The sequence below is a fragment of the Hemiscyllium ocellatum genome, chromosome 16 (assembly GCF_020745735.1).
Source record: "Hemiscyllium ocellatum isolate sHemOce1 chromosome 16, sHemOce1.pat.X.cur, whole genome shotgun sequence".
Taxonomy (NCBI): domain Eukaryota; kingdom Metazoa; phylum Chordata; class Chondrichthyes; order Orectolobiformes; family Hemiscylliidae; genus Hemiscyllium; species Hemiscyllium ocellatum.
This window is the reverse complement of record NC_083416.1, coordinates 4,633,558-4,910,287: the sequence shown is the minus strand read 5'-3', so window position 1 is coordinate 4,910,287 and position 276,730 is coordinate 4,633,558. Positions and strand designations below refer to the sequence as shown.

The 276,730-nt window shown below is 46.0% G+C and overlaps 1 protein-coding gene, 1 long non-coding RNA gene and 1 other non-coding gene across 6 annotated transcripts; all 3 read left to right on the top strand.

The window, feature by feature from the left end:
• Positions 1-41,114: 41,114 nt before the first annotated feature.
• On the top strand, positions 41,115-49,866 carry LOC132823133 (uncharacterized). The gene is made up of 5 exons (XR_009645501.1): positions 41,115-41,147; positions 46,585-46,640; positions 47,785-47,840; positions 49,474-49,578; positions 49,674-49,866. It is a non-coding gene; the product is annotated as an uncharacterized LOC132823133 (long non-coding RNA).
• LOC132823574 (small nucleolar RNA SNORA74) lies at positions 44,606-44,811 on the top strand. The gene has a single exon (XR_009645568.1). It is a non-coding gene; the product is annotated as a small nucleolar RNA SNORA74 (small nucleolar RNA).
• A 16,738-nt stretch (positions 49,867-66,604) lies between the features above and the next one.
• Positions 66,605-230,137, top strand: LOC132823131 (fibroblast growth factor receptor-like 1). 4 transcript variants are annotated; one of them, XM_060836679.1, is made up of 7 exons: positions 66,605-66,972; positions 74,164-74,266; positions 142,606-142,878; positions 219,078-219,173; positions 221,534-221,803; positions 225,849-225,914; positions 228,230-230,137. In XM_060836679.1, the coding sequence occupies exons 2-7, from the start codon at positions 74,182-74,184 to the stop codon at positions 228,610-228,612; spliced, it is 1,173 nt and encodes a 390-aa protein (XP_060692662.1). In that variant the 5' UTR covers positions 66,605-66,972; positions 74,164-74,181; the 3' UTR covers positions 228,613-230,137. The 4 variants fall into 4 exon arrangements, with proteins under 4 accessions (XP_060692662.1, XP_060692659.1, XP_060692660.1 ...); XM_060836676.1 differs by having other exon boundaries at positions 225,849-226,202; XM_060836677.1 differs by lacking the exons at positions 66,605-66,972; positions 74,164-74,266 and adding an exon at positions 74,301-74,372 and having other exon boundaries at positions 225,849-226,202.
• Positions 230,138-276,730: the final 46,593 nt, after the last annotated feature.

Sequence of the window (276,730 nt, the reverse complement as noted above, 5' to 3'; positions counted from 1 at the left end):
CAGACACGCAGTCACACATGCACACACACACACAGACACACACACACATTCACACAGATACACAAACAGACACACACACACACAAACACACACAGAGACACACACAGAGACACACACACAGACACACACACAGATACACACATGCAGACAAACAGACACACAGACAAACACATACACTTACACTCACACTCACACACACACACATTTACACACATAGACTCACACACACACAGACACGTACACACACATTGACACACACACACACACACACACACACACACACACACACACACACACACACACACACACACACACACACCTTCCATGGTTTGGGTTTAGCCTCCACCTGGGCCTTTTGGCGATATTTGACGTGGTTAGCCTCTTCACAAATGTGTCTCCTCCAGCTGGGTGGGGTGCAGTCTTGACCAAGAGGCTCCCATGGGTCAGTGAGGACATTGCATTTCTTTACCAGGAGCTATTGAGAGTATCCTTGAAGTGATCCCTCTACTTTCCTCGTGCCTACCTGCCATGGACATGCTGGGCCACCTTGCTAACAGGACAATCTCACCCAGCCCATATCCACTTTTGCTCATCCTGCTTTGGCTGCTGAGAGAATGCCTATCTGTCAGTGAAATTCCAAATCCACTCGACTAAGCAGGACATCCCTGGAACTTCACATCTCACCTTTGGCACAAGCTGATGTTAATTTACAAGCTGTTGACTCAGAGTCAAGGATGTTATCTTTACAATAAATCTATACTGGTCTTTTTTGGATAACACAGTCCCCTTAGATCTCATATATAAATCCATAGAGTCCCTACAGTGTGGAAACAGGCTATTCAGTCCAACAAGTCCACACCAACGCTCCAAACAGTATCGCACACAAACCTATTCCACTACCCTATTATTCTACATTTACCTCTGATCAATGCTCCCAACCTACACATCCCTGAATACCGTGGGCAAGTTAGCATGGCCAATCCACCCTAACCTGCACATCTTTGGACTGTGGGAGGAAACCAGAGCACGCAGAGGAAACCCACGCAGACACGGGGAGAATGTGCAAACTCCACACAGTCACCCGAGACTGGAATCAAACCCGGGTCCTTGTCTACATCAGGCAGCACAGCTAACCACTGAGCCACCGTGCCAAAAATTCCCTGGACAATGATTCAAGTGAGTATAGTATCGATCTTAATGCCCAATGCACGTTTCCTGGCACGGGATAGTTATGTAAAACTGGGACAGTACTTACACAGTTAATGGTAAGGCCCTGCGCAAGTGTTGTTGGAGTGGGGTGGGGGAGGGGTGGCGGCGGGAGCAGAGACAGAGTCCATGAATAATTTGAGGCTGGGTGGATTCTTCTTCATCAAGGGGGTAGGTGAGAATGGGGATTTGAGGTTAGAATCTGACCAGTCATGATCTCAAGAAACAACAGACCAAGCACATGGGAGTTAATGGCATTTTCCTGCTCCTACTTTGTATGCGTATTGCTTGTGAGTTTCAGTTTGATGTAGCCCCTATAGCTACAAAACTTCAACATCTGAAAACTGCCCTAGAGAATGGAACTTTTTCATGAAAATACAAACTGTTCTTGAACTTTTCCACATGAAAGACTTTGTGAAAAAGGAACTTTCTCAGGAATTTTCAATCGCATGAAATATCTTTTCACAATCTGACCCTTAAACAGTTTTATTGTGGATAATTGAAAAGCTAACATCTCACCAAGCTTGGACTAGCTTGAATCAGCAGAGAGACGTGTTGTAGTGTTCAATGCAATGAAGCACTGACGCTGCTTCAGCTTTGATTTCAACCCCACAATGGATAAAATATCAACACAAGCCAGCTGCTATAATCCATTATATTTGTTCAGAAAATTGTGCTTTTTCTAATGTCAAGCTCCCCCCAGCATTAGCAGAACATGCACATGGTTACATCCTGTGGCTATAATCTGACTGACGATGCTACCTTCCCCTGTTTATCTCATTTTGAGACAGTACTGCTGTCCTCACTGGAATTCCACCAGGATGGTGCGCATGTTGTTCTCCTAAGGTTGGACTTAAGGCACGTTGCTAAAGCCTACATCTAAACAGCTTTATTCTGCACCCAACAGTTGGTGTATTTGAATTGACAGTGAACATTATATCAGTGTGGAGACTGTTTTACTCTGTACCCTACTGCTACCAAGTGTGGAGGGGGAAATCAAACCCAATCCATTCCCCTCTTGGTCAGTCACAACAAGTTTTTCCTAAAATCTCTTTTACCCCACACCTGCATCACGTGCCTCTCCAGGGTAGGATTCGGGCCTAGCTATTCCTGGCTTGTTACAAAAGCTAAAGGATGCATCCAGGCGATAAACTCTGTCAGGAGAAGGGTTTTAAGTGGATCGACTGTTGGTACTTTAACCTGATAAAACAGTGGGAGTGGGTGGGATGCGGGCAAGGATTTTGAAGGAAGTGTGTGAGGAGATTATTAGGGGACAATCCATCAGTTTTCATTTTTCTGCTCCACCCTACAACAAGATTTCTGTTCCAATCTTGTTTCTTGTACACTGTCATTAATTTCCCTGTCGCCATCCACTCTCTTATCCAACTTGTTTTCTCTGACTTTGGGCATTATGCCCCTTTATTGTTTCTCCATCCCTGACCTCTCCCAATCTATCTACTGCATATAAACCAACATTTTCCCAGCTACCGTCAGTTCTGAGGAAGGGTCACCAGACCCAAAACGTTAACTCTGATTTCTCTCCACAGATGCTGCTAGACTTGCTGAGTTTTTCCAGCCAATTCTGATTTTGTTTCTTTCAGTTTTCCCCGGGCTCAGGAGACACGCCAGAAATCTTATTACGGTCTTGTTGTTCAAAAAAGGTTAATTACAGACCCATTCAGTTTACCTTCAGTGGTGGGGAAGCAGTGATAAATAATTATTTGGGTTAGAATTATGAGTCACATGGAAAAATGTGGGTTGATTAGAAATACTGAGCATGGATTCCTACTGGTGTTTGATGGACTTGTGGGAGTTTTTGTAGAGATAATAGAAAGGCTTGATGAGGGTAAGACTGTTGATGTGGTGTATGGAGACATCCAGGTAGCGTTGGATACATGGTTTCACCACAGAGTTCAGAGGAGACTTGTGGGTCTTGGTATAAAAATGGACAATAACAATGTGGATAGAAAATTGGATGGGTGCTAGGAAATAGAGGATAATGGTGAATTAATGTTTTTCATTGTCATTGGAGGTTAATATTAGAGTTCAGCGCTGAAAAAGTGTTGCTGGAAAAGCACAGCAGGTGAGGCAGCAGGATTCCTGAAGAAGGGCTCATGCCCGAAACGTCGATTCTTCTGCTCCTTGGATGCTGCCTGACCTGCTGTGCTTTTCCAGCAACATATTTTCAGCTCTGATCTCCAGCATCTGCAGTCCTCACTTTCCCCTCGATAATATTAGAGTTCTCCAGGATGAGTGTTGAGAGCCATGTTTTTTGTGACATATGTTAATGATCTGGATCTTGGTATACACACTTTGCAGGTGACACTAAACTTGGAGGGATTGTAAACTGTAAGGAAGACAAACTCTGAAAGGGCATTGCCAAGCTGATGGAGTGGGCTCACGGGTGGCTCATGTACATCAATGCAACCAAGTGTGAGGTGATACATTTTCTTGGAAGAACATTGAAAGACAATAGAATTCACAGAATCGTAGAATCCCTACAGTGTGGAAAGAAGCCATTAGGCCCATCGAGTCTGCACTGTCCCTGGAAAGAGCATTTCCACCCAGACCAAGTCTCGAACCCTATCCACATAACACTGCACTTAGCATGGTACAATTGCACCTTATTTTATAAAATGGGGTGCAGGAGCGGGGGGGCGTGAGTGGATATGTACACAGATCAATGAAGGCAGCAGGACAAGGGGAGATAGAAATTAATAAAGCATGATTTATCCTCAGTTTTATTCATAGGGACGTAGAGAACAGGAGCAAGAGAGTGGCATTGAGCTTGTGTAACACACGAGGTAGACCTCAGCTGGATTGTTGGGTACAGTTTTCAGCACCACTGTACAGGAAGGATGGGAATGCATCGAAGAGAGTGTAGAAATGATTTACAGCAATAGTTCCAGAAATGAGAAACTTCAGTTATGGGGATAGCTGGAGATGACTGGTGAAACGCAATGGCTCAGTGGTTAGCACTACTCCCTCACCACGTCAGGGACTGGGTTCGATTCCAGCCTCGGGCGACTGTCTGTGCGGAGTTTGCACATTCTCCCCGTGTCTGGGTGGGTTTCCTCTGGGTGCTCTGATTTCTTCCCATAGTCCAAAGATGTGCAAGTTAGGTTGGATTGGCCATGCTAAATTGTCCCACAGTGTTCAGGGATGTGTAGGTTAGGGTGGATTGGCCATGCTAAATTGTCCCACAGTGTTCAGGGATGTGTAGGTTAGGGTGGATTGGCCGTGCTAAATTGTCCCACAGTGTTCAGGGCTGTGCAGGTTAGGGTGGATTGGCATTCTAAATTGTCCCACAGTGTTCAGGGATGTGTAGGTTAGGGTGGATTGGCCATGCTAAATTGTCCCACAGTGTTCAGGGATGTGTAGGTTAGGGTGGATTGGCCGTGCTAAATTGTCCCACAGTGTTCAGGGATGTATAGGTTAGGGTGGATTGGCCATGCTAAATTGTCCCACAGTGTTCAGGGATGTGTAGGTTAGGGTGGATTGGCCATGCTAAATTGTCCCACAGTGTTCAGGGATGTGCAGGTTAGGGTGGATTGGCCATGCTAAATTGTCCCATAGTGTTCAGGGATGTGCAGGTTAGGGTGGATTGGCCATGCTAAATTGTCCCATAGTGTTCAGGGATGTACAGGTTAGGGTGGATTGGCCGTGCTAAATTGTCCCACAGTGTTCAGGGATGTACAGGTTAGGGTGGATTGGCCGTGGGGAATTCAAGGCTAAAGATTAGGTGTGGACTTGATGGACCAAATGGCCTGCTTTCTCACTAGGAATCCTGTGACAACTAAACCTTTCACGTTGTTGAGAAGAAGATTTGATAGAAATTTTCAGTCACGTGAGCAGCCTGGATAGAGTAAACAGGCAGAGGCTGCTCCCAATCGTATAAGGTTCAAGAAACAAAGACGAGGCATTTAAGGAGATTTGCAAATATACTGCATGAAAAAATCTTTTCACTCAACGAGTTGTCATGGCTTAGAAGGCATGGCCAGGAGGTGTAATGGAAGCAGGGTCAGAAATGGCATTCGAGATTATTCAAAATAACCTGCAATAATGCAGGAAAGGCAGAAAATTGGCAGTAGGTAATGGTGTTCATTTGAAGATCTGATGAACACATTGGGTTATAACACTGCTGTGACAATATACAAGTGCACACATTTCCCCAATTTACCTGTCTCTTACACCCAGATTGACAGAAAGCACAGACCAGGTTTCAGTACTTAACACAAACTATGCACGGTGGCGGCACGGTGGCACAGTGGTTAGCACTGCTGCCTCACAGCACCTGAGACCCGGGTTCAATTCCCGACTCAGGCGACTGACTGTGTGGAGTTTGCACGTTCTCCCCGTGTCTGCGTGGGTTTCCTCTGGGTGCTCCGGTTTCCTCCCACAGTCCAAAGATGTGCAGGTTAGGTGAATTGGCCATGCTAAATTGCCCGTAGTGTTAGGTAAGGGGTAAATGTAGGGGTGTGGGTGGGTTGTGCGTCGGTGTGGACTTGTTGGACCGAAGGGCCTGTTTCCACACTGTAAGTAATCTAATCTTATCTATTACAAATAAATAGATTCTAGCTACAGATATACAATTATGGAACATTGTTGCTTTGGTTAGACCCTCATCATGTGACTCTGATACTTATTGTATTCCAGTTATTTGGGAGGAAGTGAGGGCTGCAGATGCTGGGGATCAGAATCAAAATCAAGAGTGTGGTGCAGGAAAAGCGCAGCAGGTCAGGCAGCATCCGAGGGGCAGGAGAATCAACATTTCGGGCGCAAGCCCTTCATCAGGAATGTTCCAGCCCGAAATGTTGATTTTCCTGCTCCTTGGATGCTGCCTGAACTGCTGTGCTTTTCCAGCAACATACATTCCACCAGTTTGATTTGTCTCCAGCACCACCTTATTTTTGCGTTTTTGTAATTATTACTCTGCCTTAATTAATCGGTTTATAGGCCATCCCTTCACTTGCTATTCTGGATTAGAGTGGTGCTGGAAAAGCACAGCAGTTCAGGCAGCATCCGAGGAGCAGGAAAAATCGACGTTTCGGGCAAAAGCCCTTCATCAGGAATCTATCATTGCCCAAAACGTTGATTTTCCTGCTCCTCGGATGCTGCCTGAACTGCTGTGCTTTTCCAGCAACATACATTCCACCAGTTTGATTTGTCTCCAGCACCACCTTATTTTTGCGTTTTTGTAATTATTACTCTGCCTTAATTAATCGGTTTATAGGCCATCCCTTCACTTGCTATTCTGGATTAGAGTGGTGCTGGAAAAGCACAGCAGTTCAGGCAGCATCCGAGGAGCAGGAAAAATCGACGTTTCGGGCAAAAGCCCTTCATCAGGAATCTATCATTGCCCAAAACGTTGATTTTCCTGCTCCTCGGATGCTGCCTGAACTGCTGTGCTTTTCCAGCAACATACATTCCACCAGTTTGATTTGTCTCCAGCACCACCTTATTTTTGCGTTTTTGTAATTATTACTCTGCCTTAATTAATCGGTTTATAGGCCATCCCTTCACTTGCTATTCTGGATTAGAGTGATGCTGGAAAAGCACAGCAGTTCAGGCAGCATCCGAGGAGCAGGAAAAATCGACGTTTCGGGCAAAAGCCCTTCATCAGGAATCTATCATTGCCCAAAACGTTGATTTTCCTGCTCCTCGGATGCTGCCTGAACTGCTGTGCGTTTCCAGCACCACTCTAATCTAGAATCTGGTTTCCAGCATCTGCAGTCATTGTTTTTACCTTCACTTGCTACTCAGCTGTTGGCACTTTACTCACACCATCCAACACTTTTGATCACCCGTGGAGATTTGTTATTTAGCCTGCTAGCACTCCATTCACACCATTTGTATTTATCTGTTGACACCCTTAATTCCCTGGAATTATCTTGCTAGTATCTGACCACCTATGTGTTCCATGTCTGAAAACTCCAGTCCACTTCACCTGACCAAGGGGCAGTGCTCCAGAAGCTTGTGATTTCAAATAAACCCGTTGGACTATAACCTGGTGTTATTTGGCTTCTGACTTTGTCCACTCCAGTCCAACATCGGCTCCTCCACATCATGAACCATTAACTCTACCGATTAAATCTCTAACCCCCTTGTTAAACTCCCTGATACCCACACGTACAGGCAGGCAAAAAGAAAACATGGTTGTTAGGGATGGAGGGGAAGAGTGATAAGCTCGTTCAATGGTATGCTTAGAGTGTAGGTGTTGCTCGCTGAGCTGTAGGTTTGATATCCAGACGTTTCATTACCTGGCTAGGTAACATCATCAGTGGTGACCTCCAAGTGAAGCGAAGCTGTTGTCTTCTGCTTTCTATTTATATCTTTCTCCTGGATGGGGTTCCTGGGGTTTGTGGTGATGTCATTTCCTGTTTGTTTTCTGAGGGGTTGATAGATGGCATCTAGATCGATGTGTTTGTTTACGGCGTTGTGGTTGGAGTGCCAGGCCTCTAGGAATTCTCTGGCATGTCTTTGCTTAGCCTGTCCCAGGATAGATGTGTTGTCCCAGTCAAAATGGTGTTTTTTTTCTCCGTGTGTAGGGCTACAAGGGAGAGAGGGTCGTGTCTTTTTGTGGCTAGCTGGTGTTCGTGTATCCTGGTGGCTAACTTTCTTCCTGTTTGTCCTACGTAGTGTTTGTGGCAGTCCTTGCATGGAATTTAGTAGACGATGTTGGTTTTGTCCATAGGTTGTACTGAGTCTTTTAAGTTTGTTAGTGTTTGTTTGAGAGTGTTGGTGTGTGCTACTAGGATTCCGAGGGGTATGTCTCCTCAGGGTTAACCGAGATGATCACCTGGTTTGTCAGGACTTTGCTGTACTTTATTCAATCTCTGTCTCACACTTTTAACATCTCTGACTTACTACAGTATTTAAATCATCATTTATAGCAATTCATGAGGGAAATAAACTGGCTTTCTTCAGGTTTGAGATATTCTGCTCAGGCAGAGAAAGGACACCTCCTTCCCTACCAGACATTCAATGGCATTTGCCCAAACAGCCACACCCACAAGCTGTTTGGTGCCTGGGAGCCAATCACATGGTTGTTGGCAGGCAGGGGACCTTTGACCTTGACAATGGGTCACCATTGTACAGATCAATCAGTTACTAGTTACTGACCGAAGCTCCAATCAGTTCCAGCTCATCTCTAGTAATCCTCCTCAGGGCTTGAGTAGCCAGCTGTGTAAACAACGTCTGCAATGAGTGAAAGGTAACTCGCTTTTAAAAGGTGCAGCAATCCCTTTCACAATACTTTTTTTTAAACAATCCTTTTCCAGTTTCAATCACAATCAAAAACACTTAAAAATAAAAAGATACAGTCTGTACATTAGATCAAATGCAGTAGTTAATTACAAGATTTCCTCGCATAAAAGAAAAAGAATTATCACCTTCTACCATCAAGAAAAAGTAGGAAAAATATTACATCAGAGGGGAGACTGTCTGACACAAGCAGAAAAAAAAACAAAATGAGTGCAGTTCAAAAGTCACAAAACTGCACAAGATGTTACAGGTGGGGGTCTCATCAAGGCCCTGCACAGCTGCAGCAAGACATCTGTGCCCTAAACTCAAATTCTCTTGCACATAAGACCAACACACCATTTGCTTTCCTAACTACTTGCTCGGACCTGCACGCATGTTATCAGTGACTGTGTACACAGGCATCCATGTCCTTTTGTACGCCAACATTTCCCATCTCCCTCCATCTCTCTCTTTGTCTCACCCTCTCTCTCTATCTCTCTCTCTCCCCATTTCTTTACCTTTTTCTCTGTCTCTCCCTCTGTGTCTCTCCTGCTCTCACTCTGTCTCCATCTCTGTCTCTATCTCACTCCAAATCTTTCCCTTTTATCTCTTTCTTTCAGCCTCTCCCTAGCTCTCTCTCTTTCAATTTCTCTCAATCTCACCCTCTATCTTTCTCTCCCTGACTCTCGCTTTGTCTCTGTCTGTCTCTCTCTGTCTCACTTTTACTCTTTGCCTGTCTCTCTCTTTCTGTGTCTCCCTACCTCTCCCTTCCTCTCTCACTCTCTTTGTCTCGCTGTCTCTAGGCTGTGTAGCCTTGCAGCCTCAGGGAAGTTCAATACCAATCTTGTGCTTCCAGGTTAGTTTAGTGCTCGTCTGTAATGCTCTGTGTGTCTGCGTGTTCTCCTCTCTTTGTGTCCATGTCTGCTTGGGTGCCTGACAGAGAAAATGTTTAGAAGGGATAATGTTTATGTTACATAAATTAAAGATGCTGTCCTTTATTAATTCTTGTTTAAGTTATACAATTATAGATCAGCAATTCATCCGACCTTTCTGCATTGGCTAAAAACAGTTTGAATGCAATATATACTAACGTTCTTGTTTATGGGAAAACTCTGATATGTATATTGACAATTCATGGTGTAGCTCTATAAGACTTTAGTCAGACTGCATTTGGAGTATTATATATAGTTTTGGGCACCACATTATAGGATAGATGTGGAGGCTTTGGAGAGGGTGTGGGAAGGCAGATTACTACCCAAATGGAGTCAAAGGGGCAGTACAGAGAGATCTGGGTATTCTTGTACACCAGTCAATGAAGGTAAGCATGCAGGTACAGTGGTATTGAAGAAAGCTAATAGCATGCTGGCCTTCATAACAAGAGGGATTGAGTATAGAAGCAAAGAGGTTCTTCTGCAGCTGTACAGGGCCCTGGTGAGACCACACCTGGAGTACTGTGTGCAGTTCTGGTCTCCAAATTTGAGGAAAGACATTCTGGCTATTGAGGGAGTGCAGCGTAGGTTCACGAGGTCAATTCCTGGGATGGCGGGATGATCTTATGTTGAAAGATTGGAGCGACTGGGCTTGTATACCCTTGAGTTTAGAAGACTGAGAGGGGATCTGATTGAGATGTATAAGATTATTATAGGATTGGACACTCTGGAGGCAGGAGGTTACTGTAGAATTTGGAAATTAGGGATCAGACAATAGATAATAGGTGCGGGAGTAGTCCATTCTGCCCTTCGAGCCTGCACCACCATTCAATATGATCATGGCTGATCATCCTTAATCTGTATCCTGTTCCTGCCTTATCTCTATAACCCTGATTCCACAATCCTTGAGAGCTCTATCCAACTCTTTCTTAAATGAATCCAGTGACTGGGCCTCCACTGCCCTCTGGGGCAGAGCATTCCACACAGCCACCACTCTCTGGGTGAAGAAGTTTCTCCTCATCTCTGTCCTAAATGGCCTACCCCGTATTTTTAAGCTGTGTCCTCTGGTTCGGCACTCACCCATCAGCAGATTCCCATAGCCAATCCACCCTAACCTGGACATCTTTGGACTGTGGGAGGAAGCACACACAGACACAGGGAGAATGTGCAAACTCCACACAGACAGTCACTCAAGGCTGGAATCGAACCTGGGACCCTGGTGCTGTGAGGCAGCAGTGCTAACCACTGAGCCACTGTGTCACCTACCGGCATTTAAGATTTCTTAAATTTTAAAAATGAATAAATCCAAACTAAAGGCCAATCTTGCATTAAAATAACTAACTGGTCGTTACCAAGCTGCCTCCTCTGTTATATTGGCTCCCAATGGGAAACTTTACACTGCAATGTGAAGTGACTCGAGGGTGCTTTCAAATATCATTCCTTTCCTGCTCATCCTGAAACTCAAGAAGATAGAGAAAGGTAAAGAGCACCTCCCTCTCTTCCTCACTGAGCTTCCTTCATAGAGTCATCCAGCACGGAAACAGACCATTCAGCCCAACCAGTCCATGCTGACCATAATCCCAAACTAAACTCATCCCACCTACCCTGCTCCTGGCCCATTTCCCTCCAAACCTTTCCTCTTCATGTATCTAACCAAACATCTTTTAACTGTTGTTAATGTAGAATACCTACAATGTGGAAACAGGCCCTTCGGCCCCACCGGTCCACATTGACTCTCCAAAGAGTATCCAACCAGACCCATTCCCCTATCCTATCACTCTACATTTCCCTGACTAATGCACCTAACTTACACATCCCTGAACACTACAGGCAATTTAGCATGGCCTAATCTGCACATCTTTGGATGTGGGAGGAAACCGGAGCGCCTGGAGGAAACTAATGTTCCCAACTCCACCACTTCCTCTGGAAGTTCATTCCACACATGAACCACCCTCTGTGTAAAAAAAATTGTCCCTCACGTCTTTTTTCAAATCTTTCTCCTCTCTCCTTAAAAATATGCCCCCCCCTCCACCCCCCCATACTTGAAATCCCCCACCCTAAGGAAAAGACACCTCACTTTGTCTATGCCCTTCATGATTTTATAAACCTCTATTAGGTCACCCCTCAATCTCCCACACTCCAGTGAAAAAAAGGATAATAGAAAAATGAAGGGTAAGTAGGTTAGTTTGATCTTGGAATAAGATAAAACATCAGTACAATATTGAGGGCCAAAGTGCCTGTGCTATGCTATGCTGTTCTATGTTCTAGGAGAAAGTGAGGACTTCAGATGCTGGAGATCAGAGCTGAAAATGTGTTGCTGGAAAAGCGCAGCAGGTCAGGCAGCATCCAAGGAGCAGGAGAATCGACGTTTTGGGCATGACCCCTTCTTCAGGAATGAGGAGGGTGTGCCAAGCAGGCTAAGGTAAAAGGTAGGGAGGAGGGACTTGGGGGAGGGGTGTTGGAAATGCGATAGGTGGAAGGAGGTCAAGGTGAGGGTGATAGGCCGGGGTGGGGTGGGGGCGGTGAGGTGAGGAAGAAGATTGCAGGTTAGGAGGGCGGTGCTGAGTTCGAGGGATTTGACTGAGACAATGTGGGGGGAGGGGAAATGAGGAAACTGGAGAAATCTGAGTTCATCCCTTGTGGTTGGAGGGTTACCAGGCAGAAGATGAGGCGCTCCTCCTCCAGCCGTCGTGTCGCCATGGTCTGGCAATGTTCTATGTTCTATCCAGCCTCTCCTTATAACTCAACCTTACATTCTTGAAAGCATCCTGGTAAAACTGTTCTGAACCGTTTTCAGCTTAATAATATCCTTCCTATAACAAGACGGCCAGACCTGGACACAGTATTCCAGAAGAAGCCTCACCAGTGTCCTCAACATGATGTCCCAACTCTTGTACTCAAAGGACTGAGCAATGCAAACTTGTAAGGATTGCACCCGTTTCATTGTGTTTAGAATTAAAATCACCTACCACACTCCATAGTTGGAAAGAGAGAAGAACTGGAGGAAAATCTTCAACTCTTCCAACCCCTCAGTTCCAGGAGGTGTTCCTATCATTTACTTGACTCTGGTCAAAGCGCAGCACAATGGTAGACGGGTCAGCTCTGGGTTATGACATAAACTTGAAGCTGTGAACAAGCTCAGTTCAGATGGTTAAAGAGTCTGTTGACACTGACTGTCTTAAAGCAAGGGAATAAGCAGGAGGTTGGAAGATCATGGTGAGCCAGGCAGCATCTGGAGGTGGAGAAGTCAACATTTCGGGTCTAACCCTTCTTCAGGACATGGGGTGGGTGTGGGGAGAGCTGCAGATAAAAGGGGTGGGGGGGGGGGCAAGGTTGTGAGGTAGGGCTAGGTGAAGTGAGGTAAAGGATATGACCTCGTTGGTCAATAGAAGGAATGAAGCCAGTCCCGCCAGCCTGGGAGGAGTGGTCGATAAGAAGCTTGGAAGGGAGGGGGAGGGGATGGGCAGGGAGTTGGGGGATGGGAAGGGGAGGTTATTTGAAATTGGAGAACTCAACGTTGAGTCCTCTGGTCTGCAGGCTGACAAGGTGGAGGTTAAGATGTTGTTTCTCCAATTTGCGGTGTGGTCTGTTGTGGCAATGGAGGAGGCCAAAGATGATCATGTTGGGAAGGAGAGGGAAGGGGAATTAAAAAGAACGGTGACTGGGAGGTCCAGTCGGTCCCTGCAGGCCCAGCTGAGATGCTCAGTGAACCATTCCCAGAGTTGACATTTGGTCTCCCCAATGTAGAGAAGACCACATTGGGAGCCCCTGATACAGTAAACATGGAGCAAGGGGTTGGCTGTCGCTGAGAGTGGAAGTTCACATACTTGGGTGACGGTTTGCTGCTGTTAAGTGAGAAATGACAAAACCTGTCTATTTTTCATTATTACTCATCGTAAATGATCGCAATTATAGTGGGGAGGTTTTGTACCTTTTGGCAGGAATGTGTGAAAATGTACTTCAGATGACATGGCTTAGGTCAGCAGGAGCAGGAGGATGGCTTCCATTTATAGAATCCCTGCAGTCTGGAAGCAGGCCATTCAACCCATCAAACCCACACTGACCCTCTGAAGTGCATCCCACCCAAACCCATCCACATTTCCCATGGCTAATCCACCCAGCTTGCACATTCCGGGACACCTTAGCACGGCCAATCCACAGAACCTGCACATCTTTGGTCTGTGGAAGGAAACTGCAAGTGTGTTGCTGGTTAAAGCACAGCAGGTGAGGCAGCATCCAAGGAATAGGGGAAGGAAACCCACGCAGACAGTCACCCGAGGGTGGAATCGAACCTGGGTCTCTGGCACTGTGAGGCAGCAGTGAGCCACCATATCGCCTCACATGGTGAGGTGTCCCGTGTTTAACTTCCAAGCAGGGAAAGGTTTCCAATAAAGAAAATAGTTTGGTGAAGGAGCAAATAATTTCTATTATTTTACTAAAACGTCAGATATGTGTCAAAACTTTCCTGTTCAGGATCTTCTCCCTCTCCCTGCCCCACCAAAACCCTCTCATTGGCTTACAACTATAAACGGCTCAAGACTGCGAAGGATTGTGAACATCACAGCTTTACACTGTAGGAGGTGCCAAGACCTGCAGAAAGATGCACCAGCACACAAAACAGCCCTGAACACAGCGGGTTGTCATTCGATTGTTTCCTGTCACCATGCCATTGTAATTCCACACCAACCGCTCCTCTGCCAGAACATTCTCACTTGCATAGGTTTGCAGCTAATGGCAATGCAAACGGATTTCCAGTCAGTAATCCTCATGGACAGTATAATCACTGCTAATCTCTCAGGGAGAAGTAGTTAGGGGAGGGAGACCAAGTGATAATCTCCAAAGAAAACAATACGCAGACATTTTACAGTTTCCAAATTTTCATATTTTCTCTGCAGATTCGAGAATTTGAGAGGAAACCACAAAATATCGTTCCTCACCAGTTATGTAACCTCAGACTGAATAAAGCAAAAATATTCCTTTCTCCGAAAGAGAATTTCAGAGTAGAATCAAATCAATGGTTTCAAGTGGTTTACATGGTGAATAATGGATAGCTTGGAATGTATTCGGGGATGGAATGTAATTGTGAGATTTAATCTAAAGAAATCACTGAGCAACTACAGATGTGCCTGTTGAGAGGCAATTCTAGCCACATGCATTAACTTCAGAATAAAATAATTTATACACAATGCAGGCAAGTGTACTTTCCTGATACATTGATGTAACAAACATCCATTACCAGACAGAATTAAATCTTACAATATGTCTCTCTCGCCAATGTTTGAGACTCTAGATGGATTTGTCTGCTACAGAATATCTCAGTGCTAAGGCTAGGTCCGGATGGTCAGTCATTGCCCAGTTTGTTTGAGCTATTGCTGAGAAAGTTGACTTGCGAAGTAGGATGTGTCAACACCTGACATAAACTAAGATCAATCTTCTGGGCATTGTAACTATTAACCTGGGAGAAGCCACCAAGTATATCATCTGGCCATTGCACTAACCTAGTGGTTGCTTGACTCCCTGTCTGCTCTTCCTTGTATTATGGTCATAACCTTTGAACTTCGGAGTGTAATGATGAGTCCTATATCTTTTGCTCCACTCCCCCACTGTTCATTGAACAAGCAAAGACAGGAGGACCAAAGAGCCCCTGTTACAGAGCATCATGACGATGGATCAGAATTCCAAAGGGTCACACATATTGTTACCTTTGAACGCCAGCTAAAACAGAAAGGTAGATGTAAATTCAGTTGCTGTCTAACAAGTCCTGTGTCAGGCACATGCAGTGTGCCAGGGAAAGTTCAAATGGAGAGAGACACAGCAGGAAGAGATCATGATGGGACTGACGAGCTCCTTCTGCTCAGCAGAAAGCCACCTCCTGCAGATTTGTGTTAGGTTCTTTCAAGAATCTACAAACTCATGGATTAAAGCTGACTGAGAGACAGAGCTAGGTGTGTTAGCGCACTGTCACCTTTAGTTTGTGGGCCATATGCTTCAAGAGTTTCGGCTCTGAGAACAGCCACTTCAACACCTCTGTACTGCAGGTAAAGACAAAGAAATCGACAGTCTCTCACACTGAGTGCTACCAAAGTCAGAAGCCACATGACACCAGGCTAGAGTCCAACAGGTTTATTTGAAATCACAAGCTTTCAGAGCGCTGCCCCTTCACCAGGTGAAGTTGAGGAAAGTGCATAGGCATAAAATTTATATGCTGAGAGATAATGGCAAGATTTGAGACATACAACAATGCAGAATCATTGAACAGAAACTGATAGCCACGTTCTCTACCCATGAGGACAGCTTCACCGTGATCTTGAGTTCATGAAACACTACAGGTGACCCCACCAGACCGCTCTGTGCGAAATCTTCCTTGGTGTTGTGTTTTAACACCAGCATCTTGATAACTTGTTATGATGTCTCTACCTTCGTTCATTTGTACAGTTTTGGATTACTTGTTACTTTGGTTAGACCCTTGGCATAGCACTCTTATAACTATCATGTTACTCTAGCCGCTTGGTTTGTTTCTAGCATTACCGTGTATTTAATTTTCTGGCATTATATCTCACCGCCTTACTTAATCGGATTATAGGTTATCCCTTCACTTGTTATTCAGCTGTTGACCCTTTACTCACACCATTTATACTTGTCTGTTGACATTCTTAATTAACAGGAAATTCGACGTTTCGGGCCAGAGCCCTTCATCAGGAAGGGCATTCCTGATGAAGGGCTCTGGCCCGAAACGTCAAATTTCCTGTTCCTTGGATGCTGCCTGACCTGCTGTGCTTTAACCAGCAACACATTTTCAGCTCTGATCTCCAGCATCTGCAGACCTCACTTTTTACTCAGACATTCTTAATTACCCAGAATTATCTTGCGATTATCTCTCTGCCTATAAATTCTGTGCCTGTGTGTTCCCCTCCACTTCACCTGACAAAGCGCCAGCGCTCCGAAAGCTTGTGATTTCAAATAAACCTGTTGGACTGCAACCTGGTGTGGTGTGACTCCTGACTGTGTCCACCCCAGTCCAACACTGGCAGCTCCACACCCTGAATGCTGTCAGTCAGCCAAGACTGAAAGATATCAGTTTAAAATGATTCTGATCAACAGTCTGAGTCATGAATTTTTGCATGCTTTATTCCTGATGCAGGGCTTTTGCCCGAAACGTCGGTTTCGCTGCACTTTGGATGCTGCCTGAACTGCTGTGCTCTTCCAGCACCACTGATCCAGAATCTGGTTTTCAGCATCTGCAGTCATTGTTTTTACCTCATGAATTTTAAAAATCAGCTCTTCAACGAACAACATCAATGTTCCTCATAACATTCACTGTAACTGTCCCATTGTTCCACCATTTGGTCTTCATGAACAATTCTGAGATTGAACAGTGCTCAGCTTTTTAATCTTTTTGAATTCACTTCAGAATTTTTAACCTGCACTGCATTATAAGAATCCCTTCGGCCCAACATGTCCATACTGACCCTCCAAAGAGTAACTCACCCAGACCCATTCCCCCTATCCTATATTTACCCCTGACTGTGGGCAGCTTAGCATGGCCAATTCACCCTAACCTGCACATCTAAGGACCAAGAGAGGAAACCCACACAGACACGGGGAGAATGTGCAAACGCCACACAGACAGTCGCCTGAGGCTGGAATCGAACCTGCAACCCTGGTGCTAACCACTGAGCCACTGTGCCAAACCTATGTCTCCTTGTATTTAGCAATAAATCAATACCCACTTTTTGTTCATTGAAGAAACCGGAGTAAAAATGACTCCCTTTTAAAACATGATGTGGAGGAGCTGGTATTGGACTGAGGTGGACAAAGTTAGGGCACCCTCCAACACCATGGGATCAATGCAAATTTCAACAGTTTCCTCATTTTCCCCACCCCCAACATTATCCAAGATCGAAACTTCCAGCTCAGCACCATCCTCATGACATCTCCTACCTGTCCATCTTCCTTCGCACCGATCTGCTCCACCCTCCTTTCTGACCTATCATCTTCTCCCTGACCTCCGTTTACAGATTACACTCTCAGCTACCATTCCCCCATCCCCACCCCCTCCCATTTGTCTTTCCACCCCCTCGGCTCACAAGCCACAATCCTGATGAAGGGCTAATGCACGAAACATCGCCTCTCCTGTTGCTCGGAGGCTCCCTGACCTGCTGTGTTTTTGCAGCTTCACACTCTCGACTCTGATCTCCAGCGTCTGCAGACAGCAGTTTCCCCTTAGAGGGAGACAGGACACAGGCAGGCAAGGAGGACTCACTTAGTTTGGCATGACAGGGTAGGGCTGAAGAGCCTGTTTCCTGACACACCTAATTGCTAGAGGCAGAGCTAGCCACCAGGACAAGGGACCCTGGGATTCAAGACGCAATGTTAAGAGGTCATTCCATAAGGGACCAAGCACTGGCAATCAACACCTGACCCTGACACATGTCACGACATTCACGTAGCAAACTGTCACACAGTGGGTCAGATTGACGTAGCACACTGTCACACAGTGGGTCAGATTGATGTCGCACACTGTCACACAGTGGGTCAGATTGACGTAGCGCACTGTCACACAGTGGGTCAGATTGACGTAGCACGCTGTCACACAGACGGACAGATTGATGTAGCACACTGTCACACAGTGGGTCAGATTGACTTAGCACGCTGTCACACAGACGGACAGATTGATGTAGCACACTGTCACACAGTGGGACAGATTGATGTAGCACGCTGTCACACAGTGGGTCAGAGTAATGTAGCACACTGTCACACAGTGGGTCAGATTGATGTAGCACACTGTCACACAGTGGGTCAGATTGACGTAGCACACTGTCACACAGACGGACAGATTGATGTAGCACACTGTCACACAGTGGGTCAGATTGACTTAGCACGCTGTCACACAGACGGACAGATTGATGTAGCACACTGTCACACAGTGGGACAGATTGATGTAGCACGCTGTCACACAGTGGGTCAGAGTGATGTAGCACACGGTCACACAGTGGGTCAGATTGATGTAGCACACTGTCACACAGTGGGTCAGATTGACGTAGCACACTGTCACACAGTGGGTCAGATTAATGTAGCACACTGTCACACAGTGGGTCAGATTGACGTAGCACACTGTCACACAGTGGGTCAGATTAATGTAGCACACTGTCACACAGTGGGTCAGATTGACGAAGCACACTGTCACACAGACGGACAGATTGATGTAGTACGCTGTCACACAGTGGGTCAGAGTGATGTAGCACACTGTCACACAGTGGGTCAGATTGACGTAGCACACTGTCACACAGTGGGTCAGATTGACAAAGCACACTGTCACACAGACGGACAGATTGATGTAGCACACTGTCACACAGTGGGTCAGATTGACGTAGCACACTGTTACACAGACAGACAGATTGATGTAGCACACTGTCACACAGTGGGTCAGATTGATGTAGCACACTGTCACACAGTGGGTCAGAGTGATGTAGCACACTGTCACATAGTGGGTCAGATTGACGTAGCACACTGTCACACAGTGGGTCAGATTGACGTAGCACACTGTTACACAGACAGACAGATTGATGTAGCACACTGTCACACAGTGGGTCAGATTGACGTAGCACACTGTTACACAGTGAGTCAGAATGATGTAGCACACTGTCACACAGTGGGTCAGATTGATGTAGCACACTGTCACACAGACGGACAGATTGATGTAGCACACTGTCACACAGTGGGTCAGATTGACGTAGCACACTGTCACACAGTGAGTCAGATTGATGTAGCACATTGTCACACAGTGGGTCAGATTGATGTAGCACACTGTTACACAGTGAGTCAGATTGACGTAGCACACTGTCACACAGTGAGTCAGATTGATGTAGCACACTGTCACACAGACAGACAGATTGATGTAGCACACTGTCACACAGTGGGTCAGATTGACGTAGCACACTGTCACACAGTGGGTCAGATTGACGTAGCACACTGTCACACAGTGGGTCAGATTGACGTAGCACACTGTTACACAGTGAGTCAGACTGATGTAGCACACTGTCACACAGTGGGTCAGATTGATGTAGCACACTGTCACACAGTGAGTCAGATTGATGTAGCACACTGTCACACAGTGGGTCAGATTGATGTAGCACACTGTCACACAGTGGGTCAGATTGACGTAGCACACTGTTACACAGTGAGTCAGATTGACGTAGCACACTGTCACACAGTGGGTCAGATTCATGTCGCACACTGTCACACAGTTGGTCAGACTGATGTAGCACACTGTCACACAGTGGGTCAGATTGACGGAGCACACTGTCACACAGTGGGTCAGATTGATGTAGTACGCTGTCACACAGTGGGTCAGAGTGATGTAGCACACTGTCACACAGTGGGTCAGATTGACGTAGCACACTGTCACACAGTGGGTCAGATTGACAAAGCACACTGTCACACAGACGGACAGATTGATGTAGCACACTGTCACACAGTGGGTCAGATTGACGTAGCACACTGTTACACAGACAGACAGATTGATGTAGCACACTGTCACACAGTGGGTCAGATTGATGTAGCACACTGTCACACAGTGGGTCAGAGTGATGTAGCACACTGTCACATAGTGGGTCAGATTGACGTAGCACACTGTCACACAGTGGGTCAGATTGACGTAGCACACTGTTACACAGACAGACAGATTGATGTAGCACACTGTCACACAGTGGGTCAGATTGACGTAGCACACTGTTACACAGTGAGTCAGAATGATGTAGCACACTGTCACACAGTGGGTCAGATTGATGTAGCACACTGTCACACAGACGGACAGATTGATGTAGCACACTGTCACACAGTGGGTCAGATTGACGTAGCACACTGTCACACAGTGAGTCAGATTGATGTAGCACATTGTCACACAGTGGGTCAGATTGATGTAGCACACTGTTACACAGTGAGTCAGATTGACGTAGCACACTGTCACACAGTGAGTCAGATTGATGTAGCACACTGTCACACAGACAGACAGATTGATGTAGCACACTGTCACACAGTGGGTCAGATTGACGTAGCACACTGTCACACAGTGGGTCAGATTGACGTAGCACACTGTCACACAGTGGGTCAGATTGACGTAGCACACTGTTACACAGTGAGTCAGACTGATGTAGCACACTGTCACACAGTGGGTCAGATTGATGTAGCACACTGTCACACAGTGAGTCAGATTGATGTAGCACACTGTCACACAGTGGGTCAGATTGATGTAGCACACTGTCACACAGTGGGTCAGATTGACGTAGCACACTGTTACACAGTGAGTCAGATTGACGTAGCACACTGTCACACAGTGGGTCAGATTCATGTCGCACACTGTCACACAGTTGGTCAGACTGATGTAGCACACTGTCACACAGTGGGTCAGATTGACGGAGCACACTGTCACACAGTGGGTCAGATTGATGTAGCACACTGTCACACAGTGGGTCAGGTTGACGTAATACACTGTCACACAGTGTGTCAGATTGATGTAGCACACTGTCACACAGACAGACAGATTGATGTAGCACACTGTCACACAGTGGGTCAGATTGACGTTGCACACTGTCACACAGTGGGTCAGATTGATGTAGCACACTGTCACACAGTGGGTCAGATTGATGTAGCACACTGCCACACAGTGGGTCAGATTGATGTACCACACTGTCACACAGTGGGTCAGAGTGACGTAGCACACTGTCACACAGTGGGTCAGGTTGACGTAGCACACTGTCACACAGTGGGTCAGATTGACGTAGCACACTGTTACACAGACAGACAAATTGATGTAGCACACTGTCACACAGTGGGTCAGATTGACGTAGCACACTGTCACACAGTGGGTCAGATTGATGTAGCACATTGTCACACAGTGGGTAAGATTGACGTAGCACACTGTTACACAGTGAGTCAGATTGACGTAGCACACTGTCACACAGTGAGTCAGATTGATGTAGCACACTGTCACACAGACAGACAGATTGATGTAGCCCACTGTCACACAGTGGGTCAGATTGACGTAGCACACTGTCACACAGTGGGTCAGATTGACGTAGCACACTGTTACACAGTGAGTCAGATTGATGTAGCACACTGTCACACAGTGGGTCAGACAGATTGATGTAGCACACTGTCACACAGTGGGTCAGATTGACGTAGCACACTGTCACACAGTGAGTCAGATTGATGTAACACACTGTCACACAGTGGGTCAGATTGATGTAGCACACTGTCACACAGTGGGTCAGATTGATGTAACACACTGTCACACAGTGGGTCAGATTGATGTAGCACACTGTCACACAGTGGGTCAGATTGACGTAGCACACTGTCACACAGTCGGTCAGATTGATGTAGCACCCTGTCACACAGTGGGTCAGAGTGATGTAGCACACTGTCACACAGTGGGTCAGAGTGATGTAGCACACTGTCACACAGACAGACAGATTGATGTAGCACACTGTCACACAGTGGGTCAGATTGACGTAGCACACTGTCACACAGTGGGTCAGATTGATGTAGCACACTGTCACACAGACAGACAGATTGATGTAGCACACGGTCACACAGTGGGTCAGATTGATGTAGCACACTGTCACACAGTGGGTCAGATAGATGTAGCACACTGTCACACAGTGGGTCAGATTGATGTAGCACACTGTCACACAGTGGGTCAGATTAATGTAGCACATTGTCACACAGTGGGTCAGATTGATGTAGCACACTGTCACACAGATGGTCAGATTTATGTAGCACACTGTCACACAGTGGGTCAGATTGACGTAGCACACTGTCACACAGTGGGTCAGATTGATGTAGCACACTATCACACAGTGGATCAGATTGATGTAGCACACTATCACACAGTGGATCAGACTGATGTAGCACACTGTCACACAGTGGGTCAGATTGATGTAGCACACTGTCACACAGTGGGTCAGAGTGATGTAGCACACTATCACACAGTGGATCAGATTGACGTAATACACTGTCACACAGAGGTTAAGATTGATGTTGCACACTGTCACACAGTGGGACAGATTGACGTAGCACACTGTCTCACAGTTGGTCAGATTGACATAGCGCGCTGTCACACAGTGGGTCAGATTGACGTAGCACACTGTCACACAGTGGGTCAGATTGATGTAGCACACTGTCACACAGTGGGTCAGATTGACATAGCGCGCTGTCACACAGTGGGTCAGATTCATGTCGCACACTGTCACACAGTGGGTCAGACTAATGTTGCACGCTTTCACACAGTGGGTCAGATTAATGTAGCACACTGTCACACAGTGGGCCAGATTGATGTAGCACACTGTCACACAGTTGGTCAGATTGATGTCGCACACTGTCACACAGTGGGTCAGATTGACGTAGCGCACTGTCACACAGTGGGTCAGATTAATGTAGCACACTGTCACACAGTGGGTCAGATTGACGTAGCACACTGTCACACAGTGGGTCTGATTGATGTAGCACACTGTCACACAGTGGGTCAGACTAATATTGCACGTTGTCACACAGTGGGTCAGATTGATGTAGCACACTCTCACACAATGGATCAGATTGACGTAATACACTGTCACACAGTGTGTCAGATTGACGTAATACACTGTCACACAGTGGGTCAGATTGATGTAGCACACTGTCACACAGTGGGTCAGATTAACGTAGCACACTGTCACACAGTGGGTCAGATTCATGTCGCACACTGTCACACAGTTGGTCAGACTGATGTAGCACACTGTCACACAGTGGGTCAGATTGACGGAGCACACTGTCACACAGTGGGTCAGATTGATGTAGCACACTGTCACACAGTGGGTCAGGTTGACGTAATACACTGTCACACAGTGTGTCAGATTGACGTAATACACTGTCACACAGTGGGTCAGATTGATGTAGCACACTGTCACACAGTGGGTCAGATTAACGTAGCACACTGTCACACAGTGTGTCAGATTCATGTCGCACACTGTCACACAGTGGGTCAGATTCATGTCGCACACTGTCACACAGTGGGTCAGATTGATGTAGCACACTGTCACACAGTGGGTCAGATTGACGGAGCACACTGTCACACAGTGGGTCAGGTTGATGTAGCACACTGTCACACAGTGGGTCAGATTGATGTAGCACACTGTCACACAGTGGGTCAGATTGATGTAGCACACTGTCACACAGTGGGTCAGATTGACGGAGCACACTGTCACACAGTGGGTCAGATTGATGTAGCACACTGTCACATACTCGGTCAGATTGACGGAGCACACTGTCACACAGTGGGTCAGGTTGATGTAGCACACTGTCACACAGCATGCTCCCTTTGCTGATAAGCTATTAATAATGACAGCGAGCTGCCCAGTTTTGTGCTTCCTGAACCACCTGACAGGAAACAGAGCCTTTAGGTTTGTCTTTGGGGTAGCATGCTGAAACAGATGTAGTCAACTCCAAGTGTGTGTGTGCATGAAGAGTGCCGGTCATTACGCTTGCTCTAGTCCCTGAACATCAAACTTGGAACAGTGCAGCACAGTTCAGGCCCTTCAGCCCTTGATATTTTGCTGACTATTTATACTGCTGTATGATCAGAATAATCTACAAAGCCTTCATTTTACTATCATCCATGGTTCTTATCCAAGAGTCGCTTAAATGTCCCTGAGGTATCTGACTCTCCTTCCACTGCTGGCAGTGCATTCCACACACACCCCACTCCCTGAGTAAAGAACCTACCTCTGGCATCTCCCCTAAACCTTCCTCCAATCACCTTAAAATGATACCCCCGCATGATAGCCATTTACACCCTGGCAAAAAGTCTCTGTCTATCCACTCTCTCTGTGCCTCTCAACATCTTGTACACCTCTATCAAGTCACCTTTCATCCTACTTCACTCCAATAAGAAAAGCCCTAGGTCCCTCAACCTTTCCCCATAAGACACGCCCTCCAGTCCAGGCAGCTTCCTGGTAAATCTCCTCTGCACCCTCTCTAAAGCTACCACATCTTCCCTATAATGAGGTGACCAGAACTGAGCACAATATTCCAAGTGAGATGGTTGCTTATCCTGTCCTGTCCTGGAAGCAGCATTGCATTGAAAGGGGCCAGTCTGATCTTTCTGTCAGTGGGTCACATGCTGCAAATAAAGATATCCTGGGAGCAGATGTCAGGTGCCTCGATGCATGGATGGGGGTGAATTCAGTCACTGTTTACACAGCACGCCCTGGGGGCCAGTGCCAAGGGTTCAGGAGTGTTTAGAGAAGCAAGAGGCAACCTGAGGTTGTTGGCAACGACATTCACACCGGGAGGTCTCGGTGTGGAGTTTCTGTCTGGTGGCTGGGTGAAGGGAAAAGCACAAAGTAATGAGGTGATATCACTGTTGCCTCACTGTTATCTCACAGTACCAGGGACCCGGGTTCGATTCCAGCCTCAGGCAACTGTCTGTGTGGATTTGGTACATTCTCCCCGTGTCTGGGTGAGTTTCCTCCCACAGTCCAAAGAAGTCCCGGTTAGGGTGGATTGGCCATGCTAAATTGTCCCATAGTGTCCAGGGATGTGCAGGTTAGGGTGGATTGGCCATGCTAAATTGTCCCATAGTGTCCAGGGATGTGCAGGTTAGGGTGGATTGGCCATGCTAAATTGTCCCATAGTGTCCAGAGATGTACAGGTTAGGGTGGATTGGCCGTGCTAAATTACCCATAGTGTTCAGGGGTGTACAGATTAGGATGGATTGGCCATGCTAAATTGTCCCATAGTGTCCAGAGATGTACAGGTTAGGGTGGATTGGCCATGCTAAATTACCCATAGTGTCCAGGGATGTACAGGTTAGGGTGGATTGGCCATGCTAAATTACCCATAGTGTCCAGGGATGTACAGGTTAGGGTGGATTGGCCATGCTAAATTACCCATAGTGTCCAGGGATGTACGGGTTAGGGTGGATTGGCCGTGCTAAATTGTCCCATAGTGTCCAGGGATGTGCAAGTTAGGGTGGATTGGCCGTGCTAAATTGTCCCATAGTGTTCAGGGATGTACAGGTTAGGGTGGATTGGCCGTGCTAAATTGTCCCATAGTGTCCAGGGATGTGTACGTTAGGGTGGATTAGACATGGGAAAGGCAGAGTTACAGGGATAGGATAGGGAGGGTGTTCTGGGTGGGATACTCTCCAGAGGGTCAGTGTGGCCTCTTTCTGCACTGTATGGATTCTATATTTCTAATCTCAATGGGTAATTAGGCTGGCGATGAGTGCTGAGTGCTGCACACAGACCTCTCACTGGGCACGGGTGAGAATTTCATCTCATTGGAAACCTGGGACTGGAACATGAAGCCTCTTGCTCTGTAATGTCATGAACTGCCCTCGCTTATTATCTCAACAAATCGTCACAAATTTCTCACAGTGGCCCAAGTCATTCAGGAGCTGGGAATTTAATGCCATGGTCTTTCATATGAATGTAATCTGTAACCCATCGTTAATCCGTTATATAAAGAAACTTCCTGCATCAGTCGATGTGGAGCTGGTGATACACAGCAGGTCATCCTCGGATTCTGTCTGGATCTGCGGTGCTCTTCCAGCTTCACCTCAACTTCCAGCATCTGCAGGCCTTACAGCCTCCAAAAAACAACTTCTTGTTTTTAATGTCAGATCCTCTCGTCTTTAGAATTGTGAGTGGTTTCCCTCTAACCCATTACACGGCCTGTAGAGGACAGTGGTCCATACCAATCACATGGTGACGTGCGCCCCTGCTAGGCTCCCGGTCTCTCTGTATCCAAAGAGCTGGGTGATAAACTCGACATCGGTTTCAGCTTTTGCTGTTCCCCGCGTAAATAACAGCCCGTGACGTTCATTGACAAAGCGCATTTGGTATTTATTATTTCCAGAGCCCAGTACAATCTGAATAGCAAAGGTGATAAGGCAGTGAAATGGCAGCCCCTGCCCTGATTCTGATCAAACACATTGTGTTGTACAACGAGCACTTTTTCATCTGCACTTTGGAGCAGGGTTTTGAAAATAAATCAAATCGCACAAACAAGCTGCTTGGTTTTGGCTTCTTGAAAAGTAGCAGCTAATCCTTCTCTCACTGGCTGCTGTTCTTACAGCCAGCAATATCAGGCTGTGTCTCTGTGAGACACATTGGAGACAGGGAAAGGATGGAACATATCGGAAAGGAAATGGAGAGAAACTGGGGAAGTGTTACTCTCCATCGATAGTTGCTCTGTGCTGCTCCGGTATAAATGAGGTTGCCACTCTGGAGGGAGTTTTGCTAACAGTCTCAGTTGGAAAAGCACCAGCAATATCAGAATGTAACAAAGCCTGCTAACTGAGTCAGGTCCGCTCCCTGCCTTAGCTCAGCTTTCAGCTCTTTCCTCACCTTTCTTTCCTCTCTCCCAGTCAAACCTAACCACTCAAGCCCCAGTGAGAGCCAACAGAAATCACACAAATCAAACTTGAAGCAGTTAGAGAGAATGCCCCATAGAGCCCACATCATCACAAGTGCCAGTCTTCAGCAATTCAACTCGCTGCACGCCGCAGAGAATGGCTGGAGAGCAGAAGCTTGGAGCATTTCAGCAGTGCTACACGCTCCAGGACAACATTGGCATTGATGGCACCACATGGAAATTTGCCTGGGTCCAGGAAAAGCAGGACCAATCCAAGCCAACCACTTATCGCCCTCTCGATTATCTCAGTAATGAAAGGGGGCAGTGTCAGTGCCCCCCAATCACATGGCACTTGCTCCACAGTCACCTGCTCACTGACTCTCAGCTCCTGACCCCATCATCCAAACCGCAGAGTTGAGCTTTTAGGGTCTGCCCTTGACATCAAGGCAAACGTGAGAACAATATGGAATCCAACAGGCATTCCTCCACAATGTTCAACATCCACTCAACCAGGCTCCTGCACCATCACCTTCCAAACCCTGACCTCTACCATTGCTTCCAAATAACCCTGTTGGACTATAACCTGGTGTTGTGTGATTTTTAACTTTGTCCACCCCCCTCCCAGTCCAACACCAGCTCCTCCACATCATGGCTACCATCCAGAAGGCCAAGGCTAGCAGAAGGATGGAAACACTGCCACCTTGTGGATTGCCCTCAACGCGCGCTGCCTTGGAACTGCCTTCACCATCAATGGAGCTCACTTCCTAACTACACTGTGAATGTGCCACTGAGGATGGATTGCAGAGGTTTAGGAAGACAGCTCACCACCGTCCCCTCAAGGGGCGTAGGCAAACAAATGCTGGTTTACCTAGTAATTCCCACGTCCCATGAACTTCCCATTTCTCGGTGGGTTCATGGCGGTGTCTTGGTTCAGTGTGCGAGTGGGTCAGCCCGGGACATGTTCCCAAGGCACTGGGAGAGAGGGGAGCAGTTCCAGCTGCAGTAAGGGTGTCTGCAGCCATAGAGTATGGACAGCTGAGCAAGATTAGTGGAGGACTCATCAAAGACTGCTGAACTTTTGACTTATTCCTTTGTTTTCCCAGTTTAAACTGTGAAAGGCTTTAACAAAACTATTACTGATTTCTTTGGGAAATCCTACCATTGAGGGGATGTTTCCACTGGTAGAAGAGAACTAGGACCTGAGGAATTAGCCTTAGAGCAAAGGGAAAATCTTTTCAAATGGAGATAAGGAGAAATGTCTTCAGCTAGAGAGTGGGGAATCTGTGGAATTCACTGCCACAGAAGGCTGTTGAGGCCAGGTCACTGAGTATATTTAAGACTGAGTTAGATAGGTTCTTGAGTATAAAGGGGATCAAGGGTTACTGGGAGAAAGTGGGAGAGTGGGGTTGAGAAACTTACCAGCCATGATTGAATGGCGGAGCAGGCTTGATGGGCTGAATGGCCTAATTTATGCTCCTGTGTCTTATGGTTTTATGGTCTTCTTTACCTTTCTCCTATTCTATGAAGTAAAGCTTAACTTTTTAACTCTCATTTCTTTTCCTACTTTGTACGTAGGCACCTTTGGCACGTGTGTAGTGACATTATACAATTTTCACTGTACTCCTGTACTTGGCAATAAAATCTCAGTCAAATAGTGAAAACAATGTTCTTTATGAGGGGTAGGAATGAAGGTTTGGAACCAACGTGTCCATTCGACTCGCTCTGATTTATTGAATGCCAGTATATTTTTCAGGACAGCCACTGGCATCTGTAATTAGCTGTTACACTGTTTTGTATCATTTTCTTCAAGTCTATAACAAGTACGTGGAATGAATGAGATGTTACCACGGTAATCAGCACTGACAACCACTCATAGTGAAAGAGCAAGTAGAAAATGCAAGTATCAGATCATAAACTAGTGAGGTTGTTTAACAAGATTAATTCGTGCTTATGCATAAACCCGTTAAAGGCATTGTTTCCTAAAAGGCCATTTGTCTACTTGTCCCAGGGTCTGGTAACTAACTCACAAATTGTGTGATCAGAAGAAATGTCAGTATCGAGGGTGTTTGGATCTATGTCACCTGCCAAAGAATGAAGTCAACGTTATCAGTGAAATAATTGCAGCAAAATGTTCAGAACTCAAAGATTCCCAAGACTTATAGAGGCTAGCATGATGTAATGAATAATTTACCCTGTCAACAGCTGGCAAGGTTCTTCATCTTTCTCAACCTACCCTTGACATGTCCATCACACACTGCACCATCATCTCCTCCCCACCATTAAACTGAGGGGGGCTATACTGGCTGGGTTCCATTATTTTCCATCCAATTGTAAATGGGGACTCACATGGAATGTCTTATCTCCCCACGCCTGCAGTGTTGCCTCTGAAATCTCTCGAGCATCCATCTGGCAGCCTTTTTATTTCACATTTAACTGCTGCCCCTTGGTGGCATTGGAGGCTCCATTTCCACAGGTACTCTGATGACACCCAGTTCTGCGCCTCACCGCCACCAGTGCATACATTGCTTGACTCTTTCAGCGTCTCTGTCCTATCAAACTGCCAGTCTGACATCTCCATCACATTCCAACCAATTAGGGAGAGTGAAGGCAGCAGTCATCATCTTCAGTCCCCAACATTAACTCCGTTCCATGCCCACTGACTCCATTCCACTTCCTGACAGCTACCTGAGTCTGAATTAGATAGTTTGCGACCTTGACTCGGAGTTGAACGCTTTGCCATCATTAAAACTGTCTGCTTCAACCTCCATAATTAGACACAACTCTAACACCAGCCTCAATCTATCTCGAACTGAAATCTTCATCCATGCCTTTATCTCCAGAGCAGATTATTCCTGAGCACCACTGGCTGCCTTTCCTGGTTCTATGACGTGGAGGTGCTGGTGTTAGACTGGGGTGGGCAGAGTTAAAAATCTCACAACACCACAACTCTGAAAGCACTAGCTTTCGGAGCACTGCTCCTTCATCAGGTAGCTATGGGACAGGATCATAAGACACAGAATTTATAGCAAAAGATTACAATGTCATGCAACTCTAGCGATACATTGAACAAATCTAGATTGTTGTTAAGTCTCCCATCTTTTAGAATGAGATACAGGCAGATTCTAACCCCACACCTTTAATGCATTGTCAGAGCTGAGATGTCACTTTTTTTATAAAACCTTAGGTAATCTCTAGAATGTGACTAGAAAGAAGTTCTGGGATTTACATATCAATAAACCGAAACCTGCAATCCATTTTAAAAAATGAAAGACTTAACACAATCTAGATTTGTTTAATATATCATTTCAGTTGCATGCCACTGTGATCTTGGGTGTCCTATGATCCTACTCCACATCCACCTGATGAAGGAGCGTCGCTCTGAAAGCTAGTGCTTCCAAATAAACCTGTTGGACTATAACCTGGTGTTGGGGATTTATAATTAAAATCATGAGGGGCAATGGATAAGGTAAATAGACATAGTCTTTTCCCTGGGGTGGGGGAGTCCAATACGAGAGGGCATAGGTTTAAGGTGAGAGGGGAAGGATGTAGGGACCTAAGGGGCAACTTGTTCATACAGAGGGTGGTATGGAATGAGCTGCCAGAGGAAGTGGTGGAGGCTGGTACAATTGCAACATTTAAAAGGCATCTGGATGGGTATACGAATAGAAGGGTTTGGAGGGATATGGGCCGTGTGCTGGCATATGGGAGTAGAGGGGCACAGTGGTTAGCACTGCTGCCTCACAGCGCCAGAGACCCGGGTTCAATTCCCGCCTCAGGCGACTGTCTGTGTGGAGTTTGCACGTTCCCCCAGTGTCTGTGTGGGTTTCCTCCGGGTGCTCCGGTTTCCTCCCACAGTCCAAAGATGTGCGGGTCAGGTGAATTGGCCATGCTAAATTGCCTGTAGTGTTAGGTAGGGGGTAAATGTAGGGGCATGGGTGGGTTGCGCTTCGGCGGGTCGGTGTGGACTTGTTGGGCCAAAGGGCCTGTTTCCACACTGTAAGTAATCTAATCTAATCTAATCAGTTTAAGATATGGACTAGTTAGACCGAAGGGTCAAGAATCAAGGGTAGCTCTTTGTTCGTCATTTCTACCAAATGCAACTGATACAGTAAAAACGAGGCAGCGTTCCTCCAGGACCAAGGGTGCTACATGGACAATACAAACTACACACTCATACACAGGGCTGCATAAAGTGAATAACAAGGACAAAACACCGCAAGACAGCACAGTAATTCCTGACATGTCAAGACAATTGGCAAGTGGTGTACAAATCACAGTGTAATAAAAGAATGATAATTAATAAAACATTGTTCTAGCAGCAATTCAAAGTCATGCAAAGAGTTTCCGGTCTGATCCTGTGCTCTACAACTCTATGACTCCATGTTATCCATGGGGTTTGCAATCAAAGGTTGAGACTTCTGAATACCTCATGGTCAATGAGTTGCTTGCCCAGAGACAACCATGATCATTGTATCTCCAACACAGTGACTGAGGAGGGGCAAACAGGGATCTGAATTCACTGCACTCCCTCCGAGAAGTGGGGGCTATTCGAGCTCATACCCCGAATAAATGGCCAGGTTTGGGCCTCCATCTCCTCCCGACTTCCCTCTTCCCCATTGGCTGATCACAGAATTAAATGAATGTGCTTGCTTGCCTTGTGTTCCCCGATTGTGCAGCCTTCCTTAAAACTACATCCTAATTTGTTCAAGAGTTCTAAGTGGAAGCTTGGTTCAGCGTTTCGCAGTGAGTGAAAAGGAAAATAATCAATTATATCTGCAATTATTGACGTCTTGCAGGATTGTTACTGAGTTCCGGGAAATTCAAAGCCACAGCTGACATTCTTAATGAGGGGGTTTGGAAAACAAAATCAGGTTTATGTATTCAACTCAGTTCACTCCAGCTCAAAATATCAACCCATAAGCAGCCGGTTGACTCAGCCAAGGATTTAATACTGACAGATTGTTCCTCACTTCATTAACCTTCCCATTCGAGTCTGTTGTGAAGCAAGTTTCTGTAATGTCATCCATTTATCCTATTAACGCCTGAGAGGGCAGAGATGAGTGGCTCAGATTACACACCTCCAAAACCCTTGCAACACAATACAGATGAAAGCCATTCAGACTCCCTGATCCAGCACTGTGGCTCAGTGGTTAGCACTGCTGCCTCAGAGCGCCAGGGACCCAGGTTCGATTCCGACCTTGAGTCACTGTCTGTGTGGAGTTTGCACACTCTCCTCATGTCTGCGTCAGTTTGCTCCAGTTTCCTCCCACAATCCAAAGACGTGCAGTTTAGGATGGATTGGCCATGCTAAATTGCCCTATAGTGTCCAGAGATGTACAGGTTAGGGTGGATTGGCCATGCTAAATTACCCATAGTGTCCAGGGATTCACAGGTTAGGGTGGATTGGCCATGCTAAGTTACCCATTGTGTCCAGGGATGTACAGGTTAGGGTGGATTGGCCATGCTAAATTATCCATAGTGTCCAGGGATGTACAGGTTAGGGTGGATTGACAATGCTAAATTACCCATAGTGTCCAGGGATGTACAGGTTAGGGTGGATTGGCCATGCTAAATTACCCATAGTGCCCAGGGATTCATAGGTTAGGGTGGATTGGCCATGCTAAGTTACCCATTGTGTCCAGGGATGTACAGGTTAGGGTGGATTGACAATGCTAAATTACCCATTGTGTCCAGGGATGTACAGGTTAGGGTGGATTGGCCATGCTAAATTACCCATAGTGTCCAGGGATGTACAGGTTAGGGTGGATTGGCCGTGCTAAATTACCCATAGTGCCCAGGGATTCACAGGTTAGGATGGATTGGCCATGCTAAGTTACCCATTGTATTCAGGGATGTACAGGTTAGGGTGGATTGGCCATGCTAAATTGTCCCATAGTGTCCAGGGATGTACAGGTTAGGGTGGATTGGCCATGCTAAGTTACCCATTGTATTCAGGGATGTACAGGTTAGGGTGGATTGGCCATGCTAAATTGTCCCATAGTATCCAGGGATGTACAGGTTAGGGTGGATTGGCCATGCTAAGTTACCCATAGTGTCCAGGGATGTACAGGTTAGGGTGGATTGGCCATGCTAAGTTACCTATTGTGTCCAGGGATTCACAGGTTAGGGTGGATTGGCCATGCTAAGTTATCGATAGTGTCCAGGGATGTGTGGGTTAGCCATGGGGAATATAGGGTTCCTGGGCTGGGCCTGGGTGAGATGCCCTTCAAAGGGTCAGTGTGAACCTGTTGGGCTGAATGACCAGCTTCCACCCTGTGGGGATTCTTTGACGGCCTTTCTGAAAGAGCTACATAATTAGCCCAAATCCCCTGCCTCTTTCGAATTACCTTTCACTGTTTCCAATTCAAGCATTTACACTTTTATTTAAATTATTTTTCAAATCAAGCCACAGAGGGATGTAAGTGCACACCTCTGGAGCAGGTGGGACCTGAACTCTGGGCCTCCCAGTGCAGGGGTAGGGACACTACAGAGCCTTAGGTATGAGAGCAGTATTTCCATAAAACATTGCTTCAAAGCTGAGTGGCACAGATGATTTCAAATGTTGTACAACGACAGACAGTGCCTATAACACGTAACAATTGCAGTAAGCAGAAAACTAGTCAGCTAACAATAACAATTTCGTCCTGTACAAAGACACATGAATCACTTCGGTTTTTATTGGTCTCGAAAGACTTCAGCGTCCCTGTTTCTATCGCTGGCTCATGCTGGGTTTGTGCATCTCAGTGCAGAGACGGAGAGAAGAAGCAAAGAAAGTCAGACTTGCATTTGCTTAGCACCTGGGGACGGCCCAAAGCCCTTTACACTTCATAAGAAAGGACAGCAGCCGGTTTGGGCTCCCACAGAAAGCAGTTCACTAAATGACTGGTTAATCGACTGTGGTGATGAGGCTTGAAGGATAAATGTTGACTGTGACAGCAGCAGTAAAATGTTCCCAATGCATGAGTTACTTGTTGAGAGAGACAATGCAAACTATTATTGGTCCAGTTCACAGAAGAAGCAGTTTCTAAGCCAAGTTGAGTAAAAGCCTATAATCATGACTTTGACTGAGCAAGTTGCCTCTTTTACGGTCCTTCCTGTTTAGTATACTGATGTCAGGAGCATCAGTATACTAGAAATTGTGATGCCAAATTCGTGAAGCTACAACATGGGACTATGTACATAAACAGCAGCTTGCGATAGACAGGGTTAAGTAATCCACAGACAACAGACAAGATCGAACCTCTGCAATCCTGCCACATCCAACCAAAATCAACTAACAGAAAGAGGAGGTTCTGTGAATATCTCCATCCTGAATGATGGGGGCACACAGCACGTTAGGGAAAAAAATAAGACTTGAGTATTGTATCCATCTTCAACCAGATGGAGGTGATCTATTTTGACCTCCCTGAGTCCCCAACATCACAGACACCAGCCTGCAACTAGATTAGATTAGAATCCCTACAGTATGGAAATAGGCCCTTCGGCCCAACAAGCCCATACACACCAACCCTCCGAAGAGTCACCCACCCAGACCCATTCCCCTACCCTATATTTACCCCGACGTGGAAATTTAGCATGACCAACCCACCCTAACCTGCACATCTTTTGGATTGTGGGAGGAAACCCATGCAGACATGAGAAGAATATGCAACTCCACAGAGACAGTCACCTGAGGCGGGAATCGAACCCAAGTCCCTGTTAGAATGTGCAACTCCACAGAGACAGTCGCCTGAGGCGGGAATCGAACCCAAGTCCCTGTTGTTGTGAGGCTGTAGTGCTAACTACTGAGCCACCATGACACCCTTCAAGTCATTCAACGTGATATCAAGAAATGGCTGAAGATATTGGATGCTGCAAAGGCTGTGGACCCTGGCAACATTCTGGCAACAGCATCCGAGTCTTGTACTCCAGAACACACCACATCACTAGCCAAATTATTCCTGTTCAGCTACAGCCCTGGCATTCACTGGGCAATGTGAAAAATCTCCCAGGGAGCAGGACAACTCCAACCCAGCTAATTACATCCTCAACAGTTCACCCCTGACCATCAGTGAAATGTAGGAAGGAGTTATCAACAGTGGTGTCAAGTGATACCAGCTCAGTAATAACCAGCTTACTGGCTCTCAATTTGGGGACAACTCAGCTCTAGATCACATTGTAGCCTTGATCCAGAGTTGGACAAAAGACCCGAACTTCAAAGATAAGGAAAGATGAGAACAATGGTTGTTGTAATCAAGGCAACATTCGACCCAAGTTTGGCATAAAGATCCCGAAACAAGATTGGAACCATTGTGAATCAGACAGAAACCCCTCCATCGATGGGAGTCTTGACCTAACAGAAAGGAGATTGTTGGGATCATACAATCTAAACACTAGAGAAACTCAGCAGGTCTGATAGGGGTTCTGTGAAAAGGGAAACAGAATTAGCACTTCAGGTCTAATATGATTCTACTTCAGAATTTCTCAGATACTGAAACAGTCTCTGTCCACACACAACGAAATCAGAAAACAAAATAAAAACTGTTGTGGTTCTGTTCGCCGAGCTGGGAGTTTTTGTTGCAAACGTTTCGTCCCCTTTCTAGGTGACATCTTCAGTGCTTGGGAGCCTCCTGTGAAGCGCTTCTGTGCTGATTCCTCCGGCATCTATACTGGTTTGAATCTGCCGCTTCCGATTGTCAGTTGCTGTCCGCTGCAGTGGCCGGTATATAGGGTCTGGGTCGATGTGTCTATTGATAGAATTTGTGGATGAGTGCCATGCCTCTAGGAATTCCCTGGCTGTTCTCTGTTTGGCCTGCCCTATAATATTGGTGTTGTTCCAATCGAACACTCGAATTTGATTGGGGCAACACCACTATTATAGGGCAGGCCAAACAGAGAACAGCCAGGGAATTCCCAGAGGCATGGCACTCATCCACAAATTCTATCAATAGACACATCGACCTAGACCCTATATATCGGCCACTGCAGTGGACAGCAACTGACAACCGGAAGCGGTAGATTCAAACCAGTATAAATGCCGGAGGAATCAGCACAGAAGCGCTTCACAGGAGGCTCCCAAGCACTGAAGATGTCACCTAGAAAGGGGACGAAACGTTTGCAACAAAAACTCCCAGCTCGGCGAACAGAACCACAACAACGAGCACCCGAGCTACAAATCTTCTCACAAACTTTGAAAATAAAAACTGCAACGAGATCTGATAACGTGCTGATACATGACAAAAAGTATTCAGTTGCTAGGCAGTGACCATCTTGCTGTGTATTTCCAGCCTCCTGCTTGTCTACATTGGATTCCAACATCTGCAGTTTTTTTCTCCCTTGTTAGTGACCATCTCCACAAGGGAGAATCAATACTGGCATTCAGTAGCATTACTATATCTGAATTCTCCCCTGTCAATATGATGGGGATATTAACTAGATCGTTGACAAGAAACTGAACTGGACCAGCCAGGTAAATATTATGACTGGAAACTAGAGGTGAATAACTTACCTCCTGACTTCCAAAGGCCTAAAGACTGTCCACCATCAACAAAGAACAAGTTGGAAGTGGGAGGGAATACGCTCTATTCACCTGGATGAGCACAGTTCCAACCCTCAAGAATCCTTGACACTATCCAGGACAATGTAATGTCTGGATGACACCACAACCACAAGCTTCAGAATTCCCTCCAGCACAGAGACACCAATATGTATCATCTACAAGACAAACTGCACCAACTCACCTTTGACAACACCTTCAAAACCCATCACCTCTAACACTTCGAAGGACAAGGGCAGGAGATACATGGGAACTTACAAGTTACAAGTTTCCTTCCAAACCCTACAGACTTTGAACTATATCTCCATTCCTATATTACACTGACTGCATGGCTCAATAGAGCAGTTCCTACCCATGGGCATTGAGGAATGGCACTAAATGCCATCAGCAATGTCCACATCCTGTGAACAAAGGTAAAAGCAGATTGTCTGATCATATCATATTACAGTTACCAGTTTTTAATTTGGCTGCAATGAAACCATACAACCCCCGACAGTGCAGAAGCAGGCGATTCAGCCCTTTGAGTCCAAACACACCCTGTCAAGAGTATCACACTTAGACCCACCCCGGTAACCCTACATTTCCCGTGGCTAACCCACCCAGCCTGCACACCCCTGGACACTATGAGGCAATTGAGCACAGCCAACCCACCCTAACCTGCACACATCTTTGGATTGTGGGAGAAAACAATAGGAAACCAAAGCTGACACGGGGAGTATGTACGAACTCCACACAGACAGTTACCTGAGGGTGGAATCGAACCCAGGTCCCTGGCACTGTGGGGGCACTGAACCACCGTGCTGTGAAGCTATTGCAGAAGCCTTCAGTTACATAAAATCACAATAGGAGGTGCTGTGGTTGTGAATGGTATATGTAAATGTAGGAATTATTTCAGCTCAGATAATCAGACTTCAATAGACTCACGGAATCAATGATCAATAACTAGCAACATTGATGAGCATCTATACTTCAATTGCACCACCTGCTGGTGATAGAAGAGCATGGGAGCTGGGAACCTGACTGGGAAAACTCCGGATAATCCATTCAACAGATTTCTTTCGGAAAGTAATAATCATAGAATCATAAAAGCATGGAAACAGACCCTTCGGTCCAAGGTTAACAGCATATGAACAATTCCTGATGAAGGGCTTTTGCCTGAAACGTCGATCTTCCTGCTCCTGAACTGCTGTGCTTTTCCAGCACCACTCTAATCTGGACTATGAACAATTTAAGAAGAAAGTGAGGTCTGCAGATGCTGGAGATCAGAGCTGAAAATGTGTTGCTGGGAAAGCGCAGCAGGTCAGGCAGCATCCAAGGAACAGGAGAATCGACGTTTCGGGCATGAGCCCTTCTTCAGGTCCAAGGTTAACAGCATATGAACAATTCCTGAAGAAGGGCTCATGCCCGAAACGTCGAATCTCCTGCTCCTTGGATGCTGCCTGACCTGCTGCACTTTTCCAGCAACACATTTTCAGCTATGAACAATTTAAGACATGCAGTGCATCACAGGTTCTTGGGAGGAATTATGTGACTTTGCAGGCGTGAGGAATCCTTTGTTTCATGTTTAAAATCACACAACACCAGGTTATAAACCAACAGGTTAGTTTGGAAGCACTAGCTTTCAGAGCGCCACTCCTTCGTCAGGTGGTTGTGAAGTATAAGATCATAAGACATAGAATTTATAGCAAAATTGTTATAAATTGCTAAAAATTCTGTGTCTTACTATCTTATACTTCACAACCACCTGATGAAGGAGCGTCGCTCCAATAGCTAGTGCTTCCAGTTAAACCTGTTGGACTATAACCTGATGTTGTGTGATTTTTAACTTTGTACACCACAGTCCAACACCGGCATCTCCAAATCATTTGTTTCATGTCTGAGACGTAGAATCCCTTCAGCGTGGAAGCAGGCCATTCAGTCTATCAAGTCCACACTGCCCCTGCAAAGGACATCCCTCCTCCCCACAACCCTGCATTTCTCCTGGCTAATCCACCCAACCTACATATCGCAGGAGAATATGCAAACTCAACACAGATTGTCACCCAAGAGTGGAGTTGAACCTGGATCCCTGGCACTGTGAGGCAGCAGTGCTAACCACTATGCCATTCCAGTCTGATGGCAATATATTGATAGAGATTGATGGCTCAGATTAATCAACAGCCCTATTCTCATTGTTTGTCTTATGCAACTATCAGATGATAAACAAGACGCAGCTTGGTTATATCTCATTGAGGAATTGTGGTGCTCAGTTGGAACGAAGCAAAGTGGAAGAGGGAGGAAACGGGAAAACTCTAATGCTGTATTTAGTGTGCCGAATGTTACATATGCAATATTGTGATGGTGGTAACAGCAGTGTTTTACAAAGTGATAGCCAGCAGCCTCCACTACTAGTGCAATTTCAAACATGAAAAGAAATCTGGTCAACGGGTATGTTCCTTCCAACTGCTAAGGTGTGTTTGGTAATGAGGCGATCAGAGTTTGTTAACCTAGGATTTTATTTCCTAGGGTTGGGGAGTCCAAAAGGATTAGGGTGAGAGGGGAAAGATTTAAAAAGGATCTGAGGGGTAACGTTTTCACACAGAGGATGGTGCATGTATGGAATGAGCTGCCAGAGGAACTGGTGGAGTCTGGTACAACGACAACACTTAAAAGGCATCTAGATGGATACATGAATAGGAAGGGTTTAGAGGGATATGGGTCAAATGCTGGCAAATGGGACCAGGTCCAATTGGGATGTCTAATCAGTGTGTACAAGTTGGACCAAAGGGTCTGGTTCCGTGTTGTTGTATGATTCCATGGCCCCAGTAGTTAGCACTGCTCCCTCCCAACTTCAGAGACCTGGGTTAATTTCCACCCTCGGGCGACTGTCTGTGTGGAGTTTGCACATTTTCCCCGCCTCTGCACGGCTTTCCACCGGGTGCTCCGGTTTCCTCCCAAAGTCCAAAGATGTGCTGGTTAGGGAGATTGGTCATGGGAAATTGCCCCGTAGTGTGCACGGATATGGAGGCTAGGTGGATATTTCAGGGATAGGGGTGGGGCTGGATGAGATTCCTGTCAGAGGGTCAGTGTAGATTTGATTGGCTGGATGGCCCATTGCAGGGATTCTATGACCCTATAACTAACAATGCTTTGATTCATTAATGTCTTTCTCCACTCCTCACCCATCCCCACCTTTTCTGGGTGAATTAGTTTCTCCCTTCTCCTGTTGAACCTACTGACTCCAGATAAAGTGTGTCTCAGCTGGCCCTTGGGACCTCGCCGAGCAATCCTTAAGAACGAGTGGTGATAAGGTACTTGAGTGTACAGAGAAACACAGTAAGAGTCAGAGTTTGAGCTCAGCTGTCTCTCTCAAACACACAAACAACATTTTTAAAAAATGTATTTCTGTAGCACTTTAACACAGGCAGTGAAATACTTGCTAATTGAAGTTACTTATTGGAAGGTAAATATCAAAAATAATACGTTAGCGAAAAACACTAAAAAGTAAGGCAACTTACCTGAAGGAAAAAAGTTAATAAGCTAAAAATGTGTTGCTGGAAAAGCGCAGCAGGTCAGGCAGCATCCAAAGAGCAGGAGAATCGACATTTCGGGCATGAGCCCTTCTTCTTCAGAAGAAGGGCTCATACCCGAAACGTTGATTCTCCTGCTCTTTGGATGCTGCCTGACCTGCTGCGCTTTTCCAGCAACACATTTTCAGCTCTGATCTCCAGTATCTGCAGACCTCACTTTCTCCGGAAAAAAGTTAATGTTTGGCAGTGATGATTTTTTTATCAGAACAGTGGCTCAGTGGTTAGCACTGCTGCCTCACAGCACCAGGGACCCGGGTCCAATTTCACCCTCGGGCAACACTCTGTGTGGAGTTTGCACATTCTCCCTCTGTCTGAAACCAAAAGAGAAAATGCTGGAAAATCTCAGCAGGCCTGGCAGCATCTGTAAGGAGAGAAAAGAGCTGACGTTTCTAGTCTAACCGACCCTTTGTCAAAGCTTTTTCTCCCTGTGTCTGTGTGGGTTTCCTTTCACTGTCCAAAGCCTTGTACATTAGGTGGATTGGTAATGCTGAGTTGTCCAAAGTATCTAGGGATGTGCAGGCTAGGGAAATGCAAAGTTACAGGGATGGGGTGGGGGGTGGTGAGTCTGGGTGGGATGCCCTTTGGAGGGCTGGTGTGGACTTGATGGGCTGAATGGTCTGCTTTCATACTGTGGGAATTCTGTGATTCGCACCACCCAAGTGCCATCACCACCACCCTCTCGAAGGCGATTAGAGGAGGCTGATTAATTGCTGGCAACCAGCAATGTCTAATTCTCACATTAACAAAAATGGTCTTTGGAATCTGTGCTGTACGTTTCTCCATATTCTTTTATTTCTCAACAGAAGAAAACACAAAAAGGTAACAAAATACAAGGGGAGAAAAAGTGTTGAAGGTACAACATTGTGTTACTCTGGACAGAAAAGAACATTTATGCATCTTATGTGTTTTGCACTGAAAAGTATGTATTTTGGTTTAGTTTAAGCACACATAGAATAATAGAATCTGCAATGTGGAATTATTGAATTAATTGCCGTGGTTCCCGAGACCAGCTGAATCTTCACTTTCCCAGGCAATTCTTACAGAATGTGCTCATTATTGGGTCTGTCACTCTGATACAGCTAAGAGAGACTGGCGCTGGTCTTCTGCCTTGATCAAAGATGGCGCACCGCGGGTGCGGCTCGTTCCAGCCACGGCGACGCATGGGCGTATTCCGCTCGCCACGTTCTGACTCTCGCGAGAGTTGAGTAGCCTTTAAAGGGGACGGCCAGCGGCGCGGCCGGCCTCCATTTTGTCGTGTCCGCTTGTGGAGCTAAGGTACGCCGGGGAAGAGGTGGTTGAGTGTAATCCGGTGCCATCCTGGGTGGGAGAGGCCTGTCTGGGCTCCGGGTTGCCACGGGGTGATGGAGCGGAGTGCGAGGGATTGATATGTAGTGAAGGATGGGGGTTTATTTTGCTTATTTTCCAGTTTTTTGTGGGGGGGAGGGAGGTGAATGGCAATGGCGGCTGATCCCAGGTCAAGCCAGCTCCAGGGTTAGTGTGTGTGTGTGTCCTCACCATCTCGGGTACCTTCAGTAAGTTAACATGCACTTAGTGTGTGATTGTAATCCCGACCTTTTTGGTCCATGCTCTGTAGGATGTGTTTGTGTTTGCAGGTTGGGGTGTGGCCTGGTGGTCATGTCCCTGCCTCTGGGCCAGGGGGTCTGGGTTCAAGTCCCACCTGCCCCAGGCTGTTGGAATATTGCATGCAATTCTGGGTCTCCTTCCTGTCGGCAAGAGGTTGTGAAACTTGAAAGAGTTCAGAAAAGGTTTACCAGGACGGTGGCACAGTGGTTAGCACTGCTGCCTCACGGCGCCAGGGACCCGGGTTCAATTCCCGCCTCAGGCGACTGACTGTGTGGAGTTTGCACGTTCTCCCCGTGTCTGCGTGGGTTTCCTCCGGGTGCTCCTGTTTCCTCCCACAGTCCAAAGATGTGCGGGTCAGGTGAATTGGCCATGCTAAATTGCCCGTAGTGTTAGGTAAGGGGTAAATGTAGGAGTATGGGTGGGTTGCGCTTCGGCGGGTCAGTGCAGACTTGTTGGGCCGAAGGGCCTGTTTCCATACTGTAAGTAATCTAATCTAAAGATGTTGAAAATGTGTTGCTGGTTAAAGCACCGCAGGTCAGGCAGCATGCTGTGCTTTAACCAGCAACACATTTTCAACTGTGATCTCCAGCATCTGCAGACCTCATTTTTTACCCCATAATCTAAAGATGTTGCCAGGGTTGGAGGATTTGAGCTACAGGGAGAGGCTGAACAGGCTGGGGCTGTTTTCCCTGGAGCGTCGGAGGCTGAGGGGTGATCTTATGCCCGAAACGTCGATTCCCCTGCTCTTTGGGTGCTGCCTGACCTGCTGCATTTCTCCAGCAACACACTTTCAGCTTATAGAGGTTTACAAAATTGAGGGGCAGGGATAGGATAAATAGACAGTCTTTTCCCTGGAGTCAGGGAGCCCAGAACTAGAGGGCACAGGTTAAGGGTGAGAGGGGAAAGATATAAAAGAGACCTACGGGGCAACTCTCCCTCACAGAGGGAGGTACGTGTATGGAATGAGCTGCCAGAGGATGTGGTGGAGGCTGGTACAATTACAACATTTAAGAGGCATTTGGATGGGTATACAAATAGAAGGGTTTGGAGGGATATGGGCCAAGTGCTGGCAGGTGGGACTAGATTGGGTTAGGATATCTGGTCAGCATGGACAGGGTGGACCGAAGGGTCCGTTTCCATGCTGTACATCTGACTGACTTCTGCCACCTTATTCCATACATACACCATCCTCTGAATGAAAACGTTGCTGCCTTAGGTCCCTTTTAAATCTTTCCCCTCACCCTAAAACTATGCCCTCCAGTTTAGGACACTCCATCTCAGGGACAGGCCCCAGTCCTTTTGCTCTATCCATATCCCTCATAATATTTTATAAAATGCACTTAGGCAGGTTGATTTCAAAATATTGTTTGTCCTTATTTCTGGTTATTATTCCTTGACTGGAATTGCATGTGTTGAGGGTTGGGGTTTGCAAATTTTGACCTGGATCACTTGCTGAGTAAATGGCTTTGGCTGGCTGTCAACTTTTTTTAAAAAAAAATCTGATGCTGAGCCTCATAAAGATTGGTTACTGGGAGGTTAGTTGGACGGCTTGGTGTTAAATGGTGAATTAAAGGTTTAGGGTGACAAATTTGGAGTGTGTCCCTTGGCAACTGAAAAGACAGCTGTTTCTAGTGTATTTTATCTATTTGCCCATTCAACATGGATGACCCTCGTGGTATTATTGCTGGATTGTTAATCCTCCAACCTTGGGGGCCTGAGCTTAAATCCTGCTATAGCAGATGGTGGAACTTGAATAATCTAGAAACTATTAATGGGCGGCACGGTGGCACAGTGGTTAGCACTGCTGCCTCACAGCGCCTGAAGACCCGGGTTCAATTCCCGACTCTGGCGACTGACTGTGTGGAGTTTGCACGTTCTCCCCGTGTCTGCGTGGGTTTCCTCCGGGTGCTCCGGTTTCCTCCCACAGTCCAAAGATGTGCGGCTCAGGTGAATTGGCCATGCTAAATTGCCCGTAGTGTTAGGTAAGGGGTAATGTAGGGGTATGGGTGGGTTTCACTTCGGCGGTTCGGTGTGGACTTGTTGGGCCGAAGGGCCTGTTTCCACACTGTAAGTCTAATCTAATCTAGTGATGACCACAAAGTTTTAAGGAAAAAACTCATCTGAATTCTTTGCATGGTCTTGTTTACATGAGTCCAGACCTGCAACCATATGTCAGCTAACATTTTGAGGAAACAAAAACTGCAGGTGCTGGAATGTGAAGTAGATGAGCAAGATGCTGGAAGAACACAGCAAGCCAGGCAGCATCAGGAGGTGGAGAAGTTGGTGTTTTGGAGACAACTGTCCTTCAGAGTTGACTTCTCCACCTCCTGATGCTGCCTGGCTTGCTGTGCTCTCCCAGCCTCTCGCTTGTCTATAGCTAGTGTTTTGAGTGGAGATGACTCTTCAGAGTTCTGAATTATCTTGACTCAATATTAGCTTGTCCTGACTGCTGCTTGACCAGTAGAATTCCTGCATCTGTGGTAATTTGCATTCACAGCAATATGGTTGATTTTTAACTGTGCTCTGGACAATTAGGGGTGGACAATAAATGCTGGCCTAGGATATATTAAAATCTCAGGCTGCGCCAGCAATCTGTTGTCTGTCCCTAACTGCCCAGAGGGCAGTTGTCAACCACATTGCTTTAGTCTGGAGTCACATGTCAGTCAAGGTAAGGATGGCAGCTTCCTTCCCTCAAGGACATGACTGAATCAGGTTGATTTTTTTTCACAAAAATTGGCAACGGTTTGTGGTCATTAGACCCTTAATTCCAGATTTTTAATATTGAAATAAATTCCACAATTTGCCATGGTGGGACTTGAACCTTGGTGCCCAGAACATTAGAGTTTCTGAATTAATAGTCAAATGATGCTGCTGGCTATTGCTCCCGCCCTTCCCCCAAAGACTTAAGACCAGATGGTCAGGAGACCAGAATTGCAGGGATGGGATTTAGAGATGTTTTGGATTGGGAGGGAAGCAATTTCAAATGGCCTTCAGGGTTATTTGGAATTTCTTTTAAGATACAGAAACCTTTCAATGGCATCGCTGGTATCTGAGGTTTTAAAAGGTGCATGCTATACATCTTGCATTAGTTTAGCCTTTCCATGCGTCTGTTACAGCCAAGTGCTTTATATCTGCCTTGTACAGTTCTTCCCAGTGGTATGTCAGCTGTCCAGTGCTATGAAGTGCCTGTGCCAGTGTTACACAGCTGGGAGATTAATGGGGCTGCTCTTGCACTGGCTATTAGCTGTTACTGTTCTGGTCATGGCTAGTACCAGGTCTGGGTAGTGTTGTGCACCCTTTTGAGAGTGGTCCATTGTTCACTGCTAAGGATGGTCCTAGTCTGGTTGCATACACTTTTTATATTTTTAAAAAAACTAGGTAACAGCTTGATGCAATTTGAGTTGAGATTAAAATGTACAATTGAGATGTTCATCTTATGATTTATCTCTGGTAGACATTTTCTGGACTTGAAGTTATTTTTGGAATTTGATCATCTTTGTTTCGGGGGGTGCATCTGGGTGATATAGAAATGCCATGAATCCTGATTGAACATCAAACACAAACATTAGTGCAGTGCAGGCCCTTCGGTTCTCTGTTACACTCATGTGAAACCCATCTAACCTATGCTATTCAACTATCATCCATATGCTTATCTAACCACCACTTTTAAATGCCCTTAAAGTTGGTGAATCTCCTACTGTTGCAGCAGGGTATTCCACACCCTTGCTAAGCAAAGAACATACCTCTTACATCAGTTATGTCTATCACCTTTCAATTTAATACTATGTCCCCTCATGTGAGCCATCACCATCTGAGGCTCTCACTTGTCCATCCTATCTAATCCTCTGGTTATCTTGTATGTCTCTCTAAGTCACCTCTACCTTCTCTCTAATGAAGACAGCCTCCAGTTCCTCAGCCTTTCATCATAAGACATTCTCTCCAGACCAGGCAACATCCTCGTAAATATCCTCTGAGCCCTTGCCAAAGCTTCCACATCCTTCCTATAATGCAGCAACATGAACTATGCCATACTTCTAAGTGTGGCTGCACCAGAGTTTTGTACAGTTGTAACATGACCTCAGATTCAAACTCAATCCTTCTACCAATAAAAGCTAACACAGCATATGCTTTAACAATCCTATCAACCTGGGTGGCAACTTTCAGGGATCTTAGCACATGAACACAATCTCCCTCTGCTCATCCACACTACCAAGAATCTTACCATTAGCCCAACATTCCTTATTCCTGTTACTCCTTCCAAAGTGAATCACTTCTCTGCATTAAACTCCATTTGCAGCTTCTCAGCAGAGCTCTGCAGCTTATCGATATCATGTAACCTGCAACATCTTCCACACTGTCCACAACTCCACTGACCTTAGTGTTGTCTGCAAATTTACTAATCTATCCTTCTCTGCCCTCATTCCAGCTCACTTATAAAAATGACAAACAGCAGTGGCCCACAGCTGACACTTGCGGTACACCACTAGTAACTGAATTCTAGGGTGAACATTTCCCATCAACCTCCACCCTCTGTCGCCTTTCAGCTAGCCAACTTCTGATCCAAACTCCTAAGTCACCCTCAATCCCATGCCTCTATTTTCTGCAATAGCCTACCATGGGGAACCTTATCAAATGCCTTACCCCCTCACATCACTTTGGTCACCTTCTCAAAGAACTAAAGGTTTGTGAGGCACAACCTACCCTTCACAAAACTGTTGACTATCCCTGTTCAAGTATTCCTTTCTAGATGATAAATCCTATCTCTCAACTTTGTCCACTCCAGTCCAATACTGGCACCTCCAAATTATAATTAGTAGGGTTGAGTCTACTCCTTGAATAAGGGGACAACACTTGCTGTTCTCCAGCCTTCTGGTGCTATTACTGTAGACAATGATGACTTAAAGATCAAAGTCAAAGATTCTGTAATCTTCTCCAAGCTTCAATGAGAATCCTAGGTTATTAATTTTAAGCTTGTGGGGCTAGGCTATACAAGGGCTAATATGTCTTTTTGTTTTAATGATTTAAAAGAAAATGGATGGAAAATAAATGAAGATGCAGGAATCCAGTGGGTCTTATAGCAGTTCTGTGGCTCCATGTGTTGAGTGTTTGTGGCATTTATTCTTTGCAGTGTTGAATGTTCAGTTGTGATTTGGTGAGAAGCATGGACACTACCTGTCAGCTCAGGTGAGTTTTTTTGCTTTACTGCTGTGTACTGTTTGTGTTCTCAGTTTTGTAATACGTCCCAAATTTGTTTTCAGCAAATTCACATTGCCTTGTGTACATTCTTGGATTGTAAACAAATTAGCAGTGGACCAAAATGTCATGTAAGATTGTGACTCAACTTTGCCCTCCTTTCCTATTTGAACTTTGATCTCACCAAAAAACTGCCATTGGTCTCAACCTTGGTGTTTTGAATTTCAGTGGGCTATGGGTATGCTTCACCCAGTTGGTTCAGTTAGAACCACAGGAGCTTCACAGTATTTCCCAGCATCTCATTTCAAATTTCTGCCTCATTGGTTGTGTGAAAGCAATCTTTGGGTCCTGTTTCTCTTTTCCCCTCATTCATGGCATACTGCTGTTGCTGGTCAGGCCAACATTTTATTTCTTCCCTCCTAATTGCCCAGAGGACAGTCTCTATTCAGAGTAATTGAAATCCCATACTTCAGTCCCTTTCTTTAAAAACAGGGTCTTGTTGCAAGTTTTCAAGTGGTGAACACGAACCGTTTTAGTGTAAAACATGGATACTATCTTCCCTTCACATGTCGAACAAAGTATGATTAGATTATTGGGATTGTACAAGAACAAAATACCGTGGACATTGGTACATGGAGAACCTTGCCAGATCTGGCAGCATCTTTTGGGGTGGGGGCACTTGATGTTTTGAAGGCAATGTGACAAGTGCAAAGTACTCCGCCTGCAACACCAGATGCCATTTTGGCCCCCTCTGCAGTAGTTCAATCACTCCCATTTCCCCTATCCTATCCTTGTAGCACTGAGTTTATTTCTCTCCTTTTATAAATAATTGACCATTGCTTAGTGTGACAATGTGGAGTCCCAGGTTGCTACACTAGTTACGGTTTTGCTTTGGAGTTCTAAGGGTTTGGACAAATGAGACCCAACACCAATTCCTGAAGTGGGTGAGAGAACCACTTTACTGCTACTGCCCTTGACTGGTTACCTATTTTTTTTTAAAAAGTCATTGGCTTCACAATTATGGCATGTCAAACAGATCTCGAATTGGATTTCACACTGCAAAGCTTTTTCATAATGTGTGCTTAATTTTCTCCTTTGAAATTGTCATTTCTAATAAATCTTTTTTAATCTGTAGTGTGAATCATGTCTGGAAATGTCACTTCAGTGCTGTTTCTGAAGGTGTGAGCTAAGGTAAACAACTATCATTAATCATTCTACATCTGTAGTTGGTCTGACTTGGCCAAAATGACTGAATTATCTAAAGTGTTTGAATGCTGACATTGATAAGTTTGTCTTATTTGTCAGCCCTGTTTCTGTTTAATTTGGGAAGTGTCCAACTGCTTGTTGAGTTTTGTAACAATCCCTCAGTACTTGATGGAATTATCTGTTGCCTGCCTTTTTTGAATGTATTAAAAAATTGAGCTTTTAAAGAAAGTGACTTTTATATTGAACTTGGAAGCTTGTAGCTTGTGTTGAGGCTCTTTGTTGGAAATTGGGCCGATTCAAAAGAGGCCAGTCTCCTTTTGAACACTCCAGGGTGTGCACGTTTCCTGAAGCTGTTTCAGGGCAACATGAGATGAGCCTAGATTCATTCAGAACAATGAGTAGGATGTATAGTAGATAACATTGCTGTGTCACTGAATACAACTAGACTAGTGTGAAGGGTTGGTATAGTGGGGGATATAACCAAGTCTGTACAATCACAGCATGGGCCAATCCTCTCTGTGATAATCTAAACTTGGGACATTATAAACAGGGCTTTGGCACAGGCTGCAGTGGCTCTGCTCCCACAGGAGTCTGACTGAAAGACCTGTAACAAACACTCAGCGTTCACTTGTGTTGCTTCTGCAACTTCTTCCTACATCTGTTCCTTTGTGACTTGGCAACTGTGTATTTCTAAAGGCCCTCGGACACTTTCTAGTTGAAAGATCTTGTACAAAAGGCAACCTGTTAGATTGGGGACCAGCAGTAAAGTGGTTTTTGACTGGCTCCAGTATTTAATGTTTAAGTTTGACTAAGCATGTAGAAGGGTCTAGTGTATCCACTCAGACTTGCAGAAACACTGGGTGAAAATGTGTTGCTGGTTAAAGCACAGCAGGTCAGGCAGCATCCAAGGAACAGGAAATTCAACGTTTCGGGCCAGAGCCCTTCAGTTTCCTGATGAAGGGCTCTGGCCCGAAACTTCGAATCTCCTGTTCCTTGGATGCTGCCTGACCTGCTGTGCTTTTAACCAGCAACACATTTTCAGCTCTGATCTCCAGCATCTGCAGACCTCACTTTTTACTCAGTAACACTGGGTGTACAATATTTACACTTTGGATTGTTGCTGGGAATGGAATGTTTGAATTGTAGAAGTCTGATAGGGTTAGGCTGAGAGGTGACCTTGTTAGAAATCTCTAATGTGGAATGGCGGCTGAGGGAAGTATACTTTTCTGAAGTGAGAAGGATTTAAAGAAATCGGGGGCATTTTTAAGTGGTTCATATTGAATAAACTGTTAAAGGAAGTAGAGAAGTAGGTACAACATCTAAGTACACAAATGGGTGGGCCAGGAGCTTGCAGGTGGGACAGGTTTAGTTTGGGATTATGATAGTGTGGACTGGTTAGATTGAAGGGTCTGTTTCTGTGCTGTATGACTCTGGTCATGTGCAAAATGCAGCACTAGCTGCCCCATTGCTGCTACCCCATCCAGTCTTGTTGTAAGACATGACTGACAACAGCACATTTGAATACAGACATGTTAAAACCATGTCCTGTCCAGCTGATCTTAAATACATATGGTCATCCAGATGGTGCTATGATAACATTGTCGCATTTTCTTTCCAGGGAGCACCAGAACATTAGGTTTGTTCCAGTCACTAATGAAGCTTCATCCCTAACATGGATCAGCAGTTGCTTTGATGTTCTCCAGCCGTTTCTTCTCCGATACTGGTAAATGTATTAAAGTGCAAGGTGCTGTTTTCATGATTGTTATAATTCGGTCATTTTGAATACTGTTTACAACAAATGTTGACTTTCTTTTTCAGTACCTTTGGAATCTGGAGTCAACAGTATGCTGAAGATTCAGCCACCCACGGTTTGTGTGCTGGATGAGAAAGTCGTGCTGTTCGATTACTTTGAGAAAAGTAACAATTTTAAAGTGGTGTGTCTCAGCTGGTTAATGCACAAAGACTGCACTCTTGTATGTTGCACAAATAAAGATGAGTCCTCTGTAGTTCATGCATTTGTGTCCTAGTGACTTAAAGGTTGACAGCTAAGTTTGAGATAGCACCATTTAAAATGGTAGTCTTCAAGAAACCAGGAAACATGTTAAACTGATCATGTCATAAACACTACAGATTTGTAGTTTTCAAAATTTTAAGATTGGGAGGTCAGTTTGAATCTCACCATTTTCTTGATGGAGCATCTGTACACAGACTGGAACTTGATTTGGAACGATTCTTTCCTGGTGACCTTGTGCTCAAAACGTTGACTCTTCTGCTGCTGCTGCCTGATCGTTTGTGCTTTTCCAGCACCACACTCTTCGACTGATCTCCAGCATCTGCAGTCCTCACTTTCTCCCTGGGACTGGATTTGCTGTATTCCCTGGTTTGATAGCATGGTGTGAATTGGCAGTAGGTTTTTAATCCCCATCCAGTTTACCTTGAACTGAAGGTGTCTTTACTCAGTTGTATAATCAGTGCTGAGGAGAATTTTAAAGCCTCCTGCCTTTTCTTGACTTTAAGTGCCCAGTAGCCTGTTTGAGATCAGGCAATGACCAAATGTTAATGATTACTGATATTTTCAGAGCGCAGCTGCAAAAAAAAAACCCCATTGCAGTAAACAGTTTGCAGGATGTTCCATATCTTGAATCAGAGTGAAAAATGTTTTCAGTGTAATTTCTTTGATCACATCTGTCCTGTGGAAGTTTTTTCCTCTGGATGCTGTAATAACAGGCTGGCATCTTTAGTAATTTTCTAAACTCTGCCTCATTGTCACTCGCATAGTGCTGCAGTAGTGTTACCATATCAGCAGCATAGTCTAAAAGAAAATAACTTCTGTTTCCACTTGAGGACCTTGTGGCTTAAGAAGATTTTGGTAAGAACCAGAATTCCAGCTGAAACTTAGTGAATCAGCACAGGATATAGCTTGTAATTTTAGTAACGATGGTGGAATCTAATAGCAAAACTTGCTAACCTTCAGGGAAAGTGACTGGTAATCCATCATGTGGGAAATGTGAAACAATACCTCAATGCTGCCAGCCTGGAGTTTCTCCAGCTTGGTGTTCTGCATTACTAACTATACAGAAAATGCTGATGTACCAGGGACAGATGGCAGACGGTAAAATTTTGTATTGCAGTGCCTTGTAACCACTGTCAGGGCATACATTTAATGTGCATTTTCGCCTAGTCTCACCTGATTGATGTAAACCTCCAATGTAACTTGACCTAGCTGTCCTCTTCCAATTAATGGAAGTAAATAAATACTAGCCTAACAAGTATTCTGTTCCTGTCCCTGTTTGCTATGATTTGCCTGTACTGTTTGCAAAACAAGCTTTCACACTCGAGTGTATTAGTAAAGCACATCAATGCCTGCATCCCATTAATAAGCTAGATTGTATTTAAGGTGATCACTGCCGAGCATGAATATAAGTTGTCCCTTGCCAGCCCAAGGCTGAATCTTGTTGCATATTAGTCCAAGACTGTATCACTCAGCATCCTCACATTGCATCTTTTATATAAGATCATTGGAGCAGTTAAAGATTAGGATACTATCCTGAGCAGCTCATGGTGCAGTGTCCTGGGAGTGAGCTGATAGGCCTTCAGCAATTAAAGCCATGTTTCTTCATGAGCAATATTACTCAACCGGTCTCCTGTTGCAGGTTATTTCATAGCACCTGTTTGCCAATCACAAACCTAGTAGCATCCTGGAAATGACTGAGGAATGTTACTGTCTGCCAATCTAAACCTGTGGCATACACTTCATGAGCCAGCCTGTTCTGAGGAATGGCACTGACCGTCCATGACCTTCAGTTTTGTTAGCTAACCTTTAAGTTCAATATAAATGTGTTACTGGGCTGAGAAGTGATAGATGGAGTTTATTTTAGATAAATGGGCAGTGCTGCATTTTGGGAAAGCAAATCTTAGCAAGACTTATACACTTAATGGTAAGGTCCGAGGGAGTGGTGTTGAACAGAGACATTGGAGTGCAGGTTCATAGCTCCTTGAAAATGGAGTTGCAGGTAGGAGAAGGCATTTGGTATGGAGTTGGGAGGTCATGTTGTGGCTGTACAGGACATTGGTTAGGTCACTGTTGGAATATTACATGCAAATCTGGTCTTTCTATCAGATGTTGCCAGGGTTGGAGGATTTAAGCTATAGGGAGAGATTGAACAGGCTGGGGCTGTTCTCCCTGGAGTGTTGGAGGCTGAGGGTTAACCTTACAGAGGCTTATGAAATCTGGAGAATGGATAAAATAGATAGAAAAGGTATTTTCCCTGGGGGGAGGAGTCCAGGACTAGAGGGCATAGGTTTAGGGAGAGGGGGGATAGATATAAAAGGGACCTAAGAGGTGACTCTCTTGGTATGTGTATGGAATGAGCTGCCAGAGAAAGTGGTGAAGGCTGGTACAATTACAACATTTACAGATGAGGCATTTAGATGGGTATATGAATAGGAAGGGTTTAGAGGGATATGGGCCAACTGCTGGTAAATGGGACTAGATTAGTATATCTGGTTGGCATGGGAGTTGGACCGAAGGGTCTATTTCAGTGCTGTACATCTGTTCTCCTAATTAATCATTACCACTTTAGCAAATAGGCCACATTAAAATCTAATTGAACTTAGTTTTTAGAAACTAATATTAACTAGATTTAATCTTCCAAGTGCCTGTTCCGTATCTGGTTGGCATGGGAGTTGGACCGAAGGGTCTATTTCAGTGCTGTACATCTGTTCTCCTAATTAATCATTACCACTTTAGCAAATAGGCCACATTAAAATCTAATTGAACTTAGTTTTTAGAAACTAATATTAACTAGATTTAATCTTCCAAGTGCCTGTTCTTTTTCCTGACTTTGTTTCTAATACTTACATCCATCACCCTCAAATAATCTCTCAAGAACTACAGCTGTCAGTTTAATATGAATGTTGGGAGTATTACATTTGCTACATTTCAGTCATTGTCCCTCTCTTCCAGAAGAGGTGGAAAGATAATAGGCTTTCCCACTAACTGTACTCCTGCCTCCTTAAGCAACATGGAATGCACATTATTGAGAATAATTACATCTGTTCTAAGCATATCCAGCCTTTGCAGCATGTGAATTTTCATTCAATACCTTGATGATTTTTCTCAGTATTCTGTTCCTTTGTAAATACTGACCGTCTTCAATAAATATTCCAGCTGTGTGTGTCTTGCCTATCTACTTAACAATGCCCAAGTCTCTTTATTTGCAAAGCCATAAAGGGGTTTTCAATTTCCTTTTCTACTCCCTTGCCAGTCTTATTTTCCTCTTTGCATTCTGCTTATTGTGTTAGGCCTAGTCCCACTTGAAGATATTCACCATGGCTCTTTGTTTCATGCTATTTATCATCCACAGACCTCTGAATTTGGTTCCCTACCTTCCTGCTTTGCCGAAATGAGCCCAGTCTATAGCTGAAACATCTCCCTAAAAGGTCATCCAATGCTACACTAATATTTGGTTCCACTTGAGCCTGGTTCGGTAAACTCATGCTATTGAAGTAAGTCCTCTTCCAGTTTGGAGGTTCTGTTTTAGGTTCTCCATGATTAATGTAAACCTTTAATGTGAGGATCATTACTGCCCAAATCTTCCTCCATGAGAACTTTAGTCCATATCATTCCCTAGCCTCTGATCCAGTTGGGTTAAGACACATCAAAGTAGTTGTCTCTGAACACTTCAGAAATACCTTTCCTTCCTAGTCCTTTATTTGAACACTATATTCTGTTATTTTGGTAATTAAAATCCCCCACTTTATAATTCCTGTGTGTGTCTATGATCTTGCTGCAAGTTTACTCCATTTCTCCCACTCTGGAGGTCTGTTGACATACAAGATTAATAAGGAGCCATGATTTGGGGGTGCAGGTGTTGGACTGGGGTGAACAAAGTTTTAAAAATCACAACACCAGGTTATAGTCCAACAGGTTTAATTGGAAACACTGGCTTTCGGAGTGACGCTCCTTCATCAAGTGGTCACCTCTGAAAGCTAGTGTGCTTCCAATTAAACCTGTTGGACTATAACATGGTGTTGTGATTTTTAACTTTGAGTATTTCTTTGCTTCTCAGCACCAACCAAATGAATTCTCTCCTAGTCCCCTCAAGGGCGTAATCTTTCTAGCACAATGTCTGTGAACAGTGAATGAATATTGAGTGCCCAATCTGCACTTGAACTGTTTCTGTTATTGCCACTGGATCATATTCCCATAAAGCTATGTTTGTAACACCATCCAGAGGCAGTATGGTAGCAGAGTGGTTAGCACTGCTGCCTTACAGCACCAGGGACTCTGGTTTGATTCTAATTTTGGACTGGAGTTTGCATGTTGTGTCTGCATGGGTTTCCTCCCACAATTCAAAGATGTGTAGGTTAGGTGAATTGGCCCTGTACTAAATTGCGCCATAGTGTTCAGTGATGTATAGGTTACGTGCATTAGGGATAAATAGGGGAATGGATCGGGGTGGGTTACTCTTCAGAGGGTTGGTGTGGACCTGTTGGGCCGAAGGGCCTGATTCAACAATCTGGATTCGATGTTCAAAGTTATCACCCGTTGCATATTTACAAAATGCATTCTAAACCTATCTGCTAATGTTTCAAATTGTCCTTGGCCTGCTCCAAGTTAGAATTAGAGATGTACAGCACAGAAATAGACTTTGCTGCGCCCTTTGTTCGTACTATCTAGTACTCCTTTATGCATTTTATTCCTCTTTCCAACCTGGACATGTTGGTGCCTTATCCCTGACAATCTAATTTAAACCCACCTCAACCATACTGGTGAACTCCATGTCTGTATACAGGTCAGTCCTTTGAAGTGCAACCCATCTCTCTACATATGTACCTTCTGCCCCAGAATTGGTCAATACTTTTTGGATCTGAGGTCCTTCCTATAGCATGCCTCAAGCCTTGCATTTATCATCCCTACTGTCTTCTCTAGCTCCTGAAAGTCTGACTGAAATCCTACTTTCTAAGGACATTTTATGCTCTTCTAGTGCTTCTATTGTTTAAATTCTTTTCTGCTTCCTATACAGTCTTCAATGGCTTTTGTAGTTTCCTAAACATTACAAGTGCTTTCTTTTTGACTCCATTTTCAATCTCATCATCCAAGGTTCTCAAATCTTGTCATCCTTACCTTTCTCACACATGGAAACATATTGATCCTGAACTCTGATCAACTGCCTTTAAAAGATTCCAAATATCTGATGTGGATTTACCCTTAAATAGTCTCCCCAATTTCATTTCTCCAGTTCCTATTGTTGTGCCTCCCCCTAATTACCTTCATCCTTCCCCATAACTATTTGAAACCTTACTGAATTATGATCACTGTTGCCAAAATGCTCCCCACCAAAAATTCAGGCTCATTCCCCAATATAAGGTCAAATACAGCCCCTTCCCTGCTTGGACTATCTACATATTATTTCAAGAAATCTCCTGGATACACCTAACAAATTCTGCTATGTCTCAACACTTGGCACTAAGTGAGTCCCACTCAATTTTGGGAAGTTAAAATCGCTTGCTACAACAGCCCTGGTGCTTTTATGTTTTTTCATTATCAGTTTGTATATCTGTTCCCCTAATGGGGGCGGCACGGTGGCACAGTGGTTAGCACTGCTGCCTCCCAGCGCTAGAGACCTGGGTGGAGTTTGCACGTTCTCCCTGTGTCTGTGTGGGTTTCCTCCGGGTGCTCCGGTTTCCTCCCACAGTCCAAAAATGTGCAGGTCAGGTGAATTGGCCATGCTAAATTGCCCGTAGTGTTAGGTAGGGGTAAATGTGGGGGTATGGGTGGGTTGCGCTTCGGCGGGTCGGTGTGGACTTGGGCCGAAGAGCCTGTTTCCACACTGTAAGTAATCTAATCTAATCTAATCTAACTTTTGCTGTTTATATTGTTTGTTATGGACCCGATCCCCTCAAAATATTTTAAGGTAATTTAGACCCTCCCTTTTTAATCTAAAGGGACGTGTAAAGTTGTGCAATTTGACTGGTCAAACTATTGAACAAGCAAAACAATTTATTTGAGCGCAGTCGAGTCATAGAAACAGACCCTTTGATCCAATCTGTCCAGGCCGACCAAATATCCTAATCTAGTCCCAACTGCCAGCACCTGACTCCTATCCCTCCAAACCTTCCCTATTCTTATAGCTGTCCTGATGTCTTTTAAATGTTGTAATTGTACCAGCCTCCACCACTTCCTCTGGCAGCTCATTCCACATACATACCACCCTCTGTGTGAAAAGGTTGCCCCTTAGGTCTCTTCTATATCTTTTTCCCTCTCACCCTAAACCTATGCCCTCTAGTTCTGGACACCCCCACCCCAGGGAAAAGACTGTCTATTTACCCTATCCATGCCCCTCAATTTTGTAATTCTATAAGGTCCACCTTCTGCCTCTGACATTCCAGGGAGAACAGCCCCAGCCTGTTCAGCCCTCTATAGCTCAAATCCTCCAACCCTGGCAACATCCTTGTAAATCTTTTCCGAACCCTTTCAAGTTTCACATCTTTCCGATAGGAAGGAGACCAGAATTGCACACTATATTCCAACAGTGGCCTAACCAATGTCCTGTACAGCCACAACATGACCTCCCAACTCCTGTACTCAATACTCTGACTAATAAAGAAAAGCATACCAAACACCGCCTTCACTATCCTATCCACCTGTGACTCTACTTTCAAGGAGCTATGAACCTGCACGCCAAGGTCTCTTTATTTGGCAACATTCCATCAGACCTTATCATTAAGTGTATAAGTCCTGCTAAGATTTGCTTTCCCAAAATTAAACTCCCATCTGCCACTTCTCACCCCAATGGCCCATCTGATCATTGAAAAATAATTTAGGATAATTATTGGAAAACTTAACAATAGTAGATACAGTATCTATTACTAATTAACTTGCAATATAAAAACATGCCATAAACACACCCTTTGTGTTTTTTTTTCTGAATTTGCCTTTTTACCATTTTGGAATCACCTATAATCCAATAACCTAGGAAGAGAATCTGCAACTTTTGGCTGTAATTGAGGGGAAAATAATAGTTTTCACTTCATTAACACCTTAACAGCGCCTGCTAAACCTAAAAAGGTAAAATAAAACTAGAAGTCCTAGGCTATGAGAGCTGACCACACCTAGCCAGGCTGCTTCTATTGTTCTAACACTTTTCAAAAATTCCAAAAGCCTCACCAGCTGTGTACTTTATCAGAGACAACTCAGCACCTCTCGTTCAACCTGTCCCTTAAAAAAAAAGATAGAATACTTTTCTTAAAGTCACAGACCCCAACCTAATTTGCCAACACCTGGCCCATATCCCTCTAAAGACTCCCTATTAATAGGCTGTATGCATACAGATGCTTTCTAAATGATATAATTGTACCAGCCTCCACCACATCCTCTGGCAGCTCATTCCATACACGTACCACTCTCTGTGTGGAAAGGCCCGTCAGGTGCCTTTTAAAAATTTCCCCTCTCACCCTAAACCGATGCCCTCTAGTTCTGGACTCCTCCAACCCAGGGAAAAGACTTTGTCTATTTACCCTATCCATGCCCCTCATGATTTTGTAAACCTCTATAAGGTCACCCCTCAGCCTCCGGCGCTCCAGGGAAAACTGCCCCAGTCTGTTCAGCCTCTCCCTGTAGCTCAAATCCTCCAATCCTGGCAACATCCTTGTAAATCTTTTCTGAACCCTTTCAAGTTTCACAACATCACTCCAAGAGGAGGGAGACTAGAATCTCACATGACATTCCAACAGTGGTGTAACCAATGTCCTGCAACATATCCTCCCAACCCAATACTCTGACCAATAAAGGAAAGCATACCAAACACTGCCTTCACTATCCTAACTACCTTCAACTCGACTTTCAAGGAGCTATGAACCTGGACTCCAAGGTCTCTTTGTTCAACCACACTCCCTAGTACCTTACTGTTAAGTGTATAAGCCCTGCCCTGATTTGTCTTTCCAAAATGCAACACCTCACATTTATCTACATTAAACTCCATCTGCCACTCATTGGCCCATCTAATCAAGAGCCTGTTGTAATCTGAGGTAATCTTCTTTGCTGTCTACTACACCTCCAATTTTGGTGTCATCTACAAACTCACTAACTATACCTCCTATGATTGTATCCAAATCATTTATATAAATATAAAAAGCAGTGGACCCAGCACTGATCTTTGTGACACACCACTGCTCACAGGCCTCCAGTCTGAAAATAATATATACCTTATTTTAAAATGGTACTATCCCTCCAATGTGGAAGCAGGCCATTTGGGCCATCAGGTCCATACCAACCTTCTGAAGAGCATCACACCCAGACCCAACCTACTATACTCTCTTTGTAACCCTGCACTTCCTGTGGCTAATCCACCTGGCCTGCACATTCTTGGATACTAAATGCAATTTAGCATGGCTATGCCTTTTCTGTATCATTTTATATCTTCCAAATGTTTTCTAATCAACCTGTTCAGAAATGTTACCACACACCTCCGAAGCAGGTGGGACTTGAACCCAGGCCTCCTAGCTCTGAGGTAGGGATATTACCACCACCCACAAAAGCCCTACTTTAAACATTGTAAGCTTTCTTCAACCATCAAAAACACTCATTTCAATCCAATTTGGCTTCACAGACAGTATGCGGTGAATCACAAGGTATGAACATTCCAGGGTTATTGAAGCGCAGAGTGATGGAGGTGGGAGATTCTGTACTGACAGAATATGTTCTAGCACTAAACTACTTTTAGTGCGATGAAAAGAATTAAATAAGGTTATGCATTCTGTTTAATATGCCCAAGGAGGTGTAAGTTTAAAAATTCCATCATCAAGTGAAACCTGATGTATTGACTTTCCACTCTTGTCTACTTTTTACCGTGAATAGACTTGATTCAGTTTGCAGCTTAAACTGCAGTCTGGTCGAATGTTTATTCTTCCATTGCTGGCAGCCTAGAAAAACCCAATATTGTTTATGTCAATTCATAAGCTAACTCTAACTACAGTAATAAGGATACCATCATTTTCAATCTGCAGCACCAACACAGTGAATTTATGTAGTGCCATTAACGTCACAAAAATATCGAAAGCTCCACAGAATCTACCTCTGACACTGCGCAGAACAGTTATGTTATGTCAATATTGTCAATGTCTGTTAAATTTGATTTGATTTATTACTGTCACATGGTACAGTGAAAGCTTCTGCTTTGCGCACAGTACAGGTAGATCCTACCACACAAAGTGCATTAGGGTAATAGATCAGAGCGAGAAATAGAGTTACAGTCACAGAGATGGTGCACAGAGAGCAAGATCAACGTTAAATTTAAAATTTGAAAGGTCTATTCAGGAGTTGTTGCCGGTTATGGAAGGTTTGAGTTATAAGGAGACGCTGGATAGACTGGGACTTTTCTCACTAGAGCATAGGAGGTAACCTGCTAGAAGTTAATAAAATAATGAGGGGTATCGATAGTGTTAATGGTAGGTGTCCTTTCCCTAAGGTGGGGAATTTCAAGACTAGGGGGCACATTTTTAAGGTGAAAGGAGAAAGATTTTAAAAAGTCATGAGGGGCAATCTTTTACACAGAGGGTGGTTCATATGTGGAATGAATTTCCTGGGGAAGTAGTGAGTGTGGGTATAATTACAGTGTTTAAAAGACATTTGGATAAGGACAAGAGCAGGAAAGGTTTGGAGGGATAGGGGCCAGGAGCAGGCAGGTGGGACTAGTGTAGTTTGGGATTATGTTCAGCGTGGACTAGTTGGGCCAAAGGATCTGTTTCTGTGCTGGATGACTTTATAATTTAATAACAGCGGGGAAGAAGCTGTTCTTGAATCTGTTGGTGCGTGTGTTTAAGCTTCTGGATCTGCCTGATGGAAGAGATTGGGAGAGATTATAACTGGGGAGGGGGGGGGGTAGTCTTTGGTGTTGGCTGCCTTCCTGAGGGAGTGGGAAGTGTAGATGGAGTCAGTGGACGGAAGGTTGGGTTTGTGTGATGGACTGGGCTGTGTTCACCACTCTCTGTAGTTCCTTACAGTCCTGGGCAGAGCAGTTACCTTACCAAGTTGTGATGGATCCATATAGTATGCTTTTATGGTGCGTCTATAAAAATTGGTGAGAATCTTTCTGGACATGCCAAATTTCGTTAGCCTCTTGAGGTAGAAGAGGTGTTGGTGTGTTTTCTTGACTGACACATCAACATGGATGGACTGGGTCAAATTGTTGGTTTCATCACTCCTAGAAACCTGATGCTCTTGACCTAAAATTAACCATCAAAACAATAGCAAGGTATCAGGAATACTTAAAGTTCATTTAGTTCAATTTAGCTTCTCTATCCAGGAGATCCATCGACACGTGAGCATCAGAGGCAGGAGTGATTGGTACCACTGAGTCCTCCCTTCCATAGTTAGTTTATCTCAGCAGTGTGTGCATTGCAAAAAAGGTCAGGAAATGGCTGGCCCGTTTATTTAGCTGCAAGAGGCTTGGGATTTATCACATTGAAGTCAGCCCTTAAGTTTCCATTCCATTTACTTCCCTGAGGTCTCTGGGTTAAGGCCATAGATCTATGTGGAGCAGTACTGAGGGAGGGCTGCAATGTTAGGAGCACCTTCATTTTACTGAGACCCTAAACCCAATACCTTCACAGGTAAACGTAAAAAAGAATCCCGTGTCAACATTTCAGTTCGGAAAAGGTGGGAAATCCTTGGTGATTTCGCTCAATTATGTTCATCAACCAACCGACAAGAACAAACAATCTGTTCATTAACCCATTGCTGGTTTTAGAGCCTTGATCTGTGCCAATTTACTGCACCAATTAGAATCACAGAATCCCTAGAGTGTGGTAGCAGGCCATTCGGCCCATCAAGTCCACACTGACGCATTCGCCCCAACCCAATCGCTGTAACCCGGCATTGCCCAGGGCTAACCCACCTAACCTGCACATCCCTGGGCACTTTGGAGCAATTTAGCATGGCTAATCCACCCTAACCTACACATCCCTGGACACTACGGGGCAATTTCCCATGGCTAATCCACCCTAACCTGCACATCCCTGGGCACTACGGGGCAATTTAGCACGACCAATCCACCCTAACCTGCACATCTTTGGACTGTGGGAGGAAACCCACACATACACGGAGAGAATGTGCAAACTCCAAAATTAGTAGCAGGAGTAGGCCCATTGGCCCCTCAATATGATCGTGTCTGATCATTGAGCTGAATACCCGTAACCCACCCTCCCCCAACAGATCCTGATCGGGTGAGGGGAGGAATGGGGAGGGGTGAGGTGAGAGAATTTTGCATTGGCAGGGGGAGGAAAGTCAGGGCTTCCAGAGGCATGGGGTTGGGAGCTGTTGTTGGGCGTGGCATTGGTGGCAGAATGGCAGCGGAAAGATTGCCAGCTGAGAATGTCAGGGCTGGCGAGATTAGGGCCAGTTGGTGATGGAGTGGGACAATAACGAGAGAGGAGCTGCCAAGTCCCTGGGGGGTAGCGTTGTGTTGGGTGGGTTGGTGGGGGGGGGGGGATGTTGGGGTATCTCAGTTTGGCTCTGGGTGCTGGCAGAGCTCCAGGATTGGAGGGTTCCAGGGACGTGCGGTCAAGGATGTGCATGATGAGGTGTGTGGGTCACCTTAGTCGTTACTTTGGAGAGGTTCCAGATATTCAATCAGCTAACGTTTTCTGGGTAATGATTAACTTTATGGGAATGGAGCCCTGTGAACTCTGTGGTGTTTACTCTTCCAGGCTCAGGGGAGATGCCCATCCGAAACTTTAATTCTGGATTTTCAGATTTAGATTTAGACTTTATCGTCATGTGACCTGAAGAACACAAGGACAGGAGTGTAGCTTCCAATGTCGCCACACACAGCACCATCTTAGATACAAGTACCAAGCTACAAAAACTTAAGCACAAGGCAGAAAGAAATAAGGAACAATTACAGTTAGTATTAAGTCAAAACAAAAAGAAATAAAGCTAAAGGTTCAGCCATTCGAGTCTTTCTTAAACCATGATGGGACCACATTTCCTCGATCTCTCTGCTCTGGGATGATTTCCCCATGCTCCGTCACTGTGGATGGTGGAGGAAATTCCATCCCCCTGTTGGATCTCAGACACCAAAGCCCCGATCCAGGCACCGTCCACACCAGGCCTTGGCCCTGGCTTCGGGAACTCACCAAGAGTCACGGCCCAGGGTCCTCCACCACTGCCTCCTACTGGACGCCCCGATTCAACGGCCGGATACACTGCTGCTGCCTCCCTCCAGGAGGTGGGTCAGGAGGAAACACAAACCCAATAAAGACTAAAGAGAAGAAAACTAAAAAAAGGGAGAAGATGAAAGAAGGGGACGAGCAGGTGAGAGGAGCCAGCCTCTGTGCAGCCATGTGGCAGAAATCCCCACACAGCCAGCTGTGTCCTGGGGTTCCTCACCGTCCTGACCTGGGCCAGGAGAAAGTGAGGACTGCAGATGCTGGAGATCAGAGTCAAAACGTGTGGTGCTGGAAAAGCGCAGCAGGTCAGGCAGCATCCGAGGAGCAGGACAGTCGACAGACATTCCCACTGAAGATGTGTCAGTTTCCGTTGATGGACATGGAGAGGTCCAGGAAGGGGAAGGTGGTGTCAGAGATGGTCCAGGTGAATTTAAGGTCAGGGTGGAATGTGTTGGTGAAGTTGATGAACTCCTCAACTTCCTCGTACTCCCACAAGGTGGCATCGATGCAGTTAGACTGACTCAGTATTGACATTTTCTACAAACCCACTGACTCCCACAGTTACACCTCCTCCCACCCCGCCTCCTGCAAAAATGCCATCCCGTATTCCCAATTCCTCCGCCTCCGCCGTATCTACTCCCAGGAGGACCAGTTCCACCACAGAACACACCAGATAGCCTCCTCCTTTAGAGACCGCAATTTCCCTTCCCACGTGGTTAAAGATGCCCTCCAATGCATCTCGTCCACATCCTGCACCTCTGCCTTCAGACCCCACCCCTCCAACCGTAACAAGGACAGAACGCCCCTGGTGCTCACCTTCCACTCTACCAACCTTCGCATAAACCAAATCATCCGCTGACATTTCCACCACCTCCAAAAAGACCCCACCACCAGGGATAGATTTCCCTCCCCACCCCTATTCGCTTTCTGTAAAGACCGTTCCCTCCGTGACTACCTGGTCAGGTCCATGCCCCCCAACAACCCACCCTCCCATCCTGGCACCTTCCCCTGCCACCGCAGGAACTGTAAAACCTGTACCCACACCTCCTCCCTCACCTCTACCCAAGGCCCTAAAGGAGCCTTCCACATCCATCAAAGTTTTACCTGCACATCCACTAATATCATTTATTGTATCCGTTGCTCCCGATGCGATCTCCTCTACATTGGGGAGACTGGGCGCCTCCTAGCAGAGCGCTTTAGGGAACATCTCCCGGACACCCGCACCAATCAACCACACCGCCCCGTGGCCCAACATTTCAACTCCCCCTCCCACTCTGCCGAGGACATGGAGGTCCTGGGCCTCCATCACCGCCGCTCCCTCACCACCAGACGTCTGGAGGAGGAACACCTCATCTTCCGCCTCGGGACCCTCCAAAGCCAGGGCATCAATGTGGACATTCCACATTCCCCTTCCCCCCACCTTACTCCAGTTCCAAACTTCCAGCTAAGTACTGCCCTCATGACCTGTCCCACTTGTCAATCTCTCTTCCCATCTATCTGCTCCACCCTGCTCTCCGACCTATCACCTTTCCCCCCACCTCAATCCACCTATTGCACTCTCAGCTACCTTCCCCTCCCACCCCACCCCCTCCCATTTATCTCACCACCCCCAAGACTCCCAGCCTCATTCCTAATGAAGGGATAATGCCCAAAACGTGAATTCTCCTGCTCCTCGGATGCTGCCTGACCTGCTGGGCTTTTCCAGGGCCACACTTTTTGACCAATATCCGGGCCATTCATTTCAGCTTTTGTAACCTTGCCCAGACCAGGCCGGGGACAGAACCTAATATCTTTATTGACCAAAGCAGTGGCCTCATATAGGAACAGGTTTAGCTCACTTGGTTAGATGGCTAGTTTGCATGCATTACAGCAACAATGTGGGCTCAATTTCTGCACCAGCTGAGGTTAACGTGAAGGATTCTCTTTCAAGTGATTCTCTCATGTGAAGGACTCTCCTTCTCAACCTCTCCTCTCACCTGAGGTTGGGTAGCTCTGAGGTTTAATCACTGCTCGTTGTTCCTCTGTAATCAGAGAGCAGCCCAATGGTCTGCCCAAACTATTGTGACTTTACATTAGTATCATGATATGCAGTGCACAATAGACAAAGTCTCTTCCCTGATTCTGGGGAGTCAGAACTAGAGGGGTATAGGTTTAGGGTGAGAGGGGAAAGATATAAAAGAGACCTACGGGGAAACCTTTTCACACAGAGGGTGGTACGTGTATGGAATGAGCTGCCAGAGGAAGTGGTGGAGGCTGGTACAGTTACAGCATTTAAAAGGCATCTGGATGGGGACATGAATAGGAAGGGTTTGGAGGGATATGGGGTGGGTGCTGCAGGTGGGACTAGATTGGGTTGGGATATCTAATCGGCATGGATAAGTTGGACCGAAGGGTCTGTATCCATGCTGTACATCTCTATGACTCTATAACTTGTTGAATATTTCTAACATCAGAGGTTTCAGTAAGACGGAGGTTATCTGAAGACAAAAGAAGTCTGATCAGTAAGAAGGGCCCAGAATCAATTTCAAGCCAACGCTTAGATAACTGATAAACTAAATCAAACAAAGAACTGCAGATATTGGAGATCTGAAACACCAAAAGGCATTACCAGTGAATCTCAGCAGGTCTGGCAGCATCTGTGGAAGGGGAGAACAGTTCTGATGAAGAGTTATCAGATCTGAAATGTTAAGTCTGCTTTCTTCCCAGAGGTGCTGCCAGACCTACTGAGTTTTTCCAGCAATTTTAGTTACAAACCCATTCAGGATCGGATGGTGGCTCAGTGGACAGCCTTGCTGCCTCACTGTGCTAGGGACCCAGGGTTCAATTCCGACCATGGGTAACTCTCTGTTTGGACATGTTCTCCCCTTGTCTGTGTGGGTTTCCTCTGGGTGCTCTGGCTTCCTCCCACAGTCTGGAGATGTTGCAGGTTACGGTGGATTGGCCATGCTAAATTGCCCCACAGTGGCCAGGGATGTGCTTGGTGGATTAGCCATAGGAAATGCAGCATTACAGATACAGGGTAGGTCAGTTTGAATTGACTTTTCTCCTGCTCTCGGATGCTGCCTGACCTGCTGCGCTTTTCCAGCACCACACCCTCGACTCTGATCTCCAGCATCTGTAGTCCTCACTTTCTCCTAGGTCAGTGTGACTCAATGGGGCGAATGGCCCAATTCCACACTGTAGGGATTCTGGATCAGGCCAGGGAGATGAGATCAGGAATCTATCCAGATCTCTTGCTCATGATTTCTGACAAATACCTGGTGGAAAGTCATGATGTGGAGATGCCGGTGTTGGAAGTTAAAAATCACAGACAACCAACTGATGAAGGAGCGTTGCTCCGAAAGCTAGTGCTTCCAATTAAACCTGTTGGACTATAACCTGGTGTTGTGTGATTTTTAACTCTGATGGAAAGTGATGTTAAACCAAAGTAGGAACACAAGGTGCATCAAATGAACTACGTCAAGCTGAATGTCACATGACAGCATAAAGAATGGAGCGGGGGTGGTTGCTGGTTTGATAAAGTAATAGCTGAAAATGTGTTGCTGGAAAAGCGCAGCAGGTCAGGCAGCGTCCAAGGAGCAGGAGAATCGACGTTTCGGGCATGAGCCCTTCTTCAGGACTGAACCTTGATAAAGTAATATTTTGGATCTTCAGCCACAATTCCCTTTTTTCCAGAAAAAGGTAAACATTAACTATGCATTGATTGGAAGCACTAGCTTTCGGAGCGCTGCTCCAGGTGGTTGTGGAGTACACAACTGTAAAACACAGAATCTATAACAAAAGTTTACAGTGTGATGTAACTGAAATTATACATTGAAAAATATCTGGATTGTTGAGTCTTTCATCTGTTTAGGTTAACCTGAGAATGTAACTTTTAAAAAAAAGATTTTATGATTTACAGATGAAAGAAGTGAAATTATCATGGTATTCGAACAGATAAAAGACTCAACAAACAATTAAGTTATTTTTCAATGTATAATTTCAGTTACATCACACTGTAAACTTTTGCTATAAATTCTGTGTTACGATCAAGGTTCAGGTGAGGGTGATGGGCTGGAGTGGGGTGGGGGCGGAGAGGTCAGGAAGAAGATTGCAGGTTAGGAAGGTGGTGCTGAGTTCAAGGGCTGGGACTGAGACAAGGTGGGGGGAGGGGAAATGAGGAAACTGGAGAAATCTGAGTTCATCCATGGTGGGTGGAGGGTTCCTAGGCGGAAGATGAGGCGCTCTTCCTCCAGCCGTCGTGTTGTTATGGTCTAGGCGGAAGATGCCACCTCAATCCAACACCGGTATCTCCAAATCATGCATTGATTGACTTGATTCCTGAAGAAGGGCTCATGCCCGAAACGTCGATTCTCCTGCTCCTTGGATGCTGCCTGACCTGCTGCGCTTTTCCAGCAACACATTTATCAGCTCTGATCTCCAGCATCTGCAGTCCCCACGTCCTCCTCCTTGGTCCCTATCTCACCTTCTTCGCAATACATGAAGCTTCCAGCAGAGGGCGGGGGAAACGGCAGAAGTTGCTGAAAAGTTTTGAGCAGCTGTGCAAGTTTTGAACTGTTTTCAGAGTGGACCAACAGTGTCCCGCACCGCCAACCTGACAGGGGGAGGGAGGGAGCACCGTCCCAGCCTGCAGCCTCAGTGACAGAATCCCACCTCTACATGGAAAAGCAATTCAGGCACCAGCTGTGTCAGTGCTGCCTTTAACATTGGGATAATTCAGACGCCTGAGGAACGGTACAGCGACAATTCCACCGCTGTTTCGGACCAACACATTCTGGAAATTAACAACCCCTGTTACAAAATATACAAATATATATATTTACTCACAAACCCTCCAGCTCTTTTTTAAAAAAAAAGTTTTAATAATGGAACACTGCCTGTGATGTTTGGGCATTAAGAGCTTTATGGAAAACCGTTTAAAGCTGGTGGGCACAGACTTTGTGGGGTAAGTTGTATTTTGTTTTAAATATATATTTGGAGTGTTCGTGGATTGCTTTAAGGGGTGTGTGTGTGTGAAGGAGTAAGAGTAACAGATGGACAGACACACACACACACACACACACATAGACATAGTGAGGCAGATGGAGACCAGGCAAAAAGCATTGGTAAAATCCGAGTTCGGAGCGGCTGAGTTAGAGAGTGAGCGAAAATCAACAGGGACAGAAGACAAGAGGGGGAAGATGAGAAAGAAAGGGACAAACGAATATGAGAAATGAGCCAAAGAGAGTGAGAAATATGACTCGGCGGAGCACTGAGGGCGAAAGGATTATTGAAAGTGTCCGAGAGAGAAGCAAAGGGCGAAGGAACATTAGGAATTAAGGTGCAGTTTTCCAAAGGCTTTGGTATCTCCTGGATAATTTGAATTTAATGCAGTTGGGTATAATGGAGCATAAAGGGTTTCCCTTACTCAAAGCGCTGGGAATGGGAAGATCTGAACGCTGCTGTCTACTTTCAAAAGCATGTCATGTAAATAATGCTGCAGAAATCCCTCTGTCTTTGGTCCTGACATCACTAGTATGAAGAGCCACAGTCAGCTGTAATTTTAATTTCTGCTCTTCAGCTTTTGGAGTTCAATTTATTATCTAAAAGAAAGTCATTTCCATTACTTTCTGTTTGGTCAGGTTCCAGATTTAATGTTTAGAAAATACATTGGAAATCTAAGAAAGAAACTTTCTATAAAGCAGCCTTTCAGTGATCCTAAGAATTTGCCAGTGAGGGCTAGGCAATAGGGAGATATTTTCAATGTAATCAGTGTCATACAAGAATGTTACAATGGCATATTGGAGGCAGTGTTGCCCTGATTCTATGGGACTTGAGTGAAGTTATTATGAGGAATGGAACGTTACCTCAAGGAATGTGGGGGACATAATGGAACAGTGAAAAGTCTGGAATAAATGATAATATATCATTGAGGAATGTGGAGTATATGTAACATTATATGGGGAGTGTGAAGTTTTCAATAATGTTACAGTGAGGAGTGCGGGGTTTATAATGTACGAGTGAGGAGTATACCGTAATGTTACAGTGAGGAGTGTGGAGTATATCGTAATGTTACAGCGAGGAGTGTGGAGTATATCGTAATGTTACAGCGAGGAGTGTGGAGTATATTGTAATGTTACAGCGAGGAGTGTGGAGTATATCGTAATGTTACAGCGAGGAGTGTGGAGTATATCGTAATGTTACAGTGAGGAGTGTGGAGTATATCGTAATGTTACAGTGAGGAGTGTGGAGTATATCGTAATGTTACAGTGAGGAGTATACAAGAGAGTATTACACTGTGGACAGTAAGGTATCTAACCAAGTAATCCTGAAGTTTGAGAATTATGTGAGGATTAGAGTTAGGATTGTGGGACTAAGAAGCGGTTTTACTCTGAGGGCTGATGTGACTATTAGAGCATTATTATTATTAATAATAATACAGGATTTCAGAGGATTACATTTAAGTTTTAATATATATCCTAGTATTACAAAGAGTGTTTGATTCAATGTTACAGGAACAGTTGCAGGAATTGTTAGTTACATCAATCAGAGGCATCAGGGGCTATGATTTAAGGCAGGAAACAGAGGGTGGTAGTGGAGGGTTGATTTTGGATTGGAGGCCTGTGACCAGCAATGTTCTAAAGGGATCGGTATTGGGCCCACTTTTGCTTGCCATTTATATGAACGATTTGGATGAGAATATAGAAGGCTTGGTTAGTACGTTTGAGGATGACACCAAAATTAGTGGTCAGTGAAGAAGGTTATCTAAGATTACGAGGGGATCTTGATCAATTGGGTCAATGGGCTGAGGGGTGGCAGATGGAGTTTAATTTGGATAAATGTAAGATGTTGCATTTCGATAAAACAAAGGAAGGAAGGACTTGATCAGTTTCGTGGGTGGGGCCTTGGGGTGTTTTGCAAAACAGAGACCAAGGGGTTCACGTGCAGAGTTTGTTGAAATTTCCATCACAGGTAGACGGGGTGGTTAAGAGGTGTTTAGCAAGCTTGCCTTCATTGCTCAGTCCCTTGAGTATAGGAGTTGGGGACGTCATGTTGAGGTTGTACAGGACATTGGTGAGGCTTGTTCTGGAAGACTGTGTCCAGTTCTGGTCGCCCAGTTATAGGAAAGATATTCTTAAACTGGAGAGGGTTCAGAAAAAATTTACCAGGATATTGCCGGGTATGGAGGGTTTGAGATATAGAAATAGACTGAAAGACTAGGATTTATTTCTGGAGTGTAGGAGGTTGGAGGGTGACCTTATGGAGGTTTACAAAGTCATGAGGGGTGTGGATAAGGTGAATGACAAGGGTCTTTTCCCAAGGGTGGGGAATTCAAAACTAGGGGGCATTTTTTAAGGAGAAGGGCAACTTTTTTTTTTAGAGAATGGTTAGTGTGTGGAATGAACTGTCAGAGGAAGTGGTGGATGCAGATATAGTTACAATGTTTCAGAGACATTTTGGATAAGTTCATGAATTGGAAAGGTTTGGAGGGATATGAGCCAACTGCAGGCAGGTGGGACTGGTTTAATTTGGGAACATGGTCAGCGTGGACTGGTTGGACCAAAGGGTCTGTTTCTGTGCTGTAGGACTCTGTGACTGTAAGAGTGATTTAGTGTGAGACGTGAAACTTTGCAGGAGATTACAGTAAGGAATGTGAAGTATACCAGACAGGTATGATAGTTTATGTCATAACACTTTCTTCCTGTTACCTAAGTTAATTAAAAAGATCCATGATTATATACATTTATTTTAACACTGCACTTTTTAAAAAAGAAATAAGAAAGCTTTGGAATGAGCTGAGGTGACAAATGAAGTCATATAAATACAGTCCTTTAGCTCTTTTTAACTTCTGGGATATACAATCAGGAACAGTGGCTCAGTGGTCAGCACTGCTACCTTACAGCACTAGGGTCCCAGGTTCGATTCCAGTGTCGGGCAGACTGTCTGTGTGGAGTTTGCACATTCTCCCTGTGTCTGTGTGGATTTCCTCCAGGTGCTCTGGTTTCCTCCCACAGTCCAAAGATGTGCAGGTTAGGGTGGATTGGCCATGCTAAATTGCCCATAGTGTTAGGTGCATTAGTCAGAGGGAAAAATGGCTCTTTGGAGGATCAGTGTGGGCTGAAGGGCCTGTTTCCACACTGTAGGGAATCTAAAAAAAAAGATAAATTCTACGAGATTACTGAATAGCAACACCATTGTTTAATACTCTATTTGATAGAGTAACACTCCACATATTTTTTTCCTCTTGCATATAGTATAGAGAGGGTATATCTGGGCAATACATGTATGGTAACACTGCCTTCTTTATTATATATTACATTATGTATATTGTAGATCTCTTCCATCCAAAAGATGGTAATATTGCTTTGTGACTTTATATAGGAACACTTCTGTGTTATAATCACGCAGCTTTATATCGTATATTGTGAGGTTTCTCGATGTATCATGATGCAGATTGCTCCCGCATTATACACAGTAATACTGCAGCCTGCTGAAGCCAGGCTACTGCATGTAAAGAAAAAATGAACTACATTTATAGAATGGATTTTATGACATTGGATCTTCCCAAAGGGTTTCGCGGCCAATGCAGTCCTCTCAAAATGTTGGAAAAATATCAGCCCAGTTTGTTCACAGCATGATCCAAGTCACCAATGAGATCAAGGATCAGATCATTTCTTTGCGTGATATTGCTGAAGGACAAATTTGCCCCTATGCACCAAGCGTTCTTCCCTGGGCTTCAAATAATGCAGCAGAGTTTTTGATGTCCAGCTGATGAGGCTCTGGTTTAGGATTTCAGCAGATCAGCAGCTTCTCTGATCATGCTGCTTTCCTTTAGTCCTGCATTGTCAACTCAACCGAGATTTTACATTGAAGCCTCTGGAGTGGAGTTTGAATCTGCAATCTCCTGGGTCAGAGGCAAGAAGGCAGTCTCTTTCTCAATATGTGACGTGTTTCATGTCTTTTATCACTCTCTAGATAATAAATAATAATAGGATGTCAGAGCAAATTCCTGCAGATGCTGGAATCTGAACTGAAGATAACAAATGCTGGAGATCACAGTGGGTCAGACAGCATCCATGGGGAGAGAACAAACTATTGGTTTGAGTATACATGAACCTAATGAAGGGTCATCTAGACACGAAACATTAGCTCTCTCGCTCTCTCTCTCGCGCGGTCTCTCTCTCTCTCTCGCACTCTCTCTCTCTCTCTCTCGCACTCTCTCTCTCTCGCACTCTCTCTCTCTCGCACTCTCTCTCTCTCGCACTCTCTCTCTCTCGCACTCTCTCTCTCTCGCACTCTCTCTCTCTCGCACTCTCTCTCTCTCGCTCTCTCTCTCTCCCCCTCCACAGATGCTGCCTGACCCACTGTGATCGCCAGTATTTATTGTTTTCAGTTTACAGTGTATAATAGCAGGACACTTGTATAATAGTCGTGATGCTCTATGTTTGATAAGTGGCTGAATGTATTGCATATTGCATCTATTTTATATCATGGAATGTAACATTATTTTAAGAGAAGCTGCTCTGCCGATTAAAATAAAACTGGTGGAAAGAACGGCAAAGAATTGCCCATTTTATACAGCAGCTCGTCATCTCGGGCTTTCTGATCCCTGGTCATGAAGTACCTCTTTTATATACATTAGGACAATGCTCTCTTGTATACAACAGGACTGCTCTGGGTAGAACATAGAACATTCTGGCCCAGTACAGGCCCTTTGGCCCTCGATGTTGTGCTCACCTGTGAAATCATCCTAAAGCCCATCTATCCTACACCATCCCATTCTCATCCCTATGCCTCTTCAATGACCATTTAAATGCCCTTAAAGTTGGCAACTCTACTATTATTGCAGGCAATATGTTCCACACCCTCACTACTCTTTGAGTAAAGAACCTACATCTGTCCTATATCTATCACCCCTCAATTTAAAGCTATGAACCCTCGTGCTAGCCATCACCATCTGAGGAAAAAAGCTCTCACTGCCCACCATATCTAACCCTCTGATTATCTTATATGTCTCAGTTAAGTCACCTCACAACCTTCCTCTCTCTTATGAAAACAGCCTCAAGTCCCTCAGCCTTTCCTCGTAAGACCTTCCCTCCGTACCAGGCAACATCCTAGTAAATCTCCTCTGTACCCTTTCCAAAGCTTCCACATCCTTCCCATAATGCATTGACCAGAACTGCACGCAGTAATAACATAATCACTGTACATAAACAATATGACAGCTCTATGTATTACGTACGGGGATATACCTTTTTTTATCTGGTTCTGAATTGTTTAGAATGACACAGTTCTGTATTACCTACAGAAACAGTGTTACGTATTCTATTTGGTGTGTACGGATTGAAACACTTCTGTATTTTAAATAAGATCACAACACCATTATATACAATAACATTCTGGTATTATGTACTGTAACACTGTTCTATTATGCACTGTAATGTAGTTCGTATGTACCATAGAACAGCTTTGTATTCTGTGCAGTATTGTTGCTGTGAGCTGTAGACAATCCATGTATTAAATGGGGTCTTACAGCACGGAAACAGACCCATCGATCCAACCAGTCCACACCAACCATGTCCCCAAACTAGTCCCACCTGCCTGCGCCTGGGCCATATCCCTCCAAACCTCTCCGATTCATGAACTTATCCAAATGTGTTTTAAATGTTGTAACTGTCCTTGTATCCACCACTTCCTCTGGCAGTTCATTCCACACATAAACCACCCTCTGTGTCAAAACGTTCCCTCCCACGTCCTTTTTAAATCTTTCTCCGCCCACATTTTAAAATATGCCTCCTAGTTCTGAACCCCCCCACCCTCGGGAAAAGACCCCAATCATTCACCTTATCTGTGCCCCTTGTGATTTTATGAACCTCGGTACGGTCACCCCTCGACCTCCAGTGAAAGAAGTCCCAGCCGTTCCAGTCTACTTTTATATCTCAAACCCTCCATTCTCAGAAACATCCTGGCAAATGTCCTTTTGGAAAGGAAACTGCCAACCTGATCTGGTCTGGCCTACAGTGATGTGGTTGACTCTGAACTGCCCTCTGGGCAATTAGGGATGGGCAGTGAATGCTGGCCTAGCCAGCAACGCTTTCATCCTGTGAATGAATTTAAAAAAAATCTTTCCTGAATGCTCTCCAGTTTAATAATATCCTTCCTATAACTGGGCGACCAGAACTGGACACAGAATTTCAGAAGAGATCTCACCAACGTACTGTACAATGTCAACATGACATCCCAACCCCTGTACTCGAATCTCATTGGGTACTTGAACAATGTCAAGGGCTAGTCCTATCTCATATCTAGGAGAAAGTGAGGGCTGCAGATGCTGGAGATCAGAATCGAGAGTGTGGTGCTGGAAAAGTGCAGCAGGTCGGGCAGCATCTGAGGAGCAGGAGAATCAATGTTTTGGGCATAAGCCTTTCCTAATAAAGGGCTTATTGGGGAATCAATGTGGATTTCCCCTCCCCTTATCGCAGTTCCAAGCCTCCAACTCAGCACTGCCCCCTTGACCTGTCCACCACCTTTCCCGCCAATCCGCTCCACCACCTTCTCCAACCTATCGCACACTCAGCTACTTTCCCCACCACCCCCCTCAGCTCCTCCACCCCCTCCCATTTATCTCTCAGCTCCCCCCCCCCCGCTGCCCCCCCCCCCCCCCCCCCCCCCCCCAACGAGGCCCACAAGCCTCATTCCTTGTGCCCGAAACGTTGACTCTCCTGCTCCTCGGATGCTGCCTGACCTGCTGTGTTTTTCCAGCACCACGCTCTCGACCATTATAAACAGCATGTTTGTTTCCTTAAAAGCTCTCTGATATCTCCAGTGAATTATATACCCGGCTGTGTATAATATAGTTCCTCCGCTGTGTTATAGGTTGAAACAGTTCTGTGTTATACACATTAAAGCTCTGCTGTATATAACAAGGTGAATACTTTCCTTCCCTGGTTTGAGTGAGGGGCACTGCCCAGGTCCTTGAGCCTGTGGCAGAGTCTATCCTGAAGGACACTGTTGGCAATTCCGATTCTTGCCGGTGTGGTGGATGTTGATTTGCCTACACTGCCAACCTCCACATCCTGGCAGTGCCAGGAGAAACCACGCCAGAAAAGGTCATACAGACTAATTCTTTCTCTTTCCTTTGTTTTATTTTTTATAGCCTTAAGCGGTGGTGTTGATGCACAGAGGCAATAGGCTGAGGATGGACTTATTGTATCTCCTGACCTTCACGATGGTGTTTGGACACTGCAGCGGTGTAAGGGGTGAGTAAAATACTCAACACTGACTGTTTTCCCTTGTTGAGCATTGAGGAATGAAAGGATGGGACCCATACGCTGGACACCAGAGTAATTCCAATGAAAATACAAGGTAAATCATGAATTGGGCATTGGTCGCCAAGATTTAGACTTAAAAGCGTTTAGATTGTAAAGCAGAGCATGTTTGAAAGTGTTTGGGCGTTCTTAGAGCAGTTTAAAGGAGAGAAGCTGATGGGATATGATTTCATTTCCAATTATTGTATAAATTGGAATGTTCAGTGGAAATTTTGGGCAGCCAGGATTACCCATATCCGAATCGTGCTCACTTTCCCTGTGGAAAATACATCGAGTGTCCAGGGTATCCTGTCCCCCTCTCTTTTCTGCCCAGTGCAATAGTGGGCTGACACGGGAAGGAGTATGGAACAGTGGTGACCACAGCCGTCAGAGAATAAAAAGCACTTTGTATTTACGTGGCAAATTCAACCACCTCGGGAGGTCTTGAGAGGTTTTGCAAACAATGAACAACTTTCTTAAACTTTGGTCCAATGTAGGAAATACGCACAGCATGCCACCACAAGTAACGGCAGAAGTCATAGAGATGGACAGCACGGAAACTGACCCTTCGGTCCAACCCGTCCATGCTGACCAGATATCCTAACCCAATCTAGTCCCATTTGCCAGCACTTGGCCCATATCCCTCCAAACCCTTCCTTATTCATATAACCATCCAGATGCCTTTTAAATGTTGCAATTGTACCAGCCTCCACCACATCCTCTGGCAGCTCATTCCACACATGCACCACCCTCTGCATGAAAAAGTTGCCCATTAGGTCCCTTTTAATTTGTCCCCCTCTCACCTTAACCCTCTGCCCTCTAGTTCTGGACTCCCCACCCCAGGGAAAAGACCTTGTCTATTTACCCTATCTATGCCCCTCATGATTTTACAAACCTCTATAAGGTCACCCCTCCGTCTCCGATGCTCAGCTGACCAAGTAATGACCGGGGTCACTTGTTTTGGGCATTGGTTGAGGGATCGAGCGTGTGTTGCTGGGAAAGCACAGCAGGTCAGGCAGCATCCGAGGAGCAGGAGGATCGACGTTTTGGGGATAAGCCCTTCATCAGAAACGTGGGAGAGTGATTGAGGAATTGGTTGAGGGATGAATGTTTGCCAAGAATCTGTGGAGAACTTTCTTCAAAATACTTCTATGGGATCTTTCGCGTTAATATAAGAAGGCAGACAGGACTTAAATTTATCATCTAATACAAAAGACAGATCCTCCAGCATTCCCTCAGAACTGCATCTAATCTGCGTGTAGATATTGTGGTGATGACTGACACCTCTCAGTGTGTAGAGTAGGGCACAGTGAGTGCCAATAGCACAACCAATTAGCAATGTTACAGCAACATAGTCAGGTTCACGACAACTTGATTAAAATGCCAACGCAACACAGTAGAACCTCGATTATCCGAACATCAATTATCCAAATTTTGGATTAGATTAGATTACTTAGATTAGATTACTTACAGGTTTAGATTAGATTAGATTTACAGTGTGGAAACAGGCCCTTCGGCCCAACAAGTCCACACCGACCCGCCGAAGCGCAACCCACCCATACCCCTACATTTACCCCTTACCTAACACTACGGGCAATTTAGCATGGCCAATTCACCTGATTATCTGAACAAGTTCTCAAGGTCCAGTACAAACAGCATTAGGCAACTCAGCATTCAGTTATCGGCTAAACACCATTAGGGCGTGCATTGTCGGATAACCGAGGCCTGTTCAAATACTGGCACTCATAAATTACCGCTTGTTTCCGGTTATCCAAGCGATCAATTACGTTAACAAAATACTCTCTGCCAATCTCGTTTGGATGATTGAGGAGTTTGGTTCAAAGCAGGAAGTGTGAATATTGAGAGCACAGAGGCATTGCTTGCGATGCATTGTCATGTTTATAGATACTTATCTTTTATTAAAAGAAACTATTTGCTGCCCTGGTTATCTGGTGTTAGTAACTACTCTTGGCCAAGGAACTGGTGTATGGACCTGTTATGATGTTTAACGTTGTCTGGTGTGCACTGCTGGATTGATACAGACTTGGCCCCGGATTTATTTTTGGGGTGTGGACATCATTGGGGGGACTGGCGTGTGCTGCTCACCGTCAGTGGCTCGTCAGAAGGTGGCCCCCCGTCGGCTATCAGGGAGGGTCCTGGATTCTGCCAGAAGATGATGGTGGAGCGGGGATATATTTTCAATCCATAATGGCAAATGGGACTTAAAGAAAAAGTTGATAAGATCATAGGACGTTGTGGTGGGAGTGGGCCATTTGACCCTTCATCCAAAGGATCACATCTGATCTACTTGTGGCTTTAACTCCATCTCCCTGTCTGTCGCCCAATGACTTGTGACTGTGTTGTCAGTCAGAAGTCTGTCTAACACCAGCCTAGAGGGAATTCAATGTGGAACCATGCGCCAGTTTCTCTTATCTTCCTGGAAGGTGCTAGTGGTTTGGAATGTGGTCGAAAGGGGAAAGCCTTTGATGGGAAAGGGAGGGAGACTGATTGACAGAAAGTTAATGTTTCTGAACCACGAGGTGTGGGAATGAAGAATGACTATTTGAGTAATGGTTCCAGAGGGACTCGTTCATAAACGGGAGCACTGGTACATATACAACAAGCCATCTTCCTGGCTGCTTTGGTTGGAAGTGATCCTGATGTGTGAATTCTGGGCACATCTTGAGGTGCTGTAATTTACGGGCTATGGCGTCCCATCATCCAATAACCTTTCTTCAACAGCCACATGTGTAGTTAATTGGCTTTTGCGTCACAAAATCAGAATTTAGGCTTGCTTCTCAGTTTTGCCCTTCTGCAGGGTATCGGAGGCATCTGAGCAGGGATAAGAAACCTTGTAGCAATCAATTCAATGACTGAAATCTCATTGAGACGTGCAGCATCTAAACCTGGAGATAGGAATTATAATATTTAATTTAATGTAAAACTATGAGACATAGAGTCATAAATTCATAGAAACAGAATTTTTATAAACAATTAATATTTAACTTTTTCAATCTCCATTTTGAAGGAATGAGCCTCCATACTTGTAGAATTATAGTTTTGGTGCCACACAATAGACAATAGGTGCAGGAGTAGGCCATTCAGCCCTTCGAGCCTGCACCACCATTTAATTTGATCATGGCTGACCATCCTTAATCAGTATCCTGTTCCTGCCTTATCTCCATAACCCCTGATCCCACTATCCTTGAGAGCTCTATCCAATTCTTTCTTAAACGAATCCAGAGACTGGGCCTCCACTGCCCTCTGGGGCAGAGCATTCCACACAGCCACCACTCTCTGGGTGAAGAAGTTTCTCCTCATCTCTGTCCTAAATGGTCTACCCGGTATTTTTAAGCTGTGTCCTCTGGTTCAGCACTCACCCATCAGCGGAAACATGTTTCCTGCCTCCAGAATGTCCAATCCTTTAATAATCTTATAAGTCTCAACCAGATCCCCTCTCGGTCTTCTAAACTCAAGGATATACAAGCCCAGTCACTCCAGTCTTTCAGTGTAAGGTAGACCCTTATTGAGTTGTATGTCATTATTAAAAAAAAATGCATCAATGCTGGATTTTTGCTTCTGACATATTGAGGAGATCTCTATTAGCCGAATAAGTCATATCCTCATTTCCTTTATTGCAAAGACAGCTGAAGAACAAATCCGCTGAAGGAGCGGTCCAGGTGTGATAGTGATTTGCAGATTTCCTTCTCTATCCAGACCTGCCGGTGTGCCTGAGGTTGCTTCGTCATAATCACTGAGCACTGACAGCCTCACTACTAGTTCTTTGCAAAATCCAAGTGTACAGCTTTCCTTGCACTAATTCTCCCCCAGCTGCACATTCCCTGTATTTTAGCTCCTATGTGTTTTTTTTTTTGTTGTTTTTCTGGCCATTCTCTCCCCACACCCTGCTACTATCTCTCGCACCATGCTGCAAACTCCTCTCTTGGTCTGTCCCAAACTCTTTCTCCCCGACTATAATTTCAAAAGGGTTTGTTTGAGATTCACCGAGAGGCAGGAAGGATCTCTGGGAAGGCTGAGAATGTTGCTTTGATGACTGCAGCTGTCGGGTATATTTTAAACTTGACAGGCTGTGAGATGACGTTCGGGAATGGATGAATTATCTGAAAGGGATTTGCTGTTCTACCCTTTCATCATTTCACAGCAGGCCGTGTTTCGCAAGTTTTGCTTGCTTCCAGTAAACTGATTTTTGTGGGAACGTACGTGGAGCACTTTGTGTTGTGGTTGTTAGTTTAATGAAAGGGACAGTCAGGGTTCGACAGCAACAGGAATGAGGAACTTCAGAAGCTAGGCTCGTTTAATTTTTATTCACTTACAGGATGCGGGTGTCACTGACTGGGCCCAGCATTTATTGCCCGTCCCTAGTTGCCCCTGAGAAGGTGGGGGTGAGCTGCCTTCTTGAACCACTGCAGTCCATGTGCGGTAGATAGACCCACAATGCCCCTGGGGGAGGGAATTCCAGGGTTCTGACCCAGCAACAGTGAAGGAACCAGCGATATATTTCCCAGTTGGGATGGTCCGTGACTTGGAGGGGAACGTGCAAGGGATGGTGTTCCCATGTATCTGCTGCCTTCGTCCTTCCAGATGAATGTGGTCGTAGAATTGGAAGGTGTTGTCTGAGGAATTTTCAGACCACGTGCAGGGCCCTGTGCTGAGATTCCACACTATAATGTGGGTGGCACAGTGGTTAGCACTGCTGCCTCACAGCGCTAGAGACCCGGGTTCAATTCCCGACTCAGGCGACTGACTGTGTGGAGTTTGCACGTTCTCCCCGTGTCTGCGTGGGTTTCCTCCGGGTGCTCCGGTTTCCTCCCACAGTCCAAAGATGTGCGGGTCAGGTGAATTGGCCATGCTAAATTGCCCGTAGTGTTAGATAGGGGTAAATGTGGGGGTATGGGTGGGTTGCGCTTCGGCGGGTCAGTGTGGACTTGTTGGGCCAAAGGGCCTGTTTCCACACTGTAAGTAATCTAATCTATAATGTCTATCTGAAATTGCCCACCTTACTGTAATATCAACCCTTTTAATGTTGTCCTATTTTTAACTTATTTTTCAACTCTGTAAGTAATGCAACTATTTGTGTTTCTCTGCTCTGTCGAAGAATTGTACCAAGCTACTTGAACCCAAGATGTCACCATAAGAAGACAGACATTGTAAAGGCTTTGCACTGTGCTCCTGTCATAGCGTTGGTGTGACAATTAAAGGGTGTTGTATTGAAATTTCTGTTCTGTGTTATTTGTTACCAAAATAATGCAGAACAGGCATAGCTAATTACTTTTAATTTGGGCATCACTGGCTAGGCCAGCATTTATTGTTTAGGGGGCAGTGAAGAGTCAGCCATGTTGCTGGGGTCACATGTCAGCCAGACCAGCAGAGGTGGACAGATTTCCTTCCCTCAAGGGCATTTATGAACCCGATGGGACTTTCCCCAAACAATTGACAGTGGTTTCACTGTCATCATTCCAGATCCTTAACTGAATTCAGAGATCTGCTATGGCAGGATTTGAACCCAGGACCCCCCAGAGCATTAGCTGAGTTTCTGGATTAACAACCTTGTGATAGCACCACGAAGCCACTTGTGCTGCCAATTAAGTGGGTTGCTTTGTCCTGGAAAGTGTTGATCATCTTGAGTGTTGGAGCTGCACCCATTCAGGGCAAGTGGGGAGTATTCCATCACTTGGGCCTTGTGAACAGGCTTTGGGGAGTCAAAGGGTGAGTGACTTGCTGCAGGATTCTTAGTCTCTAACCTTGTAGCCACAGTACTTACCTGGCTAGTGCAGTTCAGTTTCTAGTCAATGGTAACCCCATGTATGTTGAGCTAGTGATGGTCGTGCCATTGATTGTCAAGGATGATGGTTAGAGATGATCATTGCCTGGTGTGGTGTGAGCGCTACTTGTCATTTGTTAGCTAAATCCAGGACAGTGTCACACAAATATTCCTTACCCTTATCAGTCCAGGTCTGTATGTTGTCCAGATCCTGATACGTGAGGATCAGGCTGCTCCAGTATTTGAGGAGACACACACCTGGTGCTGAATGCTCTGCAGTGTTCCCAGTTCTGACCTTATGGTGAGGGAAGGTCAATAATGAAGCAGCTGAAGATGGTTGGGCCACAGACACTACCCTGACCAAGTCCTCTGTTCTTCTGAGAACAAACAGGGGAAAGGGAAGAGTTGCAGAAAAGCAAAATACTGCAGCTGGTGGAAACGTGAAATAAAAACAGGAAGTACTGGAGAAGCTCAGCAGGTCTGGCAGCATTTGTAGATCGAGAGGAACAAAGTTAACATTTAGAGTTCAATGGCTTTTCTTTGGAAGTTGAAGAAAGTAAAATTGTGCACTTTTTAATGCTGTAGACAGAGGGGCAGGAGATATCTGTGGAACAGATGTGTCTAAGGTAAAAAAACAGAGGCAATGATAATGGGTGGAAATGAGGGATAGATCTATAATATAGATGTAAATGTTAGCTGTCAATCAGAGAAAAGGGATCCACTCTGGATCAAGTCAGTGGATCCAATTGGGAACACACTGCCTGAAGGGTTGGTGCAGGCAGTTTTAACTGTTACATTCAAAACATAAATTATCAGAGTTGAGCATTTACGAACCAGAGTGCAAGCATTCAATGCTGTCCATAAACTTCAACCTACACAGCGAATTAGAGCTAATAGGGAGCAGTTGTCACATCTATCGTACATGGTAAATGAAAATGACTAAATTTACGGCCACAACTGCAGAAATGTACATAGAGTGGGAGGAGTTATTTCTTCAGAGTTGGCAATGAATCGGGAAGAGGTGAACTCCCTGCTTGTACAGAGGACAGAATGTCCACTAGACCCCAGCAACGGAAATAAATGAGCAACAGTAATTATCATGGCAACAGAACTCTCCCCAGGAATGTCACACACCAGAGAAAGGAATATAACCCCAGAAATGAGATGATAGAAGAACAGCCAATAACAATATGACCATCTCCCATTAGGAGACTTGCCCAGCTGAATGGCTATGCATGGAATGTATATGTAGAGACTGACAAAAGTCAAACAGAATAGAGTTAACACACTGCTCTGTTCATAATCATTTTCTTTGTGACCATGTTCATCGGATAATTTGCATACGTTTTGCGAATGGTAGTGCATGCACTTTTATTTATGAAAGGTGGGAGGTTTGGAGAAATGCAATTGAATTCCACAAACAAGCGCCTTTCCTTAGTCATGTCTTGTGAGTGTTTTTATCTGCAATCTGGGGTAGCTATTACATAAACATCATAGAGACACCGAGCCATCCAGCACGGAAACAGACCCTTCAGCCCAACCAGTCCATGCTGAACGTAATCCCAAACTAAACCAGTCCCAGCTGCCTGCTCCTGACCCCTATCCCTCCAAACCTTCCCTATTCATGTACTTATCCGAATATCTTTTAAAAGTTCTAACTGTACCCTCATCCACCACTTCCTCAGGAAGTTCATTCCACACACGAACCTCCCTCTATGTAACAAAATTACCCCTCATGTCTTTTTTAAATCTCTCTCCTCTGACCTTAAAAATATACCCCCTAGTCTAGGAATCCCCTAATCTAGAGCAAAAATAATCTACATGGACGGGTGAGACCGCAAGGTCTGCTTCCATGCTGTACACCTCTATGACTCTTTGACTCTATAACCTTATCTATACCCCTCATGATTGATATGCCTTTCATTCAATAGATCAAAGGGTCCCGGCTTACTTAAAAAGCCAAGGTAAGCTGATGTAGTTTTTATGAAGTGTGTCCAACAGGGACAACTGTGACCACGTACTGAGATTTCCTGACGAATTAGCACTTTAATGCCATTACTGAATAGGAAACATAGTGTCCACGTGAAGCAATGACCTTTAGTGTAGGGCAGGAGAGCAACTGAGGGGGAAATGCATTGTATGTTCCTGGACATGGGATTTCAGGGAACTTTTTATGTTCCATCATGTTAACAAAGGCATTAACCTCTTAAACTAAAGAACTGCAGGTGCTGGAAATCAGAAACAAAAGTAGAAATTGGTGGGAAAACTCAGCAGGTTTGGTAGCATCCATGGAGAGAAAGCAGAGTTAACATTTTGGGTCCAGTGACACTCCTTCAGAACTTAAATTATTTATTTTTAAATTATTTAGCAGACAGAGAAACTTCATACAATTGTCTACACCCTGCTACTTGGCTTGAAGCAAATAGTTAAGGAAACCATCTTGGAAGTGCTGCAAATGTGTTGCTGGTCAAAGCACAGCAGGTTAGGCAGCATCTCTGAAGTGGTCAATTCCACGGCTAATTGTAGTGCTAGGGCAGAGATCAATGACTTGGTCTTGGGTAGTGGAGACACAAAATTGGTTTATTTATTATCACATGTACTGAGGTCCAGTGAAAAGTTTTGTTTTGCGTGCAGTGCAGGCAGGTCATACTACATAAAGATTATAGGATAATAGGACAGAGTGAGGAATACAATGTTACAGCTACAGAGAAGGTGCACAGAGAGGTAGATCAGCATTAGATTTGAAATTTGAGATGTCCATTCAGAAGTCTAACAGAAGCAGGGGAAGAAGCTGTTCTTGAATCTGTTGGAGCGTGTGTTTAAGCTTCTGTACCTTCTGCCTGATGGAAAAGAGTGGGAGAGATTATAAACGGGGTGGGAGGGGTCTTTGATGATGTTGGCTCCTTTCCCGAGGCAGTGGGAAGTGTAGATGGAGTCAATGGATGGAAGGTTGGCTTGTGTGATGGACTGGGCTGTGTTCACCACTCTCTCTCTAGTTTCTTACTCAAAACGTATTGGTAACATGAGGGGACAATAGGTGGGGAGTGAACAGTGAGGAAGCTTGTAAAGGGCTGTAGGAGGGGATGGTCTGAAACATAACATAGTCAGGTTCCAACATTGTGCAATGCCAAAACTTTAGATACACCTCTCCTGAAATATGTGTGAGCCAACAGCACAGGTTGAAGTGTTAATTGCTGACTCGTAACTCACATACTGTTCAACAAATATTTCCCTGGTATGAAACTGTTCAATTCACACCAGTTGTACCATGTGATTATCTGAGGGAGGCAGACAGGCCTGAGGGTGAAACAGAGGGAATCGGAGTTAGGGAGTAGGCCATTTGGCCCTTCGAACCTGCTCCACCATTCAATAGGATCATGGGGAACCTGGATCTAACCCTGGGAATTCCAGATGTGTTTATGGTCAGCTTTAACGATGAAAGATGTATCATCTGTCCTGAAGGTTAGAGACTGAGGGGTGACCTTATTGAGGTTAGTCAAAACATGAGGGGCATGGATAGGGTGAAGAGTCAAGGTCTTTTCCCCACAGTAGGGGTGTTCAAAACTAGAGGGCGTAGGGTTAAGGTGAGAGGGGAAGAATTTAAAAGGGACCTAAGGGGCAACTTGTACAATGGTGGAGGCTGGTACAATTAAAACATTTAAAAGGCATCTGGATGGGTATATGAATAGGAAGGGTTTGGAGGGATATGGGGCCAAATGCTGACAAATGGGAGTAGATTAATTTAGGATATCAGGTCAGCATGGACAAGTTGGACTGAAGGCTCTATTGCCGTGCTGTACAGCTCTATGACTCTGTGAAAGAAACATTTGCCTCTGTTTATCCTGTGATGAGGGATGCAGCAGGAAAGAACATTTAACTCCCACCTTGATCCAAAGATGTACAGGTTAGGGTGGATTGCTCCGTAGTGCCCATGAACATGCAGGCTAGGTGGGTTGGCCAAGGGAAAGGCAGGGTTACAGGGATAGGGTGGGGGCTGCGTCAGAGTGGGATGCTCTTCAGAGGGTCGGTGCAGTCTCGATGGGTTGAATGACCTCTTCCCACTCTTTTGGGTTCTATGACTATATCATCTATCATCACTTGGTATGTTCAGAGTTCCTCCTAAAGTCCTGCTGTGACTTCAGAGATTAGTGTTTGTACTTGAGATAGGTATAAGACAGATGTCAGAAGTAGTTTCTTTACTCAGAGTAGTAAGGGTATGGAATGCTTTGCCTGTATCGGTAGTAGATTCGCCAAGTTTAAGTACATTTAAATTGTCATTGGACAGGCATATGGACGTACATGGAATAGTGTAGGTGGGATGGGTTTCAGATTAGTATGACAGGGCAGCGCAACATCGAGGGCCGAAGGGCCTGTACTGTGCTGTAATGTTCTATGTACTGTTTGAGACTCTTTGTACGTTTTATTAGAGATTTAAAGCACGTCTTTTACAGACTATGCAACCATTCTCCACCACACTCAACGTCCCACCCCACTGCGATTGGAGGAATATAAAATCCGCCCAGGTGGAGCGGCTGAACTGATTGGCCCTTGCCACATGTTACAATCAATGCCTTTCTTATTGGTTTTGGTAGATTCTCTACTGATGTTAAAGCAGAGAATAGGGAAAGCTGCACAGATATTTCAGCTCATATTTGTTTCGCTGATTCTGAGGCGCACACAGTGTACGTTCACACACAGAATGCAAGCCAGGAAATCCCGCTGACTAATAAATATTGCTGGGTTGGTGCAATTAACTTGACTGCTGTCTCCCAGCATGGAGGCGCAGTGCTCCTGACCTGGTCATGAGTAGTGCCATATTAACTGCACACTGTGTTCTCTCACACAATCTGATATCTCTGTCTCAGATAAATGCACGCATGCATGCATACAGTGACCGCATGTACATTATACGCACTGCTCTGTCGCAGTCACTTACATACATGTGTGGGGGTACGGTGGCTCAGTGGTTAACACTGCTTAACTCACAGCGCCAGGGAACCCGGTTCGATTCCAGCGTCAGGCGACTGTCTGTGTAGGGTTTGCGCGTCCTATCCAGGTCTGCACGGGTTTCCTTCAGGTGCTCCGGTTTCCCCAAAAGATGTGCAGGTTACATGGATTGGCCATAGAGGGTGAAAGTGAGGACTGCAGATGCTGGAGAGTCGGAGTCGAAGTCGAAGAGGGTGGCGCTGGAAAAGCACAGCTGGTCAGGCAGCATCCGAGGAGCAGGAGAATCAGGGATGTTTGGGTTAGCCATGGGGTATGCAGGGTTAGGAGGAGGGGGGAAGGTGTTTGGTCTGGGTGGGAGTCTCTTCAGAGGGTTAGTGCAATCTCAGTGGACTGAATGGCCTCTTTCCACATGATTGGGATTCGAATTGTATTGTGGTCACAGGTACACACCATTTCTTTCTCTCTCTCTCTCTCAGGCACACAGACATGCTCTGGTTACCCGTAGCATGTACACTGTTCTCTCTCACATGCACAAGGTGCACGCTGTGCTCACAAGTACACACAGTTACTGTGCTACATCAGCCTTTGTGTCTCCGTTTTCCATACTGAGTTAAAGTTCAGAATTGCCAATTGAAGCATCAGTGCACACATTTTATATAGCGCATTGCTCAGGCATTGTTTTATTGTGTGTGTGTGAGTAAGCCCCAGTGTTAGTTAATAGAATCTGATGAACTGATTCGAGGTGAGAGATGTTATGTTTTTGTGCCTGACTGTACAGGTTTAGTGAGTCTCAACAATTGCTGGAAAAGCTCAGCAGGTCTGACAGCATCTGTGGAGAGAAATCAGAGTTAACATTTCTGGTCCGGTGTCCCTTCCTCAGAATGTTAACTCTGATTTCTCTCCACAGACGCCGCCGGACCTGCTGAGCTCTTCCTGTAATCGCCTTCTGCATTTCTGATTTCTGGCAGCTGCAGTTCTTTTGGGTTTTCCAAGGTAATGGCTTTATTGAGCAGGCCTCAGGACGTCGTAGTCAATTGGTGGAAGCAATGGGGATGTTGGCGTGTGCCTCAGAACTGAAAATGGCAGGCAACTGAGTGTACTTCCTCAAATGGTGGTTTGTCATGGTGAACGTGTGTGGGGGGGGGAGCTGTGTCCAGTTCCAAAGGTCATTTACTGGTCAAGTTTCAGCGTAAAATAGTGGAGACACATAATTGATCAGAAAATCCTGTGTTGAGTTGATGGAAAGAATCTATAGTGTATTGAGTTCAATTCTGGTCACCACATGACAGGAAGGATGTGGAGGCTTTGGAGAGGGTGCAGAAGAGGTTTACCAGGATGCTGCCAGGATTAGAAGGTATGAGCTCTAAGGAGAGGCTAGAATAATTTGGGTTGCTTTCTCTGGAGCAGTTGAGGCTGAGGGGAGACCTGATAGAAGTCTATAAAGTTACAAATGCATCAATAGATTGATGGTCAGAGTTGAAATGTCTAATACAAGGGGGCATGCATTTAAAGGTGAGGGGGGGGGGGGGGGGAAGTTCAAAGGAGATGGGAGGGGTTTGTTTTTCACAGAGTGTGGTAGGAGTCTGGAATGCACTGCCAGGTGGGGTGGTGGTGGAGATGCGATAGGAGTGTTTGAGGGACTTTTAGACCAGCGCATGAATATGCAAGGACTGGAGGGATATGGACCAAGGGCAGGCAAAAGGGGTTAGTTTAACTTGACGTCATGTTCAGCACAACATTGTGGGCCTAAGGGCCTGTTCCTGTGCTGTACTGTTCTATGTTCTAAAGTGGGAGCTGAGTTGCTGGGAGAGTCAGTCCGGGCTCTCTGAGTCAATCCAAATACCGTGTTAGCTTCAGAGTGGGACATCAATAGAGGGCATTCCAAACGTTCAGCCACAACAAAGGATTTCCAAAGGGCATGATTGCTTTGAGCTTAATACGTGTCGTGATCTGACTGCAATCTTGTCAGAGGGTAGGAGGAAATGCTGCTCCTCAAACAGACAATGAGAAAGGATTACTGAGTCTAGCCCTTCAGGAATGTTTCTGAAGCGTTGTATCCCCGTTCTCTAATTCTTCACTGACGTTATCACCAAATCATGTTGCTGGAATACGTGTTATCCTAGAACAACCTGTATACTCAGTCTTTCAAAATGGCAATGCTTTGTGTTCTGCACACCAAAAAAACATGTTCAACTGTATTTTTTTCATATACATGTGACAATAAATCTAAATCGAATCTAATCTAAGGCTGGACTGTGATCCAACCCAACTCTTGAATGATCCGAACAAACCTCACCTCCCCAGGCTAACATATGACAATGGTCACTTCAACAAAATGGAGATATTGATATCGTCGGGATCGTAACCCAGCTTTGGTCAAGACAGAGTGTGAGACTTTAAAATATGCAAATTCTTTTGAACATAAGCCCAAGCTTTTGTTGATAGCCTTGGATCTGCTCGGTCTGTCCGGTGCAGTTAAAACTGGGATGTGGAGGTTCCGGTGTTGGACTGGGGTGGGCAAAGTCAGGAGTCGCATGACACCAGGTTAGAGTCAGACAGGTTTATTTGAAATCGCAAGCTTTCGGAGCGCTGCCCCTTCGTCAGGTGAAGTGAGGAGTGTGTCAGGTGACAAAGGGACAGCACTCTGAAAGCTTGTGTTTTCAAATAAACCTGTCGGACTCTAACCTGGTGTCGTGTGACTCCTGACCAGAGAGGGTGTCCAGTTGAAACGCTGTTCTTTCTGGGAAGTGGGCTAACAGTTGCACAAAGCCTTTGAGTGACACTATTCCCCCTTTTAGGAAAGGTTGCAGGATTTCTCGCTGAAATTCTGACTCTGCCAGAAACAGGTGCCCGGATCCCGGGACAGCTGTGACCGCTGACAGACTTGCTGATAATATTGTGCTCCACATTCCAAAACACTATTCTCTCTGTGCATGACTCCCTGTCACTGCAAAGACCCAGCTGAAGTCTGGATCAGCAGTGTCGGAAGTTCCTTTTTAATGCCAGATTGTTGGAGTTAGCATTTTGGGTGAGGTGGGGACAGGACTTGAGGGTTGTAGGGTTGTGGGGGGAGAGTCGTGGTTGGAAAGTTGCTCCTTCGTGGGAACTGTAGCTGGTCATCAGGAAAACTGCGTGATATGGCACGGACTGAAACTCTCTGTGCAGGAGGGTCCCAAGTCTGGAGAGAGGGAATGAGGTAAAGTCGGGGAAGGGGGGGGGGAGGGGGGGGGGGAGGGGTTGATTTAGAATACAATCCCAAATTGCTGCAAATGCTCATGTGGGGCATGGCAAATAGGGGAGGCGATGGCCTAGTGGTCTCAACTGTTAATCCAGAGACTGAGCAAACGTTCTGGGGACCTGGGTTCAAATCCCACTACAGCAGATGGTGGAATTTGTATTCAATTTGAAAAATAAACATCTGTAATTAAGGGTCTAATCGTAGCACCTCTACAATGTGGAAGCAGGCCATTCAGCCCATCACGTCCACACTGACCCTCAGAAGAGCAGGCCACCTGGACCTACCCTACCCCCACCTGGCCAATCCACCTCACCTACACATCCTTAGACCATGGGAGGAAAGCACACAGTCACCCGAGGCTGAGACCAAACCTGGCGCTGTGAGGCAGCAGTGCAGACCACTGAGCCACTGTGTCACTCCATCATGGTCATGAATCCATTGTCAATTGTCAGGAAAATCCCATCTGGGTCACTAATGTCTTTTAAGGAAAGAAACAGCCATCTTTACCTGGTCTGGCCTACATGTGGCTCCAGACCCACCGCAATGTGGTTAACTCTTAACTGCCCTTTGCGCAATTAGGGACGGGTAATAAATGCTGGACTAGCCAGCGATGCCCCCATCCTGTGAATAAATGAAAATAAACATTTGTTGAGAAAGAAACTGAGCTAATGTGAATTTTCACATCCCGCCCACACTGGGATGGCGGAGGTTTTGGGTCTGGAGCTCACCATTTCCCTCTCTCCCCCCCCAGTCCCCCTCTCTCCCCCCCAGTCCCCCTCTCTCCCCCCCCGTCCGTCCCCCTCTCTTCCCCCCCAGTCCCCCTCTCTCCCCCCCGTCCGTCCCCCTCTCTCCCCCCCCGTCCGTCCCCCTCTCTCCCCCCCCCCCCGTCCGTCCCCCTCTCTCCCCCTCCGTCCGTCCCCCTCTCTTCCCCCCAGTCCCCCTCTCTCCCCCCCGTCCGTCCCCCTCTCTCCCCCCCCGTCCGTCCCCCTCTCTCCCCCCCCGTCCGTCCCCCTCTCTCCCCCCCCCGTCTGTCCCCCTCTCTCCCCCCCCCTGTCCGTCCCCCTCTCTCCCCCCCCGTCCGTCCCCCTCTCTCCCCCCCCGTCCGTCCCCCTCTCTCCCCCCCCCGTCCGTCCCCCTCTCTCCCCCCCCCCGTCCGTCCCCCTCTCTCCCCCCCCCGTCCGTCCCCCTCTCTCCCCCCCCCGTCCGTCCCCCTCTCTCCCCCCCCCGTCTGTCCCCCTCTCTCCCCCCCCCGTCCGTCCCCCCTCTCCCCCCCCCCCGTCCGTCCCCCTCTCTCCCCCCCCCGTCCGTCCCCCCTCTCCCCCCCCCCCCGTCCGTCCCCCTCTCTCCCCCCCCGTCCGTCCCCCTCTCTCCCCCCCGTCCGTCCCCCTCTCCCCCATCTCTCTCTCCCCTGTCCCCTCTCCCCCTGCTTCTCCCCCTCTCCCTCCCTCTTAACCCATCCAGCACCCACAGGAATGCCTGCACAAGATACTTTTTAAACAATTGCCTGATGAGGCACCCCCTGGTCAAAGTGCCCTCCTGGATCCTTAACCTGAACTGCAGCTTGCTGCAGGATCTTGAAGGTTTCACATTGCCCAAGAGGCTGCCATCTCTCTGCCCATCAGAGGGCCATTGGCATAGACATGAGTTTGGAGCAACAGGATAATTACAGGCAGGAGGAGACCATTCAGCCCCTCCAGACTGCCCTGAGGGATCATGGCTGATTTGATTGTGACCTTAACCTCAAGTTCCTGCCTGGAACCTCCTCACCCTCTTAACCCCTCACCCTCCGCCAATCTCCCCGTTATTGTATAAAAACAACGGAGTGAGGCTACACATCTACAAATCATTGGTCAGCCCACATTTGGTGTATTGTGTCCAATTAGGGGCTCCTTATTTAAGGAAGAATGTTAAATGGGAGATTCAAAGGAGTTTTATTGGAATGATACCAGGAATGTGGGATTTTAGATACAAGGAAAGGTTAGAGAGATTGGGCCCTTTCTCCTTACTGAAGGTTTTTAGATTAGATTAGATTAGATTACTTACAGTGTGGAAACAGGCCCTTCGGCCCAACAAGTCCACACCGACCCGCTGAAGCGCAACCCACCCATACCCTTACATATACCCCTTACCTAACACTACGGGCAATTTAGCATGGCCAATTCACCTGACCCGCACATCTTTGGACTGTGGGAGGAAACCGGAGCACCCGGAGGAAACCCACGCAGACACAGGGAGAACGTGCAAACTCCACACAGACAGTCGCCTGAGGTGGGAATTGAACCCAGGTCCCTGGCGCTGTGAGGCAGCAGTGCTAACCACTGTGCCACCGTGCCGCCCTTAAAATGGGCCTTAAGGTGTTTAAAATTATGACCAATTTTGACAGGGTAAAGGAGAATATTCTGTTTCTCCTGGTTAGTATATCAGTAACTGAAGGGGGGGTGGGGTCACTGCATTGAAGTTGTCAACAAAAGAGCCCGAAGTAAGATCAGGAGAGATTTCTTTATTCAGAGAGCTGTTCCGAATTGGAATGTGCTGCCCGGGAGAGTGAGTGAGTGAGGAGGTTTCAGAAGAAAGTTGGACATATATTTGGAAGTGATGAATTGAGAGGGTTATGGCGGTAGGGCTGGAGAGTAGGAATACCTGGGTAGCTCTCTCTAGAGCCAGTACAGACATGATGGGATATAGATCATAGAGATGTACAGCATGGAAACAAACCCCTCAGTCCAACTTGTCCATGCTGACCAGATATCCTAAATTAATCTAGCCCCATTTGCCAGCATTTGGCCCATATCCCTCTAAACCCTTCCTATTCATATAGCCATCCAGATGCCTTTTAAATGCTGTAATTGTACCAGCCTCCACCACTTCCTCTGGCAGCTCATTCCATACACGTACCACCCTCCGTGTGTGAAAGCATTGTCCCTTGGGTTGAATGGCCTCTTCCTGTAGCGTAAAATTTGATGTTTCTATAATCCCTTGTAGATCAAAAGTGTGCCCACCTCAGCCTTGAGATATGTTTAATTGCCCATCTCCCACTGCTGGTTGGAGCCAGGGAATTCCAAACTAACAGCCGACTTCCCCCGTCCCCCTCTTCCCCCGTCCCCCTCTTCCCCCGTCCCCCTCTTCCCCCGTCCCCCTCTTCCCCCGTCCCCCTCTTCCCCCGTCCCCCTCTTCCCCCGTCCCCCTCTTCCCCCGTCCCCCTCTTCCCCCGTCCCCCTCTTCCCCCGTCCCCCTCTTCCCCCGTCCCCCTCTTCCCCCGTCCCCCTCTTCCCCCGTCCCCCTCTTCCCCCGTCCCCCTCTTCCCCCGTCCCCCTCTTCCCCCGTCCCCCTCTTCCCCCGTCCCCCTCTTCCCCCGTCCCCCTCTTCCCCCGTCCCCCTCTTCCCCCGTCCCCCTCTTCCCCCGTCCCCCTCTTCCCCCGTCCCCCTCTTCCCCCGTCCCCCTCTTCCCCGTCCCCCTCTTCCCCCGTCCCCCTCTTCCCCCGTCCCCCTCTTCTCCCTCCCTCCTCCCCCCTCACTTCACTGAAGAAGTGAAACTCCACCTCATCCCCATCATGTGGGCGATTCCTTCTTCTCCAACCGTATGCCGTCATTCTAGATAGCCCAGCAAGGGGAGACACTCCCTCAGTGTCACCCCGTCGAGGTGTGTGAATGGGGTAAGGACATCCCGGTCTCTGTCTGCAGTGTGGGCTGAGCTGGCTGATTACTCGGGTAAGCTGTGACAGACCTTGGGATGGGGGAACGATGGAGCTGCTGTCCCTGGTCATGGCCCCCAATACACACACCGTTTTCCAGTCCCGTGTCATAGAATCCCTACAGTGTGGAAACCGGCCCTTCGGCCCAACAAATCCTCACCCACCCTCCAAAGAGTAACCCACCCAAACATATTCCCCTACCCTCTTATCATACATTTGCCCCTGACCAATGCACCTAACCTACACATCCCTGAACACCACGGGCAATCTGTCACGGCCAATCCGCCATAACATAGAACATAGAACATAGAAAAATACAGCGCAGTACAGGCCCTTCGGCCCTCAATGTTGCACCGACCGAATCCTACCTAACCTACACTAGCCCAATAACTTCCAAATGCCTATCCAATGCCCGCTTAAATGACCATAAAGAGGGAGAGTTCACCACTGCTACTGGCAGGGCATTCCATGAACTCACAACCCGCTGTGTAAAGAATCTACCCCTAACATCTGTCCTATACCTTCCACCCCTTAATTTAAAGCTGTGTCCCCTTGTAACAGCTGACTCCATTAGCGGTAAAAGGTTCTCAGTGTCTACCCTATCTAAACCCCTAATCATCTTGTACACCTCTATCAAATCTTTGTGCACATCTGCACATCTTTGTGATTGTGGGAGGAAACCCAGAGCAAACCCACGCAGACACGGGGAGAATGTGTAAACTCCACAGACAGTTGCCCGAGGATGGAATTGAACCTGGGTCCTTGGTGCTGTGAGGCAGCAGTGCTAACCACTGAGCCACTGTGCCATGTCCTTGGTAGCTAAGTGCGCGATGAAGCTGTCACTCATCACACAACCACACAGGTGGGTGGGCCACAGCCACCATCATGGGCTGTTCATTTCTCTTGCTTGCAAGTGAGAGCACAATTGATGAAGAAGGTTGGAAGTCTTTAGCTGTGTTTTCGATTGAAAATAGCCTGAGGTGGTCTTCATCAATCAGAGTGTGTCACACATTAAAAAGTGGCTTCCACATGATTAATCCCACCATCGGAGTAATTTATGTCTGTTTGCTGTGGAACATGTGCTACTGATATGTCTGAAGTCACTGAGGTTGCTCCATAGATACCACAGCGGCCTGTACAAGGTCTGACTGAAGCGTATATTGCATTTGATGGCACCTGACACTTCATGTGAGGGTAGAGGTAGGGAGGAATTGCCCAGCATAGTCTTCAAACTATGTGACTTCAAATATGTCACTGGAGTGACAGTGAAGGTTAGCAGCTCTGTAGAACCTGTGAGAGTTCTCTCCAGCACAAGTGTATATGGCTGTGATCAATCACAGCCTGTCATCACCGCATCACAACAATACATCACTGTGACAGGCCCAGAAGCCAGGGCCTACTCATTTATCATCTCCGCCATTACTGACAGAGTCCACAAAGCACCAAGCACTTTGTCTGTCAGATGGAGGCCTTGCACACTCTCTGAGCCATTGAATCGAAGTGTGGCTGACCAGGGATTTTAAAACAACATTTAGATGGCTGAGGCACAGGTTCTTAAAATAAAAAAGGACATGAGTTCAGAAAAACCGTCGTGTTCCTTGTTCCAGGAGTGTCCAGCCGTGCAATCCAGACTCAGCCCCCACCCCATCTCTATAACCCCGCATTTGCCATGGCTAATCTACCTAATCTGCACATCCTGATGCACCATGGGGCATGGCCAGTCCATCTACCTGGCACACCGGAGCAGGGTGGGATGGTCTGCAGAGGGTTGGTGCAGACTCGCTGGGCTGAATGGCCTCTTGCCACCCTGCAGAGATTCTGGGATTCTGTGCAGGAGTTGGCACAGGTTTATAACTCCCCTAAACCGGGAGGCGCAGGAACCCTGCTCCACGGCATGTTGGTTTCACAGATCGGTTTTGTTAACATTAGCGTTCTCGTTTGGCATCTTCCGAAATCAAAGAGCCTGGAGTTGAAGAAAAGAGCAGACTGTGTATGGGTCACCTGGTCTTGTCATGAACACCTCGTGCAACAAAGACTCTATTGACTCAGTGTTGCTGTCACAAATGATTAAGTAGCCAGTGTGTGTCCTGTGTGAATAGAATGAAGTTTGAGTTGATTGGCTGTCAGTACATACATCACTGCTGCACCAGTAACCTCTTTAATATCTACGCTCTGTGTTGCTGATGAAGGATGTATTTTTTACCAGGTTGCTTTCAGAAGTGTGGAGCTATTTCCTTGTGACTGATTGACCATGCAACACTCTCTGCGTGACTCATTAACCCCTGCCCTGCTCCCCATAAAGCCCCTACCACCACCACCACCACCACCACCATGTGACGCAGTAATCTCCCACCTTGTCGTTGAGTAACCATCACCAGTAGAGTGTGAACGAGAGTGCAGGGCGATGGATCAGTGCTGTCCTATTGCAGCTCTGCCACTGGGTTGGACTTACGTGACACGGGAAGACTGCAGTCCTTTCAGCCAGTGAGTCAGTCAGCGAAGGAACCACACAGTTACAGGGTTGGGGTTGCACAGTGTTAGCATCATACAGCAATAATAGATCACACAGTAATAGGACTGTGCTGTTACAGGATCACAAGACTGCATCATTACAGGGTGAGCTAATGACTCTGTAACAGTGCACTTCTGTCATTAACTCACCTGCACTAATACTGGTTTAGACCCACAGTAAAAGGGCCCTTTCACAGAGGGTCTGGCTCAGTGTAAGTCTATTGCTGCCTGACCTGAAGAAGAGTTATACCTGAAATGTTGACTTCTCCCCCTCCTGATGCTGCCCGGCTTGCTGTGCTCTTCCAGCCTCCTGCCTCTCTACCTTGGATTCCAGCATCTGCAGCTTTTTTGTCTTTGACTTTGTGATAGAGCAGATCTGCTGCTGTCTGCTGGGCCCATTACTGGAGGTCAACACCCTTGCCTTTACCTTCTGGGGTTAGAGGTCACGGCACCATATTCAGGGACAGCAGCAGCGCAGACATTTAATCTCTGCAAGCATCAGTCAAACATCCAAGACTTTCAACTCCTTTCCAGGTAGTCCTCCACCCGTGGTTAGCCAAGAATCCCTACAATGTGGAAAGAGACCATTCAGCCCATTGACTCTACATGGACTTTACGAACAGCAATCCACCAAAACCTACACCCCTACCCTGTAACCCTACATTCTTCATGGCCAATCCAGCGTGCCTGCACACCCCGGACAGTATAATCATGGTCAATCCACCCTAGCCTGCACACCCCGGACACTATAATCATGATCAACCTACCCTAACCTGCACACCCCGGGCGCTATATCATGGTCAATCCACCCTAACCTGCACACCCCGGACACTATATCCTGGTCAATCCACCCTAGCCTGCACACCCCGGACGCTATATCATGGTCAATCCACCCTAACCTGCACACCCCGGACACTATATCCTGGTCAATCCACCCTAACCTGCACATCCCGGACACTATATCATGGTCAATCCACCCTAACCTGCACACCCCAGACACTATAATCATGGTCAATCCACCCTAACCTGCACACCCCAGACACTATATCATGGTCAATCCACCCTAACCTGCACACCCCGGACACTATATCATGGTCAATCCACCCTAACCTGCACATCCCAGACACTATATCATGGTCAATCCACCCTAACCTGCACATCCCAGACACTATATCATGGTCAATCCACCCTAACCTGCACACCCCGGACACTATATCATGGTCAATCCACCGTAACCTGCACACCCCGGACACTATATCATGGTCAATCCACCGTAACCTGCACATCTTTGGACTGTGGGAGATAACCATAGCAAACCTGCACAGGCACGGGGAGAACATGCAAACTCCACACACACAGTCGTCTGAGGCTGGAATCGAACCCAGATCCCTGACACCATGGCAGCAGTGATAGCCACTGAGCCAGCAGGCCGCCTAACGTACATCCATTCCGCTGCAGCCTCCTTCCCTCAGCGATCCTCTGTGCCTGTGCCACCTTAGCTATTGCTAACCATTGTCAATCATGGCCTGGCAATGACAACGCTCTCCGAAAAGGACAAAGCAGTACCACCTCACTCCAACCTCAGGCAAGGGCAGTACCTCACCTGCTGCACACCTCAATGTGGGGGTCACTCTGAATGCAGATGTGGCTCACTCTTGGACAATGGATCTGGGAAGGGGATCTTAATTCCAAGGGGCCAGCCTTTTACTTTTTTAAGATCTTATTTCTTATCTTTTCTTTTTTATATGTTGTACATCAGTTGTGCTTATATCACCTCCACAGCACCCATTCATGTGTATGAGAGTGAATGAGTTCATGTGTGAGAGAGTGAATGAGTTCATGTGTGTTTGTGAGCGAGAGCATAAGTGTGAATGTTTGTGAGTGAGTGAGAGCGTGTGTTCGTGAGTGCATGATAGCACGTATATTCGTGAGTGAGAGCGCATGTGTGTCTGTGTGCTCGTGTGTTTTTGTGTGTGTGTGTATGTGTGTGTCAGTGTGTGTGTTTGTGTGTCTGCACGCGTGTGTATATTTGTGCGTGTGTGTCTGTGTTTGTGTGTGCATGTTTGTGTGTGCATGTCTGCGCGTGTGTGTATGTTTGTTGGTGTGTGCGAGTGTGTGTTAAGTGCAGGGACTCAGTGAGGACAAACATGTGCAAAAGATTTTATTCAATATTTCCAGCAACAGGGAAACACCCGTGTGACCAGGGAGCCAGGAACAAGGAAGGCCTGATTGGGGACAAAGGACGATAAAATGTGGAGCTGGAAAAGCGCAGCAGGTTAGACAACAGAGTTCTGTGTCAGGACCTGACCCGAAGCGTCGATGTTCCTGCTCCTCTGATGCTGTCTGACCTGCTGTGCTTTTCCAGCTCCACATTTTATCAACTCTGACTTCCAGCACCTGCGGTCGTTACTGGCTCCTTTAGGAGCAATGCTGGGAAGAAAATAAAGTGGAGGGGGTAGGAATGAAATTAAAATGGAGTTGGGAGGGTGGGGGCAGGTGCAGTAAGTGGATGTAAAGCACTCCAGCCCCTACAGCGCCCGCCTCTCTCTGAAGGCATTGACAGTATTAATAGACACCATGCCCTTCATCTCCAGGGACACCTGGGCCTGAAGGTAACCACGGCGATCGGCCCTAATGGCCCCCTCCAGGATCTGCTGCCTGTTTGTGGCCAGGCCCAGGAGTAGCCCCACAGGAGCTCCTCTTCCCCCCACCCCCCACACCCACCCCTCTGCCTCAGATGCCCAGGTGGGACTGAAGTGTGACCAAAAAAATAGCAGAAGGTTCTTTGGGTAACTAAAAAGGGAGGAGCTGGCTTTTATTGAGCATGAGTGGCATGCAAAGCCATGAGAGAGGATTTCCTGACCCTTGTCAATGCTCTTTCAGTTTGAATCTGCTCCCACTGCACAGGCACCTGTCTGAGAGGGGTCCTTTGCCGTCTTGCCTGACATCCAGAGAAATGAAGAATATGTGGCAGATCTGAGGCCAGCTGTGACTCACCAATAACCTGTTCCCTGCTCGCTTCACTCCTCCGTGTCATTCGCTCGTTTAGGTTTAATTGCTCTGGTCAGGGACCAGCACAGTGCGCAGTCCTGTAAAATTCTTTAGGACCTTACTTGGATTTAATCATTAACGTCCATAAAGTAAATGACTTAACAATGTCATTAGACCTGTCCACAATGGAATTTCGCGTGACTGCATTAACCAGGTTGGTATTAGGAAAAGACTTTTTAAAAAGTCCCTAAAGTAAAAAGGCGAACTGCAGAGGCTGAACATCTGAAACAGAAATTGCTGGAGAAACTCAGCAGGTCAGGTAGCATCTGTGGAGAGAAAGCAGAGTTAACGTTTCAGGTCCAGTGAGCCTTCTAGATGACACGGCAAAGGCTATAGGTCCAGGCTGCATCACAGCAATAGTCCTAAAGACTGGTCTCCAGAACAAACTGCCCAGCCAAGCTGTTCCACAATAGGTACAATGCCATGCACAATATTTCCCAGATATCTCTCAGTCAGAAGAGACAGGAGAATTCCTCACTGGTGAATTATCACACCATCGCGCTCCTCTCAATCAGCAACAAAGTGATAGCATTGTTGATGAAGTCCATCCAGCGACACTCCATTGCAATACCCAGCTCATTGAGACTCATTTTGGGTTCTGTCAGAGCCACTCAGTTCCTGGCTTCATGACACCCTTCTCCCAAAACGTAGACGTTCGCAGATCAGAGTGATTGTCCTTGGCACCAAGGCAGCACTTGAGCAAACGTGGCATCAAGGAGCCCTGGCAAAACTGAAGGGACTGAGAATGAGGGGGGGGAAGCGCTCTGCTGGCTGGACTGATGCCCGTTACAAAAGGAAGATGGTCTGGTCGTTGGAGATCAGTCAGCCCAGCTCTGCAGGAGTTCCTCAAGGGTAGTTCCGAGACCCCGAGCCATCTTTAGCTTCTTCCTCAGTGACCTTCAGTCCTTCAGTAGACTGGGAGGGGGCTTGCTCGTTCAGGATTGCAGTGTCCTGTACCTTTCAAAATACCTCAGATACTGAACCAATCTGTGTGCAACAAGTCCTGGATGGGATCAAGGAATGCAATGGCATTATCCCCAATTACCGGCATCCTGGGGTTACCACTGACGTGGATGTTTAACGTTGTCCCTCTAATAGTACCTACAAGTTGTGACCTCTGAGGCAGCCCTGACTCCCCAAAGCCTGTTCCCCCATCAGCAAGGCACAAGTCAGGAGTATGATAGAATACTCCCCACTTGCCTGAATGAGTGCATCTCCAACAACACTAAAAAAACTTGACACCTTTATGAAGCTTGGTTACTAGCTCAACGGTTAGCACTGCTACCTCACAGCACTGAGGACTTGGGTTCAATTCCAGCCTCAAGCAACTGTCTGTGTGGAATTTGCACATTCTCCCCGTGACTGCGTGGGTTTCCTCCAGGTGCTCCGGTTTCTTCCCACAGTTCAAAGATGTGCAGGCTAGGGTGGATTGGCCATGCTAAATTGCCCTGTGGTGTCCAGAGATGTGCAAGGCTAGGTGGGTCAGGACCCCATTTGGGGTGACAAGGATGAGATGGGCTGCTCTTCAGAGGTTAGGCATAGACTCAATGGGCCAAATGGCCTCTTTCTGCACTGTGGGGATTCTATCATTCAACCATTTTTGACAAAGCAGCGTTCTGTCCACCGCCTTTAACATTCACTCTCTCCAACGTCGGCATGGAATGGCTTCCATCTACAAGACAGATGGCAGTAGCTTAGAGCCTCCTTTGGCAGCACCTTCCAAACCCGAAACCTCTAGGTAGAAAGACAAGAACAGAAGATGAATTGGAACAACAGGTCGTCATCTTGACTTGAAACCACATCCCGATTCCTCCACTCGGTGAGTGAATGGGTTAAAATTGACCCACATTCTCTCATCCTGAAAACAGAGTTGTAGCAGCAAATGGTGTGTTTTGTCTGAAGGTGCAGCTGGTGAGTCTAATTGCTCACAGTCTGTGACTGGGTGAGATTTTATTCAGGCAGAATCCCCCCCCAGCCCCAGCCCCCTCGCAGATGAGGGTAGGTGCTGCTACCAGTGAGCTGTTTTAACTGAAGTTTGAGGCAGGTTACTCGCTGAACGGTGAGGGATTTACAGCTTTTCTTTTCCCAGTTGTGCCAGGTGATCCCGGTTAACTTTCCCACCTGGTGTGGGGGGTGGGGGCGGCTGATGCCTGAGAGGTGAGATGAACTCAATCGGTGCCCACCAGGAAGGTTGCAAACTCAGACCTGCTGGTCTGCGTGCCACACACCCTGTTACCTTCCAGGGGCACAACTCCTTGTAGGTCTGACAGGTGGGAGTCTGTACTGATATCCCCTGCTTTTCGACAGTTCGCTTGACATCACTTCACTTTCACAAAAGACCTACGTTAGTACGGGTTACAATAATCGAAAGAAATCTGAAGAGGATTTTCACTTTCACGACAAAAGGTGAAATCTTTCCCACATAATTCAATGCTTCTTTTCCTCCTGCCATTTCAGCTTACGGAAGGTTTCTTGGGAACGCTCTACTTTCAGATAAAGAGGGATACCTGTATTTTTTTAAAGATTAGATTAGATTCCCTACAGTGTGGAAACAGGCCCTTCGGCCCAACCAGTCCACACCAACCCTCTGAAGAGTAACCCATCCAGACCCATTTCCTCTGAGTAATGCACCTAACACTATGGGCAATTCAGCAAGGCCAATCCACCCTAACCTGCACATCTTTGGACGGAAGCCCACGCAGACATGGGGAGAATGTGCAAACTCCACACACAGGCTGGAATCAAACCTGGGACCCTGGTGCTGTGAGGCAGCAGTGCTAACCACTGAGCCACCATGCCACCCATTATTTGAAAGCAGGTGTCTATGATCCCTCTAACCTGAGTATTGCCCCCTTTCCAGGAGTCAACCTTCTTGATACGACTCCAGGAGAAAACCATAGGGAAACTAAAATTGTGACGTTTTTGATTTCAACATTTTTATTTATTCGTTGCTAAAATATTGGATGGAGGCACAAGCTTTGATTGACTGACCGGGCAGCCAATTGGGTGTAGAGGAATCCATTCGATTCCCAATTGGCAGGGGAAGCTGCCCTCTGTGAGGGTCAATGTCTCACTGACTAATGGCAGGGATGGATGGCACGGTGGCTCAGGGGTCAGCACTGCTGCCTCACAGCGCCAGGGACCCGGGTTCAATTCCAGCCTTGGGTGACTGTCTGTGTGGAGTTCACATGTTCTCCCCGTGTCTGCGTGGGTTTCCTCCGGGTGCTCCGGTTTCCTCCCATAGTCCAAAGATGTACAGGTCAGGGTGGATTGGCCATGGGAAATTGCCCCATAGTGTTCAGGGATGTGTAGGCTACATGCATTAGTCAGAGATAACTGTAGACTAATAGGGTAGGGGAATGGGTCTAGGTCGGTTACTCTTTAGAGGGTCAGTGTGGATTTGTTGGGCTGAATGGCCTGTTTCAAAACTGTAGGGATTCTATGAGTATAGGGGTGCAGTGGTTGGCAATGAGAGGCCCCCATCGGGGAATCAGATTGTACAACCTCTGCTGGCCTGGAGCAGACCCTCAGGGCAAACCGTTCCTGAGTTAACCTCCTTGTTATGATGACCATTGTTTACTGACCAACACTCTCTCTCACCCAAGTTATAAAATGCTATAATTGAAGCTAAAATCTACTGGGCACTCTGTCAAACTGTGGTTCTTGGTAATATACACAGATTAAACAGCATTGCTAAATGTTCAAGAGATGACTACATGCTCTGTCAATGCTCCCTATCAATTGCAAATAGGTTAGTTTGTGTAAAAAAAGGGACAGGAGTAGTCCATTCTGCCCCTCAAACCTGTGGTGCCACTTAGAAACAATGAATCTGCCTCAGATTTCAAAGTAACATTAACAACTGATCCAGTAAGCCTTGACTCAGAACCGAGTACAGATTCTGATTTAAAATGGGTGAATTTTGTGGGTCAACTCCAAATGTTTGAAATGAGCTTCCATTTCTTTAAATTTAGTTTTCTCTTCAACCTGTTCAGAGATGTTATCATGTATCTCTGGAGCAAGGTGGGACTTGAACCTGGGCCACTCAGTCCAGGGGTGGGGACTCTACCCTTGCAAAGGGTCTGCCATTGGAGGTGAGGTACAGATTGGGAGTGGCATGCGGCAGCGATACGAGGAACCCTGAATCTCTTGTCCCAGCCCTCCTAGCGCCCGTGTTTCACTAGTTAACAGCAACAGTGCTGCGGTAACCAGTCAGGTCTTTATTGTTCAGTGTAAGTCAGCCTTAACCAGAGCACCATGAGCTTGGCCGAGGTCTTGTTTGTACAGCTGTTGAGATGATGGTGCTGGTTGCATGCCTGAGGTGAATAAGGCTGAGAGAATGGCTGTCAGCTGACTCCAGATCTCAAAAGGTCTGTCTGCAGAAGCTGCTGGTGGCCAGTGAGGAGGAAGGACGGGCAAGGGCTCTGAATGCTGCATGCGTGCGTGGTGACAGACACTGCACAGGCTGCTGAATGGCTCTCAGACTTCAAAGGAACATTTGGCTCTTCCTGAAGGGAAACCTGCGGATAATTTAGATGGTCCAGATTCCGACCTGGAATCAGTCGATGCTATAATGAAAGACCTCTGATTACCCAGACACCTTCCGTCAGTTATAAATAGAATCACCCTTATTCGCTATGGCCACCCCTCCCCCAAACCCTTTCTTAAACAATAGCCAGACTTACTGAATGACCTCCAAATGAAGGAATTACTGACAAGTTCCTACATTTTTGTAGCACTGACTTTAACGCCTGTCAGAATCAACTCAAATTACTCGGGGATTAACATGCAAATGAGACTTCAAATAAAAAGGTGAGTGTTGTTTTAATTAGGAATGTGACAAAATTCTGTCTTAATCAAATGTAAGCATTTGCAACAACCCTCACCCCATGTAAAAGGAGCACTACATAACGACTCAACCTCCCCCCCCCCCCCCCCCCCTCAATATTCTGTTCCTTATTCAGAGTGGGTCGGTGGTCCGAACAACAGCAGCTTTCACCTCCAGGTGGTATAAATGCAATTGATCATCGGCAAGACACACTTTGACAAATCCTGTCCTGATCAGGTCTTTCCAGAGAGATTTTTCAACCAAATGACCAGTTTATGGCTTGTCCATTTTCGGGAGATCACCCAGCTCTCTCTTTTCTGAGCTGTACGTGCAGTGTTCTAGACTTTAGACCCTATTAGCTAGCTTATACATTGCCTCCAATAGCTCCTGTCCCCGTTCGTCCCAAAAGGAAAGCCTGACCTCTTCCTGAGGGAGAATTGTTTCTCCTCACAAGAGTTCCATGTTCCCCTCCCTTCTTTCTCTTCATATCTGCATCTGTGTGCTGACCTCCTTTCAATTAGATTGCCTACAGTATGGAAACAGGCCACACTGACCCTCCGAAGAGCAACCCAAGACCGACTTCCCTTTGACTATGGTATCTAACAGTACGGGCAATTTAGCATGGCCAATTCACCTGACCCGCACATCTTTGGACTGTGGGAGGAAACCGGAGCACCCGGAGGAAACCCACGCAGACACGGGGAGAATGTGCAAACTCCACACAGAGAGTCACCCGATGCTGGAATTGAACCGGGATCCCCGGCGCTGAGATGCAGCAGTGCTAACCACTGTGCCACTGTGTTTGGTTGTTTTCCTTGAGATTCTTACACACTTGATGCAACTGCAAAACGCCAGCTTCTGTGAACAGCCAAAATTTATTAAGCAAGTACAAGCTTTGGCAGATCACTTAACACTCCTCACAATGCCTGTGAAGCGTGTCAAGAGAAGCTCTCTGAGCAAAGGAACCAGTTCTTCCTTAACACAGTACAACAGTCTCACATCACAGTCAGTAACACTCACACGACAACCCCCAGCCATTCCCCCACAGTCACATACCACTCGAGATACAATGTAGTGATCACATGATTTCCAGAGATAATGTGATCACATCATTCCTTAATGGCAAGACCTGGTGTAAATTATCCTTTTTTTTGTAACTGTAGGGTACGGTCAGAATTTTAACTGCAATGTTCTTATTGATTCTGATTACGGGATGATGATGCAAATGGTTCTAAATGGCAAGGGATGGGAATGTAAATTCCTTACATTCTACCTGTAAGACAAAGACATCCCACCCTAAGACGGAGGCATGTCACCCTACCCAGGGACATCCAATTTCCTGCAGGTGTGCAGAGCAAATTAACCCTTTAATATCACACTTTCTCCTCCAATGTCTTTGCCAGCGGTTCTCCTTTATGTCAGTCATTTGCACACAATCACAGAATTGTTACAGCACGCAAGGAGGCCATTCAACCCATCTGCTCTTTGCCTCCAAATACAACTTTAACCTGATCCATTCCTCAGCCCCCTCCCTGAAACCATACTCTCCCTTCCTTCCAACCCATTCACCTCTTAAATGCTTTGATGGAATCTGTTTCTGCCACACTCTCAGACAGTGCTTTCCAGAGTTTAGCTCCACTTTCTTCCTCGTGCTTCTTTCGACAATTACTGCAGATCTGTTTCCTCTATGTTTTCAATTTTTTCCACCAATGGGGACAAATTTTTCCCAACCCACTTTGTCCAGATTCCTCACGACTTTGCAAAGCTCTGTCAAACCTTCTGTCTGATTTCATTTCAGCCAGGAAATAGTCGTACCTTCTGTGATGTGAGTCACTGCCATATTAGAGAGATTCTACGTGAACAAGACAGGCTTAGTTGGGTGATAGATCAATTGGTTGCATCAAATGTATAACATCATACTGACCTGGACAGTTTTGATAGCATTTATATTCTCATGTTGTCTCTTCAATGTCAAGGGTGTGCAAGGATAGGGATACGAAACAGGGTCAGACTTGTTGGTCATGATCTCCATAGCCGAATACAATTTGTTCAATTCCATTATTCCCAATGGATTGAGATGAAAATCTGCAGGAGTCCTTCGTGCAGGGAGAGCCAACATGGATTAAAAAATGATGAGGATCAAGAGTCCCGCGAGAAAGAGAAAATATCCGATTGGAAAGTAAAGATTAGAACGGGCTCCCTCGCAAAGCTCCCCAGACATATCCCTCCTTATGCCATTACAAAGGAGGAATTTAGGTGGGAAGGTCTTCCCAATAGCATCCGGTAAATTCAGTGCTGCCAATAGAGAACCATCGAGCAGCGAAATCAACGTTTCGGGCAAAAGCCCTTCATCAGGAATTTTGGGCTTTTGCCCAAAATGTCGATTTCGCTGCTCCTTGGATGCTGCCTGAACTGCTGTGCTCTTCCAGCACCACTAATCCAGAATCTGGTTTCCAGCATCTGCAGTCATTGTTTTTACCCAATAGAGAACCATGTTCAGAGAATCAGGATTGTCATCCCAAAATGTTTTCATTTAACACTGAATTTAACTTCATGTTTATGTGTGTTCTTAGTGTAGTAATTGCAATAAAGTCAGGCAGGTAGGCCTCAGGATGTGAGTTCTCTGATTGACTGGGGCTGTTAATCTGGTCCAACCGGGGAGCCCTGGCTGACACACAAGAACAGGAGTGTCAAACACCCAGTTAGGTCTAAGAGCACAATCAGTGTCAAAGACCCTCCATTTGTTCATAAAGGCCGACTTGAAAATGGGATCCCAGCCTCCGCGGAGTTATTTCAGTAGCAATGGGAGTAAAGTGCATTCCTGTGGAAATTCACTCGTAATGGTCATCTTTGCGTTAGGGTAAGCATTTCTTACATCATGTCTTTGTTTGGGAAGTTTGAGCTATTCAATCCTGCCATCAAAGGCTGGGCCCAGTATGTGGAAAGAATGGGTTATTTTTTTCTAAGTAAATGACATTGGAGCGAATAGAAAGCAACGAGTAATTCTCCCGACAGCTTGCGGACCCACAGCTTTTTCAGTTATTAGGAGCCTAACCTTCCCAGAGGCACCAGATACTAAAACCTTTGAAGAGTTGACAGATTGTCAAGAGAGACACTATCAGTTTTACTTGGTAATTTGGGAACCGGTGGAATCTGTGTCAGGATTTTTGACAAGGTTAAGGTGACTGGTAGAGGCACATCACTCTGGTTTGCATTTTAGTGAAATGCTGAGAGACTGTTTGGTATGTGGGATTAATGATGTAACCATGCCAACTAACTGAAACCCAGCTGGGCTTCAACCAGCCACTGCAACTGGCTTTATCATTAGAAAATAAGGAGCATATGAGTTGCAGGGTATTCCGATGGAAGTGGACATCCTCGCTAGTCCAACTCAGCTTGGGGGGCACCACTTGAGTGAAAACAACTGCATAGCCTCCCTCAGGACATATTCTGAACAGAGGGACCCTCGGTCAACCCCCAGCAAAACCCTAAACGAAGCCAAGCCTCCGTCAAATGGTTCACATTTTCTTCAGGATCTAGGCTGGCAAGCCATTGTAGTTGTTTCCAGGTATGCAGGACGTGAGACAATGAAGGAGTCCCACTCGACCTAAATGGAGTAAGAAACCCCATAGACCTCAAGCAGGAGGGTACACACTCTGGAAAGCCCACCTACATGTGGCTTGGGACAGTTACATTGCTTAGCAACATCCAATTCAGAGCCAATCAAGACAAATGTTTGGTTCAGTGGTCAATACTGAGGCGGCCATATCAGTGATCGTGGAATCAGTCTTTAACAAACTTCACTCCAGACTCCAGCCCTTACATTTGCACAAGGTCTCGATAGACTGAGACTCAATGCCCGAGAAATCCCATAGATAACGAGTAAACTTTGGTTCCAGTCTCTTCTGAGGAGCAGGTGGTTCAGTTCCCACTGAGTGTAGGAAAAGGTTCAGGACCAAACCTGATGGAGCGCAATTGGTTGAGAAAGATTCACCTTGATTGGCTCAACTTTTTCTCAATTAGAAAATAGCTGCCTGAGTGAAGTCCTAATTAAATACCCGGGCGTTTTTCAGGCAGGTCTCGGGATTATCAAAGGAGCCAAGGCCACCTTGCATGTTGACCAGGAAACAGTTCCGTGATCCTGCAAGGCCTGCCCAGTGCCATTTGCCTCACGGGGAAAACGAGAGACAGGAATCAGGGGGGCTGGAAAGTGAAGGAATCAAACCAGTGCAGTTTGGGAATGGGCAGCTTCGGTCGTACTGATTCTGGTATGCAATGGTTTGGTACACCTTTGTGGGGATTTTAAACAAGGAGTAAACTGCTTTTCACAGCTTTTCAGTGGATGATGGAGAACATTTTTACAAGGTCTACCCCTGGTTGCCACTTATCTGGATGATTGTGTAATAACAGGAAAGATCAGTTAGGAGCACTTAGAGCACTTGGACACAGTCCTTTTGACGTTTCTTCCAAATGGGCGTGTGCCTTCGAAGGGAAAAATGTGTCTTCCTGGCACCCCAAGTGACCTACTTGGGCTAAAGTGTTGCTAAGACTTGGTTACACCCGTTAGAAGATAAAGTGAGGACACTCAAAGGTATCCCACATCAGTACTGGAGCTTTGGACTTTCCTTGGCCTGGCGAACTATTACGGAAAGTTCATACATAACCCGGCCTCCATCCTGGCACCTTTGCATCAACTCTGAAAATAAGGGTCAGCCTTGGAAATGGTCATGTCGCCAAGCGATGGCTCTCAGGGAAGCGAAGGAACAGTTTACCATCCTCTAAGGTGTTGGCACGCTATGGTCCGAAGAGAGGTGTTGACATGCAATGACTTCTTGTAGAGGGTAGCATTAGGTGGCAATGAAGAGATAAGCCCAAACGCATGTGCTATCCAGGACTTTGTCTAGTGCAGAGTGTAAATACGCCCAGATAGAGAAGGGAGGTTTGGCAGTCATAATTAGTTAGGAAGTTCCACCAATATATTTATGCAAGTCCATTAGTAATAGTAACAGACACCAAACCCCTGCATGGTCTAATTAGAGGACATAGCAGTGCCACCCATAGATAGCTATAGATCAAACTCAGTGATGAGCTGCGATGTTAAATGCATAGAATTACAAATTGGAACACCATCTGGGAGGCCAAGTAGCAAATGCAGGTGCATTGAGCCGCTTCCTGCTGCCAGATACACCACTGGCAGTGCCGCTATTGGAAGAGTCCCTCATGGTTTTAAACTTTCTGGACATTTCCAGTCACAGCTGACAATATCAGACTTTGGAAGCGGAAGGATCCGGCCCTGGGAAAACTGAAACAGCTGGTGGTGCTGCGGGACACCAAAGGGCCATCACACCACCGGAACTGAAACCTTCTTTGGACCCAGAGAGGCCAAATCACAGGAGAGGATGGCATTTTATAAGTGACTGGAGCAAGAGTGATTGTCCAGAGCAAAGGTCGCTGCCACATACTGGCTGAACTCCAGAGTTATCCAGGGGGGGGGGGTTTCCAAAAGGAAGATTTTGGTGAGAAGTTAATGTCTGGGTGGTCAGGATTGGATGCAGACAGGAACGCGTTGGTGGGGCTGTGCCCAGAGCGCCAAACATTACTGCCAGGAGCTCTCCGACATTCATGGGGTTGGCCAGATAAACCCTGGACTCGGTTAAACATCAGCCATGTCTGTCCTTTCATGGGCCCAATATTCTTAGTCATTATGGATGGACACACACACACAGTTCATTCGTGAAATGTGGGGATGACAATAGAAAAACTGCATGTATGTTTGCAGACCCCCAGAAGTACTGGTCACAGGTAATGGGCCCTGTTTACCAGCAGGGAATAAAGCTGAATGGTATTTGACATATAAGGACATCATCCAATGTTGTGGCGGAAAGAGCAATCCAAACTGTGAAGTCACGCTTAAACAAACAGCCTTCACCTTCACTCAATACCAAACCGTCCCGGTTCCTGTTTGATGTCGGACCACCCCTCGTGCAACGACAGGGAAAGCTCCAGCAGATTTGCTAACAGGGAGAAGACTATGCGCCAGGTTAAATCTGATCTTCCCGGACTTTTAGGGGGGTTGGGGGTGGGAGGTAAAACAGCATCAGGAATGTCAATGCCAGATACAAGACTCCGCTAAGCGAGAGAGAGACCATTTACTTCAGGGGATAAGGCTTGTCGTAGGAATCACTGGACTGGGCCTGCACGGGGAAGGGGCAGGGTTGAAGCAAGGTCAGGTCCAGTGACTTGTGGAGTTCAGGAAGATGCAACAGTCCTGAACAAACGCATGGACTGTATGAAAGCTGCAAACTTGCAAAGGGTGTGGGAGCAAAACATACCCGGTTCCATGACCGCTTTTCCAACTGTTCTTGAACCCATGGGTTCTCTCTCTCCATTAAGTGTGGAAGACAGCTCAGAATCTGAGATGGACACAGTGGATTTCACCGCCTTGATGTTTTTACTGCCTGAAGAAGAGAATGAATTTCTCCGGAGACGCTCCGGGCGCAAGAGGCGAGCTACTGTGTGATACATGCCGCCCATATCCCAGGCAGGGCTGGAGGAACCTGACCCGGTGCTAAAACGCCCCAGGAGGAGCTTTAGTAAAAAAGACCCAGTCTATGTCCTCAGACCCAGAGGGGGAGGGATGTACTGATTGTAATGAGGTCAGCCAGGTGGATCAGAGAGAATCGGAGTCCCCTGATTGGTGCTGTTAATCTGGATCAGTCAGGGAGCCCTGGCTGACGGATACAAACAGGAGTGTCAGGGGTTCTGCTCACTCTGAGAGCTGGCTCTGAGGGAGCTGGATCAGCATCAAGGACTCTCCGTGTGTACATGAAGGGGGACTTGGTGATGGGATACTGGCCTCGGGGTGTTATTTCAGGCAGCATTAATCAGGAAGAATCTTGGAATCCCTACAGTGTGAAAACAGGCCATTCAGCCCAACGACTCCATACCGACCCTCTGAAGAGTATCCCACATAAATCCATTCCCCTACTCTACTAGCACATCCCTGAACACTATGGGCTATTTAGCATAGCCAGTTCACCCTAACCTGCACGTCTTTGGACTGTGGGAGGGAATCGGAGCACCCGGAGGAAACCCACGCAGACACGGGGAGAATGTGCAAACTCCGCACAGACAGTCGCCTGAGGCTGGAATTGAACCCGGGTCCCTGGCGCTGTGAGGCAGCAGTGCCAATCACTGAGCCACTGTGCTGCCCAAAGAGAACTATGGTCATAAGTCAGGTCAGTGGAATTGAGGATTATCAGATCAGGCATGATCTCATTGAATGGTGGAGAAGGCTCGATGGGCCGAATGACCTACTCCAACTCCTACATCTTAAGGTCTTAAGATCTTAACATCTGATTTCAATCAGGCTAGCCCGAGAGTGGACAGCTGTCTGCTTGTTCAGTCAGGGCAGGACTTGTCTGTTGTACAAACCTGATAAGCAGTGTATTTGGTAAGATAAGGATGTTCACAATAGGTGACTCTATATTAAAGGAAGCTTCCTAATTACATTAAAGACTTTTGACAGCAGCAACCCATCTCGGGAACAACCCGTTCTAAATCTGTCTGAATTTGACACTGCATTGCCTTTTTTATCCCCTCTTCGTACCCCACAATAACCTTAGCAGTTAGTAACATATTTTCGTTAAGTGGAAAGTGCTATTCCCGGAGTGGGGTTTCATACGTGTTTCAGGAAGAGAGGGGAATAGATGAGGCTATACCTCATACTTATTTGTAAAGGGGAAACCATTTGGTGCAAGGAAGTTTCAATGGCGTTAACATAGTCTCAGACAGTCAGCTCAGGACTCTCAGCAATAGGACTGTGCTTTCATAGCCATAGAGTCATACAGCACAGAAAAGGCCCATCAAGTCTGCACTGACATAACTTATTTCCAAAGGCACAGTAATCCCAACTTCCTGCATTTGACCCATATCTTTGGAAGTTATAATATATCAAATGCTCATCCAAACAGCTTGTTTAGAGGGTGTAAGGTTTCCGGACTTTGTTACTGTCCCAGGAAGCGCGTTCCAAATTCCAGCCACCCTTTGAGTGAAAAGGTTTCCTTCTGAATCTGTCGCCCTTTACCCCAAAAGTACACCCTCTTAATGATGGACCCATCAACCAGAGGGGACCAGCTGCTCTCTATTAACCCTGCCCATAGCCCCGCCTAATCTTATAAACTTTTGATTGAATGATTAATCTTAAAAAAAATCCTTTTCAGGAGGGGTGGCGTTGTTGCTTTCTTCAACGTTTTTCTGATAAATCAGTTGCAATTCATCACGAGCCAACCAGGTTTCAATTATGTGTAACAAGTAGCAGTGTTGAAAATCGAGTAATGGGGATTATTCCAAGGCCTGTTTTTAATTTGGTTTTGTGTATAGCGAGGCTGGGTCATCCCGAATGACAGCAACAAGAAGGGATTTTCTTTTTCCCTCTCCGATCTTCCCGCCAATAACCCAGCACGGATCAGTAAAGATTTCCCAGCAGCACCCAGTGAGTGCAGATGAGAGATGTACTGAGGGACAAGTTCCTGAGGGTTTTCATGTGACGGTGTGAGTGATTACACACGAAAGCTTGTGAAAACTTTGACTGAAAGTTTGCAGTTCTGGTGCGAGCTACAGAGCAGGCAGAGTGGATCCACACTGTGCGGAATAAGATGAATGAGTTTTATTGGATGCATATTTGAACAGTCTTTCACATCCAGTAGGACTGTGGTGGCAAGGCAATTGAAGATTAGCTCAGGATTTCTCTTCTCCAACAGCTTTCCTTCAGGAATGTGATTGAATTCAAATATCAGAAATGCACTGGAGACCCAGTGGGGCCACACTGGCTGGTAGATACAGTGGAGACCCAGTGGGGCCACACTGGCCGGTAGATGCACTGGAGACCCAGTGGGACCACACTGGCTGGTAGATACATTGGAGACCCAGTGGGGCCACACTGGCCGGTAGAAGCACTGGAGACCCAATGGGACCACACTGGCTGGTGGATGTACTGGAAACCCAGTGGGGCCACACTGGCTGGTAGATGCAGTGGAGACCCAGTGGGGCCACACTGGCCAGTAGATGCAGTGGAGACCCAGTGGGACCACACTGGCCGGTAGATGCAGTGGAGACCCAGTGGGACCACACTGGCCGGTAGATGCAGTGGAGACCCAGTGGGACCACACTGGCCGGTAGATGCAGTGGAGACCCAGTGGGGCCACACTGGCTGGTAGATGCACTGGAGACCCAGTGAGGCCACACTGGCTGGTAGATGCACTGGAGACCCAGTGGGGCCACACTGGCTGGTAGATGCACTGGAGACCCAGTGAGACCACACTGGCTGGTAGATGCAGTGGAGACCCAGTGGAACCACACTGGCTGGTAGATGCACTGGAGACCCAGTGGGGCCACACTGGCCGGTAGATGCACTGGAGACCCAGTGGGGCCACACTGGCTGGTAGATGCACTGGAGACCCAGTGGGGCCACACTGGCTGGTAGATGCACTGGAGACCCAGTGGGACCACACTGGCTGGTAGATGCACTGGAGACCCAGTGGGGCCACACTGGCTGGTAGATACAGTGGAGACCCAGTGGGGCCACACTGGCTGGTAGATACAGTGGAGACCCAGTGGGGCCACACTGGCCGGTAGATGCACTGGAGACCCAGTGGGGCCACACTGGCTGGTAGATACATTGGAGACCCAGTGGGGCCACACTGGCCGGTAGAAGCACTGGAGACCCAATGGGACCACACTGGCTGGTGGATGTACTGGAAACCCAGTGGGGCCACACTGGCTGGTAGATGCAGTGGAGACCCAGTGGGGCCACACTGGCCAGTAGATGCAGTGGAGACCCAGTGGGACCACACTGGCTGGTAGATGCACTGGAGACCCAGTGGGGCCACACTGGCTGGTAGATGCACTGGAGACCCAGTGGGGCCACACTGGCTGGTAGATGCACTGGAGACCCAGTGGGGCCACACTGGCTGGTAGATGCACTGGAGACCCAGTGGGACCACACTGGCTGGTAGGAACACATGTGGCACAGTGAAACCTTTCTCCATAACTGGCACCTCTTTTTTCCTGAGATGATGATAATGAATCTTAGCCCTACCCAGATTCTGACCTTTATATAATGAACAACTTCTGCTCCAAGTATGGTTTGATCAATGCCTTGCACAAATTCAGCATCACAGGGACAGCATTGGGCTCTGGATCATTCATACTTTTGGTGTGATAAGGTCCTTCAGTTTTAAAAATGATATCTCCCTCTAGATTGGCATTGCTCGAGGCCCCTTTAGTTGTAACAGTGTCAGTGTGTGTCTAATGTCTGACAGCAGAGTCCACAACAGGCACACTGTGACATCAATCAGCACGCACAGTTAAACATGACACACTCTGTTCCTCTCAGACACGCACATCATGTGAAAGGATTATCAGTTACTTCTCGGTAAAATGCTCATTTATCTCTTCAGGCCGCGATCGGACCACAATTTGTTAAAATTAAAATGTTCTTCATGGAGTGGCGTGGCTGAAGCCAAAAGACTTGCTGCTTTAGACTTCTGCATTAATACATTGACATGGGGGCTTTGCGTCCACATTGAGTTCAGAGCCTCAGCTATGAGCAATGCAGTCAGTCCCTGTCCTGCTCTGAGAGCAGGAGAGTATCACACAGAGTAGGACCTACTGCCAGAGGACAGAGCAGAAGGAGGAAGCAAGGAGGTCTCTGTAGAACACCATATCTGCAGTCTTTTTCTTTTTAAAAGAACGCTTCCTGTACCTGGCTTTCAGTGAGAAACAACATTTCAATATCTGATCAAGGTGATCACTGAGATCTACCAACTGATACATCCTCAGAGCAAGGAAAGGATCACAATACCCCCTAACTTGCCCGAGTGACTGTGGCTCTCAGCAGGTATGTGTTGCTATCATAGTAAAGAGCAATATCATTCTGTTAGCAGGACATTGCTGCATAAGGAGTGCCTCTGTAACTCCTCACAAAGTGAGACACTTCACTCGCTCTCTTCAGGCCGTGGGTTCACAGGGATTACGGACTAGCCCATTCTGTAGGATGGAATCAGCTGCCTGCGCATTGCCTTGTGGGCACTGTCTGTCAAAATGGAGATGAAAGGACTCCATTCCCTGAATATGCACCTCACATGCCAACACAGGCAGTACCTGAGTAAATATCAGTATCCTGTTAGCGATCGTGGTCTGAGCCTGTTCTCTGTGCCACCCGACACCCACCACAAGCCAAAGGTTGATTGATGGGACACATGGCTTATCTACACCTCCATCCGCCATGACCAGGGCCTCCAAGCCCTCCGTTTCTTCCTCTCCCGATGTCCCCAACAGCACCCTTCCACTGACACTCTCATTCGTTTGGCCGAACTGGTCCTCACCCTTAACAATTTCTCCTTTGAATCCTCCCACTTCCTCCAGACCAAAGGGGTAGCCATGGGCACATGTATGGGCCCCAGCTATGCCTGTCTCTTTGTTGGCTACGTAGAACAGTTCATCTTCCGTAATTACACTAGCACCACTCCCCACCTCTTCCTCCGCTACATTGATGGCTGCATTGGCGCCACCTCGTGCTCCTGCGAGGAGGTTGAGCAATTCATCAACTTCACCAACACATTCCACCCTGATCTTAAATTTACCTGGACCATCTCTGACACCTCCCTCCCCTTCCTGGACCTCTCCATCTCCATTAATGACGACCGACTTGACACTGACATTTTTTACAAACCCACCGACTCCCACAGCTACCTGGATTACACCTCTTCCCACCCTACCTCCTGCAAAAATGCCATCCCGTATTCCCAATTCCTCCGCCTCCGCCGTATCTGCTCCCAGGAGGACCAGTTCCACCACAGAACACACCAGATGGCCTCCTTCTTTAGAGACCGTAATTTCCCTTCCCACGTGGTTAAAGATGCCCTCCAATGCATCTCGTCCACATCCCGCACCTCTGCCCTCAGACCTCACCTGTCCAACTGTAACAAGGACAGAACCCCCCGGTGCTCACCTTCCACCCTACCAACCTTCGCATGAACCAAATCATCTGCCAACATTTTCACCACCTCCAAAAAGACCCCACCACCAGGGATATATTTCCCTCCCCATCCCTTTCCGCTTTCCGCAAAGACTGTTCCCTCCGTGACTACCTGTTCAGGTCCACGCCCCCCTACAACCCACCCTCCCATCCTGGCACCTTCCCCTGCCACCGCAGGAACTGTAAAACCTGTGCCCACACCTCCTCCCTCACCTCTATCTAAGGCGCTAAAGGAGCCTTCCACATCCATCAAAGTTTTACCTGCACATCCACTAATATCATTTATTGTATCCGTTGCTCCCGATGTGGTCTCCTCTACATTGGGGAGACTGGACGCCTCCTAGCAGAGCGCTTTAGGGAACATCTCCCGGACACCCGCACCAATCAACCACACCACCCCGTGGCCCAACATTTCAACTCCCCCTCCCACTCTGCCGAGGACATGGAGGTCCTGGGCCTCCTTCACCGTCGCTCCCTCACCACCAGACGCCTGGAAGAAGAACGTCTCATCTTCCGCCTCGGAACACTTCAACCTCAGGGCATCAATGTGGACTTCAACAGTTTCCTCATTTCCCCTTCCCCCACCTCATCCTTGTTCCAAATTTGTCCTACATGCCTAGCTCCTTTTCCACCTATCCACTCCACCACCCTCCCTGACCTATCACCTTCATCCCCTCCCCCACTCACCCATTGTACTCTATGCTACTCTCTCCCCACCCCCACCCTCCTCTAGCTTATCTCTCCATGCTTCAGGCTCACTGCCTTTATTCCTGATGAAGGGCTTTTGCCAGAAATGTTGATTTCGCTGCTCCTTGGATGCTGCCTGAACTGCTGTGCTCTTCCAGCACCACTGATCCAGAATCTGGTTTCCAGCATCTGCAGTCATTGTTTTTACCTCATGGCTTATCTGCTGATGACAGGGCAGGGCAGTGGCTCAGTGGTTAGCGCTGCTGCCTCACGGCGCCAGGGACCTGTGTTCGATTCCATCCTCTGGTGACTGTCTGTGTGGAGTTTGCACATTCTCCCCTTCTCTGTGTGGGTTTCCTCCTACAGTCTAAAGATGCGTAGGTTAGGGTGGATTTTCCATCCTAAATTGCCCATAGTATCCAGGGATATGTTGGCTAGGGAGGATTGGCCATGCTAAAAATAGCCCTGCACTGTGCAATGACTCCTCTGTTGCCTCCAAAGTGGTTATTGCAGCAGGTCTGTCATGGGAGACAGTCTTTTCCACCGTCTACCAGCCAAGAAACTGAGGGAGAAGTGGAGGGACAAGGGTCTGGGCTGTATCTAACATAATGATTGAATTAAGGTAGCAATACCATCATTCCTCAGTCGTGTGCAATCCCAAAATCCTTAGCTTCCTTCAGTTCCTGCCCGTCGCGCTCTCCTCACTCCCACAAAGCAAGAATAAAAGTAAAAAGTACACATTCCAATCCAAATTTACGAGTGAAATCATGTCGTGTTGCACAAATGAATCACCCTTGCACCTTCTCTTAGTGTCCTTCCTGTAGGTGGTTTTTGCTGGTTGTGCACAGTGCGATCCCAGTAGTTGTAGTGCGGCTGGTGAAAGGTTGCTAATTTCCCCAGACAGAGGCTGCAGGGAAACAGATTCTGTCACAGAATGTGGGCATCATTGGCAAGATCACTTCTTGTTGCCCATGCCCTTGAAACTGTGTATGCCAGGAGGCCATTTCAGAGGATAATTAAGAGTCAGCTACGTTGCTGTGGTGTAAGGGTGGTAGACTTGCTCACCTGATAGTTTCATGGCCATCATTACTGAGTAACTTTCGGTTCATGGATAGCTGGCACCAGTACCGGGGGAGAAGAGAGCTCTTCAGGTGGAATGGACTTCACTTGAACTGTGTTAGGGCCAATGTCCTAATGCTTAGGCTGTAGAGTGAACTTTAAACTAATTGAAGAGGGGTAGGGTTTGGGAGAGGGAAATGTAGGCTTAGTAAACAGGAGGATGTGGCAACATTATAGGGAGCAATTTGGATAATGATATCTAGAGTGTTCAAAAGGAAAAACGATTACAGGGAGGCAAAAAATGATAAAAAGGCAAAATTAATGGCTGTTTACCTGAACGAGCATGGTATCAGGAGGAAAATAGATGAATTAGCAGCAAAAATGCAGGTTAATTGGTATGATCTTAAAGCCATTGTGGAGACATGGTTAGAAGGAGTAAAAAATGAGGTCTGCAGATGCTGGAGATCACAGCTGCAAATGTGTTGCTGGTCAAAGCACAGCAGACCAGGCAGCATCTGATGAAGGGCTTATGCTCGAAACGTCGAATTCTCTATTCCTGAGATGCTGCCTGGCCTGCTGTGCTTTGACCAGCAACACATTTGCAGACATGGTTAGAAGGAGATGTGTACAGATCTAATTGCCCAGTTATAGGAAGGATATGATTAAACTAGAGAGGCTTCAGGAGAGATTTACCAGGATGTTGCCCAGACTGGAAGTTTGAGTTATAAAGAAAGGCTAAATAGGAGGTTGAGAGGTGACTGTGTAGAGGTTTATAAAATCATGAAGGGTAAAAACAGGGTTAATGGTAGCTGTCTTTTCCTTAGGGAGGGAAACTTCAAGACTAGGTGGTACATTTTTAAGGTGTGAGGAGAAATATTTTAAAAAGCCATGAGGGGCAGACTTTTACACCGTGAGTGGTTCGTGTGTGGAATGAATTTCCTGAGGAAGTGTTGGATGTGGGTACAATTACAACATTTGAAAGACATTTGGATAAGTACATAGATAGGAAAGGAATGGAGGGATATGGGCCAGGAGCAGGCAGGTGGGACTAGGTTAGTTTGGGATTATGGTCAGCATGGACTGGTTGGACCAAAGGGTCTGTTTCCGTGCTGGATGACTCTTTGAGGAAAGGCTGATGGGATAACATTGTTAGTGCGAGGTGGAATAAGTACAACAGCAAGAAGTAATCTTGGATTGGATAAGGTAGAAACCATAGAGGTGGAAGCCAGAAATGGGAAGGGGAAGAAAATACTGGTGTGAGTAATTTGTGCCCTCCACCTCCAACAGTAGCTATGGGGTGGAATAAATCAGGAGATAATGAGGGCTTGTTAAAAAGACAATACATTAATTATGGATAACTTTATTCTTCACATTGATTGAGATAGTCAGTCTGAGAGAGGTCACCTTAAGGAAGAATTCATGGAGCATGTTTGGGACAGTTGTCGAAAACAATCTGTTGTGGATCCAACCAGGGATCAGGTTATTTTGGATCTTGTGATGAGTAATGAGGCAGGGTCTAATAAATAATGCCAATGTATAAGATCCTCTCTGAAACAGTGAGCACAACATGGTAGAACTTAGTTTGAGAGGGGGGATCTTGGGCCAGAAACAACTGTGTTAGACTTAAATAAGGGTAATTTAAAACAAATGAGAGTGTATCTGGCTGGAGTGGGCTGGGATGGAGGTTGGCTGCAAAACCAGTTGAGGAACAATGGCAGACAATTCGGGAAATAGTTAAAGGCTCACCTCGAAGATTGTTCACAATGACAACAAAGGATTCCAGGTAGGGAATGAACCAACCAGGGTTAACTGGGGAAGTTAAGGACAACATCCAATTCAAAGAGAAAACATACAATGTGGTTATGCTAACTGGTAAACCAGAGGATTAGGGAATTTTAAAAACCAACAAAAGACAATCAGAAAATATACTTTGAGGGTAAGCTTGCAAGTAATATTAAAACAGAGATCAAGAGTTTTTTTAAATATCTAAAATGGAAAAGAGTTTACTGATGAATCTCCTACTATCCCTGAGAGTGACCATTACCCAGAAACCTAACTGGACTGCTCACATAAATACAGTGGCTACTAGAGCAGGTCAGAGACTGGGAATACTGCGGTGAGTAATTCACCTCTGACTCCCATCATGTCCAAAACAAAGTCAGGAGTGTGGTGGAATACTCCCCACTTCCCTGGATGGCTGCAGCTCCAACAACACTCACAAAGCATGACACCATCCAGGACAAAGCAGCCCGCCTGATTGGTACCACATCCACTCCCTTCACCGCTGATGCTCAGTGGCAGCAGTGTCTACCATCTACAAGATGCACTGCAGAGACTCACCAAGCCTCCAAATCCACAATCTAGAAGGACAGGGGCAGCAGGTACATGGGAACACCACCTCCTGCAAGTTCTCCTCCAAGTCACTTCCCATCCTGACTTGGAAATATATCACCATTCCTTCACTGTCACTGGGTCAAAATCCTGGAATTCCCTCCCCCAGGGCATTGTGGGTCAACCCACAGCAGGTGGACTGCAGCGGTTCAAGAAGGCAGCTCACCTCCACCTTCTCAAGGGGCAACTAGGGACAGGCAATAAATGCTGGGCCCAATCAGTGATGCTTGTATCCCATAAAATGAATGAACAGAAAAATGTGGAAAAGTTGTTTCCCCTTGTGGAAGAATCTAGAACCAAAGGATGTAAACTCAGAATAAATGTCACACATCTAAGAGAGAGAAAGGAAGAATGTTATCTCTCCTAGGGGAGTGAATCTGTGACATTCTTTACTGCAGATGGCTGTAAAGACTAGCTTGTTAAGTATATTCAAGACTGAGACAAGGACATGTTTAATCAGTGAGGGAATTTAAGGTTTACGGGGAAAAGCAGGAAGGTGGAGTTGTTGCGGGTGATCAGATCAACCATGATCTCCTGGAAAGGTAGATTGGACTTGGTGGGCTGAATGAATGACTTCTATTTCTTATGGTCAGTTCTCGATTTGTTCAGACGATCTCAGTTCTGGGGTGAGGAACTGAACCCACGTCCCCAGCGCATTAGCTTTGGCCTCTGGATTACTCGTCCAGTGACGTTGTCATTTCCTCTGCTCCACTTGCACCTGTTGGCCTTGGCTGGCAGGTTGGAAAGGCAGCAGCAAGGGCAGTGATGAAGGGAGAGGGGCTGCGGGGAGTGAGGGAACACATGCTGTCATAGTGAGAAAGGACAGCAGCTTCAAATGCTGTTGGGGGGAGTCATTACCACTTCCCCGGTCACTCGCTGGACAGTAAGTAGCTGCAGCATTATGACTCCAGCCATAAGCAGCCACAGCAGAATATGGCACCTGACTCCATTCGGAGGTTGGAGACCAACCTTTCCAATATGGACTGGCCGCGTACCTCCACCAACAGCCAATAGACCCCCACCTTGATGTGGTATCTGATGACTGGTCTTAATGTCCATTGCCATCTGACTAGTTCAGCCTACTACCACACAGGTTCAGGCCTCTGTACGATGGTTCCTATACCTCTGATGTGTGAAGGGGATTCCAAGGCCCTACAACAAATCTCCTTTCGCGACATCGGAATGCCATAGTGCCTCTTCCGTATCACAGGGCCCCATTGGGATTTAATGACAAACCTTAACATCATCTTGGGAATTGGATCTATGTACTTGCAGAACGTTGGACTCAACCCACATATGGCTGAGTTGTTGACTGGGAAAGGGAGGTAGGGCCCCTATTCATGCAGTCAGGTTAAGTCATGAGAATTATAAAACAGGAGGAGACCATCATATTTCAACACTTGTCATGTTATCACAGGTTTTCTGTAAACTATAAGGATTATTCCCTTTGAAAGTGTAATTGAAGAGAGCATATCTATATATCAGTGTTTCAACAAGTTGCCTGTCCTCTTTTATCACAAGACCTTGCTACTTTGATCATCGATAAAACCCTCTGATTATTCTCACAATTCCCAGTCTGGAAGATCTCTGGGCCTCACCCTCAAGAGACGGTGCTCTTTGATGAAGGGAAGCCAAGTGACGTGTTACCTGTTGGGGATGCACTGCGCAAGACCCTGGGCCAATCCAGCAATGCGCCTCCAACAAGAGCGGGGGAACACCCTCTTTCCCTGGCATTGATCTCGTGCAATCCTGAGTCAATGCCAGCACAGCTGGCCCAGGTCCAAGTCCCTTTCGGGAACCTCTTATCTGCAGGGCCATGGAGAATGTGCAGTTCAAGGTTTCATGAGGGAACTTCAAAGAATGGTAGAGGTCAGACAGGCAATGAAGAAATAACATTGGCTTCGCTTTCCAATTTATAAAGTCTGTTAAAAGATGGTGGGTTGGGTAATATAACATTACACACATAAAGGGCTCTTTTATTTATTTCATCTGTACTTTTCACTTGCCTTTATTATTTTCTCGCAGTGTGTGTTTATATTAAAGACCTAGTTTGGTGTCGATATCGTGCCCCGATCTAGTGCTGCATCTTTAATCCAATATTCTTAGTTATGACTAAGGGAGCATCACCACTGACTCACCCCCCTCAATTAACACAAGACAGATATTCAGAGATGCATACAGCACAGAAAAGGCCATTTGGCCCATCGGATCCACACCAACATAACTGCCACGGAGAGTGTCCTAATCCCAATTTCCTGCACTTGTCCCATATCCTTGTCCCATCTCTAACAGGAACCATTGAGACTTTTAAAATATGTTGTCTTATATGCTGTTGACAGCAGGGTAGCACATTGATTGAACATCTCGCTCAGGTAGCTGGGTTGTAATTCAGGTGAGTGAAATAACCCCACAGAGGCCGGTATCCCCTCTCCAAGTCACGCTTAATTTACACCTGCATCATACCTTGACCCAGCTCCCTCGGCTCCAGCTCTCAGAGTGAATAGAATCCCTGACACTCCTGTTTCTATCTGTCAGCCAGGGCTCCCTGATTGGACCAGGTTAACCGCCCCAATCAGGGAACCCCTGTTCTATGAGGTCTACCTGGCTGACCTCATTACAATCACTACAGTGAGTCCCAGTCTATTATATCCCACGTGCGAGTTGTCATCGTTCCTACTTTATTGGGAATGTCTCTGTCACTCTCCTCTGTGAGGGATGAGCCCGGTTTTAGCAACTGAGAAAAGACTCCGGAAGTTTCTGCCTGAAATATTCTAGTATGCCTTTCCCTAATGATCACCATGGTTGCAAAGACAAAGTGTTTTGGGGTTAATGGGCACGATTAGAGGTCAGAGTTAAAGTTCTTTCAGACAGCCTTTTTTTTAACAATTATGGACGCCGTGGGCAATTTAGCATGGCCAATCCACCCTAACCTGCATATCCCTGGACATTATGGGCAATTTAGCACGGCTAAAACATCGAGCCTGCATAGGCTTGAGACTGTGGGAAGCAACCACACAGACATGTGGAGAACGTGCAAACTCCACACAGTCACCCAAGGCTGGAATTGAACCCGGATCCCTGCCGCTGTGAGGCAGCAGTGCTGACCATTTGAGCCACTGTACTACCTGCTGGGGCTGGAGACATTTCTCTCCCACCTGCTGGAATTAGAATTGTGAATTAGAGTCAGGTTTTACTGTCACATGTTACTCAAGTACAAGGATACGTGAGTACAACAAAGAGTGTGCAAAGTCGCCATTTCCGAAGTCATCTTACGTACAAAAGATACCGAGGTACAAAATCTTACATATAAATCAGAAAAATAAAGTAATAAAGGTAAAAGTTCAGCACTGGGGTCATTCTAAATCAGGGAGTCCATGCTAGGGTTTACCTCAAGGCCGTGATTCTGCACTGGGTGTCACCTCAAGGCTATGAATCTGCACTGGGTGTCACCTCAAGGCAGTGAATCTGCACTGGGTGTCACCTCAAGGCAGTGAATCTGCACTGGGTGTTACCTCAGGGCCGGGAGTCTGCACTGGGTGTCACCTCAAGGCCGTGAATCTGCACTGGGTGTCACCTCAGGGCCGGGAGTCTACACTGGGTGTCACCTCAAGGCCGTGAATCTGCACTGGGTGTCAACTCAGGGCCGGGAGTCTACACTGGGTGTCACCTCAAGGCCAGGAGTCTGCACTGGGTGTCACCTCAAGGCCAGGAGTCTGCACTGGGTGTCACCTCAAGGCCGTGAATCTGCACTGGGTGTCACCTCAAGGCCGAGGGTCTGCACTGGGTGTCACCTCAAGGCTGTGAATCTGCACTGGGTGTCACCTCAAGGCCGAGGGTCTGCACTGGGTGTCACCCCAAGGCCGTGAGTCTGCACTGGGTGTCACCTCGAGGCCGAGGGTCTGCACTGGGTGTCACCTCAAGGCCATGAATCTGCACTGGGTGTCACCTCAAGGCTATGAATCTGCACTGGGTGTCACCCCAAGGCCGTGAGTCTGCACTGGGTGTCACCTCAAGGCCGGGAGTCTTTGAGACCAGGAATCCATTGAGTTCATGCTGGATCACCTCTCCATCACTGGAACCTCCTAAGGAAGGAGAAAACAAGCAAAAAACAAAAAAAAATGAAAAGAGAAAAAAGAAGGAAAACAAAATGGGTGGAGCAGACGAGCTCCACCTTAAGAACCTATTCCACCACCATTTTGTTTCTGATGTATCATTCTCTTGGGAAAGTGAACTGAAATGCAAGGCCCACTAATCCAGGGGTCACCACAATAGTTAAAGATTTAATCAAATTATTTAAAGTTCCCAATATACTCGCCTGGTAATCTCAGGTTAATCGAATACAACGGCCAGGTTTTGGTAAAAACCAAAAGAACTGCAGATGTTTGAACAGACTGTGATATCTTGATTTTTGTCAGAAACCACCCACTCCTGAATAAAAAATGAAATAACTCCTCTTGCTGTAAATCAGAAATGAGAACAGAAATTGCTGGAAAAGCTCAGCAGGTCTGGCAGCATTTCTGGAGAGAAATCAGAGTTAATGTTTTGGGTCTGGTGATTCTTCCTCACTGACTAGGTTATGGCATTAATCAATAAACTGTTGCTCATTACAAACAAATCAGTTTAAACCACAGGCAAACAAAATATAACTTATAACTCACTAACTTAAACTACCCCTTCTTAAAATTTTATTTTAAGATTACTTACAATGTGGAAACAGGCCCTTCGGCCCAATAAGTCCACACTGACCCGCTGAAGCGTAACCCACCCATTCCCCTACATTTACCCCCATTACCTAACACTACGGGCAATTTAGCATGGCCAATTCACCTGACCTGCACATCTTTGGACTGTGGGAGGAAACCAGAGCACCCGGAGGAAACCCACGCAGACACGGGGAGAATGTGCAAACTCCACACAGTCAGTCGCCTGAGTCAGGAATTGAACCCAGTTCTCTGGCGCTGTGAGGCAGACAATCGAGATTAGAGTGTTGCTAGAAAAGCACAGCAGTTCAGGCAGCATCTGAGGAGCAGGAAAATTGACGTTTTGGGCAAAAGCCCTTCATCAGGAATGGAGGCCTATTGCTCGATGAAGGGCTTTTGCCCAAAATGTCAACTTCCCTGCTCCTCGGATGCTGCCTGACCTGCTGTGCTTTTCCAGCACCACGCTAATCTTGGCTCTGATCTCCAGCATCTGCAGTCCTCACTTTCACTACATATGTCGACATGCTCAGATAAACAAAAAAAAAGATATTATAGGTAGAAGAAAATGATATTCAGGGGATAATGTTCAATAATATCCTGAGGATTCATTGAATTGTCCTGAGCTCCTCCTGAGTTTTTCTGATCTCTGATCTTTTCAATTCACTTCAGTTCTCTACTGAAGAAACTGGGATACCTATTGTTCTGTCTTTCAGTCACCTTCTAGAGACAGCAGGTTATAGGCAAATGGTGAGTGAGAATAGTTAGCTATCTTGCAATTCTTTGTTGTTTCCCTGTAAGGAGAGAGAGAGATTATTGTCCCGTTAGGATCTGGAGGCTTTCCACTGCTCATGCACAGGCTGTCGACCTGTCCATAAGATAATCAGGGAGTTGTCATCAAGCTGGGAACCCCCGCCTCACACAAAGGGTCCTGACTGTAAAGCCATCTTGAAGATTGTCTCACCCCACTGCTAGAACAAGGTAACAGTGCAAACACAGCTCACAATGAGGCCCAGTAACTTGTTTTAGAAACAGCAACGTCTCCTTCCACGGTTTCCTTAGTTTAAAGCAGTACTCCTTTCCCCCATTTTGGTCCACAATCCAAAAATAAATAGAAGGTAACGCCACCAATGGTTTCCCAATGGGAAGCACTCTGGGAGGAAACCCAATAGAAAGTCGGGAAGTTGGTCAGGTCATTGCAGAGATGTACTATACCCAGTAGCTGGTACTCCCAGTTCAAGGTAAATGGGGCTGACTTTCATAGACTGAGTGAACAATTTCTAAAGCTGGACCGTAACTGCAAAGTCAAACATTTAGTGGCTGAGGAAATCTTCAAACCCACTCGAATCACAATGGGCCAATGGTATTGACTAAGAGGAGTTAAACCAGCACATATCAAAGGCCAGAGTACTCAGCTTGGCTGCACCTATCCGTGAGATCCTGTGACTGCGTTCTGAAGGCAAAGCATCTTGTCCGTGCATCACAGCGTTGGGTGGCAACTGCTCTGCTAGAGACCACAAGAAACTACAGAGGGTGTGAACACAGCCCAGTCTATCGCAGAAAACAGCCTTCCATCCATTGACTCCGTCTACACTTCCCGCAGCCTTGGGAAAGCAGCCAGCATCATCGCAGAGCCCTCCCACCTCGGTTATAATCTCTCCCAACCTCTTCCATCAGGGAGAAGGTACAAAAGTTTAAAAACACATAGCAACAGATTTAAGAGCAGCATCTTCCCCACTGTTATCAGACTTCTGAACGGACCTCTCATATATAGAGATGATCTTTCTCTGCACCTTCTCTGTAGCTGTAACACTATATTCTGATGTACTTACATTAGGGATGATTTGTCTGTTCCCGTGCTCTATGACTCTATAAGGTTGGATGCCAATGTCTATGGATGTTTGGTACACGTGGCCTGTACCCATGATGCCGACCCTGAGATGTTGGTGTTCAACATGGAGAGCAAGTGGAGAGCTGAACTTACCAGGTATCTGCTCCAACTTCCATATATAAAAAAAAATCAACATTTGTCTTGTTCGGTGCATCTGAATAGTAATCAAACAACACCAGGTTGCAGTCCAACAGGTTTATTTGGAATCACAAGTTTTCAGAGCACTGGTCTTTCATCAGGTGACTTCACCCGACCAAAGGGCAGTGCTCCGAAAGCTCGTGATTTTAAATAAACCTGTTGGACTGCAACCTGGTGTCATGTGACTTCTGACTGTGTCCACCCCAGTCCAACACCGGCACCTCCACATCCTGAACATTAATGTGATAGTTGTGGCATTATTAAGGTGGTTAGCAAGCTGTAATCTGCCTTAATTGGCAACTCACCGCCGCCTAGCAAGAAACCCTCCTCACTTCTTGGCAAATTCATGAAAAATGCATTGAGTTACTCCCAACATTGAGATAGGTTTCACAGGATTTCTTGTTGAACTCTGTCACACATCTTGCTACACGTCACATCCCTCAGATCCCCTGTAAAATTCTGCCCTCTGTTTATTGGAAGCACATTTAAAGTTTAGCAAATGACAGAGAAAAGAAAGGATTACTAATATACCACTGACGTACCAATACAACTTTAACTACCATACCCCATGAACCTCCTACACTCTCACACCCACGCACAGACTCTCACACACACAGGCACAAACACAGACACAGACACACACCTGCACAGAGGCACACACACGTGCACACAGACAGACAGACAGACAGACACACACACACACACACACACACACACACAGGCACACACACAGACAGACAGACAGACAGACAGACACACACACACACGCAGAGGCACACAAACAGACATATGCACTTACACACGTATGCACACCCACAGGCACACATACACATGCGCACACAGACCTCCACAGTCTCTCACACACTTCCACAGTCACATACACACAATCATACAAACACAAACATGCTAATGATTATGACGGATGGATTAACATAAATGTCATAGGAGGAATATACTGACAGGGGAAACAAAATTCTGAAGATCAGAAATGCAGATCACAGGGGTAGGTTCACAAAAGTTTTGATTTTAACAATGATGACAAGCTGTTGTTTCCATGTTGATGATCATACCTCAGTTTGGGAGTTGATCAGGTGGATTTACGTCGCTTCTTGTACGAGAATTCTTTCTTATAAGTTTCTTGGGCATCTTATGTCTTTATGCTCACATCAGGAGAAGGGGGAAAGATATTTTCTGTTTTCTGGCCCTTAGCGAAACAGATGCATAAATCATTCGAAGTATGTGTGGGCTAAAAGGGCCATTTAAAAGGCAAGTTGAAAATGTGTTGCTGGTTAAAGCACAGCAGGTTAGGCAGCATCCAAGGAACAAGCCAAGTACTGGAGCTTCTTTCAAATGAGAGAATCAAAAAGCAAAGAAGTGATGTTCAAAGTGTGTTAAACCTTGTTCAGGCGTGTGATGGAATACTCCCCACGGGCCTGGATGAATGTAGCTCCAGCAACACTCAAGCAGCTCAACACCATCCAGGACAATACCGACATTGATTGGCACCATATCCCTCCACCACTAACCACTCCCTCCCCGGCTGATCATCCAACTCAGGAATCTCTTCCCACTTTTTCTCCCTGCCCTTCAATACCCTACTGCTGGGTAGCAGAAGTGAATGCTGTTTACAAATTGATACCATCGCAACCTGACATCCTTCCTTTGCAGAAACGTCCAACACAAAAACCACTGTGATGTAGGAAGACAGAAGTAGTGGATGGAGGGGAACACCACCATCTGTAAGCTCCCCCTTCTGAGCTAGACACCTTCCTGAGTTGGAACGACATCACCATTCCCTCACTGTCACTGGGGTGGAACCCTGGAACTCCCTAACAGCAGTAATCATAGCAGAGGGAGTGCAGCAGTTCAAGAATATGACTCACCACTCACCTCCCAAGAATGGACTTTTAAACAGGACTGAGAGATGAAAACTATCCAGGATGATTGAGCAAGGGTTGACTTTTGTTTTCACTTGAAAAGGCCAAGACTAGATCTGAGGCTTAGAGACCTTTGTCATGATGAACAAGTCTGATCAGATAAATGCAGTGAAGACAGTTCTGTTTGCAGGAGAGATCTGAACTAGGAGCCATAACTATAAAACCCAGTAAGGATTCCTTCTGAGAAAACGAACAGGAAATGACATCACAGGAAATGACATAACCAATCCAAGGAAACCTAAACATATAAATAGAAAGCAAGTCCCTAACACCAGTGCTTCACGAAGGCTCACTGATAATATTACCTGGTATGGTGACGAAATGTCTGAAAACAAACCTTTTAGCTCAGCGAGCAAACTTACGTCCAAAACCTCAACCTGAGCTACAAATCTTCTCAAAACTCGCTAACCCAATAAGGAATTCAGAAGACACAGAGTCATACAGCACAGAAACAGACCCTTTGGTCCAATTTGTCCATGCTAAACCAAGTTTCCCAAATTAAACTTGTCCCATCTGGCTGCATTTGGCTCATCGCGCTCTCAAACTTTCCTATTCACGTCGCTGTTCAAACATCTTTTAAATGGTGTAACTCTACCTGCATCCACCCCTTCCACAAGTGAACCACCCTGTGTGTAAACATTTTGCCCCAAGGTCCCTTTTTAAATTTTTCTCCTCTCACCTTAAAAATATAGCCCCTAGTTTTGAACTCCCTTGCCCTGGGGTAAAGACCTTCATTATTCACCTTATCGATGCCTCATAATTGTATAAATCTCTGTAAAGTCACCCCTCAGCCTCCAAAGCTCAATAGAAAACAGTCCCAGCCTCTCCTTATAACTCAAACCCCCCAGTCACAGCAACACCCTATTAAATCTCTTCTGAACTCTCACCAATTTGATAATATCCTTCCTTTAACAGGGCACACAGTATTCCAGAAGAGACCTCACCAATGTCCTGTACAACCTCAACATGACATTTCAATTCTTACATGCAATGGTCTGAGTAATGAAGGCAAATGCTTTCTTAACTACCCTGTCTACCTGTGACACAACGTTCAAAAAATTATGTATCTGAACTCCTAGGTCTGTCTGCTCGCCAACACTACCCAGGGTCCTACTATGTAAGTCCTGTCCTTGTTTGTTTTACCAAAATGCAATACCTTTGCATTTATCCAACTTAAACTCCATCTGCCACTCCTTGGCCCATTGACTCATTTGATCAAAATCCCTTTGTAATCTTAGATAAGCTTCTTCACTGTCCACTATACCACCAACTTTTCTGTCATCCACAATTTTACTAACCATGCCTCCTAAATTCTCATCCAAATCATTCAGATAAATGACAAACAAAAGTAGACCCAGGATCAATCCCTGCGGAACACTCCTGGTCACAAGGCTTCACTCCGAGAAACAACTCTCCATCATCCTGTCTCCTAGCGTCAAGTCAATTTTGTATCCAAGTTGGCAACCTCTTGCTGAACCTTATGTGAACTACGTTTACGAATCAGACTACCATGTGGAACCTTGGCTGGCTACTGGGCGGCACGGTGGCTCAGTGGTTAGCACTGCTGCCTTACAGTGCCAGGAACTTGGGTTCAATTCCCATCTCGGGTGACTGTCTGTGTAGAATTTGTACATTCTCCCTATATCTGCGTGGCTTTCCTCCGGGTGCTCCGGTTTCTTCCCACAATCCAAAGATGTGCAAGTTAGGTGAGTTGGCCATGCTAAATTGCATATAGTTGGGCGTCAATATAGGGTAGGGGAATGGATTTGGGTGGGTCACTCTTTGGAGGGCTGATGTGGACTTGTTGGGCCTGTTTCTATACTGTAAGGAGTCTAATCTAATCAAAGGCTTTACTAAAGTCCATTTAAACAACAACTATTGCTCTGCCCTCATCAATCCTTTTGACTATATTCTCAAAAAGCTCAGTCAAGTCAGACACGATTTCCCATGCACAAAGCCATGCTGACTATCCCTAATCAGTCCTTGCCTCTCCAAATGCCTGTAAATCCTCTCTTACCCACCACTAATGTCAGACTCACAGCTCAATAGTTTGCTGGCTTCTCCTTACAGTCTTTCTTAAATAAGGCACAACATTAGCCACCCTCCAACCCTCACCTCACCGGTGGCAGTAGATGATACAAATATCTCTGCTCGGGCTCCCCAATTTCTTCCATAACTTCCCACAATGTCCTGGGATACAAGGAATCATAGAGATGTACAGCACGGAAACTGACCCTCCGGCCCGACTCGTCCATGCCAACCAGATATCCTAAATTCTACTCCGATTTTGCCAGCAAATGACCCATATCCCTCCAAACCCTTCCTATCATATCCCCATCCAGATGCCTTCTAAATGCTGTCGTTGTACCAGCCTCCACCACTTCCTCTGACAGCTCATTTCATACTTGATCAGGTGCCAGAGATTCATCCCCTTTTATGTTTTTTAAGACCGCTAGCACCTCCTCTCCTGTAGTGGGGACTGTTTTCTAGACATCAATATTTCTTTCCCCCAAGTTCTGAAGCCTCCATTTCTTTCTCTACTGTAAAAACTGATGTGAAATATACATTTAGAATCTCTTGCATCTCCTGTGGTTCCACACAAAGACAACGCCATTGATCTTTAAGGGGCCTGATTCTCTCCTTCATTGCCCTTTTGCTCAAATGTATTTCTAAAATCTCTTTGGATTAACCTTAGTCTTAACTGTCAAGGCTATCTCATTTCCCCTATGTGGCCCTCCTGATTTCCGTGTTAAGAATGCCCCTATGTGCTTATATTCTTCAGGAGATTCACTTGATCTCTGTTGTCTACGCTTTCAGTCTAACAAGAATATGATGTCTCTGAACTCTCATTATCACACTTTTGAAAGCCTCTCAGTTGCTGTTTATCCCTTTACCTTCGAACAGTTTACTCCATCAAACTTTTGAAAGCTTCTGTCTCATACCACCAAAATTGGCCTTACTCCAATTAAGAAGTTTAATGTTTATACATGGCCTATCCTTTTCCATAACTAATAGAACCATGATCGTTGCTGCCAAAGTGCTGCCCCATTAACACCCCAGTCACTTTCCCTGCCTTATCTCCCAACAGAAGGTTACATTTTACTCCTTTGTTAGTAGATACAACTACACATTGAGAAAGAAAATTTTCTTGAACACATTTAACAAATTCCTCACCACCCAAGCCCTTAAACCATGGCAGTCCCAGACTATATTTGGAAAGTTACAATCCCCTAGTCTTACAACCCTATCATTCTTACATATATCTGAGGTCTCTCAACATTTTTATTCATCAGCTTCCCATTGACCATTGGGGGCCCTATCATACAATCCTAGCAAGGTGATCATCCCTTTCTTATTTCTGAGTTCCACCCATATAGCTTCATTGGACTATCCCTCAGAAATATCCTCGCTAAGTAGAGCAGTAATGTTTTCCCGAAGCAAACCAGATATCCATGATTAATCTAGTCCCATTTGCCAGCACTTGGCCCATATCCCTCCAAACCCTTCCTATTCATATACCCATCCAGATGCCTTTTAAATGCTGTAATTGTACCAGCCTCCACCACTTCCTCTGGCAGCTCATTCCATATACACATAAGTTGCTCTTAGATCCCTTTTACATTATTCCCTTCTCACTCTAAACCTATGCCCTTGAATTCTGGACTCCCCCACCCCAGGGAAAAGAACTTGTCCATTTACCTAATCCATGCTCCTCATGATTTTGTAAACCTCTATAAGGTCACCCCTCAGCCTCCGACGCTCCCGGGAAAACAGCCCCAGCCTGTTCAGCCTCTCCCTACAGCTCAAACTCTCCAGCTCTGGCAAAAGTCTTGTAAGTTTTTTCTGAACCCTTTCAAGTTTCACAGCATCTTACCAGTTGCCTTTCTCTGTGGCCATTTGATCCCTTAAAAGCTGGAGACTGAGAGGATTTGTAGACTCACCAATAGTGAGGGAATGGAGGGGATTTAATTGGTTGCAATGGAAAGGTGTGGGTGAGGGACGGTGAACAGAACTCTGTGGGACCTGACTCTCACAATGTTCTGCACTCTGACTAATGGGAAGCCATTGTCTTTATATTTTTCAAGAATTCTGTTTGAATCGAAGTTTCCACCCTGCCATTACTATACTCAAATACAGGTGACTTTCAATCCATTAATGTCCTCCAAATAAAAATGAAATACTGAGGATGCTGGAGTCCTGGAATAAAATCTGAAATGCAAGGCCGAAATAGAGTCCCACCAGACTCAAGACATTAACTCTGTTTCTCTCTCCACACTTGCTGCCAGATCTGCTGGGTTTCCTCAGTATTTTCTGTTTCTATTTTATGCGACCAATATCCTGAACATTTCTCACATTCACTAGGGTTTAGGGTCACTGTGCAACATTTAATTCCCAGAATGATGTTTCTCATACCATCTGTGTTGCTGGAAAAGCGCAGCAGGTCAGGCAGCATCCAAGGAACAGGAGATTCTTCAGGGCTTCCTGAAGAAAGGCTCATGCCCAAAACGTCGAATCTCCTGCTCCTTGGATGCTGCCTGACCTGCTGCGCTTTTCCAGCAACACATTTTCAGCTCTGATCTCCAGCATCTGAAGTCCTCACTTTCTCCTCCTTCTCATTCCATCTCCCTTTCAGATCACAGGTTCGGTACTTTTTTTTTAGATTAGACTTACAGTGTGGAAACAGGCCCTTCGGCCCAACAAGTCCACACCGACCCGCCGAAGCGCAACCCACTCATACCCCTACATTTACCCCTTACCTAACACTATGGGCAATTTAGCATGGCCAATTCACCTGACCCGCACATCTTTGGACTGTGCGAGGAAACCGGAGCACCCGGAGGAAACCCACGCAGACACGGGGAGAACGTGCAAACTCCACACAGTCAGTCGCCTGAGGCGGGAATTGAACCCAGGTCCCTGGCGCTGTGAGGCAGCAGTGCTAAACACTGTGCCACCGTGCCGCCCGGTGAGGAAATATTTTGCAGACAGTATTCCAAAGTTTGATTTTTGATATTACTGACCACTCCCCGTATTTAGATACAGTCGGCTCTGATATAAAGTAATAGTTCCGTTCTCATGTGATCTCACATTATAAGAAAATCGCGCAATAACTATGCCATTTAAATTGATGGGGCCGGAATTGCATTATAGCTAATCCAGGTAAGGTAAGTTTGCATTCTACAAATAATGGTGTAAATTCTTCAATTGTGTTAAAACCAGTTCGTGTTGAAGAAGCACACCTTAGGGTAAAACTGACTGTACTTTCAAATGGCCAACATTTGGCAGGCCCTGGGCTCAATCAGAGAGGTGAAAAATGAGGTCTGCAGATGCTGGAGATCACAGCTGAAAATGTGTTGCTGGTTAAAGCACAGCAGGTTAGGCAGCATCCAAGGAACAGGAAATTCGACGTTTCGGGCATAAGCCCTTCATGCCCGAAACGTCGAATTTCCTATTCCTTGGATGCTGCCTAACCTGCTGTGCTTTAACCAGCAACACATTTTCAACTCAATCAGAGAGACCTTGTTACTCTTCTGTGTTGTTCTAGAACTTTCTGGAACAGCTCACCATATTATTCCCCCCCCTAGTGTTAAGTAGGTAGATTGTACACTTTCTTAGACTGAAAATTTCCCATACAACAGATAATCAAACAGATGTCACTGTCCCTGTTAACATTCAGCTCAGTATTCTTAAAACAATAAGATAAGCCAGCAAAGGGCTCTATCTTTGTCCTCTTCTGTTTCTCTCTCCCTCTTTAACGTCTCTCTTTAGTTGTTTCAATGGTCCCATGTTGTCTGCAGACATATGCCTGGACCATTTGCCTTTAATGAATGCCCAGCTCTTTCTCTTTAGCAGCTATCTTGGTTCTCTCTCTCTCTCTCTCTCTCTCTTTCTCTCTCTCTCTCTCTCTCTCTCTCTCTTTCTCTCTCTCTCTATCTCTTTCTTTCCCTATTTCTTTCTCTCCATCTCTCCATCTCTCTCTCTTTCTTTATCTTTCTATCTCTCTATCTTTCTCTCTCTATTTATATCTGTCTCACTTTCTCTCTGTATCTCTATCTCACTCTCTATCTCTCACTCTCTATCTCTCTCTATCTACCTCTCACTCTGTCCATCTCTTGCTCTATTTCGTTCTATTTATCTCTCGTTCTATCCATCTCTTGCTCTATCTATCTCTCGCTCTATCTATCTCTGTCTCCATATCTATCTCTCTCTCTCTCTAGCAGACTCTTGTCTGGTAGCGCGTGGCTTTATGTCAGGTTTTGTTTCCTGTGTCCGTTGAGCTGTGACAGAACCTTTTTTATTCATTCTTTTCCCCATTCATAGAAGCCTCAGAATAACACAGGAGCCAGGGTGGCCTTCATATGGCCCTCCCCAGAGGGAGTGCATCAAACGCAGACCGGATCGATCACTGGGGTCTCAGGATCATCCTAGAGGAAAGATTGAGGAAAATATTCTCCAGCATTTAGACCCAGAGATCTCGTTGACAAATACATAAAGGCCTCGGCAGGTTAGAGGAAGGAATGACGATTTCCCCACCTTAGAGTGTTCCACAATCCGAGGGCAGGGTCTCTGAAAAAGGGGTAACCATTTAGAACTGAGATAAGGCCTTTCTTTGCTCAGAGTCCTCTTCCCCACTGGGTCTGAAACAGATGATGCAGAGATTCAGCAGCCTTTGTGGAGAGAGACACACACAGTTTGATGTTTCAAGTCCAATCGAAAGAAGGGTCAGCCTGGACTCAAAGCCTGAACGGGGAGAAAGTGCAGACTGCAGACGCTGGAGATCAGAGTCAAGAATGTGGTGCTGGAAAAGCACAGGCGGTCAGGCAGCATCCGAGGAGCAGGAGAATCGACGTTTCAGGCAAACATTGACTCTCCTGCTCCTCAGATGCTGCCCGACCTGCTGTGCTTTTCCAGCACCACACCCTTCAACTCAAAACCTGAACTGTTTCTCTCTCCACCATCCTGTTGACTTTCTCCAGTATCCTCGGTGCTTGTTTCAGATTTCCAGCATTCACAGTATTTTCCTTTTATTCCGGATGTTAAAATTGCTCTTATGTATCTAATCCATCTTTTCCTCATCTGTATATTTCTTCTTTACCTGCCTTATCTCATCTTAAGCTCCAGCTTGATTTCCTTTCTCTTTCTATTCCCTCATCTTTGCTGTTAATTCACAATTCTACCTGGGTGTAATCACAGCTTGGTATGGCAACTGCTCTGCCGAGGACTGTAAGAAACTACAGAGAAACTACACAGCCCAATCCTTCACACAAACCCAACCTTCCATCCACTGGCTCCATCTACACTTCCCACTGCCTTGGGAAGACAGCCAACATCATCAAAGACCCTTCCCACCCCGGTTATAATCTCTCCCAACCTCTTCCATCAGGCAGAAGATACAGAAGCTTAAACACACGCACCAACAGATTCAAGAACAGCTTCTTCCCAGCTGTTATTAGATTTCTGAATGGACCTCTCCAAGTTCAAATCGAATGTTGCTTTTGCTCTTTGTGGAGTGGTAACTTTGTGTTCCTCACTCTGTTCTATCACTCTGTGATCTTTTAATGGTATGATCTGCCTGCATTGCATGCGAAACAAAACTTGTCACTGTGCTTAGGTACATGGGACAATAATCAATTAAATCAAATTAATTCACTCTTTACTTTCCGTTCCAAACATTTTCCCACTCACACTGTGAGTGTATAGACGACAATGAAATAAGGGTGTCACCCAACTCCACCTTCCTAAGATGATTCCTTGGATGATAACAGAGGCAAGAAGCATCTCCAGTGTCCAAAAGAATGTGCTTTTTCATGTACCCAGTATCTGAGTAGAATGGTTTAATAACAGTTTGCAGTTCTGTAGCATCTTTAACTGTCTTGGAGCACAGTGGGATGTGACCCTACTTCTTGACTTCAGAACATCCAGGTTCAAGTCCCACTTCAAGTCTAAATGGCCAAGGGAGATACATTCTGTATGGAATGAGCTGCCAGAGGAAGTGGTGGAGGCTGGTGCGATTGCAACATTTAAGAGACATCTGGATGGGTATATGAATAGGAAGGGTTTGGAAGGATATGGGCCGGGTGCTGGTAGGTGGGACTAGATTGGGTTGGGATATCTGGTCAGCATGGACGGGTTGGACCGAAGAGTCTTTTTCTGTGCTGTACATCTCTATGGCTTTAAGTGACATTTAAGCCTTTCCTTCCTGCCCAGGAATGCAAAAGCAGCCTGTTTTGTTTTGCCTTGTTCCTTCCACCAGGATTGGGAAGCTCAGTGTAGACCACAGCGAGTATTTGTGCCTCTATAGTGTTCTCCCTGTGTACTCTGTGCCAAATGGAGAAATGCAGTGAACTGGAGGGCAGCTATGAAGGAGTTGTTTTTGGAGAGGGTGGCTGGGAGAGATGGACCTCAGAGCACCATCGATCAAACCAGCCACCAAACAGATCGTCGACTTGCAATACCTTCCAAGATAAGCCAAAGGCAGGCAGTAAGAGGGAGAGAGTTTTCTTGGTCTGTCATGAACCTTTATCATTGCTGTTCATATCCCCAGGCTCTGCCCCAAGCCAGACTCTCTGCTGACCTATAAATGGATGGATCAGAAGCAGACCTACAAGCTTCCTCTGCCAGTCAATAAAACTGGAGCTCCGCATACCTCACTACCTCCAACAATCTTCCAGCCCTTCACTAATCCAGGATCTGAACTGGAACATGCCATCACCAGCATCTTCAGCCTCAGGAAACCATCCCAACGTACTGCACAGGAGCATTGCCAAAGGGGGGACATGTTTGGTCAGCTAGCCTCCAGCACCCTCACCTTCTCCTCTCAGCCAGCCAGAGGCTTGGTGGTAGGGGCTTTTTAAAGGAGCAGGTGGGGTGGGTCCGAGTGGCGTCACATTGGGATTACCGAGCCACACATACAAGTGAAAGCATGGTCGCCCAAGGCTGGAGCGATGGTACTCCGAGATTGTTGAGAGGACAAGGGTAGAGGAGGGCATTCTGTGCCAGGGTCTTTTTCAGCCCCCTTCCCTCTCTGCGAATCAGGGAGACTGAGGATGGTGAGCAGGGGGAGGAGTGTTCACCCAGCCTGAGGGAGAATCTGAAAACACAAAGACTGAGGAGAAATATTATCGTTGGACCAAGATGATAGATGGAAGTGTTATACCTGGCTTGAGAATTCTAAATCATAGAGGAAAGTGGAAACGGTTTGATGTATCGGAATTCCATTCTGGAATTATGTTGGAATTGTACTTGGATCTGAATTGCAATTATCAGGCACGGTTTGAAGAAATAAATAAATATAAGAAGGAGCAGGCAGAGATTCTAAGAAAAGTCTTTGTTTTTATTGTTTATTATTTTGCTTACTGGATGTTTTCCAGAAAAGGGTTTTAAGTTCCCTCGCCAGCTCAGTTGGCAAACACATCTTCGCCCAGGGTCACCGGGTCAACCAACCCCTGCCTCTTGAACCCCATCTCAGAATTCCCTCACCCTCTGTCACCCCACCCCTCCCACCCCCCAAACCTTTCCTGTCTCCGAAAAGCTCTTCAAGAGAAACATTGCTTTGACCAATGGTGCTCTGAGGTCCATCTCTCCCAGCCACCCTTCCTAAAAGCAACTCCGTCGTTGTTGCCTTCAAGTTCACTGCATTTGGCACAGAGTACACAGGGAGAGCGCTACATAGGCTACGCTGAGTTTCCCAATCCTGGTTGAAGTAACAAGGCAAGACATAACAGACTGCTTCAGCATTCCTGGGCGGGAAGGACAGGATTAAATGTCACTTTCAGGGATGATTCCCAGATCTGTCTATTGTTTGACGACCCGCTGCAAAATGAGCATTGCACAGAGTGATGGCTGCAGTCAGATTCATACATGATGCTCACTCACATCAAATAGTACATATTAAAGCACAGAGCAGGCCGAACTGGTACAGCATGTAGAAAAGAAGGGAAAATGAGAAGGAACGTTTAAAGAGATACAATCGATTACTGTGATTCTGGCCTTTTGTCACAGAGTCCTGGTAGTTATTTTAAGCCTCAGTTTCACCCTGGCCCTGTGACACATACACACACGCACAGAAATAAAACTCGCACCCATTAACAAATGACCCATTCACATCTGAAGTGAAAATGAGAGGTTGCTGTTTGGAATAAGCTGGTAATGCAACAGGAAATGATTTGAATAAATGTGAAGGTACAGAGGCGTCCAAGGTACACACTTGCCAGGTTTCTGGCACAGAAACTTTCCGACATCAATGCAGTGAGAGAATCTCCAGGGAAGGGGAGAGCCAGGAATGGGAAGGTTAAGAATGAGGCGCGAGGGAGGGAGACTAGGGCCACCACCATTTCCAAGAAACACAGCCTCGGAGCTGAAATCCATTTCAGTAAAACATCACATGATGTTTTTACTTTCCATTAACCTTTGCCCTGCTGAATAAATAAGGAGCGTGTGTTTGTGTCTGCACATGTGTGTGTTTGTGTCTGCACATGTGTGTGTTTGTAAGTCTTTGTGTCTCTGCTTAAGTGTGTGTGCGCGTGTGTGCATGTGTATATGTGAGTCTGTGTGTGTGTGTGTATGAGTGTGTGTGTTTGTGAGTCTGTGTGTCTGTGTTTGACAATGTGTATGTGCATGTCTGTGCTTCACTGTGTATGCGTGTGTATGTCTGAGTCTGTGTGTGTGTGCGTGTGCATGTGTATGTGTGAGTCTGTGTGTTTGTGAGTGTGTGTGTGTGCGTGCGTGCATGTGTGTGTGTGTGTGCATGTGTGTGTGTGAGTCTGTGCATGTGTATGTGTGAGTCTCTGTGTGTGTTTGTGAGTCTGTGTGCGCGTGTGTATGTGTATCTGTGCTTGACAGTTTGTGTGCATGTGTATGTGTGAGTCTGTGTGTATGTGTGTGTGTCTGTGAGTGTGTGTGTGTGTGTGTGTGTGTGTGTGTGTGTGTGGGGATGGTTGGCACAGCAAATGCTGTGAGAAGCAGTTTATGATCCAGGATAATGTATCACTGTTGAGCACAAAAATGCCATTTTTCAAAAAGACTTTTTTTTCAAGGTGCTGCGGAATAGAAAAGGGAATTGGGTGGGTGGTCACATTCGAGTGTGAATGATTAACCTTCATCTCCAGTCGCTGCTTTTAAACGTGAGCCAGAAGGAATGAGTCGTTCTGAGGAAGGCTCACTCCAAACTGTAACATTCACTCGGACTTCTCTCCACAGATGCTGCTAGACCTGCTGAGTTTTTCTAGCAATTTCTGTGTTTGTTTCTAATTTACAGCAAGTGGGGTTCTTTTGTTTTTTATTCAGGAGTGGGTGGTTTCTGACTGAATCAAGATACCATAGTCTTTTCAAACAGTGAACTCTACAGATCCCAGCAGAGAGCTGCGCTCTGACAACTGGTCCAATCGTGTCTCACTGACTAATGCTCCTGGCCATTGTGGGCTCCCACTGGGAGGTGGGCTATGAAGACCAGGAAAACACTGCTGTATAGACACCCAAAATGCACAGGGGTACCATCTCTGCCCTCCCTTCTGCAATCAATTGCAGAACCGTTATTGCAACCTATTTGCAAAGCAAATATACACTTACATTTCCATAGTTCCAGATGTGTAGAAGCATACATGCCGTTGCACATGCCCATTGGAGCACGCAATCACTTTGCATGCATGCACACAGACATGCACTCAATATGCATTTCGAAGCCACCAGGCCCGTCTATTTTGCAGCTTCTGGAGCTTCCTGCTTTAATGTTGAAAGTGCTAAGCTCTAGTCAAGGGAAATACAGGGACAGAAGAATTGCTTCACACTAATTCAGATTGGCTGCTACTTGTTTCAGGACAGTGCGCTGACATTTTTTATTGTCATGGGATGCGGCCATTGTTGCTGGGCCAGCATTTATTACTGGTCCCTTGTTGTCCCTTGAGAAGGTGTTGGTGAGCTGCTGCCTTGAACCACAGCAGTCCATGAGATATAGGAACGCCCACCTTGCTGCTCAAAAGGCAGTTCCAGGACTTTGACCCAGCGACAGTGAAGGAACAGCGATACATTTCCAAGTCAGGATGCTGAGTGGCTTGGAGGGGAACTTAAAGATAGGGTAGTGGTCTTCCCACTAAATTGGATGTTCCCATGTATCTGCTGCTGCTGTCCTTCTGAATGGTATTGGCCATAGCTTTGGAAGATGCTGCCTGAGGAGACTTGGTTAATTTCTGCAGTGCATCTTGTAGATGATACGCACTGCTGCTACTGAGTGTCAGTGGGTGTGGTGGTAAACAAGTGGACTGTTTTATCCTGAACTGAGCCAAGTATCCTGTGTGTTGTTGGAGCTGCCCCCATCCAGGCAAGTGGGGACAATTCCATCACACTCCTGACTTGTGCCCTGTAGATGGTGAACAGGTTTTGGGGAGTCGGGAGGTGACTTACTGCAGTATTCCTATCTCTGACCTGGTCTTTAGCTAATATGTTTATGTAGTTAGTCAAGTTGAGTTTCTGGTCAATGATAACCCCCAGGGATGTTGACAGTGGGGGTGCTCAGTGATTGTAATGCTATTGGGTATCAAGGAGTGATGGGCTGTTTTTGTCTCTTATTGGAGGTAGTATTGGCAAGACATTTGTGTGGCACAAGTGTTACTTACCATTTGTCAGCCCAAGCCTGGATATTGTCCAGACCTTGTTGCATTAGAGTATGGATGACTACAGTGTCTGAGGAGTGACAAATGGTACTGAACATTGACGAACATCCTTAATTCTGATGTTATGATGGAGGGAAGGTCACTGATGAAGCAGCTGAAGATGGTTGGGCCTAGGACACTATCCTGAGGAACTCCTGCAGAGATGTCCTGAAGCTGAGATAACTGACCTCCAGCAACCATCTTCCTATGTGCCAGTTATGGCTCCAACCTGCCTGGCGTTTACCCCCGATACCCATTGATTTGGGTTGTATTGTTACGGCTCCTCGATGCCACATTTGGTCGAATGTGGCCTTGATGCCAAGGGCTGTCACTCTCATTTCACATTGGGAATTCAACTCTTTTATCCGTGTGTGAACCAAGGCTGGAATGAAGTCAGGAGCTGGGTGTCCCTTTGGCAGAGCACAAACTGAACAGGAGTGACTTAAAACCTTTGCTTGCTGTTGTCTAATAAAGGATTGGATCAAACAGCAGCCATTCAAAATGCACCACAGTAAATTATGATTTAATAATAGCTGAGTAAGACATTTGTAAAGGGTACATAGCAAAATGGACATGGTTTGTTGGGGTACCAGCTGAGTTTCAGCTTTGGTAACCTCTTGAAACATATTCCTAGGAATGGAATTGTTTCACTGTGTTTGTCTACTGTTCAATGACTGGTTGGGTTCAGTTCTGACACACCCTGGGATAGTTTCCCCGTGGAGTGTGCAAGTTCCCCTCCAAACCATTCACCATTCCATTCACTTGGAATTTGATCACCGTTCCTTCAGTGTCACTCAGGCAAAACCCTGGAACTCACTCCCTAAGGGCATTGTGGGTCTACCTACAGCACACAGACTGCAGCGGTTCCAGAAGGCAGCTCAACTCCACCTTCTCAAGGGCTAACTAGGGACAGGCAATAAATGCTGGGCCCAGCCAGCAATGCCCACATCTTATGAATGATTTTATTAAAATAAAAGATGTTGAGGGTGGTTTGCAGGTGGAATGAACTTCCTGAGGAAGTGGTGGATGTGGGTACAGTTACAACATTCAAAAGCCATTTGGATAAGTACATGAATAGGAAAGAGTTGGAGGGATAGGGGCCAGGAGCAGGGTAGGTGGAACAAGTTTAGTTTGGGATTATGTTTGGCATGGACTGGTTGGGCCAAAGGGTCTGTTTCTGTGCTGCATGACTCTATATTCGGAGCTCTCTTCCACCCATGGTAATTGATGCTAAGTCAGTTGTTAATCTGAGATCCGAGAAGTATGATTCTTGTTAGCTAAAGATATAAGAGATTATGAAGCAAAGGCTGGCATTTGAAGGTAGTCACAGAATCACCAGGTGTCAAAATGGCCATCTTATTTTCTCAAAAATGATGGGGCCAGTTGGCATACTGACTTGACATGGGTCATTTGGCAGATTTCAGGCTGGTTCAGGTGAAGCACAAGATATTTTTGTTTATTTATTATGTCTTAAGCTACGTTAAGTAATCACCTTAAGGAACTAGGACAATCATCTCCATTTTTCAGACTGCCTATGGAGTTGGTCCAGCCTGTAAGATATGATAGCAAATAGTCTGGGACACCAATAACTAATAATCACTTATCCACAAATCAAGGATTTACAAGGATGTTGCCGGTGTTGGAGGGTTTGAGCTACAAGGAGAGGCTGAATAGGCTGGGGTTATTTTCCCTGGAGTATCGGATGCCAAGGGGTCTTGAGGTTTATAAAATCATGAGGGGCATGGATAATGTAAATAGAGGAGGGGTGGGAAAATCCAAAACTAGAGGGTGTAGGTTTAAGGTGAGAGGAGAAAGATTTAAAAGGGATCTAAGGGACAACTTTTTCATGCAATGGGTGGTACGTGTATGGAATGAGCTGCCAGAAGAAGTGGTGGAAGGTGGTATAATTAAAACATTTAAAAGGCATCTAGATTTGTACATGAGTTGGAAGAGTTTAAGAGGGATATGGGCCAAGTGCTGGCAAATGGAATTAGATTAGTTTAGGATATCTGGTCAGCATGGACGGGTTTAGATTAGATTAGATTAGATTACTTACAGTGTGAAAACAGGTCCTTCAGCCCAACAAGTCCATACCGACCCTTTGAAGACCAACCCACCCAGACCCATTCCACAACATTTTACCCCTTCACCTAACACTACGGGCAATTTAGCATGGCCAATTCACCTAAGCTGCATGGTTTTTTTGGACTGTGGGAGGAAACTCACGCAGACACGGGGAGGATGTGCAAGCTCCACGCAGACAGTTGTCTGAGGTGGGAATTGAACCCCAGTCCCTGGCGCTGTGAGGCAGCATGCCAGCCGAAGTTGGACCAAAGGATCTGTTTCATGCTGTACATCTCTATGACTGCAACAATAACTGCAGGTCAGTACAGCAGTAAACGCAAATAACAATTAAGTGGTGATATTGTTGTGAACGCCAATGAGACAGTCTATACTCAGGTATGTACCCATCGCTAGCTGAAGCCTCAAGTGTACCAGGCAATGCTATATTTTCCTGCCTTGTACCATCGATGGCACCATAGAGGGGTAATCTGTGAGATAACACCACCCCAGTTCCAATGGATCCTATAGATCTCAGATCAATGGGCATGATCCAGGATCTATGAGCAGTTTGGAGGATACCAGAGATGCTGAAAGTTGATGAGTGGATTTCATTATAATGCCTTTCCCCTAGATTTCAGGCCAGCTCCCCCCTTGTAGCCTTACTGACCACTGATCCTCTCTTTTTAATGTCCAGGCCCCCCGAGGATTGCTAAGAAAGTGATGAGCAGGCAGGCGGTCAAGCTTGGCCGCACGGTCAGGTTGGCCTGTCCTGTCGAGGGTGACCCTCCCCCGCTGACCATGTGGATCAAAGACGGCCGCACCATCCACAGCGGCTGGACGAGGTTCCGAGTCCTTCAGCACGGTCTCAAAATCAAGGAGGTGGAAATGGAGGACGCGGGAGTGTATGTCTGCAGAGCAACCAATGGCTTTGGCAGCATCCATCTCAACTACACCCTCATCATCATCAGTAAGTAGACAGACCGCCTTTGATCTCGATCTTGTTTGGTATGGTTCCTTCTTCCCTCAGTTCACACGCCTTGTCAAATGCTGGGACATAATGCTTTACTGGGTTCCGTGACACCCACCAACACTTTTGCTGAAGGATTTACAAAATAAAACTTTACATCTATGCGCAGTCTTGCTTGCCCTCAGGGCTTTGCAAAGTGTTTCCTCAGTCAATGGATGGCATTGGAAGTCTAGTTGCTGTTGTATTTTTTTGGTGATCTGTTAGGAAGTTGATAGAGCGTTGCAATGTACAAAATGGCCGTCTCTGTGTGTGTGTCTCTCTCTCTCTCTCTCTCTCTCTCTCTCGAACACCATTTCCCAATGGACGTCACAAAGTACTCTAGACCCTGTCCTTCCATTAAATCTGGGAGAATGTTTGATTATTTATTTACTCTTTCATGGATGTGGATGTTCTGGGTTAGGCTAACATTTATTGCCCATCCCTATTTGTTAAGGAAGTTAAGAGTCAATCACATTGCTATGGGTCTGGAGTCACAGTTAAGCCAGTCTAGGTAAGGATGGCAGTTTCCTTCCATAAAGGGTATTTGTGAACCTGATGGGCTTTTCCCCAATAATCGCTTCATGGTCATTATTCATAATTCCAGATTTTTTAATGAATTCAAATTCCACCATCAGCTGTGGCAGGATTCGAACCCAGGTCCCCGGAACATTCTGGATGAGTAGTCTAGTGGTGGAATATAGAACAATACAGCACAGGGATGGGGCCTTGGGCCCACGATGTTATGGTGAACATGACGCCAAACTAAATTAATCCCTTCTGCCCTTAGTCCATATCCCTCCATTCCTTGCGTAGCCATATGCTTATTTAAAAGTCCTTTAAACACCCATACATTATCTACCACCACCACCACCCCTAGCAGCCCGTCCCAGACTCTTACCACTCTCTGTGTGAAAAAGCTTGCCCCTGTCTCATTTGAACATCTCCCCCACCCCCTCACCTTAAATGCATGCCCTCAAGTTTTAGACATTTCAATTGTGGGGAAAAGATTCTGACTATCAACTCTATCTATGCATCTCATAATTTTATAGACTTCTATCAAGTCTCTCCTCAGCCTCCACTGCTCCAGAGAAAACAACCTGAGTTTTTCTAGTCTCTCCTTTGAGCTCATACCCTCTAATCCCGGCAGCACCCCGGTAAACCTCTTCTGCTCCTGCTCCAAAGCCTCCACTTCCTTCCTGTCATGGGGCGACTGGAATTGAATGCAGAATGGCCTAACCAAAATCTTATAAAGCTGCAATATGACATCCTGACTCTTGTACCCAACAGTGATAATACCACTAAACTGTTGGAAATCACACAACTGAAAATGTGTTGCTAGAAAAGCGCAGCAGGTCAGGCAGCATCCAAGAAACAGGAAATTTGACGTTTCGGACATAAGCCCTTCATCAGCCCTTCATTCCTGATGAAGGGCTTATGCCCGAAACGTCGAATTTCCTGCTCCTTAGATGCTGCCTGACCTGCTGTGCTTTTCCAGCAACACATTTTCAGTTCTGATCTCCAGCATCTGCAGTCCCCACTTTCTCCTTGGAAATCACACAACATCAAGTTATAGTCCACCAGGTTTATTTGGAAGCACTAGCTTTCAGAGCGCTGCTCCTTCATCAGATGGTGTGTGCTTCCAAATAAACCTGGTGGACTATAACCTGGTGTCGTGTGATTTCTAACTTTGTCCAAAATGGGGCTAAACTGTTCCCTCCCCATATTGCCGCATTGAGGCAATGAGCAAGGAAGATTTTTAACGTCTACAATTTTGACCAAAATCAAAACAAATTGGCATTTGGGTTATCAGCCGGATAACCTGACTATCCCTTCCCCAAATTCTCCATCAGCCTGTTCATTTTCCAGGGTGGAAAGTCTCACAACAGCATGTACAAAAGTGTAAAATTCCTGCCTCCTTCTTTAATGTTACTGAGGTAATGTCAACCCGTTCCAAAACAGAACCTTGACTTACTAACAAAACCTCTTTGTCTTCAAAAATAGTACATTTGGCGCTGAGCTATTTGTTAAAGTGTCAATCTAACCCAGTGTGCAACTGGTGCTACATACAAATCATCTGCTTTTGTGAATCCAATTATAATCACTATTAGACAGACGAGTAAAACAGACACTGACGTTGGAAAGGATCCACAGTGACAAACAGAAGCTAAAGAACCACAGATCAACTAAGAATGAAAGTGTGTGAGAGAGAAAGACAGACAGGGAGAAAGAGAGAGCGAGAGAGAGATACAGATTGGAGACATAAAACAGACACAGGAAGATAAATTAAGGATGTTATAGATATCGAATGGGGCAGGAAGGAGAGCAGGAACGATGTAAATTAGGATAAATTTCTGTGAAAGAGAAAGAGAAGGGAATGGAGAACACATGGAAGGAAAGAGGGTAAACAATGGGCAGGTAAGGGGATATGGACAATGCAGAGGAGAAAGAGCAAACAGGAGAAAAGCAAACAGTGAATAGACAAAACAGTGTTCAGTCAAGACATTTGGAAAAGGAATTGGATAGTCTTTTGAAAAGGAATAAAGTACTGAGTTACAGGAAGAAAGTAGGAGGACAGCTCAATGTGAACTGTTCATTCAGAGAGCTGGGTCAGACATAATCAGACAATTTCCTCCTCTGCACCCTAACAGTTTGACGACTGGGTGAAGTACAGAGAGCAAGGGAGAGGTAAAGCTGCAGTACCGAGAGTGTGAGATAATAGGACATGGTTAAAGAGAGAAAGTAAAGGTACACAAACAAATACCACTGATGCACGGAGAATGTGGACATTCTTTCTCAAGTACTGAGAGTCATAGAATTATGATGATGTACAGCATGGAAACAGACCCTTCTGTCCAACATGTCCATGCTGACCAGATTTCTTAAATTAAATTAGTCCCATTTGCCAGCATTTGGCCTATATCCCTCTAAACCCTTCCTATTCATACACCCATCCAGATGCCTTTTAAATGTTGTAATTGTACCAGCCTCTATCACTTCCTCCGGCAGCTCATTCCGTACATGTACTACCCTCTGTGTGAAAAAGTTGCCCCTTAGGTCCCTTTTAAATCTTTCTCTTCTCACCTTAATGTGGAGGTGGCGGTGTTGGACTGGGATGGACAAAGTCAGAAGTCACATGACACCAGGTTATAGTCCAATAAGTTTACTTGAAATCACAAGCTTTCAGAAGGGACAGTGTTCCAAAAGCTTGTGATTTCAAATAAACCTGAAGTTGTGTAACTTCTGAACCTCTCGCCTTAAACCTTATGCCTTGTAGTTTTTGGACTCCCCCACCCTGGGGAAAAGATCATGGCTATTCACTTTATCAAGACTTATATACTTGTACGCTATCCTGGCCAGCTATGGGTGAAAACACAGGTATAAATATGGGAGTCAATACTGCTGCCAAGTATTGGGGTGCAGTCTATTTTGAACTGACCTCTATCCAGGTGAATAAATTATCCACCAGGAATGTGAATCTCTGATAGTCAACCGATTTACATCTGAAAGTGTGACTGAAGCAAATCTGTTCATTCGCGATACTGGGAGTTCTGCTGTTATGCGATAGTTGCATTCTGCTGCGACCCTGCGACATATAAAAATTGTGCAATAAAAATAACACTTATAGTTACAGCCAACACACGTTTTAAAAGGTTAGATTAGATTCCCTACAGTGTGGAAACAGGCCCTTCGGCCCAACAAGTCCACACCGAGGGGTAACCTACCCAGACCCACTTCCCTCTGACTGATGTACCTAACGCTAGGGACAAATTTAGCATGGCCAATCCACCTGACCTGTGGGAGGAAACCGGAGCACCCGGAGGAAACCCACACAGACACGGGGAGAACATGCAAACTCCACACGGGCAGTTGCCTGAGGCTGGAATTGAACCTGGGACCCTAGGGCTGTGAGGCAGCAGTGCTAACCACTGAGCTACCATGCCACCCAAATTTCAGACACAGAGTCCCCTATTTGTCCATACAGCGAATTCGCGTTGACTGAATGTACATTATACGAGAAGGAGCGTGCATCCCCTCAAAGGGTTAATGGGTCAAGAGTTGGTGATGAGTACATGCCTTCCTTCACAGAACCATCTGACAAATAGAATATATTAGAAAATGGAAACTTTCAAAACAGAACTTGAAGTAACAAAACATCCAGTATTTGTGGATTTATCTTCTCCTGTTGGGATCGGTTTGACAGTGACTCGTGTAACATTGACTGACAGCCAAGGGAAGGAGGTGGGCCCACTCAGTCCACAACCTTTCCTGCTTTCAATTGTCCCCAGAGCCAAACTGAAGGGGGATCATGTGCTGAAAGTCTCAACGCGTTCACTGAAAATGCAGCAGGTTCTTTTTTTAAAATCCTCTCCCAAGAAATGCTGGCAGAGTGCACAGGGAGGGATTGGGGGTTAGCGTGCCTGTTAGCTTAGTAACTGTCAGCTCTTTGAGCACAACTGCACTTAGACTCGACTGCCCTCTCCCCCGTTACTCTGCATATTGTTCCTGGGAAAGGAGTGAAATGCAGAGTGACAGGGGAGAGGGCAGACAAAGTGCCGGCCTCTTAACATTTCTGCAATTTTGTGACTTCTGACATCCCCACGGTCCAATTCAATCTGCAAGCTTTCATAATCATCTTCCCTTTCTCTTCAGCCTTGTGCTCCCCTCATAGCAGAGCTAGTACTTGAGCATCACGTGGCTCTGTGGGTTAGTGTTACTGCTGCACAATACTACAGACCTGGGTTCAATCCCAGCCTCAGGTGATTGCCTGTGTGGGGTTTGCATATTCTCCCTGTGACTGCGTGGAGTTCCTCCAAATGTGCATAGGTAAGGTGGATTGTCCATGCTAAAGTGGCTGGGGGTGTGCAGGCTTGATGGATTAGCCATGGGAATCACAGGGTATGGGTCTGGATGGGGTCCTCTTCAGAGGTTTGGTGTGGCCTACTTCCACATTGTAGGAGTTCTATTTGATTATTGTGTGTGTGTGTGTGTGTGTGTGTGTGAATGTATATATTGTGGAAAATAATGTGAAAGTTTGACCTTAACTCAAAAATAAATTGAATTATTTGTGACTCAGTTGGCAATTCTCTAACAGTGAGTCAGGAAGTTCGTGGGTTCAAGTTCCACTCCAGGATTGCAGTGCAGAAATGAAACTTGAAGCACCAGCAGAGCGCTGAGAGAATTCTGCACTATTCGAGGTCCATTGCTCAGCTGGGATACCCAGCCCAGAGACCCTGCCACAGGTGGATGTACAATAGGGCATTAGCTATTTGCAAAAGGAGCCGAGGAGTTATTCCTGCTGTCCTGCTCTTCATTTACCCTCAATTACCCCCTGCCATTATCTGGTCCTGATTATGGCATTTTGCTCTTTGAATATTAATGTTACAACAGTGCCCACACTTCCGAAGCTGTCTACAAAACAGTTTGAGGTCTCTGCGTTTGTGAATAGTGTGACTTGGCTGCTGTTTGTCAGGCCAGTATATGGGAAGGTCAGGAAATTGGGAAAATGCCCACTGCCTATGTTTGGACTTGGATCATTAATCAGAGTTTTACTAAATCCCTTGCGTAACGCAGGAACAGCAGTAAAACCATTCAGGCCCGAATACAGGGTCCCCTGTTCAATTGGACCAAGACTTTGCTCCATCATCATTCATACTCTGGCCTAACACAGTCTATCCATCTCCGTTTGTAAATGTTCAATTAACCAACTCTCAGAGGTTTTCGTGGGGAGGAATTTCTAGCTGTTCACAACCCTTCACATAAATGAGGACTTCCTGATTTCAGCCATTGATCTAATTAAAAGATTAGACTTTGGGTTCCCTCTGCCAGATGATATCGTCCTCCGTCCATCCTGTCAAATCCTTTAATCATTGTGACCATCTCAATTAGAACACCCCATAATCTTCAAAATTCAAGGGAGTGTAAGCCTTCTGTATTTACCCTATCCTTATAATTTAACACATTTAACCAAGTATTATTCGAATCGATCTACACTACAATCTCTCCAAAGTCAGTACATCCATGGGATGGTGCCCCGGACTGAAAGCAGGTTTTTTTTCCAAACTATGTTACTGGGCTAACAGCTGTACGTGTCTGTAAAGTCAGAATTCACACCACACCAGGATACAGGGCGTTCTGCTATAACACGACAGATGTGCTCATCTGCAAACCTGTGCTATAGAGAATCACGCTATCACTATGGAAAATCACGCTGTGGAAGATTACTAATAGAAAATCGCGATACCCGTTCAGTAGAAAGTTTGCATTACCCAAACAGCATCCACAATTCGTCAATCGCGTTATAGCTAATTTGGGTTGAGGAAACACGCTTTGTACCAAAGCGGCCTGTATAGTATCACAAGCTTTCAAAGGGCTGCCCCTTCATCAACTGAAGTGGGGGCAAATGCGCAGACACAGAATTTATAGGCAGAGAGATCATTGCAAGATCATTTTGGGTAATTAGGTTGGTAAGTCACTGATTTCAGATTCTGCAGCAGCTTGGTTGTAGGCAGAATCGCTTTGCAATGTAACCGGTGTTTGGGAATGGTGCTACCCAATGTTAAATTCCCATCATTGCTCCTTCAGTGACAGATACAAAGCTGCTGTCCACATGAAGAGCCGTGCACTGTTATGATCAAGCACTGTCTCAACTGGCATTGTAGCAGGTGATGGTGTGTTTGAGGATTGTCTGTGCCACCCAAGATTGGCCCTTGTAAGGTCTCAACCAGGAAAGGGAAAATGTGATAGATGAAAAAATTAAAATATTGAAACATGAAATTGTTAAGCTGGAGAAGGTTGAGAAGAGGTTTACCAGGATGTTGCCAGGAATGGAGGCCTGAGCTATAAGGAGAGGCTGGATAGACTGGGACTTCTTTCACTGGAGCTTAGGAGGCTGAGGGGTGACCGTATAGAGGTTTACAAAATCATGAAGGACACGGATGAGTTAACTGGCGGGTGTCTTTTCCCAAGGGTGGGGTTTTCAAGACTAGGAGGCATTGTTTTAAGGTGAGAGGAGAGAGATTTGAGAAAGACAAGAGGGCAATCATTTTACACAGGGGGTGGTTTGTGTGTGGAATGAACTTCCTGAGGAAGTGATGGGTGTGGGTACAATTACAACATTTAAAAGACATTTGAATAAGTACATAATTAGAAAAGGTTTGGAGAGATACAGGCTAGGAGCAGGCAGCTGGGACTAGCGGTAAGTTTGGGATTATGTTTGGACCGAAGGATCTGTTTCCATGCTGTGTGACTCTATGACAAGATAGCAATCTTGTTGATGAATACTTTGTAATTCAACTCCGTTCACCTCTATCCAAGGCCCTAAAGGAGCCTTCCACATCCATCAAAGTTTTACCTGCACATCCACTAATATCATTTATTGTATCTGTTGCTCCCGATGTGGTCTCCTCGACATTGGGGAGACTGGGCGCCTCCTAGCAGAGCGCTTTAGGGAACATCTCCGGGACACCCGCACCAATCAAGCACACCGCCCAACATTTCAACTCCCCCTCCCACTCTGCCGAGGACATGGAGGTCCTGGGCCTCCTCCATCGCCACTCCCTCACCACCCAATGCCTGGAGGAAGAACGCCTCATCTTCCGCCTCGGAACACTTCAACCCCAAGGCATCAATGTGGACTTCAACAGTTTCCTCATTTCCCCTTCCCCCACCTCACCCTAGTTTCTAACTTCCAGCTCTGCACTGTCCCTATGACTTGTCCGGACTTGTCTGACCTGCCTAGCTCCTTTTCCACCTATCCACTCCACCCTCTCCTCCCTGACCTGTCACCTTCATCCCCTCCCCCACTCACCTATTGTACTCTATGCTACTTTCTCCCCACCCCCACCCTCCTCTAGCTTATCTCTCCACGCTTCAGGCTCACTGCCTTTATTCCTGATGAAGGGCTTTTGCCAGAAATGTTGATTTCGCTGCTCCTCGGATGCTGCCTGAACTGCTGTGCTCTTCCAGCACCACTGATCCAGAATCCATTCAATGATGCCAAGTCCCTCACCACACCCTGTACGCAGATCCACTCACCCATCACTTGCACTCCTTTCTTGTAGATGATGGACGATGCAATGGATGGGCACTGCTAAATCTCAGGTCCTTCTTACTAGGCAAGCATTCACAGTATCACAGAAGTCTTACTGTCCAGAAAAAGCCCATTTGGCCCATTGTGCCTTTGCTGACTTGTTAAATGGGCCTCATTTCTCTACTACCAACCTCTTGCCTACTCCCAATATCCTTGCAAAGTATTTTTTATCATCCAAAGTCCCACTGGATGTCTCAGCTGAACCTTGCCCCACCACACTTCCAACCAGTGCATTCCGTACCCTGACTAATCGTTCAGTGCAAAAGTGTTTCCTCACTTCCCTCTTGCTTCTTTCGCTGATCACTCTAACTCAATGCTTTTTACACACGGGAAGAATTTCTCCTTATCTACTTTATCCAACCCATTCCTGATTTTGAAGATCTTTATCAGATCCAAGGAGAACAGACCCAACCTCTTCGGTCTATCCTCCTCACTGAAGTTTCTCATCCCCTGGAACCAGTTTTGTAAACCGCTTCTGGGTTCTCTCCAGATGCTTTCACATCCTTCCCATAATGTGGTGTCCACACCTGTACAATCCTACTCCAGACACAAGAAGATTATTCAACTGTGAATCCCGTCACTTCCAAACCTTGTGTCCACCCCCCACTTCATGATAACAGCTTTAAACTTGCACTGGTATAGTGAACAGCACTGGTAAAGATGAACCACTCACCCTGTCGAAGCCCATGGGCAATGCGAACAATTGTAATGACATCAACTAGCAAAGGTTGATCTGGATGAAACTGAGGTTTTTTATCCTTTAGTGCTAAAAGATCTGTCAAGCACCATCAAGGAGATTGTCAGTTAATGAGATTTGCAAGCAGATTTCCACTTTGAAGTAGTTTTGTCTATAGAAATTAATATCAACAGGTTCCTTCAACAGAGGAAAATTCTCTGTCCAGTGGTGAAAATAAATAAGTATATCCCTTAAATGGTTCCTGTCAGTGAGGCCCTCTGCCTCTCCGGTACTTCGGGCTGTGGATAATAAACAGAAGGTTTTGGCATTAATTCTGGTTCAGAAAGAAATGCTTGAAGGTCAGGGGAAAGAAGAGAAGTAAAGAGTCTGGAATCTAGATTTGGATAAAGGGCTTCTCTGTTGAGAGCGGAATCCAATATCACAAAGGAAGATCCGGAATCTGGAAAGGGGTCAGGTAAAACAGACAAAATAAGCTCCAGCCAGCAGGCACAGGTACAGCAGCTGATGGGAAGCCCACACACCAGGAGGAACCTGGTAGGTCTTGTTCTTGCAAGTCATAGAGTCATAGAGATGTATAACACGGAAACAGACCCTTCGGTCCAACTCGTCCATGCCTACCTGATATCCTAACCGAATCTAGTCCCATTTGCCAGCACTTGGCCCATATCCCCTCTAAACCCTTCCTATTCATGTACCCAGCCAGACACTTTTTAAATGTTGTCATTGTACCAGCCTCCACCACTTCCTCTGGCAGCACATTTCAGACACACTACACTCTCTAATGTTGCCCCTTAGATCCCTTTTATATCTTTCCCCTCTCACCCTAACCTATGCCCTCTAGTTCTGGAATCTCTGGCCCCAGGGTAAAGACCTTGTCTATTCACCTTATCCAGGCCCCTCGTGATTTTAGAAATCTCTATAAAGTGAGCCCTCAGCCTCCAACACACTCCAATAGACATTTCAGCCTATTCAGTCTCTCTCTCTCTACAGCCTATCTAATAATTAGTGGTAAAGAGTGCACCACTGTTGAGGAGTAAGCACTTGTAATCTAAGGTTCCATGTAGACCCTGTGTATCATCCACCCTCCTGTCCTCAGGAGTGTATTGGCTGATGGAAAATACTTGGAGAAGACAATTGAGCCCTTCAGAAAGGTGAAAGGATCTGGTCCTCATTGTGTCTGCAGACTTGGCCAGTTTCAGTGGGGAATCTCATACAAGCCCCTCCTTAGACCGAATAAGATTTTGGAATGGACAAATGCATTGACTTATAGCAGCATTGCAAACCAGTGGGAAGGGATGTTTTGTTATGTGCTCACAAGGACGGTAAAACGAACACAAGCACTTTCTAAAAATTCGAAGAATTGCAGATGTTGCAAATCAGAAAGTAAAACGGAGATTGCCGGAAAAGCTCAGCAGGTCTGACAGCATCCATGGAGAGAAATCCGGGTTAACTTTTCGGGTGGAGTGACCCTTTCCCAGACCATTCTAATTAGATTTACCAGTGCAATGTACTGTCAGAGGCAGTGGTAGATGCAGGTGCAGTTACAACATTTGAACCAGTTCAGGAGTAGGAAAGGTTTGGAGGGAGCAGGCAGGTGGGACTAGATTATTTTGGGAATCCTGGTCAGCATGGACTGGTTGGACCGAAGGGTCTGTTTCCGTGCTGGATGACTCTTTAGGTTAGTGGCATTGTAATTAAACAGTGCCCTACCTTTATGCTATCTTTTCAACTTTTCCCTTTTCCGACTGGACCCCACACTATTCCGGGGTCAGGAAGCCAGGCAGATGATCGTACCCAGTCACCAGATATTGCTTCACCTTCACTTTTCAACTCCTTGTTGCCCTGGCTGTGGTCATCCAGTGCTATGTAGTATTTGCCACCTCTCCCAGAATGTGGTACTGGACCAGGGTAGTTTAAGGCAGTTCACTTGCACTAACCCTCCTTTGTCTTTGTTTTGTTTTGGGCCTATCTAATAATTAGTGATAAAGAATGCACCACTGTCAAGGTCCAAAGATTTATTTCTGTACATAATTCTTTGAAGTTTGCATCACATATAGACAGAGTGGTTAAAAAGTCATTTGGCACACTTGTCTTCATTGCTCTGTCCTTTGAGTGTAGGAGATGGGACGTCGTATTGAGGTTGTACAGGACATTGGTGAGGCCTGTTCTGGAATACTGTGTCCCATTCTGGTCGCCCTGTTATAGGAAGGATATGATTAAGCTGGAGAGGGTTCAGCAGTGATTTACCAGGATGTTGCCGGGTATAGAAGGTGTGAGTTATAAAGAAAGGCTTGATAGGCTGGGACTTTTTCCCTGGAGCATAGGAGGTTGAGAGGTGACCGACTAGAAGTTTATAAAGTCATGAGGGGTATAGATAAGTTAATGGTAGATGTCTTTTCCCTCTGATGGGGAAGTTTCAAGACAAGGGGGCACATTTTTAAGGTGGGAGGAGAGGGATTTTAAAAGACATGAGGGTCCAGTTTTTTCCACAGAGGGTGGTTAGTGGGTGGGATGTGCTTCCTGAGGAAGTGGTGGATGTGGGTGCAGTTAGAATGTTTAAAAGACATTAGGTAAATAGATGAATAGGAAAATTTTGGAGGGATATGGGCCAGGAACAGGCAGGTGAGACTAATTTAATTTGGGTTTACGGTCAGCATGGAACTGGTTGGGCCGAAGGGTCTGTTTCCATGCTGTATGGCTCTCTGTATTGCAGTAAATACCATTACATTTGGTTAGTCTTAACTATGAGGTCCTTAAGGCGCTGGTGCAGATACACCAGCACAACATTGTGGGCTGAAGGGCCTGTTCTGTGCTATACTGTTCGAGATGCTTCCTTTTATAGCTGGAGGAGCTCTTTCTTCATATCAGTGGAATCAATGGAGTAAATGTAACATGAATGTTAAACCTTTAAGGGCCATAGCCTTGTTCAAAACTGGATACAATATATAGCCGAACTTTCCTCAGGCAGATCTGAATCATGCGATGAGCGGTGTTTGAGATGAAATTTAAGATGAAAATCACAAATTTATCTCGATCTTTTTTGCCATATGCTGCCTATTAAATGTACAGAATAATAGTGTTCAACAAGATTCAGTGTAACACAGAATATACTGTAACACACCATGCTGCATATTTTCATACAGAGAAAGTAATTCCATAATTCCGAATTCCCAAAAGGAGCGAGTATGGAGCAGAGAGAGGGCTGCAAGGTTACAATCGATTTCTTTGTTGCCTGCTTTCTGCACAGCTCTGCATTGGAATTATAGAATTATCCTCAATCAATGGTACATAATACCTTGCTATGTTTCACAAGTGTTTCCCTGTGGACTTTATATCGTTCACTGTTGTATGCATTTATATGTTATATGAATGAATACATTAGGAGGAGAAACAGGCTAATCAACCCCTTTCAGCTTGTCCACACTCTGTAAGATCATGGCTGATCTGTCTATGTTTTAAAAACCATGTTCCCATCTATCCCTAAAAACTTTTGATTCATGTGCTTAACAATAACCTGTCTTATTCCTGATGAAGGGTTTTGACCTGAAATGTCGATTTTCCTGCTCCTCGGTTGCTGCCTGACCTGCTGTGCTTTTCCAGCACCACTCTAATCCTGACAATAATCTGACTTACTCCACCTTAGAAGTGTCTGATGACCGCACCTCCACCACCTTCTAATTCTGCACAACTCCCGGATAGAGAAAATGAAAATTCATCTCGAAAAGTCCTAAAGGTGTGACCCCTAAAAATATGATGACATGCCCCAGCTCTGGACTCACCCACAAGAAGAACCATCCTTCCTGAGTCCACCTCAGCAAAACCATTCAGCACCTTATGCACTTCACCTTCTTAACTGCTTGACCTACATGCTAACCCTTCATGTCTCAGTTAGGTCACTCAGTGTCTCAAATGTTCCAGTCATTTTCCATTTAAGTAATACTCTGATTTTTAAAAAGTCCTACCTGCCAAAGAAACAACTCCACACTTTCCCACATCATACATTATCTACTGGATTTTTGCCCACTCGCTTGTCCACATCTATATCTGTCTGCACTTTATTTTTTTATTATTACTCTGAGAAATGTACATTGTTGACTCGTCCAACCTTTATTACCCATCCCTAGTTGCCCCTTGAGAAGGTGGTGATGAGCTGCCTTCTTGAACAGTTGCAGTCCCACCTGCTGTGGGTTGACCCACAGTGGCCTTAGGGAGGGAATTCCAGGATTTTGACCCAGTGACAGCAAAGGGACGGCCTTGTCAGGAAGGTTAGTGGCTTGGAGGGGAACTTGAAGGTGGTGATGATCCCATGTATCTGCTACCCTTGTTCTTCCAGATGGAAGTGGTCATGGGTTTGGAAGGTGCTGTTTGAGGATCTTTGGTGAATTTCTACAATGCATCTTTAGATAGTGCACGCTGCTGCTACTGAGTGTCGGTGGGGGAGGGAGTGGAGGTTTGTGGATGAGGTGCCAATCAAGCGGGGGCTACTTTGTCCCAGATGGTGTCAAGCTTCTTGAGGGTTCAAAGTTAAAAATCACACAACACCAGGTTATAGTCCAACAGTTTTAATTGGAAACAACCACCTGATGAAGGAGCAGCGCTCCGAAAGCTAGTATTTCCAATTAAACCTGTTGGACTATAACCCGGTGTGTAGTTTTTAGCTTTGTCCACCCCAATCCAACACCAGCACCTCCACATCATTCTTGAGTGTTGTTGGAGCTGCCCCTATCCAGGGCAAGTGGGGAGTATTCCATCACCCTCCTGACTTGTGCTTTGTCGATGGTGGACAGGCTTTGGGGTCAGTGTTCTTGCCAAAGTATTCCAATTCTAAGTCCTGTTCTTGTGGCCATTGTGTTTATATGGATAGTGCAGTTCGGTTTCTGGGCAATGATCACCCCCAGGATGTTGGTAGTGGGGGAGTCAGTGATGGTAATGTGCTTGAACATCAAAGGAGTGGTGGTTCGATCATCTCTTATTGGAGATGGTCATTGCCTGGCACTAGTCAAGCACAAATGTTACTTGCCACTTGTCAGCCTGAGTGTGGATATTGTCCAGTTCTTGCTGCATTTCAACATCTTCCTTGTGTCCTCTTCACTGCCTGGGTTTGCATTTTCCAAACATTTAGCTTATATGCCTTCACTCTCTCCTTTTAAGCTATTGATTTAAATTGTAAAAAGCCAAGGCCAGATATTACTGCAATTTATTACAGGCCTGTGTATTACATGCAGGGTCTAATGGTATATATTGTCACATTACTGAATAATGCAATATGCCTTGCATTTTGTACAGAGCACTGTTACACATAGTGTTCTGCACATCACACCTACTGCATAAGATTATTGTAGTGTGTGATAATTTATCATGTTCTGGCTAGTTGTTATGATGTGATACTTCCAGTAGAGCATGCTATGTATTGTTACAATTTGTTAAAGCAGACTATTTTATTTACAATTGTTACAATATGGGGTAAACCCTTCTGCTTAATTTAAAACAAGCAACACAGAAAAAAATTTATCCCGTGCAATAATCTGTAAAAATTCAAGTGGCCAAGAACTATTTGAAGTAAAAATTCACAACTTTTTTTTCTTAAAGTATAACAGAGAATAACTAACTAACAACTATTTACAACTCCTTCCTCCAACCTATCTTTTACTTTCCATTCTATAATACTGGTCTGATAAAACTCCCAATTAAGATTTACAAAACATACTTCTTATCCTGAAACCAGGCAGCTTTTGTTCTTCTATTCAGATCTTCCTGTGTCATCTTTTCTTTTACTTAGGAATTTCTGTGTCACAAGTTATTGATCGAAGAGATACCTTTTTAAGAGAGCTATTTTTCAAACAGTCTGGTTACATGCTTGGCTTGGCAGTTCTCCTCTCAACTGTTCAATTTTCCTCTGTCATATACTCCAGAGCATCGGATTGTGTCATTGGCTTTTAAGATTGTTAGTTCTAGTTGTCAGATCTAGTTCAAACTAGATTGGAGTTTGATATTTTTCGGGGTATAATTTAAACTGATTGGCCAAATTCAAATTTATTTTTGTATCCAGACAATGAGCTAATCGGGTTGTTTGAGCAAGTGTTACATTGTTACGTTATTGAGAGCACTTGGTGCTGTGCCTGCTGCTTTCATATCACAATAACGCAATGTATGGTTATATAATATACAGCAATCACAGCATCTTAGACATTTCAGCCGATTATCGCTGTCTCTATTCCAATATTCGGGGTACTGTTTGTGCCTATTCCTGTGCGTGTGCGATCTCCACACCCAGTTACCTCACTTTACAAATTTACTCCTTGTACTTTTCTCTTGAAATGTTTGCTCATTGCTGAGATTTGATGCCAGAAGTTGTTTGAGAGAAAGCATTCCATGTTTTCACGTCCCTGGGGGGATTAAATGTTTCTGAGACTTCCTGAATCCTAATTCCCACTGGAGCAGCTGGAGGCTCTGGGGGCTCCTGGGAAATTCTCCCAATGATTCCATGTGCGGGTATTCCAATTCCATGATCCATTGGAGGACATTCCCTAAGCTGACATCTTTGTCTCTCCTCATTCAACAACATCTGTGATGTTTCATTATCCTACCCCTCCCCCCACCCCCCGACTCTGCAGGTGAAGATGTGCCTGTCAATGAGCTCCCATCTGTATCAGAGAGAGAGGTCAATGCACTGGGATGGCCGGGGAATAGGCAGTCTCCGTGCCTATGTCCTCTACAGTGCCTATCACCCTGTTCCTCACCTTCGAAAGGCTTCTGAGTGTTACTTGGTCCAACCTCCCTCTCACTCACTCACACCAGGAAGATGTGAGGGCTGCAGGTGCTGAAGATCAGAGTCGAGAGTGCGGTGCTGGAAAGGTACAGCCGATCAGGCAGCATCCGAGGAGCAGGAAAATCAACGATTCAGGCATAAGTTCTTCCTCTTCATCTGATACCCCATTCTTGATGAAGGGCTTATGCCTGAAACGCTGATTCTCCTGCTCTTCGGATGCTGCCTGACCTTTTGAGCTTTTCCAGCTCTTGACTCACTCACACCACCCAGCCTGAGTGTGCCAAAAGCCATCTCCTTCCCATTGCTCATAGTTAATTCCAGGAGACAGTGAGCGCTCCTCTTCGGGCAGCTTCCAGCCTCCACCTGACTGTGTCAGGTAACCCCCACTCCCCCAAACATCCATGTCCCCTTTCCATCCCCTCAAGTCCACAGACTTCACAGTTCCTCCAGTGTCTACCCAACCCATCTACATGTGCTTACCACCAGGCGCTAGTGTAGGGGGGGGGGGGAACTGTATCAATGGTGGCTGTTCCCTGTTCTCGCATCTAACTCTTGACAATGACAGGTGACCCCCCCCCACCACCCCAGTTATTAATCTCATCCCAGCCAGGCTGAACCATACTCCCCCCTCCTACATATCCTTCCCAAGTGTCATCGGCCCTTCCTCAGACCTTGGCATTTGCCGCTGTCTAGTGTAAATATATATATAAAAGGCTTACCGGTAGGATGGATTCTGACTGTGAGTGGGCGTGTCCTCTGCGCTCGGAGATCACGTGGTCCTCTGATGCGTGCGCAGAGGATGACCACGTGGTGCTCCGAGACGCGGGCGCGGTCACGTGGTCTCCCTGTTTCGCGCTCCGGAAGAGTGTCGGGAGGTCACGTGATCGGCCGTTTTGCGCCCCGGAAGTGTGCGAATCTGCCGTTTCGCACCCGAACGGAGGCCGCGTGGTGTTCCTTTGTCTCAGAAAGGGGAAGGTCACATGGGATCGGACATCCGGGAATGCGAGGAGGCGGGGAATGGAGTCAGAGCAACAGCCAATTAGAAGACAATTTCACTTGAGTGATGGTATGATGTTTTGTATGGTATAAAAGACTGGGTCAGGGACAGATCTACGTCTTTTTGTCTTTGTGAACTGACTTACTTAGTAGTTGGTCAGGGACAGAAAGGTTTAGACCCAGAGCTTTGTATACTTTATCCACTTACTGATAGAATAAAACTAAACGTGTAAGATTAAATATCTTTTCTTATTGCTTTATTTAAAGAGCACGCAGGACTTGGCTCACACATAAAAGAAAATAAGTTTGTAGATTGAGCCTAAAGTCATTCACTAGCGAGACCTTGCCACTCGTGAACAGGTGGAGGGAGATACTCTTGACACTGAGCTGGCTCTTGTTGACGTCCTGTCTGATTCTGCCACCCATGTGGCTCAGTGGCTAGCACGGCTACTTCACAGCGCCAGGGACCTGGGTTCGATTCCCGCCTTGGGCAGCTGTCTGTCTGGCATTTCCACGTTCTCCCAGTGTCTGTGTGGGTTTCTTCCCAGAGTCCAAAGATGTGTAGGTTAGGGTGGATTGGCCATGCGAATCTGCCCCACTGTGTTCAGGGATGTATAGGTTAGGTCGAGGAATGGGTCTGGGTGGGTTACTCTTTGGAGGGTCGGTATGGACTTGCTGGGCCGAAGGGCCTGTTTCCACACTTAGGGATTATTTGAGCCCTGTGGGATTCCACCCATGCATGTTGTTGTGTGTTTTTTTTTATTTACTCGGTCTGACGAGTGTCGCTGGGCAGGTAGAGTCTCAATATCCCAATGTGCACCCTCAGCGAGGTGTAGGTTGGCACATATTTGACGGGAAGGGGAAGGGCTTTCATTTTTCACTGACAAGTTCGACAATCTAAATCTGTAAATGTCCATGGAAGGTTACAGCTGCTGCAGTTGTAGCTGGATATTTCTTTATTTGAATTCAAGGCACGGTCATCCTCAAGGTCTTCTGCCAGGCACAGCCGTTCAGGATGAGTGATTATTTTATCAGCAGCTTCAAGCTGAGACACTGCTGGGCACCAGTTTCAGGTTACTGACACATGACAGGTGCCTCTCTTTTCTTTCTGTAATTTTTTGGGGCCTAGTAGAGGTCAAGGCCTGAAAGGTCGCAGTTCTTCTGTCTAAAGGAATGCTTGCCTCCGAATCACAAGGTTAACGAGACCCCCAGGGTTGCCAAGCAACAGGGAGGCCTTTCCCTCCTCAATACTGAAAGGCCTCAGACCTGTTAGCAATTATTACATTTATATTCAAAGTATTGAAAATGTCATCCTTTTTTAAAAAACTGATAAGAGCTAGTGAGAAAGCCTTTTTTCTTTAAGGTGGTGTTTTGTATAATATGGAGATGTAGTGCTGACTGACAGTGGGAGGCGATGGCCTAGTGGTATTATCACTGGACTGTTAATCCAGAGACCCAGGTGTTATGTGGGGTCCTGGGTTCAATTCCTGCCACATTCCTGAATTTGGATTTAAGGGGAAAAAAATCTGGGAGTCTAATAGTGACTATAAACTCATTGCTGAGTGTCAGGGTGAAAAATGAATCTGGTTCACTAATGTCCTTCAGGGAAGGAAGCTGCTGGCTAACGCTTAACTTCTGGGCAGTTAGAGGTGAGCCAGTGATGCCCTCATCCTATGAGTGAATTTTAAAAAAAGGCTTTTGCCCGAAACGTCGATTTCGCTGCTTGTTGGATGCTGCCTGAACTGCTGTGCTCTTCCAGCACCACTGATCCAGAATCTGGTTTCCAGCATTTGCAGTCATTGTTTTTACCTTGAATTTTAAAAAAGCACACTGATAATGAACAAATATCCTCTCCCTTTTTGATGACATTAGATGCCTTTTAAATAGGAGCACATTGCAGCTGATGTCAATAGATATGAAGCTGGAAAAGCACAGCAGGTCAGACAGCAACTGAGGAGCAGGAAAACCAACGTTTCAGGCCAAAAAACCCTTCTTCAGGGCTGGGGATGGGTATTGGCCTGTAATGATTACTTTCCTGCTCCTTGGCTGCTGTCTGACCCGCTGTGCTATTAACTCTGGCCTCCAGCATCTGCAGTCCATACTGTCGTCCATTCACAATATGATGGATGCTGGAAATCTGAAATAGGCACAGAAATTGCTGGAGAAACTCTGTAGGTTCTGGCAGCATCTGTGGAGACAGACGCAGAGTTGACGTTTAGAGTCTGCCCTCATTTTCAGAACCTTTCAATAGGTGCTGTCACCCAGTGAAATGATGGGGAGTTGAGGGTGACTTGCCTGGATGAGTTGGAATATGTTTACAAAGCTTGCCTTTGCTTACATGGAAGGGAGGAAAGGCAGCACAGTGGCTCAGTGGTTAGCACTGCTGCCTCACATCACCAGGGATCTGGGTTCAATCCCAGCCTAGGGGGTCTCTGCAGAGTTCGCACATTCTCCCCATGTCTGTGAGGTTTTCCTCCCACAGTCCAAAGATGCGCAGGTTAGGGTGGATTGGCCATGCTAAATTATCTATAGTATCCAGGAATGAGTAGGTTTGCCATGGGGGATAGGTCTGGAAGGGATACTCTTTGGAGAGTTGTTGTGGACTTCTTGGGCATGATTGGCCTGTTTTCACTCTGTTGGACTCTATTAAAGAGATTGGGCCGATCTTGTATGAGAACGAAATAGGTTAGGAGGTGATCCAGTCGATGCGTTCAGATTCTCAAGCAGTCTTGAGAGTCATATAAATGTACAACACGGAAACAGACCCTTCGGCCCAACTCGGAGGAAGTGAGGACTGCAGATTAGAATCGAGGGTGTGGTGCTGGAAAAGCACATCAGGTCAGGCAACATCCGAGGAGCAGGAGAATCGACATTTCAGGCATAAGCCCTCCATCAGAAATGAGGTTGGGAGTCTTCAGTCCAACTTGTCCATGCCAACCAGACATCCTAGCCTAATCAAGTCCCATATGCCAGCACTTGGCCCATATCCTTCTAATCCCCTCCTATTCATATATCAATCCAGACGCCTTTTAAATGTTGTCATTGTACCAGCCTCCGCCACATCCTCTGGCAGCTCATTCCATACACGTACCACCCTCTGTGTGAAAAAGTTGCCCCTTAGGTCTCTTTTAAATTTTTCCCCTCTCACCCTGAACCTAGGGAACAGCTTGTTCCATTGGCTGGTGAGTCGTTACTGGAGGGCATTGATTTATACCTGTGGTTACCGTCAGGAGTACAATGGCAGGGATTGGGGAAGTGCAACATTCCTCCCTGGGATAGTGTGGAAGCCGACTCTGTGGTAATTCTGAGCAAGGAAGCCATAAAATATTTGAAAGATAAACATACGAAAAGGGTTTGAGGGACAAGAAGCAAGCAAGGAACTGCAACAAAGCTTGTTCAGTGTTGGTGCAGGCAAGAGCAGTTGAAAATGGCTCAGTCGTGACGACACTAATGAGAACTGGGAGGGAGGGGGCTGTGGAGAGGCCCCAGAGCTATTTTAGAGGGAGGAAAAAATAGATGTTGAGTACCTCATCGCCCATGCCCAGTATAGCGGTGACCCTGCCTAGAGGTCATGTGATGCCACACCGGACCATCTCTTCCACACAAAGCCCTGCAGAAACCAACAAAAGGTGTTCTGTCTCTTGGACCCTGGCCCCAATCCTGCACAGAGCCATTTCTGTTTAGGTTTGGAGAAAGATTTCCTCTGCTTGTGTATCTTGGCGGACCGTGCGCTGTTTGTGCTATGTACACTTTCTGGAATTCAGAAACACTTTCTCTCAGTTTTCTTTACCGAGGTATCTGCAAGGGGAGGGAGGGATGAAAAAATGAACAAGAAGGGGTCTCTAGTACTCCCTGCTGTGCTGGCAGGAGCACGGTGTGTTGGTTAGATTATGCAAGGGCCAGCTCTGTCTGTAACACAGTAATTTCCTGTGTTACACAGCGGAGAGAACACTTGCAGATGAGCCAGACTTCAGAAGCGGTGCTTCAAATCTCAGCGCAGAGGGGAAGGTATTTCCACTTCACACTTTGTAGAATCTGCAGCATTTTATTTTTGCGCAGATGATGCTCGTTTGTAGCAGGCACGAGCAAGTGGGTGCGTAGCCTGTTGTTCAGATTGTGGTTTGTTGGTGAGTTGATCCCAGCCAGATGTGGCACCCAAGTCTTTCTCACTTTCTGGAGTTGTGTCCTTGCAGAGTTCCCAGAGTTCCACCTGATTTGAAGTCCAGTAGTTGGCCACAGCTCAATCTTTAGTACGATGGGGCAAGTGACCTCATGGAGGCATGCGATCTGTATGATTGTGTCACATTTTGGAAGACTTCACCGCCTCATCCCATCTCCACACAATTAATTCCCGTTGTGAGGTAGGAATGTGGTCACTGGATAGCAGTTGGAGTTTGCTCTTTCCCTTCCCTAACCTGGCCAATGGCAGAGCCCCTACAGCCGAAATCAACGATCCAGCATGGAACCAGACCCTTCGGTCCAACCCCATCCAGGTATCCCAATCCCAACCCACCTGCCAGCACCCGGCCCATACCTCTCTATACCCTTCCAATTCATGTACCGATCTAGATGCCTTTTAAATGTTGTCATTGTACCAGCCTCTAGGAGAAGGATTCCTGAAGAAGGGCTCATGCCCGAAACGTCGATTCTCCTGCTCTTTGGATGCTGCCTGACCTGCTGTGCTTTTCCAGCCACACATTTTTCAGCATTGTACCAGCCTCCACCATTTCCTCTGGCAGCTCATTCCATACACTCACCACCCTCTGTGTGAAAAAATTGCCCCTTAGGTCTCTTTTAAATCTTTCCCCTCTCACCCTAAACCTATGCCCTCTAGCTCTGGACTCCCCCACCCCAGGGAAAAGACTTTGTCTATTTATCCTATCCATGCCCCTCATGATTTTGTAAATCTCTATAAGGTCACCCCTCAGCCTCTGACGCTCCAGGGAAAACAGTCCCAGCCTGTTCAGCCTCTCCCTGTAGCTCAAATCCTCCAACCCTGGCAACATCCTTGTAGATCTTTTCTGAACCCTTTCCAGTTTCACAACATCCTTCCAATAGGAAGGAGACCAGAATTGCACACAATATTCCAACAGTGGCCTAACCAATGTCCTGTACAGCCACAACATGACCTCCCAACTCCTATACTCAAAACTCTGACCAATAAAGGACAGTATACCAAACGCCTCCTTCACTATCCTATCTACCTGCAACTCTACTTTCAAAGAGCTTTGAACCTACACTTGAAACTTCTGAAAAATCATAGAGTCCCTACAGTGTGGGAGCAGGCCACTCAGCCCATGGAGTTGACACTGACCCTCTGAACGAAGAGTCATACCAGACTCAAAACATTGGCTGTCTTCTGCTCTGCCCTCACAGGTGCTGCCGAGTTTATCCAGCACTTCCTCTTTGTCTCAGACGCGCTCTCAGTATTTTGGTTTTAGTACCATCCCTCATTTGGGGAGTAACCAATTCCAATGACCTTGCTTTCTGCCATCGTTGAAGAATTATTTAGCAGGCATCCTCAGCAGTCCACACGTGCAAATTATTTTTTATGCAGTGGAGGAGGTCTAATTGAAAATAAGGCAATTCTATCCATCATGCACTAACCAGCATTCACGGTCAGTGAACCAAGTCTGTCTAGGCCATCATCAATGTCATGCTGTCTTCCAGCACAGTTCTCTGCACTGGTGTGTTTATCCCACAAAGTGTTTTTCTCCTGAGATTTGAACTATGAAGCAAAAAATTACTTAGTTGTTGTGTCTCTCCCTTATTACCCTTGACAAAGTGGTGCTCAGCAAATCTCCTCAAAACCGCTGAGGTCTGTGTGGTGAAGGCATCGCACAGCGCTGTGAGGTCATGGGTGGCAAGATTTAGAGCTGAAAATGTGTTGCTGGAAAAGCGCGGCAGGTCAGTCAGCTTCAAAGGAGCAGGAGAAGCAGGAAAGAGGAAGGGCTCATGCCCGAAATGTTGATTCTCCTGCTCTTTGGATGCTGCCTGACCTGCTGTGCTTTTCCAGCAACACATTTTCAGCTCTGATCTCCAGCATCTGCAGTCCTCACTTTCTCCTGGCAAGATTTAGACCCAATGATAGCAATGCAGACTGAAGTCAGGAAGTTATGTGGCTCGGAGGGGATCTTGCAAATGGTGACATTCCCTTACATCAGCTGTCATAGAGGCATAGAGAAGTACAGACGCTTTGGTCTAACTCGTCCATGCCAAGCAGATGTCCTAAATACATTTGCCAGCACTTGGCCCATATCCCTCTAAATCCTTCCTGTCCATATACCCATCCAGATGCCTTTTAAATGTTGTAATTGTACCAGCCTCCACCACTTCCTCTGGCAGCTCATTCTATACATGCACCACCTCCTGTGTGAAAAAGTTACCTCTTAGATCTCTTTTATTTCTTTCCCCTCTCACTCTAAACCTATGCCCTCTGGTTCTGGACTCCCCCACCCCAGGGAAAAGACTTTGTCTATTTATCCTATCAATACCCCTCGTGATTTTATAAGCCTCCAAAAGGTCACCCCTCAGCCTCCGAAGCTCCAGGGAAAACAGCCCCAACCTGTTCAGCCTTTCCCTATAGCTCAGATCCTCCAACCCTGGCAACATCCTTGTAAATCTCTTCTGAACTCTTTCCAGTTTCCCAACATCCTTCCCAGAGCAGGGAGGCCGGATTTGATCATAGTATTCCAAAAGTGGCCTAACTAATAACCTCAGCTGCAACAATATCCCCCAACTCCTACACTCAGTGTACTGACCAATAAAGGCAATCATACCAAACACATCCTTCACCATCCTATTTACCTGTGACTCCATTTGTCCTTCTGGGTAGTAGAGGTCTGGGGAAGGATACTGTCACAGGCATCTTGGTGAGATGCTGCAGTATATTTTGCAGATGGTACTCACTGCTGTGCAGTTCAGTGGTGGGAAAAGTTGGGCTGGCAGATGGGATATGGCCAAGTGGGTTGGTTTGGCCTCTATGGGGCCACTCCTCTTGAGCCTGATTGGAATAAAACTCACCTGGGAGCAAGTGGAGCATATTCTAACTCCTGACTTGCACCGTGTCGATGGTGCATGGATTTTGGAGAATCATGAGCTGATTAACTTGCCACAGAATTCCCAGTTTCTGACCTCGTGTTGCAACCACAATACTTATGTGGCCGGTCCAGCCAAATCTCTGGTCAGGTGGTCACCCCACGGTGTTGATGGTGGAGAATTCACTAGTGATAATGCCATCCAATGTTACAGGAAAGTGGATAAAGCATCGCTTGTTCATGATATTCACTGACTGTCATTTGTGTGGTGAGAATGTCGCTTATCACTGACTCTTTGAGACAATTGTCAAGATGGAAGGGTAGACTTTCCTCTAGAGTATCACCTTTGTCATTAGAATGGGCTAAGAATTGAATTGGGACCGTCAGCAATTTGCTCAAAAGTTGTGGGTGGAATCTGAAATAATATTCACAGCTGCCCAACGATAGGAAGAATCCATCCACTGAGGAAGGAAAGTAAATGGATAGAAGGAAATATATTTTCTGCTTGAAAGCAAAGACTGGACAAACAGATATTTTGCGTTCTTCACTTGCATTTTTCCAAGGGATAGTCAACCAGAAGGAAACAACCATATAAAAATGTGAACAATATAAGTAGTCATCCACTAAACAGCATGGCGCGGTTTCAGTCTGTCTGGGTTTGCAACTCACTTCAGAAATTGTTTGCTCCACATTTGCAGACCATTAACTAACACATGCTTTCATTCAACAGGAAAAAAAACAGCATAGCCTGGACCAGTGTAGGGTCACAGTGCCCAGCTTTCTCTCTCCCCATGGTGGGAGACAGTCTGTGCTCTCAGTCACTGTTACAGGAGTAAGTCTGTATCTCCCAGTCACTCACACAGGAGAGATTCACATTTCTCAGTCACTATTACAGAAAAGAGTCGTGGAGTTATGCAGCATGGAAACAGACCCTTCGGTCCAACTCATCCACACCATCCAGCTATCCCATTCTCACCATTTGGCAACACTTGGCCAATATCCCTCTAAACCCTTCCTATTCATATAACCATAGGTGCCTTTTAAATGCTGTAATTGTACCAGCCTCTACCACTTCCTCTGGCAGCTCATTCCATACACGCACCACCCTCTGCGTGAAAACATTACCCCTGAGGCCCCTTTTAACTGTTGCTAGGCTTGGAGGGTTTGAGCTATAGGGAGAGATTGAACAGGCTGGGGCTGTTTTCCCTGGAGTGTTGGAGGATGAGGGGTGACCTTATAGAGGTTTATAAAATCATAGGTGGCATGGATAGGGTAAATAGACAAAGCCTTTTTCTTAAGTTAGGGAGTCCATAACTAGAGAGCACGGGTTTAAGGGGCAACTTTTTCATGCAGAGGGTGGTGTGTGTATGGAATGAGCTGCCAGAGGAAGTGGTGGAGACTGGCATAACATTTATAAAGCCGGAGGGGAACATGAATGGGAAGGGTTTAGAGGGATATGGGCCAAATATTGACAAATGGCACAAGTTTAATTTAGGATATTTGGTCAGCATGGATGAGTTAGACCAAAAGGTCTATATCGATATAATGTATCTCTATGACTCAAAATTCAGTATTGAGGTCTGTGTTGACCACATCTGCTATTCAGTGTGCTTTGTGAGATCTTCAACCACAGGTTTCCCTGTTACCCATATTCACCCCATGTTCATTCTCGATTTCAAATATATGTTTGTATTGCAAGCTGTATTGCAACTTTGACTTTGTCTGGTAGATATTATTTTTGTTTGTTCAGAACCTTGGAATCCTGTGGCCTTATTCTCTTAGTAAGTACCAGGGATCTTAAACACGGTCTACTTTAAACAGAACAAAACTCCAAGCCAGCTCATAACATGAATTTGGTGACATTTCTGGAGACTGGTAACATCTAACACATTGAAAGTCCCAAGGTCACAGGTATGTGGGAACACCACCATCTGCAAGTCCCCCTCCAGCCACACACCATCCTGACTTAGAACTGTATCATTGTTCCTTCATTATGGCTGGGTCAGAATTCTGGCTCGCCCTCCCGTCTGATATAGTGGAGATGTGACTATATCCTGGGAATACAATGGGTCAAACTCATCACCACCAACTCCAGGGCAATTAGTGATGGGCTAGCCAATGGCACCCACATCCTGTGAAAGAATGTTGTAAAAAGGAAGCTGAACAATTCATAAGGAAGAGAGAGAACAACAATGGGATCAGCTGATGAAGGTCTTTTCCCCAGGGTCCAGAACTAGACTAGACTAAATATCTACCAGGCAAAGTCAAAGTTGCAATACAGCCTGCAATTTAAACGTATAGTTAACTCGGGAATGAACATGAGGTCTAAGGTGAGAGGGGAAAGAGGGGCAATGTTTTCGCACAGAGGGTGGTACATTATGAAATGAGGAAGTGGTGGAGGCTGGTACAATTCCAACATTTAAAAGGCATCTGGATGGAAAATATGAATAGGAAGGGTTTGGAGGGATATGGGCCAAATGCTGGCGAATGGGACTAGATTAATTATAGGTACCTGGTTGGCTTGGATGAGTTGGACCAAAGGGTCTGTTTCCATGCTGTACATCTCTAAGGCTATGATAATAAATGAACAAAAATGGGATGGGTGGATCTCAGGGAGAACATTAGCTCTGGCCTTGACTGTTCATGCTGAATGATTGTGAGCTGGACTTTCTGCATAATTCAACTTCAAAAAGTACACGTGAAATTCTACAATTGCATACTAAATTTAAGCAATATGTTCTGGTATTACCAACGATACTCACTGGCTTGCTATAGTTATTTCAATCCCAGACACACAGTTACAAACCTAGACATGGCTCTGTGTCAGCAGTTCTGTCACCACCTTCAGCTCAACTCGTTTCGAGCAAGTGCTCAGTCAATGAGACACATATTCTTTTAATATAGGGACTCTGAAATATAACTTCTGGTAAAATAAAGATTAAAAGCTCCTACTGGAGCATGAAATCCAGACAACTCTGCTTGTCCCCACGCCAATTCTGCCATGTTGGAAGGGAGCCAGTTTAAGAAGTTGGGTCTGACTATGACTAATTCCTGCTGCCTGATTTCATTTCCACGGCAGTTTACTCCAGCAGTTTATGTTACTATATCTGAAGCTCTCTGGGCCTTAATTAGGAAGACTATCAATAGAGTATATTTATTCTCCTGCTTGCCTCCCTTCCTCCCCAGCCCCCACCGCCCAGAATTCTCCTCAATCCCTCCTGAAAGAAAGATTGGAAAACCTGCATTTGTAAACACACCTTTTCTTGACCACAAGGCATTTCACAGCTAAAATGTGAAGTTTAGTCACTGTTTCAAAGTGAGAAAGTGGCCTATTCCAGCATAGTTAGCTTCCAAAAACAGCAATCTGATAAGAACTAGGAACAAGAGTAGGCCATTCAGCCCATCGAGCCTGAATAAGATCATGGCTGATCTTTTCATGGACTTAGCTCCACTTCCCCACCCTCTCACCATAATCCTTAATTCCTTTACTGTTCAAAAATCTATCTTTGCCTGAAAAACATTCAGCGAGGTAGCCTCAACTGCTTCACTAGGCAAGGAATTCCAAAGCTGCAAATGTGTTGCTGGTCAAAGCACAGCAGGTTAGGCAGCATCTCAGGAATAGAGAATTCGACGTTTCGAGCATAAGCCCTTCATCAGGAATAAGAGAGAGAGAGCTGCACCCGATGTGGCCTCCTCTATATTGGTGAGACAGGCCGCTTACTTGCGGAACGCTTCAGAGAACACCTCTGGGCCGCCCGAACCAACCAACCCAATCACCCCGTGGCTCAACACTTTAACTCCCCCTCCCACTCCACTGAGGACATGCAGGTCCTTGGACTCCTCCACTGGCAGAACACAACTACACGACGGCTGGAGGAGGAGCGCCTCATCTTCCGCCTGGGAACCCTCCAACCACAAGGTATGAATTCAGATTTCTCCAGCTTCCTCATTTCCCCTCCCCCCACCTTGTCTCAGTCGGTTCCCTCAACTCAGCACCGCCCTCCTAACCTGCAATCCTCTTCCTGACCTCTCCGCCCCCACCCCACTCCGGCCTATCACCCTCACCTTGACCTCCTTCCACCTATCCCACCTCCATCGCCCCTCCCCCTAGTCCCTCCTCCCTACCTTTTATCTCAGCCGGCTTGGCTCTCTCTCTCTTATTCCTGATGAAGGGCTTATGCTCGAAACGTCGAATTCTCTATTCCTGAGATGCTGCCTGGCCTGCTGTGCTTTGACCAGCAACACATTTGCAGCTGTGATCTCCAGCATCTGCAGACCTCATTTTTTACTCGAAGGAATTCCAAAGCCCAGTGCTTCAGAGAACATCTCCAGGTCACCAACCAACCCCACCACTCCGTGGCCGAACATTTCACCTCCCCCTCCCACTCCACCGAGGACATGCAGGTCCTGGGCCTCCTCCATCACCACTCCCTCACCACCTGATGCCGGGAGGAAGAAAGCCTCATCTTCAACCTTGGGATTCTCCAACCCCAGGGCATCAATGTGGACTTCACCAGTTTCCTCCTTTCCCCTCCCTCCACATTATCCAAGATCCAACCTTCCAGCTCAGTACCGCCCTCATGACCTGTCCTACCTGTCCATCTTCCTTCCCATCTATCCACTCCACCCTCCTCTCTGACCTATCACCTTTACCCCACCTCCACCCACCTACTGCACTCTCAGCTACCTTCTCCCCAGACCCACCTTCTCCCCTCTCCCATTTATTTCTCCACCCCCGAGGCTCCCAGCCTCATTCCTGATGAAGGGCTCTCACCCGAAACATCGATTTTCCTGCTCCTCGGATGCTGCCTGACCTGCTGTGCTGTTCCAGCACCACTCTCTCAAGTCACACGTAGGCCCAGACCAGGTAAAGATGGCAGTTTCCTTCCCTAAAGGACATTAGTGTCCCAAATGGGTTTTTCCAAACTATCTGCAATGGATTCACAGTCATCGTTATATTCATAATTCGAGATATTTCTTGATTTCAAATTCCACTATCTGCCGTGGTGGGACTCAAACCTGGGTCCTGAGAACATTACCTGGGTCTCTGGGTGATCAGTCCAGCATCAATACCAATAGGCCATCACCTCCCACATAATCTTATATGTTTCAAATGATTCCCCCCTCATTCTTCTAAATAATGATTCATTTTCCTTGGTATTGTTGGTCAAGGGATAGATTTTGACAGGGAAAAGTCACGAGTTGTTTCCTAAGAAGGTAGGCAGGGTGTCGGTTTTAATGTTTCATCTGGACACGACACAGGAGTAAAGTCCAATGTTTTGTTCTGCAGTTGTGCTTGGGTGGGCAGGGTGCGCGAACCCACAACCTTTTGGTGCAGTGACATGAGTGACAGATGCTAGGAGTGTCACACTGGGGTGTATCTCCGAAGGTTGCACCTTGCTGTTGGAAGTGGACAGCCTTCACAAAGGGTGCCTCACGTACCAGTCCATGTCCCACACAGAGTCTCCAAATAGTGACCTGCAGTGAGGGACAATGGCTGTGTATCTCCTTCCATCATCCCGGGTTCATCATGTTCACATAATGTTCACAGCATTACAAACACTTCCCTGCTTGCACCCTATGACCTTGCAGCTGAGCAAGCCTCAAACCTGGGCACCTGAAGTTTTTGCTCACCAATAAACTTTGGTGAAACAAACAAAAACAAACTTCATGCAATTAAAAGTAGAGCTTTGGGTAGTGTTGTCGAACAGGAAGACCTTGGGGATCAGGTATATAATTTGTTGAAGTATAGTTAAATTAGTTAAGATTAGATTATCTACAGTGTGGAAACAGGCCCTTCGGCCCAACCAGTCCACACCGACCCTCCGAAGAGTAACCCACACAGACCCACTTCCCTCTGACTAATGCACCTGACACTATGGCCAATTCACTTGACCTGCACATCTTTAGATTGTGGGAGGAAATCCACACAGACATGGGGAGAATGTGCAAACTCTATACACACAGTCACCCGAGGCTGGAATTGAACCTGGGAACCTGGACCTGGCAGCAGTGTCACCCATTTAGCATGCTTGCCTTCATTGCACACACTTTTAAGTTGAGATATCATGTTAAGGTTGTACAGGACATTGGTGAGATCTCTTGGGTCACCCTGTTATAGGAAGGGTATTATTAAGCTGGAGAGGGTTCAGAGAAGATTTATCAAGGTGTTGCCGGGAATGGAGGGTTTGAGTTATAAAAGAGTGGTTGGATAGATTGGGACTTTTTTCACCGGAGCGCAGGAGGTTGAGGGGTGACCTTACAGATGTTTATAAAATAATGAAGGGCACAGATAAGGTGAAAGGCAGGTATCGTTTCCCTACAGTGGGGGATTACAAGGCTAGGGGACATATTTTTAAGATGAGAGGAGAAAGATTTGAAAAAGGCATAAAAGGCATTTTTTTTCACAGAGAGTGGTTCGTGTGTGGAATTAACTTCCTGAGGAAGTGGTGGGTGTGAGTACAATTACAACATTTAAAAGACATTTGGATAAGTACATGGACAGGAAAGTTTTGGAGGGATAGGGGCCAGGAGCAGGCAAGTGGGATTAGTGTAGTTTGGGATTATGGTCAGCATGGACTGGTTGGACCGAAGGGTCTGTTTCCGTGCTGGATGACTAATTGCTGTCTGCCTTTCCGTACAGAGTCATGAGGAAGCTCTTCAATCTGTGCTGACCCAATGATATTCATTTCTTCACTGTCCCCCCATTACTCCAGGCCCTCCAGAGACTGCTCTGCAGTAATCCTGACATCTGCTTCGCCTGCTTGTTTCCTATGAATGAGTTGACACACCCCCTGGATCATGTACAATGAATGGACTGATTTTCTGTACCTTGTTAATCGCACCGCAAACCCGATTCCACAAACCCTCTCCGATGGGGGCTTTAGGAAAATAAACATGTTAGTGCATGAAGGAATCAGCACACACATTGTCTCTCTCTCTCTCTCTCTCCCTCTCCCTCTCTCTCTCACACGCACACGCACACACTCACACACACTCACACACTTACATACACACAGAGTTTTGCTAAGTCATCTACTTATGCTGGAAATGGATTCAGGTCACTGTGTAACTACAGTGGGTCCTTTGTACAGCTGTCTTTGGGAGACTTATGGGCAGCTTGTTCTGTGCTTTACTTAGGGGCAGTTCATAAATGTCATTGTTGTCAGTGGAATGTAAAGAGTAGAGAGAGAAAGCACGTGATCAAAGCTCTGAGCTCCTGTCTGCTCTCTCCCTGGAGGGAGGGCAGTGCAGATTTACCCAGAAAGACTGGGGCTCAAACAGTTAAATTATGAGCATAAATCACACTTGTATTCCATTGACTGGAACGATTAATGGGTGATTTAATTGAGCTATTTAAGATAATTAAAGGAGTTGATAGAGTAGGTAGGAAGAAACAGTTTCCTGGGGTGGTGGAGTCTGAACAAGGAGGGAGGGAGGCTCTTAAAGTTACAACTCAGCTACACACGGGATAATATCAATGAGTTCTTCCTCAGACAACAGAAAAAGCAACGTCTAGAACTCTCACCCCCAAAGAGACTACTTTCATTGAAAATTCAAAAGTTGGACAGATTTGCTGTTAAGCAATGGGATCAAGGTTGTGGAATAAAGATCAAAAGATGGAGCAAAGTCATCAGCGACAATCGAACAGTGAAGCAGACTTCAGCGCTGAATGGCCTGCTCCAAACCCCATGTTATTTTAACCCCTATAAGCTCACTCAATAACAAAGACACTAACTTGCATTGAGATGCCACCATTCAGTGTCCAAGCTCATTGTACATCACTCACGTGACCCATCTCCATGAGTAATGGTTCAACTGTGAGGAGGGGGAAGGTGAGGGGGAGTGCAGTCCACATAGACTGCCAACACAAGAGCATAGCTCAGTGGTTCAGTGGTTAGCACCAGTACCTCACAGCACTAGGAACCTGGGTTCCTTGGATGACGGTCTATGTGGAGATTGCATGTTCTTCCTGTGTCTGTGTGGGCTCCCTCCAGGTGCTCTGGTTTCCTCCCCACAGCCAAAGGTATGCAGGTTAGGGTGGATTGGCCATGGGAAATGCAGGGTTAGAGGGTGGCTGTGTCTGTGTAGTATGCTCTTCAGTGGGTTGGTGTGGGACTTGATAGGCCAAATGGCCTGCTTCCACACTGCAGGGATTGTATGGACCATCTGTTTTCTTTAAGGGCTAGCACTGAGGCAGAATATCCAAATGTGAGGAAACAATTTGAGGTATTTTTAATCAATCTGCTCTTGCACGTTATGGTGGAGCTGGGGTTTGAGCCCAGGTTTCCTGACTCAGAGATAGGTACAAAAGCCCTAACTAGATCTGAGCCCAATATTTTGGGTAAAGCTAGTAGTGTACCAATGAACTCTAGATTGGCAGTCAAAGATAGTGATTGTAACAAGGTCAGCCAGGTGGACCTGACAGAGTGCGAGTTCCCTGACTGGGGCTGGTAATCTGGTCCAATCAGGGAGCCCTGGCTGACAGATAGCAACAGGAGTGTCAGAGGCTCTGTTTACTCAGAGAGCTGGCTCTGAGGGAGCTGTGTGTATAAGTAAAGGGGACTTGGTGATGGGATACTGTGGACTCATTTCACCAAATAAGATTAAGATTCTAAAATGGTGAACGAAGGGTAGTATTCCCGAAGAAGGGCTCATGCCGAAACGTCGATTCTCCTGCTCCTTGGATGCTGCCTGACCTGCTGTGCTTTTCCAGCAACACATTTTCAGCTCTGATCTCCAGCATCTGCAGTCCTCACTTTCTCCTAGAAGAATAGTATTGGCCTTGCAGCTGCTCTTGGGAGTCAAGCTTATTTCTAGATTTGCCTCTAGATTTCTTACAGTTACTACATTTCACTCGTATAAGATTTTTATTTTGATTCATTTTTAATAAGAAATGTTTGGAGGGATATGGGCCAGGAGCAGGCAAGTGGGACGAGTTTAGATTGGGATTAAGGTCGGCATGGACTGGTTGGGCCGAAGGGTCTGTTTCCATGCTGGATGACTCTAAATATGTCCCCTGTGGAGTTATTTCAGTTGACTAAATTATAAACAACCCATTCAGACATGAGATGAGGGAGAGTGACCGGATTTGAAATGCTAACTCTGATTTTTCTCCATTGATGTTGCCAGACCTGCTGAGCTTTTCCAGCAACTTCTGTGTATGTTTATGATGTGATACAACTCAAGGGTAGATGGGGCTTGAACCCAGACCTCCTGGCCATGAGGTAAAGATGCTACCACTGCGCCACAAGACCCTGCATGAGGAACTACAGCCTTCGTTTTAAGTTCCTGCCCAATGGAATTCAGCAGAGTATTAATTTGGGCACTGACTGGGTGCTGAATCTGGGATTTAATGCTAAGTTCCTCACTGACTGTAATAGTTAGTGTCTGAACCACTGGGGCAAACCATGTTTGGTCCTGTGTGTCTTTGTGGTGAGCGTTCTTTCTTAAAATAAAGCGGCAACCTATTGGCAGCAGAGTCTGAACAAAGAAGTATTCTTCCTGCTGTTATGAAAAGGAAATTAACACATGAGAAAGTGAGAGGTCTGAGTTGGATTTTCAAGTTCCGTACAGGGCATGATGAAACTTGTGGTGAAACCTGGCAAACAGACACAAATACCGATTGAAAATGTAGACTCGCTGCTGGCCTTTATCCCACGTTTGGTGATGGGGAGGTTTGCTATTCAAAGAGCTCGAGCTAAGCATCCCACATTGGTCTTGACTCCATCTGGGGCACTGCAGAGGGCCTGGGAACCACACCTCTCAAGGTCTACCTCAGGGTCCAGAGAAGGTTTATCAGAGTGATGCTGGGGCTTCAGGACTTAAATTACAAGGGGCAACTTCCAGTTACTTAGTCCAAAGTGACACCGCATCAGGTTATAGTCCAATAGGTTTATTTGAAATCACAAGCTTTCGGAACGCTGTTCCATTGTCAGGTGAAGGCACAAGTCAGGAGTGTGATGGAATACTCCCCACTTGCCCTGGATGGGGGCAGCTCCACAACCCCAAGAAACTTGACAGCATCCAGGACAAAGCAACCCTGCTTGATTGGCACATCCACACGCGTCTACTCCCTCCACCACTGATGCTCAGTAGCAGCAGTGTGTACCATCTACAAGGTGCACTGCAGGAATCCACCAACATTTATATGACACCTTCCAACTCACAGTCACTTCCATCTCGGAGGACAAGGGCAGCAGGTACATGGGAACACCAGTTCCTGCAAGTTCCCCTCCAAGCCACTCCCCCATCCTGACTTGGAAATATATCGCCGTTCCTTCACTGTCATTGGGTCAAACTCCTGGAATTCCCTCCCTAAGAGTATTGAGGTTACAGCAGGTAGACTACAGCAGTTCAAGAACACAGCTCACCTCCTCGTTCTCAAGGGGCAACTAGGGACAGCCCAGTGAGTGAAGCTCACAACCCAAGAGAAATGTCACATTCCAGTGACTGGAGGACAAAAATCTGGGATGACACCAGCTCCCCCTCGCCCCCCACCCCCCGCACCCTGGTGTGGGAATGAGGGACGTCAGAATTACCATCTGTTACACACAATATTTACCCTCCGACCTGCATTGTTTCAAAAGGAGAGTAGAATAATCCAATCGCACTGTTTCAAAGGTTAGCAAAGTTATCCGGGGTGTTGCTTGTGGTGTAATGACAACAAGTTTGATCATGAGTTGGCCATGTACCAGTGACATCCATAGTCCTGTGCAAGCAACTTGTGAAAAGGTAGACAAGTCTGCGTCAGCGAGAGATGTACTTGCTCAGAAGAGTCTATGAACAATATAAAACTGTTTGCAGATATGTACAGGAATGTGGCAGTGGGTCACTCAGGGGAAGGTGAAACCAATACAGGCCTACAATTGACAGTCCGCCTGGCACGGTGGCTCAGTGGTTACTATTGCAGCCTCACAGCGTCAGGGTCCCAGGTTTGATTCCACCCTCGGGCAACTGTCTGTGTGGAGTTTGTACATTCTCCCTGCGTCTGTGTGGGTTTCCTCCGGGTGCAGCGGTTTCCTCCCACCATCCAAAGGTTAGGTGAATTGACCATGCTAAATTACCCGTAGTGTTCAGGGATGCGTAGGCTAGGTGTAGTAGTCAGGAGTAAATGTAAAGAAGTAGGGGAATGGGTCTGGGTGGGTTACTCTTCGGAGGGTTGGGGTGGACTTGCTGGGCCGAAGGGCCTGTTTCCACACTGTATGGATTGTCTGCTCAATAACCAGTAGAACCTTGTGCCATTCAGGTCTCTGTTCACCATTTAATCAACTTCACAAAACAAATTATTTTTTCATTGTCACATTATTGTTTGGGAGAGCTTGTTGAGTACAAATTGGTTGCTGCACTTCACCCAGCACAGCAAGCACGTCCTTGGATGGAAAGTGCTTCCTGACAGCCTAAAGGTGCTATAGCAATGCAAGTCTTTCTGTTGCAAACGCCTGAGTTTGTCTGAGGTTCAGGAGAGTTGCGTTGGGCGTCCAGCATTGATTCTAGTGAGGATGGTGAGTATGTGAGGTAGAGGGTAACAGAACGCTGAGGGTGCTTTAACTCCGAGGGGATTGTGAGGAGAGTGTAAAATGCAGTGAGTATGTTGAGCAGAAAATAATACCGAGCCCGGAGTCACTGTTCGAGATGAGTTGAGCATATGGCAAAGCAATAATGTCTACACAGAGATCAGACAGCATTGCAAACAAGGGGTTTATTGATTCAGAACAACGGGGGAAGACTGCAGAAGTTTTCCACGCCACTCAAATTGGGGTGACATGTAATTTTAGGAAACACACGACGTACATTCCAGCAGTGTAAATCGTTGGTCTTCATTTAAAGCTGTAGATTGCAATGTGGCTTATTAAACTGAACATAATTACAGACTAGGGTTCAGCGCTGATTGGGAAGTTGACTTCTGGAAGTGAAGTCTGTGGGTCTTGTACAGTCTGCCTTGTTGTGGGTGCAGCGGGTTGCACAGAGCTGCTGTGTGCCACTAATCAAGGACCTTGTGCCTTGCCCCATGTTTTATTTTAACCCCTCGTGAGCTTGCAGAGATTTGCTGATTTACCAGGCGGAGGCGGGAGTGAGGAAATAGGGCGGATCATGCAGAGGGAAAGGAGACATTTTGGGAATGGCACATTGTTGTCCAATTAATGCTCAGGTCTCCCCTCTTCCCCCCCACCCAAGTAGTTTAAAGTGTCAGTTTTGCTTAGTGTCTTAGGCCGTAGAAGTCCTTTTGTAAGACAAAGGCTGTAAATTGTTATACGTTCTGTGGGTGCCCTAATTGTGCAAACTTCAGGGCTATGTCTGTCAGACTTAGAGTCATACAGCACAGAAGAAGACCCTTCGGTCCAACTCATCCATGCCGACCAGATTTCCTGAACTGAACTAGTCCCATTTGCTTGCATTGTGGACTGCAGCGGTTCAAGAAGGCAGCTCAACCCTACCTTCTCAAGGGGCAACTAGGGACAGGCAATAAATACTGGGTAAAAACAATGACTGCAGATGCTGGAAACCAGATTCTGGATTCGTGGTGCTGGAAGAGCACAGCAGTTCAGGCAGCATCCAAAGTGCAGCACCACTAATCCAGAGATTTCGCTGCACTTTGGATGCTGCCTGAACTGCTGTGCTCTTCCAGCACCACTAATCCAGAAATAAATACTGGACCCAGCCAGTGACACCCTCATCCCACAAATTAATTTTAATTTTTAAAAAAATTTTGTTCCATATCCCTCTGAATCCTTCCTATTCATAAACCCATCCAGATGCCTTTCAAATGTTCCATTTGTACCAGCCTCTACCACTTCCTCTGGCATCTCATTCTATACATGCACCACCCTCTGTGTGAAATAAGTTACCCTCAGGTCCCTTTTAAATCTTCCCTCTCTCATCCTAAATCTATCTCTCTAGTTTTGGACTCTCCCACCCTGGGGAAAAGACCTTGGCTGTTCACCTTATCTATACCCTTTATGATTTTATAAGCCTCTATAAGGTCATCCCTCACTCTCCCACACTCCAGGGAAATAAAACTCCCAGCTTTTTCAGTCTCTCCTTATAACACAAGCAAGTTGCTTAAACCAGCACACTATTTTATGACCCATGAGATAGTGTAAGAAATGAGAGAATTGGTGTTTGATTGATCGATTGATTTATTGTCATGTGTACCAAAGTACAGTGAGAAGTTTTGTTTTCCGAGCAGTGCAGGCAGTTCATAGTAAGCAAGGATGTACAGAACAAAAGATTTACACAGAGGCATATAGGTAGCATTGCAAGAGAGATCAACGTTAGCAAGGTCAGCATTATTTGATGTGGAAGAGCCGGTGTTGGACTGGGGTGAACAAACTTAAAAATCACAACCACACCAGGTTATAGTCCAACACGTTTATTTGAAAGCACTAGCTTTCAGAGAGCTATTCCACTACCTGATGAAGGAGCAACGCTCCAAGAGTTAGTGCTTCCAAACAAATGTGTTGGACTATAACCTGGTGTGGTGTGATTTTTTTTAAGCATTATTTGAGGCAAGCGAGTCCATTCATAAGTTTAATAACAGCAGGGAAGAAGCTGTTCCTGAAACTACTGGCACATGTGTTCAGACTTTTGGATCTTCTGCCTGGTGGGAGAGGTTGGAGGAGATCATTACCAGGGTGCTAAGGGTCTTTGATGATGTTGGCAGATGTCCGGGGCAGTGAGATGTGTAGGTGGAGACAATGGATGGAAGGTTGGCTTCCGCGATGGTCTTGGCTGTGCATACCATCTTCAGTCGTTTCTTACCTTCCTGGGCAGAGCAGAAGCCACACCAGGCTGTTATGCACTGGGACAGTCTGCTTTAATTGCTGTTTGAAGCTATTCTCTAGGATTCGCTAGCCAATAATGGAAATGTCATCAAAATTGCTCCTGGCCTGTCCATTTCTTTGCGTGTGTTAGCCGCAGTGATGGTTGTTGAGGGGTGGGGGGGGAGGAGGACAGGTCACACAAAGCAAAAATGTCTCAAACGCTTCCCTCCATATTGAATTTCTGTGCCAAGCCGACTGAACGTTCATTAGTGGCAACCCTTCACCATCCATGATTGTGAAGCAATACCTCATCCGAGAGCTATCGCAAACTTTTACGTTTGTTGCATGTTTTCTTTTTGCGTGAGCGGAATCGGAAGAAAGTCTGCCGAGGCTGAGCCAGGAGGTGAGGGAGCGAGCAAGCAAGCCGAAGGAGGGATGTGTGCATTTTCGGAAAACAAGAGTTGGGGCCCCTGCACCAATTAAAAAGGGACTCAGAAATGTGTCCAGGCTCTTGTTAGTACAAGATCAAATTTATCAAAGGGCACACTGAAGGAGCTGGGGTCACGACAGCAGGGCAGTGGGAGTACTAATGAGAGGGGAGAGAGAGAGAGAGAGAGGGGAGTGAAGGGAAGCAGCAGGAGGCAAAATGGACAGCCTGGAGTTGAAAGGCTGCTCTATTTTGGTTTTCTTTGCTGGGAGGATTTGTGTAATTTGTTCACATTTGGAAAAGGGGGAGTGGCTGTGGGTCACAGTTGAAGAGAAAGGGGATGGAAATGGGAAAGGCTAAGCTGGGGTGTGAAGGAGGAATGTGCTTGATGTGTCGGAGCAGACATGTGGCTGTCTTTCAAACCACAAACAACAAAGGCAGAAACTTGTCTTTGGAATTTATTCTCCTGCTGCACTTGTACTGAAGCGGTAAATAGGCAGAGATCTTAGAGGACTGAAGGAAATCCAGTAACTCCCCAGCATGTGTCTCACATTAATCCAAAGGCGAGAGTGATTCTCATGACCAGGCCTTCTCTGTTTCATCAAGCTCTTCCTCTCGAAGACTTCTTTCTCTCATATTTTTCTAACGTACTGCTCTCTGAGTTTAGACTAGGTTTCTACTCCTGTCTGCTTGATAGTGTAATCTTCTCAATCTTGTTGTGTACATTTGAAGCTATTTACAGAGGTAAGGGAAACCTTAACGTTATTGCCGGGGCACCTTACTGTAGCTTCATTGATTAGATTAGATTCCCTACAGTATGGAAATAGGCCCTTCGGCCCAACAAGTCCATATTGACCCTCCAAAGAGTAACCCATCCAGACCCATTCCCCTACCATGTATTTATCCCTGACTAATGCACCTAACACTATGGAAAACTTAGCATGGCCAGTCCGTCCTGACCTGCAAAGCTTTGGATTGTGGGAGACATGGGAAGAATATGCAAACTCCACACAGACAATTGCCCGAGGCTGGAATCGAACCCAGGTCCCTGGCGCAGTCGTGCTAATCGCCCAGCCACCATGTTGCTATGAAAATGAAAGAGAAGACAAGGTCAGATGACATTGCATCACTTCATAGAGTTATAGAGCTGTACAACCCGTCCATGCCAACCATCTATCCTAACCCAATCTAGTCCCATTTGCCAGCACTTGGCCCATATCCCTCCAAACCCTTCCTATTCATATACCCATCCGGATGCCTTTTAAATGCTGTAATTGTACCAGCCTCCACCACTTCCTCTGACAGCTCATTCCATACACACACCAGCCTCTGTGTGGAAAAAGTTGCCCCTGAGATTCCTATTAAATCTTTCCCATCTCACCCTAAAACTATACCCTCTAGTTCTTGAGGGTTGCTGGCACAGTGAAGTAGCAGTGTTAACCGCTGAGCCACTGAGTATTCCATATTTGTTCACGTGTGTCACTGGGTTAAGTATTTTTCTACAACAGAAAGGTAATATCGGACAGGAGAGTTCACCACGTCTCAGCAATAGGGCACGTAAACCTTGAATCTTCTGCGTGCCTAGACAGCCAATGTATATACAAGATGGTGCATAGATAAAACCTCTCCCGTCACGTTGAGAGTTACCGATTGTAGGAAACCTTTATTTTCAATAATCTGAATGCTCATAGCCCTATTGGAAGTGCCCAAAGCAGCGAGAGAAAGGTTTGCACTTGGTATTGCTGGTTATCTGGTATGGAGTAGATCATCTTCACTCCACGGGGACATTCACTGGTCAGTCCGGTTAACTTGGATGGACAGCACTAAAACTGGGACTGTGCAAAGAAGAGTTTGCAGGACAAAAACGGATCACTTAGCCCAACAGCTCCATGTATTATCCACATGGTCAAAATGTGTGGTGCTGGAAAAGCACAGCCGTTCAGGCAACATCCGAGGAGCAGGAGAGTCGAGGTTTCGAGCATAAGCTCTTCATCAGGAAGGTTTAATTCCTGATGAAGGGCTTATGCCCAAAACGTTGACTCTCCTGCTCCTCGGATGCTGCCTGACCGGCTGTGTTTTTCCAGCACCACACATTTTGACTCTGATCTCCAGCATCTGCAGTCCTCACTTTCTCCTTATTATCCACAGAACACTCCGACTTATTCCATCAATGTTCCTCCAGGTGCTGACCCAGTTTGCCCTTGACTGTAAAGATGGGTAACAGCAGGTTGGGCCAGGCCAGTTACTCCATCAGTACCGACTCAGTCAGCAAGCTGTTCATCCCAACAAAGATGTTTCCTCCAAAGTCACGTGCCCTAGATACTCTTTAGGAGCAATGTGCACGAGCCTGGCATCTGTAACCTTCGCCATCCAACATGGTACAGCAAGCCATTAGCCATCAGCCCCCAGGAGATCCATTGCACGGTCTGCTGTTGACAAGAGAGCCAACCAAGAGTCACACGTGACAAAGGCTGGCGCCAAGTAAAACTGAACATCGCACTCAATACAGAGAAAGGCCTCCATGTTCTAAGACTCCAGTCAGCGAGAGAATGGCATCCTCTTGCTCCAAACCAGACTGTAGGTGGCAAATTCCCCACTGCCATTACGCTCAGCTTGAGCTTCCTCCATCTTCTCGCAGCTAAATCTGACACCGAAGCCTTTCTCCTCTTCCATGTGCTTGGATTAGTGTTCTGCTGTTCATTCAACTACTCCCTGTGGCAGTCAGTTACACGTTCTCACCACTCTTGGATTCATTGATGACTGTTACATATTGTTGGTCTCTTGGAAATATTCTCTCGATCCAGTTTTAAAGGCCTCTATTTAGTCATTCTTTTTAAATCAAGAGAAATGTGACCCATCTTGTCAATCCTCCGCTCGTATGTATCCCCACACTATGGAAAGAGGCCAGTTGGCATTAGCAAACCCTTCCCTTTAACAACATGCCATCAGGACATTAGCTCCTTTGCAGGGAGATGATGGTCTTCGAGGTATTATCCCTGGACTGTTAATCCAGAGACTCAGATAATGTTCCGGGGGACCCGAGATCAAATCCTGCTGTGGGATGTGGTGGAATTTGAATTCCGTTAAAGTTTAATCATGAAACTGTTGCTGGGTGGGGAGAGGAACCATCTGGTTCACTAATCGCCTTTAGGGAAGGAATCTATTATTCTCACCTAATGTGACTTCAGATCCATGGCAATGCAGGTGACTCTGAAGTGCCCTCTAGACAATAAATACTGCCTTAGCCAGCGATGCCCACCTCCCTGAGCATGAAAACGAAAGAGAATAAACCCTGTATTCTGACCATGTTGAACAGAGCAATGGTGTGAACTCCAATGGGTACCTCACTGTTTAACATGACGCCAATCCATTCCAATACAGCAAGTAAAAGACAGACAGTCTTGCATTTGTGTAGCACCTGTCACACAAATGTTGGGTGCCTGACAGCACTTTCCAGCCAATGACGCGCCTTTCAAAATGTGGTCGCCGTGGTCAGGTCAAAAGGCGTGGAAGCCAAATTTGCGGACAGCAGGCTGCCACAAACCAATCAGCACCTCCAGCCTTGCTCGAGCAGAGAGCAGGATAGGTCCTGAGTTCAACTGAGCCTTCCTGCACCTGAGACCCTTCACAGTCACACTCTCTATCTCTCTCTCTCTCACACACACGTCCTTGTCAACAGAAGCAGGGGCACTAGAAAAATGGACAGATGATCACTAAACAAGCACGCCCTGTCCACTAGTGATGCTGATGTAGAGATCACAGAAACTCTACTGTGTGGCCCAACAAGTCCACACCAACCCTCCAAAGAGCATCGCAGCCCACCACCCTATCCCCATAATCCTGCGTTTCCCATGGCCATCCCACCCACCCAACCCATCACTGGACACTATGGGCAATTTAGCATGGCCAATCCACCCTATACACATCTTTGGACTGTGGGAAGAAACCTACATAGACACAGGGAGAATGTGCAAACTCCACACAGACTGTTACCCAAGGCTGAGAATCGAACCCAGGTCCCTGGCGCAGTGAGGTAGCAGTGCTAACCACAGTGCCACCCCTGTGCCAGTTTAGGCTGGTGACAGTTCTACACAGTAATCTTTGCCTTATTAAGCTGGAGAATGTGATTAAAATTGAAATTAAACAAGGCAAGGAGCTGGAGGGAGAAATGGACTTTTCCAAGCTTCCCTAGCTTAACACATGAAAAGCGAGATTGTCGGGTCAAATTGTTCCCATCTGTCTTCGGTTAATGCTTCCATTTTCCTCTCATTACATGAAGTACAGGAATTGACAAGCTACAGAAAGTGCCAGCTATTTGTTTAACCTTTCAGCAAAATGTTCATTTTGTTCAAGAGAAAACACAGCAATTAAAGAAGGAGCCATTCGGCATTTCTGAATGAGGGTTTTTTTTCAAGCATGGAAACTGCCAAATAAACCCTTCTCTATTCTCACAGACTGGTCTTTGTGAAGGCATTCCACCGAAAAATCACTGATACTGTAACACTAGCGGAGGGTTGTGTTTGAGCTTCACAGAGAGGAGTGTAGGTTGCGTGTTAATACTGAGACCACCCTGTACGTTCAGTGCTGCAGAGGGTGGTGGAATTACTCAATACGGTAGTCCAACACGACTTGCAATAGTTGAAGCCTCACACAGTACGTGACAGTGGTGCCAATGGCTGCAACATTGCCCTGGGATTTCCAGGTCTTTTTTCCAAAACCATTCACAGGATGTGGGTCTCAGTGGCTGGACCAGCATCTATTGACCATCCTTAGTTGTCCTTGAGAAGATGGGGGTGAGCTGACCCCCCTGGAAGTACCAAACTCCATTTGGTGCAGGCTATTAGAAAGGTAGTTGCAGGGTTTTGACCCAGTGACACTGAAGGAACAGTGATGCGGTTCCAAGTCAGGGCGGTGAGTGGCTTGAGGGGAACTGGCCAGTGGTGGTGTACCCATGTATCTACTGCCTTTGGTCTTCTAGATGGTAGATATCATGTGCTTGAAAGATCGACATCCCGCTATTCCCTGCCTGTTCATATGTCTGTCTCAATGTGTCTTTACCACTGTTACCATATCTGCTTCCAACACCTTCCCCAACAACACGTCCCAGGCACCTACCATCCTCTGTGTAAAAGAACAGTCATCACACATCTCCTCTAAATTTTCCCCATCTCATTACGCCCCTAGTAATTGACTTTTCAATGCTGAGAAAAGACTCCAACTCTCCACCCTATCCATGCCTCGCTATTTTATAAACCTCTCTCGGGTCATTCCCTCAACCTCCAAAGCTCTCTCAAAAACAATCCAAGTCTGTCCAAACTCTCCTTATAGCTAATGCGCTCCAATCCAGGGAATCCCCTTGTCTTTTGCATCCTCTCCCCATCCATCCTGTAGTCTTGTGTCCAGAGGTCCACACAATGCTCCAAATATGGCTGAACCATGTGGGATTAGTTTAGAATGGCATCATGGTTGGCACAGTCATGATGGGCCGAAGTGCCTGTTCCTATGCTGTAATCTTCTATGTTCTATGTAGAATCATAGAGTCATACAGCACAGAAACAAACCCTTCGGTCCAGCCAATCCACGCTGACCACGTTCCCAAACTAAACTAGTCCCACCTGCCTGCTCCTGGCCCAGGCCCCTCCAAACCTTTCCTGTTTATTTATTTACGCAAAAGTCTTTTAAATGTTGTACCTGCATCCTCCACTTCCTCGGGAAGTTCATTTCACACACAATCCACTGTCTGTATAAAAGTTGCCCCTCATGTCCTTTTTAAATCTTACTCCCCTCACCTTAAAACCATGCCCCCTAGTTGAGAACTCCCTCGCTCTTGCCATTCAATGTATCCAAGGCCCCTCGTGATTTTATAAACCTCTGCAAGGTCATCCCTCAGCCTCCCACATTCCAATGAGGAAAGTTTCAGCCTATGCATCCTTTCCTTGTATTTCAACGTTCCATTCCCAGCAACATCCTGGTAAATCTTTTCCGAACCCCTTCCAGTTTAATAACGATCGTTCCTTAACTTACCAAAGCAGCTCATCCATCTATGGTTTCACCCAGCTCAGTTCTATCCCGTTGAAGACAATGGGGGTTCTACCAGCAATGGGTCTCACAGCCTGTGCCCAACTGATCAATGCATGGGCAGGTCCAGCAGCTGGTCCCTTCCTCCATGTGGCCCCATGGTGGTCAAGTTGGAAATAACTTCTAGGCCATTTCTGTGGATAGGTTTTGTCATAAACTGAGGGTGATGGAGAATGAAGGATGAATGGGCTTCTCCAGGTACCAAAGGAACCCTTTCATTTCACAGAGCTCACTCTCTACTTCTTGTCCAGTTCCAGGTGTGAAGCAGGTGATATCGGATCGGTCACTCTCAAAAACAGGGTAAAGTCAGTATACTACTACAGAACCGCTGTCTGACTAAAGAGACAGAGAGAACTGGTAGTGGTTTAACCTCGGGTAAGGGAGAAGTTGAGCAGAAGAGTAGCCTCAGCCAGTACAGGAATTGAACCCAGGCTATTGGCATCACTCAGCATCTAGCCAACTAAGCTAACCAATGTCCATGGGCAGGGCACTGGCAGTTGTCTAATGGGCACACAGATCGGTAACTGGTGAGGTGTATAATAGGAGTATCTAACAAGTGGGTAATATAGCAGGTGGGATTCATATAGATAGGGTGTATAATACATAGAACCACACAGCACAGGAACAAATCCTTCGGCCCATGATTTTGTGCTAAACATGACTCCAAATTACACTAATCCCTTCTGCCTGCCCTTGGTCCATATCCCTCCATTCCTTGCATATTCATGTGTTTATCTAAAAGTCCCTTAAACGCCCCTATTGTATCTGCCTCTACCACCACCCCTGGCAGCACGGTCCACACTCCTATCACTCTCAGTGTAAAAAACTTACCCCTCACATCTCCTTTGAAATCCCCCCCTCCCCCCACCTTTAAATACATGCCCCCTAGTCTTAGACATTTCTACTCTGGGAAAGAGATTCTGACCATCAACCCTATCTATGCATCTCATCATTTTATAGACTTCTATCAAGTCTCCCTTCAACCTCTGCCATTCCAGAGAAAACCACCCGATGTTTTCTAGCCTCTCCTTTTAGCTCATACCCTCTAATCCTGGTAAACCTCTTCTGCACCCGCTTCAAAGCCTCCACATCCTTCCTGTAATGTGGCGACCAGAATTGAATACAGTGCCCTAGTGTGGCCTTACCAAATTCTTATAAAGCTGCAACATGACATCCTGACTCTTGTACTGAACTCCCCAAACAATAACGGCAAGCATGCCATACATCGTCTTTACCACCCTAGCCACTTGCACGGCCATTTCAGGGAGCTACGGACTTGAACCCCAAGATCCCTCTGTACATCAATGCTGTTCGGGGTCCTGCCATTAACTGTAGATAATGGGGTTGTACCCTGGGCTGGGGTGTCACATCCAGGGTGTTATTGGGCAGGGTGTACCAGACATGGGGTTTACAGCAAGTGGAGTAGATCATGGTTGCGTTGTGCAGGAAACCGAATGCGTTACGGGGTGAAGGGCAGCAGTTTATTGCAAGCGGGGAGTGTAATTGGTGGAAGAGGCACCTTTTTCAATATTCAATGGGAGTCACCACATTATGGTGATATAAATCATGGTATTTCAAAGATAAAATCAACCCATTACAGAGATACCATCATCATTATAGAGATATGATCACTGCATTATAGCAATACAATCAGTATTCACTGTTTTATTGAACGGAAAAGAAAGACTGCAATTTAAACTGAGCCTTTCATGCACTTTATGGGTAATGAATTACTATTGAAGTATAGTCACTGTTGTAATGCAGCCTATTGCATTGATACAATCACCCTTCTATTCCTACTTCCCTCATTTGCTTATCTGGCCTCCCCTTTAATGTATCAATGCAATTTGCCTGAACTACTCCATGTGGTAGCACATTTCAAAGTCTTTGGGTTTCTCTGGAATTCCACCCTGGGTTTCTGGTCACTATCTTATGTTAATGGCCCAGGTCTTTAAATCCTCTATGGATGGACGCACTATGTTGATGGACACACGACCTATCAACAGTTCCAGAGGAAGGTGTCACACCCTGCTCTGAGTATACTGATAGGTGTAAGCTCTTGGTTCTGGTACGTGATCTGGGGAGATGTTGTTATTGTGATAAAGGAATTAAACTGTGCCTCCCAGTGTAATAGTCTGGCAACAAAGAGTCAATCCCACCAAGGCAGCTTCTGTTCAATTAATGAAGAAACATTTCGATTTGAAAGCTAGCATTGCAAACAAAATTATCATCAATTATGATAAAAAAAACCCATCCAGTTCACTAATGTCCATTAGGGAAAGGAATCTGTCATAGAGCCATAGAGCACGGAAACAGACCCTTCGGTCTATCCAGATCATGTTGAACATAATCCCAAACTAAATTAATCACAGAGCCACAGCAATGTTATTTACTGCTCTCTGAAATGATCCAGCAAACCATCAGATAAGGTCAAATAAGGATGGGCAACAAATATTGGCTTTTCCAGTGATGCCCATTTCCCGTAGAAGAATAAAACTAATTTTTTTTTGCAGCCTCGCCATGATTTGCTTTTATAAACCACAAGTCCAAACAGTCCACATAGTTTAGATATGGCCTGACAAAGTTGAACGTGACATATCTGTCTTTCAATCTACTGCCCAAGAAATGAGATTAGTTACAGTGTGGAAACAGGCCCTTCGGCCCAACAAGTCCACACCGACCCGCCGGAGCGCAACACTGCCCTTGATTTGTCGTACTTATTGGTCTTATTAAACTGCATCTCTGCTTTTGCTGACATCTACACCTGTACCAATGTCCCTCCGTCCCCCCCACCTAAGCAGTAAGTAACTTCCCTAATCTACTTACTAAAGTATGTCTCAATTTTTCCTCATACCGATCCATGTTGACATAATTTCTAAAGTGATACCGTTCTGCATGTTTATTAATATCTTCTTGTGTTTTCTCACAATATTCACTTGTATCAACAACACTCTATTTGTGGTATCTTCTGCAAATTTACAATTCTACTCTCAATTCCTGAGATCAAATTATTAACCTAAATTGGAAACACCAATGGTCACAGAATCCTGTGGAGCCCCACTTCCCATTGTTTATCAACTTAAGGAGCTGTCCCTCATCCCTGATTCTTCATTTTCAGTTTTGTAGCCAACTACGGGTCCATTTCTCTACTTTTCCTCAGGCTCTGCATGCTTAATTTTAACCATCATGCATTTTATGAAGCTGTTATGGGAAGCCTTTTGAAAATCCAATCCACTAGATTATCTTTGTCAGCATCTTCTGTTGTTTTATCAAAAGATTCTGAAGACCTATGCATCTGAGTTGAATACTGACCACTGCTAAGTTTTCAATTTCTTGATGTTTTTCAACTCCATAAATATTTTCCTGCTGCTTATATGCTGCTACTGGCGGCACAGTACTAAGCATTGTTGCCTCACAGCACCAGGGACCCAGGTTCAGTTCCCACCTTAGGCAGCTGTCTGCATGGAGTTTGCACATTCTCCCTACGTCTGTGTGGGTTTCCTCCCACAATCCAAAGATGTGAATTGCCCGTAGTGTTAGTCAGGGGTAAATATAGGGTAGGGGAATGGGTCTGGGATTGAACTCTTCAGAAGGTCAGTGTGGACTTTTTGGGCTGAAGGGCCTGTTTCCATTTTAGATTAGATTATTTACAGTGTGGAAACAGGCCCTTTGGCCCAACAAGTCCACACCGACCCGCCGAAGCGCAACCCACCCATACCCCTACATATACCCCTTACCTAACACTACGGGCAATTTAGCGTGGCCAATTCACCTGACCCGCACATCTTTGGACTGTGGGAGGAAACCGGAGCACCCGGAGGAAACCCACGCAGACACGGGGAGAACGTGCAAACTCCACACAGTCAGTCGCCTGAGGCGGGAATTGAACCCAGGTCCCTGGCGCTGTGAGGCAGCAGTGCTAACCACTGTGCCACCGTGCCGCCCAAACTGTAGGAAATCTAATTTGTCTATCATTCCCTGGACTTATTTAATCTGTCATCTTAGATATTGGGATAATATCAGCTGTTTGCCTGTGTTGAAGACTACACCGTTTTCAAACACAATTTTTGATGTGTGTGTGTGTGTGTGTGTGTGTGTGCACGTATCTGCACTGTCTTTTCAAACTTCTGCAGAGGTGTGCAGAGACAATCCCTGAACTGAAGAGATACAAACAGTGTTATAGACGTTATAATCAATGAATCAATTCAATCCTTTGATGAGAATAATTCCATTGATGTGATGTATGCGCAGTTGCAAAAGGCACTTAATAAAGTACATTGTGACATAAGTGTTAATTAAACTGAAGTATCTCCATGAAGATAAAATTGGCTCATAGACAAAAAACAGGGAATAGGGGTGAACTGCTGGTCCTCAAACCCCAAGGTCAATGCTTCTCCTGCCTGGAGGACGTTGCCCCCTTCATACCAAGACCCGCTGGTGTCCTCAGAGCTGCCCAATTGGTGGCACGGTGGTTCAGTGGTTCGCACTGCTGCCTCACAGCACCAGGGATCCAGGTTCAATTCTACTCTCAGGAGACTGTCTGTGTGACACTTGTATCTGCGCAGGTTTCCTTCCACAGTCTAAAGACGTTAGGGTGAATTGGCCATGCTAAATTGCCCCATAGTGTCTAGGCATGTGCAGGCTAGGTAGGTTAGCAATGGCAAATGCAGGGTTACAGGGATAGGGTGGGATGCTGTTTGGAGGGTCAGTGTGGACTTGATGAGCTGAATGGCCTAGTTCCACGTTCCAGGGATTGTGTGATTTGGTTTCTTCATCAGGCAGTACCTGAAACACTACCAGACTCAAAGAGTCGACCCTGAATCTGTACCCAAAATCTTTGAGGTCAATCGGGCAAGTTAGGAAGAGCGGTTCATATAGACAAGAGGCTTTTGGTTTTTTTACTAGAGAAACAGGATACAAAAACAAGCAACTTATTTCTGTTTTTAATTCAGTCATGGGATGAGTGTTTTAATGGATAGGCCAACATTTATTACCCATCCCTAATTACACAGACAGCAGTTCGGAGTCAACCATATTGCAGTGGATCTGGAGTCACATGTAGGCTAGACAAGGTAAGGATGGCAAATTTCCGTCCCTAAAGAGCATTAGATGGGTTTTTCCTGACAACTGACTCATTGTCATCAGCTCTGATGAGGAGTTGAAATGTTAGCTTGTGCTCTCTCCATGACCGGCAGCATTTGTTGTTTTTAGTACAGATTCCAGCAGTAATTTCCTCCTTCATGGTCAACATGAGACTCTTAATTCCAGAATTTTTCCCTTCAATTCAAATTCGAGTGGCAGAGATTCGAACCCCGCTCCCCAGAACATTACCTGGGTCTCTGGATTAACAATCCATTGATAATACCATTGGTCCATTAACCTCCCCTTTTCAATGCTTGTAAAAGGGAACGTTCAGAGAGAGCACTACCTCTTCAGGATATCAAGATCTTCGAGAGAGAGAGAGAGAGATACAGCAATGAAAGCTGCATGTACAATTTGGCAGTATCATTGTAGAATCCCTACAATGTGGAAACAGGCCCTGTAGCCCAACAAATCCACACCAACCTTCCAAAGAGTAACCCACCCAGACCCATTCCCCATTACTCTATATTTACCCCTAACTAATGCACCTAACCCCACATCCCTGAACACTATGGGCAATTTAGCGTGGCCAATTCACCTAATCTGCACATCTTTGGTGCACCCAGAGGAAACCCATGCAGACACGGGGAGAATGTGCAAACTCCACACAGGCAGTCGCCTGAGGCTGGAATCGAACCCGGGTCCCTGGTGCTGTGAGGCAACAGTGTTACTGTGCCGGCAGAGGAAGGGTTAATGGGAAGTCTCGCTTATTTCACTGGTGTGCATTCTTACAGTTCAGGGGTTTGACATCGGCCCGCTGGTCATGAGAGAGCGTTCATGATTTCGCTCTGAAAAAGCACAACTTCGCTCGCTGGTCTGAGCACTTGTGTCACACAGCACCTGCTGTCCATAAATATCGCGGAGGCCCCCTTCATCTTCTGGAGCTCCAATACCGGCCCGTTTGACGTAAGCCTGTATGACTGTCAGCTGGCACCAGCGTCCGGCTCTCACTAACCCCCCCCCCCCACCCCCTTTCCATAGGGCCACCTGCTCCAGGATTCCAGATGCCAGGCCGCAGCCTGTGAGGGAGTTGCTTTGGTCTCTCTCTCACTCCCTGCGTGGTTCGGTTCCCAAACAGTTCTCTCCTTGCCGTGATTCTCTCAAACTGACAAAACCTGAGCGTGGGTGGGCGGGCAACAGAACGACTACTCTGGTCTGAACACTTCACCATCATCTCTTGCAGCTCCCATTTATAGGGGGGGGAGGCGAGGAGGAGACTGCAGGATGAAATGGTCACCATCGGCGAGGGTTAGTGAAGGACAGATGAGATCCTAGTAACAGCAGAGTCTTCGAGGATAAGTGGGGAAAGGTTGAGGGAGCCAGGACTTTTCTCATTGGAGCGAAGAAGGATGAGAGGTGACTTGATAGAGGTGTACAAGATGTTGAGAGGCACAGAGAGAGTGGATAGTCAGAGACTTTTTCCCAGGGCAGAAATTGATATCATGAGGGGGCATCAATTTAAGGTGAAGGGAGGAAGGTTTAGGGGAAATGTCAGAGGCAGGTCCTTTACACAGGGAGTGGTGGGTGAGTGGAATGCACTGCCAGCAGTGGTAACAGAGTCAGATACCTCAGGGACATTTAAGCGACTCTTGGATAGGCACATGGATGATAGTACAATGAAGGGGATGTAGGTTAGTCTGATCTTAGAGTAGGATAAAAGACCAGCACAACATCAAAGGCCTATACTGTGCTGTAATGTTCTATATGGGGTTGGCTGGCATGGTGGCTCAGTGGTTAACACTGCTGCCTCACAGCACCAAAGACCCTGGTTCAATTCCACCCTCAGGTGACTGTCTGTGTGGTGTTTGCACATTCTCTCCGTGTCTATGTGGCTGTCCTATGGGTACTCTGGTTTCATCCCACAATCCAAAGATACTGAGGCTAGGTGGATTGTCATGTAGTGTGTAGGGAGGTGCAGGATAGGTGGGTCAGCCATGGGAAATGCAGTGTTATGGGGATTGGGTGGGATGCTCTTTGAAGGGTTTGTGCAGACCAGACCTGCTGGGCTGTATAGCCTCTTTCTGCACTGTGTGGATTCTGGGTTGGACAAGGGTCACAGCGGAGATCTAACCTACATGTTACATGCAGTTCATTACACTCAGGGTCTGAGAGAATGCTGTTGTAACATAGAGGGTTTAAGAGACAGGTAAATTTACATTCTCCAGGCTCTATTGTGGAGTTACCCTTGCAGCCAAGTATGACTCAGGATATTACCATTTATATTTGATTGCTGATGGCAACATGGTACATGGTTGTGAATGGGATCTGAAAATTTAATATTGCCGTATGCCTCAAACTTACCCTCCACCCCATGAAATCCCCAATCTTTGTTTCTGTCTCTCCAAATTTTCTTGTGATGCCTCCAATGTTCCATAAATTTATTTGCTGTTTCCCTCGGAGATATGAATGTCCCTCCTATTTTCTTATACTTCTCTCTCTCCGCGCGTGTGTGTGTGTGTGTGTGTGTGTGTGTGTGTGTGGGCGCTGACATGCATGTGTCTGTCTGTGTGTGAGAGTGTGTTTATGGGTGGATATCTGTGTGTATATGTGCGTGTGTGAATGTTAGTGCGTTGAAAATGTGTGTGAGTATGCCTGTGAGTGATAATGTGTGCAAGTGTGTCTGTGTGTGTGTGTGTGTGTGTGTGTGTGTGTGAATGTGTGAGTGAGTGTGTGTGTGTGGATGTGGGAGTGTGTGTGAGAGTGAGTGTGTGTGTGTGAATGTGAGAGTGAGTGTGTGTGTGTGTGTGTGTGAATGTGAGAGTGTGTGTGTGTGGATGTGGGAGTGTGTGTGTGTGTGTGTGTGTGTGTGTGTTTGAATGTGTGAGTGAGTGTGTGTGTGTGGATGTGGGAGTGTGTGTGAGAGTGAGTGTGTGTGTGTGAATGTGAGAGTGAGTGTGTGTGTGTGTGTGTGTGAATGTGAGAGTGTGTGTGTGTGGATGTGGGAGTGTGTGTGTGTGTGTGTGTGTGTGTGAATGTGTGAGTGAGTGTGTGTGTGTGGATGTGGGAGTGTGTGTGAGAGTGAGTGTGTGTGTGTGAATGTGAGAGTGAGTGTGTGTGTGTGTGTGTGTGAATGTGAGAGTGTGTGTGTGTGGATGTGAGAGTGAGTGTGTGTGTGTGTGTGAATGTGAGAGTGTGTGTGTGTGGATGTGGGAGTGTGTGTGTGTGTGTGTGTGTTTGATGTTCAGCACAGAGGGGGTGAATGTGTAACATGTAATTACAGAAGCTGTCATTGCTACTCAAATAAAATGTTAAGATAAATAAGTCAATCAAAGAGCCAGGCTTCTTATTTAACTTCCATAAAGAAGATTGCAGGGACCTTGGAACGTTGCACTGAAATCAATGGTTGTCACATTAGTTCAAGCCCCAACTCATCTTTTTTAACAGATGTCTTTCCATTAACATATTACCCATTCTGCACCAGTGTTACTCACTGACCCCTGACCCCTGGACATTGAGCGACATGTACATCTTTGCAAAGTGCAATGTGTGAACAGCCATCGTGTGCGAGTTTAACAACGTGACATGCACCTTTTCCCTAGCTGAGAGTGCTGTGGAAAGTGTTGGCGAACAGATTATCAATCCTGTGAGCTGCTTTGTGAAGACTCCTTCTGCAGCCATTCAATACTGACGCAAGATTTCAACCCAGAGCGTCAGACTCAGAGGCAGGGGCTCGATCTGACTGAACTCTGACAGTGGAGGAAAGGTCATGCTCCAGCATTTAAATTCAATATGTAAATCTGGACTACTAAATGAGTCTCAGTAATTAGATTAGATTACTTACAGTGTGGAAACAGGCCCTTCGGCCCAACAAGTCCACACCGACCCGCCGAAGCGCAACCCACCCATACCCCTACATTTGCCCCTTACCTAGCACTACGGGCAATTTAGCATGGCCAATTCACCTGACCCGCACATCTTTGGACTGTGGGAGGAAACCGGAGCACCCAGAGGAAGCCCACGCAGACACGGGGAGAACGTGCAAACTCCACACAGTCAGTCGCCTGAGTCGGGAATTGAACCCGGGTCTCAGGCGCTGTGAGGCAGCAGTGCTAACCACTGTGCCGCCCACTAATGGGAATCACAAAACCATCATTGATTTTTAGTACCAATCCAGCTGGTTCACTAATGTCCTTTGGGGAAGGAAATCTGTCATCCTTACCTGGTCTGGCCTACATGGGCTCAGTGGTTAGCACTGCCACCTCATAGTGCCAGGGACCCAGGTTCAATTCCACACTCGGGAGACTGTCTGCGTGGAGTTTGTACATTCTCCCTGTGTATGTGTGGATTTCCTCCCACAGTCTAAAGATGTGTCTGTGGATGTATAGACTGGGTGAAGTAACCTTGTAGGGTGGGATGCGCTTTGAAATGTTTTTGTGGACTTGGTTGGCCAACTTCCACACTGTAGGAATTCTTCCATATATATATACACATGACTCCAGACCCACAGTTAAGTAGTTGACTTGTAACTGCCCCTCTGAAATGATGTAACAAACCATTCAGCTCAAGGGAGATGAGGGAGAGGCAATGTATATTGGTCTTGATGTGTGAAATAACACCCCAGAGGCAGGTATCCTGACACCAAGTCACCTTCTATTTACATATGAAGAATTATTGACACTGACCCGGCTCCCTCAGAGCCAGCTCTGAATGAACAGAACCTCTGACACTCCTGTTTTTTTTTACTCCCACCCTACCGCCTAACTGCGGTAGTGCTTATTTTTCCCCCAGCTGGGTGTGTGCAGGTGTGAGACACAGTGAGAGATGCAAGGTGCACAAATCTTTATTCAAATTTCCACCACCAGGAAGATAGGAAACACCCGAGTGGCCAGTGACCAGCAGTGCCCTTCACAAAAGGTCAATGCTGTGTGATCAAAACAGTGAAGGGGAGGGCAGGGATTAAATCAAAATAGAGTTGGTGGGGGAAATGATGCACTCCACTCCCTGCGACGCCCACCTCTCCCTGAACAACTCCAGGGTGTTGGTGGACACCGCGGGCTCCTTCTCCAAGGACACCCGGGCCCTAACGTAACCGCGGAAGAGGGGCAGGCAGTTGGCCCTCACGACCCCCTCCACGGCCCGCTGCCTGGACCTGTTTATGGCCAGTTTGGCCAGGCCCAGGAGCAGACCCACAAGGAGGTCTTCAGACCTGCCCTCCCTCCTCCGCACCAGGTGCCCGAAGATCAGGAGCGTGGGACTGAAGTGCAACCAAAAGCAGAGGAGGAGGTTTTTGAGAAAATCAAAAAGGGAGTGCAAATGCCCACACTCAATATACACATGGTCCACGGACTCCACAGCGCCACAGAACAAGCAGTTGGGCTGGGAGTCCGTGAACCACTGCAATCTGCGGTGACAGGGGACAGACTCTCCTGTTTCTATCTGTCAGCCAGGACTCCCTGATTGGGGCTGTCAACCTGGCTCAATCAGGGAACTCAGATTCTATGCGGCTGACCCCATTATAATCACTACAACATGGATGTCCATTGTCCATGAAATGACCTCAATGAACCTCCACCCAGTGAACTTCAGCGTTAGGGAATACATGTCGTCACAGCCCATAGGGTCATAACCTGTGAGAGCTGAAATTCAGTCCATCCAGTCTATTCCACTGTTCAATGAAATCACATCTCATCTGATAATCCTTAACTCCTCTTTCCTGTCTTTTACCCCTGGATTCCCTTATATTCCAATAAAAATCTGTCTCAGCCTTGAATATACTAAATGAGCCAGCCTCAACAGTTCTCTATTGTAAAGAATTCATTAGAATCACACCCCTCTCAGAGACTAAATTCCTCCTCATCTCAGTCTTAAATGTGGGACTCCTCATTCTGAGATTGTGCCTTTCTGGATAATGGAATCTCCCACCAGGCGATATAACTTTTCTACTCTGTCAAGCTCCCTGAGAATCTTATATATTTCAATAAGGGCTCCTCTCAATTTTCCATATTCCAACCATTGCGGGCCCGCCTACTCAATCTCCAGAGGATAATTCCCCCACACATGGTGGCTTCTCTGGGCTGCCTTCAATGCCAGCAAATCTTTCCTTCATAAGAGTACTGGTGTATTGTATAGATATAGCAAAAGCTCCCTGCTTCTATACCCTGTTCCCTTTGAAATAAGCAAGCTCCCTCCTCTCATGGAAAAGGTAATGCTGGCGATCACAGTGAGGGAGGCTGGTTACACTGATTTTGATGACAAAGATCAAAGGTTTTGCCATTGGATGGAATGTAAGGAAGCATTGTGACTCAGCGCCTTTAAGGGAGAAGACAGCCACAAGGGGAGAAGGTTTTACAGTCATAGAGATGTACAGCATGGAAACAGACCACCTTCGTCCAAATCAACCATGCTGACCAGATATCCTAAATTAATCTAGTCCCAGCACCCGGCCCATATCCCTCCAAACCCTTCCTATTCATACACCCATCCAGATATCTTTTAAATGTTGCAATTGTACCAGCCTCCACCACTTCCTCTGGCAGCTCATTCCATACACGTACCACCCTCTGTGTGAAAAAGTTGCCCCTTAGGTCCCTTTTAAATCTTTCCCCTCCCACCCTAAATCTACACCCTCTAGCTTTGAAATCCTGTACCTCAGGGAAAGGTCCTTGCCTATTTATCCTTTCAATGCCTCTTATGGTGTTATTATCCTCCAGAAGGTCGCCTCTTAGCCTCCAATGCTCCAGGGAGAACAGCCCCAGCCTGTTCAGCCTCTTCCTGTAGTTGAAACCCTCCAACCCTGGCAACATCCTTGTAAATCTTTTCTGAACCTTTCAAGTTTCACAACATCCTTCCTATAGCAGGGAGATCAGAACTGAACACAATGTTCCAAAAGTGGCCTAACCAATGTCCTGTAAAGCTGCAACATGACCTCCCAACCCCTATATCTGTCCAATAAAGGAAAGCATAACAAATTCCTTTTTCACTATCCTGTCTACCTGAGACTCCACTTTCAAGGAACTATGAACCTGCACTCCAAGGTGTCTTTGTTCAGCAACACTCCCCAGGACCTTACCATTAACATGGACAGGTTGGACCAAAGGGTCTGCTTCCATACGGTACATCTCTGAGTATATCAGCCCTGCCCTGATTTGCTTTTTCAAAATGCAGCCCCTCACATTTATCTAAATTAAACTCCATCTGCCACTCCTCAGCCCATTGGCCCATCTGATCAAGATCCCAATCTGCTCTGAGCTGGGATTGGGTGGGATGCACTTCAGAGGGTTGGGGGGAACTGAATGGGCCGAAAGGCCTATTCCCACACTGTAGGGATTTGACAATTTTGTTCTCCACAACCGGGTTACACCTGTCCAAAGTTCTCATGGGACTCAAATCTTTCACAGGCTCTGAGCAAAACATAGCTCCTAGCATCTCCAATGTGACAGCCTATATTTAGCCTCGGCGGATTACCTTGATCCCCAGTTCAATGGGCACGATGCCTGGGATTAGTGTATACACCGATGGCAGTGCCCTCTCCTCTAGCCTGCAGCTCAGCTCCTCCCAGCGGTTAAGCCCCATTGGTTCTGAAGTGGCTGAATTTGTTTCCGATTCAGTAGAAAATGTCTGGTGTGTGCATTATGCTGCTTTTCCTGCTCAGATCACCAAAGGCCCTGACCAGAGCCCAGGAGACTTCTCAGCAGGTTTGGAGTTTCTGAGAACCCCAGAGAGTCCAGGAGATTCAGAGCCGCTGTGAAGCTTTACTCATTCTAACTTTATTTCAGTTTTAAACAAATAAGCTTTGGTACCACAAAACCTAATGGCCTTTCAGATAAACAGAACAAAACAGACACAAAAGCTTAGGGAGAGGCCGGGGCTGTTTTCCCTGGAGCGTCGGAGGCTGAGGGGTGACCTTATAGAGGTTTACAAAATCATGAGGGGCATGGATAGGATAAATAGACAAAGTCTTTTCCCTGGGGCGGGGGAGTCCAGAACTAGAGGGCATAGGTTTAGGGTGAGAGGGGAGAGATATAAAAGGGAACTGTTCCATGCAGAGGGTGGTGCATGTATGGAATGAGCTGCCAGAGGAAATGGTGGAGGTTGGTACAATTACAACATTTCAAAGGCATCTGGATGGGTATATGGATAGGAAGGATTTAGACGAATATGGGCCAAGTGCTGGCAAATGGAACTAGATTAATTTAAGATATCTGTTTTGCATGGACGAGTTGGACTGAAGGGTTTGCTTCCATGCTGTCCATCTGTTTGACTCTATAATACACACCAATAGACTCCAAGAATAACGTTCTCCCTGCTGTTATTAGACTCCTGAATGGAGTACTCAAATGTCAAATCTAATGCCAGCTTGCTCTCAGTGTACACTCTCTGCAACCATAACATTCTATTCCTTGTTCTGTTCTATCACTCTATGATCTTTGTATGGCATGATCTGCCTGTACAGCACGCAAAACAAAACCTTTCACAGTACCTAGGCACATGTGACAATGATAAATTAAATCAAAAACACATTACACTCACAGAATAAAGCAAAATCTCCAAGTTTACATGATAACATCTTCACTGTGTTCTGTACAACCTACTCAATGTCCTTAGGGAGGGAATTCCAGGATTTTGACCCAGTAACAGTGAAGGAATCAGCGCTATATTTCCAAGTCGAGTGTGAATTATTGGGAAACTTAGAGTCACAGAGATGTACAGCACAGAAACAGACCCTTCGGTCCAACTTGTCCATGCCGACCAGATATCCCAACCCAATCTAGTCCCATTTACCAGCATTTGGCCCATATTCCTTTAAACTCTTCCTATTCATATACCCATCCAGATGAAGTGCTGAAATTGTACTAACCTCGACCACTTCCTCTTGCAGCTCATCTCGTACATGCTCTGTGTTGCCCGTTAGGCCCCTTTCAATTCTTTCCCCTGTCACCTTAAACTTCTGCCCAAACTTGCCTGTTGCGTAGAGTTTACAAAATGGAGACAGGCCATTCAGCCCTTTTTAATGCCTCACTCGAGCTTCTTCCATCTCTGAGTGATTGGCACACAGAGTCATCTTGAAAACCATTCAGTTTGAGGGGCTGGTAGTTCTGACAGAAACCATGCCGGTATTAACCCCTCATCTCGCTCCACAGTCAAACTGGTTCTCCATAAATCCTCCACTCCTGCCTGAATCTACTCTGTCTAGACTCTAAGAATCTTGTTCTTTCAATAAGGTCACCTTGCAATCTAGATTTCAATGCCTACAGGCCCAACCTACTCCACCACCCTTCATCAGACAGACCCTCCATCCCCAGGATCAGCCAAGTGAATCTTCCCTGGAGTGCCTCCAACACCAGTATATCTTTCCTCAGGTATGGAGCCTAAAACTGTTCACAGTCTCCCAGCTGTGGTCTGATTAGTGTCCATGCCAACCAGATATCCTAACCTAATCTAGTTCCATTTGCCAGCATTTGACCCATATCCCTCTCAACCCTTCCTATTCAAATACACATCCAATGTTCTAATTGTACCAGCCTCCACCACTTCCTCTGGCAGCTCATTCCATACATGCACCACCCTCTGTGTTGCCCCTTAGGTCCCTGTCAAGTCTTTCCCCTTGTCACCTTAAACCTATAGTTTTAGCAAAACCTCCCCACTTTTATACTCCATTCCCTTTGAATTAAAGTTCAACATCCCACTTGTCTTCTGTATTACCCGGTGAGCTAACTGTTTTTTTTGTGATTCAGAGACGAGGACTCCCAATTCCCTCTGCTCTGCAGTTTTATGCAGTCTTTCTTAAATAATATTCAGCTCCTCTCTTCTTCCTGCCAAAGTGCACAACCTTATGTTTCCCCACATGATAGTCCATCTGCCAAGTTTTTACCCGCTCGCTTAGCCTGTCCATATCCCTTCGTGTGTCGTCCCCACAACTTGCCTTTCCCCCTCTATTTTTGTGTCTTAGACAAACTTGGCTGGGGTGCTTTCATTTTCCTTATCCAAGTCATGAGTACAGCCGTCCGAATCAGGTTAGTGCACTTACTCCTGGCAGCTATTGAGCTCAGGCACAAAGGGAGTGGGGTGGCAGGAACATGAGAGAGATGGAAAAAGAGTTAGAAATCTTGCTATACTGCAGACAAGAGTACAATTCAAACCCTGAGCTCATAGGAGTCGCAGTTTGGGTTTAATTAGGTTCCCCTGATTTCCTGCGCAGGGTTACAAAAACATAGCTCCATGCTAAGTTTACAATAGTGACCTTTCTCCATGGAAAATAAGCAAGAGGTGTTACAAAGGAGTACTGTCCTACACTTGCACCCCCTCAACCTCCCCCACCCAACACACACACGCACACACAGACTGAAGACCCTGAGGAAATGGAACTTTTTCAAGCCTTAAATAACTCTTTCTTCCCACTTTTCATACCTCTGTGTTTCTCAACTACTCATTGTGAAGACACAGAGAGTTTAATGTTTTACATAAATCTCATTCTACGCCCCCCCCCGACACACACACACACACATACACACACACACACACACACACACGTACGCACACACATACACACACACACACACACGCACACACATACACACACACACATACACACACACACACACACACGTACACACTCACACTCACACACACACTTCACATGGACATCACTTGGTGCCAACTGGCTCTGGAAGTGTGGAAGAGGCATCTACTTTTCATTCAGTTGTTTCCATTTGCTTTTCTTTCAATTGGGAATCGAGAGCCACAGGCTAATGTTCTGGGGACACAGAGTAAAAATCCTGCCCTGGCTGCTGGTAGAATTTAAATTCAATTCATAAATATTTGCCTCAGTAATGGGGACCATGAAACCTCCATCAGTCGTTCAAAAGATCCATTCAATTCTCTAATGTCTTTCCAGGACGGAAATGTTCCATCCTTGGAGACAAAAGTGTGGCTCTGGAAAGACACAGCAGGGTCAGGCAGGTCGGGGGTTATTGGAATTGGGCAGTAGGAAGGGTGGGGCAGATAGGTGAGTGGAAAGATGGACAGGTTAAGATCACGTCAGGGAGGCAAGAGGGAAGGGGAGAGTTGGACATGGGATAAGGCTGGGGGAGGAAGGACCTTGAAGCTGACAAAGTCAATATCGAGGCCATTGGGCTGCACATTCCCCAGGTGTAATATCAGGTATTGTTCCTCCAGTTTATGCTTGGCCTCACCCTGACAGTGGAAAAGGCTAAGGATGGGCATGTCATTGAAGGGAGTGGGAGGGCGGAGTTAAAATGGATGGCAGCCAAAAGATGGGAGTTGGTTGATGTCTGGTCTGGAGGCTCCAGCCACACTGCAAAATGGTTGCCTCTTAACTGCCCTCTGAAGTGTCCAAGGAAGTCGCTCAGACCCAGGGAATGTAGATGAAAGTGAGGACTGCAGATGTTGGAGATCAGAGTCGAGAGTGTGAAGCTGGGAAAGCACAGCAGGCCAGGCAGCTTCCAAGGAGCAGGACAGTCAATGTTTCAGGCATAAGCCCTTCAGCAGGAATGAGATCATTCCAGAGAATGTAGGATTGGGAACATTCTTACTAAAGATGCTTGCATCTCATTTAGGAGTAAAGGAGAAAGAAATATTTAAACATTTTGGCTCCAATTTTGAGAGAGTGGGACGTATTCCCTAGCACAACGCAGTTAGACTGGAGTTCATCTCCAAAACAAGACAGACTTGCAAATCTAGTCCCCGCTAACAAGCCAGGACCATCCTGAGGAAGTGCTGCCATGTTGATGGTGGGATCAAGGTAGGAAACCTTAGTCGAATGGACAAGATCCCGTGGCACAACTGGACAAAAGTGCTGGAAAGTTCTTCCCTAACACCTGGTCTACATTTATCCCTCAAGCAACTTCACAAATGGCACGGTCACAGCCATGTGAGCTTGCTGTGTACACAAGATGGCTGCCCACACCTTCTCTGCTCCAACGTTTGGCTGCAAAGAAATTAGAGATGTTGCAAGGTTTCAGAAAAGCACAACTTGACGCACTTTCTTTTTCCCTCCGTGATCTGTTAGAGGAAAGCTCTTACGAAAGTCCATCCGCACTTTGGAGGGCTCCATCAGTCGGTCAGGTGATCAGAGTCGGCCTAGTCAGCTCAGGCTGAGGGAAAGCTTTGCTGCCTGGTTCAGCACTCGCTCACCCCCGTGTCTCGGTGATAGAAACAAACAAATGTATCTGGAAGGTTTAAGTATGGAAGAGTGCTCACAAAGGGACAATCTTCCTCATTCAGCTCTGATGCTGCACATATTAGACCAGTCAGCAGCTCGCTCATTAAACACTGTGAGCTTTTTAAAGGCAAATATCTGGCATGTCATTTCCAGACTCCTGTCACTTGTTTTGCTTTTTTTTCTCTCAAGCATAGGATGACAAGGCTGGTCTCTCTGTAGTTAGGTTTTGAACTCTGCCCACCCCGACCCAATCTGTGGACGATTTTATTGCTTGGATTTTTAAACAATGGCCCACTTGCAATCAGCAAGGGGGTGTTGTGGGGTGGCACGGTGGCTCAGTGGTTAGCACTGCTGCTTTACAGCACTCAGGACCAAGGTTAGATTCCAGCCTCGGGTGACTGTCTGTGTGGAGTTTGCACGTTCTCCCTGTGTCTGTGTGGGTTTCCTCCGGGTGCTCTGGTTTCCTCCCACAATCCAAAGATGTGCAGGTCAGGTGAATTGGCCATGCTCAATTGCCCGTAGTGTTCGGGAAAATGTGCAGGCTAGGTGTTTTAGTCAGAAGAAATGTAGAGAAATGGGTCTGGGTGGGTTGCTCTTTGGAGGGTCAGTGTGGACTTGATGTTTCCACACTGTAGGGATTCTAACCTTCACTCCTCCAGGCAGGAGGGTTGTGCCTTTTGCCCACCCCACCCCCTCCCTTTGAAGATTCCATCACATTCCAGATGCTGTGGGATCCAGATCCACTTTCCGGGAATGCAGTTTTACAAATCACCCCTGGACCCCGTTCCCAAGGATTGAGAATCCAGCCCGGGATGCTGGTGCAAAGTAAAGTCAGGCAGGATGCAAAGGCTGATATCTGATCCAGGGCCACGCCATTTCCACTAGACCACTTGTGCTGCTTACTGTTCTCTCAGAGCATTAACCCTTTCACTCCAGATTCTTCACCGCTGCTGGGGGTTAGGGTTCTGAAGGAGCAGGCAAAGGGATTCCAGGTTAACTTGCCTCAGGAACAATACTGCTCCTTTAAACAATCACATGCCTGCGCACTAACCCCAGTTCACTCTCTATTCCTGCCTGCCTATTCCAACACTGAGAAAATTAAGATCATTCCCCTCATTTGCAATGGACTCATCCCGACTTGGACTGTTCCATTTTCACATGCCTTCCTCTCGGGCCTATCCCATTGGTAGCCCTACCATTAGTTACAGATCAGGCTTGAGTCTGGCTCAGGGATTGGTGCAAAGCTCTGCGTCATTGAGTCGCTGAGCCATCCTGCATGGAAACAGACGCCTAAGTCCAACCAGTCCATGCCAAACATAATCCCAAACTGAACTAGTCCCACCTGCCTGCTCCTGACCCATATCCCTCCAACCCTTTCCTATCCATTTTCTTAACCAAATGTCTTTTAGACATTGTAACTGTACCCACATCCACCACTTCCTCGGGAAGTTAATTCCACACGCGAACCACCCTCTGTGTAAAAAAGTTGCCTCTCATGTCTTTTTTTAAATCTCTCCCCTCTCACCTTAGGAACGTGTCCCCTAGTCTTGGTATCCCCCATCCTAGGGAAAAGACAACCTCCATTAAACCTAACAATACCCTTCATGAGTTTACAAACATCGACAAGGTCATCTCCCAACGCCCTATGCTCCGATGAAAATAGTCCCAGCCTATCCAGCCTTTCTTTGTCACTCAAACCTTCCATACCCAGCAAATTCCTGGTAAACCTCTTCTGATCCCTCTCCAGCTTAATAATATCCTTCCCATAACCGGGCAAACCAGAACTGGACACAGTATTCCAGAAGAGGCCCGTCAAAAGGTAACCTGAGGTGATTAATGGGGTGCACGGTGGCTCAGGGGTTAGCACTGTTGCCTCACAATACCACGGGATCTGGGTTCAATTCCAGCCTCGGGCGACTGCCTGTGTGGAGTTTGCACATTCTCCCCGTGTCTGCGTGGGTTTCCTCCGGGTGCTCCGGTTTCCTCCCACAGTCACAAAGATGTGCAGGTCAGGTGAATAGGCCATGCTAGATTGCCCGTAGTATTCAGCGATGTCAGAGACCTGAAAAACCTCTCACAACCCATTTCTCTGCAACACCTGGCTCCCCCACAGCATCCGGGATGGGGGACACATCTCTGCGTTGAAGGTAGATTCAGGCTGATATTGTTGCCACTTCTGCTGCCAAATCAGAAGGGGGGGGGGGGGTGGGGGGTGTCACACTCCCCCTCACCGCTCTCCCCCTCGCTAGCTTGTGGGTTTGGAGTCACATGTAGGCCACACCAGGTAAGGCTGCCAGTCTCCTTCCCTTCAGGACATGAGTGAACCAGATGGGTTTTTCCAACCACCGACAATGAATTTGTGGGTCATCTCTTAAGTCCAGATTTTTAAAAATTGAATTCAAATTCCACCGTCTGCCGGGATTCGAACCTGGGTCATAGAATCATAGAACCCCTACAGTGTGGAAGCAGGCCATTCGGCCCATCAAGCGCTCACTGACCCTCGGAAGAGCATCTCACCCAGACCCGCTTCCTACCTCTGAAGACCCACTTGGGCAGAGTCTCCGAAATCCCTCCTCATCTGGGAAAGGAACTGATTCATGATGCTGCCTCTTTCTAACCAGTCCTTGACCTGGGCTGGCTGTGTGTTGAACCTAAAAGCTCCTCCTGCATTCTCTTATTTTCCAGTGACTACATATTGAAATCCTAACACTCCCAGCCCACTCTCACCTAATGTGGTGTAAAAGTGAAGATGCTGATGGTGGGGGCAGGTGGGGGACAGCTGGGGAGAGTGTGGAACAGGAGAGACTTCAAATGGTTCCAGTAGTACGCATGGGTGCCCTTTGTCAGATTCCCATGAAGTCATGGTATTTGTTAAAAGCAACTTAATCCCCAGGAGAATTCTAGGATGCTGTGTGCCCATCAGCCAGTCAGTGCTTGTCTTGTCTATTCCTATCAAGTATCAGCTGTGCGTCAAATGGAGCAAGGCAATTAACCCATTAGGGGCTGTACAGCAGGAAAAGGGAAAAGATATTTGAAAATGTCCCCATTAAACTCTACATTATGTGAGAAATGAATATTTTGCAACAGAGTCACTGATATTGTGAGATCATGGGGCGGGACAGGCAATGACCTCGTGGTATTATCACTGATAATCCAGATTCCCAAGCGATGTTCTGGGGACTCGGGTCCGTGTGGGTTTCCTCTGGGTGCTCCGGTTTCCTCCCACAGTCCAAAGATGTGCAGGTTAGGCTTAATTAACTACAGTGTCCAGGGATGGGCAGGCTAGGTGGGTTAGCCATGGGGAGTGCAGTGTTACAGAGGTGGGGGGGGTGGGTCTGGGTGGGATGCTCTTCTGAGGGTCAGTGTGCACGTGATGGGCCGAATGGCCTGCTCCTACACTGTAGGGATTCTACGATTCTACAACCCGCATTGAGCAGAGGAATGTTAGGCCTAACATCTGATGAACGGCTGAGGATCCTGGGATTGGATTCATTAGAGTTTAGAAGGTTGAGGAGAGATCTAATAGAAACTTACACGATAATACATGGCTGAGAAAGGGTGGACGCTGGGAAGTTCTCTCCATTAGGCAGGGAGACTAGGACCCGTGGGCACAGCCATAGAATTAGAGGGGGTCAATTTTGCACAGAAATGAGACATTTGTTCAACCAGAGAGTGGTGGGCCTGTGGAATTCATTGCCACGGAGCGCAGTGGAGGCTGGGACATTAAATGTCTTCAAGGCAGAGATTGATAGATTCTTGATCTCAAAAGAAATTAAGAGATAAGGGGAAAGTGCAGGTGAGTGGAGTTGAAATGCCCATCAGCCATGACTGAATGGCGGAGTGGACTCGATGGGCCAAATGGCCTTACTTCCACTCCAAGATCTTATGATCCTGTGGACCCGGATTTGAATCCCGCCAGGGCAGCTGGTGGAATTTGGATTCAATTTTTTAAAATCTGGGATTAAGAGTCTAATGATGAGCCACAAATTCATTGTCAATTCTTGGAAAAATCCAACTGGGTCACTAATGTCCTTCAGGGAAAGAAATTACCATCCTTCCCTGGTCTGGGCCTACATGTGACTCCAGACCCACAGAAATGTGGTTAATTCTTAACAGCCCTCTGGGGCAATTAGGAATGGGCAATAAATACTGGTCTAGCTTCATCCCATGAATGAATAATAAAGTTATAAGCTTTATTTAACGTACAAAGTGTGTAACATACAGCTACACAAGGCAGTTGTTGTTATGATCCAAGGTGTGTGCAGATGTAAGCTAGTTGCTGGGCGCTAATAGTTTAAACAGGAAAGCATTAAAACCAAGTGTAATTCTCCCACTAACCAGTGTTGTATGCATTAAAATGTTAACGTTTCTTAAATGCTTTGTAAGAATTCTCTGTGGTGCTGTCACGCTGCTGACCTGTCACCAAGTTAATGGGATAACTGAGACAAGCAACGTGATCATCACTGCACTGCATGATCAGAGTAGGATGGTCACAAAAATCTGAACCCAAACTGAGTCAGTGACAGGAACAACTCAACCTGGAAATAGCTCATAATTCACAGTCCCAGATATAGAGGGGGGCTCCCCTGGTCGGGGGGTGGGGAGGGGGCGTAGGATAGTCTCCGATAAGGATCACACACATAGGAGCAAATCACAGAAACCTTACCTTAGAAGCAGCCATTCAGCCACATCATTCCTCTGAGGAGCATCCCCCCTCAACCCACCACCCTACCTCTGCAATTCCCATGGCCAATCCTCCTACCCTGCGCATCCTTGGACCCTATGGGGCAATTTCCCATGGCCAATCCACCTTAATCTGCACATCTTTGGACTGTGGGAGGAAACCGGAGCACCCGGAGGAAACCCACGCAGCCACAGGGAGAATGTGCAAACTCCACACAGACAGTCATCCGAGGCTGGAATCGAACCTGGGACCCTGGTGCTGTGAGGCAGCAGTGCTAACCACTGAGCCATCCATGGTGGCATAATTGAAATTACAGATTGCATCCATTCAGAGACGTGTAACAAACACAGAGAATATTTTAATGGGAAACTTTGTTTTCCATCAGTAAGAGCAGAATAACTCAAATCTAAAAGGTCTAAACAAAATCAAATCCAAAGAACTGGGGCTGCTGGAAATCAGAAACAAAATCAGAAATTGTTGGAAAAATTCAGCAGGTCAGGCAGCATCTGTGAAGAAAAAGTAGAGTTAACATTGTGGCTCCAGTGACTCTTCTCCAGAATTGGGAGTTGTGGGTCACTGGACCCAAAACACTAACAGTGCTTTCTCTCCACAGATTCTGCCTGACCTGCTGAGTTTTCCCAACAATTTTGTTTCAAATCCAAAAGGTGTTGACTTGGTTGAATGCATGCCGGGTAGTTTTTTTGCAACAATATTTCTGAGCTAACAGGAGAACACACCATACCACATCTAGTTAATAATCTGGTGAGGGAACATGGTTCTAACAGTGATCAACATTTCACTGAAAGCATTGCTACATTTGCAAAAGAGAAATGTGACACACTTACTAGGCTTCTGGAAATTCACACAATTAAGTTTAATAGGATGAGACAGAGACTGGTGAAAGTATAACTGGTAAGGTGCTGCATTTTGGGAAAGCAAATCTTAGCAGGACTTACACACTTAATGGTAAGGTCCTAGGGAGTGATGCTGAACAAAGAGACCTTGGAGTGCAGGTTCATAGCTCCTTGAAAGTAGGGTTGCAGGTAAATAGAATATTGAAAAAGGCTTTTGGTATGCTTGCCTTTATTGATCAGAGTATTGAGTACAGGAGTTGGGAGGTCATGTTGCAGCTGTACAGGACGTTGGTTAGGCCACTTTTGGAATATTGCGTGCAATTCCTGTCTCCCTCATATCGGAAAGATGTTGTGAAACTGGAAAGGGTTCAGAAAAGATTTACAAGGATGTTGCCAGGGTTGGAGGATTTCAGTTAGAGGGTGATTCTGAATAAGCTGAGGCTGTTTTCCCTGGACTGTCAGAGGCTGAGGGGTGACCTTACTGAGATTTATAAAATCATGAGGGGCATGGGTAGGGTGAATAGAGAAAGTCTTTTCCCAGGGGTGGGAGAGACCAGAACTAGAGGGCATAGGTTTAGGGCGAGAGGGGAAAGGTATAAAAGGGAACTAAGGGGCAACATTTTCACACAGAGGGGTTATATGTGTATGAAGTGAGCTGCCAGAGGAAGTGGTGGAGGCTGGTACAATTGCAGCATTTAAAAGGCATCTGGATGGGTATATGAATAGGAAGGGTTTAGAGGGATATGGGCCAAGTGCTGGCAAATGGGACTAGATTAGTTTAAGATATCTGGTCGGCATGGACGAGTTGGACCAAAGGGTCTCAGCGACTAATTAAGAGGTAAAACTACTGATGAACGGTTTTTTGAAGAGGTATTTGGCCTGTATATATCTAAGAGGAAAAAGCTCTATTTAACATACAAAATGGCCAAAGTTACCAAGGAGCTGAACAATAACATAAAGCTAAAGGAAAAAGCACACCAAAATATGAGAAATAACACAGATCCAGACAATTATAAAGTACAGTATAGAAAATAAAAATGATGGAAGTTGCAGAACAGAGGCTTGATGAGAGTGTTAAAAAAGCATCAAGATTAAGGCAAGATATTTTACATTTATAATGTTTTAAAGGTGACGGAGACTCTTTAATAACAATAATATCACAATGTAGTGGTACTGGAAATTAAAATAAGCAAACGGCAAACGTTTTGAATAACTACTTTGTGTTGAGTAAATTCACTGTGGAGCTGGGATAATTTCCATGACATTCCAGGAAAATTAATAATGTACCAACTGGAACTTACTAAAGTCAACATGAATGAAAAGATGGTATTTGGACAAACACTGGCACTAGAGGAAAACAAGGGCACCAGCGAGTGATGCTTTCCACACCATCTCTAAACGGAGGTCAGTGAGGACATTGCAAAAGTTTTGTTTTTCCAAAGCTCTCTTGAATTCAGGAGTGGTTCCTTCAGATTGGAAAATTTCAAATGTTATTTTTTTTCCAATTGCATTATTTAAAAAGGTGAGAGAGTAAAACTCTGAGATTTTGGATTTGTTAGTCCAACAGCTGTTTTGGGGAAATTACTGGAATCTATAATAACGCACATGCTTTAAGCATATAGAGCATGTCAGAAAAGTTTGAACTAATTTGAAACAACCAACATTGCTCCTTAAAGGGCAGGCTGTATTTGAAAAAACTGATTTGACATTTTGAGGAAATAACTACAGTAGTAGAGAGGAATGTTGTTTATGAGCGTGGTTTTCAGGAAGCGCATAATAACCTTCCACATAAGAGACTATTAACTAAAGTTAAAACTCATTAAATTGAAGACTGTTTCTTGATCTGGTTAGGGCAGTGGTTAGGCATTAGAAGCTGGATAGTAGGAATGGGTGTGTACTCAACTTAGAAGGTAGTTACAAGGAACCTAGAGATTGCCACTATTCCCTGTGTTTATTAATGACTTATGTTACATTACAAAGCAAGTTTATCCAAGGTTATTGATGAACACAAGGGCTGGTGAGGTAGTAATTACTGTGGACAGATTAAATGAATGATTGTGGCAGACACATTTCAACACAAGTAAACAGAATCTCAGAGTCATCGAGATGTACAGCACAGAAACAGACCCTTTCATCCAACTCCTCCATCCAATCAGCTGTCTGAAATTAATCTAATTCCATTTGACAGCATTTGGCCCAGGTTCCTTTAAAGTGTTCTTATTCATATACCCATCCAGATGCCTTTTAAATGTTGCAATTGTACCAGCCTTCACCACTTCCTCTGGCAGCTCATTCCATACACACACTACCCTCTGCGTGAAAAGGTTGCCCCTAAGGACTCTTTTAAATCTTTCCCCTCTCATCCTAAACCTATGCCCACTGGTTTTGGACTTCACCACCCCAGGGAAAAGGCCTCATCTATTCACTTTTTCCATGCCCCTCATAATTTATAAATCTCTATAAGGCCATCCCTCAGCCTCCGATGCTTCAGGGGTAAACAGCCCCAGCCTGTTCAGCCTCTCCCTGTAGCTCAAACCCTCCAACCCTGGCAACATCCTTGTAAATCTTTTCTGAACCCTTCCAAATTTCATAACATATGAAGCTATAGCAGGGAGACCAGAACTGCATGCAGTATTCCAATAGTGGCCTAACTAATGTCCTGTACAGCTGCAACATAACCTCCCAACTCCTACACTCAATGCTCTGATAAACAAAGGAAAGCATATAAAATGCCTTCTTCACTATACTATCTACGTGTGACTCCATTTTCAGGGAACTATGAATCTGCACTCTAAGGTCTCTTTGTTCAGCAACACACCCTAGGACCTTACTATTAAGTGTATCAGTCCTGCCCTGATTTGCCTTTCCAAAATGCAGCACCTCGCATTTGTCTAAATTAAACTCCATTTACCACTCCTCAGCCCATTGGCCCATCTGATCAAGATCCCATTGTAATCTGAGGTAACCTTATTCATTGCCCACTAAACTTCCAATTTTAGTGTCATCTGCAAACTTACTAACTCTACCTCCTACGTTCACATCCAAATCATTTATATGAATTACGAAAAGCAGTGGACCCAGCACGGATCCTTGTGGCACACCACTGGTCACAGGGGTCCAGTCTGAAATGGTCTCGTCATCTGTTATAGATTAGGAAAGAATTGATCAGAGCATTTTTTTTTAAACATCGCAGTCATCGGAAAAGTGAAAACTTAAAGAGATTTGGAAGGGTATCATTGAAAAATAGCAATCATGTACAAAACAAATCAAAAATGCTAATGAAATATTTGGAGCAGATTACAGCAGATGCTGCAAAATGTACTGAAAAAAATAAATGCTGGAGATCACAGCAGGTCAGGCAGCATCTACGGAGAGAGAGCATGCTAACATTTTGAGTCCAGATGACTCTTCTTCATAGCAGGTGTATGAGCCTGTGTAAGTGATGGTATCAAACATAAAGGGAGTAAATATACCTGGGAATAGTATCTGGAATATTGTGGACAATTCGAAACTCTGCTTCTTAGAAACATTCTACTGGACTTGGAAGCACAACAGTGTCGATTCGTCATAATGTTACCAGGGTTCCCAGGGTTAAATTATAAAGTGAGGATATATATAAGCTCGAATTGTTTTCCTTGGAATATTGAAGGTTAAAGAGTGAATGAGGTTTCTAGGATTTTTGAAAGGACTCAATAATACAGATGAGGAGAAAATAATTCTACCTCTTTTTTTCATTCTTCTATCATCGCTAGCAAGGCCAATACCTGTTTCTCATCACGAATTATCTTTCAATCGAATGTCTTGCTTAGCAAATGAAAAATGAGTGTTACCGTTAGCAGTGTAGATCTGCAGTCATGTGGGAAAGGCTGAAGTATTCCTTCACTAACGCAGCTAAGTGAATGAGGTGAAAAGTTAACTATGGTCACCTATACTCAGACAAAAATGGAATTTTCAGCAATTTCTATTTTTGTCTCTGATTTACAGCATCTGCAGTTCTTTTGGGTTACACCATTACTCAGACTAGATTTGTAAATCATTTGTATTCATTGATTTCAAACTCCACTAGCTGCCATGGTTGAACATTTGCTTCTGAAGGATTAGCTTGGGCCCTGTAGGGGTCAGCAATGTAGTAACCTTACCTCTATACCCCCCAATCACCTTGTCCCAGCTGGTATGGAGACCTCATAAAATCAGAGCCAAGTAATCAGGTTAAGAAGGAATTCGGAAATAGACCATCATACAAGGGGTGATAGAAATGTGGATGCAGAAAATAGGAGGTACTAACAAAAGTATTTTGCATCAGAGTGTCCTGTAGAAAAGGATATGGAAGATTGAGAATGTGAGGAAATAAATAGCAACATCTTGAATAATGTCCATATTAAAGAGGAGGAGGTGCTGGATGTCTTAAAATCCCCAGGATCTGATCAGGTGTACCCTAAAACTCTGCGGGAAGCTAGGGAAGTGATTGCTGGGCCCCTTGCTGAGACATTTGTATCATTGATAGTCACAGGTGAGGTGCTGGAAGACTGGATGTTGGCTAACGTGGTGCCACTATTTAAGAAAGGTGGTAAGGACAAGCCAGGGAACTATAGACCAGTGAGCCTGACATCAGTGGTGGGCATGTTATTGGAGGGAAATCTGAATGACAGGATTTATATATATTTGGAAAGGCAAGGACTGATTAGGGATCGTCAACATGTCTCACAAAATTGATTGAGTTTTTTGAAGAAGTGAAGAAGTAATGAAGAGGATTGATGAGGGCAGAGTGGTGAACATGATCTATATAGACTTCAGTACGGTGTTCGACAAGGTTAGACTGGTTAGCAAAGTTAGGTCACACAGAATAGAGGGAGAACTAGCCATTTGGATACAGAACTGGCTTGAAGGTAGATGATGGAGGGTGCTGTGGAGCCCTGTGACCCCTGTGACCCCTGAGACCCCTGTGACCCCTGTGACCAGTGGAGTGCCACAAGGATTGATGCTGGGTCCACTACTTTTCATAATTTATATAAATGATCTGGATGTGAGCATAAGAGATATAGTTACTAAGTTTGCAGATGACACCAAAATTGGAGATGTAGTGGGCAATGAATAAGGTTACCTCAGAGTACAATGGGATTTTGATCAGATGGGCCAATGGGCTGAGGAATGGCAGATGGAGCTTAATTTAGATAAATGTGAGGTGCTGCGTTTTGGGAAAGCAAATCTTAGAAGGACTTATACACTTAATGGTAAGGTCCTAGGGAGTGTTGCTGAATAAAGAGACCTTGGAGTGGAGGTTCATTGTTCCTTGAAAGTGGAGACACAAGTAGATAGGATAGTGAAGAAGGCATTTGGTATAATTGCCTTTATTGGTCAGAGTATTGAGTACAGGAGTTGGGGGGTCATGTTGCAGCTGTATAGAATATTGGTTAGGCCACTGTTGGAATATTTTGTGCAATTCTGATCTCCTTGCTAAAGGAAGAATGTTCTGAAACTTGAAAGGGTTCAGAAAAGATTTACAAGGATGTTGCCAGGATTGGAAGATTTGAGCTACAGGGAGAGGCTGAACAGGCTGGGGCTGTTTTCCCTGGAGCATCGGAGGCTGAGGGGTGACCTTATAGAGGTTTATAAAATCATGACAGGCATGGATAGGGTAAATAGACAAAGTTTTTTTCTCTGGAGTGGGGGAGTCCAGAACGAGAGGCCATAGGTTTAAGATAGAGGGGAAAGATATAAAATGGACCTAAGGGGTAACTTTTTCACACAGAGGGTGGTACGTGTATGGAATGAGCTGCCAGAGGAAGTGGTGGAGGCTGGTACAATTACAGCATTTAAAAGGCATCTGGCTGGGTATATGAATAGGAAGGGTTTGGAGGGATATGGGCTGGGTGCTGGCAGGGGGGACTAAATCAGTTTAGGATATCTGGATGAGTTGGACCAAAGGGTCTGTTTCCGTGCTGCATAGTTCTATGACCCTATGACTCTAACAGATACCAGCTCAATTAGTCATTTAAAATCTGGGATTGGTCGATTTTTATTAACCAAGATTATGAAAGTGATAAGGAGCTAAAATTGATGCAAGTGGCATTGTGAAACAGATGAGCTCTGATCTTAGTGAATTAGGTTTGAGGGGCTGAACAGTGAGGTCTATTTTACTGTGTTCCCTTTGTAGAATTACAACAGAACATTTAACAAATAAACGACTCTGGTTGTGAGAAGAATTTTCTCAGGCAACAAGGAGTATTCAAGTTTCCCTGTCAATTTACCATCTGAAGATGTCCACAGAATCGATTGTATTGCAGAGTGACAGAAAACTGCAATCAAACGAGAGCGAAAACAGGGCCCGAGTTCACAAAAGATAGCACATTGTCTAAAAATAGCAAGTTTTACATTAGTCGGACCTCCTATTTCAAAAGTGTTTTCTCAAAATGGGAAGGATCCAAGAAAAATATGCATCAAATTCAAATCAGCAAAAAGGCCAGCTTCAGTTTCAAGAACTGGAAGAGAAATTGCTTTTCAAAAATCAAAGTGGAAATAAATCTTCTTTGGATGAGTTACAAGGAATCTTGGGGCATCAGGCTTTTGCAAGCTTCAAGTGAAAGTATGTTCGCCAGCAAGACAGGCAGACGCCACACCACTCCAGGATTTGCAAATGAGGTGCCTTGCTTGTGGTACAGTAGGGGCAGAGTTACGTTAATTGCATCTGGGTATCTCATTGTTAATGACCTACTGGAGATCCTGCAGACCAAAATGCAACAGAAAAACCGAAAGAATCACTGGAAATCAACAACACGGCACGGTGGCTCAGTGGTAAGCACTGCTGCCTCACAGCACCAGGGTCCCAGGTTCGATTCCTGTGTGGGTTTCCTCTGGGTGCTCCAGTTTCCTCCAACAGTTGAAAGATGTGCAGGTCAGGTGAATTGGCCATGCTAAATTGCCCGTAGTGTTAGGTGCATTAGTCAGGGGGATTGGGTCTGGGTGGGTTACTCTTCAGAAGGTCAGTGTGGACTTGTTGGGCTGAAGGGCCTGTTTCCATACTGTAAATAATGTAATCTGATCTAGAAACAGCAGATCTGGCAGCGTCGATGGAACTCATTCTGATGAAGGGTCACTGAACCTGACCAATTAACTCTGATTTCTCTCCATAGATGCTACCAGACCTGCTGAGTTTTTCCAGCAATGCATGTTTTTGTTTCTAATTACCACATAACCTGGATTGTCAGTTCTCTGTAAATCTTTAATGTGATGTTTTGAGGGTGAGGGTTGGGTAAAAGAATGGGTTGTGATGATACTGTGGCTTTAAGAGGTGTATTTTGTTTGTTTTTTGTGAAGAAAGGTTGAGAGAGAAGTAGTGAGCAATCTGCTCAGAGTCACCAGAGTACACAGCTTGTGAGGACTTTTTTTTTACAATTGGAACAATAGAAGCAGCCTGAATGGGTGGGTTCAAGCTCCCACAGAAGCAGGATTTTTAATTTTAGTTTTTCAATTGTAGTTTTGGAGTATTGAAGCTAGATGTAGAAGCTGCAAAGAACAATGCAACATAGGAACAGACCCTTCGGCCCCCCAAGCCTGTGATGACCCATTTTGCCCTTCCATAGTAAAACTGTCTTCACTTACAGGATCCGAATCCCTCTATCCCCTTCCTCTTCACGTATCTGTCCAGGTGTTTCTTGAAAGCTGCTGTTGTAAGTGCTTCCACCACCCGCTCTGGCAGCACGTTCCAGGCACTCACTACCCTCTGAGTGAAAAACCTGCCTCGCACATCTCTTTTAAACATCCCCCTTCACACTGTAAACCCGTGCCCCCTAGTAATTGACCCCTCAACCCTGGGAAATAGCCTCATACTTTTCACTCTATCCAGGTCATTCACAATCTTATAACCTTCTATCAGGTCACTCCCTCAACCTCCTGCGTTCCAGTGATAACAACCCCAGCATATCCAACCTCACTTCATAGCTAAGATCCCCCATACCAGGTAACATCCTGATAACCCTTTGCTGTGCCCTCTCCAAAGTATCCATATCCTTCTGGTAGTGTGGTGGCCAGAACTGTACGCAATATTCCAATTGTGGCCGAACTGAAGTTATAAAATCATAGAGATGTACAGCATGGAAATAGACCCTTCGGTCCAACCCGTCCATGCCGACCAGATATCTCAACCCAATCTAGTCCCACCTGCCCATATCCCTCCAAACCCTTCCTATTCATAACTATCCAAATGCCTCTTAAATGTTGTAATTGTACCAGCCTCCACCACAGCCTCTGGCAGCTCATTCCATATACGTACCACCCTCTGTGTGAAAACATTGACCCTTAGGTCTCTTTTATATCTTTCCCCTCTGGCCCTAAACCTATGCTCTCTAGTTCTGGACTCCACAGGGAAAAGACTTTGCCTATTTACGCTATCCATGCCCCTCATGATTTTATAAACCTCTATAAGGTCACCCCTCAGCCTCCAATGCTCCAGGGAAAACAGCCTCAGCCTGTTCAGCCTCTCCCTGTAGCTCAAACCCTCCAACCCTGGCAGCAGCATAACTTGTCTATCCTTATACTCAAAGCCCCTTCCAATGAAAGCAAGTATGCCAAAGACTTCTTTAACTACCTTATCTACCTGCACTGCCACCTTCAGTGATCTGTGGACCGGCAGTACATCTCTCCCTGCTACTCTCTCTCTCAAACAGATGTTCTTTCCTCCTGGACTGTGGGACAATCTATTTTACTGAATTTGCCTTTGCCAAGGGTGTGTTTATGAGATGTTACTATATTGGAACAGGTCCTGTTTATTGGAACAAATAAGTAGTTAAGTAATCTATTATTCTGTTAAGTTTTCCAATGAATTATTCCAATTTCTTCTTTCTTTTGTTTTATTTTAACTATAGTGTATAAATAATGTGTGTTTTGCTTCAAACCTGGCAGTTTGAATTGCATCCTGGCACTTACCCTTAAAATAAGAAAAAGTTAAGGTCTGGGCTATCTCCTTAATATGTTTTGGGGGGGGTGGGGGGTGGGGGAGGTTGGTCTGGTCCATATCAGGATAAAGAAACTGAATCCTGGAAAAGTGGGTAGTTAATACTTTAAATCACAGGCACATGCAGAAATCCTAGAGTGAGACGGGGAAGTGATGACCTAGTGGAATTATTGCTGGAACGCTAATCCAGCATCCCAGGTAACATTCCAGGGACTGTGTCCAAATCTTGCCATGGCAGATGGTGGAATTTGGATTCAATAACTGTCTGGTATTGAACATTTAACAAAAACATTGTCAAAAATAAAAACCCATCTGGGGTTCACTAATGACCTTTAGGGAAGGGAACTGCCAACCTTACCTGGTCGTGGCCTATATGTGACTCCAGACCCACAGCAACGTGGTTGATCCTTAACTGCCCTCTGGGCAATTAGGGATGGGCAATAAATGCTGGCCTGGCCAGTGACTCCCTCATCCCATGAATGATCAAAACAAAACAAGACTCCTTCCAGCTCCTGCCTCTCAAGTGACTGTGTATGTATGTGCCTTTTTACAGATGACAGCAGCAGTAGCAGTGTGAGCAGTGGTCAGCCCCTTCCTGAGGGATCGCAGTCAGACTTTGCAAGTGAAGATACCCCTGGAAAGCAGCTGGGTAAGTAGCCACAGGAAACTTGACAGCTCCTTTTCTGGGACAGGGACCTGGCTCCTAATGAAGACCAGGCTGAGTTACTTGCTGGCACGTGAAGCTGATTTGGATTCTGGACGGTCTCAATCTCATTCCCTTTCCGAGCTGTAGGGTCAAAGACTGTAGCAGCAAAGTGTTCCCTGTCATGGAAATGCCTCCCAACACTCCCCTGCTGTTAGGAGTGGCAGTGGGTGAAGGATCTAATTCCCCGTAGCATATTTAACGTATTTGATGGAGCAGAGGTCAGAGGGATTTACTCTCTCACATAACCCAAGGCGCCCTGACCTGAGAAGGGAAAATGAGACACAGGAGCATGGCATTCCTTCATCGAGGTGACTTCTCTTGCTGAGGGTCCGATCTAGTTCTGGATATTGGTTTGCTCACTGAGCTGGAAGGTTTATCTTCAGATGTTTCATCACCATACTAGGTAACATCTTCAGTAAGCCTCCAAATTAAGCATTGGTGGTGTAGCCTGCTTTCTATTTATATATTTGAGCTTCCTTGGGTTGGTGATGTCATTTCCTGCTGTGACATCATTTCCTATGATGATATCATTTCCTGTTCTTTTTCTCAGGGGTGGTAAGTTGGATCCAAGTCAATTTGTTTGTCGATAGAGGTCCAGTTGGAATGCCATGCTTCTAGGAATTCTCGTATGTGTCTCTGGCTGTTTGAACAGGAAATGACATCACCACAGGAAACGACATCACCACCCCAAGGGAACTCAAACATGTAAATAGAAAGCAGGTTACACCACCCAGTACTTCATTTGGAGGCTCACTGAAGATGTTACCTAGTATGGTGACAAAATGTCTGAAAACAAATCTTCCAGCTCAGCGAGCAAACCTACATCCAGAACCTCAACCTGAGCTACAAATCTTCTCAAAACTCAGTCCAATTCAGTGTTCGCCTTATGTGCAAGTCGTTCTGCAATAATGTGACAGTTATGTTTCACCATAACCTCACTCTGTAGAAGGTCATTATATCCGTTCAATATGTTCGCGTTATCCAAACAACACCCACAATCCATCAATCACATTATAGCCAATTCATGCTGATGTTATAGCAGAACAACCTGTGCACAATAACAATTTTTATGACTGGGTTTACTTACTGTCGGTGATGATAGCACTCGGTAAGTTCCTCACTTTTCTACGAGAACCCCGGGATGTGTTATGCATCCTCTTAGTGTCCAACTTCAGAATCAGCTCTCCTCTGCTATCTCAGACTAGGGGGATATCGTCCTGTACTGACCCGCAGGCATCTTCTCATTCACATCAGGGTACCGGGGGTGCCCTGCTGGCTACATGGGGGTTTAAGTCAGAGCTGAGGATATCAGTGATCCAGGAGCACATTCAGAGTATGGGACTGGTACTGGCCACGTCCCATAACATCTCCCAGAAACTCCAGAGGGAGCGTTCTGATAGGTATAGAATAGAATCCCTACAGTGCGGGCCACTCACCCTGTTGACTCCATACCAACCCTCCAAAGAGCAGCCCGCCCAGACCCAGCCCCCTGCCCTATCTTCATAACTCCACGTTTCCCATGGCTAACCCACCTTGCCTGCAGGTCACTGGACACTTTAACACCAATCCACCCTGACCCGCACATCTTTGGACTGTGGGAGGAAACTGGAGCGCCCGAAGGAAACCCACACAGACACGGGGAGAATGTGAAAATTCCACACAGCCAGTCACCCGAGGCTGGAATCGAACCCAGCTCCCTGGTGCTGTGAGGCAACAGTGCTAACCACTCAGTCACCAATTATTTCAAATAAACCTGACTTGAGAGACCACAGAGCAAGAAGAGACATGAGCCTAGGTCTCCTGGTCTAGAGGCAGGGACATTACCACTGCACCACCCGCATCCCTAGCTACTCTGATAACTTTACCACACCCACTGAGGGCAGCCCATTGAGTACTTGAAGCATTTGGTCTGTGGGATGGCACGGTAGCTCAGGGGTTAGCACTGCTGCCTCACAGCACCAGGGTCCCAGGTTCGATTCTGGCCTCGGGTGACTGACTGTGGAGTTTGCACATTCTCCCCGTGTCTGTGCGGGTTTTCTCCGGGTGCTCTGGTTTCCTCCCACAGTCCAAAGATGTGTGGGACCGGGCTAAACTGTTCAGGAATATGTAGGTTAGATGTATTAGTCAGGAGGAAATGTAGTGTAAAAGGGCGGGTTACTGTCAGTGTGGACTTTTGTGGGGCTGAAGGGCCTGTTTCCACACCGTAGGGATTCTATGATTCTACACAACGATCCAAGCGAAGCTCAGTGTCTTAACATCTCTTCCTCCAAACCCCGATCCCACTCCCCCTCTCCTCCCCTCAGTGAAGCCTCGGTTTACACAGCCCAGTAAGATGAGGCAGCGGCTGATAGCGCGGCCTGTTGGCAGCTCAGTCCGGCTGAAGTGCACGGCGAGCGGGAACCCCCGGCCCAACATCGTGTGGTGGAAGGACGACCAGCAGCTGTCGGAGAACAAGAGGAACAGGTGGACCCTGAGCCTGAGGAACCTCAAACCCGAGAGCAGCGGGAAGTACACGTGCCACGTCTTCAACCCGGCCGGAGAGATCAACGCCACCTACAAACTCGACGTGGTTGGTGAGTCTCGGAAAGGCGTGCGGGGGTGGTGCAGGGGTACGGGACTTTCATTTGTGTAGCACCTCTCCCAACCTCAGGGCAGCTCTCACCTACTGGCATACCTTTGAAGTGAAGTCAATGTTGTAATGAAGGAAACGAGGTAGTCAGTGGAGAGGAGCTGGTGCCCTAGTGGTCCTATTGCTTCATTATTAATCCAGAGGCTCCAGGTATTGTTCTGGGGACACAGGTTCGAATCCTACCATGGCAGATGATGGAATGTGATTTTAATAATAATCTGACATTTAAAGTCTATTATTGACGGCAAAACCACTGTTTACAAAAAAATAGGGATAAACCTATCCAGTTCATAAATATCCTTTAGGGAAGGAATCTGCCATCCTCACCTGGTCTGACCTCCATGTGACTCCAGACCCACAGCAAAGAGGTTGACTCCTAACTGCCCTCTGGGTGATTAAGGATGGCTAATAAATGCTGGCCTAGCCAGAGATGCCCTCATCCAGTGAATCATTAAACAAAAACTTCTCACAAGCTGTAATGACTGGGTCAAGGGTCTCTGTGCTGCAGCTGTAGTGTCCCTGTGTCTGGGCCAGGAGGCCTGCGTTTAAGTCCTATTTGCCTCAGATGCGTATTGCAGCACAGATTGGGGGAAAATGTCTATAGTGACTGGATAACCTGACTGTTCACTGAGGGGTGAATATTAACTCCCTCACATTTGAAACAAAAACAGAAATTGCTGGAAAAACTCAGCAGAATGCCATCTCTCCATAGATGCTGCCAGATCTGCTGAGTTTCTTCAGCAATTCCTGTTTGTCTTTCTGATTTCCAGCATAGAACATAGAACAATACAGCACAGAACAGGCCCTTCGGCCCTCGATGTTGCGCTGACCTGTGAACTATTCTCAGCTCATCCTCCTCCACTAACCCACCATCATCCATGTGCTTATCCAAGGATTGTTTAAATCTCCCGAATGTGGCTGAGTTGACTACATTAGCAGGCAGGGCATTCCACACCCTTACCACGCTCTGCATAAAGAACCTGCCTATCACCCCTCAATTTGTAGCTATGCCCCCCTCGTACATGCTGACATCATCACCTAGGAAAAAGACTTTCACTGTCTACCCTATCCAATCCTCTGATCATCTTGTATGTCTCTATCAAATCCCCCCTTAGCCTTCTTCTTTCCAATGAGAACAGACCCAAGTCTCTCAGCCTTTCCTCATAAGACCTTCCCTCCAGACCAGGCAACATCCTGGTAAATTTCCTCTGCACCTTTTCCAATGCTTCCACATCCTTCCCGAAATATGGTGACCCGAACTCTCCACAACATTCCAAGTGTGACCGCATTAGCATTTTGTATAGTTGCAGCAAGATATTGCGGCTCGGGAACTCAATCCCTCCACCATTAAAACCTAACACACCATATGCCTTCTTAACAGCACTATCCACCTGGGCGGCAACTTTCAGGAATCTATGTACATGGATTCCAAGATCCTTCTGCACATCCACACGACCAAGAATCTTTCCATTGACCCAGTATTCTGCCTTCCTGTTATTCTTACCAAAGTGTATCACCTCACATTTAGCTGCATTGAACTCCATTTGCCACCTCTCAGCCCAATTCTGCAGTTTATCCAAGTCCCCCTGCAACCTGTAACATTCTTCCACACTGTCCACTACTCCACCGACTTTAGTGTCATCTGCAAACTTACTAACCCATCCACCTATGCCTGCGTCTAAGTCATTTATAATAATGACAAACAGCAATGGTCCCAAAACAGATCCTTGTGGCACACCACTAGTAACTGGACTCCAGGCTGAATATTTTCCATCAACCACCACTCACTGCCTTCTTTCAGAAAGCCAGTTTCTAATCCAAACTGCTAAATCACCCTCAATTCCATACCTCTGCATTTTTTCCAACAGCCTACCATGTAGAACCTTATCAAAGGCTTTACTGAAGTCCATGTATACCACGTCAACTGCCCTACCCTCATCTACATGCTTGGTCACCTCAGTTCTTTATTCTTTTTATGTTGTTTGGTGTCCCTTCCTATTTGAAACCGGACCATGGAATCTTATATCATTGCCCAAGAGGCTAAGCACTGCCTGATCATCTCATCTTGAAGCTAGCATCTCTGACAGTGCAGCACTCCCTCAGTTTTACATTAGTACCATCAGCCTGGATTGTGTACTCGAGTCTATATCACAGTGTTTGAACTGCGGCCTTCTGTCGCAGAGATAAGTGTGCAGAGTCAGTGCAGTTTAGAGATCTCTGGGTTTAGGAGAGAGTTATCTGAGTGTCCTTGCCATTGGAGGGAGAGATTCACCGAAATTTGTGTCAAAAAAGTGGATAAGAGTCATAGAATCATGCAGCATGGAAACTGATCAAGTCTCCTAAACTGAATTAGTCCCATTTGCCTGCATTTGACCCATATTCCTCTAAACCTTTCCATTTGTGTTCCTATCCAAATGCCTTTTAAATATTGTAATTGTTCCTGCACCCATCACTTCCTCTGGCAGCTCATTCAATACATGAACTACCCTCTGTGTGACAAAGTTTCCCCTTGGGTTCCATTTAAATCTTTCTCACCAATGCCCTCTAGTTTTGGATTCCCATACCCTTGGCTATTCAACTTATCTGTGCCCCTCATGAGTTTATAAACCTCTGTAAGGATGATTTTGGATTGCAGAAAGAGGCAGAGTTATAATGGAGGGAGCCATGGGAACAGTTTTATGGACTGGAACATGGATTTTAAAATTTAACGTATTGGGTGAACGGGAATGAAAATACAGAGCATTCAAGGGGTGCCATGACAACACATACAACTGAGTGACTTGACAAGACAAAAAGGGTCAATCAAGTCAGAGAGACACACACACACACACACACACACACACACACACACACACACACACACACACACACACACACACACACACACACACACACACACACACCTCTGATCATGGGGGGACAGCTGTCATGTCCATCCAAGTGACCAGTCCATGAGTGAGCACTGGCAGAGATGGAGCCTCCCTCTCAGTGAGAGTGGGAGAAGAACCCAAACCAAAGTGGGGTATTTAAAAGTAACATTTCAGAACTTTAAGCCTGTGATGCGAATCAGTGCACAAACACTGCAATCTTGTCTCAAATTCCTCCTCTGCCACTTTATAACTCTGTTAAAACTGCATGGAGCACGAGAGGGAAGGGGATTACAGCCCAGCCCATTCACATGGTCAACCCCCACCCAGATGTGTGTCACTGTGGAGAAGGAGGCCATTCAGTCCTGTGCCTGTACTAGCTCGTTAAATAAACATCCGTTACCTCGCACCAATCTCTTGACATTTCCCCGAACCTTTGCAGATTATTTTTATCCAAATAATCATCCAATGTTTCCTTGAATGCTTTACTTCAACTTGTCCTCACTGTTCCAGTGACTGCACACTTACCTCCCCACACACACACACACACACACACACACACACACAGACACACAGACACACACTCTCACACACACACAGACACACACACACACACAGACACACACACACACACACACACACTCACACTCACACACACTCACACACACTCACACATAGACACACAAACACTTGCACACATAGGCAGGTACGGACATGCACAGATCCATATATACACACATTCACATTATATATATAGACACACACACACACACACACACACACACACACACACACACGGACACACAGACAGATACACACAGATACACACACAGACACACACATGGACACACAGACACATGCAAACAGATACACAGACACACACACAGACACAAACAGACACATACACATGGACACACAGACACACATATTGACACATGGACACACTCACACAGACACATAGACATAGACACACACACTCTCTGAAACGTACGCTATTGCCTCGGAAATTAAGGCAATGAGAAACAAAAATCTCGGGGCCGCAAATGGGGAAATCATGTTCTAGAAAGGTTTCTCATTCCATTCATTGGCTTTTGACCTTTATTTGGTTTTGTTTTGTCACAGAGAGGACAAGATCCAAGCCTGTTTTAACCGGCACTCATCCAGTGAACACCACCGTCGAGTATGGAGGTACGACGTCCTTCCAGTGTAAGGTGCGCAGCGATGTGAAGCCTGTGGTCCAGTGGCTAAGACGCGTGGAGTATGGGACTGAGAGCAAGTACAATTCTACCATCGAGGTCGGGGGTCAGAGGTTTGTGGTCCTGCCGGCCGGCGATGTCTGGTTTCGCCCAGATGGTTCTTACCTCAACAAGTTGCTAATAGCACGGGCGACAGAAGACCACTCTGGCATGTACATCTGCCTGGGGGCCAACACCATGGGCTACAGTTTCCGCAGTGCCTACCTCACTGTGCTCCCAGGTGGGTCAGCCATCTTGATTTGAGTTAAGGAATCAACTTGGAATGACTCAGGAACATTGAGATTGAACAGGCTGGGGTCTGCCCTGTTCTATGTAACTCCTAACCCTCATCATTAACAATGAATTTGAATATCCTTTTGTCATTTGTACTCCCGTACAGGAGTACTGTGAACATTTGTTTTTGCAATGGCTGTCTTTTAATGGCTTCATCTTAGATACAAGTACCTTGGTACAAATCTTACAGAGTGAAAAAAATTGTTGTTATACAAAAAAGGATTAAAAGGAAAGCAGTAGCATTACTTACAGTGTCCAAGAATGACTAAGGAATGAGGTAGTTATAACATTATGAGAAGGATTTACATTACAATCCAGTTAAGTCCCAAAATGACCCATTCTAGAGTAACAATTCTTTGTGATACCCATTTAAATCCCTCTCCGAATTAAGTTTCCATTGTCTTCCTGAAGCCATAGAGTCATACAGCACAGAAACAGACCCTTCAGCCCATCTCATCCAAGCAACTAGTCCCACTTACCTGCATTTGACCCGTATCCTTCCTAACCTTTCCTCTCTGTGCACCTGTCCAATGTCTTTTAAAAGTTGTAATTGGACCCACCTGTACCTCGAACATAACTTTTATGTTAGAGTTTCCTGTTGTTTACATTGGGACAACAAAAGAATATAAGAACTAGCAGCAGGAGCAGACCATTTGGCCCCTCGAACCTGCTCCCCCATTCAATAAGATCATGACTGACCTTTTAGTGGCCTCATCTCCACTTACCTGCCCCCTCACTATGACCCTTAACTCCATTACTGATCAAAACTCGATCTATCTTTACCTTAAAAACATTCAGTGAGGTAACCCCAACTACTTCCCTAGGCAGGGAAGCCCATAGATTCACAACCCTTCGGGTGAGGAAGTTCCTCCTCAGCTCAGTCTGAAATCTGCTGCCCTGGAAGTGAATAAGCTTAGACCACTCTCAGAGATGGCAGTTTGATGAAATCCTTGCAGTCCGTACAAAATGGTTTTGGACAGACTCAAGCCAGGCAGCAGCTCAAGACTTAGCTGGGCACACGTGCAGGAGTCAATATTGCTCCCATTTCAGCATTTGTTGATATTAAGTTGGAAAATTCAATCCAAGAGGCTTTGGGGATGGTGGGTGTGACAATCACGATTATCAGTTTCAAAAGTACAGGTTGTTCTGCTACAATGTGGTAGCTGTGTTCCTGTGCGACCCCGCGCTGTGGAAATCGCGAGACAAAATCGCACTATAGAAAATCGCAATAGAAAAACACACTATAGAAAATTGTGCTATAGAAAATCATGCTATAGAAAATCACAACAGAAAATTGCACTATAGAAAATCGCACGATTGAAAATCGTGCTATAGAAAATCACGATAGAAAAACACGCTATAGAAAATTGCATAATGGAAAACCCCTATAGAAAATTGCACAATGGAAAATCACATTATAGAAAGTTGCACTATGGAAAATCACTATAGAAAATTGCACAATGGAAAATCACATTATAGAAAATTGCACTATGGAAAACCACTATAGAAAATTGCACTGTGGAAAATTGCACTATCACAAACCACTATTAAAAATCGCGATAGAAAATTGCGCTATGGAAAACCTCACTGTAGAAGATTGCTAATAGAAAATTGCGATACCCATTCAGTAGAAAGTTCACATTATCCAAACAATGTCCACAGTTCATCAATCGCATTATAGCAGAATCACCTGTCCAGACGTATTACTGGGGCAGATCATTCACTTGAACTGGGAGTGTTTGGCAGGAGGAATGTCCGCTCTGTGCACAAACATGCTCTGAGAGGATTTGTGAACAGCGCAGGCCAGCACCATTCCACGGTGATAGCTGGCAGCTGAAATGGGATGAATTTGGCCAAGACTGTGGGAGGTTGAGTGAACATTGAGAGACCAATGAGACTCATAGTTTGGAAACACTGTGGTAACTGCTTTCTTTTCTTTTCTGTTGCATGTTATTTCTGGACCGTCGCGTGCAGACCCCAAGATCGAGAAGACAACCACCTCTTCGCGTGCGGCCAGTGGCTTACCGTGGCCAGTGATCATCGGAATCCCAGCAGGCGCCATCTTTATCTCCGGCATGATCCTGCTCTGGTTTTGCCAGGCTCGGAGGCACGGCCCTGTGCCACCTCCACACCGGCACCAGAGGGACTGCATGGTCCTGGACAAAGACTGTGTGCCCATCAGCAGCCCAGAGTTCACCGTGGCCTCCCAGCCCCACCTGCTGGTCCAAGCTCCTGGCATGGTGCCCGCTGTTACCCCCAAAATGTACCCCAAGATCTACACGGACTACCACACCCACACCCACGCACACACAGAGGGTAAAATCCACCAGCATCAGCACTTCCACTACCAGTGTTAGCTGTGAAGGTCTGGATCTGGCAAGGGTGAGGGGGCACCATGCCAACTGGTGACACTCTCATGGAAGAACTCCAAGTGCAAAATGAGATGTTGGCTCCCGAACTCATTGCCCGTGAGGTATTTTTCTGTCTGAAATGTGAACCCACAGCCCCGCTTTGAGAAGTCTGTTTTGGTGACCTCAAGCGACAGCTCCCTTGAGCGTCCAGCTCCTACAGAACACCTCCTTGGCTTCAGTGGGGGTAGGACAAGGACTGGAATCAGCCGTAGTCTGAAGGACCCAACTGCCAAGAGAGAGGTGGCTGCTGCCAACGCCTGAACTAAACTATCTCCAAGAGATTCTGCCTTTGTTTGATCTGTTTATCTTGTTTCTCTGTGTTACTAATCTCTCTAAAGTGATGGGCTACCTGTCCACTCCTTATTTTCTGCACAGTTCAGTTTTTATTTGTTTAAAGTGAGGTGTCCAGAAATGTCTAAGGCGGATAATGGGGCAGGTTTGGCTTTCTGACATTTCCCAGCCAGGTGTTTGTCTCTCGATTGGTTAGGATCCCTTTGCTTTGAACGCATTGAGGTTTATTGATGAGCCATCATGATCAGCAAAGCAACAAAAGTGTATTTGACTCATCCTTCCCTCCCAGGCCTTGCCATCCTCTGCTTTAGACTTGACTAGAGTAACAGCATGAAGACACTGGACCCTAATATTTAATGATCACCCAGTGCATGGGAGGTGATGGCCAAGTAGTATTATTGCAAGACTATTAATCCAGAAAGCTCAGCTAATATTCTGGGGACCTGGGCTCAAATCCCATCATGGTGGAATTTGAATTCTAATGAAAACTCTGGATTGAAGGGTTAAGTGATAAACATTGTTGATTTGTGGAAAAACCCATCTGGTTCACTAACATTTTTTTAGGGAAGGGAATCTGCCATCCTGACCTGGCCTGGCCTACATGTGACTCCAGACCCTCAGCAATGTGGCTGACTTCCAATTAGGGATGGCGACTGAGATGAATTAAAGAAAGTGATGCCTCTTCCCCATGTTTTAGTGAAGCCACATTTCTTGACAATCTCTAGTCTCAATCAGGAACGCAAATTTATAACAAACTAAAGCAATTGTTCTTCTCTTCTGGACTGTTGGTTCCTGCTCCAGTTCCAGATAAAGAAATTGGGGTCAGCAATTGGGGTTACATAGAACAGTACAGCACAGAACAGGCCCTTCAGCCCATGATGTTGTGCCGACCACTGATCCTCATGAATGCACCCTCAAATTTCTGTGACCATATGCATGTCCAGCAGTCTCTTAAATGTCCCCAATGACCTTACTTCCACAACTCATCTCCCCTTCGTCCAATCCATCCTTTTTCAGGCAAATATCTGGACACCTCTGCACTGAGGTATGCAAGTGCGTGACTGTATATCTGCTCAGCAGTATGAGGTAAAAAGACAGCAAAAAATATGTACAAAGGATATAATTGGATGATATTTTCTCATCAAAATATTTATGAGAAGTCAAATAATTTTATTAATAAAAAAGGAAAAGCCTTGTATCTATGTTGAAACGTTGCTTGATGGGACAATGCGGGGTCCTTCAGTTTAGCTGTCTCAGACTTGCACAGGGATGATACACAGGTGAGTTTAAGGAAATGTTTTTTGTGAACTTTTCAAATCAATTCAAGCAAGAAGTAGTGAGACAGTGTGGGCACCAATCCTCAGAATCCTCACCATCTCCATCCTCTGAGTTCCTCATCTCGTCAGGTGACCTCAAGAGTCGGAATCTTGGCGTTTGAAGTTCAGTTCCTCAGCCCCCCCCAACGAGACAAGATTTATCTCTAGGTGTTTCACACTCACTTCCACAGCACCGGTTCAGTGTGGTTCAGCCACAATTACAGTGGGGCTGCTGTGCAGTGATTGAGATGAAAGAATCCCTTTAACTTTCCCCCTCCCACCTCACCCTCGTGTGACCGGGGAATGACAATCTCATGGAAGGTGACAGACCTCTAGCTTGCTCTCCCTGCCATGTGAAAATGTTCTCCTAGCTCTCTGTGTGTACCGACACTGATAGAACTATGTATTGAGCTGAATTAGTTTTATTGTCACTTGTGCTCAAATGTTGCTGCTTATGGCCCTGTTTTAGGTACAAGATACCGAGGTACAGATTCTGAAGTACTTGGTACACAATTGAAAGAACAATCAATAAAACCGTACCAGCACCAAACTTCACTATGTGGGCAGAAACACACCTACTCACAGAATCCCGGCAGTGTGGGAGCAGGCCATTCCGCCCATTGAGTCCACACCAATCCCACCCAGTCCTTGTAACCCTGCATCTCCCATGGCTGACCTGTATAACTGAGGGAGGAAACCCACGCAGGCACGGGGAGAGTGTGCAAACTCCACACACACACACAATCACCCGAGGCTGGAATCGAACCCGGGTCCCCGGCGCTGTGAGGCAGCAGGGCTTACCACTGAGCCACTGTTTGTAGTCAAGCTTCCTCTGCGACTTTCTAAATCAGATCTGGGAGAGCGCTCCAACCCATGTACACACGTCCCTCTGTTGTATCTATGGAGGATTGTGATACGTCCACCATTAAATCCTATTGACTATTCCAGAGGAAGTGGTGGATGTGGGTATAATTACAATATTTAAAAGACACTTGGATTAGTAGATGAATAGGAAACATTTGGAGGGATATGGGTCTAGTGTAGGCAGGTGGGACTAGTTTAGTTTAGGATTATGGTCAGCATGGATGGGTTGGACCGAAGGGTCTGTTTCTGTGCTGGATGACTGTATGATCCACTGAATTTGCAATTGCACTAGAACTAATGGAGACATTGGAAACACAACAAAGCAGTGATTTTCACGTTTCCATACTAGCACAATAAACTTTGATATTGATATCGCATCTTTCATATCAATGGAATGTCCCAATGCACCATCCAGCCAATGAAGTGTTTGAAGTTATAGCCATCGTGTAAAACAGGAGCACGCTCACATAAACCTCAGTGAGGTACTCAGCAAACAGCCTGAGCCTGCGGCAAGGCTGGCTGAAGGTGAGGGACTGAGCAGAAAATGTGTTGCTGGAAAAGCGCAGCAGGTCAGGCAGCATCCAAGGAACAGGAAATTCGACGTTTCGGGCATAAGCCCTTCATCAGGAATGAGGAAAGTGTGTCCAGCAGACTAAGATAAAAGGTAGGGAGGAGGGAGTTCGGGGAGGGGCGATGGAGATGTAATAGGTGGAAGGAGGTCAAGGTGAGGGTGATAGGCCGGAGTGGGGTGGGGACAGAGAGGTCGGGAAGAAGATTGCAGGTTAGGAAGGTGGTGCTGAGTTCTAGGGATTCGACTGAGACAAGGTGGGGGGAGGGGAAATGAGGAAACTGGAGAAATCTGAGTTCATCCCTTGTGGTTGGAGGGTTCCCAGGCGGAAGATGAGGCGCTCTTCCTCCAGCCGTCGTGTTGTTATGGTCTGGCGATGGAGGAGTCCAAGGACCTGCATGTCCTCGGTGGAGTAGGAGGGAGAGTTGAAGTGTTGAGCCACGGGGTGGTTGGGCTGGTTGGTCCGGGCGTCCCAGAAGGTGAGGGACATCAGGAAAAATCTCCACTTTCTCTCCAAAGTGGAGCTGTTGGGTTCGTTACAAAGACCTGAGTGAGTGGACAGGACCTCAAATAACATCTGATCCTGTGGGCGGCACCACTGACACTGCAGCACTCCCTCAATACCGAACAGTCAACCTTCATCAGGTCCACAATCTTCAGGCTCAGAGATAAGAGAAAGTGGACACTCCAGTCTCAAAATAGTTTGCAGGTGCAGAACCAATGAAGAGAAACTCAAGTTAAAATGGGAAAAAATAAGGCCGGCTTTACTCAGTAATAAAAGTGGTCACTTGTAATTCAGTGACAAAAAAAGCCTTTCCTCAGCCACTCCGTGTGGAATTAAACCAAGTGGGCAGCATCCGGGGTCCACATTTTATATCCCAATCTGTGTGGGGTTAACTGTTCTCATCCTGAGCACAGATGAGAAATGAGGTGTGAAGAACTCAGACAGAAATTTCCACTCCGAGTTTCCATTCATTTACCAGGCGTGAAACATGGCACTTTGAAATCAGGCAGGGAAGAAAAACAACACCAACTTCCTATCCTCTGGAAAGAATGTTTAATTTGGGACCAAGGTAAAGGAGTTCACAGCAAAGACGCAATTTGAGTCAGTTGGTGTTGGATTATTGTTGGAAGGTTTGTCCAGCAATATTTCAGTGTCGAGACATGCTGACACATCTTATCAAAGAACATGTTCTGCATGTTTACGGAATGTGGATTTCAAATACAGGACCAGCCCGAGGGAGACAGCAGAATTCAGAGAAATGCAGGGACTGCACTGATAGACACACACTGCAGGAACTGAACTGATGGACGCACACTGCAGGAACTGAACTGACAGATACACACTGTAGGAACTGAACTGATAAGACACATACTGCAAGAACTGCACAGATAGACACGCACTGCAGGAACTGCACCGTTGTAGACACAATGCAGGAACAGCACTGATCGACACACACTGCAGGAACTACACTCATAGACACACACTGCAGGAACTGCACTGACGGACACACACTGCAGGAACTGCACTTATAGACACACACTGCAGGAACTGTACTGACAGACACACACTGCAGGAGCTGTACTGACAGACACACACTGCAGGAACTGCACTTATAGACACACACTGCAGGAACTGTACTGACAGACACACACTGCAGGAACTGCACTGACAGACACACACTGCAGGGACTGCACTGACAGACACACACAGCAGGGACTGCACTGACAGACACACACTGCAGGAACTGCACTGACAGACACACACTGCAGGGACTGCACTGACAGACACACACTGCAGGAACTGCACTGACAGACACACACTGCAGGAACTGCACTGACAGACACACACTGCTGGAACTGCACTGATAGACACAAACTGTCAGTGACTGCACTGACAGACACACATTGCAGGGACTGCAATGACAGACACACACTGCAGGAACTGCACTTATAGACACACACTGCAGGAACTGTACTGACAGACACACACTGCAGGAACTGCACTGACAGACACACACTGCAGGGACTGCACTGACAGACACACACAGCAGGGACTGCACTGACAGACACACACTGCAGGAACTGCACTGACAGACACACACTGCAGGGACTGCACTGACAGACACAAACTGTCAGTGACTGCACTGACAGACACACATTGCAGGGACTGCAATGACAGACACACACTGCAGGAACTGCACTGATAGACACACACTGAAGGAACTGAGCAGATAGACACAAACTGTCAGTGACTGCACTGACAGACACACATTGCAGGGACTGCAATGACAGACACACACTGCAGGAACTGCACTGATAGACACACACTGAAGGAACTGAGCAGATAGACACAAACTGTCAGTGACTGCACTGACAGACACACACTGCAGGAACAGCACTGATACACACAAACTGCAGGGACTGCACTGATAGACACATACTGCAGGAACTGCGCTGATTGACACAACAACAGGAACTGCACTGATAGACACAAACAGCATGGACCGCACTGATAGACACACACTGCAGGGACTGCACTGATAAACACAAAATGCAGGGGCTGCACTGATAGACAGACACAGCAGAAAATGCACTGATAGACACACACTGCAGGAACTGCACTGAGAGACACACTGCAGGAACTGCACTGATAGACACACGCTGCAGGAACTGTATTGATAGACACAAACTGCAGGAATTGCACTGATAGACACACACTGCAGGAACTGCACTGATAGACACATGCTGCAGGAACTGCATTGATAGACACACACTGCAGGAATTGCACTGATAGACACAAACTAAAGGGACTGCACTGATAAACGCAAAATGCAGGGGCTGCACTGATAGACACACACTGCAGGAAATGCACTGAAAGACAAACACTGCAGGAACTGCACTGATAGACACACAAAGTAAGAACTGACCTGACAAACATTGCAGGAACTGCACCGTTGTACACACACTGCAGGAATTGCACTGATAGACACACACTGCAGGAACTGCACTGATAGACACAAACTAAAGGGACTGCACTGATAGACACACACTGCAGGAGCTGCACTGACAGACACACACTGCAGGAACTGCACTTATAGACACACACTGCAGGAACTGTACTGACAGACACACACTGCAGGGACTGCACTGACAGACACACACAGCAGGGACTGTACTGACAGACACACACTGCAGGGACTGCACTGATAGACACACACTGCAGAAACTGAGCAGATAGACACAAACTGTCAGTGACTGCACTGACAGATGCACATTGCAGGGACTGCAATGACAGACACACACTGCAGGAACTGCACTGATAAACACACACTGCAGGAACTGAGAAGATAGACACAAACTGTCAGTGACTGCACTGACAGACACACTGCAGGAACAGCACTGATACACACAAACTGCAGGGACTGCACTGATAGACACATACTGCAGGAACTGCGCTGATTGAGACAAACTACAGGAACTGCTTTGACAGACACACACTGCAGGAATTGCACTGATAGACACAAACTAAAGGGACTGCACTGATAGACACACACTGCAGGAACTACACTGATAGACACACACTGCAGGAACTGCACTGATAGACACTCACTGCAGGAACTGCACTGATAGACACAAACTAAAGGGACTGCACTGATAAACACAAAATGCAGGGACTGTACTGATAGATACACACTGTAGGAACTGCACTGATAGAGACACACTGCAGGAACTGCACTGATAGACACACACTGCAGGAAATGCACTGATAGACACACACTGCAGGAACAGCACTGATGGACACGAACTGCAGGAACAGCACTGATAGACACACACTGCAGGAACTGCACTGATAGACACACACTGCAGGAACTGCACTGATAGACACACAAAGTAAGAACTGAACTGACAAACATCGCAGGAACTGCACCGTTGTACACACACTGCAGGAATTGCACTGATAGACACACACTGCAGGAACAGCACTGATGGACACAAACTGCAGGAACAGCACTGATGGACACAAACTGCAGGAACAGCACTGATAGACACACACTGCAGGAACTGCACTGATAGACACACACTGCAGGAACAGCACTGATAGACACACACTGCAGGAACAGCACTGATGGACACACACTGCAGGAACAGCACTGATAGACACACACTGCAGGAACAGCACTGATGGACACAAACTGCAGGAACAGCACTGATAGACACACACTGCAGGAACAGCACTGATGGACACAAACTGCAGGAACAGCACTGATAGACACACACTGCAGGAACTGCACTGATAGACACACACTGCAGGAACTGCACTGATAGACACACAAAGTAAGAACTGAACTGACAAACATCGCAGGAACTGCACCGTTGTACACACACTGCAGGAATTGCACTGATAGACACACACTGCAGGAACAGCACTGATGGACACAAACTGCAGGAACAGCACTGATAGACACACACTGCAGGAACAGCACTGATGGACACAAACTGCAGCAACAGCACTGATAGACACACACTGCAGGAACTGCACTGATAGACACACACTGCAGGAACAGCACTGATGGACACACACTGCAGGAACAGCACTGATAGACACACACTGCAGGAACAGCACTGATGGACACAAACTGCAGGAACAGCACTGATAGACACACACTGCAGGAACAGCACTGATGGACACAAACTGCAGGAACAGCACTGATAGACACACACTGCAGGAACTGCACTGATAGACACACATTGCAGGAACTGCACTGATAGACACACACTGCAGGAACTGCACTGATAGACACACATTGCAGGAACTGCACTGATAGACACACACTGCAGGAACTGCACTGATAGACACACACTGCAGGAACTGCACTGATAGACACACACTGCAGGAACAGCACTGTTAGACACACACTGCAGGAACTGCACTGACAGACACACTTGCAGGGACTACACTGATAGACACAAAGGTCAGGAAGGTAAGTGATTGCTATATAAAGAACGTACCGCGACGCCAACGGTCTTTTCGCAGCAGAGAGCGGCGGGAGCTGGGCGGAAGTTCAGGTGGAGAGCAAAGCCGGTCAGGAAGGTAGGTGATTTGCTATTAGAGTGGGTGTGTTCTAAACCCCAGGTCTTACAAAGTAGGGTCTCCCTCCCTCCCTCCTCCTCTAACCTAAATTAAGACTCCACAGACTTGCTACAAAAAGAGGGTCTAAGGAAGTTTGGATCAAAGAGTGAGGCTTCAGCTCAGGAGTCTTTGACAAGGAGGTTGAGTGAAGTGATTACACCACAGTTGAAGAGGGTGAAGACATGACTGCCCAGCTGGTTCAGTGCGCTACGTGCTTGATATGGGAGGTCAACGACTCTGGTGTGTCTGGCTCGTATATGTGTGGAAAGTGTGTGCACATTCAGCTATTGACCGAGCATATTGCAGCACTGCTGAAAGAACCCGAGGACCTTGGGCTCATCCGAGAGAACGAGATCTTTCTGGACAAGACCTTCAGCGAGGTTATTACACCAATCATGCCAGAAGAGAGCAGAAGAGAGCAGACGATGAGGAAGGCAGAGAGGAGACAGGTGCAAGAGACCCCAGGAGAAGTACCTGTCAGGAACAAGTTGAAGCTTTTGGAAACAGTAGAGACTGATGACACTGCCAGTCCGTGAGGCGGCCAGGTCTGTCAATCAAAAGTTGGCGCAGAGGCAGAGCGGAAGAGTCGGACATCGCACAGAGCCGTGGGAATGGGGGACTCCATCGTGAGAGGAACTGACCGGGGTTTTTGTGGCAGCAGACAGGATTTAAGGATGGTGTGTTGCCTTCCTGGTGCTAGGGTGAAAGACATCTTGGACAGAGTGCAGGAAATCCTCAAGGACGAGGGTGAAGAGCCAGAGGTGGTGGTACATGTCGACACAAATGATGTCGGGAAGAAGAGGAGGCACATACTACAGCGGGACTTCAGAGAACTAGGAAGAAGGCTGAAAAGCAGGACGTCCAGGGTGATTATCTCCGGTTTGCTTCCAGTTCCTCGGGCTGGTGAGGCCAGAAACAGGGAGATAATGGACTTGAACGTGTGGCTGGGGAACAAGGATTTAAATTCTTGGATCACTGGGGTATGTTTTGTGGTAAACATAAATTCTACAAGAGAGACGGTTTGCACCTTAATAGGTTAGGGACCAGCATTCTGGCAGGCAGGTTTGCTACTGCAACACCACTACGTTTAAACTAAGTAGCGGGGGGTGAGGACAAACTGGATGTATAAAAAGGAAATTGAAGGGAAAGTTAGAACAAGGGAAGTCAAGAAAGACAACTGTATCAATGAGGCAGAAAACTCAAAAAGGGATCATGCTGTAAGGTTGAGTGAAATAGGGGTTGATGGGAAGGGTGAGAGCAGTAACAAATTAAAAATACTATATATGAACGCACGAAGCATTAGACATAAGATGAATGAGCTTGAGGCTCTTTTGGAAATTGGCAGATACGATATTGTGGGGATAACTGAGACGTGGCTTCAAGTGGACAGGGCCTGGGAAATGAATATTCAAGGCTACACGTGCTTTCGTAAGGACAGACTGACGGGCAGAGGGGATGGGGTGGCCTTGTTGGTAAGGGATGATATTCAGTCCCTTGCGTGGGGGGACCTAGAGTCAGGGGATGTAGAGTCAGTGTGGATAGAGCTGCGAAATACTAAGGGTAAAAAGACCCTCTTGGGAGTCATCTACAGGCCCCCAAACAGTAGTCTGGATGTCGGAAGTAAGATGAATCAGGAGCTGAAATTGGCCTGTTGCAAAGATGTTACTAAGTTGTTATGGGGGATTTTAACATGCAGGTAGACTGGGAGAATCAGGGTGGTATTGGACCTCAAGAAAGAGACTTAGTGGAGTGCCTCAGAGATGGATTCTTAAAGCAGCTGGTGCTGGAGCTGACCAGGGAGAAGGCAATTCTGGATCTAGTATTGTGTAACGAACCAGAATTGGTCAGAGACCTCGAAGTGAAGGAGCCATTGGGAAGTAGTGACCATAATACATTAAGCTTCAATCTGCAATTTGAGAGGGAGAGGGTACAGTCGGAAGTGACAGGACTTCTGTTGAATAAAGGGAACCATGGAGCTATGAGGGAGGAGCTGGCCAAAGTTCAATGGTGCAATACCTTAGCAGGGATGACCGTGGTGGAACAATGGCGGATATTTCTGTGTATAATGCAGAAGTTGCAGGATCAGTTCATTCCAAAAAGGAAGAAAGATCCCAGGAGGAGGCATGGGCGGCCGTGGCTGACGAGGGAAGTTAAGAAACATATTTTAAAAGAGAAAAAGTATAACATAGCAAAAATAAGTGGGAAAATGGAGGACTGGGAAGCTTTTAAAGAACAACAGAGGATTACTAAGAAGGAAATACGCGGAGGGAAAATGAGGTACGAAGGGAAACTGGCCAATAATATGAAGGAGGATAGTAAAAGCTTTTTTAAGTATGTGCAAGGCAAAAAAATGGTTAGGACTAAAATTGGACCCTTGAAGACAGAAACAGGGGAATATATTACAGGGAACAAAGAAATGGCAGAAGAATTGAATTGGTACTTCAGATCTGTGTTCACTGGGGAATACACAAGCAATCTCCCTGAGGTAACAGTGACTGAAGGACCTGAACTTAAGGGAATCTATATTTGCCAGGAATTGGTGTTGGAGAGACTGTTAGGTCTGAAGGTTGATAAGTCCCTGTGGCCTGATGGTCTAGATCCCAGGGTACTGAAGGAGGTGGCTCGGGAAATCGTGGATGTGTTGGTGATTATTTTCCAGAGTTCGATAGATTTGGGGTCGGTCCCTGAGGATTGGAGGGTGGCTAATGTTGTACCACTTTTTAAGAAAGGAGTGAGAGAAACCAGGAAATTATAGACCAGTTAGTCTGACCTCAGTGGTGGGAAAGATGCTGGAGTCTATTATAAAGGATGAAATTATGGCACATCTGGATAGTAGTAACAGGATAGATCAGAGTCAGCATGGATTTATGAAGGGGAAATCCTGCTTGACTAATCTTCTGGAATTTTTTGAGGATGTAACTCTGAAGATGGACGAGGGAGATCCAGTAGATGTAGTGTACCTGGACTTTCAGAAAGCTTTTGATAAAGTCCCACATAGGAGGTTAGTGAGCAAAATTAGGGCGCATGGTATTGGGGGCAAAGTAGTAGATTGGATTGAAAGTTGGTTGGCTGATAGGAAACAAAGAGTAGTGATAAACGGCTCCATTTCGGAATGGCAGGCAGTGACCAGTGGGGTACCGCAGGGATCCGTGCTGGGACCGCAGCTTTTTACAATATATGTGAATGATATAGAAGACGGTATCAGCAATAACATTAGCAAATTTGCTGATGATACAAAGCTGGGTGGCAGGGTAAAATGTGAGGAGGATGTTAGAAGATTACAGGGTGATCTGGATAGATTAGGAGAGTGGGCAGATGCATGGCAGATGCAGTTTAATGTAGATAAATGTATGGTTATCCACTTTGGTGGCAAGAACAGGAAGGCAGATTACTACCTAAATGGAATCAATTTAGGTAAAGGGGCAGTACAGGGAGATCTGGGTATTCTTGTACACCAGTCAATGAAGGTAAGCATGCAGGTACAGCAGGTAGTGAAGAAGGCTAATAGCATGCTGGCCTTCATAACAAGAGGGATTGAGTATAGAAGCAAAGAGGTTCTTCTGCAGCTGTACAGAGCCCTGGTGAGGCCACACCTGGAGTACTGTGTGCAGTTTTGGTCTCCAAATTTGAGGAAAAACATTCTGGCTATTGAGGCCATGCAGCGTATGTTCACGAAGTCAATTCCTGGAATGGCAGGATTACCTTACATTGAAAGACTGAAGCGACTGGGCTTGTATACCCTTGAGTTTAGAAAACTGAGAGGGGATCTGATTGAGACGTATAAGATTATTAAAGGATTGGACACTCTGGAGGCAGGAAACATGTTTCCGCTGATGGGTGAGTGCCGAACCAGAGAACACAGCTTAAAAATACGGGGTAGACCATTTAGGGCAGAGATGAGGAGAAACTTCTTCACCCAGAGAGTGGTAGCTGTGTGGAATGCTCTGCCCCGGAGGGCAGTGGAGGCCCAGTCTCTGGATTCATTTAAGAAAGAGGTGGATAGAGCTCTCAAAGATAGTGGAATCAAGGGTTATGGAGATAAGGCAGGAACAGGATACTGATTAAGAATGATCGGTCATGATCATATTGAATGGCAGTGCAGGCTCAAAGGGCTGAATGGCCTACTCCTAACCTATTGTCTATTGTGTATTGTCTAAACTGCAGGCTCTGCATTGATAAACACACACTGCAGGAACTGCACTGATAGACACACACTGCAGGAACTGCACTGACAGACACACACTGCAGGGACTGCACTGATAGATACACACTGCAGGGACTGCACTGGCAGACACACACAGCAGGGACTGCACAGATAGAGACACACTGCAGGAACTGCACTGATAGATACACACTGCAGGGACTGCACTGATAGACACACACTGCAGGAACTGCATTGACAGACACACACTGCAGGGACTGCACTGATAGATACACACTGCAGGGACTGCACTGGCAGACACACACTGCAGGGACTGCACTGATAGATACACACTGCAGGGACTGCACTGATAGACACACACTGCAGGAACTGCATTGACAGACACACACTGCAGGGACTGCACTGATAGATACACACTGCAGGGACTGCACTGGCAGACACACACTGCAGGGACTGCACTGATAGATACACACTGCAGGGACTGCACTGGCAGACACACACAGCAGGGACTGCACTGATAGACACACACTGCAGAGACTGCTCTGGCAGACACACACTGCAGGGACTGCACAGATAGATACACACTGCAGGAACTGCACTGATAGATACACACTGCAGGGACTGCACTGATAGACACACACTGCAGGAACTGCACTGACAGACACACACTGCAGAGACTGCACTGACAGACACACACTGCAGGGACTGCACTGATAGACACACACTGCAGGAACTGTACTGACAGACACACACTGCAGAGACTGCACTGATAGACACACACTGCAGGAACTGCACTGACAGACACACACTGCAGAGACTGCACTGACAGACACACACTGCAGGGACTGCACTGATAGACGCACACTGCAGGGACTGCACAGATAGATACACACTGCAGGAACTGCACTGATAGATACACACTGCAGGGACTGCACTGATAGACACACACTGCAGGAACTGCACTGATAGATACACACTGCAGGGACTGCAATGATAGACACACACTGCAGGGACTGCACCGTTAGTCACACACTGCAGGAACTGCACTGACAGTCACACACTGCAGGGACTGCACTGATAGACACACACTGCAGGAACTGCACTGATAGATACACACTGCAGGGACTGCAATGATAGACACACACTGCAGGGACTGCACCGTTAGTCACACACTGCAGGAACTGCACTGACAGTCACACACTGCAGGAACTGCACTGATAGACACTCACTGCAGGAACTGCACTGATAGACACAAACTAAAGGGACTGCACTGATAAACACAAAATGCAGGGACTGCACTGATAGACACACATTGCAGGAACTGCACTGATAGACACACACTGCAGGAAATGCACTGAAAGACAAACTCTGCAGGAACTGCACTGATAGACACACAAAGTAAGAACTGAACTGACAGACACACAATGCAGGAACTGCACTGTTAGACACACTGCAGGAACTGCACTGTTAGACACACTGCAGGAACTGCACTGATAGACACAAACTAAAGGGACTGCACTGTTAGACACACACTGCAGGAACTGCACTGACAGACACACACTGCTGTAACTGCACAGTTAGTCACACACTACAGGAACTACACTGATAGACACACACTGCAGGAACTGCACCGTTAGACACACACTGCAGGAACTGCACTGATAGTCACACACTGCAGGGACTGCACTGATAGACACACACTACAGTAACTGCACTGATAGACACACATTGCAGGAACTGTCCTTATAGACACACACTGCAGGAACTGCATTAATCGACACACACTGCAGGAACTGCAATGATAGACACACACTGCAGGAACTGCACTGATAGATACACACTGCAGGGACTGCACTGATGGAAACAACTGCCCCTTTTGAAGTATATTGTCTGGTGTTTGACACCATCACGTGTGCAATGGTGTAAGTTTCCTGATGTTGCCTCTCATTGGGTTAATTGGGACTGTGTTCCCTTCAGCATTAACTCAGAATGTAATACAGAATGGCACTGTGTCCCCGTGATTGACATGTGCTGAGGTGACTCAGTTCAGTAAATTTCCATCCCGCAGTAATCCCAAACTGGACAGGAATGGCTGCAGCAGGTCGCCAGTAAAATATGCTGCCTTCACCATCCCCTGTTTGCTCAAAGAGGCATTTGGCGGTGAGTTTACTGAATCCCAGAACAGCTCATAATGAAGGGCTTTGAAACGCCTCATCTCCAACCCTTCCTCTCTGGCCTGCCCCACAACACACTCTGAGTCCCGTGTGTAAACTGGTTGCAGTGTAGGGTGTACCTCAATCCCTGTAATAACACCGTGTCAACATTTATAGATGATCCCTTCCTTTTGGCCCTGTCAATGGATTTGACAGTAAATCAATTGGACAGGACCCAAGTAACGCTGGTTGTTAGTCTACAAGTCGGAATCTGGAAGTTAAAAGTAGCTACTGTGTGCGCGGTTCAGTCTTTCCATGTCTTCATCACTTCATGCTAAATTCTGATGAACCCTAAGGTAAGGTCAACAACAAATAAAAAGACACACGTGTTTGGTAAGCAGTGGTATGGTTCAAAGAGACATAGAACTTCTGCAGGGTGGAAGCAGGCCATTCAACCCATCTTGGCCATGCTGACCTCCCCAGAACCACACCCCTTCCCTATTTCCCACGGCTAACCCACCCAGCTTGCAGATCCCCAGACACTGTGCGGCAGTTTAGCATGGCCAATCCACCCTCACCGGCACATGTTTGGAATGTGGGAGAATGTTTAAACTCCACACAGACAGCCGCCCGAGGCTGGAATTGAACCCGGATCCCTAGTGCTGTGAGCCAGCGGTGCTAACCATTGAGCCACCATGGTACCCACCATTTTCTAATTGGTAAAAGATACTAATTTCTCACAGGCAACATGGGCAGAGTGGTCTCACTCCATCTTACCAGACTCTGTGAAAATGCGAGCATTGACCCGACCAACAGCAGGGATGGGCCAGCGCGGTGCTCACGGGGTAGATCATGGCTGGTGTACGGTTAGTCATCAGTTCCCAGGTTCATGGAGATCACAGCATACAATGCCTCTGCACTCGCGTGTCCCTCCCACAGCTCACAACCAGCAGAACTCACTGACCAGTTAACATTGCTCCCGGGTGATGTTTGTCTCCCTCTGCTGTTATATTTGAATAAGTGCGATCCTCAGTGTAAAGTGGTCAATTCTGCAATTCTACTGCTGGCTAAAGCACATAGAGCAAGTTAATTCTCCCAGTTACCAGCAAAAATTAAATTGCCCCATTTTAACTGTCAGCCTGCTAATCTACTTTCTCTCTCATTGCGCAAGTACATTTCTTACCCCTGCACTTTTCTGTTTTCTGATTGGTTACCTTTCACTTTTATGAGCACCCAGAATCGTATTCCCTGAGACATTGCTACTACAACAGTTCCTCACCCATTCCTCACCAAAGACACCCGAAAATGATTGACCACAGAACTGAATAAAGAGAGAAACTGCGAGAAGATGAGAGCCTCCCTCAGCAACTTCCAAAATCTTGCACAAATGGTGTCCCTCAGAGATTTTTGGGATTGTAGATGGATCCTCTCTGGGGAATGACATTTGTTTATAGTGAGTACTCCTTACACTGAGGTCAGCACATTTTACCCAACAGTGACACTAAGTCATTGGATCTAATCAACCCTCAGAACCCTGTGCATTTACAATATCCTAATGATCAACACCCTGCATTGCAAACAGAGGTGTTGATTTGGAAAAGAACTATCAAGAAATGTTTGCACAGTGATATTTGCCAATGACTCTGATGTAAATGACTCTGATCTTAGAAGATGTGCAAAACTTCCATAACTGTGGACTTTCAGTTGTTACTGTTGGGGAGTGGGCACAGTTAAGGGGTAGCCATGGGGTAGTGAAAATAATTAAACTGAAGGAGAAAAACATAAAGGAACGTTTTACAGATGTTGAGCTGAAGAAAATTTCCACTTCATGTCAACAGGAAAGTGCAATGATAGTCCAGTTAATGCTGGTCAGGGAGATATAGACATACCATGACAGTCGTGTCTTCGTGCTTGGAATCAGTGTGTATTATAAACAGGAGGTGGCTGCAGTTGGAGCTGCTGCAAACAGAGGAAATGAAAATTGATTGTAGCGACGTCACCAGGACAGAAAGGACAGCAGGATAGAGATAGAACAAGAATTAAGTTAAAAATCACACAACACCAGGTTATAGTCCAACAGGTTTATTTGGAAGCACTAGCTTTCGGAGCACTGGTCTTTCATCAGGGATCCTGCTGAAGGAGCGTTGCTCCGAAAGCTAGTGCTTCCAATTAAACCTGTTGGACTATAACCTGGTGTTGTGTGATTTTTAACTTTGCCCATCCCAGTGTAACAGCGGCATCTCCAAAACAAGAATTAAGTAATCAACAGGCATTTGAAGGGCGAATGCAGTCTATAAGATGCGATGGGAAAGTGAATGATTCTCACACAGACTGTCAGTGAGCACAGATCGATGCTGTGGACAGGCCAGGAACCAAACTGGGCATTCTCACGGTAACCTGGGAACAGCCAGGGCTTGTTCATTGCTTAGCAACAACGTACTGGTTTGTAGAGTTATGAGGATGAGGGCAGATATTTTTCTGAGGGAGATACTCTGTGGCAATGCCTCAGAGTTAGAAAAAGTACAGATGGTGCTGGTGTGACTGATGACATTGAACAGCAGACAGCCAAATGCAAGCCCAAAGAGTTGGAATATCCGTCTTTGCTTTCAATGAGGAAGCCTCAACTGCTTCACTGGGCAGGGAATTCCACAGATACACAACCCTCTGGATGAAGAAGGTCATAGAACATAGAACATAGAAGGATACAGCGCAGTACAGGCCCTTCGGCCCTCGATGTTGCGCCGACCGAATCCTACCTAACCTATACTAGCCCAATAACTTCCAAATGCCTATCCAATGCCCGCTTAAATGACCATAAAGAAGGAGAGTTCACCACTGATACGGGCAGGGCATTCCATGAACTCACAACCCGCTGTGTGAAGAATCTACCCCTAACATCTGTCCTATACCTACCACCCCTTAATTTAAAGCTATGTCCCCTAGTAACACCTGACTCCATTAGCGGTAAAAGGTTCTTAGTATCTACCCTATCTAAACCCCTAATCATCTTATACACTTCTATCAGATCTCCCCTAAACCTTCTCTTCTCCAATGAGAACAGCCCCAAGTGCCTCAGCCTTTCCTCATAAGATTTTCCTACCATTCCAGGCAACATCCTGGTAAACCTCCTCTGCACTCATTCTAAAGCTTCCACATCCTTCCTATAGTATGGCGACCAAAACTGCACACAATACTCCAGATGAGGCCTCACCAGAGTCTTATACAACTGCAACATGACCTCTGGACTCCGGAACTCAATTCCTCTGCCAATAAAGCCCAGTACACCATATGCCTTCCTCACAGCACTATTTACCTGGGTGGCAACTCAGGTCCTCCTCAACTCAGTCCTAAATTCCCCTCCCCCACCTTACTGTGAGACTATGCCCCCTCGTTCTAGTTCACTCACCAGATGAAACAACCTCCCGGCTTCTATTTTATCTATTCTACTTTATCTATTCCCTTTCAGGTAGATTCCCACCACCATTCCCTTGCCAGCCAGATATTTACAGAGGTTATTCAGTCAGGTGTGGTACAGGAAAACTATTTGGTATTTTAATGAGTGGCTGTTGTCTCAATCAATATGTAATTTATTGCATGGTAGCAATTAGAAACAGGTTACACTGACATTTCATAGAATCAGTACAGTGTGGAATCAAGCCATTCAGCCCATTGAATCCACACCAACTCTCCAACTGCATTCCACCCAAACCCACCCCTATCCTTTCCCTGTAATCTTCCATGGCTAACCCACATAACCTGGACACAATGGGGTAATTTAGCAAGGCCAATCAACCCTAACCTGCACATCTTTGGACTGTGGGAGGAAACCGGAGCAGACACAGGGAGAATGTGCAAACTCCACACCGACAGTTGAGGGTGGAATCGAACCCAGGTCCCTGGCGCTGAGGCAGCAGTGCCAACCACTGAGCCTCCATGCCAACATGATCAACATTATCACAGAGTCTATGAGGATGACCCAAATGGTGGTCTTATTCCTTCGAGATTCTAAGCTGCTCCCCCCCAATAAAACCCACATAAAATCATCACGTGAGTGTTTAAGGCACTGCCAATTTTGGCAATCTTTCAGAATCCATCATTTGAGGTAAAGTTAATCAGCATGTGTAAATGCCTGAGTTTATGAAGGGCCTCTTAAGATGAGTGCTGTTTATCAAATTTCACAGTGAAATTTCCTAGTGAAATCTGACAGCATTAGAATGGGATCATTCACTCCAGAATACCTTGCTGACTGTTAGAAAAATCTCCCGACTGAATCTAATTACCCTACCCTTCGGCTATCGTTAATTTCCCCTTTTTTTAATCTAATTCCCAATTTGCTTTTGAATGCTGCTATTGAATCAACTTCCACGACTCTTCAGGCGAGACCCTCCAGATAAAAATAACCTGTTGCATGTAAAAATAAAGTCTCTCTTTCTCTCAGCTCACCAGTTCAACTAAAACGTGTCCTCTGGTTACAAAGCAACCTGGCAACAGAAAGACTTCCTCCCAGTCGACTCTGTCTAAGCCTGTATAATTCCAAACAGCTCTGTTCAATCTCTCTGAGACCCTCTCTATCAGAAGGAGGGCGGATCTTCTCCCAACATCTCCACATCCCTCGGATCACGCCGGTAAATTTCCACTGTACCTCCTGCACATAAAGATAGACCGGAGAGGATTGGGACTTTTTTCTCTGGAGAGTAGGAGGTTGAGGGATGACTTTAGTGAGGTTTATAAAATCATGAGGATAAGCTGAACAGCCAGGGTCTTTTCCCTAGGGTGGGGGAGTTCAAAACCAGGGGCCATATTTTAAGGTGAGAGGGGAAAAATTTAAAAATGACATAAGGGGTAGCTTTTCTACACAGGGAGAGGTTCATGTGTGGAATGGACCTCCAGGGGATGTGGTGGATGTGTGTACTGGTACAACATTAAAGCACAATGAACAGGAAAGGTTTGGAGTGATTTGGGTCAAATGCAGGCAGGTGGAATGAGTTTATTTAGGATTATGTTCGGCATGGACTGGTTGGGCCGAAGGGTCTGTTTCTGTGCTTTTTTTTGTCCTTTATTCATTCACGGCATGAGGGTGTCGCTGGTCAGGCCAGTATTCATTACCCATCCCTAATGGCTCAGAGGGCAGTTAAACGTTAACCACATTGCTGTGGGTCACATGGAGGCCAGACCAGGTAAGGATGGTCATTCCCTAAGGTCATTCCTGATGAAGGGCTCTGGCCCGAAATGTCGAATTTCCTGTTCCTTGGATGCTGCCTAACCTGCTGTGCTTTAACCAGCAACACATTTTCAGCTCATTCCCTAAGGGGCATTACCTAGATGGGTTTTCCCCTGACAATCAATTAATGATCATCAGTAGATTCATAATTCCAATACTGATTGAATTCAGTTTCCACCATCTGTCATAGCAGGATGCAAACCCAAGACCCCAGGAACATGCCCAGGGTCTCTGGATTAACAGTCCAGTGATAATACCACAAGACAACCACATCTCTTTGGCTCTATGACTAAGAGATGAAGGGGTCATTATCAACACAGTGTCCATGGATTTTCAGAAAGTATTCAGTGTTTCACAGGAGGAAGATCCAGCTGTATGATGTAAGGAGTATTAATCATTAGAAAATTAGCCAAGGGGAAGGACATGGTGAATGGATGCTGCGGTTGGGGTAGGAATGGTTGGCTGCAGGGGTCAGTGCTCTTCTCTTGGTCTCAAGATTTGGAAAGATGTTTTGCACTTGGATATAAGGAACACAACTGAGAGGAATTGGCAGAATGGATGACTGGGAAATAAGACCAGACAGCAGACGGACATAATGCTGACAACAACTTAATGTGAAAAAGTGTGAATTATTATTGTTGTTAACCCCTTATAAATGAAGAGGATGGTCTTCCATGAGACTGATGATGGCTGATGAGGTTGTTTGTGGGTTTTACAGATGTAGTGGTACATAGGACATGTGGGATATCCAAATACAGAAGCTTAAACACACAGACCAATAGATTCAACAACAGCTTCTTCCCTGCTGTTATTGGACTGAGTGGACCTCTCAAATCTCAAATTTAGTCTTGACCTGGACCTTTCCTGCAGCCGTAACATTGTATTCCTTGTTCTATGACCCTGATGCACTTTGTATGGTATCATTTGCACACAAAACAAAACTTTTCACTGTACCTAAGTACATGCGACAATCATGAATCAAATCAAATATTATTTTGGGGTTTTGGTTTCTCAGTTCCTCGCTTGCACTTTTACCCTTCCTTTTGTCATCCATGTGACTCAATATGCTGGGATCTTTCCCACTGACTCTGTAGGGTTGAGTCCAGAGGAATGGTCTGATCAGAAAGATACGAAAGTGCATTAATGAAGAGAGAGAGAGACCTAATAACTCAACTGTATCGAGTCATGTAGTGTAAAACTAAGTCATTAAGACCAATCGGAATTTGGGGGTTTTATAAACAAGACCTTGGAGCAGAAGCATAAAGGAGTGATGCTGAATCTGTACACTGTATAAGGCAGGTTTGGAATGCTTTGTCTTGAGCATCATCTGATAACAAGAACATTGAAGAAATAGACAGCACACAGGGTGGCACAGTGGTTAGCACTGCTGCCTCACAGCACCAGGGTCCCAGGTTTGATTCCAGCCTCGGGTGACTGTCTGTGTGGAGTTTGCACATCCTCCCCGTGTCTGTGTGTGTTTCCTCCTACGGTCCAAAGATGTGAAGGTCCAGGTGCTAAATTACCCATTGTGTTAGGTGCATTAGTCAGAGGGAAACAGGTCTGGGTGGGATACATGTCAATATGGGTTGGTTGGGCTGAAGAGCCTCTTTCCAAACTGTAGGGAATCTAATCTAACCGATTCACCAAATGCCTTTTTAAAAACCAGAATCGAAATGTTATAATGGTGAAGAGAGCTGAGATAACAGGGTGACTTCCCCAAGAACAAACAAAGCCAAGAGGAAATGTAATAGATTGAAGAGATGTGTTTGAGTGCGTGGGCAGATGGGCTGAGGGACAATTTGAGATTGCCACGGGAAGAGTGAGATCAGATTTCTTTACCGAGAGTGTGGAGGTATTCGATGGTGCACCGTAGGAAGCTGCTGAAATAAAGACTTTGTTATAAGCAAACCATATCAGTGCCCGAAGTGGAAGGTGAGACAGGGCTGTGGGAGGCAGTGGAGTCATAGTCATGGAGTCATAGTCATGGTCATAGAGTCATAGTCATAGTCATAGAGTCATTGTCATGGAGTCATAGTCATGGAGTCATAGTCATAGAGTCATAGTCATAGAGTCATAGTCATAGAGTCATTGTCATGGAGTCATAGTCATGGAGTCATAGTCATAGAGTCATAGAGTCATAGTCATAGAGTCATTGTCATAGTCATAGAGTCATAGTCATGGAGTCATTGTCATAGAATCATAGACTCATCCAGCACAGAAACAGACCCTTCACTGTAACCAGTCCACACTGACCATAATCCCAAACTAAACTCGTCCCACCTGCCTGTACTTGATCCACATCCCTCCAAACATTTCCTATTCATGTACTTATCCAAATGTCTTTTAAACATTGCCATTGTACCTGCATCCACCACTTCCTCAGGAAGTTCATTCCACACACGAACTATTCGCTGTGTTAAAAAATTGCCCCTTGTGTCTTTTTTAAATCTTTCTCCTCTCACCTTAAAAATACGCTCCCAGTCTTAAAATCAGTCTTAAAATCCCCCACTGTGGGGAAAAGGACCTACCATTCACTTTATCTATGCCCCTCATTATTTTATAAACCTTTGTAAGATCATCCCTTAACCTCCTACGCTCCAACGAGAAAAGTCCCAGCCTATTTTTGTACAAAAGCCCTCCATTCCTGGTAACATCCTGGTAAATCTTCTCCAAATTCTCTCCAGTTAAACAATACCTTTCCTATAACAGGGCAACCAGACCTGGTCACTGTACTCCAGAAGAGGCCTCACCAACGTCCTGTACTATCCCAACATGACGTCCCAACTCTTATGCTCCAAGGACTGAGCAATGAAAGTAGTTGGCTCCTTAACCAGCCTGTCTACACGTGACGCAAACTTCAAAGAATTATGTATCGGAACTCTACAACACTATCCAAGGCTCTACATTAATTGTGTAAGAACTGCCCTTGTGGATTTTACCAAAATGCAATACCACGAGATTTGGAAGATTGGGAGAAGAGTTGGCACAGCGCAGAATACTATACTAATGAGTGTGATAAACTTGTACCTCCTACCTTACAACGGTGACTATCCTTCTTTTCGCTCATGGGATGTGGGCATCACTGGCTGGACCAGCATTTATTGCCCAGATTCCAGTTAAAAACAAAGAAAGCTTCAGACGCTGCATTCCAAGATGGACAAGCAGGAGGCTGGAAGAACACAGCAAGCCAGGCAGCGTCAGGAGGTGGAGAAGTCAGCGTTTCGGGTGACTTCACCACCTCCTGATGCTGCCTGGCTTGCTGTGTTCTTCCAGCCTCCTTCCTGTCTACCTCAGATTTTAGTTAAGACTCAACAACGTGGCTGTGGGTCTGGAGTCAGACATAGGCCCAGACCATGTCAGGATGGCAGGTTTCCTTCCCTGAAGAGGACATGTGAATTAGTTGAGGTTTTATGACGGTGGCGATGTGGAGGTACCGGTGTTGGACTGGGGTGTACAAAGTTAGCACCAGGTTATACTCCAACAGATTTATTTGGAAGCACGAGCCTTTGGAGCACTGCTCCTTCATCAGGTAACTAAATGGGCTGGAGCATAAGACAGAATTTATAGCAAACGATCACAGTGTCATGCAACTAAAACAGTATATTGAACAAACACACAATGTCATACAATTAAAATGATATATTGAACAAATATATCATTCAATGCAGTAGTGCCTCGATATACAAACAACCCCATTCATTAGATTCCCTACAGTGTGGAAACAGGCCCTTCGGCCCGATTAGTTCGCACCAACCCTCCGAAGAGTAACCCACCCAGACCCACTTCCCTATGACTAATGCACCTAACAGCATGGCCAATCCACCTAACCAGCACATCTTTGGATTGTGGGAGGAAACCCACACAGACACAGGGAGAACATGCAAACTCCACATAGAGGGCTGCCCGAGGCTGGAATCGAACCTGGGACCCTGGTGCTGTGAGGCAGCAGTGCTAACCACTGAGCCACCGTGCTGCCCCTTCAGGAGCAAATCGGCTTACGAACAGGATAGTACGTAAAATTTTGCTTCAACGTACGTACGAAATTCAAGGTACGAATGCAAAAAGCCCGTGTGCGACCATGTGGTTTCATTGTTCTGCTTTGCTACGCGCTTCTTGAACGCAAAAGCTCTCAGGCCCCGCGTGATCTCATTCAGTTCGTCTTTGGTCCATGCGCTGTGAACAGCCGTCCAAGCATTCTTACGCTATCCAAACAATGGGAAAAATTGATTCAGTTCACGAATTCTTCGGTTCGTGAGCCGGGTCCCGGAACGGATTAAGTTTGTAAGTCGAGGCGCTACTGTATATCATTTTGATAGCATGGCATTGATCTTTTGCTACAAATTCTGTCTCTTATGATCCTGCCCCACTGGTTACCTGATGAAGGAGCGTCGCTCCGAAAGCTAGTGTGCTTCCAATTAAACCTGTTGGACTATAACCTAGTGTTGTGTGATTTTTTAACTCAGCAGAATTTTATCACATTCAAATTTCATCGTCTGCTCCCGTGGGATTACACACATCACTTTGAGGAGGGGGGGAGTCTCAGCACCAGCAGTCCAGCATTGCCTGCAAAGCAATTCCACATTTGAGGTTTTAGAAACTATCAGATGAATGCAAATCTTTCTTCCCTGATTATTCAGGTTGGGAGAGCCCAATATAACGACAGTGTCTTCTCTTCATCACACCATTTAGTTTATTGCTGTAGCAGTCTGACCGTCTCAGACAGGTTTTGCTCCAAACCCTTCAGCCTGTTTGTTTTTGCAGGTCTCAGTTCATCACCGAAGAACATTTTTTTAAATGAAACTCTTGCTATTTTTCCCGGCCGTCGAATGTTTTTTGAAGAAACAGGCAAAATATCTGGATTTCGAAACACGCTTTGAAATTTGAATTGAATGTAGGACGACAGTGTTGAAGCCAGGATTGAAAAATTTCAACTTAACTGGATCAAAAATATCCTGGAAAATAAAACTTTGATGAGAGAGAGAGTGCCCCTTAAATATTTACAGATGTGCTATTTTAATCTAGTTATTACACCTGGGTGCAAGTATTCTAAACATCAAATTTAACCATTAACAGGAAACTCGAAGTAAACCAGGAAAATTCCTGGGAATTTTTTTTCAGCTGAAGTGTAAAGGGCCCGTGAAAAGGGTGGAATCACAAACTCAAGTCCCTTCCTGTTATGAATATCAACGTTACCCAAAGAATACTGTCCTAGCAGCTTAATTGACATCAAGGTTTTACTGCCCAGACGGTCCAGACTCAATCCCTGACCTCACCTCTCTGAAATATGTCTCCCGAGCTGGATTCAGCAGAGGGGGAATCTGGACCAGTCTCCACCTCAGCCTCATGGCCTGGTTTTAGGGGGCGGTTAAAGCAAGCCAGTATCATCATCCAATTGCATTTTGGAGATTGCATCAAATGAAACCTTACAGAGGTTTGTAAAGTCATGAGGGGCGTGCAGGAGGTAAGTAGCCAAGGTCTTTTCCCTGGAATGTCTCAGGCTGAAGGGTGACCTCACAGAGGTGCACAAAATCATGACAGGGCATAGGTCGGGTTAATAGTCAAGATCGTTTTCCCGGGGTGGGGGAGCCCAAAACCTAGAGGGTATGCACCTAAGGTGGGAGGGAAAAGATTTAAAAGGGACATAAGGAGCAACTTTTTCACGCAGAGGGTTGTACGTGTATAGAATGAGCTGCCAGAGGAAGTGGTGGAGGCTGGTACAATTACAACATTTGAAAGGCATCCGAATGGGTATATGAATAGGAAGGGTTTAGAGGGATATGGGCCAAGTGCTGGCAAATAGGACTAGATTAATTTAGGGTGACTGGCCAACATGGACGAGTTGAACCGAAGAGTCTGTATCCTTGCTATACAACTCTATGACTCTAAGCCATATTGGTCTTTGGAGCCCATTGTAAACTAGCCCAACAATGCTTAAAGAAGGAAATTGCTTTCACACAACAGCCATAATGAAGTCTTACAGTGCTTTGTAGTCAGTGCAGTGTACAGTGGGTGGTTATCTCACAGTGCTAGGGGCCAGGGTTTGATTCCAGCCTTGGGTGGCTAGCTATGGGGAGCTTGCACCCTCTCCCCGTGTCTGTGAGGGTTTCCTCTGGGTGCTCCACTTGCCCCTCACAGTCTGAAGGTGTGCTAACTTAAGTGGATTAGATGTGGGGTTATGGGTGTACAGAAAGGATCTGGTTGGGATGCTCTTTCGAGGGTCAGTGCAAACATGATGGGCTGAATGGCCTCTTTCCACACCATAGGAAGTGTAAGAGCAGTTGCTGCTGCAATTTGATGGCAAGGTCCCCATGACTTCGCTTTTTGTCTTTCACGGGATAGGGACATCCCTGACCAGGCCAGGCCAGTATTGATTGCCCATCGTAATAGCCCGGAGGGCAGTTCAGAGTCAACCCCGTGTTTCTGTGGGTTTGGGCTCACATGTAGGCCAGACTGGGTAAGGATGGCAGATTTCCTTCCTTAAAGGACGTGAGGGAACCAAATAAGTTTTCTCCTCCAACAATCGGCAAACAGATTAATGGTTCACCACCAGACCCTTCATTCCAGATCTCTTGTTGAACTCAATTTTCTCCATCTGCTCTGTTGGGATTTGAACCCTAGATCCCCAGTACGTTACCCAGGTATTTGATTAATGGCCAAGCTATAACATCACCAGGCCATCACCTCTGCAAATTGTCACAAAGCTTTTTCTAAAAGCTGTTCCTTTTCTCAAGGATTCTTTGTCCTTGGGTTTTTTTTTCCAGAGGGTAATAAAATGCAGAGATTAAATGAAATTGAGAGGTCTTTTTGTTTATATGTAAACAAATGAGACTTCAGGCCAAAGTGGTCATGTTTTAGAAGTGACCTGTATAATTAAAGGAGAGTGGTCAGCTCTCTAGATTAGATTAGATTCCCTACAGTGTGGAAACAGGCCCTTCGGCCCAACCAGTCCACACCGACCCTCCGAAGGGTAACCCACCCAGACCCATTTCCCTCTGACTAATGCACCTAACACAATAGGCAATTTAGCATGGCTAGCACATCTTTGGATTGTGGGAGGAAACCGGAGCACCCGGAGGAAACTCACGCAGACACGGGGAGAATGTGTGAACTCCACACAGTCACCCGAGGCTGGAATCGAATCTGGGACCCAGTTCAGTCCAGAACTCTCTCTTTCTGCTCTTCTAACTTCAACCTGTAAGCATCAGTTCCATTTTCTGTGTTTTTAAGGGAATTTGCTTATTGGGGCTATTGTGAATATTTGGAACACGATAATTAAGTCTAGTTTGGATAGACTGAGATACTTAGGAGTGCTGTATTCTGTTCTTTGTGTTCAATTGCATAATTCTGTGAATATATTTCCGTCTGTTGTAAAAGCTAGTAGTCAGCCGAGCTAACTTACTCTGGGGAATTTTTGCTGGACACTTAATGAAACAAATTGCAAAGTTATGGTCTGGGCTGTTTGCTTAAGAATGCTTTGAGTGGTCTGGCCTAGTCCATAACAGATTTGGGGCTCTTTGCAGGATTTTAAACAGCAAGTGGTCGGTGCTAGTGTCTTTATTTCGGGTGTTGGTTTGATTGGATAGACAAAGCTTGGGATAGTAATGGCTCTTTCAGTCGCCAAAGGTCTTCTGGAAGTGGATGCGGTGACTATGGAACGTTTGCAAAAGGTGAAAAGGACCAAGCTGCAGGAATTAGCCAACAAGCTGAAATTGGGCCTGCCTGCTTCTGTGAGGAAAGGAGAGACAATGACAACAATAGCTCAGCGTTGAAACTTGCTGGAGAAACCATCAAAATGTGTAGAGAAGACAAGAATTCGATTACAAATGAAGCAGCTTGAGTTAGAGGCAAGAGATACAGAAAGGGCAGCAAAAATGGGACAGTTTGAGTTATGATTAAAAGCAGAAGAGATAGAAAAAGAGAGCGTTTGAACTTCAGAAACTGACATTTAAAAAGTAAAGTCAGCTTAAAAGACTGGAAATAAAGGCTGACTGTAACTTTAGTGAGGAAGTAGTGCGAGGTCATGTGGAAGAGCAGAGAGTTAAAACAGCAAGGTTAGACAAAGGAATTCTGGGTAATCCAAGATGGAGGCCGGGAAGAATTTCTGGCTGTAACAGGCTGTTCCTTTTTTTGAAGTATTTTAGGTGCTGGAGGTGATTTCTTCAAATCCCAGGAGCAGCAATTACTGTTGTATATGCTGTTGTATTGTTTTGGAACTTTGGAGAAAAAAAAATCAAAACAACAGCAGTTTTAAAAGGGACAAGAACGGACAAAGGAAGCACATGGTGAGGTTAGTGCAGGAGAGAGAGAGAGAGAGAGAGAGAGACAGAAACTGACTCCACAGTGAACCTGCACAGTTACTGCCTTTGCTGTTTGAGTTCATGTATTGCTGGACATCAGAGGGCGACTAGGAAAATCAACAAACAGTGAAATTCATAACTGATCTGAGAGGAACTGTTGGGTGAAGTTCACAGCACAGATACAGATAAGTTAACCGTTGTTTTAAGTGTGGCCTACAGAGACTCTGCAGCAGTGAGTAAAGTGGGTTCTTTCTTGATTATATGTTTTTGGAGATACGTCTCTTGATTAAACTTAAAATATAAGCCATAACTATTAATTTAACCTGGAGCAGTATTTGTAGAGGAATAAGGCGGTGTTATTTTCTGGGTCTGTAGATTGTGAAGGAGCAAAAATGGCCTTTAATACAGTGATATGCACTTCTTGCCAGATGTGGGAGTTTAAGGAGAGTTTACGGTTACTGTGGATTATTATATCTGCAATAAATGTTGTTGGTTGTGAATCCTATCAGATCAAATAGATCGGTTGGAGAGACAGTTAGAAGCAATGAGGAATTTGCAACAGCAACGATATGAGTTATAGAAAGGGGGTAAAGTCGCAGATACCGTCACATAGATGGGTTAACTCCAGGTAAGGTGAGAGAGGTAGCAGTTAGTGCAGGAGTCTTCTGTGGCTATACCCATTTCAAACAAGTATGCTGATTTGGAAAATGTGGGGGGGGGGGGGTGATCGACTCATAGGGAATGTAGCATGAACAGCCAAGTTTCTGGTATTGAGACTGTCTCTAATGCAATGAGGGGTACATCAGCTTCCAACAGATCAATTGTGTTCGGAAACTCTTGAGTCCAAGGTACAGACAGATGTTTCTGTGGCCAGCAACAAAAAAGCAGAATGGTGTGTTGTTTCCCTGGTGCCAGGATCAAGGGTGTCTCAGAGAGGGTGCAGAATGTTCTCACGGGGGAGAGGGACCAACAAGAGATCATTGTCCACATTAGAACCAACGATATAGGAAGGGAAAAGGTTGAGATTCTGAAGGGAGATTACAGAGAGTTAGCCAGGAATTTAAAAAGGAGGTCCTCGAGAGTACTAATATCTGATTACTGCCAGTGCTACGAGCTAGTGAGGGCAGGAATAGGAGGATAGAGCAGACGAATGCATGGCTGAGGAGCTGGTGTATGGGAGAAGGATTCACTTTTTTGGATCATTGGAATCTCTTTTGGGGTAGAAGTGACCTGTACAAGAAGGACGGATTACACCTAAATTAGAAGGGGACTAATATACTGGCAGGGAAATTTGCTAGAACTGCTTGGGAGGATTTAAACTAGTGGGGTGGGGGGGGGGACCCAGGGAGATAGTGAGGAAGGAGATCAATCTGAGACTGGTACAGTTGAGAACAGAAGCAAGTCAAACAGTCAGGGCAGGCAGGGACAAGGTAGGACTAATAAATTAAACTGCATTTATTTCAATGCAAGGGGCCTAACAGGGAAGGCAGATGAACTCAGGGCATGGTTAGGAACATGGGACTGGGATATCTTAGCAATTACAGAGACATGGCTCAGGGATAGGCAGGACTGGCAGCTTAGTGTTCCAGGATACAAATGCTACAGGAAGGACAGAAAGGGAGGCAAGAGGGGAGGGGGAGTGACATTTTTGATAAGGGATAGCATTACAGCTGTGCTGAGGGAGGATATTCCAGGAAATACATCCAGGGAAGTTATTTGGGTGGAACTGAGAAATAAGAAAGGGATGATCACCTTATTGGGATTGTATTATAGACCACTTAATAGTCAGAGGGAAATTGAGAAACAAACTTGTAAGGAGATCTCAGCTATTTGTAAGAATAATAGGGTGGTTATGGTAGGGGATTTTAACTTTCCAAACATCGACTGGGACTGCCATAGTGTTAAAGGTTTAGATGGAGAGGAATTTGTTAAAATTTTCTGATTCAGTATGTGAATGTACCTACTAAAGAAGGTGCAAGACCTGACCTACTCTTGGGAAATAAGACAGGTGTCAGTGGGGGAGCACTTTGGGGCCAGCGACCATAATTCTATTCGTTTTAAAACAGTGATGGAAAAAGATAGACAAGATCTAAAAATTGAAGTTCTAAATTGGAGAAAGGCCAATTTTGACGGTGTTAAGCAAGAACATTCAAAAGCTGATTGGAGGCAGATGTTCGCAGGTAAAGGGACGGCTGGAAAATGGGAAGCCTTCAGAAATGAGATAACAAGAATCCAGAGAAAGTATATTCCTGTCATGGTGAAAGGGAAGGCTGGTAGGTATAGGGAATGCTGGATGACTAAAGAAATTGAGGGTTTGGTTAAGTAAAAGAAGGAAACATATGTCAGGTATAGACAGGATAGATCGAGTGAATCCTTAGAAAAGTATAAAGGAAGTAGGAGTATACTTAAGAGGGAAATCAGGAGGGCAAAATGGGGACATGAGATAGCTTTGGCAAATAGAATTAAGGAGAATCCAAAGGGTTTTTACAAATATATTAAAGGACAAAAGGGTAACTAGGGAGAAAATAGGGCCCTTCAAAGATCAGCAAGGCAGCCTTTGTGTGGAGCCACAGAAATTTGGGGAGATACTAAAGGAGTATTTTGCATCAGTATTTACTGTGGAAAAGGATACAGAAGATATAGACTGTAGGGAAATAAGACCATAAGACCATAAGACATAGGAGTGGAAGTAAGGCCATTCGGCCCATCGAGTCCACTCCACCATTCAATCATGGCTGATGGGCATTTCAACTCCACTTACCCGCATTCTCCCCATAGCCCTTAATTCCTCGTGACATCAAGAATCTATCAATCTCTGCCTTGAAGACATTTAGCGTCCTGGCCTCCACTGCACTCTGCGGCAATGAATTCCACAGGCCCACCACTCTCTGACTGAAGAAATGTCTCCACATTTCTGTTCTGAATTGACCCCCTTTAATTCTAAGGCTGTGTCCACGGGTCCTCGTCTCCTCACCTAACGGAAACAATTTCCTAGCGTCCACCCTTTCCAAGCCATGTATTATCTTGTAAGTTTCTATTAAGTCTCCCCTTAATCTTCTAAACTCCAATGAATACAATCCCAGGATCCTCAGCCGTTCCTCATTTGTTAAATAGATGGTGACATCTTGCAAAATGTCCAGATTACCGAGGAGGAAGTGCTGGATGTCTTGAAATGCATAAAGGTGGATAAATCTCCAGGACCTGATCAGGTGTACCCTAGAACATTGTGGGAAGCTAGAGAAGTGATTGCTGGCCTCTTGCTGAGATATTTGTGTCATCGATAGTCACAGGTGAGGTGCCGGAAGACTGGAAGTTGGCTAACATGGTGCCACTGTTTAAGAAGGGTGGTAAAGACAAGCCAGGAAACTATAGACCAGTGAGCCTGACTTCAGTGGTGGGCAAGTTGTTGGAGGGAATCCTGAGGGACAGGATGTACATGTATTTGGAAAGGCAAGGACTGATTGGGGATAGTCAACATGGCTTTGTGTGTGGGAAATCATGTCTCACAAACCTGATTGCGTTTTTTGAAGAAGTAACAAAGAGGATTGATGAGGGCAGAGCAGTAGATGTGATCTATATGGACTTCAGTAAGACATTCGACAAGGTTCCCCATGGGAGACTGATTAGCAAGATTAGATCTCATGGAATACAGGGAGAACTAACCATTTGGATACAGAACTGGCTCAAAGGTAGAAGACAGAGGCTGGTGGTGGAGGGTTGTTTTTCAGACTGGACCAGTGGAATGCCACAAGGATCGGTGCTGGGTCCACTACTTTTCAACATTCATATAAATGATTTGGATGAGAGCATAAGAGGTACAGTTAGTAAGTTTGCAGATGACACCAAAATTGGAGGTGTAGTGGACAGCGAAGAGGGTTACCTCAGATTACAACAGGCTCTTGACCAGATGGGCCAATGGGCTGAGAAGTGGCAGATGGAGTTTAATTTAGATAAATGCGAGGTGCTGCATTTTGGGAAAGCAAATCTTTGCAGGACTTATACACTTAATAGTAAGGTCCTAGGGAGTGTTGCTGAACAAAGAGACCTTGGAGTGCAGGTTCATAGCTCCTTGAAAGTGGAATCACAGGTAGATAGTATAGTGAAGAAAGTATTTGGTATGCTTTCCTTTATTGGTCAGAGTATTGAGTACAGGAGTTGGGAGGTCATGTTGTGGCTGTACAGGACATTGGTTAGGCCACTGTTGGAATATTGTGTGCAATTCTGGTCTCCTTCCTATCAGAAAGATGTTGTGAAACTTGAAAGAGTTCAGAAAAGATTGACAAGGATGTTGCCAGGGTTGGAGGATTTAGCTATAGGGAGAGGCTGAACAGGCTGGGGCTGTTTTCCCTGGAGCGACGGAGACTGAGGGGTGATCTTATAGAGGTTTACAAAATTATGAGGTGCATGGATAGGATAAATAGACAAAGGTGTCGGGGAGTCCGAAATTAGAGGACTTGGGTTTAGGGTGAGAGGGGAAAGATATAAAAGAGACCTAAGGGGTAACTTTTTCACACAGATGGTGATGCGTGTATGGAATGAGCTGCCAGAGGATGTGGTGGAGGCTGGTACAATTGCAACATTTAAAAGGCATCTGGATGGGTATATGAATAGGAAGGGTTTGGAGGGATATGGACTGGATGCTGGCAGGTGGGACTAGATTGGGTTGGGATATCAGATCAGTATGGACGGGTTGGACCAAAGGGTCTGTTTCCGTGCTGTACATCTCTATGACTCTATGAGCAGCTGAAGTGGCTGATGATTATGAGCTGGTCCATAAAACATGGTTTGGCTTCTCGAATCAATTTCAGTCCATGAGGGATAGAAATGAGGGCAAAGAGAAATCATCACGTGGAAAGGGAAAGGTAGATCTCAGTGAAGATCATAAGGAAAACTTACTACAGGGTAAAAAAGAAATCTTTGAGGGGGACAAAGAAATTACAAAGCTCCAATGTTTTCATTGTAATAAAGTGGGCCAACGAAATCACAGTGTTGGTGGGCTAGGAGAAAGCCAGATGTTGGAAAACTGGATAAGCCTGGAAGTTTTGTTGGACTAGTAACAAAAAGCACAAGGGAAGTTAGACAACTCCCTCAGAGGGTACAAGATGATCAGAGGTTGATTATGGAGCAAGTGCCAGATCTGCTTAAAAATATACATGCCAGGGTAAAGCTTATTCACACAGGCCAGGAGCAGTAGCTAAGGAGGTTACAATATTAAGTGACACAGGATCCTCCCAGTCTGTAATGCTAAAGGATGAGGAGATATGTACTCCTGAGGGACTATTGCCAGAGAAGGTCCTGGTAACAGGAATTCATGGTGAGACAAAAATTGCTCAATGATGTGAAGTGAGGTTAGAGAGTCCAGAGAACAGTTGAGAATCTGTGGTGGGAGTATTGGACAAACTCTCACCTCCAGGAATACAATTTGTCCTTGCAAATGATATCGCTGATTCACTGATAGGTGTGCTGGGTACTCTAGTTGAAAAGCCAGTTGAGACTCAGGCAACTGAAAAAATGAAGGGTGTCTATTCAGGAAATTTCCCTGATTGTGTGATCACAAGATCATAGAGGCACAAGTTGAAGCAGGGAAGATCAAGAGGCATAGATAAGGAAGCTGACATAACTTTATCTTAGACTTTGTGGATCAGATAAGTGGGACAGAGCAGGATCAACTAGGTAAACATGCAAGTATCTTTAGCTCTGCAATGCTTATTGAGTTACAGCAGAAAGATGAGAACTTAAAACAGTTATACCAAAAGGCATATACAGAGAAGGAGATTAAGTGCCTTCCTGTGTGTTATGATTTAACAAATGATGTCTTAATGAGGAAATGGAGACCATCACATATTCAAGTAGATGAGAAATGGGCAGAGCTTCATCAAATTGTTTTTGCTAGTACGATATAGAAAGGAGGTGCTACAAGTGGCGCATGATCTACCACTTGGAGGTAATTTAGGGGTGAGGAAAACACAGGCTAAAATACAAAGACATTTTTACTGGCCTGAACTATACAAAGATATCATTGAATTTTGCCAGGCATGTTATACATGTCAGCTAATCGGAAAACCACAGGCAATAATAAAACCTGCTCCTTTAATACCTATTCCAGCATTTGAGGAATCTTTCACAAGAGTCTGGATTGATTGTGTAGGTCCCCTACCTCAAATAAAAAGTGGGAAAAAGTAATTATTAACAATAATGGATGGGTCGACCAGATTTCCAGAGGCAATCCCATTACGCAACATCACAGCTAAAAGGGCTGGAGAAGAATTACTTAAAACGTTTACTCAAATTTTAGAGAATGATTAAATAGAGCTGGAGAGTTGGCTAGACAGCGTTTCAACTTATCAGAGTATACAATGAAACAGGAAGCAGGTAAGAAATCACAAATTCACAATTTTGCAATTGGGGGTAAGGTATTGGTGTTATTGTTGTGGTTCTGTTCGCCGAGCTGGGAATTTGTGTTGCAGATGTTTCGTCCCCTGTCTAGGTGTTACTTCCAGTGACAGGTGAGCCTTTAAAAGCAAGGTTTAGGAACCTTATCAAATTGAGAGGAAATTGATAAGGACTCCAGACAGGAAGAAGTCTCACAGAGTGTGTCATGTGAATCTGCTCAAAAGATAATTTGATAGGGAAGGAAAGCAAGAGCAGAAGGTGTTAATGATTACAGCACAGAAGGGAGAACCAAGTGCAGAGGATTCTGAATTGGACATTCCTCAAATCAAGTTGGACAATGAGGAAGTTGTCAAAAATTGGAATAATTATTGAGTTACCTTCCACAAGAAAATCGAAATGAGCTGAAAGAGTTTTTACTGTCACATGGGGAGATATGTGGAAATAAACTGGGAAGTACTAATCTAATTGTGCATGATATAGATATAGGAGACGCTGTTCTGATTAAGCAACATGCTGATAGGCATAGTCTTCTAAAGTTGGCACAAGGTCAGAAGGAGATAGAGCACCTGCTCCAAGATGGCATGATCGAAGCTGAGTTACAGTGACTGGAGCTCACCCGTAGTCATGGTGCCAAAACCAGATGGTACCCAATGGTTATGTGTGGACTATCACAAAGTCAACACCGTTACAAAGACTGATGCATATCCAATTCCACTGTTGGAGGACTGTGTCAAAAATGTGGGACAAACAACTTACATTTCTAAGTTGGACTTGCTCAGTGGTTACTGGAAAGTACCTCGGTCAGACAGAGCAAAGGCAATGTCAGTTTTCGTAACGCCAATTGGACTATATCAGTTCAAAGTCATGCCACTTGGTATGAAAAACCCTCCAGCCACATTTCAGAGACTGACTAATAAGGTCATTGCTGGATTACCCAACTGTGTGGTGTATAATTGATGACCTGGTGATTTTTAGTCACTCATGGAAGGAACATTTACTTCATTTATCGGATTTGTTCCATCGACTTCGGCAGGCAGGCTTGGTGGTAAACCCAGCTAAAAGCGAATTTACCAAAGCCCAAGTCACCTTCCTGGGCCATGTTATTAGACATGGATAAATGGCCCCATGGGATATGAAAATGAGAGCAACTGGGGAATTTCCCACACCATCGACGAAAAATCGACCAAGTGCTTCAGTTCCTGGGATTGAGTGGATTTTACCGAAAGTTTCTGCTGAACATTAGCCGTGTGGCTGCTGCACTCACGGAATTGTTTAAAAAAGACAAGTAGTTTCAGTAGTCAATGGACTGTCAAAAGACTTTGACAGCCTAAAAACTGTTCACCACTGCCCCAGTGTTAGCCACACTGGATTACACAAAGCCTTTCAAGGTGGCTATCGATAGCAGTGATGTGGGTGTCGGTGCGGTGCTCCTGCAGGAGGATGACGACGGGATAGAAAGACCCATTGGGTATTTTTCCAGGAAGTTGAACGTTCATCAACAGAAATATTCAACGGTGGAGAACGAGACTTTAAGTTTGGTGTTGGCATTACAACATTTCCGAGTTGATATTACCAGCAATGCATCTGAGCCAATCGTATACACTGATCACAACCCATTGACATTGGTGGAAAAATTTAAAGACAAAAATGCCAGCCTGTTTAGATAGAGCTTGTTGTTGCAGGCGTTCAATTTGACAATTGCGCATGTGGCAGGTCGGGAAAACGTGATTGTGGATCCGTTATCGAGACTTGAATGAGATACGGGGGCATTCGGTAGAGGGTGTACCATGGCCTGAATTTGCATGTGGTTGTGCACGTTTGCATGTGTATAGTCAGTGTAGTGTATATGTGTGTTTAGGAGTGCTAACAGTTTGTTTTTGAAGACTTTTAAAAATGAAGCCATCTTTTGGTGTTGATGGTTCATTTTTTTTAAAGAGGGGAGATGTCACAAAGCTGGTCCCTTTTTTTCTAAAAACTGTTCCTTTCCTCAAGGATATTGTGTCCTTGATGTTTTTCAAAGGGGTATTAAAGCGCTTCCGGCACCAATCCGACTGGTTTGGTCCAGAGATTACAGAGAGGCCTTTTTGTTTCTATGTAAACAGATGAGACTTCAGCCCAATGTTTTAGAAGTGACCTGTATAATGAAAGGGAAGTGGTCTGCTCTCTAGCTGAGCATTTCAGTCCAGAACCAGTTAGGAGCTCAGATGCGTGGAAACAGGCTCTCTCTCTCTCTTTCTGCCCTTCTAACTTCAACCTTTGAGCATCAGTTCCATTTTTTAACTGTTCTTTTAAGGTGGTTTGCTTATTGGGACTATTGTGTAATTTGGAACAGCATAATTAAGTCTAGCTTGGATAGGCTGAGTTCTGTAGAGGTTCTTTATTCTGTTCTTTATGTTTCATTGTGTAATTTTGTGAATAAATTTCCATCTGTTTTAAAAGCTGGTAGTCAACCTAGCTCACTTACTCAGGGTAATTTTCACTGGACACTTAGATTAGATTCCCTACAGTATGGAAAAAGGCCCTTTGGCCCAACAAGTCCACACCGACCATCCGAAAAGTAACCCACCCAGACCCATTCCCCTATATTTACCCCTGACTAAAGCGCCTAACACTTTGGGCAATTTAGCCTGGCCAATCCACTCTAACGTGCACATCTTTGGGCTGCCGGAGGAAACCCACACAGACACGGGGAGAAAGTCACCCGAGGCTGGAATCGAACCCGGGTCCTTGGTGCTGTGAGGCAGCAGTGCTAACCACCGAGCCACTGTGCTGCCCCTACTGAAACAAATTGCAAAGTTATGGTCTGGGGTGCCTGATCAAGAAGGTTTTGAGTGGTCCGGCCTACTCCATAACAAAATGACCACCTAATCTGTTGTTAGTGGCAGATCTAAGCATAGGACATCTGGAGAATTCTACATTCAGATTGGATGTAGGGTTAACTCTTACCCAACAAAGAATGCAGCGAAGGTTCACTAGGATGATCTAAGATACCAGGACTGTTGTAGGAGGAGAGACAGATCGACTAGGCCTGTACTCACTAAGGTTTGGAAGAATGGAAGGGGATCGGATGTATAACACTCCAACAGGACTGGACAGACTCAATGCAGGACAATGTTTCCCCGGATGAAGGTGTTCAGAACCAGTAGACCAGTCTCAGGATACAGGCTCGGCCACATAGGACTAAGATGAGGAAACATTTCTTCACTCAGAGGATGGTCAGCCCATGGATTCTCTACCACAGAAGGCAGTAGAGGTCATGTCATTGAGTATATTCAAAAAAAGAGATTGATAACTTGTTCTGTCTTAAAGGCAGTATGGAGGGGTATGGAGAGAATGTTGGAACACAAATGATATGAGTCACAGAGTCACAAAGCTGTACAGCACAGAAACAGACTCTTCAGTCCAACTCATCCATGCCGACCAGATATCCTAACCTAATCAAGTCCTACTTGCCAGCATTTGGCCCATATCCCTCTAAACTCTTCCTATTCATATAACCATCCAGATGCCTTTTCAACGTTGTCATTGTACCAGCCTCCACCACATCCTCTGGCAGCTCATTCCATTCACGTACCACCCTCTGCGTGAAAAAGTTCCCCCTAGGTCTCTTTTATAGATTTCCCCTCTCACCTTAAACCTAAGCCCTGTAGTTCTGGACTCCCCGATCCCAGGGAAAAGACCTTGTCTATTTACCCTATCCCATGCCCCCCATGATTTTGTAAACCTCTATAAGGTCACCCCTCAGCATCCAATGCTCGAAGGAAAACAGCTCCGGCCTGTTCAAACTCTCCCTATAGCTCAAATCCTCTGGCAACATCCTTGTAAATCTTTTCTGAACCCTTTCAAGTTTCACAACATCCTTCCTTTAGCAGGGAGACCAGAATGGAACGCAGTATACCAAAAACGGCCTGACCGATGTCCTGTACAGCCACGGCGTGACCTCCCAACGCCATTGAATGGTGGAGCAGGCTCTAAGGGCTGAACAGCCTACTCACTAAAATTGTATCATGTGACCTATTTAGCCTCTCCACTTGGGCCTTCATTCAAACAACACTTACCAGTAACAGTGCAGCTCTTGGTCACTGCACTGGGGTGTGGACTCAGGTGGTTGGAACCAGCTCTTCTCACTTTGAGACAGAAACAAAGCCATCTCTGACCTTGGGCTGACTGCAGCGAAATCGACTTTTCCAGCAAAAGCCCTTCATCAGGAATAAAGGCAGAGAGCCTGAAGCGTGGAGAGATAAGCTAGAGGAGGGTGGGGGTGGGGAGAGATTAGCATAGAGTACAATGGGTGAGTGGGGGAGGGGATGAAGGTGATAGGTCAGGGAGGAGAGGGTGGAGTGGATAGGTGGAAAAGGAGCTAGGCAGGTAGGGCAAGTCCAGACAAGTCATGGGGACAGTGCTGAGCTGGAAGTTTGGAACTAGGATGAGGTGGGGGAAGAGGAAATGAGGAAACTGTTGAAGTCCACATTGATGCCCTGGGGTTGAAGTGTTCCGAGGGGGAAAATGAGGCGTTCTTCTTCCAGGCGTCTGGTGGTGAGGGAGCGGCGGTGAAGGAGGCCTCAGCAGAGTGGGAGGGGGAGTTGAAATGTTGGGCCACGGGGCGGTGTGGTTGACTGGTGCTTGATGAGGAAATGTATAATGTGGAACAAACCGTCAGGTTTACCTTACCTTAACAGAACATAAACATGCTAAGAGCAGTCAAAGAAGGTCCACTTGACTCATTCATGTAAGGGTTTATTTCTTGAGCAAGTGTTAAACATATTGCAATTCTGGTCTCCTTCCTATCGGAAGGATGTTGTGAAACTTGAAAGGGCTCAGAAAAGATTTACAAGGATGTTGCCAGGGTTGGAGAATCTAAGCTACAGGGAGAGGCTGAACAGGCTGGGGCTGTTTTCCCTGGAGCGTCGGAGGCTGAGGGGTGACCTTATAGAAGTTTACAAAATTACGAGGGGAATGGATAGGATAAATAGACAAAGTCTTTTCCCTGGGGTCAGGGAGTCCAGAACTAGAGGGCATAGGTTTAGGGTGAGAGGGGAGAGATATAAAAGGGACCTAAGGGGCAACTTTTTCACACAGAGGGTGGTTTGTGTATGGAATGAGCTGCCAGAAGAATTGGTGGAGGCTGGTACAATTGCGACATTAAGAGGCATTTGGATGGGTATATGAATAGGAAGGGTTTGGAGGGATATGGGACGGGTGCTGGCCTGTGGGACGAGATTGGGTTGGGATATCTGGTCGGCATGGATGTGTTGGACCGAAGGATCTGTTTCCATGTTGTACATCTCTATGACTCTATGACTCGAGGTTGGATCTGTACCTCATGGGATGTTGCTTTTGCTCAGTTGCCTGGATGGCAGTACAGAGTGATGCCAATAGTATGGGCTCAATCTCATGAGCTGAGGTTAACATGAGGTTCTCTCGTTCTCAAGCTTTCCCCTCAGGAGAGGGGTATGGTGACCCTCAGGTTAAACCCCCACCAGTCATCTCTCTCATGAGAGAGTATCCTTGTGGTCTGATAACACTGTGGTGACTTTACTTTTATACCCAATGGAATTGGGAAGAATGATAGGTGATTTTACCGAGACATATAAACTCGTGGTTTAACATGGAGAGGATTGAAACAGAGATTAAAACTATTGATCAGAACATTGAGTATAAGAGTTGGGAGGTCATGTTGTGGCTGTACAGGACGTTAGTTAGGCAACTTTTGGAATATTGCTTGCAATTTTGGTCTCCTTCCAATCTGAAGGATGTTGTGAAACTTGAAAGGGTTCAGAAAAGATTTACAAGGATGTTGCCAGGGTTGGAGGATCTGAGCTACAGGGAGAGGCTGAACAGGTTGGGGCTGTATTCCCTGGTGTGTCAGAGGCTGAGGGGTGACCTTATAGAGGTTTATAAAATCATGAGGGACATGGATAGGATAACTAGAGAAAGTCTTTTCCCCCTGGGGTGGGAGAGTCCAGAACTGGAGGGCATCAGTTTAGGGTGAAAAGGGGAAAAATATAAGAGGGACCTAAGGGGCAACAGTTTCATACAGAGGATGGTATGTGTATGGAATGAGCTGCCAGAGGAAGTGGTGGAGGCTGGTACAATTACAACATTTAAAAGGCATCTGGATGGGTATATGAATAGGAAGGGTTTAGAGGGATATGTGCCAATTGCTATCAAATGGGACTGGATTAGGTTATGATATCTGGTTGGCATGGACGAGTTGGACTGAAGGATCTGTTTCTGCACTGTACATCTCTATGACTCTACAGGACGCAATTTTAAAAGAAATAGTGTTTAAGACTGAGACACGAGATTTCCTTTCACTGTTGGGGTGGTTAGTCTGTGGAACGTATTTCTCCAGAAAGCAGTGGAGTCCTGGTCACTGAAATTATTCAAGGCAGGGATAGATGGATTTGGGATGGAGAAGGTGATCAAGGAGACAGACAGGGAAGTGAGGTTGAGACCATAATCAGATTGGTCACGACATTCCTGAATGGTGGGATAGGTCATACTCTTCCTTCAAAGTCTGATGTTCCCATGTTGTCTGTTGCCTATTGCAGTTATTTGATCTCAGTCAGGGAATGCTGGAGAGCAGCTATGATGAGCTATAATGAGGGCAGCTATAATGAGCTCCTGGGTCTATAGAGTGTATCTACAATCAAACAGTGTCCCCTTGTTTAGTCCCCTTGTCCCCTAGCGATTCTTCTCACTGTGGGTTTGGTACGGGCACTGACCCGCTGAATCTATGCTGGGCAGTTTCAAGACATTGAGGAGAAAGTGAGGTCTGCAGATGCTAGAGATCAGAGCTGAAAATGTGTTGCTGAAAAAGCGCAGCAGGTCAGGCAGCATCCAGGGAACAGGAGATTCGACGTTTCGGGCATAAGTCCTTCTTCAGGAATCATTCCTGAAGAAGGGCTAATGCCCAAAACGTTGAATCTCCTGTTCCATGGATGCTGCCTGACCTGCTGCGCTTTTTCAGCAACACATTTTCAGTTTCAAGACATTGCCCGGGTGATTCTCCCCAAGGGTTGCCATGGCGATTACTGCCCTTCAGAATTTTCTCTGCTGCCCAGGAAAGAATGTTGCTGGTTCCCAATGCAAGTGTCTACGCTTTGATTCAGTGGCTAAGAAGAACACTGCCTCTCGGTCTTCCTTCTCAACCACACTGTCAGAAACGTACTGGTCCAATTCTCACCACACAAGGGTGACATTTTCTCCCGCCTCCTGGCTTAGAGCAGAATATAGAACATAGAACATAGAAAGATACAGCGCAGTACAGGCCCTTCGGCCCTCGATGTTGCGCCGATCCAAGCCCACCTAGCCTACACTAGCCCACTTTCTTCCATATGCCTGTCCAACGCCCGTTTAAATGCCCATAAAGAGGGAGAGTCCACCACTGTTACTGGCAGGGCATTCCATGAACTCACGACTCACTGAGTAAAGAATCTACCCCTAACATCTGTCCTATACCTACCTCCCCTTAGTTTAAAGCTATGCCCCCTCGTAATATCTGACTCCATACTTGGAAAAAGGTCTTCATGGTCAACCCTAATCATCTTGTAAGCAGACACGGGGAGAATGCACAAACTCCACACAGACAGTCGCCTGAAGTAGGAATTGTACCTGGGTCCCTGGCTCTGTGAGGCATCAGTGCTAACCACTGAGCCACCGTGCCACCCCTAATATAATTCTCTCTCCTGTTCCACCCTTTAATTTCTCCTTGTTCTGCTCCTTATCTGAATGAATAATCTCCCAATGAACTCCGTCCCACAGGGTGTGGTCTTTTGACCGACTGTCAATTTTCTCTGTGTGACTCTACATGACTGTTACAATTAGGTTCTATTTTATGTGTGCTCAAGTGCACGAGGACAGGGAGAAGTGTTCAGCGCCACCATTGTCCGGCACCATCTTAGATTCACAAAAAAAAACAGAATTTAAAAAAAACAAGAGCAGAAATACAAGGATTCCTCTACGCAGATGCTGCCAGACCTGCTGAGCTTTTCCAGCAACTTCTGTTTTTGTTCCAGGAATATAAGGAACAGAGCTAAGAAGAAAGGCAGATTACTGTATCTCAAAGTCTTATCTCCGTGGGGTAATTGCTTCTCAATCCTCAAAGCCAGGAATCCCTGCTAAACTCCCGTCAGCCCCCTGAATTTGCTTGTCATTATTGTTGGGCTGTTTAATTGCCTTATCTTCTTTGGCATCCATCCAGCCATAATTGGGATTCGCTGGAGAGCCATCAGGAGTCAGAACTCATCTCTCTTTGGAAGAAAGCGAGGACCGCAAATGCTGGAGAGTCAGACTCGAAAAGTGTGGCACAGTCAGTCAGGCAGCATCCGAGGAGCAGGAGACTCGGCATTTCGAGCATAAGCTCATCATCAGGAATGCTCAAAACGTTGACTCTCCTGCTCCTTGGATGCTGCCTGGCCGGCTCTGCTTTTCCAGCACCTCACTGTCTGACCCCCTTCTCGCATCAGTCTTATTCAGGCACATAGAGCCTAACGCTGGGAGGGTCAATCTGGTAACTCTCCAGCTTGTAGACCCACTCTGCACTCAGAGATTCATCATCCACACAACACAGAAAAGGTCCTTTGGCCCATCGAATCTGCTCCAACATTGACACCACTTAAGGTCCATTAACCCAATTCCCTGCACTTGTCCCACATCCTGAAACGTTATGATATTTGAAGTAGTCATGCACGGTGGCTCAGTGCTTAGCACTGCCGACTCATGGGACCCGGGATCAATTCTAGCCTCAAGCGTTTGTCATAGAGTCATAGAGATGTACAGCATGGAAACAGACCCTTCGGTCCAACCCATCCATGCCGACCAGATATCCCAACCCAATCTAGTCCCACCTGGCAGCACCCGGCCCATATCCCTCCAAACCCTTCCTATTCATATACCCATCCAAATGCCTCTTAAATGTTGCAATTGTACCAGCCTCCACCACTTCCTCTGGCACCACATTCCATACACGTACCAACCTCTGCGTGAAAACGTTAGGTCTCTTTTATATATTTCCCCCTCACCCTAAACCCAAGTTCTCTAATTCTGGACTCCCCTACCCCAGAGAAAAGACCTTGCCTATTTACCCTATCCATGCCCCTCATGATTTTATAAACTTCTGGAAGGTCACCCCTCAGCCTCAGATGCTCCAGGGAAAACAGCCCCAGCCGATTCAGCCTCTCCCATTTATTTTTAACCATTCAAAAAGGGACGATTCTCAACTGAAAGGAGGAGGTGTGCGGGGAGGGGAGGGTTTACTGTGGGAGGGAGGGAGGGAGCAGTAAGAAATTAATTAATCAATGCTGACAGAACCCAGTTATTTTGTTGCCACTTGGTGGGAAGCAGTTTGGTGAATGTTACCCAACAAGTCAGTGGGACTAGACGATGAGATAGGGACTCATCAGGTCCGGGGCCTTGCTTGTTACTTAATCCTTTCTATGGCCTTTTTTTTGTGAAGCTCAATCAAGGATGGCCGTCCCCAATCACTCCCCCTCAGGGTTTAAATAAAAAGTAAAATTCTGCGTGCAATCCGGTTCAGGGACTTCAGCGAGATATTCGTAGGCTGCTGGTAAGGTCAGAGGCTGCAATTATTTTGGCAGATGTGGAAACTAGGAGTCTCGAACCACTACACTGCTCAGAGAACAGCCAGGCATATGTTTCACAGCTTGTGTTTGACAGACTGGCAGATGGATACTGCAGGAAATGGAGTCTATTAATAATAGCGGAGTACACAGACTCCATTGTACCCAATAAAGTCATTCAGAAGGTGCTCAACACAGGAAAGAGTGAAATAACTGAATTTCCTGCTCCCCGCTAGCTGGAAAGTGAGCTTTTATGTATAAAAATTAAACCATCCGAGTGATTGGCACTTGAGTCCTGTCAGGAGAAAGCTCCCACAGTCATGTGATTAGTACAGACCCTCAGTTTGCCCCCCACCTGCATCTGTTTCTAAAAATCCCCCAGTAAGTCAGTCAGCTAAGTGGCTTTACCCAGCAACCACTGAAGCACTGATAGAGCTAAATTTGCATTCCTCCCTGTGTTTAAACAGTGAAGTCCTGCATTGTTAATGTGTTTTACACTATATTCTCAAACCACTTTACAGCCAGATGAAATATTTTCGAAGTGTAGGGAGACCACCATCGCTGAATCGCTGACCATCAACATGTTGAGGGTTACCACTGACAGCCCTTGGACAAGCCATGCAAATACCAGCGTGGGTCAGAAGCTCGAGGTTTTATGGTCAGCAACTCACCTCTTGAGTCCCCAAAGCCTATCCATCATCTGCAAGGCACCAGTCGGGCATGTGATGGAACACTCCCCACTTGCCCTGGATGGGGGCAGCTCCAACAACACTCATGAAGCTTGACACCATCCAGGACAAAGCAACCCGCTTGATAGGCACCACATCCACAAGCATCCACTCCCTCCTCTACCAACACTGTTACAGCGCTGTTGCACCACCTACAAGATGCACTGCAGAAATTCACCAAGACACCTGCAATAGCATCTTCTAAACCTGCAAGGTCTACCATTGAGAAGGGCATGGGCATCAGATACATAGCAACACCACCTCCTCCAATATACGATCCTATAGCATTTCATTGTCACTGGCTCCAAATCCTGGAACTCTCTCCCTCCCCACACTGTGGGTGTATGTGTACCGTGTAGACAGTGGTAGTTCAAGAAGACGATTAGAAATTGGCAATAAATACTGGCATTGCCAACAGATCCTACGATCATGTGAATGGATAAGAAAATACTCCCACATAGGTTCCAGTTTTAGTTTGAGTGAAGTATTGGCTAACAGAGCCATGGGATCCACTCAAGAGGGAAAATGGGATCTTGGTTGAACACCTCATTACCACTTCACTCATAAGATGTCACCTCTGACAGTTCAGCACTCCTTCAATAGTGCACTGCAGTACTAACCTGCCCCAGCTGAGGGAAAATTTAACAACTGACCTACCATCAATTGACATTTGTGGAAGAGAGTTCCAAAGTTGTACAGCTACTTCTTTGTGAAGCAATATGTTTTTTTAACTTCAATTCTGTTGTGAGGTGACATATGTGCTCTTCTGAGTCAACAGCAACAGGTTTTATTGAATGTAATGGTGTAAACAGCATGGGAAAAGAGGAAATCTAATTTGGAGCCCTTACAGGCACAGGGTCCAGTTCCACCTGATACCCAGAGTGGTGGGTGTCCCCTACACAACAACTTCCTTTATGGGTTCCTCTTTTCACTGTTAACATATAACCGTCATCATTTTCCTCCACTTCCTCCCCTCACTTTCAGAGAACAAGTTAAATCAAGACCCCAGTCCCCTCCCAGCTGGATGTAAGAACATCTGATGCTATTATTGCAAAGAAAAGCAGGGGAGTTTACCCCAGTTTCTGAGCAATGTTTATCTTTGACTGAAAGCCTCTTCCCTGTTACTTTCTCCTCTTACCCCTGAGGGACTAGTTTCAGATGGTACTCTCTGGTCTTTTGGAGGAATGGAAGACAAATGCATTCTCTCACAGAATCCCTACAATGTGGAAGCAGGCCATTCAGCCCACACCAACCCTCCACAGACCATCCCACCCTGACCCACACCCCGACCCTAACCCTGCATTTCCCATGGCTAACCCATCCTGACCTCCACATCCTTGATACTATGGGCCAATTTAGCATGGCCAATCCACCCTAACCTGCATAAACAATCATTCAGCATGGAAACAGACCCTTCGGCCCAACCAGTCCATGCCGACCATAATCCCAAAATAAACTTGTCCCACCTGCCTGCGACTGGCCCATACCCCCCTCCAACCCTTTGCTATTCATGTACTTAACAAAATGTCTTTTAAACATTGTAACTGTACCCACATCCACCACTTCCTCTGGAAGTTCATTCCACACATGAATCACGCTCTATTCCTGATGAAGGGTTTATGCCCGAAACATCGATTTTACTGCTCCTCGGATGCTGCCTGAACTGCTGCGCTTTTCCAGCACCACTCTAATCCAGAATCTGGTTTCCAGCATCTGCAGTCATTGTTTTTTACCTAAAACATTTAACTCCATGACTTTTTAAATCTTTCTCCTCTCACCTTAAAAATGTGCTCCCTGGTCTTGAAATGTCCCATCCTAGGAAAAAGACAACTACTATTAACTCTATCTATGCCCCTCATGATTTTATAAACTTCTATCAGGTCACCTCTCAACCTCCTAATCTGCAGTGAAATAAATCCCAGCCTTTCTTTATAACTTAAACCTTCCATCCCTGGTAAACCTCTCCTGAACCCTCTTCAGCTTAATAATATCCTTCCTATAACTGGGCTACCAGAACTGGAGGAAAAAGTGAGGTCTTTTTCCGCCCCCATCCCACTCCAGCCTATCACCCTCACCTTGACCTCCTTCCACCTATCACATCTCCATCACCCCTTCCCCAAGTCCCTCCTCCCTACCTTTTATCTTAGCCTGCCTAGCACACTCTCCTCATTCCTGATGAAGGGCTCTGGCCCGAAACGTCGAATTTCCTGTTCCTTGGATGCTGCCTGACCTGCTGCGCTTTTCCAGCAACACATTTTCAGCTCTACTACAATATTCCAGAACAGGCCTCACCAGTGTTGTTTGGAGTGTGGGAGGAAACCCACGCAGACCCAGGGAGAACGTGCACACTCCACACAGTCACCTGAGAGTGGAACCGAACCCAGGTCCCTGGTGCTGTGAGGCAGCACTGCTAACCACTGAGCCACCGTGCCACCCATCTGAGCTACGTTTTGTAGGGTAACACATTAGTGAAGCTTCCAATGACGGCTGGTCTTTGGGCTGTGACTCACAAGACAACCCGAACGTCACAACAGTGAGGACCCGCTGAAAAAATGTGGATGCACGGGAGGGGATTCGGACAGTAGAATGATCACAGCCTCCTGGAGATGAGGACACAGCAGAGAAATCCTCACCCTCCTTCTCACCTGCTTTGTTTGCTGATCATCGGGAGGGTGGAATAATCTAGAAGATGAATCAAGTGCATTCCAAAGATTACACTGGAGGCAAGTAGATAAAAATCAAGGGTAGAAGTTTCTCTTTCTCTGGGTAGTGATGTCGCTGCTGTGGGGTGAGGCAGCTGAAGTAGAGAGAATAATCTAAAAACCTGCTGAGTTTTTCCAGCCATCTCTGTTTTTGTTTCTGATTTACAGCATCCGCACTTCTTCCGCTTTCTATAATCTACAGAGATGGACTGACAATCACAGAGCACGTGAGATCAAATCCCATGAGGGGATTTTCAGAATTTAAACTCAATTTTTTATAACATGACGGTAAGCAATATAGTAAATGTGACCAGAAAGCTGTTCGATTGTTGTAAATCTCACAACCCCTCGTTAGTGAAGGAAGCAGACCATGCATGTCCACTCTGGCCTATATGTGACTCCTGTCCCACACAAACAATGAGGTCTCTGAACCGGCCTTCCATTTTTGCAAGCGACCAGAAAAAGGGACATTAGATTAGATTACTTACAGTGTGGAAACAGGCCCTTCGGCCCAACAAGTCCACACCGACCTGCCAAAGCACAACCCACCCATACCCCTACATTTACCCCTTACCTAACACTACGGGCAACTTAGCATGGCTAATTCACCTGACCCGCACATCTTTGTGATTGTGGGAGGAAACCGGAGCA

Bases quoted from the DNA above. Each gene is read 5' to 3' on its own strand.
- LOC132823131 (XM_060836676.1), top strand. From the start codon at position 74,182: ATGCACAGAGGCAATAGGCTGAGGATGGACTTATTGTATCTCCTGACC. The intron at 142,879-219,077 runs GTAAGTAGACAG...GCCTTTTTACAG, and splicing joins CTACACCCTCATCATCATCA to ATGACAGCAGCAGTAGCAGT. The intron at 219,174-221,533 runs GTAAGTAGCCAC...TCCTCCCCTCAG, and splicing joins TACCCCTGGAAAGCAGCTGG to TGAAGCCTCGGTTTACACAG.